The sequence below is a fragment of the Copidosoma floridanum genome, unplaced genomic scaffold (assembly GCF_036245765.1).
Source record: "Copidosoma floridanum isolate Cflo_tuat_1 unplaced genomic scaffold, Cflo_Japanese_pri ptg000013l, whole genome shotgun sequence".
In the NCBI taxonomy this organism is placed as follows: Eukaryota; Metazoa; Arthropoda; class Insecta; order Hymenoptera; family Encyrtidae; genus Copidosoma; species Copidosoma floridanum.
The window spans coordinates 17,288,661-17,519,653 of record NW_028321890.1 but is presented as its reverse complement, the minus strand read 5'-3'; the positions used below and the strand labels follow the sequence as shown (position 1 = coordinate 17,519,653).

General features: G+C 36.2%; 9 protein-coding genes across 13 annotated transcripts; 6 read left to right on the top strand and 3 right to left on the bottom strand.

The window, feature by feature from the left end:
- The first annotated feature begins 54,464 nt into the window (after window positions 1-54,464).
- LOC106644019 (NF-kappa-B inhibitor cactus-like) lies at window positions 54,465-56,437 on the top strand. Its single transcript, XM_089590724.1, has 3 exons — window positions 54,465-54,722; window positions 55,328-55,683; window positions 56,033-56,437. Exons 1-3 carry the CDS (start codon window positions 54,484-54,486, stop codon window positions 56,362-56,364), a joined length of 927 nt encoding a protein of 308 aa, XP_089446850.1. The 5' UTR covers window positions 54,465-54,483; the 3' UTR covers window positions 56,365-56,437.
- A 2,390-nt stretch (window positions 56,438-58,827) lies between these two features.
- On the bottom strand, window positions 58,828-63,462 carry Tcs3 (Probable tRNA N6-adenosine threonylcarbamoyltransferase Tcs3). 4 transcript variants are annotated; one of them, XM_014359371.2, is made up of 5 exons: window positions 63,399-63,462; window positions 63,070-63,193; window positions 62,542-62,983; window positions 62,283-62,461; window positions 58,828-59,474 (listed from the first exon to the last, which is right to left on the bottom strand). In XM_014359371.2, the coding sequence occupies exons 2-5, from the start codon at window positions 63,179-63,181 to the stop codon at window positions 59,200-59,202; spliced, it is 1,008 nt and encodes a 335-aa protein (XP_014214857.2). In that variant the 5' UTR covers window positions 63,182-63,193; window positions 63,399-63,462; the 3' UTR covers window positions 58,828-59,199. The 4 variants fall into 4 exon arrangements, with proteins under 4 accessions (XP_014214857.2, XP_089447133.1, XP_089447132.1 ...); XM_089591007.1 differs by having other exon boundaries at window positions 63,070-63,159; window positions 63,399-63,438; XM_089591006.1 differs by lacking the exon at window positions 63,399-63,462 and having other exon boundaries at window positions 58,828-59,058; window positions 59,164-59,474; window positions 63,070-63,374.
- Window positions 63,463-66,035: 2,573 nt separating this feature from the next.
- Window positions 66,036-68,964, top strand: GAA1 (glycosylphosphatidylinositol anchor attachment 1). The gene is made up of 10 exons (XM_014359372.2): window positions 66,036-66,409; window positions 66,486-66,703; window positions 66,774-66,930; window positions 67,014-67,222; window positions 67,290-67,507; window positions 67,581-67,765; window positions 67,845-67,987; window positions 68,049-68,248; window positions 68,319-68,486; window positions 68,570-68,964. Exons 1-10 carry the CDS (start codon window positions 66,268-66,270, stop codon window positions 68,844-68,846), a joined length of 1,917 nt encoding a protein of 638 aa, XP_014214858.2. The 5' UTR covers window positions 66,036-66,267; the 3' UTR covers window positions 68,847-68,964.
- Window positions 68,965-71,073: 2,109 nt separating this feature from the next.
- LOC106644025 (xanthine dehydrogenase-like) lies at window positions 71,074-82,094 on the top strand. Its single transcript, XM_014359368.2, has 25 exons — window positions 71,074-71,167; window positions 72,341-72,471; window positions 73,152-73,209; window positions 73,310-73,406; window positions 74,070-74,305; window positions 75,098-75,330; window positions 75,844-75,985; window positions 76,074-76,241; window positions 76,330-76,406; window positions 76,745-76,951; window positions 77,041-77,225; window positions 78,064-78,177; window positions 78,255-78,396; window positions 78,464-78,760; window positions 78,838-78,957; window positions 79,036-79,388; window positions 79,489-79,663; window positions 79,756-79,947; window positions 80,070-80,215; window positions 80,293-80,470; window positions 80,705-80,833; window positions 80,915-81,157; window positions 81,241-81,495; window positions 81,597-81,764; window positions 81,826-82,094. Exons 1-25 carry the CDS (start codon window positions 71,161-71,163, stop codon window positions 81,868-81,870), a joined length of 4,098 nt encoding a protein of 1,365 aa, XP_014214854.2. The 5' UTR covers window positions 71,074-71,160; the 3' UTR covers window positions 81,871-82,094.
- Window positions 82,095-82,655: 561 nt separating this feature from the next.
- Window positions 82,656-92,412, top strand: LOC106644024 (xanthine dehydrogenase-like). The gene is made up of 24 exons (XM_014359367.2): window positions 82,656-82,921; window positions 83,367-83,424; window positions 83,505-83,601; window positions 85,011-85,246; window positions 85,341-85,579; window positions 85,645-85,786; window positions 85,854-86,021; window positions 86,092-86,168; window positions 86,843-87,049; window positions 87,116-87,300; window positions 87,380-87,493; window positions 87,559-87,700; window positions 87,786-88,082; window positions 88,154-88,276; window positions 88,399-88,754; window positions 88,834-89,008; window positions 89,084-89,275; window positions 89,343-89,488; window positions 89,563-89,740; window positions 89,829-89,957; window positions 90,057-90,299; window positions 90,366-90,620; window positions 91,969-92,136; window positions 92,215-92,412. Exons 1-24 carry the CDS (start codon window positions 82,811-82,813, stop codon window positions 92,257-92,259), a joined length of 4,083 nt encoding a protein of 1,360 aa, XP_014214853.2. The 5' UTR covers window positions 82,656-82,810; the 3' UTR covers window positions 92,260-92,412.
- Window positions 92,413-95,475: 3,063 nt separating this feature from the next.
- Window positions 95,476-106,707, top strand: LOC106644018 (xanthine dehydrogenase-like). Its single transcript, XM_089591742.1, has 25 exons — window positions 95,476-95,557; window positions 96,093-96,250; window positions 96,684-96,741; window positions 96,875-96,971; window positions 97,945-98,180; window positions 98,790-99,028; window positions 99,091-99,232; window positions 99,297-99,464; window positions 99,537-99,613; window positions 99,693-99,899; window positions 99,982-100,166; window positions 100,259-100,372; window positions 100,443-100,584; window positions 100,670-100,966; window positions 101,043-101,165; window positions 101,611-101,966; window positions 102,043-102,217; window positions 102,316-102,507; window positions 102,596-102,741; window positions 102,880-103,057; window positions 103,128-103,256; window positions 104,093-104,335; window positions 106,053-106,307; window positions 106,376-106,543; window positions 106,638-106,707. Exons 2-25 carry the CDS (start codon window positions 96,119-96,121, stop codon window positions 106,680-106,682), a joined length of 4,104 nt encoding a protein of 1,367 aa, XP_089447868.1. The 5' UTR covers window positions 95,476-95,557; window positions 96,093-96,118; the 3' UTR covers window positions 106,683-106,707.
- Window positions 106,708-106,826: 119 nt separating this feature from the next.
- Window positions 106,827-107,986, bottom strand: Trs23 (trafficking protein particle complex subunit 4-like protein Trs23). Its single transcript, XM_014359374.3, has 2 exons — window positions 107,530-107,986; window positions 106,827-107,437 (listed from the first exon to the last, which is right to left on the bottom strand). Exons 1-2 carry the CDS (start codon window positions 107,702-107,704, stop codon window positions 106,959-106,961), a joined length of 654 nt encoding a protein of 217 aa, XP_014214860.1. The 5' UTR covers window positions 107,705-107,986; the 3' UTR covers window positions 106,827-106,958.
- An 874-nt stretch (window positions 107,987-108,860) lies between these two features.
- On the top strand, window positions 108,861-113,551 carry Hira (histone cell cycle regulator-like protein). Of its 2 annotated transcripts, XM_089591068.1 has the most exons (12): window positions 108,861-109,400; window positions 109,587-109,649; window positions 109,748-109,858; window positions 110,171-110,766; window positions 110,849-111,145; window positions 111,224-111,525; window positions 111,597-111,727; window positions 111,764-112,200; window positions 112,292-112,484; window positions 112,555-112,848; window positions 112,927-113,021; window positions 113,101-113,551. In XM_089591068.1, exons 1-12 carry the CDS (start codon window positions 109,364-109,366, stop codon window positions 113,215-113,217), a joined length of 2,673 nt encoding a protein of 890 aa, XP_089447194.1. In that variant the 5' UTR covers window positions 108,861-109,363; the 3' UTR covers window positions 113,218-113,551. The 2 variants fall into 2 exon arrangements, with proteins under 2 accessions (XP_089447194.1, XP_014214855.2); XM_014359369.2 differs by having other exon boundaries at window positions 111,597-112,200.
- A 1,034-nt stretch (window positions 113,552-114,585) lies between these two features.
- Window positions 114,586-201,777, bottom strand: Msp300 (Muscle-specific protein 300 kDa). The gene is made up of 52 exons (XM_089591067.1): window positions 199,118-201,777; window positions 198,484-199,044; window positions 197,933-198,406; window positions 196,720-197,218; window positions 195,288-196,634; window positions 194,886-195,174; window positions 194,288-194,807; window positions 193,748-194,196; window positions 193,415-193,610; window positions 193,057-193,131; window positions 192,490-192,642; window positions 191,766-192,421; window positions 190,839-191,664; window positions 190,327-190,742; window positions 189,209-190,141; window positions 187,962-188,690; window positions 187,512-187,875; window positions 186,641-187,249; window positions 185,763-186,548; window positions 184,518-185,678; window positions 184,077-184,172; window positions 183,259-183,752; window positions 182,219-183,161; window positions 180,868-182,112; window positions 180,091-180,429; window positions 179,547-179,852; window positions 177,798-177,949; window positions 168,477-169,281; window positions 166,554-166,712; window positions 166,102-166,464; window positions 165,368-165,478; window positions 152,351-152,461; window positions 151,888-152,193; window positions 151,575-151,709; window positions 146,657-149,987; window positions 145,208-145,822; window positions 143,599-145,177; window positions 142,770-143,466; window positions 142,388-142,687; window positions 141,955-142,314; window positions 141,286-141,882; window positions 134,842-135,144; window positions 124,844-125,101; window positions 119,833-121,994; window positions 118,590-119,214; window positions 118,342-118,514; window positions 117,714-117,752; window positions 117,357-117,383; window positions 116,625-117,134; window positions 116,170-116,413; window positions 115,173-115,225; window positions 114,586-114,970 (listed from the first exon to the last, which is right to left on the bottom strand). Exons 1-52 carry the CDS (start codon window positions 201,539-201,541, stop codon window positions 114,748-114,750), a joined length of 31,128 nt encoding a protein of 10,375 aa, XP_089447193.1. The 5' UTR covers window positions 201,542-201,777; the 3' UTR covers window positions 114,586-114,747.
- Between the last annotated feature and the right edge of the window lie 29,216 nt (window positions 201,778-230,993).

Below are 230,993 nucleotides of genomic sequence, written 5' to 3'. Positions count from 1 at the left end.
CACCAGACATGATCGCCTCTTAACATAGCCTTTGGAATTAGAAAACAAATAATAAACATATGAATAAGAATAGAGTAAAAGACGCAATCGCTATTTGCTCGTAGCCAGTGCAGAAGTAGTTAATAAATGGTCAAACGTTCTACAAGCAACCGAAGAGGATGTATATTTATTCGGAAAAAACCATTTACTGCTTATGTTAAACAGTATATGCATTTATGAACAGCAATACCCAAGCAAAAATTATTTCATGCATTCAACTATTTATAAAAATATGTAATAAACGTAAACTAATAATAACAAATAATTAAGTCCAAATGTTTGAGACTGTAATATTCATCTTTTTAATAGTTAATATCATAGTTATTATTTTAAAAAGAATGAAGTATATGGTTTTATTTTCCACCATTAAATAATGACATTAAATCGTTTTTATAAAAAATTAGTTGATAATTTAAAGCAATTTTTATGAGTTGATTAAAAATTTCATGATTATTAATGATACGTAGTGCATATTTATTATAAACTGTCAGTATCAATTATAATTACTTATATGTTTACATAACATATAACAGTTAATATCAGTTTTTATTTTTTTATCTACTATCCGAAATGTTATTCCTGACGAAAGAAAAGAAAAAAAAAATTAACAGTTATTTAACTTTATTCTCAGTCTCAAGTATGAAATTTATTTTTTTTTATTAACAGTTTTATCAGTCATCAATAAGAGTTATTGAAAGATAATTATTGTTTGGGTACACAACAAAATTTAAAATTTGAACAATAAAAAATGAATGTTTTCTCTTGTTATAAACATTGATACGTTTTTGAATTTTGTTTCATAAAATAACCGAGTTTCAACTAATTTCGCACATACCTCACATTACAATAAATTTTAAGCCTTAAAAACTGTTGAGGGGGACAAGTCAATTATCTCTTCCACATGTTCAGATCGTTAAGGTGGTCCAAAGAAAAAGCATGTGCGATTGCAGATTTTAACAAACCCCAAAATGTTGATCAACAGTAATCTTTGACGAACTATTTTGTTTGTAAAAAGCTTATCTTCAAAAAACCTACGGTCATAATATAACTAATTTAAAAACTTTACTTGTTTGCTTCTGATACTCAGGTCAGGTGTGTGAGTGAAGTAGTTAAGAAAACCTGAAAAATTAACATCAGGCAAAAAAAAAAAATAATAATAATAATAGTACAAGGGTAAAGGAGTTGTTTGTCGACTGGTGTAATGTAGATGTTAGATATAATTTTTCGACACGGGTATTTACTTCCACTATAGCGGATACGTAAAATGTGGTGATAAATGTCAGTTTTCACGTTCAATTTTAATATGTATGCTGAATTCGTGTAATCAGGAATACCTCGACGGAATTATATTTTCTTGTGGTTTTCCCACCGATTAAGTTCTATATAGTACATTCATTAACTTTTGGAAACAGTTAACAACTATTGTAATACACTTCGGCCTTGATAAGTACACGCAGTTCGTAACCTAGTTGAAAACTATATTGTTTCGAGCAGCGTTGGGCCCGGGTATTATGGAGATAATCTGACCATCGAAATCGAAAACAGTCGTTCGTTTCGGCTTTTGTACTCGGACTGCCCTGCGTACAATATTGCATTGTTGGGAAGATGGATGTGTAGATTTTATCATTAGGATTAACTTTTTTCTATTAAGCAGAAAAAGAACAATTATAGTTATTTAGTGAACTATTTACATACACTGTGACTAATAATTAAAAATTCTCTTGCCTTTCAAAATTCACCGTAACGTAATGGAAGTCTTTTTATCCGTCGTGTGATTAGGTAATATAGATCACGTGATTTTATAATTTTTTAGACTTTTTTTTTTTGAGAAATCGAGAAATCGATTTTATGGAATTGTAGAAATAATTGGAATGAAATGAATATGCTCAATATTAAAATGGTCTAGAAAAATACTAACTGATTCATTAACAATTTAATTATTTATAAAAACTAGTGAAAAATAACAACTAATAACAACAAATAATTAAGTCCAGATTTGAGGCGACAACGATATTTATTTTTTCAATAGTTATTACATTATTTATTTTTTTGTCACAGTTGAAATGAAAAATATGGTTTTATTTCATTATTAAATAACGACAGTAAATTATTTTAATAAAAAATTAGTGATAATTTAAAGCAAATTTTATCAACTGTTGAAAAATTTTAAAATAATTGATAATAAATAATACATATTCTAAGCTATAAGTTTTAATTAATAATAATTTGTAACTGTTAGTATCAGTTTTTATTTTTTTTCTTTCATGTCCAAAATCTGATTGATCGAAAATAAAGAAAAATAACAAGAAATAATAAGAGTGACTCAATTTTTATTCTCAAATCAGTCTCAAGTCTGGACTTTGTTATATTTTATTATTAGTTTTTATTACTCCATTAGTTGTTTGCATAAATAAAATTTTTGCTTGGATAGGAAGAGAGAAAAGTATGTAACAGCAAAACGCTGCTTACTTCTCGTAACCTCTTCCTTCTACGACCTTTTAAGAATAAAAAAAAAATTTAGGTAAATCAATTATCATTATCAGAAAATTAGTTCTATCCAATTAGATGTAAATTCTATTGATGACTAATACAATCCGAGTCTGTAGTTATTAATATCGAAACAAAGTTGGACAGATTGTTAGATTCAAATTATTTTCTTGAACTTTAAGTATCTTCCTCAATTCTATTTTCTAAATAACAAAAAAGAAAACACTCCACGAAAAGACAATTTGGAAAATTAAAATATCAAGGATACCATCAGTGTTTCTTTCCTCCATCGATAGTAAAAATAGAACTAAAATTCATTACACCACACCACGGCTCTATCGGCATTAACATTACTCATGACCATCGATTCTTCCACCCCCGGTCATAAATAAAGTATTTTCAGATGTACATACATTTACACGTCGCAAAGCCAAAACTGTAAATCATATATTCACCTTGGCACAATAGACACACACACACACACACACACACACACACACACACACACACACACACACATATGTAGTTACATAGACAGCAAGAGGTCTCGCCACGATTGGTTTACGAGGCGATTTTATTGGCCTGGGAGTGACCTTGTTTATTTGAACTAGCGAGGAATCAAAACGACGACGGAAGCGCCCCCATCCCGGAGTGTACATACATCACCCTAAAATTTTTATTCCCCCTTCGAAAGGCTCGTGTATGTGCGTTCCGAAAATCAAACAGCCTCCCGGCACGCAATTAACGAGTGCATGTTTACACGCCCCGAGCTAAGGTGTAATTAAGAGAGACAGCGATCGACCGTAACAATGCGCGAGCCTGTAATGAATTCAAAGTTGTTTGCTTTCAAGAATCGGGCTGTTGGAGCTCGGAGCAATTCTAAAATTCTGGCTCGTGCTCAAAGAGGCGTTGTATACGCTATCAATGCTCCCAACAAGTCGAGGTTAGCCGTGTGGCTTCTAGCGCCAAAGAGCCCACCCAAAAGCAAATGAAGTGGCCAAAGTTGGAACTAAAATCTTTTCCGTGTTGAGTGTTTGAAAAAAAGCGCGACAATTTAGCACCATTTGTGATGCGGCAAAATGAGGCAACTGCGATAAGCAAACTCAGTATAGATGGCGTACTGTAGCTAAGAAAAAAATGGCGTCACTGACCCACTACTATTACTCTAAGTGACGAGAATATACGGAAACGTGGACTTATGTGACAACATATCCGTCACGCTGACGTCAGGAGACCACGGATAGTATATTTTTGTCAATGTGACGCCATTTTTCTCTTAGCTACAGTACGCCCTCTATGCTGAGTTTGCGGACCGTACGACCGTAGGGACCTCATAACCAGAACTAAAACCTTTTACACGAGTCTCATCTCGAATAGGGACCAAAGTGAAAATAAGTGTAATTGTCACAAGATTGTCGTTGCTAAAAACGGAGATGAAATTATAAATTACTGTGGCAACTCTGCAAACTGGTGTCTTTTCGTCATCAAGGAGCTTTTTTTCCAACTCAATTTTAACCGTTTCAACGATAGCGATTACCAAAAATAAGGTTTCGAGACGACAAATAGTTTTGTCTCGGTGAAATCCTTATTTTTTTTTTGAGTACAGCCCTTAATAGCACGGCTCGATCAGCGTTCCATATATCACTACGCCAAACACGCTGTAATTATACCCCATTTGTGATAATTAATCTCGAACATTAGGATCTAATGGGTTGCGCTTTGCGGACGTATAGGAATGTAATGAATCCTATAATACATATAGCCGTATGACAGGAAATCCCATTTGACTCGTTATTTCCTCGGTTCGTCGTAAAAAGAATCGAGGTCGACGATCGTGATATCCATCAGTCGGTCTCATCTCTGGCGTGTTTTTCAAGCCAAGTGATTTTTCGGAAAGTGAAGAACAAAAAATTCAACCGTATATGCACCATACATTTTGTGCTTAAGTGCACGACATTATTGTACGGTAAAAATATACGCTAACGAAAAAAATCGATTCCAAATTCGTTCGCTCCATCAACTTAACAGTTGTTGTAAGATCATCGATCCTACACGCAATCAAAAGCAATCGTACCATATACTCTTCCATCAAACAAAGATATGTGGGTCGCAGTTGCAGGCATACATTACCATACGGGGCTTACGATTTTTCCTTACTATCAATCGGACGCCATCGATATATAACATATGGGTTTCGCTATACAAGCTTGGCTCGTGGTTGGCAAACGATAATTATATATACACACAGTTGACTTCATCCAAACACGAAATTAGCACGAAATACGCACGAGATTGAATCACAATGGCCCGTCAGTCGTTGCATTGCGATGCAATATCACAAAGTGGAGTACCAAGTAGGTCGCGCGTGTCGATTATCCAGCTGGTATAGGTATGTATACGTATGCAATACAATATCGCTCATCGCTCGAAAATCACTCGCTCCATATCTCATCGACCGCCTACCAACCTCTGGCTTCTAATTCGCAAGAGTAGAACCGACTCACGCACGCGAAAGCACTTTTAATAAAAGAAAGAAAAAAAAAAGGCACCTACAATTTTTCCGAGTACACGTGTACAGGTCTTATTTACACGCATCGTTAGCCAAATTGCATCCACACCGTCACTCGGCCGGATCGTCACACGAAAGTATACATAATAGTGTCACCGCAGTGGCGCGTAGGATCCGGCTCATTTCTTACTATTCAAAAGCATCACTGCTATATAAAGTGGTGGATGGGAGAAGTTCTATATAATTCACTGGAATACACCATACGTCTCTCCCGTGCCCAAATGCATGTGCATGGAGTAATTATTAAGTTCCAGGATATTTTGCTTACTCGATATATTATAGTGTATATAGGTGACAAGTGAAGAAGGCTTTGCTCATCGGAGTTTCCTTGGCGAGATGAAAGTTTGATCTCGGATGGGTTTCGTTTTGGGACAAAACTGCGCAAGCAGGGCGAAAAGGTGTTTTTGAGCTCCAGTTTTTAGTAGGTACTGTGTAGTTGAGAAGAACTCAAATGTATACAAGAAGATATCGTATTAGACGAAGAAAAGGGATACGGGTTTTGTCGCAGCATCGAGTGGTGCGATGGTACCATAGAAAGAATAATCCATGCCAACGGATGCTCCAAACGTAAAAAAGGTAAGGACGAATCTCCCTCGAATACACAGAAGAGGAACGGATCGAAAAAGCAATTACCATTGAAGCTAAGCTGTAGGGTTGCACATGTGTAACGGAGAAAGAACGAGACCGAAGGAGTGAGTGTCGAAGGGAGGATGTATCCTCGGGAAAAGTCATTATCCGCGCGTATAGGAGTGGATATGTACTCACGAGCAAGGAACCAAAGCTGTGGAGTGGAAACGTATTTAGTTAGAACTCGAGGGTGTACGTGTACTATACGTGTGCTGTTTGACGTCCACTCTTACAAGCCTTTCGATAAAATCACTTGCCCGCCCCGCGACTTTTCTAGCGTAGCATGTATACCTGGTTGTCCCCCCCCCTGCCCTGCGTGTATGTATATTACGTGGGTGGGCGTACACGTGGAGGTACGTGGGTTTAGGTGAGCGAGGATCCGCTGGCGCACGGGGATTGACCGGATGTACGGACGCAAATGAGGAAGTAAGTACTTCCAGTGTAATATATGTATTGACTTTCTTTCGTGCGATCGATGCTTACGTTTTTTTCATTCCTTCGTACAGGGAACTCAGCCGTTGAAATGTTTTTTTTTTTCTTTTTCTGCGGTAAATACGTCTACACTTTTGCTCGAATCAACTTTTTGTGAGAAGAATGGTGATTAACTGGTGGATGCATGTGTTGTATGAAAAATATTTTTACGCTTCGGGGATGATTGAAATGTTTAATTTTAACGTAAAAAATATAATTACGAATTGAAATGTTTAGTACTTTGTTCATTGCCGTAAGATGATAAATGGCAGGATTAATTTTTGATTAATTTGACGTGATTTTGATTATTGATTAAACACATCATGTAAAGTAATCGGAATATATTTATTTTATGATGAAAAAGGTATCCTTTAAAAATCTTCTTTTATTTTTGAATATTGTTTTTAGAAGTCTGGCGGTCCAACAAATATGATTTTTAACTTTTTAGCCATTTACGGGCTGTTTCCAAACATTTTAATATTATCTCTGTTATTTTTGAACTTTCAACAACATTTAAACACTTGTTTCTAATTTTTATTTTCTTTTATTTTTAATTTTTAACATAAAAAATAATAATGTATTTTTTTTTTAATTTTTTGGGACGTCCAATACGTAAACACAATTGCCTACAGCCTTGTTTATAAATTATTAAAGTTTTTAGTTAATTAACTTTCATACCTAAAGCTTTTTAAAATGTATAATATACTTTTTTTTAATTATATTCTGAAGGCATCTTTTAAGAGTATTAGACAAAGAAAATTTGTTAAAATTATTTGTGATCTTGAAAATTAAAAATATAAATACAATAAATTATTATTTAGCTCCAAAATACTCTTGAATATTAGGACATAATAAAAATAATAGAAAAGTAATTAGAAACAACCAGAAAATAATTAAAAATGAAAAAATCGTTTTCTCGACCTAGTGCGTACCTAGAAAAAATTTTCAAAAATGTGGGTAGAAATTGTATTTTTTTCCGCTCAATGAGGATATGGTATTTTTCATATCTGGTGACGTATGTCCTGATTGGATGTGCACCAAGTGCGAACTCTATTTTTCCTACTGAGGGTGCACTTAACGTCCAAATGTTAAAAAAACGCCCAAAGTAGGAAAAATGAATTTTTTTTTTTTCTATTAAGAACATGTTGATAATTGCAAGTAAAAATTTAAGTACCTGTTTGTGAGGTTACCTTCACCACGTGAATGTTTAAAAAAATTTTATTTCATATATAAGCAATAATTTGTTTTTTACTTAGGAATTTTCTCAAATTTTTTTAATAATAAAAGCAAGGAAGAAATTTTCAGGTAAAAACTAGGATTTTTAGTCTCGCACCTAATCTGTCTAGTTATGTGTCTACAAATTGTGATTGCCAATCAACTTAAATTTATTAAACAATGGCTTATCGTGCTTCGAAAAACTTCACAATACATAACGTATTTTTTCCCTCTTAGGTAACAAATGTACTTGAATACAGAAGAATCACCATGACGCAACACGCACATATTATATTGTAAATACCTATACGGTTAGCCAGTTTGTGCAGTTCTTCGATTGTACCAGCTTTTTCCAAGTTTTTTTATTAAACTTTTACTGTCCGTTTTTTATTCTCTGCGGCAAAGGTTGGCGTCTTTACTTTTTTATCTTTTTTTTTTTTTTTTCAGCAAAACTTCGCTACTGTGACTGAATCGAGACTGAATCGCTACTGGATCGTTACTTCAGTGGGACCAAAAAAAAAGAAGAAAATCAACCCACTCCCATTTCATTTGACGATTATTGCGTCATGGCTGTTTCAAAGTTGAGAATACTCCACTCCCATTGCCGAACTTGACATCGTTGGGGGTAGGAGTTGATAAACCAGTCTAATCTTGAAATCGTAAAGCCGAGTGAACTTGAAACTTCACCAACCAATTTTGTGTTTAATTTTTCGTTTTTTTTTGTCTTACAAATCGGTAACAGAGTCACTATCATTATACAATGAACAAGTTATTCAACCGAAAAAATTATAGTACTCTTATTTTCCATCTCAAATTTCGCTCATAAGCCCACAATTTTTTTTTACCACGATAAAACTAACTTTCAAGGAAACGTGAAAACTCTTCAGTTCGTTTGTACAGCTAAGCGCTCAACTTTAGCCAGTGAACTCAAGCTTCCCCCATTTCTCCCTTTAACTCTATACTTGTACATCAAATTTGCCTAAAACGTGCCATTATCCCTAAGCCAGCTTACATCCCCTGTACCGTGCATACGTGTACCTATTCCGTGTGAAGCCCCAACGAGCTTACAAATAAGTGTACGCCCACGTGCTCTCTCTCTCTCTCTCTCTCTCTCTACTCCTGTTTTCCTCCTCGTTCGTCTATACGTCTACTCCCTCGGGATTACGTCATACTCGAAAAATTTTATCGGGAGCGTCACACATGCGCGTTTACATGGGACGCATATGTACATCATAATTATTCGGTTAGCGATTACGTGTTGCGTAAGCAGAGGCGCGTCGCTGACGTTACGTCGATGACGGTCGATACTTTTGCGGGGAAATGGTAAACACGGCATGCTTGCGTTTGTGTAATACGTGTACATAGTGTGCATGAATAACTTTTTATTTGATGTTTACAATGTAAATATAAATGAGTAATTAACAATTGAATGATAATTTTTTGAATTTAAATGTATGCGATGTACATGAGTAACAATTTAAAATTACGAAATAAAAAGTATTCATTACGTATAATTTTATTTATGAAAATAGAGTCTTTCATCCGATTGATGTTCACCAGAGCAAATTAATCAAATAGTATCAGTCTAGATCGTTTGTAGGATGAAGGCTTACTTAATTTAAATGATTGCTACAATTGCTAATCAAGTGAATTTGTCTCAAACAATTATACAACAAATAAAAAGGCTTTGGCTTCGTGGCAATCAATTTTTTTAAATAGGATGTAGTGATTGCCGTCACTTTGAGGTTGTCGTGTGGTATAGTTGAACAAAAAAAAGAAAATTAAAAAATATTGGTTAGAATTATTTTTACCAAGTGTTGCGACGTACCTATGCTTTTATGGAGAGTAATAAAATAATTGTTAAAAAATGTACAAACTACAAATCAATGATGGCTTTTGTTTTGACCTGTATTAATATAATTTGATACAAATAATTAACTTTGCTGTAATTAGACATAACCAGGCTTGGACATGAACACCCTTTTAAAACATTTGAATCTAAAATTATTATTTTAAAATATGATACATTAACAGTGCTGGAAAATTTTTTATTACTCATTTCATACGGTACTTGAAATAATTTTTTTCAGCAGAAATATTTTACTATACTATATTTTAAGAAAGAAAAAAAAGTAGAAGAAAAAAAGAATCTAAACGTTTAAAAAAACGATTCAAATATTTGTTAAAATTCTCCATTGTGAATTTTATTGTATAAAAAACGTATCATCCCTCATGGCAAGACTTTTTTACGTAAACCCTTCATTATCACAACATATTTCAAACGATGATCATCTCGTTGTTTATCCCTCTTATAGTGTTTTTGCTACTTCGGTCGAGCGAAAAATTTAATTTTTCATCAAATTTTTAGATGTTTCAAGTTTGAAACACGTGGAGATGTAGATTTCTGATGTATCGGGAGGATGAGAGCACGTATTCGCGTGCGAAGGATTTTCGGTAACTTGGCACTCTTGTAACGAAATATCGATCGCAAGGGAGAAATGAACGAAAGGAAAGTTCACAAGTAAGCTTTAGAGCTTATCCTGAGATTATTTCGTGGTTTTTTCCACTTCGAGTTTTTACTTCGAAACATAAGCTCGTGAAGAGATAGCTAGGGAAAGAGAGAGAGAGATGGAGAAAAAATTGCTTACTCATACACTGTTTTACGGCTTGTATTACCGTGATGTAGAAGGCCATTTTGCAAAGAAGACGCTGACATCGCTTATCCTGGATCTTGGAATTTATTCTAGATGCGTTTGAAATAAAAAAAGAATTCAGGGAAGGTCTTAAGATATTATCTCATAGCATGCTACTTATTTTTTTTTTGTTTTCATTTTTTTTATCTTACTATAAGGTACGATTTTTTATTAAAAAAAAAAAGGAAAAAAATGAAATTGCCTTGATTTTTGTACTACATCGGTGTCTTGTCATACTCGGCTTTTTCTACTGAATCCTTCAATCACAAGAGAAAAAAAAGTACTACACATAGGACTATCATATTTGCGTGTACCTAAAGCACAATTGTTACTTTTCAGAACGGCAAGTAGATAACGTAAAAATGTCACTACTTACGTATTTTTGAGCTTAGTTTGATTTTTCAAGTCGTTACTTCTCATATTTCTAATCAGGGTGACCAGGAGTTGTCCGACTAATGCCTCGACTGGCAGCATGTTTGTGTAGTCACCAAATATATCGCCAAAATTATGAACTGATTAGCAAATACTATCATGTATAAAAAGAATACGATGATTTTGACTAAGGTGGTGCATTATATCTGCGATTATACTGCGAAAAATATAATATTGGAATATCTAAATTAGTGTTCAACGAGCGTATAATATTGTAAAAATTCAGATATCGTAAGTGCATATACCCCTGATGGGGGAAAACGCATTGTGATTAAAAAAAAAGTCTTAGCAAAAAAATCAATATTCGTATCAAATAATGAATGAAGCTATAAAAGCTACAATTCAAGTAATATGAAACGAAAATTTTTTAATAGCAATCAGTATACGATTTTTATGAAAAGGCATATAGCTGCATAATAATTTTATAACCATTCACCGATCTGTACATTTTTATACATCTAATAAAGAATGTCCAATTGGTAACTGTCTTTTTTTAAACACTTACATTTTTTAATTAAACACAAGTTTAAAGTTTTTAGTTAACGACTTGATGAAAACAGAATTATTTTGTTCTACACTGCGTCATCAATGACTAACGTACAAAATATCCAAATTTTTTAAATATCTACATAGACATATCTAATTTATTATTGATACATGGCATTTCGAAATTTTTACGTATCACAAGATGGTAATTGTTCAAGTTCGAACTTTTACCTCATAAATTATGAAGATTGAATTCTCAAGCGAAGAAGTGTTTTAAAAATAACGTAAAATTTTCATGAAATTTAAATATTCTTTGCGTGTTAATAATAACCATGTCTTTTATCAACCACACGCATAAAACATCAAATGTAACAATCTTAATATAAAAATATTTTTGGCTACTTTTAAATGTTTCCATAACATAAAAAACAACCATATTAATCAACAGTGCCAATTTTATATGTTAATAGTTACCAAGAAATAAGTTTATTAATTAAAGTTTTGAAATAATGCTGGCAAAAAATGTTTCCTTTAACGAAACATCAACCAAGCTCAACGGTATAGGTATTATAACGAAGCTACACAAAAAATTTCAGTCTTATATATGATGTTAGCTTTTAAAGTTGATTGAAATCCTTAATTTTGTACAGTAGAGAGTACATCACATTCATCACTCAAATCTCACTCACTTAGGACGAAGAATTTTCTTTTAATTTACTAACCAGTAATGTAAAGTAACACTTTTTGTACTGGTGAAAACATAAGGTACTTTTGGAATTAGTAATATTGTGCTAAGAAAAATACGTAAAAACAAAACTCTTTGTTCAACTGTTCCGCTATTATCTTCAGAACTCATCGCCCTATACAAACCTATATGCTTGTGTACTTACAACATCTTCCAAACTCATAATTACACCCCCACTCCTCCTCCTCGTCCTCTTGCGAAGAACTAAATTATTCATCACGTGACACATGAAGCTTCTTAACTTCGTCCCAGCTTGTGTCAGCTTCGCGGACGCGTGGGTGACGTGGAAACTACGCGCAGGATCGGAAAAACTTTGTTTCCCGTCAACAGCACAAGGGGAAGGATGACAGTTGCCTTTTTTCCTTTTCCTCCCTCCCTCTTATAAGTACTACGATCTAACAGAGGCAAAGTTTCAGAATCATATGGATGATGTTTCAGAAACTCCAAAATGAATCGCCTGTCTCATAAACTAGGCTTCTTGTGTTCATAGTGCCCAATTTTTCTGGTAGTTTGAATGATGATTTTTGGTACCCCACCCCCATATGATAATTAATAATTTTGATATCATAATCCCTTATACTCGATGCATTTGTAACATTTTTTTTGTTTGTTTATTTTTTTTTTTTATTTAAAACCGATATTACAGTTGATACTTGCTATTTTTATCTAAACGTGTGAAGATTGTACGTTTAAAGTGCATAGTTAAAATTGCAGTGCAATCTGCGTAGTGGGTCAAACCGTAATTGGTAATTGAGCAACAGTAATTATACACTTTCAACAGTCATAAGCGAAGGATAACAATATGACAATGTAATAACATGCAACTGAAATGATTTTAATTATTGCTATTGTCATTAACGAAAATAGCATTGATAGGAGTACGTCATTACGAGTGCATAAAATATTTTAATTTAAATGTTATAGTGATTTGGATCGAATAATTTTTATTTTTTTTTTACAACCTAATTATACGTGATTATATCTGTAGTATCATACTGTTTACAATTTTTTAAAAATATTTTTAGTAAAGTAATTAAAACGTTGTTCTCTGAATCTCACCGATAAAAAGAAAGTTTAAATTTGAGAATAAACACCTTACATAATTAATGTACCTTCCCTAAGGTGTTGATTAATAGTCTACATCAATTGTTTATTAACTGTTTTTTTAGCTCTAATAAACAAAGCAGTTTTTCTGTAAAATCTGTATTGTAAGTGTAGTGCAAAACATTTCCATCCAGATTTATAACTCTTTGTGGAATCTGTGACAAAATGTGTTATTATATAAAAAAAAAATTATTGTACATAGAATGTAGTTCCATCCGTAACTAAACACAGCGAGTTACAAGCAGAAGAACCAGAAACCCTTTACTAAAATTTCATTAAAGTCCGTTTCCTGGTAACTTCCATGAATAGGTAAAATCTTTATTTCGAAAATATCGAAAAACAACGATTGCCACACACACACACTGAATATTTTAACCATACCGCGTCTCTTTTACGATCTACTATTCCATATTCAGGTCATATGGAAATCGTAATGACTCAACCTTTAGGGTCAATTTAGCTACTCGTGTCCTTTGACCATCGCACATGTTACAAAGTCGTTCGTGCGACCTAATGTAAATTATTGTAATATTACACTTTGACAACCACAACCTTGACAGGAGCGTGTAATTAAACTCTCAAAACACTGTAACTGAGCCTATACGAACACGACCACCCACGAACTAGGTAATTAAAAAAAAAAAAAAAAAAAACTAACCCTGAAGTTTTCTTTCACCAACAACGACGACGTCACGTTTTGTCACATATTCTCTCGTACTATTTACAATAAGATGTATCGAATTGCAAAAACACCAAAGATCAATGCTGATGTATATACCAAAATCAAACTAATCGCATCGATTACGGGCGATGGAGCCAATTTTGTTATTCCATCGTCCGGCAACAACTACATAATGCAGCCTACCGCGAACACCCATGCACACACACGCGCATCTATTTCGAGATCTCGAGATTTATAAGAGCAATAATAAAAGCTATATTCGTATCAGGCACGCGAGTAAACAAAGTATAATACGAGCGGGGTGTAAAAATAATATCCGCCCACGCGTTGGCTAGGGAAAGACGGGGCTTGAATGGAAGCACTCGAGAGGCGCTTGCGCGCGTTTGTCAAAAAAAAAAAAAAAAAAGGAGAGACGGGGACGCGCCTGCATGTAGGTATATATACATCCATTGGCAAAACAACGGCGACAGCTATCAAGGCTCGCCCTATATGTATACGTACACGCGAGTGAAAAACGTGCAATCAGGAATTTCAATCGGCTGAGTGGGAGCGCGTGTATATTACAGGAGGGGCTGTGAGTGTGTCTCTGCGGGTGGAATCTGCCTTATTAGGTAATTGAACGTCTAAGCTTTTCCCATTTTATTTACCGACTCCCCACGCGTATACACTTTAACGCGTATCATCGGAAGTGCTTGATCTTGTTTCTTCTGGTTGTTGTAGGGAATTGGAGAGATAAAGGCCCGGTATAGGTGCGCCTGAGAAAGAAAAACCACTCGAGACTTTTGGGTTTGGCGATACACTCTTTGAGCTTTTTCTTTAGCCGTACCGTTGAGTGGTATGTAATACACTGTGTTGATGATGCTGCGATGATTTTTATGGACTTTAGCGAGGAGAAGGTTGTCTTGCTCAAGGAAGACTTCTATCCTCAAATGAATTCCCTTCACATTCGTTTAATGTCCGTATGCATGTATGCAACGAACTTTTGGTGACGTTTGGTATTTCAAGATCACACGTAGCGTTTGAAAGAGCATCAATAAATTTCAAACAGTATTGCGCAAACATGCAAGCATTATTTTACTTCGATAGTTTTAGAACTCGTGCCGTATGAGTTATTGATAGTTTTAAGGCAAGAATGATAGACAAATTATGATGTAGAAATACTTTTCTGTTCTTATCTAAAAAGAAAACATATTTCGTTACGGAAGGACATTAAAGCAATATCGTACGAATATTACGAAATTGACAATGGCAGACGTATCCAACCAGTGAAAATACAATTGTATTCATACAAAATTACATGAATAGTATATGACGACATAAAATAGTATTGTCGAACGAACAGAAACATTACTATCATGGTATGATACATCAGCTACTTATAAACTATAAAGACATAATAAATAAATAGTTTTTACGCGAATAATATAACAGTATAAGGAAAAACTGGTTAAATACAAACTTAAAGTATTGTGGAAGTTTTATTATACCATATAAAATTACAAATTTTTCTTTTTTCTACCGTAAGCACTTGATTAATCTATACAGTAAATGGAGGCCCCTCAGTCGCCCCTACGTGATGGTAATGCCCGATCCTACATGAGTTACTTCAACTAGTTCCATATCTTTGTAAGCCTTCACTGACCTTTTCCTTCTCCATCAAAGTTCCACCTTCATATCCACACATTACCGATTAGCGCCTCTCAAAGGCTCATCGAGTCATCATCCAGTATCAGGCTCCCTGGAGAAGGTTCCGTTGATTTACAAATTCTTACGTATGCTTTACCTATGTACCATTGTTGCACAAACGGTTATCAAGCTTTAGGTCTAAGAGTTACAACTGCAGTCAAAGTCTTAAGTTGTAAAGCTACAATACAAACTAGTAAATTCATGTATTGATCAAGATCTATGTTTTGATGGTTCATTTACAATAGGTAATAATATTAAAATTAAAACCGTTAACGAAGAATAAGCAGAATATAAAGTAATTTTCAACTCGTATTACGTTGTTTAACAAGATTGACTTATGTCCAATGTCTATATGGTAAACCATGTATGGTAAAGCCCCAGAAGCACAATGACGACGATGGTATAAGTTTTAACTCATTCGACTTTAAAAAAAGTTACGTTTGAAGGTACTGGAAAATGAGGGTAGCACTGAACTTTTATCTGGCGAATTGTCTGCGTGAGTTGATTCGCGTATCATAAAGTAAGTTTGCGGGGCAAAACTTTCCAAACACAGTTCGCAGCCATGAGACTCGTGTGTTTGTCCCTGCCTCAAAAGATTCCATTTTTGGGAAAAAGTGTTGGAACACAGTTCCCAGCCGTGTGGCTTATCACCTGCGTGAGTCAGCTGATGCTTCGCCAGGATGGATTTTTTTACAAAACTTTTTGGGCAGTGCTTGCAGGAGTAAGGCTTTTCACTCTGGTGTGTCCATTCGTGCAGTGTAAGACTAAATTTCCGAGTAAAACTTTTCGAGCATACTTGGCAACTGTAAGGCTTATTACCCGTGTGATTCAGCTCGTGCGTCGTAAGATGGATTTTTTGAATGAAACTTTTCGAGCAGTGTTTGCAAGAATAGGGTTTCTCACTCTTGTGTGTCCATTCGTGTGTTTCAAGTCTCTGCTTATTGGTAAAACTTTTTAAACATACTTGGCAGATGTGAGGCTTTTCACTCTTGTGTATCCATTCGTGCACTTTAAGATTGTTTTTTTGAGTAAAACTTTTTGAGCAGTGCTTGCAAGAGTAGGGCTTTTCACTCTTGTGTATCCGTGTGTGCACTTTAAGACTGGATTTACGAGTAAAACTTTTCAAACACACTTGGCAGATGTGAGGCTTATTACTATCGTTGTGAGTCTGTTCGTGCACTATTGGATTGGATTTTTGGGTACAACTTTCAATACAATCCAGTTTGTTATCGTGAAGCTTCTCGCGGACATGGACTCGTTCATGCTCTACAAGGTAGGGGTTTTGAGCAAAAGGGCTCGAACACAGATTGCACGCATAAGACATAATATCAGTCATGTAAGTATCTACGTCTTCTTTTAGGTGATTCAATTTGATATGAGTTTGGGAACACATTGTGCAACTGTTGGACTTGTGTTCGTACTCCTCAATTTTAACATTTTTTCTCCAAGTCGTACCGTATCCATTGCAGGAATGAGAACTGCTGCTTTCGGCCATATTTTTGAACAATATATCACAGGAACTCACGCCAGTTACAACTCAAAAGACTAACAATTAGTTTTGTTGTCGTTGTGGTTGATAATTTTCTGCACGTATATTTGCTTCCTTTGATTTGATGACGAGAGCAGTTTCATTGATAGATTGATTTTCTGTTAAACATAGATAGAAATTCATTTTTGCTGTTGTACTTCGTCAAGTGCTTATACGATAACATGTTCTAAAGTTGTCATAACAATAAAATAATTCATAAAATGTGAAACATCACTTTTAAAGAGCGAGAAAAATAGATGAATGAAAGGTACTTTACTAACGTATTAGTTAAGAACCTGGTCAATTAATGCAGTCGGCTTATGACCAGCCCTCCTGGAAGCAGTTTTACTAGTTTGAACGATATTCAGATTTGCATTAAACTCTTTCATTTATTACCATTGCGTTACTTTCAGGGGCTACGCCATTACTCTCGTTTTCATTAACAAACATATGTAATTCTTTGAAAATGATAGATTACACGCCCAGGACAGTATAGTAAATAATGTTGTTGATCGCACTTTACCGGTTGAGACGAAGCCGATTTTTAAAATTTTTATGCTCAGCTGCAAAAAATACATATTTTATATACGGGAACGCTGTTTTAGGTAGCCTACAGCACAAGCCTTATCTAGACTGCATGGCTGTCACGTATATTTTAACCTTACACTTGTGCTATCGTGTCGTAATCTAAGATTTCCGTAACAAAAATTCTAAAAATGTTGTGGTTTTTTTTTTTTTTTTTTTTTTTTTTTTAATCTGAATAATGTTCAAACGAATAAAACAGCCATATCATACACAATAAAGGACTGATGAATAAAAGACCATCATACCACATTAAAACCGGTCCACCAAGTATATTACATAGTATAAGCAAACTTGAATGGTTTTAGTGAAAAAAAAAAAAAAAAAAAAGCATCGCTAAGCACGTTTATGTTATCAGTATATAAAAAGCTCGGACTAATAATATAGAGATATCTCATATACGTTAAAAAAGTGTTACCTCAAATACAAGAATTAAAAATACTTTTAAGAAAATCTTTGTAAGGTTTTTCAAAATGCTTGTATTAGCCATTGGAATCAAGGCCTTTTTTTTCTCTTGTGCAAAATAGCAGTTCTAACACCGTTGATCTTTTTATTATAAAATAAAATCTCATTTTTTTAAGTCACAAGTAATTCTATCATTTAAAGAAACACTTACCTTTTGTTTATAGAGTTTGAGTCGTAAAATTGAATGGTTGGTACAGCCAAGAACTTCTTGCAATTTATTTTCCCTTTGGAACAATAAGCGTCCCGGGTATATTATCAAAGTTCAGAAATCGACTTTGAAATACTCCTCTCACGCTTCTGAAGTTTAACGAATGTATACATACATAATTTAAGAACAATATGCCGATAAATTTAATATAAAAATATATATTTTTTGTTGAGAAGCCATGACCCCTCCGCTTCGATACTTGTATAAGTTATAGACTAAAATTTCGAACTGTGTCACTAATATTTTTAGCTGAAAAAAAGATAATTTTAATGACGTTTTGATGCATATTCTGATTTGCTCGTTGATGAGCCAATAGTTTAAGCGATATTTCTTGGTAACGATGGCCCAAGTCACGTACTATTTTTTGTGAGCATGAAACTAATCGAGTGTGAAAGTTTTTTTTGATACTAGTTTCGTCGGATCAAAAGATGTATTAAATTTCTGTAAAGAGGAAAGAATTACAATCATTTTTCATCATAAAGCACAGATGAGTTAAGATGACTTTCCTGCAATTATAATTGTTTCCTGTCTTTTATTGTTCTTCCATTTTAATACGCTTTTATTGAACATTTAATGAATGTCTGCCGTATCGGGATAGGTAGAATCTTGTGACAGATTTTTTTCCTACTTGTAGATGAGCTAAAAAACTCGAGCAAATTGAATTACCTCAACTGCCTGTTTCTACTTAACTTGCTTAGGGAGCGATAAACTCTTAGATTAGAAGTGTATGCGCAAAATGTATCGTGTGTGCCGTGTGAATTTATGCAAGAAAAATAATTACATACGAGAAAATCTACAAAAAATATCTCATTTTTGTCCCCGATTTTAATAGAAATAGTTTTTTTGAGACACACCCTTGAAACTAATATAAAAATAAACTTTGAAAATGTATCTATGCATATCATCTATAAAGATACAATTTTAACACGTTAATCGCGGAAATAGGGTGTCACCCTCACTGAAACCCGTGTTCAAAATTTTTTCCTCATAGCACATGATATTATGAGTTAAGTGAGACTGGTTTCAAGGGTGAGCCTCAAAAAAAGTTTTTTTTATTAAAATGGGGAACAAAAACGGGATATTTTTTAGGGATTTGCTGATATATACAACATGATGTACGTATCAGTTATGTGCATACTTATTTTTTTTATACAGAGTAATTTTTTTGTCTATTCTTTCAAACAAAAAACAAATAACCAAAAAAAAGAATTTGTTTTAAGTTGATATAAAAATTAAACTATCTGCCAAAAAAGTTGTAATTTCATAATCTCTATAACGTACAACGTGAACGTTTTGCTTTTTTTAATTACTCTTGTTTATTTACATGAAAATTTTTTACCAAGAAAAAAAAATTTGGTGGTTGGCGGTAATAAAACAATTGTATAGATAAGACGTAGTTCGGTCATTTTCTAAGGTAAAAAAAAATGATAGAAACAATGTAATAATAATTTTGTACTTTTTAAAAAGTATAGTAGATACTACTCACTAATGAAACTGTAAAATATGCGAATATTTGTGTTATTACATAAGAAGCGTCAATAACGAAGAACGCGTGAAGCACGTCACGTTTTACATGATCAGTTTACTAAATTTAACGTGTCACGTAAGGCATACACGCAAAACTCATATGAGCTATTTAATTTAATAAATGTAACCATTTTCTTTGCCACGAAGACACGCAAAGTCAGATGTAAATAAACTCGTGTGTAATTAGACTTTACATATAAATCAACAATTACCACTGGAGAATACAATACAGCGACGAAAAAAGTAATTTTGGCAATAAACCTACGACGTAGGCAAGAGAAAAAAAATAGTATAGGTGAGTATATACAACTGAAGCGGCTACAGAGCCACTCCTTTGCTCTGCCCGGGTTGTAACGGTGTACCACCTAACTTGGTAATATAAAATAGCAATCATTTGCAACTTCTTATGATAATAAATAACATACTAAAAAAGCGCATATGGTTATTGTGTTTTGTTTAACTTGAAATGGTTTTATCTGTAATGAATAAAGAATATTTTACACGTCCAACAAGGTAGATTTTTAAAACACATATTTTCGGATTTTTTTTAATGCTAACATACACAGAAGTCAACCATTTAAACATCTCAAGAAAAAAAAAGAACGAAATGCTTTTCCTTGAAACAAAATTTGCAAAAAGGCAAATAATTTCTATTTCTCTCGAGCACCAATCAAACGTTGCCGTTTAAAATGAAAAATAAACACGGCAAGTCAAACACCCCTTATCAAGAAAGCGACTCTCTCAATCAAACCACCCCACAATCATCATCATCCTTCATTATACAATGGAATGTTTTCTTTGGCAGTCAAGCTCGGGGGGGGAAGTCGCACCGATCAATAGGCGATCAACTCCTCGGGCAAGCATTTAGCCTAGCAATGAATCGACACGTGCAATTACCATACGCGCAGTGCTTCGATTAAACGTCCAGCGCGACCAAGACGAGATGGCCACGGGCGCGCGATGAACCCCAAACGTCAATAAACACACGAGCTCGTGCGTGAAAACGTTTGCTCCGAAAACAATGTATATCCCCCACCCCCCGCCGCTGTACACCCCGAGACCCAACCATCTTCTGTCTTAATACACGCCGGAGGAGCTCGCGCGAGCAAAGTCAAGTTTAAATGTTTACGCAAGCTTTCAAGATCGCGGGGTACAAGACCAAAGAGAGAGTCACTGCGGGCGATGATGAAGCTACAACTATAAGAGACACAAGGGTGGTGGTGATGCAAAAACACACGCGAAGAAGGCCAACGACGTCACGTCGGTCGCCTAGATGCATTCGTGGGGATAAGGAGGCCGGCCAAGAGAGCTTGCGAGTGACCCCGGGGCTGCGCCGATCCCGTGGAGAGGGCCAACATATTCGAGCGACACGTTAAGGAGATCAAAAAAAAAAAAAAAAAAAAGGAAAAAAAAACAGTAGCAGCACTGCGGGGAGCCAAGAAAACCGAGGGAGGATGCAAGCTCAGCTTTCTCGCTCGAAGCTCTTTTTTTTCCCGCTGCGACTCTCGGACAGGAGGGAAAAGTGCATACGCGCCCTCGTTGTTGTTGTTGTTCTGGAATGGGTTATTGGGCATGTATATGTATATACACATACATGTACGCGACGACGATAAAAAGCAGCGCGTGGTCACGGGACGATTTACGCCTTGGGCTTATCTGCGGGAAGGCTGCCAAAATCGGAGCCGCGGCGCACACGTCATGCGTCGTGCATATCCTCTCTTTTTTTCTGTGCCGGCGACATCGTAGCCCGGATATATATCTGTACAGCACATGACGAGCATCTTCTGGGGGCTTCTCTATTTACTGTCTTTGTAATGATATACTTTGTTGGGTCCGAGCTCGATGAGCTAAGCTTGCAAATGTGACTGTATAATTGAGGGCGCTGCCAAGGGGTACGGAGAGAATTTTTATTATACAGCCGGCATATAGCTTTTACGTGTGTAGTTGAAGAGGATATACTTTAAAGGGAGGTGAATAAGTACTAGCTTTTTTTTTTTTTTTTTTTTGATTAAGGTAAATGTCCCTATTATCACCACAAATTTCATCACACTTACATCTTTAATATTTTTTTTCTTAACTGTGAGCTTTAACAGTAGAAATTTTGGTATTAGCTGGTGCGCTATAAATTTACCATTATTATTCTAATTTTTAAATATGGTTCTTGGTTGTTAAAATACTTTATTTTATAAAAAGATTATAAGATCAAAATGTACATTAGTATGAAACGTTGTACCTATGGTTTCATATTATGTCCCTATTTTTGAAACTTTTAAAAAAATGTAAATTGATTATAATATTTTAAGACAATTAAAGTTTTTTCACTTTCATAATACTATTTTATTTAACAAAAATAATTATATCGTTTATTTGTTTACTAGAAATATAAAAATTCCTTGTTGAAGTTTGGTACCATAAAACGTACAGTTCAAAAGATAGGTTATGTACGACTTCATCCCCATTTATGGAATTATCTTTAAAATTGGTCATTTATTGTCTGTAAAATGAAATTTTTCTTGTGAATCCATAAAGATACATAAAATATACAACTACCACAATTTTTTTATCAAGTTGGTTGTATAACAAATACATGAATTTTTATGTTCCACGAATAGGGACATTTGAGTTGCAGGTTTTTGTATGACAATGCAACAAAACAGGGGAAGTGTGGAAAAAAATTTTGGCGTTTTTGAGGAGATAGCTGTAAACAAAGAAAACCAGATCATCAAGCAGTGATATTTGTTATTTTGAACCGATTGTCGTCTTGACAACTAATGAAATTGATGTTTGTTCAGTTATCGATTGAAAAAAAAAAAAAAGTTTTAAGGCTGTGTTTTTTATACTTGACCATTACTTGAAATATAAATAAAAATATTAATAATTTTAATCAGCACAGATTTTTAATAAATTTTACTAGTGAAAATAGCACTTTGAAATATCAAAATCATCCATCCGTAAGACACACAAAACCGAACAATCGTTTAGCGAATCCAAGATCATTAAAATCTATAAATAACATCGATCAAAAGTGCCTGTGCATTATTATACCAGCGAGTCCATAGTAATTTTACTTTACTTTACCAGCCACTTTATAGTCTGAATAACCAATCGGAGTCACGTATCCATCGAATGAGAAACTAAATTTATCGGTAAGGAAGGTGGCGCGTTCCTCTCTTTCACCATCACGCCGACACATTTGCATGCACGTATATCGAAACCTATTTTAATTCAATATAATCTTTGCTGAGGCGCTTCTATGGCTTTGTATTCATCACCTCGCCTCATATATACTTTTTAGCATTTTTTTTTTTTTTTTTTTGGCGATGCATAAAACTTTTAATTCGACATTTAAAATCACGAATGAAATAATAAACGCACGAAATTTCGGAAGCTGCCGTTTTAAAAACTCAGTTGCGTAAGACCATGCAACAACGTGGGGTTTCGAGTTCCCGAATTTTCATAAATCTTCGCGCAACGTCGCTTCTCTCAAATTCATTCGGTGCATGACGCGGCGCGTTAAATATAATCGCTGCACGTAAATCTTTTTCCTCCTTTCCCGTGGCCGTCAGTGCTTCTTCGGCGAGTTGTTAAATCAGTGTGGGTCGGAGCTAGTGATTTAAATTCTTGCGAATCATGTCACAGCCGTATTAATCGTTGTTGTCAATGAATAACCGAATCGATCCGTCATCGACTGTTTGTAAGTAATTATCTGCCGAGTGATGCAAAATTTTTAACAAAAAAATGTGTTTTATTCGGGAATGCCTCTCGGGAAGTATAGTATGGACCCTATGATACTTCGAAAAGGGCACTTTCCTCTTCAGATTATTAGTATCCCTGATGTACTTATTTTTATTTTTCAAAAATATTCCAACAATCAGCTTTTTTTTAGAACACATAATCTATCGTTATTTTACAGACATTAGTCAAGCGGCAATGAGCCGTTCTTTTGTAAGATAGCCCTATTATTGTGACTTTAATCACTTCTAAATATTTTGATATTTTTTTTATTCAAAAAGTACATCATTCTATTAAAAAAAAACAAAATTTTGCTTTTTTTTTACTCATTTCGTTGACTTTGCACACGTACGTAATATAAGTATAAGTTTTACTTTTGCAATCTTCATCTTGTCACGAATGAAGTGAACGTTTATTTTTCATACAATATTTTATTTAAATTCTGTAATTAAAATAAGTCGATAATTTATCTTAATTGACCGATAACAGGGCGTTAGTCGGGTTTGAGTAAATTCATTTTTAGTAACATGCAGCAAAAATTAGGTCCTTACATGAAAAAAGATATTTACTCTGTCAAACGGGTTATTAAAAACGTTTGACTCAAGTTTTTTTTTGTTTTTACTGAAACATAAGCTGACAGATGATTTTCATGGTGACACGAATGACATTAGTGAGTATGATTTTAATAATATGTATTTGTTTATGGAAGAAATATAGTACATTATCGACGTAGTGGACCTAAAAGAATTGTATTGTATACCGAATTGTAATTTGCTTATTGGCTCAGCAGATCATGTGTATAAGTATCCATTTGTATGTACGTAAAATATCCGTAGTTAAAGAACTGCGAAAAAATTGTGCTCGTGGAGCTATGAATAATCAAGAAAGTGAATCTCTTCGAAGGAAATATGAAAAAAACAAAATAAATAACGAGGAAAAGTAAAAGCTCTAATTTACGACCTTTCACTGACAATTTATATACATATATCGTAATCTATCCTAATGGATGGTGCGGTGGGATTAATGCAAAAGCGTTGTCTTTACAGTTCTATCAGCTGTTCGACCGTCGTTGCGGCGTGACGTTTTATTTTAGTTTTAACTGGCGCTTGTTTAAAAATATCTCGTGAGTTTATTTTGTATCCGAAAATTACTTCTGCGACTTTCTTTTAGAGAAGTAAGGAAACTTACTGGAGTCAAAGTGGTTAAAAAAAATAATTTCGTTGGATGGTCAATAATGATTTTTTATTTTTTATTTTTTTATTTCACCAACATCAGCGAAAATTTACTGTCAGCAATTACTTACACTTTAGCACAAGCATTAAATTGTCAAAGAACTGGGCACTTCAAACAATTTATTGGTTCGATATTCAAGATTATTTTAAATAGTTATCCGTAGGCTTTTACTTGCACGTTATTTTACAAGCGGTTGTTAAGTTTGAAAATCTCATAACTTTGCTAAAGGTATACCTTATAAAATTCTAAAGGTGAAAACTGATTTCACATTTTTTGCGCGTTACAGAGAAAACAAGTGGCTTAATTTATGCAAAACTTTAGGTCTTGCATTCAAGGCTACCAATCTACGGTTTGCCAGAGCAGACAGTGTAATTTGAACTGTAGAATTTTAGTTGGAGATTATATTTTTTCATCAAATGATAAGTAATAAGATATAATTACATATTACAAATCCATTCATCCGCTATTACAAGGTAAAATGTACAACACAAAAAAGTTGTGTTTTATTGGGATCTAAAACTTTTTCTTTGAACAAAAACATGTAAAATGTATGTGTTAAAATTTAGAGCCAAAAAACCTGTTTTTTATTCGTAGTGTGCTATAGTAAAAATGCTGCAAAAATGTTTCTTTTCGACGAAAACTGACCAAATGCAATACATTAGCTTTGGCAATGAACTTGAAGTTACCTACCAAATTTGGGCCCAATTGAATCATAATTACTTGACTAGGTCGAAAAATTTGATTACGTACATACATCCATACACCGTGTGACTAACTCAGATCACCATTGTACTTGGCTCGAAATTTGTTATGTATCAAAAAAAGATAGTTAAAAAATGGTTATACTTTTTGATCTGACAAAAATGTAAGAGACTCCAATACATTAGTCGTGCCTAAAATCAAATGTCATGTTTTATTTTTGTTTGAATTAATTATTTATTTTTACTTACTAAAATAAGTTTTTTTTTTTAATATATTACAATATCATTGGCAATATAATTACTACTCTGTAATATTATTAATTAGCATGTATTAATGGTAGCAGTAAATATATTAACAAATTTTACTTTCTTAAAAAAAAATTTTTAGGTTGAATAAAAAAAAATACATTTCAGTATTGGTAATTGGTATTTATTTTTACTTTATGAACCAAAAGTAATTTTTTTTTTTTAATCGATCAATTACTCTGATAATTGCATATGTTTTCTAGTCCAATTTTATATAAATGAATACTTTTTTTTAAATAATAAATTTAAAAAATACATTAATGGATTATCGAAACTTATAAATATTTTATACAAAATCTTTTACAGCCAGCATGCTAGCAAGGCGGTACACTCCTTAAAAAAAAAAAAAAATAATAATCCGAATAAAATTTCTATCTACATTATGCCAAAATAACTACAAAATATCATGGAAATTAATGATATACTGCTTAGTTCAAGTCATTTATGCCATGAAATTTTCCAAAAAAAATCTCGGATAAAAAATCCTGTTCTATTTTAAACGTGAAATTCTTGAAGCTATGAGAATATTACCAAATTTTTTTCGTATTATTTAATACTATCGTTTCTTGGATAATCAAATATCTTTCTTTTACCGGCATATCATCTATTTCATCTCACGTATATACCTCCTTCTTCACAAACAAAATAATCAGAGTAAGAACGCGGGCAATTTAAAAGTCCTTGTCTTTTTCAAAGTACCCGTTTTAATTTAAGGTTGAATTACCGAGGCAATGCTTCAAATTATAACCCCCACGAGACCGTACGCTTAAGTGCACTTTTTCATGCGACCGTGATAATATCTACCTTTTACAATAAAAGTTGTAATGAAACTGAAAGTGACTCCAAAATGAGCAGTTTGAATGGACAAAAGGGTGCAAGAGGTAATGGCTTTGCATGTCGGCCGAGGAGCACTGACTACAAAAATATAGCCTACAAATAAAAAGCCGGTGTGGCTGATCTTCTTACAAGTGGAACATATTTTTTCGGTCATAATTGAGTCGTAGAGTTTTTTTAATGCAATCTCCTGAAAATATTCAAAACGCCTATACCTGTTTGTAACGTAACTAAAAATGTAGAAAAAAAATATGAGTTTGCATGTTTGTGAGAGCACGCGTGCATGCACGTGAATTTTCTCAGGAATGGTTTTAATGCTCTACCTTTTTTTTAGGATTGTTAAAAAAAATGTGGTACTTTGCGATTACGATTATTATATCAGAAATAGTTCAACTTTATTTAAATGATTACCAGAGCACTTTTTTTCTCTTGAACATAATACAATGGATAGCGGATGTGCGATAATTTATGTACGTATGAGGTAAATTTATTTTATCGATTATCAGGTGCATCAGGTTATTACATTTGGAGGAATTTTTTCACAGTAATTTATGTCTCTTTCTTTGGGCGACTTCATGTACTTATTCCTATGAGTGTTTTAGAGTACCGTAGAGATAATTATTTAGATAATTTTTATGTTTAGTTTTTCAATAACAGAAGTAAAATTTTCTGGAATCACTGACACGAGCTTCTAAAATTCAGCTCAAGTTGCTGATTTTTTAATGATTGCAAAGGTAAGTGCAATAATAAATTAAGTTCATCGAATTCCAGTCGAGAGTATTAGGTGTGAAACAAAAGAAAAACGGGCAAGTTTTTAAAACATCATTGATAGAGTCATTGAAAAAGATGGTATAATACTGTAAATCATAAAATTTTATTATTCAAGCAAAAGCTCTACTAGATTATTTTGTTGTGAACATAACATGAACACATCAACATAATAGTAATAATAATAGTTCCAACAAACAAAAAAATTAGGTATCAATTTATCATTGCAACCGATGAATTCAGTCATTTTATCATAAAGATTGTTATTACACACGAACGGCTTGGAAATAACACTATTATTCATTTCTAATTGAATAAATAAAAGCTTTTTATTCAATTAATATTTCATTTTAATTCCCATTTTGTCTTTCTGATGGGATGTTTTGCACGTTAACTTCATATCAAGTACACTTGAATTTTGCAAATATTTACCAGTGTAATGCTTTGAAAAACTAAAAATATTCCCATCAACCGATGTAAACACAAACGCGTGAATTTTCCTGCTACAGATCCCTCCCTCCCCCTCCAAACGGAATAAAAAAACCAAACCGGACGACAAACAAAACAAAGAAATGAGGAGTTAAAAAAAAAGAAAAAAAAAAAAACAGACACCCAAACAGGGAGAAACAGCCCCGTTTCAACCCTACCTTCAACCAAAATCCGAAAAAAAGACACCTAAAGCAAAAGACGCAACGAAGAAAGACAAAAAAACCCACTCCTCCGATAATCACATCAGCCCACCCCGAGCGAAACGAGGCCGTCGCGGTTTAATCAAACAACGGCCCCCCGCCTCGCGCCATAAATCCCATCAAGCCCGACTGCACAGGCGGAACGTCATTTCCTCCTTTCCCCCGGTCACTCGGGCCGAAAAAGCAATCGCGGAGCCAACCGAGCCCGGAACAGCTCACTCGGGGGTCTTATCACCGCACAGGCCGATCTCGATATCGCGTCCAGCTACACTCTCACCGACACGCGGATGGCCACAAGGGGGTGAGGTCCGACATCAATCCCCCTCGTTCTGCCGCCTGTACGTGAATTCACCGCCTATATGAGCTGCTCACGTGCACAAGACACCCCACCTACACACACCTACAAGTAAAACGGCAATGTGGAGGAGGAACGGAGAGAATTGGCGAAGGAGAAAACTCCCTCGCTCGGGTGACCTTCGAGCGCGCCCAATCTGATCTCGCCACTCCCAAGGTTCTCCTTGCCCCCCTCTAATATAGCTCGTTAACTCGCGAGCTATGCACGCACGCCTTACGGACGCTCACACGCGCGCTACGGCCGTGCGCGCGCGCCACGCGAACTTGAACACAAAGGGGGGGGGGTCGCGCGATCGGACTCCGCGATATACGTTCTCTAGCTGCGCTATAACGGGGTTAAGGGCTCTGGGGCGACTCGGTCTCCTTTCCTCCCGACGCCTCGGAGAAGAAGAAGCTTGCGCTCGCTGCGTTAAGGGGGTCAATGAGGTGGGGAGGCGGGGTTATTAATAAAATTTCGCTGGTTATTAATAGGCCGGCGCGCAAGACGATACTGACGGTGGGTGGGGGGGGGTGCTCTTGGGGCTTTCGGGAGCAAGTGCGTGTGGGGGACGCGAAAAGTGAGGAGGGTCAGTGCGTGGGTGTGTGGGAGAGATCGTGTATTTTTGCTCGGTTATGGATACCGCACGGCGGGAGACGCGGTCGCGGAAGAGGCTGCTTGCAATGGGTTGTTGCACTCTGGGAGACGGCAGTGCGTGATGAGCGCTTGGGGATCTGTTTCGCTGCTCGTCGGGTGGATCGGGTGACACTCTTTTGTTTGAGGATATGGGGTTTGCGTCGGTGGTGGGGGCTCTTAGGTGATTGTGTTTACGTTTGATTTCAGGGGGAACTGATTTCGTTCCAATAAACGAGTCGGCAATAGATTATTGCCTTCGATTGAACAGGGATGCGCAAGTGTGGGAAAAATCGATTTTGGCCGTTTTTTCATTGACATTTTCATTCATGACAGCATGGAGATGCGGTTGACTTTGAAATAAACAGATTTTTTAAATAATTGTTTTGATTTGTAATCGTAAAAATTTATAAGCTTGTCCAAGTAGTCTAGGTAGGCATGTCGATTTTTCAAAAATTTCTACGAATTTTAGATTTATTTGATTTTTTTACTTTTTGGTTCATTGATGAAGTCGTAACTGCATGATTTTATTTATTCCAAACTTTTTTTTAAATAATTTTCATCAGCAATGAAAACTTTTTCTGAATTCCTTGACTCGAAAAACAGAACACTTTACTGCTTCCCTATACGTGTCAGACATTGAAAAATGCAATAGACCATGTTTTGCCCGTGATGACAAATACCTGTCATTTTTTATATAATTTGTGTTCCCACATCTATAATACACAAAAAATTGATTGTACAAAAAATAATCCACATTGCATTTTACTTTTGACCTAATAGAATCGGCTGTCTGAAAATTCAGTAGAAACAGTCGAGTGAGGTAAGACAATTCACAGGTGGACACAAAAATTTAAGTGACCGAAGCCAATGGATATTAAAACGCAATGTTTGCAAGTACTTAATAAAATAAAAAAATGAGCGCAATGCTTTTACACTACCTTTTCATCCATGACATCAATAATTTTTATTAGAAAAAAATTTGTCACTAATCCAGAATTCTATTTATGGCACCACCGGCAGAGAAAAAAAACACGTTGAATAAAGTCTGACACATCTTCTTCAAATTGTTTACCACTATTTTCTGGCAGTTTCCATGTGTAATAATACTTAATTATAATGTGTAATCATTTAATAAATTATTTTTAGAATTTAATATACCCCTTATATTTACTTTTTCCGTTCCTTGAATCGTTGCCGTATATGAAAAATTTTTCGGATGTTAACAAAAAACTTTGTTTGACAAATAAAATTCGTAAAGAAAACAGTGTGATGGTAATACCACAATTCCTTTTTAATTATCGGTAAAAGCCGATCGATACAAAAAACAGCACGTAAAAATAAAAAAAAAATGATTACCTTGATTTTGCTGCGCGAATATAGAAAAACAATGAATTTGTTGTGGGTCAAAAAAAATTACGCTACTTTTGCCACTTGTGAATTAAATGCTAACAGGTATAAAGAAAAATTCTGTCTTCGAACTTATTCAAGGAGGCGAACGACGAAAATCACCAAGTTCCTAACAACTTGAATCAATCATGGGGTTCCTGAGATGCAACCAACTGTGCATCTACGGTCAAATTATTTTTTTCTAAGTGAGATTGACGTGTTTCGTTGACCGTCACCATGAAATATTCATTACCAAATATTTCAAAAATTCAATACATCTTAAATGACGATATAAACATTTACGAAAAATAGCCGATAAAAAAAAGTGAAAGAGACTCTTGCTTTTTTTCAGGTCGTTCGAGCAAACATCACCATACTTTCTCCAACACAGTGTGATTCCAAAATAAGTTATGTCTCGAACGAAAAAACGCACTTGCTCACCCGTCCCGACCAAGCCAGTTAAAAAAAGTTTTTTTTCCCCAGATCGAAACTTTGATCCTCAAAAAAATCCCTACACCAGCTCATTTGGTTGTCTCTAGATGCGCCCCAGAAAAAAATGTAACCCAACCCGTTTTTACTCATTCAGAAATCAATCAAATTTCCCTCCATATACTCGCATGCGCAATCAATCACTCTCGCATCGATACACATTGAATTCAATACCTGACGTGGCGTATAAAAACTCAATCCAAGCGACCCCCCCCTCCGCCCTCGATTTATCTTCTCGCGTGTCACTGACACTCAACCCAATCATTTCAGCAGGAACAGCTAGATTCCGCGAACTCCCGCCAGCAGCCAATCAATGGAAAGCAAAAGCAATCCGCTCGGCAGGGAAAACAAAGACTTTCGGGCGAATGGAAGGCCTTTGAAGGAGCTGAGAGACGATTCGCCAGCCAAAAGGAAGGGCTATCTGTGTACATCTGTACATGTATATGTAATACCCAGAAGTGCTAGAGCGAAGAAGATGAGCCAACATCCCCGAGTTCTGCTCCCTTTTTTTAAGTACGTCCATTGAGTATACGCTTGTAACAATCGTCAGGTCCACTGAGGGTTTTTTTTTGTAAATTTATGCTTGTTGGATGGATTTTTTAAGTAATATTTTCTCTGTCTCTGTTGGCCCTTGCTATATATGGGAGTTTACGGGATAAGAGGATAAGAGCATCGTGTACGACTAGTGTGCAAAAATACGGGTAGCCTCCAACTAAAATAACTAAAAATTAATAACAATTAAAAGTTATGTATGGTAAAACTAGTTGAAAAATAATAAGTTTTGAGATTTTTGTTCCTCAAGTGTCAGGAAATGTACAAAGTAAAGCACTAAATCCCTTAGAGTGTTGGGTTACATCGAAAAACATCTCTGCTGCTGGTACGTTTATCCAACTTTAAAAGAACTTACTTCTGTAGTGCAGAAACCTTGTTTTTTTTTTGTTTTTTTTTTTTTAATTTCAGCCATTTTTCAAGCTTTAAGGAGGATTCTCAAAGTTTTCACGTAGAATTACCTACTGATAAAATGTTGATCCTCTATAATGATGATACGTGCACACAATGTTACACGTTATAATGATACATAGGAAATAACTTCATCCTCCGCATTCACGATCCATTCAATTTCGTTCGGCGGAATTTTTCCGAAGACATAACTCGAAAAACACGGTACATCGATGAAAAATTCATGGCAGATTACGTACGCGATCGGACACCGAATGAGGGAGCGAACTGGCTGGCAAAACATTCCGTTTGATACTCTTCCAATAGCGCTCTTTCGTAAAATGGACCCTTTAACATCAAAGTGACTTTTGCAGTGATAGAACACGAAATTTCCATAAAAAAAGAAACCAAAAAAACCAAAAAAAAACATCATCAACCCACTTTTTCTAATAGTAAGAACCACGTAGGGATATAAAGTAAAAAATGATATAGTTTCGTCGTGCCTAGCGTATGAAGAAAAAAAAAAAAAAAAAAAGAAAAGTCCCCAGTTAGCATTACTCAAAGCTCCAAAAAGCCACTCCTCCCCAACACACACTCAAAACTGATAGATCCCCGATGTAATCCCAGTCCCAAAAACCAGCAAACACCTCCACGTCCCATACACAATAGGTATTGAAAAAAAAAAAAAAAAAAAAAAACACCCTTCGCTGCGCTAATACACAATTAGGCTCTTACCGTGTGCGCAAGCTCGCGCTTCAGACCGAGCGTTCACCGAGGGACAGGCGGCAGCTGGAGCCCATCTCCAAGGAGCAACCACGTCGCGTCAAGCTGCCCCACGACCCGACGACATGGCATCTGGCACAGGTGAGCGCACACACCAGTAACGTGTACACCATCAGGAGGGCACGGAAGGACGGAAGCGCTTGTCCCCGTATCTGTGTACCAAACTCACGCGAAAACACCAGTCGGGGTGAGTATTGTACGACGCGTAGCGCGATCACCACATGAAACTGAGAGCGCCCGATGGGGTGTCCAATGAGGGTGGAGGACTACTGGCCTAGATATCGAGTGGATCACCGCTGGCTGGCGCGGAGCTGCGGGGGGGGGGGAAAGGCTGCCTCGAGTAGCGCGCAAGCTCCTCGGCCCGCAGACACCACGACCGTTCATACGTATATACATATACGTACGGGGACGCCGCGCGCACTCCATACACCACCCCACGCGCTGCTTGTATTGTGTATACATATATATTGTTATTAACACATGTATGTGTTGTATGCACACATAGGTAACTTACGCGGGGTCACGCGCTCCTGATGCTGTCTGTGTATATAATATGGTGTGTACAACGATAGTACAGCAGCTGTGATGGGTGGTGTACGCGCGAAGGAGCATATATATATACCCAACCACCATGTTATGGGACTGTATATATGGCCTAATTGTTGCATATACGTATGTATGTGTGCCATGGGACGCACCAGTCGATAGTTTCGATTCATGTGCGCACACGCGTGACTCTTGTTCATCCTTTGTGCATATATATATATGGGTATGTATGTGCGTGAATGCAAGTGGCCGAGTTGTTGAATGGGAGTACAAAGGGAGGGAGAGGCCAGCCAGGGCGCGTGAATACAGTGCGCGCAACCGTATATTTTTCAAAGTGTACAATACAACTACTGCGAAAGCTCCAATAATGCCAGGGAGTTGCGTCAACTGTTGGAGGACTGTATGATAGGGGGGAGGGGGGGTAAAATAGGGAAGCGGGAATACAGTGTATGTATACTTATGGCTTTGATCCGAGTTGGATGTGAAAGGTCCTGGATCAATTTCATCCTCTCCAAGGAATGGGATTTCGTCGAGTGTACGCAGAGCACTTTTAAGCAGTTTTTCTTCTTTCCGTGCCGAGCTTTTTTTCCTACATTGATATTCGCACTTGTCGTTTTGTCAGCAGAGAGAGAGAGACTGGGTCTTGCTAGTCGGATACAGTTTTTTGTTTTTTTGTTATACCTATTTTGGAGTACTATAGATCTTGATTGCTTGTTTGATGATGGCGCAAATATAAGTTACGTAAAAGACAAGAGTGAAAAGTTAACGTTTTTTGTTTGTTAAATTTGGAAAATATTAGTTGCAAAAACAACCCTTTGCGAATTTTTCGTTTCTTGCTTGGTTTGGCAGAATGAATGTTGTTGTATGGTGTATATTTCCCGATGAAAAGGCTATTTTTCCAAATTTGGGATATATATTAACAACGAGTTTACGAGCTTAACAAATTTTTTTTTATATTAGGCAGAAACATTTTCTCGCTACAGTGTTCACTTTGTGATACCCCAAAAACTACCCTTCAAAAGGTGTAATCTTGTCAAGTAGGAATTTCCCGTGAATACATCCATGCTTTTGCTTCGTCACTCTCTCACTTATTTATTGTTCTATTATTTGCTTGTCTATACTTAGAGGAACAATTTTCACTTGGTAAAACATCACAAGAGTTTTTCTTTACTTGGTACAAGTCGAAAAATCTAAATGACTATGTGAAATAACTAAGGGCGTTTTATGTCCCGTTTCCATCTAAAGAGTTCAAAATCAATAAAAAAAAAAAAAATTATCTTGTTACATGCCATACTGAAATATAGCGATGGCCCAGTAGTTCTCGCAAATAATTTTTGTTGTTTCACATTTTGGGTTGTGCGTAATACCTTTTATTTTTCAGTTCATGACAAAATGTGATGGGGTACTGTCAAATGGACACAGGATTCGGACTTAATGTGCCGTTGTTTAAGTTTTATAAATATCGTACTCAAGTTTAACCATACGTTTCTGTATAATATCTAAAAGGCCAATGCAATTTTATGGTATGAATATTTACTTCAAGATTTACCTAAAAATTCTTAAAATTATTTTAACAAAACAAAAACGAGTAGCTGATCCCAAAAAAATAAAATAAAAAAGCAAGAACTATTGTGCTCCCTTTACGTAATCATTAAAGCAGCTCAATAAACCTTTTTTTTCAAAATGTATAATCTCTGATGATCTCAAAATCGTATTTTACCATTACTTGTCTACGTAAAACACCGTACATAGTACCATGCAATAATTCCTGCAACTTTCGTGGCGTCCGGTAAAATACATAATGGACAAGCGCACGACTTGATCGCCTGTTCATAACGTTACCTGTAACAAATACGCGGGGACTCCTATACAGTTCCACATGGTATTCCAGCGTCTTTGTGTGCACTACCAAAATATTGTACACGAAGAAGAGCGACAGTTTCTTAAGTTGAGACAAAGCACAGCAGTTGAGAAGAGAGAGAGAGAATGAGAGAAAAGCACTTGTCTTTTACGCGCGATTTTCGTCAACCGTGAAAGAGATCCATACACCTATACAAAAGCCCTATTGTTCTCTACATATATACAGTGTATCTGTATTATGTGCTCTTCTCACTCCGTCTCTTATCTTCTCCTCTCCTCTGTCTCAGACAAGGGGTATCCACTCTAGAAGTACGTAAATGCAAGCTTGATGCGCTTGGAGGGTCGTTCTTTTTTTTTTTTTTTCTCCTCTGAGCTGTTGTACAAGTTAGCTATGAAGAGCCAACGAGAAGAGGCTGCAAAGTGCCCTTTTTTGTCTCGGTCCTCATTGCATACGCGTTTCGGGGGAACAATAGACGTGATTGCTGCCTTTTAAACGACGATTTATTTATACATACATTTTTTTTCTTCTTTTTTTCAGTTTGAGTTAGTTATTTTTGTCGCATTCCAGAGAATTTGTTTTTCACAGCAGGGGTTGACGTTTACGGCACACATGAGGACACCCAATTCAAATTTGTCTTTACGCGTCCAAAACAAAAATTCAATTTTTCTTTCCGAGGCACACCTTTCAAATAAATTTTGTCTTGTTGTATGTACCCTCAGAAAAGAGGGGAAAAATTCATCAACGGAACTTTAGGTTTGTGACACGGGTTTATAGGGCACAGTAATATTAAACTGTTGAAAAATACTGGCAGAGCAAGGACTTGTACTGCCTTATTTGACAAGTAGTTGTTTTTTACGGATTCTGTCTTGATAAGTAAACAGGAGTCTATTACACAAGACCCAATTATTTAAAAAATCCCGCTAATTAGTATAGTTTTTAACTGAAAAATACGCAAATAACCAATGTATTCAAGTTCCTATAAAAACATTACCATGAAAATTTATGTTAATAGTTCATTCACTGGGGTTAAAAAAATTACATAATTAATGGTATAAGTATCATAAATATTGTAATAAATAATTGTAGATGTATACATCATCATTAACTTTCGTCGTACAGTCATAAAGGCAAGTGTAATGAAACCAAAACCGATTCTATAACGATACCAAAATGTTTTTGCAAAAAAAAAAAAAAAAAATATTTAATGATAACAAGAGAGAAACATAAATTGGCCAAAAACCATAAAGCCCGTAAGACCAACGCAGGAACGAGACAAATTTTTTATCCAACGCGTGTAAATCCCGGGAATACGAAGCCGTACACGTGACAATTTAGTCGTTCTGGTAAAAACGATGGCAAAAACTTGTGCAACCCGGGCGTTATGTCAGTACCAGAATGCGTAATATACATTGCCGTCGTCGCTGAAAGCCCAGAGTTTGCCACTTTCCGCGTTCTCTCCCCAAAAAAATCGCAAGCAAGACACCCCACACCATTAATCACAGCGCTTTTTTTCAGTTCTTTCATTCGTTCTTTCGCAAAATTTTCTCTACGTGCAGAACTTGCATTCGGTTGATTTTTCATCGCCTGTTTCGCTATTCGAAAACTACTTACCAATTATCAGGTTTTTGGTTACGCTTTTTTAATTATTTTGAACTTTAATTTTTTCCAGTAGCACAATGCTTATAGCAGTTTTTTTCTCCTCATGTATACTACACGGAAGATTGTTGTTACCAGAAAAACAGCTACTATATGTTAGTACAAGTATTTTCGATACTCTGTACAAGAAAAATGTGTACTGGTACAGGTATAAAACACAATGTATCTGCGCAATTTGAAAGAAAAAACAATGTAGAAAAAAATTTAAGTGCATTGAAATATACTGCATCTTATTCAGGTAAAAATGTGTACCTTCATGTGTTTAAAAATCCATAAAATCATTGTGATTAAGTCTATTCGATGATTTATTTTGAAAAATACTGCAAACTCGATAAAACAAGAGAGAAAAAATGGTCCAAATCACGTGACATCAGAGAGAGAGAGAGGGAGCCGCGAACCCCGGCGTGAACTTGACCAAAAGCAAAACGTACCAGTGGGCATCATCGCAAGCGCGCACCACTGGTGTATCACCATCACAAGAGATTATTTTCGTTGGAAGAGCTTTTCAGCTCTTCCGCGGCGGGTTTTCACGTACCGAGAGCGTCCGGCGCGTCGTGACAATGGGACGAAAATAAAAATCAAGTTCGTATAGTCGCACGCACGCACGAGCCGAGGGACACGCGCGTGCTATTTTCGATGAAGCTTTCGCACACCGCCTCCTCCTCTGTATACCTACTCTTCCTGGCTCGGTCTCTCTCTCTCTCTCTCTGTCTTGACTCGGCGCTAAAATAAATTGCGCGAACTTTGCCACGCACCCGGAAAGAAAAAAAAAAACTCCAGGTTACTCGGGATATGGATTTCTGACTGCGCGTCTCGGCAGCCCTCGTTGCTTATCGAAGACCAACAACAAACCCCGAGTTCGGCCCATTGAAGCTTTTCCGTCGACGCGTCGTGTAGACTTATGTTTTTTTTTTTTTTTTCTTTTTTTTACCAGAGCAAACATGTGTACAAACATTGGGTAATTTAGGGCACGAAAAACAAGTTCCAACTCAAGTAATCATCGTTCGTTTGAGTGAGCAAAACCTGATTTTCCAAATTAACGAATACAAGTGTGTCACAGAAAATGAACATTAGAGGACCAAATGAAGTAGGAATTTTTTAAATTTTTCCTCCAGAAAACTAATTAAATGGCGCAAGTCGCAAATATAAATGAAACTTTATACACACGTTGCAATGATAAAGCTTTGTAAACGAATAACTTGTATAAAAGAAACAGTTCGTCGTCTATTAGTCACAAGACTGCTACTTACATGGCACAACTTCACCACCAAAGCTAAATCGTTCAACAACAGCAACCATTTCTTTATACGTGAGGACATTTTTTTTTACCCCGGTAATAAACACCCATCAGCCTGACCCAACAATGTTAAAGTATTTTTCATAAATTTAGCCACTCGATTTTTTTTCCTTCCCATCAATCACTCGACCGCGACAGCTCGGACACATCCTGTTTCGGATGAAAAATGAAAGAAGGCAACTTTGCACGCCCGTACTTTCCCTCGGCGTCTAAAAACTCCCTTTCTCTCTCTAGGGTAAGAGAGAGTGTGTACGCGACCTACTACGTCATCGGCGCGTCACGCGCGAAAATTCAAAGCCACCCCTCCCCACCATTGAAATCTCAAAGGCGGAAGCGTATACATGGTAGGCCATCGATCGACGTGAATGGGCCACCACATGGACGAATTCGCTCTCCCTCTTTAAGACACCTGTTTCAGACCTTAAAAAAAAAAGCTTACCACTGCTGTGTACACCCGATGAAAAGAAAAAAAACTCAACCCAACCTCCGTGAGGGAAAAAAAAGGTTATAAGCCCACGTAATACAGGCTGAGGAAAAACCCAGCTCGAACTTGCGGGAAGTGGACACACGCTAGCCTGTGTCAAAGGAAGCCAGCTGACAACTTGTCCTACATCCCCCTCCCCCGCCAATACGGGAATACACTGTGCCCTTTTCTTTTTTTTGTTTTTGTTCCCTTCCAACAATCCTTTGTCCACGTCATCGTTGTACCGTATTTTGGTTTCTTTTTCGCGCAGTCACGAGCCATGAAAACCCTCGTGCCTCCCCCCGCGAGGGAACAATACGCCAGCCAAACTGCCCAATCGATGCTGACAAAGAAACCCATGGGCCGCGTGGACGGATCCCCAGTGCCGTGGCTTTCCACCGCACCAGCCCGTCGCAGTCGAGAGCCGCCGAAAATAATAAACCGCGGTCTAAAGGAATTTTCTACCCTTACGTATCTACGGACGGGAGGGAGAAAAAGAGACACACTTACATTGGGAGGGGTGGCTCGCGCGAAGAGAGGGACGGAGGCGGACCGCGGCGGATCGATAACGCGAGAAAATTTTCATTCTGCTTTTCCCCTCTCCCCACCCTTGTGTACATCGCGACTTTCTTCTTTGGTGGGTGTACCTATGTATTGCGCGACCGGGATGGATCTCGCGCAGGGTTGCAGCGGAGAGAGAGGGAGGAAAAAAGACACTTGTTGCAACGGTCGGGCGGCCAATCGAGTCCCAAATAGGTGCTCACCTGTTCGAAGGAGTGGCAGGAGGGTCCGCTGGTTGCTGCAGTTCCGTCGATGGGGGGAGAGGCCGCGAAGGCCGCTCGCGGCGTCAGCGCATGCTGTTGTTGCCTCTTGTTCTTCTTGGACACGCGCACGCACAAACAACACACAAGATCGGGCACTCGAGAGGTGCGTGGCGGTAAAGTCGTGTCTTTCGAGGCACACGGTCGACGCGCACCGGAGACACCAAGGGGTACACTCTATGAGCAACGAGACAGGCGCAAGGAGACGCGGGAGCCACTTGTACCCTTTTTCCTCTTTTGGGTTGATATTCACAGAGGCACCTGCAAGCACGCGGTTACAGTACAGCGGGATCGGGGGAGGAAGGAGAAGCCGCTCTGCCACCGTTTCGGGAAACTTCTGTTTTTTGTTTGTTTGCTTGCTCGTCGTGCCCCTCGACTATTTTTATTTTCACTCGAGCGACCGTCCCATTCGTATACACATGTACACATATATTATAGTTCCGGAGGAGAGTTTCGCGAGTTTGAACACGCGCGCACGGGAGAAAAAAAGCTAGAATAGAATAAGGTAAGGGGGGGGGGCAAAAGCGCGTGTGACCTTTCGGCGCGCGGGAGGGATGTTGGTTACCCTTCCCGTGCGCCATCTGACCCAGAAACACCCATTCTCGCTCTCTAGGGCGCGAGCCTCGACGTCCAAGACGACACTTTTATTGCCGAAGCACGCGTATGGGGTGCGTGTGTATATATATCTCTCCGAGAGCAGTGACACACCAAGGCACTTGACGAATAAGGGTGAGGAAAAAAAAAAAAAAAAAAAAAACCCAAGGAAGTGTCCGCGATGCAATGGGTAAACTGACAGGTGCGCAGAGTGGCAGAATCTTCTTCCTTCCCCCGCAAAAAGACGAAAAGGAAAACAAACACGAGCCCGGTTATATTTACAAGAAGATAACGAGGGAGGGAGAGAGAGAGCTTTTTACAAGCACTGGTAGACAGAGAGACAAAGAGGGAGAAATTTCGGGTAACAGTCGCGTTACACTCGAGCCGGTGCTGCTACCGCTACTGGCTTTCTGCTCGAGCGCTACTGGCCGCTGTTTCTGCTCTGACGAGGCAGCGGCTCTTTCTCTCTCTCTCTCTTTGGAACCGAGCCAGCCATGCGCTGCTTCTGGTGGTGTTGTGTATGTATGGTTGCCGCGAGCGTGACGGGGAACAGCAGCGCGCCGACTCTGTTTCGATCACCACCACCACCACCACCGACCCAGTGGTTGAAAGCCATACGATATAGCCCCGCAGACTGGGGCAGGGGTTCCGCTCTCTCCTGCGGGTGTGGGTGGCCGCGCCTGTGTAAGGGCGCCTTGAAAAAAACCAGAGCCAGCCGGGAGGACCTCGGGGTGGGATGCACGAGGGATGAAACTTTTCGGCCTCTCCCTTTCTTCCCGTTTTCGTTTCCCTCTCTGTGGCGTGTGTACGGTGCTCGGGGTGGATCGTGGCTGCTCGAGGGAGGTCAATGGGGCATTTTGCGGGAGGGAAGGAACTCACCTCATCGATACAGTGAAAGCAAGGGGGGAAAAGGAGGGGAACCGAGCGCGTGGGTATTGATGGAAGGCAATTGTTATTACCGCTTCGGCGGTCTTTTTTTTTTCCTTCTCCTTTCGGTTTTTCTTTCGGGGGAGATGGCCATTGTGTGGGAGGTGCGGAGCTACGGGTTCAGGGGTGATTTGGTGGATAGTGATACAAGAGCTGTGGATTGAAGCTTTTAAGGGAACAAGTGTTGATTATACGCGCCTTCGACGAGTGTATGCATGGATTGATTGCTCGCGATGATGTGGATGGTCATTGGGATGAGGATATTTACAACGAAAAATTTGGTGATTGTCAATGGACATGATTTTTTCTTCGACGACAATCCTTCGTAAAAACGCTTGAAGCGTGTACACTCGTATTTCAACATGAGTCATCTGTTGTATTTGTCTGTAGTCATTGGCAGTTTCTTTTAAATCCATGTTTTGTAGTATAAAATGAATCATAAAAAGAAATTTTGCATTTACAATGAAAAAAAAAAAGACAATCATCAAAGTCGATAAATAGTACCAACACACTTTACGTGTTTCTAATATTTACCTACACATTTTCTATCTCAGCAATAAATCACAATAAATAAATTGAAAATCTTCTTATTTTTTTGTGAAATGATTTTTTCATAGTGTCATTGATCGTTGGTTCAAGTACTTCTATCAACTTTAAAATCCAAGTTTCTTCACCCAATAAAGATGTTAGCTGTGTCATAAAAAACAAACTTATAAACTTGTTGTTGTTGTTATTATTATTATTATTATTATTGTTATTATTATTAATACTGTCGTAATGTATATCAATAACTAAGAAATGTAGTCGACAGTTACGTTTAATTTTTGATCTAAGAATTCATCTTTAGTGAAATTAAGTAGAAACAGACGAGTGAGGTAAGACGAGCAACCGACGAGCCCTGAGATGTCGAGTTCGCCCTTATAACTGAAAAAAGTATTGAGTTGGCCCCCGTGTCATTACGGAATATAACAGAGTTGGCTTTCACGGGTAGACAAATTAGCTCGCTGAGTAATACGTCTGTCACTTTAAAGTACTGTTTCAAACAAAAATTATTACTTTTTCCATCACACCTGATCCGGGCTTTAGACTCGCCGTACTAGTTAATTAGTACTGAAGTGTTTAAAACAAAATACAATTTTTGAGTCAATAATTTGTTTTATTTTGACTGTTAATGCATCAGCATCGGATTGTCTCAGTTAGTCGAGTATTATTTTGTTAGACAAGTTGAGAAATCTTCAGTTGTATTTTTCTTTCTTTTTTTTTGGCTTATTTCTCTTCAATTAAGAAAAGCTAGTTATAAAAAAAACCAATAAAAAAGAAAAGAAAAATACGTTTGCCTAGGTGATTACATTTATCAATTTGCTTCGTAAATTGCTCAACATTTTATGGGAACTAAAAGTATACTCATCTCGACTTGTAGGAGTTTTTCCTTTTTTACTAGTGATACATTTTATAGTTTCAGAATAAACTAGTGTATAATAATACACTATACTAGTGCGTATAAAAATGATTTCAAAGAGTACGCATGAGTAAAATTCAGTGTTTTAATTTAGGTAATAAATCAGGAAGTACTTCGTTATCTCATCATCCAAAAAAGTTCGAACTTTTATCAGCAGGAGCGAGCTCAAGCATATACACTTCTGAATGGCCCAGGAGCAAACTGGACATCAACGAGCCCATACAGAGAAAGTAAATATATTTACTTAATGTAACCAGCATTTGAATTCTGTAATTTTTATTTTAAATATTCTAAATCAATGAAAAAACGTTAGTGCAATTCGTTTGTACTACATTGCATTATGATCAGTAATAAATATAGCAGTAAAAGAAAATGTTTTATATAATCTGAAAGTAAATAAAAAATTGCTCGGAAGATCACTCATCCCAGCACCGAAGGACATAAAATTATGTTAAATGTAAGCATTGAAGTGGCAATCGGTCACGATTAACGTAGATAATAATGGTGTACTGTCGCACAAAAAAAGTAACGAGTTACCCACCATCTACAGTTCACATCCGTTGTCTTCTTCTACCATAGATTGCTCATTGATAAAGCATATAAAGATTTATGTATTATCAGCAAGATTGGCTTTATGGTCACACCCATCGTAGGCGAGCTTCCTTTGTTGCTATGCACCTTTTTTCCAAGACTAAGTGTAAAAGCTTGTAAAACCTTGTAAAAAACCTTGCGAAAACCTACGGAATAAAATATATTTCATTTAATAGATTTTGATTCACTCAAACCAACGGTGTTCTCGTTTATACCCCAAGTGGAGCAAAATCTCGAGATATTTCAGCTCAAAGTTGTACCTTTGACACGAGCTTATATGGCAAAGCATCAAAATATATCAGCTTTACAGGCATTTCCCAGCTCACAATAAATAACCTGAGCAGACAAATTATGATGTACTTGTAGAAAAATCTCTGTCCTTCTCAATCCTGTCATGTAAAATGCTGGTAATGGGGCATTTTCCGAAGATATTTGCCAAGAAAGAGGCGAAAATCAGCTTCATGGGTATAAATGACAGACGGTAGCCGAATACCAACACTGATGTACGTATATACGTATACATACACAAGTGAAACTCTCCTACTTGACTAGAGCAGTAGACAAGGGATCTACCTTAAGTGGAGTTTGGAGTTCGACTTTGATTCTTACTCGTTTTAAAAGTTTGTAGAGTGTGACTTTTATTTGGGTTCAATGAAAGGCTCCTTGTGAACCCTTTCAAATGATACACAACTTACTTAATAGGCACCTGTATCTGTTAGAATAATTATGTGCATAACGAATTTCAATGTTGCAGATTGTGCTTGAATTCACTTTAAACGCAGTGGCACATCATTTTAAGCAACATATCAGTTTAGTTAAATAACGTATGCGAACCTTTACTTTGTTATCAAGAAAGACGTCTGATCCATCTTAAAAGTAGTCATATCATTTTTTCTTCTCTCTTAGCTATACTTGTACGTGATAATAACTAAGGGCTTTTTTTAATTTTTTTTTTTTTTTTTTTTTGGTATTTATTATTTGGTTTGACTTTTCTCTGTCCAAACCCAGGTTATCCAAGAAACTGTTACGTAGGATAAAGAAACTGGTAAGGAGGTGCGTCACGAAAAGAACTCAACTCGTTGGTCAATTATTTATTAGCTTCTTGAAGGCAGAGGCGTGTGTGTGTTTCGCGCGGTGTTTTCAACTTATCGTTCGGTCTCTTGCCTAAAAGACGCTCGAGTGCCCCGATTCGTGTCTCGCAGGGCCTTATATAAGCTCGTTTCCCCTATTGGTGTCCTTTACTAGCGTAGGCTTGTAGGGTGAGTCAGTATGATGTGCCCAGCATATCGTACGTAACACGTCCGAGGCCGCGACGTCGTTCGTCCTCGACGACGCTGAATTGTGTCTGGTGGCCGTTGTACCTATAATTGTGTGTGTAATGCGTGTGTTATGTTGTTTGTGTTGTTTTTCTCATATACGGTGGTTCACTCCTCCTTTCATACTTTTAGAAAACCGCCGTTCTCTGTACATTTTCACATTCAATCATTCTTTTCATTCTGTACTCGAGTATAATTGTGTATGACAATTCTATTTATGTATGCGCTCTGCCTTCTGCTACATTTTTGTTTAAAAAAAATTAAGTGAATTAGTCAGCTGATTACTACTAGTTTACATTTAATGATGTTTTTCGTACTTAATCAATACATTTATACTTTACATGTTCGTGTTCGCTTAAGTATCTATCATTAGAGATTTTTCTTTTTTTTTTCTTTACCTATTTTATCTTTGCTTATTTTTCAAACTACTTGTCATTTTGTAAAAAAAAATTCTTTATCCTTGTCCTACGGACTACGCCCTCCGATGCAGTCGAGCGACTCCCGGCGCTCATCCCCAAGGCTCACGAATTCTAATTTTGTATCACGGTCACCGGCAATTCTAGTATCCATCTAGAGGATTGCAGTCGCCTTTCTGCTCTGAGTTCTACTGTCGGTGTGGTTTGAATTACTGCCAATTCTTGTGCTTCTTCTTGAACCTTTTGTTTTCCTGTGAACATTCTATAACATATTAGTAGTAGGGCCCCCCCGATGGAGAAGGCACTTATACATAAGAAAAAGAAGCCCCATGCCGAATTTATTAACCCTGTCATATATAAAGCTGTTAGCTATTAGTTGCCAACCCTGGTTTCTGTGATAAATACTTGTCCTAACACTATCTATACTTTATCGATAGGTATTTATTTAAATGTATTACCGTATGTACCTTACCCTTTCTCTTATGTTTCCCCTTTATTTGGTTAGCGTTGAGCTGCGAGTGTGGCTCTCTCCTCACATATAAAGTATATAATAATAAACGTATATCTTTTAATCCTCTTTCTGTACTTTTTTTGTATAATTATTATGATTTATTTTAGTGTCTTTGTCAATGTGGATATTTTTTTCTTAGTCAAAAAAACTCTCCATCGTAAATATGTTTCATTACGTGTCTTTTATTTCGTATCAGCTCTACGTGCGCATATAAGTCGCTTATTGAGTTTGTGAATAGTCGGATATAATATTATGCGCTTCATTTTGCCTGAGGGGTCATATAACATATTCAAGAACACTGTAGAGTCAAATAGTTTGACGATTGGTTGTCTTACATTTCACTAGTATTTTTTTTGGTCGAGACAAGCTTGGAGGTATGAATGAAAAAAATCATTTTCTGGCAGTGAAGTTTTGACCTGTATCGTACACATTTCTAATACTTTTCATCCATACATTTTTTTATATAGTGTTTCCCTTAGACTCCTCAAATCTCTTTTCTTATGTGGTCAGATTTAGGAAAGGATTTATAAGGGTATTTTTTTTTGTCAACAACCACTCTTGACGCCGTAGACGTATTTGCTGAGTTAGTTCGCTGCTTTTTCGATATTTTTTTTTTTTTTTTTTTTTTTTTTTTTTTTTTTTTTTTTTTTTTTTTTTACAACAACAACAAAGCTTTCATTTTTCCTCTCTAATGTCTAGAGAAAGTGTACTTTTTAAGATGTTTGCGTGGCGACTGAGTTCTCAAAGCTGAGCTTCAACTCTACTTGCGTCACAGCGTGATTTTTTTTCTTTTTGCGCCAGTAGAATCTCCGTGTGTGGTCCTTATGGATGCAATTTTATTTTTTTTCTTTCTTGCAAAAGCAGGAGCAGCTCGCGTACACTGCTGCGCAATGTTGTTATGTAAGTGACAGCTTATGTGATTGCAAGCGTCTTTTATTTTTTCCCAGTTAAGCATGTGGGTTGTAGATTCGTATGCCTTCTCTCCAATATCGACGACCCTGTTTGAATGAGGGTGGCCTAGTGACGTTGTCCTTCGATGGCCAAGTTCTCAGAAACACTGCCGCACACTGGGTGTGGTCGATTATTCCTCTCGATCGTCGAGCGGTGATCTGGGTGCATTATTTTTAGTCTCCCTTACATGAACGATTAAGTACTGGTCCATGTAGTTTTTGCAAAATTATGATAACTTTGAGGTGGACGGTTTGGCGAACGGGCTGTTCGTTAATTTAGACATGGCAGTCAATTCTATATCCTGTTACGATTATGTGTGACGTTTCAGGTGTTGTGGTTATCAGTATATCATGATGGTGGGGGTGGGATTGTTTCTAATGGAGAGCGATAGAAGGAAGTAAGAAGAGGAGGTTTAATCTCTCATACTCGACGTGGGCTCGTGGGCCTTTTCAAAAAATCGTTTTATTTTTCCTGAAATTGTTTTATTTATTTTTTATCATTCCTCCATGCTCCTCTCTACCTAACAATGATTGCTAAAATTTTTATTTTTTTTATATTTTTTTTTTACAATAATGAAGTCAATCGGGTAATCAAGAATAGAATTATTTTAATCTACAAGTATATGTCAGCTTATACGTCTGTTTTTTCCTTTTCATTTGTCTTTACCATTCATAATTTTTACATTTGGCCTGTGAGTTAATTCTACTCCTATTAAGTACGTCTACTCACTAGAGAGTGCCACACGCGCCCCTCATTTGCTTTGCTTTTTTTTATTCACGTTACATCAAATTACAATTGATTAATATTATTAATGTTTTGTTCATGCGTACCTTTCCATTATAGTTGTTGTTTTTTTTTCGCAAATCTAAGTCTAACGTATATGAATATCTAGTTTGCGGCGCGTCCGGGGCCGCGAAAAAAGTTTTATCGTGAACCTAATTAATCCCACTCTTTTTGTCATATTTTCGCGCTGCGTCCGGGGGCCGCGAAAATTTTAGAAATCTGAATTTTTGTACGTATTTTTACAATAGTCTATCTCCACAAGGAGGTGGGTTAATTGTCAGAATATCTGTTGGTTGCGCAGTAATCACTTATTTCAGATTTTCTTTTCGTATGATTTGTTGCTCACTCGCGGCTCGTCCGAGGGCCGCGAATTCATGAAAACTAACACTTGTCGCTATATATATGTATTATACACGTATGTTTCTGTTTATCCTGTCTTCCTATACAATATACTATGTCGGATATACCAGCTTTATTTTTCTTATATCCTGTATTTCTTCTGTCATTATGATTATTAATATTACTATCATTATTATTAATATTAATAATATTGTTATAACTATCGTCGTTGTATTCTCTTCAGTCAATAGCTTACCGTTGCTTTGAGGATCCGGCAGGGGTGGTGGTTCAGGTGGAGGCCTTATGCACCTTTCGTTGGGCTCCCACAAGTCAATCCTCATTCCCGGCCTTCCCTCTACATCTTGCATTTTCATGCCAATTATTACTAGAGCCCGTAATTCATCGGACCTGCCCTCTAATAAATTATGTATGTTCGGCTCTCCTTGTTTATTGGACTCGATTAGATTCCTTACATGTTCTTTTTCTTCCTTGTTGCAACCAGCTGTGTCTACGAGTTGCATTATTTTATCTACCCGTTTTTGTTTCTCTAGCTTCCCTTCGTTTTTTGTAAAAATTTCAATTTTTTTCTTGTCATCTCTTTTTTCTTTATTAAATAATCTTATTATTGCTTCCCCCAAGCTTTCGACGTCGTCCCCTTCGACGTCTTCTGCGCGCTTCCGGTAAATTTTCTCATATTCTAGCAGCTCTACTTCCGGAACAGGCACATATTTTATTTCGTTACTTGTATTAATGCACTCTGCGACTATTTTACCATTAACATTCCTGGCTATAAAGTTCCCGAACAATATTCCTTCCTCCATTTTTTGAAGGGGTATCCAGCCATTTTCTGAATTATTTTTGCTTTTTCTTATTCGCGCATAAATTATTTGCCTCGATCTCGCAGGTATTTTAAAACACTCGGGCCTTACCAGTGGTATCTCTACGCTATCCAATTTAATCGTATTCTCGGCGGCGCTTATCTCGCCCCGGTGTCGCTTAAAAATATCCCACCCTATGATTCCTTCCGCGTCAATTGGGAAGTCATGGGGGACTACATGTAATGTGCACTCTAATCCGTGCAACTGGGCCTGTACTGTGCCCAACGTTTTGCGTGCTCCGTGAGTCACGCCGATAATAGCTACTCGATACCTACTGTCTATTAGCATGTCTGTGCTTAGAAAATTAACCTTTACAATCGAAATCTCTGCGCCTGTATCCGCATAAAGAGTCGCCTTTCCATTCTTTAACTGTGGTCCCTATAACTAGACCGATGGTGGCATATGCCCTGTTCTCGCGAGTTTTATAGTTATCTTCGGAAGCTGCTCTGTTTCTTCGTCGCGCTCTGAAAGCTCGGGTTCATCATTATCTACACGTGTGTCCGGCGCCTTTGTCCGATTACTCTTCTTGTGGGCTCTCCTGCCTTTTCTTGTGCATTTACCGCTCCGTTCTATCGGAGTGGTATCCTGCTGTGCCGTATTACTTTCTATTTTTTCTTGCACTTTGTAAGTACTCGGACTGTCGTTGTGCGTCTTCTTCTCTACTATCTCTTTCTCCGTCTTTTGCGGCCTCTCTCTCTCACATTCTTCCTCACCGGACACACTTTTCTCTATCTCTTTCTCTAGTTGATGCTCGACGTTTGGGAACCACGTCGAACATCTTGCGAGTTTAAAGCCACGGGAGGGTCTCTCCTGTTATCTGGAGTGTATGCGCCGCTTTCTCGCTGCTGTGGGCCCCTCTCCTGTGGCGGCCCGTGCCTAACTAGATCCCTATTATAGCCATCCCTGCTATCCTGATTTCTGTAGCCGTTACCATAGCGGTTGAATGTGCCCCTGCTATAATTATTGTACGTGTCACCGTTGCCACGGTTGTCGTAATAATTATAACCTCTGGAGTTGTAATCATTATACCTGTAATTGTGATTGTTGTTACTATTGTATGGCTCCGTTAGGCCATTGTTAAAACCCCTGTCGTAATTATTATAATAATTACTGTGGTTATAGTTATCATTCCTACCCCTGTAGTTATAGGCATTACTGTCAGTAGGAGTATTATCTGCGGGTTGGTTACGCCTCTCGTTACGCTGTCTCTCTTCTTCCTCCCTGTCTTGCTTGCGCGAGCGGCAGTCTCTCGCACAGTGTCCCAGTTTTTGACAATAATTACAATTTCCCCTCAGTTCCCTTCCGTTTTCTTTCGAAGTTTTTCTATCACTTATCACCGCTAGTAGCTTTCGGCATTCCTCAACTGAATGCCCGGTTCGGCCGTCGCAGTATATACAGCGTTTTTCTTGTACTGCTGTTGTTCCTTGTACTCCCTTAGTGTTTTCTGCTGTTTTTTCTTCTTTTCTTGCTAGGTTTACGAGTGGTCCCCACTCTGTTGTTTTCCTATTGCATGTGGGCAGTGCGCTTACCGGTATTGCGTGCCGTAAACTAAGGTCACTTTCAATTTTCAACGCCTGTATTATTGCTTTCCCTAGAGTTTCTGGGTCAAACCTTGCCATCCTTCAACTAAAAGTTGGAAGTAATCCGTAAATAAACTGTTTTACCGCCTCGGATTCTAGGTTTGCCTTCATCGCCTGTTTTTGAATTGGGGGAAAGTATGGGTTTGAATCGTACGGCATTGTTAGTCTATTGTATAATTGTTGTACCCGTCCCCCGTAGTCATCTATTGCTTCACTATCTTGCTGCGTTATTATTTTCAATTTTGCCATAAGCGAGTCTGCATTATTAATACTGCAGTATCTGTTTGAGAGCTCTTTGATGAACTCTTCGTCTGTACTAAACTGCGTCAGTCTCGGGGCAAAATGTGTCGCTGCTTTCCCTTTTAGCCTATTTGCGAGGGTGCCCAAAAAAAATAGTTCGTTTTCCGGGCCTATTGTACGTGCAACCATACGCACCATTCTTTCGAACAGCGGTAAGTTGATCGGATCACCATCGAAATACGGGATGTTGTTTGTCATATTGCTGAGCATGGACAGAATGTTGTGGTGCGTATACTGCGGTCTGCGTAGGTGATCGTAATTGCGTGTCTCTTGTTCCTTCTCTATGTATGGGGTCATGGTCGGTATTATGTCACCCCATCGTCTATCCTTATTCGCGTTAAAATCGACCCGATCTGTATGATAATTAGTTGGTGGTGGTGCCGTTGCCATACGCGCGGCTTTCATCATTTTTTTGAGTTCTTCGCTCGTATCCTTTCTTCTATCCCATAGCTGTTGGTTGTGTAAGTCGCTTGCCCCGATTTTTCTTGACTCATCGCTTTCGTACTGTGATGCACCAGAAATCGGCCATTCTGGTTTCCCCTGCATGCCCCATTGTATCGGTAGGGTGTCTGCTCTATCCGTTCAAGCTCCGCGTGTTTCTTCGGCCCTTCTTATATTGCCCCTAATGGCCCGTTCGCCGGAGATAAGACTCACTTCTTTATTTGCGGGTCCTATGCTTACTTCTACGTCGCGTTTTATGTAGTCGAAGTCCCTATTTGTCGGTGACAAATTTCGGATGGGCCCTGCGGTCGCTATGAATGGCACGTCCACTTCCTCTGTCTTCTTTAGCTTTGCACTAATTTTCTACAACAGGCCCATTACTATTGCCTTCGTTCCTTCATCGAGGGCGTCTAGTTTCTCGCACCCTTCTGGTTCAAGTTCTAATTCTAACATCTGTTCCGCCATATTTTTCTTTTGCTTTTTATTGCTATGGTCTTGCCTGCACGTGTCGATTATCGTGTTATCTAGGCCTTCGTTCTCGCTTCCTGACTCATGGGTAATGCCGCCAAGATGAATCATTTTTGTTTTCTACTTTTTCCCTCCTTTTTGTATGTACGTGTCGCGAAACGTATTTTCTTTTTGATTATTGCAAAGCTTATGTATTTTCCTAATTACGGGGCGACGTTTAATTACGTATAGAGTGGCTTAATAATAATCGCGCGAAAAGAATAGTAAGATGCGAGACAAGAAAGCAAAGGAGCGGCGTGTGTCTTTTACTCGGTTTCTTTTAATTTTGTGCTCTCTCTTTATTTAGTGATAAATAGGACGAAATATTCTTCTGGGAATATCTGTAGACTGTTTTTGTTAATAAAAATTATAGTATTGAAAATAGTGATCTATATAGGTGCGGGTTATTATTATTATATAATTATTTTCGAATATTTCCTATATCTGTGCAAGCCCACTAATAAGATCCCTTTGTTTTATGTTTGTTACGCAAAGTTTTATATGTTTTGTCCCGGGGTCAGGGAAAATAAAAACGATATAAAAATTTAAACAACTCACTTACCAAGTCAACAGTACTCCCATTGCCAGAATGATTGTGCTGAATATCATCCTTCCCTGGTTACTACTCCCCTTTTTGGCGTTGAGCGTCAGGAATACAGATGTGACTGCTATAAACTGCTACCTTCTTGCTGGTCTTTCCCGAAGTTGCTTTGACCTTCTGTTTGTAGACTTCCCGATCGTTGATGACGAGAATCGCTCGTATGAACAGCTACCCGTTTACCTCTGTCCTGTTTGGGTCCGTTCCGGCACTCAAGTTCGATTTTCGTGGCACTGCACTATGTGTGCTTCTCGGCGGAATTTTTTTTTTGAAACGAGTAAACTAAGCGAGAAAAAAAAAATATTCCGACTCTTACCGTACCCCACACTTAGCACCAAAACTGTTACGTAGGATAAAGAAACTGGTAAGGAGGTGCGTCACGAAAAGAACTCAACTCGTTGGTCAATTATTTATTAGCTTCTAAGAGGCAGAGGCGTGTGTGTTTCGCGCGGTGTTTTCAACTTATCGTTCGGTCTCTTGCCTAAAAGACGCTCGAGTGCCCCGATTCGTGTCTCGCAGGGCCTTATATAAGCTCGTTTCCCCTATTGGTGTCCTTTACTAGCGTAGGCTTGTAGGGTGAGTCAGTATGATATGCCCAGCATATCGTACGTAACAACACTATTTAGAAAGGGATGAAATTATTTCGATAGAAAAATTGTAGAACGATACTTTTAACAAAATGTTTGTCTCATTTTATTATAAAACTATCGGAAAGAGCGTATTTTCTTGAAAGTTTAAAGATTTTCCAAAAAATTTGCCCGTTTATTGTAAAGATTATCATTCATACATATTTTCGATATTACGAATATAAGATAAGAAATTAAGTGTTATTACAAATTTTTTATAAGATGTAAATTAAGTGCTTTGTCCGTGTATACTTGCATATTTTAGACGAATGATAAACTTGTATTTTCTAACATTAAGTTTTTATGTTTCAATTTTACATACAAGTTTGTTCGTATTTTCATTTTATCAAGTTTAGATGCAAGTAGTGTCAGTAAATTAAAAGTTTTTAAATGCAACTAAAGAGAAGCACTGTCATTACAACTTTCCCAAACTCATATTGAAAAAATTTTTTGGGACAATAAGAAGTCTTATTCAAAAATATTTAGAAAAACAATAATTTCTGATGATTCTGAAAATTTATCGAAAATCAAGAAATCCTGATTATCCTGAATACTTGTTGGAAATGTTTGAAGATAGACGAGATTTAGAAAAAAATTCTGTAATAAGTCTTGAAGCGTAAATCGAAAATATTTCGAAATTAGACTAGAAAAATACTTTATAAAGTCCCAGGTGTTACCAGTTTTGCACAATAGAATAATATGTACCGTCAGATCTTGAACTGTAAGTGTCAAAAATTCAAAATTTTATTACTTTTCAAGTTATCTTGAAAATTTATCACTATATTAAAAGTCATTCTAAGTCTGCACATAATATTCTATTACATATAATCATTAAGGTTTCAATAGTTATTTTTTCCCATTTTTGGTTCATAAATGTGTGATATCGGAAAATTTATTCATTTGCTTATTTCATCCACGGACCAAGAAATATTTTTCTGGTTATAAGATATAATTAATTAATTTTTTTGATTGCTTCACACGAAAAGTTTTTACATGAAATTCTAAATGACAACACTATTTAAATTTTGTATATTTTTCATGGTTCTCCGTAAGAAATAAACATACCGTAATGTGTAAAATATACAAATTCATTTAAAACTACAAAAATATGTAGTGACATCTAAGAGATATTAGTAAAATTAAAATAATCTAGAATTGTATTATGTATGATAAATAGTCTCAATTGGGACACTGTACGCGCATAAAGCTATTGTTTAAACACTCATAAAATGTGTATGCTTTTTTTCTTCTTTCCTTCACTGATTATATATGTCAATGTAACACTGTAACACAAATGAAGCATTACAATTATAATTTAGATCATTAAAAAAAATTAATAACAAACAAGGACAAGGAATGATTACTTACTAATGAATGTCTTAGATCTAACGATAACTAGTGCTCAAGCTAAAAGCTATAATATCGAAACATTCAATCGACGTGAGAAATATTCTCCATTTCCTCCAGGATGAAAAATAATTCATACACGTAGAGTTGTAGACAATTTGCAGTTTTAAAAATTCGTAGAGTATTTGGGTCACATATAGTACAATATGACAAACACTTGCAGTACATAGAAGAGAACTTTGTTTTAGTTTACCATAAAAAATACAAATCGATTAAGCGAATGATCTAACGTGGCGGACAATCAAGAGCAGAGTTGTTTGAGAAGAGGCCGCTGCAGTCAGCGCACGACGCATTATTACATATATGTAATGTTCATAGAGAGCGCGCGTGTAGACCACTGTGGCAGTATACTGGAGTCTAATTGACGCAAATTCTGAAAAAAATGATAACAGAATATACCATTTAATCTATTTTAAATTTCACATTAATGACGTTGAAAGATTTATCAAGTATTTAAACGTGTTATAAGCATACGCCTCCGAAATATCAAGCACAACTGATGACGTCACCAGTGAAAGCGCCGCGCCGTCGGATAGCCCAGGGCTATTATCAGAGTCATGAAATACAGCAATTTATACTAATACCGTGTGGAAACTATGCACGCCATGACTCAAGATTCATTCACTTCTTATCGAGACTATTCGCAAAATAATAAAAATAGAAAGCAATATTTTCGTTTACAGTGCATATCGCTGAGGATATATGGAAGAACGAGCTTCTTCAAGGATGCTTTACTGTTATAATTTTTATTTTAAAACCAAGAGTTAAGAGTCATACTATTGTTGATTTGAAGCTCATTTACAAAATTTAATAAAATTTTGTTGAGTAACATAGAGCAGAAAAGAGTGTGTAACGGGAAGACGCCTTTTGCTTGACATAACCTCTTCCTCCACGTGTCTTTAAGCGCTTACTTTAGTTCTTCCTTGTATTTGTCAACCACACTTGGCAAATATTTCGTGATACTTATTTTAACTTTGCTTCTCATGATATTTTCCACTCGTAACAGTACAGTTTACACTTATAATTTTATACGTGCGGAAAGTCAGGTTTAGATTTTTCTCACCAGAGGCTCTTCGGTTGTTCCGTGCATTGTCTTCCTATTCTCTCGCCTCGCTATTTCACCCGATTTCACGGGCCTACAAGCCAAGACAGTTCAGATTGCTAGACGAGTTTGACAGTAGTTTAGTCTCCAGAAGTGCAATAATACGTGTCTTACGGAGTACAACAAGTGCCCGAGTAAATATGTCTCGTCGATTTTTGAACCGTAAAAAATCAGTGCGAATCAATCGGCCATATTTCAAAACAACAACGTGTAAAAAAGTGTTGAATAATAACAACGGACACAATGCGATCAAACATGCAACGGAAATAGAAAAATGTATGGTCGCGAACAATAAAATAATTTCCGAGTGGATACAAACAGTATCTAAAAAAGGAGAGTCCATCAAAGAGTTGTTCAAACAGGATTCGAATGGCGATACGTGAGTACCTATAAATTTTTAATTTGATTATCAATTTTAATCATTTTTTTCTTTAAATAATACGTTTAATTGCACTTTAATATAAACATTCAAAACAATTTGATAACGCGTAAACCGTTTAAAACTTACACATCAATTCAATTTAGCTTATAGTTTAGTTTATTAAATTTGAGGGTTTTTTGTATTTTTAATTTTAATTTCTCAACATTAATGTCACCACGGGTAAATGTTCGTTCAAACACTTTTTTTTTTTATTTTTCAATGCATTTACTCTGTTTTTTCGGTTTTTGTATAACAAAAAAAATTCATTGACATCAAATCAAGTATAAGTATAATAAAGTTACATCATGTGTTATATTTGTTCTCCCTACCATCGTATGGTATTTATTATCGATTAGTAAAACTAAAATTGCATTGAAATTTTATTGGCGTTTTTCCGCAAAATTAATTAAAAAATGCAATCTCATGAACCTAAAATTCGATAAATTTACTTGCGCATGCAACCCTTAATTTTTTTAAATCAAATTAGAAAAAAAAAAATCCACTAATTTTGCCAATAGACACTATTGAAACTGCAATCTAAATTAAATGTGATAAATTTTCAGGCAATTGACGAAAGCCATTCTGAATAGACTTGACTACGCTGCGCTATGGCTGATCAACAGGGTCGAAAACAGCAAGGTCCTGGACATTCGTAACTCCAAATTACACTCAGCCCTGCACCTGGCCGTGTTGTCGGGCAACTCCGGAGTGACCCGGAAGCTCGTGTTATCCGGCGTGGACGTCCAACTCGAAACGGAGGACGGCAACACTGCCCTGCACCTGGCCTGCATTAACAGCGACGTGTACTGTCTGGAAGCTCTAACGTTGCCCTTCGACCCGGAGGACCGGCCGGTGGTACACAAGAACTTACGAGACTGCCAAGGGCCAAAGTTCGACCTCGAATCAAAAAACCAAGAAGGTCAGTATCGACCCCGCCTGAAAAATCTTACATAAGATCTCAGCTGGGACTTGTTAAAAGATATTTACACTAAAAGAGAAAAATTAAAAATTGAAAAAAAATTTTTTTAAATAATATAAATTTCTTCAATTCTCAGATGAGATATCACCTGAGAATTGAACAGATTTATTTCATTTTTAAAAAACAGGGGCCACTTTCAATACCGTAAAATCAATTTTTAATTTTTTTTTTTTTTAACATAAATATTTTTTAATATATCTCAGGTGAGATTTACCAGGTGGGACACCATCACGAATTACATGAGCTTCGGGTTTTATCGCGATTTCTAATTGTCCTTTGGGTTATTTAGGGCTGACGTGTTTGCACATAGCCGCGAAGAACTGCAAAGAAGTAGTTATCCGTCACCTGCTGGCATCCGGTTCCAATGTGAACGCGACGGAGGATGTGACTGGTAAAACAGCCCTGCAATTGGCAGCTCAGAATGGATCTCTGAGCACAGTTTACGCTCTGATGAGCAACGAGAAGTGTGACTTGGACAAGAAAGATAGCGCAGGATCGACGGCTTACATGATCGCGGTGAATTGTGGCCATCGGGATGTGTGCAATTTCTTGCGGATTATGGAGGAAGAGAAGACACGAGGTACCACGAGAAAGAAGAATAAGAAAAGTTATGAGTGTTGACATAACACTGTATTTATGTACGTTTGATGATCGTTTGAAAAATAGTGCCGGATTTTATCAAGGTTGACTAATTGGCGATGATGTTTTCGTTGATTTTTTGTATGAAAAGTAGCCTTAAAATAAATATAAACAAAACTTTAAAGTAAAAAATATAGTGCGATGATTATTATTTGTAATTAAGTCAAAAATCATCCCTTCGTCAACTACTGGAAGATTTCTTGAGTCGTCTTTAGTGAACTCGAGAGCACAATTGGCTTCTTACTTATTGGCCATCGTGTAATGTATATGGATATATAAATAAGGTTAAGCAACTGAACGATCTTTATTTTCGCATTTAGTGCCGACTTGTCAAAAAAAGTGATCTACACCTGATACATATTTTAGACTCATGATCACTTTTCAATTGAAAAAAATCCCAAAAATAAAATGAAAATAATTTAAAAACCATACTTTTTGTGTCCTCTTCAGTTGAAGGGAAAGATATTTATGTATTTGTGACGTCACGACGGTCTTGACCAATAGAAAGCGTTTTGGGGTCGACGGAATAAAATTTAATTTATTGCATCTTCCACAATTATTTTTGTTGTGAAAACGGCATTGAAATACTCTGGCAAAAAAAATTTACAATACTAATCAGGAGTCTAGATTCAGAAGATAATTAATTTGAAAATCATGAGAAGTGCTAATTGTGGTCTAATTTAATTAATCTCCAACAGTTTCAGGTAGTTGTTTCCCAATATATAGGTCGATCATATATATATATACACAATACCAAGGTTTTGTTCATATATCATCCCGTATTCATAATATCAGAAAGAAATATGAATGCCTTTGCGTACACTTATACGTACATAAACACACATGTATATCTACTTGTACTCGTATGACAATGTGACGTTGCCACATACGCGATACTTACTTGGTTATCTTTTAAAATCAAACAAAGAGTACTTTTTGATTACTATTTCTTTAAAACTGTGTGGTGAAAAATTTTCAAAAAAATATATGTGTTTCTTTACTGTCTAAGGTAGTTTTCAGTAGTTTGATTAATCATTTATAGATATGGGGTAAGTTACACTTTTTAAAATAATGGGGCTATGTAGTGTTTGTACCATTGCTTCAATGTTAAGAGAGTGATTTTTTGACGAGGACATTTCAATAACGCTGTGGTAAGTTGGTCTCAAATTATTTACACATATTTCTCGACGCTTATATTAGTTTTGATAAAAATTTCGTACCTCTTTAGATAATTTTGATGTAGGAAACAACTACTTTTAGAGACTTGCTTATAAAAATAAAGCGATATTCAGATCTAAACGACTATTGAATCGGCGACTCAAAAACTTGAAAATAGTAAGCAATATTTTAAAAAATGTCTTATTTGTGACATCAATCGCTCTGTTTCTCTCTTAAATTGGTAATATATACTCACCGTCTAAAAAAAATTTTTTTAAATAAGTAAAAAATGATATCAATTCAAACCAAATATCTACTAAGCAATTCGTTTACAACACAAAATATACATACCTTTAATTTTTTTACTATCAAATGATCAATTTTTTAAAAATTGCGTGTAATTACGCGGTACCACTGTGTTCACTTATTGGAGATAATCGGATAACCATACCTTGCCCCTCGCGTTTCATGAGCTGGCACACAAGAGCCTATCCACTTTAGGCCACCTTCCCCTACACATAATACACTAAAGATTTTGTTACTTTAGAAAATAAAAATTTTTTACACCGCAATCTTTTACGTTTTTAATATTTATTTTGTTACTAAAAAATATACTATTGAGACATATTAATTAGCGTGATTAAATGAAAAACGAGAAGGTGGAAAAAAAAACTAAAAATAAAAGACAACTTTTGCCATAGATGCCGGAGTTGAAGCAAAGTTTATCGAGTAACGAACAAACTAGTAAACTTTATTAATTACTATTTCCAAACAAAGAATCACAAAATTAAATTCCTATTTAGTTCATACCCTACCTCACTCAGCATTTTATATGTAGATTTAATTGTTTTACGATTCTAATGCCTAACAGTGAAATGTAGGTAATTTCAATTTCAAAAAAGGATAAGGAGAAAAAGGAATAATTAAAAAGAGTTTGAGGATAAATACATGGGGTTTGGGTTGTTTGAAGAGGTTTTTGCTGTCGTTATTACCACGCAACATCACTATCAATACTCAACAAAAACGTTGAATAAAAAATATTGGATTTTAATAAGTTCTTACCTTTAACACATGGTTTTAGAGTTTGAACCACGACAATGGATATTTTTAAAAAATAGATAATAAATGTACATTTTTTTTGTTTGGAAATTCATTCAACGTGATTCTTTGTGTAGCTGCTAAACATTTTTAAAATGAGGTTTAAAAGATTATCTTTGCGATAATAGTATTGCGGCTAAAAGATAAATTTTTTTTTTTTCAATTTTGTTTTTATCATCAACTTTTTATTCTCTGTAAATAAATACAAAATCTTATAAATATACAATCTTACATCGTAGGTCACTTATTCTCTTACACAATTTCTTAAGTGATAAAAGAGTAAAAAATAAAAAAATTCACAAAATACGTATTTTGAGAAACATTTGAAACATATTTTCCAAGGTACAAAGCCAAAGGAGCGTACGCAAGTATACCCAAATAATTTATTACGTAATTATAGAAAGAATGGCCGCTTTTCCTCTGAAATTACAACAAACATTGTGATAAATTTTTATTGTCTTGTATATGCATCATATCATATTTTTTGAACAATTTGATGAAACTAAAAAGGTATTCTTAACCCACCCAAACCCATGCGAACCCTCAATTATCGCCGCTCGATCAATCCCGCCAACTAACCAGCACGTCGTCCGTGCGGAACCTCTGCACGCAATTGGTCTTCATCCAGGGGGTGCCTCTACCCTCCGCCTTAAACTGCAATAGTCCCGCTACGGCGATCATCACCCCGTTATCGATGCAAAACCTCTCGTCGGTGGCGTACAGCGTGGCCCCGCGCTCCCCGCACATCACGCCCATCATGGCCTGGAGGCGCTCGTTGCAGCCGACCCCGCCGACTATCAGCACTTCGCTCGAGCCCACGTGGGCCATGGCTCGCTCTGCGGAACATTTTTGGGTTTTATTCGAATTTGCGGTCGAGCGCGCTTTTTCGGCTTTTTCGGGGTTCAATGTGGGGCGTTTTTTGTGTAATTGAGTACTGCAGGTTTTACAGCCGCGATTTCGGTACAACGATTACTTTGTTCATTTCACTTGAATTCAAGTGAATACCTGTACCTGCATAGTTTGAAAAATATGAGCAATCCGAGGTTGGAAAAACAAAAATTTGTGGAATTTCTAAAAACGCGCATAAATGTAACAATATGTATTGTGATTTGCTTAGAACAGGGATATTTGTGTTGGATGAATTTTTATCGTTAAAGCAACGTTAAATTTGTGACCAACGAATCTTAAATATGTTTTTCAACGTTGCTTCACAGCAATTTTTTTGTAAAAATTTATATTACCTATAACTATGTACTTTATACCGCGAGGCTTCGGTAATTTTCCTTCAATACAGTAAAAACATGACGTCATACGTTCATAATCGGTCAATAATAGGTATTATTATCTTATTCGTTATTCATGCTTGAACTTAGTTTTTCGTAAGTCAGAAGAAAAATAACTGTAACTGTAGTGTTAAAAAATTGAAAAATGGAAATGAAAAAGAAAAATGGACTTTTACGGAGAAACATTAATAAAAACTTTCGCTCTATAAATAAAAAATGTATTCATAAGACAAATCACAATTTACTAAGTTTTTTTCATGAGACATCCGTGTGTATCTACATAGACACGAGTAGGGAGACTAGGGAGTATCTATTTACATGCTTTTAAATAAATGTTAACTATTGTATTCATGTAAAATAAAAAGTTGAGATCTTATGTCGTATAGTTTGTCAAAATCAATTAATTTGCTGCATTCTTTAAAACAAGGCGTGAAAATTAAAGTTATCGTGTTTTGATATCAATTAAAATACCACGTTTTTATGTATCAGTTAAGAATGTTCAGGAATTCGATAAATATGCACAAATCAGAGCAAAACATTGGAAATCTGTCTTTTAGGATGTTTAGAATCATCTCAAATTTTTAAATATTTTTTATGGCTCGATGTATATATACAAAGTAAATAAAAATTAAAGTTGAGCTCGTTGTGTTAATCATAACTTATTTTTTCATATAGATATAAAATTTTTAAATTACAGAAATATTACAAAAAAATATTATTTAACGAATTGTATTTTCTAAAAATAAAATATCGAGTTTCTTGGTTACATCAATAGGTGGGATTTTTTTTTTAATGATTCGTTATGCAGTCATTAAAAATTACTAGAAAATTGTTTGTAAAAATAGTTCATATTAATGTTTACGTTATCCATGCGTTAAACAAAGTTAATCAGAGCTCAAAATTCAGATGACTTTGAAATTTCTAACCATCATTGTTAAGCAATAGTAGTGAGCATACAGAGGCAGTCAACTCAAGCGAATTTTATTTTAAAGAATAAAAAAAAAAAAAAATTGATAACAAACATTATAAATGTCCAGATTTGAGACAAATAATAGATAAGTAATACTATTTTTTATCATCAGTCTTTTTTATCCGTCGTAAATGTCATTCTAGAAACAAAGAGAAAATTTTAACAATAACTTGTAACGGACAACTTTGAATAATAAGTTTTTGTTAGTTGCCTCAAATCCAGACTTTATAAACTGTTTTTATTTTTATCTTACTATTTAAAATACATATATTACCAATTACAATTGTTTCCGCTTGGAAAGTTAAAATTTATTATTATTATTATCGGTTTCTGGTTGAAAAGTTGAAATTCATGTTGAGGTATTCAAATATTAATCCAAACGCAATTCGATAAATTTTTTGCACAGTAATTTGTGTGTATTACATCAGCCATTGAACTACTACGGCTTAAGCAAGTTCTTAGTTAAGATACGTAAAAAGCATTTTTTGGGTTAATCTTGTCCAATTTGTCGGATTTTTCTTCAGCGAAATAAAAATTGTCTTTACTGTGACAAGAATAGTTACATACTGTTACTGAATTACATACATTTCAGACACGTATCTCAAAGTCCATATACGTGCGAAAATTTTTCCATTAGTTGATGTAATTCAATTTATTGCATTTAACGGGTGACGAACATAAAAAGCAGCATCTATGTTAACATGCACACATTAGTTGCTAAATTTTAGTACAACGTTGAAAAAAAAAAAAATACATATTTATGCATGTACATACACTTTGCAGTGTTTTAAGGTATTGAATTTAAATATTTGGACAGATTATTTCAATTTATAAACTTGTAGAAGTATTTTTGTTGGCAATAAATAAGGTAATTTCTCTTCAAATACTGTGGCAAACAATATTTTTATTGTTTTATTACTCAAATATAAATATATATGTATGAAAAAAGAGGTCTCGGTTGCAAGGAAATCAATAGGCATTAAAATAAATCGGCTATATTCTCAAAGCAGTTTATTTTTGGTCGACCGAATATAAGTCAAGGAATTTCAAGATCAAGTTCGAGCTGCATCACTATTTTGAGTGTACGTCAGTGCTACGTTTTCTAATATACTAGGTGGCTGAGAAAGACAGGGGGCTATTTATGTTTAAGCACTGAAAAAAGACAAGTGAGGCGAGTGCAGGCCTTCGGTAACACTCTTGGAACAGAGGCTATTACAGGCTTTGCGAGAGTTTTATGGCCACGTTGTCGGCTTTATGAAAACATCCTCGTAACTTAGACTTTGACTGCACGAGTTTTATCTCGAGTTTCATCCAAAACAATGAGCAAAGAGAGCAATCGAACTTTAACTTAGATTTACTTTGGTAAAAAGTAACTATAACGTAAAACTTACCGGTAATTTCAATCAGCATTGCAAACACCGTTTCTTGCAACGAAAAACATAAATCCTCAGGAGTATATTCGTTCGACTTGAGCCAATTGTCTATGCGCTCTTCGGCATGGCTTAATATTCCTGAAAACGATATGTCCATCCCTTTGACGACGTAAGGCAGTGGGGCCAGCTTTTTACCTCTGCAAGCAAGCATTGACTTAAAAAGTAAAAATTTTCTTTAAAAATTCGGTAATCCAAAAGAAAAAGCAAAAGGTTTTACTTTTTGGCCAGTTGCTCGATATTGTAACCAGGACTAGGATCATTGGACAAATTCAACAGCCTAGCGAAACGATCCAAGCAGTTGCCAACGGCGATGTCAATCGTTTCCCCAAATATCCTGTACCTCTGCTCGGAGTACGCAATCACTTGTGTGTTTCCTCCGGAAACGTACAGCACAATGGGATTCTCACTTTTGGTGATCAGTCGTCCCATCTCTATGTGCCCCACACAGTGATTAACGGCTACTATTGGTTTGTTGTACATTTGAGCTACAGTCCTTGCCACAAGTGCAGTGACTGTCAGTGGTGCACCCATACCAGGTCCCTTTGTGTAGCAGACCACATCGACGTCTTTCAACGTTATCTTTGCATCTTCCAATGCCTTTTCCAACACTGGAAGGACATGTTCTCTGTGATGCTGGGCAGTTTCTCTTGGAAGGAATCCTGAAAAAAAAAAATTACAAATGTTTGCGAGTCGAGCGAGTTTAGTCAGCCAAAAAAAAAAAAAAAAATCAAGTCAATAAGTTTACCTTGCCCCGGAGGAGTGATGTACGTGTGGCGAACGTTTGACAAAACTTCGTCATCTTTGACGATACCGATCCCTATTTTGTTGGCACTGCCTTCAAATCCAATGGCAATCATTTTATTACTCGGCTAAACAAATTAGTCTATGTAGAGCTTTGCATCAAATATTTTTCACTTTTATTTGTTACTACAATAAATTTTGGTCAATCTATGCTACTATATTACTTTTATCATGATATAAAGAGTTTTAACTAAACCAAAGTAAACAATTTTAAAGAGTAACGTATCACACGTGTACTTTGATATTACGATAACACCAGTTTGTTTACTATACCTAGCAGAACACCGGAACACATAGAGATCGCCAAGCGGCGTTACCACCACGACCTATATATACGTAACTTTACAGCCTCTGATTTTATTATTCTGGTAAAGAGAGCACGGTGTAAGATGTACGTGAAGCTATGTGTAGTAATTAGTAATTGAAGTATAATTACTACTAATACTACGTAATGCCATATGGTCGATTTTATTAAACCAAATGAATATCTATATTTTTGGAGGTAGACTTTTGGGTAAAAAATAGATTGTAAACTTGCCGCAAACAGCACAAACCGCGTCAACTTTTTATTGTCTATTTATAAAATTAGTTGCGGCTGGTTTATAACTAAATAAATGGCTCTACTGTAAGTCATAATAGTTATGTGGATCAGCGCCATCTAGCGTTGCGAATTTCTGAACTAAAAAGTGGCCCTAAACTTTTGAACCGGAGCTTTAGCGCGTAGAGCCATTTAGCCAATTATAAACCAGCCGCAACTTATCTTGTAGCTATGAAATCCAAAAATAATAGTACGTGTGTTTTTGGCGGCAAGTAAACAATCTATTTTCTACAAAAAAATTGACCTCCTATGTGTTAATACTTTTGAAGATAGATTTTCGAGCATAAGATAGATTGTTAGCTTGCCGCCAAAAACACACATATCGTTATTTTTTTATTTTATAGCTTTGTCATAAGTTGCGGCTGGTTTATAGTTAATTAAATGGCTCTAATCCTGAATGCTCTGACTTAGAATTTTAGGAGCCACTTTTGGCCGAAAAATAAAGACCGCTAGATAGCGCTGATCCAAAATAATTATTGCTATTGCTACTTACAGTAAAGTCACTTTATTAGTTATAAACCAGCCGCAACAAATTAAATAGATAGATAATGAAAAAAAAAAACATTTTTTGTGCTGTTTGCGGCAAGTTTACAATTTATCTTTTACCTTAAAATCGACCTCCAAAATCATAAATATTCCACTTATCTTATATGGCTCATAAAATCGACAATATTTACAAAATTACAATACTCTTGACCTTTGACCATTAACTAATGAAAGAACAGCCCTTCAACTTTAGATTTCCAATAAAAAGTTAACTTATATAATATGTACATAGCAAAATTTGTGTTACAGAAATCGTAAATCACGGTCAAATATACACGTAAATTAATCAGTCGAAAAGAGACAACTGAAGAAAAACGGTCTTAAAAAGAAGCAGCCACACGAAGAGTCTCCTAGGAATGGAGCATCGGATCTCACTAATTGAAAAATACGTTAATTACAGAGATGTAAATTTTAAGTGTTATAAGTAAACAAAGAACCCAACCTTCTTTGATCAAGTGAGATCCAATGCTCCATTCTTATGAGACTTTTCGTGTGACTGTGATTCTTTTTCAGGCCTTTTTTCTTCGGTTGTCTCTTTAATTGGACTGATTAATTTGTGCTTACATGAGTTAATGGTAAAAGGTCAAGAGTATTGTAATTTTGTAAATATTGTCGATTTTATGAGCCATATAAGATAAGTGGAATATTTATGATTTTGGAGGTCGATTTTAAGGTAAAAGATAAATTGTAAACTTGCCGCAAACAGCACAAAAAATGTTTTTTTTTTTCATTATCTATCTATTTAATTTGTTGCGGCTGGTTTATAACTAATAAAGTGACTTTACTGTAAGTAGCAATAGCAATAATTATTTTGGATCAGCGCCATTTAGCGGTCTTTATTTTTTGCCAAAAGTGGCTCCTAAAATTCTAAGTCAGAGCTTTCAGGATTAGAGCCATTTAATCAACTATAAACCAGCCGCAACTTATGACAAAGCTATAAAATAAAAAAATAACGATATGTGTGTTTTTGGCGGCAAGCTAACAATCTATCTTATGCTCGAAAATCTATCTTCAAAAGTATTAACACATAGGAGGTCAATTTTTTTGTAGAAAATAGATTGTTTACTTGCCGTCAAAAACACACGTACTATTATTTTTGGATTTCATAGCTACAAGATAAGTTGCGGCTGGTTTATAATTGGATAAATGGCTCTACGCGCTAAAGCTCCGGTTCAAAAGTTTAGGGCCACTTTTTAGTTCAGAAATTCGTAACGCTAGATGGCGCTGGTCCAAATAACTATTATGACTTACAGTAGAGCCATTTTATTAGTTATAAACCAGCCGCAACTAATTTTGTAAATAGACAATAAAAAGTTGACGCGGTTTGTGCTGTTTGCGGCAAGTTTACAATCTATTTTTTACCCAAAAGTTTACCTCCAAAAATATAGATATTCATATGGTTTAATAAAATCGACCATATGGCATTACGTAGTATTAGTAGTAATTATACTTCAATTACTAATTACTACACATAGCTTCACGTACATCTTACACCGTGCTCTCTTTACCAGAATAATAAAATCAGAGGCTGTAAAGTTACGTATATATAGGTCGTGGTGGTAACGCCGCGTCCCCAAAAAATTAGGTGGTGCTCTTACCTACCAACGGTACAAGCTTTGATAGAAAGTTATTTTATCGACAAAACTTTCGAAACTTGGCAAATGGTAAGGTAGAAATGAGTTGTTCTCAGCGAGCTGTTCGTCTGCTAGCTGCGTCTGTGTTTGTGGCATCATTTACACATATAGGTGTATTAAATATGTCAACACACAACCGGTTGGTTGTTAAAAAAAAGTTATTAATTCGCGAAAACAAAAAGTAACTTGAATTGGCACAAGAACATTTTAAATTCAGTATTTTCTTGGAAGACAACAGGGTTCTTAATATGAGACCCAGAGCAACTAATTCCGTTAATTTAAATTAATTATCCATAGTATTCATACTATTGTTGAAGTTTGTTTATTTCCCATCATATAGTTAAGTATACAGGGGAGTCCGACAATGGGTCTTTTGACAGATCCTCGTGCTGGAAATGGAGAGATGGCCAAGTTTATTCTGAAGTGGGAAAGACCACTTTGTTACATGTTGTACTTTGCTGGAATCATTTGGCTGATGCTTTTGGTGTTGCCATACTTCAATGACAGTAAGTACACTTCTTTACGGCCCACTATTTCAATTTTCATTTGGCATGTTAATAATTTTTTTTTTTTTTTTGCCAGATACGTATTACTCTGAAAATGCATTGCTTCCTGGCCTGGTGAAAAAAGAAAGTAACTTGAGGCCGGCTGCCAAACAGTTTTACCATGAGTTGAGCTCGGAAAGGGAAAGATTTCCCGATGCCATGCCCTACGCGTGGATATTAGCTAAATTTCATCAGTTGCACCTCGAGGTTTTTACTCATAACTTTACACTGAACTATCCATTCAAAAATCAAAAGGTAATCGAGCTTTTCTCATATTTTTTTTGTAAAATTTATTGCATGTGATTAAATTGTTTATACTTTACAGTACCTGGGACAAAATGTTTATGGTATAATCAGAGCTCCAAGAGCTGCAAGTACTGAAGCAATTGTCGTCAGTGTGCCATATCGACCGCTAACCAGTATTCATGCTGATACTACAGCATCAATAGCATTACTACTGTCCTTTGCTCAATTCTGTCGCAGTATGTCGTTTTGATGTGACAAAAGAAAACATTTTTCAACGTCAACCTTAAAAAAATATAACACTTATCCTTAATCATTTCAGAACAAAAATATTGGGCAAAGGATATAATATTTTTAGTGACTGAACATGAACAATTAGGTATTCAAGCCTGGCTAGATGCTTATCACGGAGTGACCAGTGGCCACGAAGGTATCCTCATTTCTGGAGATTTGCCTGGTAGAGCTGGCTCCATTCAAGCTGCAATAAACTTAGAACTGCACTCGATGTTTGTCACATCCATCGATGTGAAGGTGGTACAATTTTGTTAGCTAAGGTTACAGTCATATTTCGAGAAATTTAATTATTTTTAAATTCTAGGTTGAAGGGCTCAATGGCCAGTTACCAAATTTAGATTTATTCAACTTAGCCCAAAATATGATTAACAAAGAAGGGATTCGTAGATCATTCCAACGTCGTTTCGACACGTATGAAAAAGATAGACTGAAAAAATGGTGGTACCAATTTAGTACTCTTATGTCAATGACATTAACTCAAGCCACTGGAGTTCCAACTGGGAATCATGGTTTGTTTCACAGGTAAAAATAACTTTGATTGGGCATCGTAGCATAGTTTTAAGATAAACCTACTCTAAATCGATTATTTCAACAGATTTGGGATCGAAGCCATCACATTGGAAGGTTTTGACAGTGGTAAAAACGAAATGAAGCATCACTTGTACCACGTTGGACGAGTGGTGGAAAGTATCATTAGATCCCTAAACAATTTACTGGAACGTTTTCACCAGTCGTATTTTTTTTACATCCTTCCCTGCACCGACAGATTTATTTCTATATGTAAACAATGTTTCATTTATTCATTTCATAATCTACAATAATACAAACTAAAATGACATTTTGTTTTATCGATTTACAGCTCTTTACATGCTGTCACTGGTTCTGATGGTAGCTAGTTTATTCATTAAAGCCTACTCCATGTGGTTGAGACTGCAAGAGACTAACGTAAAAGCAGAAGCTGAGCAGAAAAACGCCGATGACAAGAAAACGAGCAAAGTAAAGGTGTGTCTTCACCCTTTTTTGTATTGCACCACTGGTATTAAACGTTTACCTATTTTTCAAGATTTCGGAGTTCAGCGTAGGTTGCATAGCATCCGAAATACTATGGACCCACGCCATAGGGTTCACTTTGATGTCCTCCCCGAGACTAACGACCGCACTGATAACGCAGTACTTCAATTTGAAAACTGAAGATGCGCTGTACTACAGCTTTGTAACGGCTACTGTTTTATCAATCATGTGGCCCTTAATTGCCATCAAAAGGTACAGTAAGAGCGTTCGTGTGTAAAAAAAAGAAAGAATCTAATAATTTACAAAATTTTATCTATATCAGGATAGCAAAGTACAACAACATCGCTCTCATCTGTGTCATCACTTGCGTTGAATTCGCAACGGCTTTAACGTGCGTTGCTATGCAAAACTTTTCACTGGCATGGCTTGCTGCAGTTATATACGTTCCTGTCGCCTTATCCATCACTCCTAAGCAACCCGTTTCCAGCAGGTAAACAAACCCTTACTTACGTGGCATTTTTCTTTGAAAGTTGCTTATGTGTACATAATTTTTTACGACAATCCTGCCAACAGATTCCGTAAACTCTTGTACGTGATATGGCTACTGCTGCATCCCTTCTTCGTCATGTCGTTCGCAATATTGATCTACTCGTACATAAATTACGGAGACGAGGCTATTCTCACTATTTTGTATCGATCTCTCAGAGCTACGAAGCAAGGCTTGGTACTCAGCATCATCGACTCGATGATCTACGGGAACTGGTTTTACAACGTCACCGTGGCCGTCATGTTGCCGATTTGGCTGATGTTTTGGAGCGTTATTTGCCAAAGTACTCAAGTCAGCGCATAGTAAGCTGCGAATACCAAAAAATACTCATAGCTGATGATGGGTGATTTCTCTGTTTTTAACGAATACTAAAAAATGTATTGAATACATCGCTGAATATTGTACATTCGTTTAATAAACCATGGTTTCTACATTTACAATAAAACTGGTGGACGCATTCATTGATAATATTTGTTTGATCATTTTTCTGTAGTTAATAAATAGATTTTAAAAAAAACTGCACGACATTGAATATTCGACAAAAATGTAGTTTATGTGATTCAAAAATACTATGTGAGAAAAACATCATTTAATCCCGATTTCAATGCTTGCACTATGCAGTGCAGCCGATGTTCCTTTATAATCGTATCTAATTAATCAATCATTTGCTCAGCTAATATCGCACAGCTATCAGAAAACAAACAACTCACGTACAGGAAAAAAATTTCTTATCAAAAGCAAAGTGCTTTGCAGTTTGACTTGTTTTATCGTTTATTGTTATTTTAGTCTACCACGGAGTATTCTCAAGGACTCTTATCTCAACATTTTTTACCCTATCTTCGAAACTTTGAAAATGATGCGATGCATCAAACTGACAAAAATTGCCTACTACAAATTTTAAACAATAATAACTATTTTCAACAGTAAGTTAAAAACATAAAAATTAAATAAAAACAGTTTATAAAGTCTGGATTTGTTATTGTTGAAACTTCTTAATAAGTACTTATAGTTGATTATTTTTTTTTTGTTTGCAAAGTCGATTGGTACAAAAAATGCCCGCAAAGATTATTCTTTTTTATTTTTTTTATCTGATATAACACAATAAAAATAATCTGTTATTAACAATTGTTTATAACTATTAGTTTTTTTTAAGCTTCAAAAGTCAAGTATCGAATAATGATGACAAACAATAAAATTTCTATTCATTCACTATTTTTCTCGATGTTTCTAGAATAACATTTATGATGAAAAAAAAAAAAAAAAAAATTATAAAACAAATAATAAATTTTCATAATTCTTACTATCAGTTATTATTTTTTATTTGTTAAAATTATTATAAGTTCTTACTAATCTTAGAAAAAACGTATGTAATGACTTAAGAAAAATAGCCATTTGAATGATTTTCCACGAGTTTAAGAAATATAAACATTTAATTATGTTTACCTTGAAACTGCATAACAGTATATTTTTAGCACAATAAAAGTTTGAGTTTATATTCGTCTACTTTCGAATGTCAAATTTTCCAATTTCGAGTTTGGAATTTGGGATCAACAATCAATTAATCAAGGGAAAAACATATTTGATCAATTGAGGACAAAGATTTATTTTTACCTTTATCGATAAATAACGATCTTCTCAAATAATTTTCAAAAGAGGTGATGATTTATAACGCGAAAAAAAAATGGCAATAAATTGATTTCATACAAATTAGATTAATGTTATCTTTACCCCCTACTTCACATGCACACAAATATGTGAACACGTCTTCGATAGATAACTTTTTCTATGAGAGCACAGGAAATAAGATAAGTTTATTTACGAACCAAAAAATTTTGAACCATTTTTTTAAATTCAGTAAATATTTTAGTGGGAATTATTGAGAAAAATCATAAATAAAAATGTCAATTTCATATGGTTAATACGGCAAGAAATTAAAAAAAATATTATTCGAAAAAAAATGTAGTTTAAATACTTATGTGAACATTGTAACCCAATAACCTCCTTGAAATATATCTGTGAAAAATAAAAAAAAATTATATGAAAAAATTTGTGGGCATTAAAAAAAAACCAAGAAATGTTTTTCAATTCAATTAAATACGTTTATTGACGTTCGTTAAAATACATATAGCCAGAAAATGTTTTTACAAAATTTAGAGACGATACACCATCTAACAGTCGAGATATTAACTAAACAAAATTTTGTCCATCGACCTGGAGTCTCATCGAAAATTCAGTTTTTTTATCTTTGACAAAAAAATTCTTATAAAAAATAACAGCAATTTTAATAAAATTGAAATAATTAGTAACAAAACCCCCCACAGACTTTTTTTTTATTTCCAGATATTCCAATGAACTGCGTAGAAATGATAAACATTTTCGATTGTAAGATACTGTCTGGGTGCAGTTTAAAATGGTAATCGATATATACGACCGTTGTGCAATGACACATGACTCTAAACTTCGAACGGTAGCCAAGACATGAGATGGAAATCGATCAGAAAATATATTACTTGACGCGAAGCCGGTCGTATTTGATGTTTGTCTCATTTAAATTTTGAATTTCCAGTTTCGATAAACGGTGCAAGTAAACGTAAATAGAGACGTGAATTTAAAACCGATGAAACGTGAGTGCATAGTTATTCCTCATTTTTGTTGTTGTTTAATCATAGTAAGTTACTTATTTGCTCTATAATACCATTAATATTGCTGCTTCGGACTAAAAAAAAACTAAAATAACGTAAACACAGATATATAATTTTAAAAAGTAGCTTACAGTGTTTGATAAAAGTGGATTTTCTTCGTTTGTATATCAAGAAGTGAAAGACTACAGGTAATGATAACCGAAGTTTCGTAATAAATTAGCGGCTAAAGAACTTTTTTTTTACGGCATGTGTTTATTGAGCATTTGAAAAATATTTGCGACTAAAAAACTATGACAATTGTGTAAATTAGTTAACTTGGTTTGTTGATTGGCTAAAAATAATAATGAACAAGTTTTTTTTTTAAACTTGAATTGCACCATTTGTCGTAAGGTGAAGCAATGCATTGTGTCCAACGTTTCCGTTACATTTTAATAATTTTTACAGATAATATTCTCTTTTAAAAAACATAGTTTTGCAATGATTGTCTATAAAACTAAGAATGTTTATAAATTTAAAAGCCGTTCCTAGCGAACTGTTGTCTCGACTTCACAACATTGAGTCCGCAGTTTTTAACAGTAAAAGAAGAGTTAAATTTCATTCTATAGTTCAAAAGAGATATATGAAACAAAATAGCAAATTACATCATTTAAAAAGAAACAATAATCTACAGTTAAATAATAACACAAACAGCAGTTGAATATGAAACTACATTTTCAAACATCATACTCTTACCTTAAAATTTAATAAAAAATTTACAAAAAAAAAAAGGGTTATATGAAGGTGACTAAAATACGTTAAAAAACTAACTTGACAGAGAAGTTTTGATAAAGATATAAAGTAAATTTTTTTATTTTAACGTTTCAGTAAATATTTTATATGCCTTGTTTTTTAATAAAATAAGAATCTAACTTATCTGAAAAATTAATTAGTTTCTTATTCTTACGCGGTCATAATCATTCTACAGAAATATAATACTTTTATATATTTTTTAAAATTTGAATTATATTATGTTGGAATATAAATAAGAAACTTACGAATTTAACAAGCCATGCCTCAATAAAATTTTTTTTATTAGTCAGCAGTAAATAGTATTTTTCAAATCATACATTCAAAAAATTCAAGTATTTCATTTTATTTTTTATGATTGTGTTGAAGGTGAAAAAATGGATTTGAACGAGTATAAGCAAGAAATTGATAACGCAGTGAAAAGGTGTGAGGAGCCGTCGAACGGTGATTTTGATCGAAAAATTAGCACTACTTTAGTGTTCTACGTGAACGGAAAAGAAGTAAGCATTGATCTCATTATGTTAGAATATTTTTAAAAAATTCAATTTTGTTTTCTGACATGCAATATTTAATTGCATAAATCTCAAACATAAATTATTATTTAGTTCATAAACGAATGTAAATATAATGATGAGGATTATTCAGTGAATTTCAAGGTATTTTTCTTATAGTTGTTTTACGCACTCTTGTAATTATTTTTTCATCATAAGTAATAATTAATAGATAAAATCGATACACGAACATCTATTTTTTTTAATTAATATGTTTGAATCGTATACCATAACAATGGTATGTTTATGCCGTTCCAAGAACTTCAGAAAGTTAATTGAAATTTACACATGTCATATGACACGATAAAGATGGAGTCCCATACATATTATAAGGAAACATTGTAGATATCAACAATGATAAGATAAATGAATATTCAGAGGCTTTTCAACTATCAAATAAATCGGCATAATATTGTTACTTAGCCTGTTTCTGTATTAAACAATTTTCTATTGCGATTTATTTATCCTTAATTTAATTTTATGGTAAGCATTTTTTAATCTTTTTTTTAATTTTAATTTTTTAATCTTCCCTAAATTTACAGATGGAACGTCATTAATTGTTATTACTATAATTATTTCGATATTTAAAAAAACTGTAATCGTTTGCTTAATTTATGAAAAAATTCTAGGTAAAAGACAGCAATGTGGAGCCCGAGTGGACACTGTTATTTTATCTCCGAAATAAGCGTATCCTTTAAGAAGACGTTTTTAAATAAAACACATGTTTGATGTGAAAAAATAATCTGGTACTTTTATATTATTCCTTAAATTTTTTTGATACAAACAGTTCGCTTGTATGGAACTAAACTTGGCTGCGCTGAAGGTGGGTGTGGAGCCTGCACTGTCATGATTTCCAGATATGATCGGCAACAAAATAAACTCATGTATCCTTTGTATTGCAGTAGAAGTAGCAAGAAAAAATCACACAAACAATTCGCCAATCCAAATGATCGTTTATTTAAATGCAAAAATAATTTTTATTTGAATGAAACAAACATTAATTTAATAATATTAATTAAAGTAAAATCCATGATTTTCTTACAACGTAATGTTTAATAGATTTAAATAAATATTTGTTTATTTAAATACATTTTTTTATTTACATTCAAATAAACGTTTATTTGGATTGAAAAATTTTTTCTTTTCAGTGAATTATCTTTCAATAATCATACAACGTATTATCTTACCATCTATGATGGCTTCGTTACAATCGATATGATCAGCTCAGAGAAAGTTCTTATCGTTCAATTAATGGATTGTCCATCAGTTACTCGTAATTTCTTGATTTAAATTGAACAATAACACATACAAAATGTATATTTTGACGTTATCTTTTTGAAATGATTTTACATCAATACAATTAATGTGCTTCGAAAAATTTATTAAAATTAAAAACACTTATGATCAACATGTCATTCGCTTCAACAGCTCAAAACCAAAGTCATACAAAAGACTTCACAAACATGAAACGAAAATTATATTTTAAAATTGCCTAAAAACCTATTATTTAATGTTAGGCATATGTTTTCTGAATCTCGTATGCCCAGTCATTTGGCAGCAAACGCATGCCTGACGCCTATATGCGCAGTTCACGGCATGGCCGTCACCACTGTCGAGGGTATCGGTAGTACTAGAACAAAACTACATCCTGTACAGGAGAGAATAGCAAAAGCTCACGGATCCCAATGTGGTTTTTGCACTCCAGGCATCGTCATGTCCATGTATGCTCTATTGAGGACAAAACCGTTGCCAACTATGGAGGATATGGATGTGGCTTTTCAAGGTATTTTTTACATGTAAAGTGTCACGTAAACCATTGTTCCACCACTTTTATGAGGAAAAGGTTTTTTTAATGGTACTCTGAGTTGAGAAACATGAGTGGAATATTCGTTTCGTAATGGATCTTAAAATAATACAATATTTTTGGACATGGCAATTTTTTTTTGTACGAAAAGCATGAAATGGCGTGCAAGTTAGTGTTTATAATAAATTTTAATACGTAACTTAACGTGTAAGGTGGTCGAAACGCATATATCCCTGAAATTTAAGAAATCACATTTTTAGTGATTGTCAACTGTGAAATATTTCTCCAAATCCACGTGATTTTTTCAATAGTACAATTTTATTACAATTTTTACATAAAAAAAAAAAATACTAAAAGCATCAAAACCATTTATCGGTGTATAAAAAATGGCGCACTGGACAACCCAATTCTTCGAATCAAAGAAAATTCCCTCACCCTTATTCCATTAAACATTTTCTTATGAATAAAAAAATATAAGCTATTGAAAATAACATTTTATTGAATTAAAATTGTCTTTTTTTAAATTACGAATTTCTCATTTAGTTGTACGAAATGTTTTTTTCGATCGGCTAAATATTTTTTAACTGAAAGGAAATATTTAACGGAATAAGGGTAAATAAATTTTCTTTTATTCAAAGAATTGGGTTGCTCAGAGTGCCTGAGTTCATACAAATTGTATACAACATTACTAAGTAGATTTCTGCAAAGAAGTAATATATTGTGTATGAATGAAAAGTGGTAATAATTATTGTATTTCCACGTTGGAAACAGGAAATCTCTGCAGATGCACCGGTTATCGAGCCATCATAGAAGGTTACAAGACCTTCACAGAGGAATGGGAAAGGTCACGAGTAACAGACGACGACTGCAAGGAAAGAACTTGTGCAATGGGCGACGCTTGCTGCAGGCGTGTCTTTACATCGGAGCCAGAAGAGATTTTCGACAAAAGTGACTTTTTGCCCTACGATCCGACCCAAGAACCGATATTCCCGCCGAAATTGCAGGTACTCTTTAAAAATGCACGGGATATTATAGGACTGATATACCAAATACAAAGGCCCAATGGATTCCATATGGAAATCCGCTTGGATGTCTCGTAGAAATCTACTTTGATTCCTCATTAGCCCCAATTTCTCTACGTAAAATCCTCGTAGAATCTTTGTCAAATCGTCATTGTTTTTAAATGAAACAAGATTGGTTGCTATTCGTAATTTACGTGACATTCTAATAATTTTTTTGAAGATTCTCTAAGACTCTCTGCAACATACACTAACTATTTAAATATAAAATCCCATCAGAAACTGAGAATAAAATTATCTTAACATCATGAGTAAATGAGGTTTTTTTAAATTTTAATAATTTCCGACATAATTAAAAATAAAATTCATACGAAATAATAGGAAAGTACTAGTTTCATCAATATTCTACAAGGAGTTTCCAATAAAGTTAACTGAACTTTTGTAAAGAGGTGATAGCGACGGAAACATGTTATTTTTTTCCATTTTGTCTTTCTTCAGCTATCATCCGTATTAGATGACGAGTACTTGATTGTCAAAGGTAAAGAAGTCACGTGGTACAGGCCTGTGAATCTAAAGGACATCCTAACATTAAAGCATCAGTACCCAAATTCCAAGATCATTGTTGGAAATACTGAAGTTGGTAAGCTGACTGTTTTAAATAGTACATACATATTTTTACCCATAATTTTGCACCACATTTTTGCACATGATTTTTTTTCTGTTTTCAGGCGTTGAAGTTAAGTTCAAACAGTTCAAGTATCCTGTTCTTATTCAGCCCACGAGGATAAAAGAGTTGTGTGATATAACTGAGTTGAATCATGCCGTTAGAATAGGTGCGAGCGTTACTCTAGTGGAAATGGAAGAGGCACTGCTTGAACAAATCAAAAACAAATCTGGTAACTCGAGATGACAAGATTTATTATTTTTACAGGATATTTTTCTAAAATTTATTTGAGTTACGAAGTAAGGATGATTTTTTTGCAGAAGGGAAAACGAGAATCTTTCAATCAATCGTCGGAATGCTCAATTATTTTGCTGGCAAACAGATACGGAATGTTGCTGTAAGGGTCGTATGATTATTGCATAGTAGTTGATAAACATTTTTTAAAGGGTGCCTCATATTTTTGCCAGAGCAAAAAAAGTGTGACCTCACAAAAACATTTTTTTTTTTTCATAAAACATTGTATCCCTTTTTTGTTGGAAATAAATTACCATCAATAGAACATTTTGTATCAGTTAGAGGGATGTAGTAATAATTTTATTTGCTCTGATGAAATTTTAGTATTGGTGCAAGTTTATTTTACTTTTTTATTTTTTTTAATTATTTTATTTTTATTTTTGATGTGTAAACTAAGCTACTTGCTAGAAGACAATCGTGTAAATGATACAATTTTTTTAGGCCATTGGAGGTAACATTATGACCGGTAGTCCTATATCTGACATGAATCCGGTATTGATGGCTGCAGGTATTAAATTAAACGTGTACAGCCTTGAACGGGGATTCAGATCATTGACGATGGATCACACATTTTTTGTTGGCTATCGACGCAACGTCATTGCGACAGACGAAGTATTATTGTCCATTGAAATACCTTACTCCACTCAGGTGCGTCAACGATTTTTCAAGTGACAAATTTTTCATGATAGACCCACTCAAACTTGCCCTAAGCACGCATGAATTTTTTTTTTTTCTAGGATCAATACTTTGTCGCGTACAAACAATCCAAGAGACGAGACGATGATATTGCCATTGTGAATCTGGCGATGAACGTCCTCTTCGAGCCGGGCACAAGCATCGTAGCAAAAGCCTACATGGCTTACGGAGGCATGGCGCCGACTACGATATTAGCTAGGAAAACGTGTGACGCTATGATTGGAAAGTATGTTTTGCGATAAATTTCAAATAATCAACTTCCAATGGATTTTATGAGAAAATTCACACCAAATGAGGCTTGATCCTATGCGTTATTGAATCAATAACCGAGGGGCTGCACACTCTAAAGTCTTTTGGAGACTTCTTTGAAAGACTTAAAATGACTTATGAAGTCTTTTTTAATGATTTCAAGCTATATGCACTCTTGAAGTCCCAGTAAAAAGTCTGAAGTCTTTGAAAGACTTAGAATGAGTTATATAATCTTTTTAATGAATTCAAGAGGGCGCAGCATTTCGTTAATAACATATTTAAATTTTTTGGAACTTTGAAAGCATTAATAAAATTTTTAGTAAAATTCGATGAAAATCAGGGAATAGGAATTATGGTCTACAGGTATTTCTATAATTTTATGTAAACATTACCTTAATTGCAATATTAAATTTATCACTATTTTTGAAATATTTCTGGTGTTACATTAACTAAATTACGTTATTTTTTTAAGTAATTCAACATTTTTAAAATCAAAAGATGTAATAGAGAATCTTACAGAATCTACGAACAAACTGTTGAGACATTACTTGGATAACATGCAGAAACAAGTCTTTTTCCATGTGAATATTATCGATTCCATTACAATTCTACCAGAATTTTACACGGGAAATATAAACTATCGAAGTATCGAAGTAGATTTTCATATACATTGAAAAAAAACATGATAAAGTTCCGTGTAGAATCATAACATAATTCTATTTTATCTGAAATTCACTGAATTTTCGTAATTAAGTGGAATTTGTTTTACGTTCCAAGGTAAAATTGCTTTTTGTTCAAATGACGCAATTTTTTAGGAAATGGAACGAGAATTTAGTAGAAACCGCGACTGGAATGCTCATCGACGAATTGCCATTATCAGGTGACGCACCCGGTGGTATGGTCTTATATCGGCGTTCGCTTACTCTGAGGTGATATATTGTGTAAATTAATAAATTAACAAAGAGATTTATGAAACTCACAATCACACACTGCCACGATATTCCAGCTTATTCTTCAAAGGTTTCGTGTACATAACGAAAAAACTACGAAACAGCATCCAAGATGTGGACCCCATACCAAAAGAGCTTGAAAATGCCGGTGATGGCTTTCAGTATCAGCCACCAAGTAGTTCTCAATATTTTCAAGTGGTGCGTACCATTTTAATACCATTCATACATCTTAGCATAAACAAGGTGTAACAACATTTCATTCCAGGCACCAAAGGATCAAGTCGATACTGACTTAATTGGTCGGCCCATAGTTCACATAAACGCATACAAGCAAGCAGCCGGCGAAGCCATATACTTAGACGACATACCAAAAATATCTGGGGAATTGTACTTGGCTTTCGTTTTATCTACGAAAACTCACGCCAAGATTATCAATGTCGATCCATCAGCAGCTTTGGCTATGGAGGGTGTCGAAGCGTTCGTAGATTCAAACGATATACCGGAGCACAGAAGATTCATTGGACAGATAAAGTACGATGAAGAGGTTTTCGTTTCGAAGATGGTATTATTTTCAAAATTGTTATGTCAAAGTCTAGTTTCTAAGACTAAAAGGGAATTCATCGATTAATCTGATCTCAGGTCACGAGCCAAGGGCAAACACTTGGTGCAATAGTTGCAGTGGATCAAGTCACTGCGCAGAAAGCAGCTAAATTGGTCAAAGTTGAGTACGAAGAGCTCAAGCCAATCATTACAATCGAGGTACGTCAATCAGAAAAAAATGGCATTTTTTTTTTTAAACTTTAGATAGAACGTGAATTAATCAGTTAATCTTCGTAGGAAGCCATAGAGGCCGAGTCCTTCTTTGCAGAACCGATTGTTGTATCCAATGGAAACGTTGATAAAGTATTCGCAAAAGCTGAGAACATTGTGGAGGGAGAAATAAGGATTGGGGGTCAGGAACACTTTTACTTGGAAAGCCAGTCGGCTTTGGCGAATTTCAGAGAAGAGGGTGAGCTTGAGCTTTTCTCCTCGACGCAAAACCCAACGGCGATCCAAAAACTTACGGCCCATGTTCTGGATCTTCCCATTAACAGGGTGAACATTAGAGTGAAAAGATTAGGAGGTGGATTTGGAGGAAAAGAGACGAGAGAGGCCCTCGTGGCTTTACCAGTGGCCGTAGCAGCTTACAAGTGAGATTAAATCATAAACTAATGATTACTTAAATCAAACAAATGTGAGCTACTTATAGTTTTTATCTGATGACATGGCGATCTTGTACGATACCCTTAGATTGCGAAGACCGGTCAGATGTGTGTTGGATCGCGATGAGGATATGATGATAACTGGTACGAGACATCCCTTCCTAATGAGGTACAAAGTGAGTTTTACCAATGAAGGACTAATAACGGCAGCCGAAGCTCACCTTTACAGTAATTGTGGATATTCTACGGATTTGTCCACAGCGGTATGGATTTCCTTATGAAAAAAATATGCCGTACCATATGGATGTTCGATAGAATATGATTTTTATAATTATCCTTTTTCTTTATTTAATAGGTACTCGAATGCGCAATGTTATACTTTACAAATGGTTACAAATTTCCGGTTGCAAAAGTCGTAGGTTACATGTGCAAGACCAATTTACCATCTAATACGGCCTTCAGAGGTTTTGGCGGACCCCAAGGAATGTTTTGTGCTGAAAACATTGTTCAGCACGTTGCTGATCACCTTCAACGAGACTACGTTGAGGTATATTATCTGTTTGAAAAAATCAACGAGAAATAGTCCGTGTTTGACGTTGTACACGTATTTAAAGTGGCCTTTAGCTAGTTACACATAACATAACTTTGTATTTGTCATTTGTTTATTAGATCGTAGAACTAAATTTGTACAAAGAAGGAGATAAAACTTTCTATAATCAAACAGTAGAGAACTGTACGCTTAGAAGATGTTGGGACGAATGTTTGCACTCGGCAAAATACAAAGAGCGTCAAATTGCTGTGAATGAATTCAATCAGTAAGACAGTTATTTTTCATTAAATTTCAAAATGTAGAACAAAGTCATTTATGGACATCATTTTTTTTTTTTATCAGGAATAGCAGGTACAAAAAGAAAGGTTTATCCGTCGTACCAGTGATGTTTGGCATTGGCTATGAGGTGTCTTTTCTCAACCAAGGCGGGTCCCTTGTTCACGTGTACACGGATGGTTCTGTTCTTTTGAACCACGGTGGAGTTGAAATGGGCCAAGGATTGTACACAAAAATGATTCAGGTAAGTGATTGTCTATTTTTTGCGTGCATTGTCACATTTTTTGTACAGGAACTATCGATGAAAATAATCTAAGTCGTTATCTATAATTTATACTTGTTTTAGATATTAAATTTCACAACAAATAAACTATAATTTTAAATTTGAGCAAGACAATTTCAAGGTTTTGATAATTTAATGGCATAAAAAAACTATGAATAAAATAATTTAAAAAAAAAAAATGTTCTTCTTTATCAGGTGGCAAGCAGAGTTTTAAAAGTGAAGCCTGAAAAAATTTACACTGCAGAAACATGTACGGACAAAGTCCCGAATACCGTAGCAACGGCAGCTAGTTTAGGATCCGATCTCAACGGAATGGCCGTTTTGGTAAGTCAATAATTATAATTTAAGATTAAAAAAAAAAAAATTACCAAAAAACGTACAACCACATAATCATACAAATTGTAGGATGCTTGCACAAAAATCATGAACCGCATCAAATACATCATCGACGAAAATCCAAATGGTACTTGGGAAGATTGGGTGACGAAGGCGTATTTGGACAGGATAAGCCTTTCGGCAACTGGTTACTACCGTACTCCGGAAATTGGCTACGATTTCGTAACAAATTCGGGAAAACGTTTCAATTACTACACATTCGGTGCCGCTTGTTCGGAAGTGGAAATCGATTGTCTTACGGGAGATCACGAGGTGCGTTCACCAGTGACGAACTGGAACAAGGAATCATAGATTACCTACACACATCGCAAGAGAAAATTTTTGTTTTGTCACAGGTTTTGAGAACCGACATTGTCATGGATCTCGGAGAGAGCTTGAACCCAGCGATAGACATCGGTCAGGTTGAGGGTGGATTCATGCAAGGATATGGATTATTCACCCTGGAAGAAATGGTTTATTCACCCACGGGGGTGGTGTTCAGCCGCGGACCGGGGGTCTACAAAATACCCAGCTTCACGAATATTCCACGTCAGTTCAACGTTTCGTTACTCAAAGGCTCGTCCAACCCACGCGCAGTATTTTCCTCAAAGGTAATAATACAATTGTTACACCTGATGGACACTATTAATCGATTTTTTCACTCAAAATCATCGATGCGTTTTAATCGAAAGGTTTTATTTATTTTTCATAGGCTGTAGGTGAGCCGCCGTTATTTTTGGCGTCGTCGGTATTTTTCGCCATCAAAGAAGCCATCAAAGCTGCCCGAAAAGATGTGGGTGTCCAGGGGCACTTCAGATTTGATTCACCAGCAACGGCGGCTCGCATTCGTATGGCGTGCGTCGATCACATAACAAAACAGGTAAAATGCTGTTCGTTAATTCGTTAATAAAATGGTTTAATCACGTGACTGTGTATTTCAGATTGGAGATGGCGATGCAAAGAGACCGTGGAATATCGTTCCCTGATTTACGTCGAAACGTATACAAATACGGGAACAATTTATTTTTTGTACTTACTTACAAATATATACATTAGTAGTTACATGATTATACAATTGTTTACAAAGAAAAAAAAATTCTTTAATATCTTCAAGACAAACAGAGAACGGTGTATAATGTTTACTAGATAAACGACTTCTTTTGCTTGGTAACAAAAAGTTATGTAACAAAAAAAAGACATTGTAGCATAATGTACGTAAAATAAACAATTATAGTAAAATTCGAACGAAAGTTTTGATATGCTTTTAAATCATACTCAAACAGGTAGATTTATGTTTATGCTATGACATTGCAAAAGCAACTTCAGCTTCAAGACCATAGTTGTCTCGTTTGTAAAACTTGTTAGGCTACTGCAGCTCGATCGTCACGCTTTAGTTATCGCTCCAACGAGGGCTTCTATGGAATTTACTTGTCTTCCTCTTCGTCGTGTCCTTCGTTCCGCAAATGATCCATGGCCAAACTACATGTATACCTTCATGCATATTAATTTATCGCAGGCACTCGACTGCACTCAATAGTGGTGTCACACCGAGTCTTGAAAAACACAACATTCTTACTAGGTGTACGGGAACTTGCAACTTTCGCAAGTTTTAGTTGGTAAGTGCACACGAGAGAAATTATCATCACTCCATTGGGGACGCAGCTTTATAAGCGTCAGTTACGTCGGAAGGCCTCGTCCGAGAGAGAGTACCTACATACACCAGCTGGTTAGTGGAATAATACACGCAACGAGGGCCGATGCCGCGGCGCGGTTGCATTAGTCTGCCTGCCGATTCGAGCCGATAATGGTTACGAAACTTGACGGCTACGAGTACTTTGTTTCGTTTTTTATTTGCCCGATAAAAGAGCCAAGTTGTTTTCAAACTACATTTTTGCTTTTACGTGCATTCATGATATTTCGATAAACATGGAGGTAAATGATCAGTGCGACGTTATTTACGTCGAGGAAAACCAAACGAGTTCTCGTCAACCGGAAAACATCAGCAACTGCTTGATTTTTTACGTGAACGGTAAAATGGTGAGGATTTTAATTTTCTCGTCAAATGTCCATTGGGAAAATAACCATACTCGTGGATACTCGTGAAAAATATATATGTCAATGCCTGCACAGCTTTTTGAACAATACATTATTACATATTTATAGGTAGTTGGATTAAAAACTCATTTCGTAACGAATAACGCGACTGTACGCAATACCGATATTCAGAGACGGGTCATTCACTGTAATGGATATCGAGTTGGGGAAAAAACCTGTACATATGCATATACGATACATTTGATATCTTGAGATGCAAACGCGCAGTTTTTTCTTATAATGTATGATGTGTGTGTATGGTTTCAGTTTACAATGCAACATTGCATAATGAAAAGTTGAATGAGTGAAATGTGCGACGTAGTAAACATTTGTTGAGATTCGTTGTAAAACAAACAATTAAAAATTATTCACATTTTAAATTTTGTAGGTAAAAGACAGTTATATCGAACCAGAGTGGACTCTGATTTATTATCTTCGTAACAAGTGTATCCTTTGAAGCGTATGACTGCAGTATCTCATAATACTTGCATGGTGAATAAATATTTTCCTTGACAAAAAGGTGCAGTAGGACTGACTGGTACGAAGCTGGGATGTTCCGAAGGAAATTGCGGCGCCTGCACAGTAATGATTTCCAGATACGATCGAAAACTCGAAAAAATAGTGTATCCTTGAGCAATTACTTTGTTGATTAGAAATATGGTAGTTGTCAACCCATTAAAATCATTGTAACAATTACTTTGATTGAAATTCATTGATTTGTCTGCAACACGTGATTTTTATAAAACATTTAAGAAAATTTTAAAATATTTTGACCACTAGTAGAAAAGATTAATTGTATTTAAGTCATATTTATTCATTGTTAATTAATATAGATTTGAATACAAGCAAATTTCCGAGCATCAATAAGTAATGGATTCAGAATTTGTTTCTAACTCGAGGAAAATTAAGCTCATTCATGCAATTATTTGTAAAAAAAAGGTCGCAAATAAAAACTAAAAATAATAATTAATAAAGTCCAGATTTAATAGTCTAATAATATTTATCATTGATCTATATCTATACTACATGCTATCGGTAAATCTTTTCAATAGTTTCTATCAGTTATTATTATTTCTTTTGTTCGTAAGTTCTGAATTTCAAAATATGACTTAATTCTATCATTAAATAACGACAGTTAATAATTTTTATAAAAAATAAATTTTAATTTATAAACAATTTTATCAGTTACTAATCAAATAGATGTTACAAGTTACAACTTTAGTTACTTAAAGTTCATAACAATTAGTATCATTTTTTTTTATTATATTTTTTTATTGATGTCACTCAAAATGAGATGGATAATGACAAATAATAACAGTTAAATCTTATTCTCAGTTTAAAATCTGGACTTTAAAAATTTTTATTACCGGCTATCAATTTTATTATTAGTCATTCACTGAAATAATTTTCACTTGGGAAGTATCAGAAGTTAGAAAAAACACATAGTAAAGTAACTCAATACCTATTTAGTGTAAGTATCAATGGCACGATTGAACTATTCACAAATATTTTTTCATTGAATCATTCATTAAATATGAGTAATTTTTTCAGTGCAAAAAATTTTTCTATTATATTTTCAAATTAAAAAATTCTTTATGAGTAAAAAGTTACGATAATGCAGAGCCTTATACGAGGCCTAATAGCCTTACTCAGTCGTTACCAGTTGCATAAAGTGTTTTTAACAAGTAAATATGTATCAAACGCAACTAGTTAGCAAAATCCCACATGCAGTGTAATCATCAACCATGCGACTGATGCGACCATGAAAGCTGATACGTGTTTCACACAACTTCCACGTTCCGTGTTGTTGATACTTTTTCACTTCATTAAAACCAGTTAAACCAATATCTTTGCTGATTTTGACCAAATAAGTATTTCTGTTCATTATAATCGCTTGAATCTATTTCAGTGGACTTTTGTACTCATTCTTTAATCCAGTCTTCGTTGCTATGCCACGAAACACCATAAAAAATACAAAAAACAATATTGATACGATTACAATAACATCATATTCTTAACCAAAGAAATACAGTCATGTAGCAGCAAATGCTTGTTTGACCCCAGTATGTGCAATGCACGGCATGGCTGTCACTACCGTCGAGGGTATCGGTAGTACTAGAACCAAACTACATCCTGTACAGGAGAGAATAGCAAAAGCTCACGGATCCCAATGTGGTTTTTGCACTCCAGGCATCGTCATGTCCATGTATGCTCTATTGAGGAGCAATTCAAAACCGAAAATGAACGATATGGATGTTGCCTTTCAAGGTGCGAGTTTTTGTCCGGTTTCATGAGAAATTAACCAAATAATATCTTTCACCACATAAATTGCTAAAAAATCTCGCGGCTTTTCGACGTATAGGCAATTTATGCAGATGCACCGGGTACCGACCGATCATCGAAGGATTAAAAACCTTCACCAGTGAGTGGGAAGCTACGCAATCCTTGACGAGCGAGGACCACGAGGAGGAAAAAGTATGTGCTCTTGGCAGCGCCTGCTGCAAAAGGGCTTTCACCTCCGAGCCCACGGAACTGTTCCACTCGAAGGAGTTCGTACCCTACGACTCCACGCAAGAGCCGATTTTTCCTCCCCAATTGCAGGTGAGCATCAATATTTTATGTCATTTAATGGTGAGTTGATGATAAATTAACTCAAATGTTTCTAGTTGTCATCGAAATTGGATGAAGAGTACTTGATAATCAGAGGGAAAGAGACCACCTGGTTCCGACCGACGAGCTTGAAGCAGCTCCTTGTACTGAAAAATCAATATCCAAATGCGAGAATAGTCGTTGGCAACACGGAAGTGGGTAAGGTGAAAAAGATTATTCCTTTATGTCGCACTCGTGACTTACCGTTTCAAAAAATTTACTCAAGGCGTGGAGGTAAAGGTGAAACGTCTCATGTATCCCGTTCTGGTTCAACCAATACAAATCGACGCATTGAAAATTATCGAAGAAACCAATGATGGGATGAAAATCGGAGCTAGTGTTACATTGGCCGAAATGGAATCGGCTCTCACATACCAGATTAATACAAAGCATGGTAATAGTAGTGGTTGTTTGTTATCGCCCAAAAGAAAATGGATTGATTTTCATCAAAATACTACTTTTAGAGAGTAAAACCAGGATTTTTCAAAGTATTATAAATATGTTGCACTGGTTCGCTAGTAAGCAAGTTCGAAACGTTGCAGTGAGTATTTTAATGCTTCATCAATCATTGAATGTAAATATAACACAGATTAACAAAAATTTTGGTTAATATTATTGGTGGGTAGCCAGGGGTTGTTTCTTAAACAATTTTGTTTTTTGCTAAGTCTACGATCGGAATGGGTTTGGTTAGACAGTATTTTGATGTTTTCGAGATTTTAACTGTAAAATGATTTTTTGGAGTACTTTAGAGGTTACACACATTATACTTAAAATATACAAAACGTATGATGCCTTGAATTGACCCCTTAAGTTTTTTTGCTCTTCTCTACTTACTGTATCACGTAGTACCACTCTTCTTAGTTAACATGAGGTGTCCAATGGTTCTCTAGGAGTTATGGCTATTTTATATTGCATAATGGAGTCAAAACCTTACATCGTTATAACCTGTATACTCATTATTACGGTGTAAGATTTTGATTTCATAAACAATATCAAAATGACCCTAAAATTTATAATGAGCATTCAACAGCTTATTTTAAAAGTGAAAAACGGTATGAAATTTTATCATGAGCAGAAAAAAAAATCAAAAAAATATAGTCCTCTAGAACATAACCTTTAAAGTATTCCAAAGAAACATTTGTCAGTGTATAACGTTAAATATCTTCAAATCCTGCCATGATAACTCCACTCTGACTTAGTTTTTTCTTTCCCAAGTCTGTAGGAGGTAATATCATGACGGGCAGTCCCATTTCCGATTTAAATCCGATTTTCATGGTCGCGGGTGTCCAATTAACAGTGTGCAGTATTAACAGGGGTTATAGAGCTATCAGAATGGACGATAAATTCTTTGTTGGCTACCGACGCAACATAATATCATCCGATGAAGTACTTGTATCGATAGAAATACCCTTCAGTGTTTCGGTAATTTGATCAATCATTAATAACGCATGAATTCATTGCAGCCATGACATAATAGTATTTTTCTAGAACCAATATTTCGTATCGTACAAACAATCGAAACGACGGGACGATGATATTACCATCGTTAATATGGCGATGAACGTATTTTTCAAAAACGACAGTGATATCGTAGATCGAGCGTTTTTGACTTTTGGAGGTATGGCTCCCATTACCGTGTGGGCTAAAAAAACCTGTGAACTCATGGCCGGAAAGTTAGTGTAGAAATATTATGTGATCTAAAAAATGCGCATAGCACACATATTTACCAACAATGTTCCAATAATTGCACAGGCGTTGGCTCGATGATGATATTGATACTATCATTGATATACTGAGCAAAGAACTGCCTCTGTCCGGAGATGCCCCTGGAGGTATGATACTCTATCGGCGATCTTTAACTCTCAGGTAAGCCATCACAGGAAAAAATGTTTAATGGATCTCAATACATCAAGTAATTATACTGTTTTTAGTTTATTTTTCAAAGGCATCATTCACATAGCCAAAGAGTTGAGAAACAATGTACAAAGTGCAAAGTTATTGCCGAAAGAACTGGAATCGGCAGCCGAAGGATTTCATTATACAGCTCCAAAGAGTTCGCAATACTATCAAGTGGTGAGATCTAGACTGAATCAGAAAAAACATTTTGTATCTAAAATTTTTCGAAACAACATTCATAAAAGTATTGCACTTCTAACAGGTTTCCAAAAATCAATCAGGTATCGATTTGATTGGGAGGCCATTAGTTCACACCAGTGCGTTCAAACAGGCAACCGGTGAGGCCATTTATTGCGATGACATCCCTCGAATTACGACCGAACTTTATCTAGCATTCGTACTATCCACGCGTGCTCGTGCCAGGATAACCAAGATCGACGCAACTAAAGCTCTGTCTCTTGATGGTGTGGTGGCCTATTTCGATGCCAAAAATATTCCAGAGCACCAACGATACGTTGGACCTATTGTCAAAGACGAAGAAATTTTTGCTTCGAAAGATGTGAGTGTTAATTCGTATGCGGACAAATCAAACATATGTTTTCTTGTCCTTATCACTGGTTCAATTTTTAGGTCTTGTGTCACGGTCAAGTAATTGCAGCAGTGGTCGCTAAAAACCAGACGATTGCCCAGAAAGCTGCGAGAATGGTCAAGGTTGATTACGAAGACGTACAACCTGCGATCCTGACCATTGAGGTTACTAATTTCTAATTTAGTTGTAACTAACAACCACAGTTAGAAAGGCTGTGAAATATTTAGTAACTTTTTCATTTTATCAAGCAAGTTTCGATGAGAAAGAATGATTTCGTTAATTCCAGGATGCCATAGAAGCCAACTCCTATTACGAAGGCGCTAGCAGGAGTATCCGCCGAGGGGATGTTGACGAAGCCTTTGCCAAAGCTGATCATGTTATCGATGGAGAAGTCAGAATAGGCGGACAGGAGCACTTCTACTTAGAGACTCAGTGTGCACTAGCTGTGCCAAAGGAGGAACACGAACTCGAAATCTATTGCTCGACGCAAGATCCATCGGGTACGCAACATCACATCGCCCACATGCTTGGCATTCCGATCAACAGAGTTACCGTACGTGTCAAGAGATTGGGCGGTGGTTTTGGGGGCAAAGAGTCACGAAATTTGCTTATTTCACTGCCGGTTTCATTTGCGGCTCACAGGTATTATACTATTTAGTTGATGAATGATTGGATTCATTTTTTTTAACGTTTAATCGATGAACATTGAATACATTCATAGCCTACAAAAGCCTGTTCGGTGCATGTTGGATCGGGATGAAGATATGGTGATGACTGGAACGAGACATCCATTTTTATTCAAGTACAAAGTAGGCTTCACCAACGACGGATTGATCAAAGCCCTCGAGATCCACGTGTACGCTAATGGAGGCTGTTCTATGGATTTGTCAATACCAGTAATGATTAGTGACAATGAACATGATTTATTAAAAAGATTTTTCACAATCACGAACTACACAAGGTTTTTACAGGCTGTATCCCGAGCTATGACACACGTGGAGAACGCATATAACATACCAGCCATCAGAGTTTTTGGGTACTTGTGCAAAACCAATTTACCATCCAACACGGCTTTTCGAGGTTTTGGTGGTCCTCAAGCGATGTTTGCGGGTGAAACGATAATTCATCACGTGGCGGATTATCTTGGACGAGATGTCATTGAGGTAAAAATTTTATGAGATTAACGCAATTATGAACTAAACAATTTTCACGTTGGTATATATTTTCCAGCTATCGGAAATGAACTTGTACAATGAAGGAGACGTAACGCATTACAACCAAACACTTATTAACTGTACGATAAAACGTTGTTGGGAGGAATGTATAGCATTATCCAATTACCAGCAACGGTTACCATTGGTTGAACAATATAATAAGTGAGTAAGCGTCACACCCGCTAATTCTGAATGAAACTAAAAACCAAGGACTTAGTTTGTACAATTATTATCAGAGAGAACCGGTACAAAAAGAAGGGTATAGCAGTGATTCCAACGAAATTTGGTATCTGTTTCGAAACGTTGTTCCTCAATCAAGGTGGGGCTCTCGTACACGTGTATACGGATGGTTCGGTTCTTTTGACGCATGGTGGTATAGAAATGGGACAAGGAGTTCACACTAAGATGATTCAAGTAAGAAAGGAAAAAAAGAATTATGGCAAATTTCTTGCTTTGATTGGAATACAAATCCAATTGTATTTACTTTCATTGCCGTTTGCAGGTTGCCAGCCGAGTTTTGAAGGTTAATCCTGATAAAATTCACATAACAGAAACTGCCACTGACAAAGTGCCGAATACAACAGCAACGGCTGCCAGCACTGGGTCCGATTTAAATGGAATGGCTATAATGGTTTAAAGTGTTTGAATTGTTGAATATAAAAGATTCGACGTATATTTTTATGTCTTTCAACACTTGAAGTATCGACAGAGAATTTTTTTATTATTTTAGGATGCATGTAATAAAATAATGCAAAGAATAAAGTACATAGTTGACGCACATCCTAATGGTACTTGGGAAAGTTGGATAGAACAAGCTTATTTCGATCGAGTTAGTCTTTCTGCTACTGGATTTTACCGAACGCCGGATATAGGGTACGATTTCAGTAAAAATTCCGGAATGTTGTATGATTACTTTACATACGGAGCTGCGTGCTCTGAAGTGCAAATAGATTGTTTAACTGGAGATCATCAGGTAACGCATCAAAAACTTGTTTACTGTGTAAACAAATGTTTGCCCAATACTTACTCTTAATTACAGATTTTGAGAACCGATATTGTCATGGACTTGGGTGAGAGTTTAAACCCTGCAATAGATATTGGTCAGGTGGAAGGGGCATTTACTCAAGGATATGGACTTTTTACCATGGAGGAAATGATCTATTCTCCGACAGGAGTAATTTATAGTCGTGGCCCAGGAGTTTACAAAATTCCTAGTTTTGCAGATATTCCGCAAGAATTCAATGTATCCCTGTTAAAAGGCAGCTCTAATCCACGAGCAGTTTATTCATCTAAGGTTAGAAACCACTAATTGCTGAATTTTTTTTTTTTTTTTGTTTTTAATAAATGAAAAAAAAGGTTAATTCTCTGATATTTTTGAAGATAATTACGTTCTATTAACCTTTTTTTTATCTAATTTTTTTTAAACATAGTTTAAATAGATGACACACATGTTTTTTTATTTATAATTATTTTAAAATTAAGTTATAATTATTTTGTAAAATATTTTCAACACTAAATTGGGCTTGAGACTTCAGTTACAATGGTCCATTATTTAAAACTATTTTTAAGTTTTTATTGTTGTATAATTTAAATAAAAATTTAAATAATGTATGTTACTTTAATACAAGAATATTTGACCACTTTAGTATTATGTAGTAAAAACATGTCTAAAAAAAATTGTAAATCATTCTATCAATATTTATACTGAATAACTATCCAACTCATTACTATAATTACTGTAAAATGTTCCGTAAAAAATATTACATCCATTACAAAGAAGAAGTTATGAGCTCCTTTTTAAATTTCGTAAACATTATAAAAGTTGAAAATTCGCGAATGCGTTAATCAAAAGAAAGTTGATACTTTGATTATATGAAATGAATGTTTGGAGTTATCACAAAAGTTACAATATCTTTTCTATCAAGTTGTTTTATAAAGTAAAAATGACAAAAATTTATCTGGAATCATTTAAATATTCATTAAATTTCTTGAATTGACTCGAGTTCTTTCATCAGACCAACATATTAAGCTAAAAATTATTACAGAGAAGAACTCATGTACTTGTAGAACATAATCATTAGAATTCAGATTATATTATCATTTTGGTACTCTGAATTTATAAAATATTGAGGTAAACCAGATGTTAATGAATTTTTTTATAGTTTTTGGAAAAAAATTTTATTGATTTGTTCAGTATGTTTATATATTTTTTAGGACGTAATAAAAAAACCATTAGCTTATATTAAAGTTTTAAACATTTAGTTTTATTATATCAACAATTAATTTAAATATATTACTATTTTTTAATTTTAAATGATATTTATACACTTATCAGAGATTTATTCATATGTAATATGTTAAACATATATTGACATATGATATGTTAAATTTAATACATGTTTCACTTTTTTAAATAGAGACAAGTTTCGAAATGTCGACCTCAATTATAACTATTCTAAGTAAGATATAATTCATGATTTCTAAAGATCTTGGATTGTAGTCAACATAAGATCAAAATTTTTTAGTTCCAAAACTAAATTTATTGATTTTTTTTAGTTTTATCAAGTTAACTTTAATTTGTCATGCACCTATCTTATTTTAAGTTTAATGAAAACATAATATATATAGAAGTAAATTTTTAGGCTGTTGGTGAACCTCCACTATTCTTAGCCTCATCAGTGTTCTTCGCAATAAAAAATGCTATCAAAGCATCAAGAAAAGATATGAATGCAAGAGAGTACTTTAGATTTGATTCACCAGCAACAGCAGCTCGGATTCGTATGGCTTGCATTGACAATTTCACGAAAAAGGTATTCAATTACTTAAGTAATCTTACATTATCCAAAAGAATTAGAAATTATACTTATTCATAAAACATTATTTTTTAGATCGGAGATGGCGACGGAAAACTATCTTGGAACATTACTCCATAAATTTAGCTACAGATATTTAGAATAATTATTGTAACAAGTTATAATCGGTTCTGCATAAAAAATTGTTAAATTTTACATTCTGGAGTTATTGATCTGATGTATGAAGATTAAGAATCACGAGCCAAAAAAGTAATTCGAATATTTTTTATTGATGCTTCCAAAGTATATTTTCATCTGTAATGTGTTTGAAAAAATAAATCCTTATTTTTTATGTCAAGTAATAACTCATTCATTTTATCTTACACTAATTATCTTTTAATTCTTCAAGCTAATTAAGATGTTCTGCATAGCTGCAATAGTTATCGTGTGCTATCAGTTATGCGATTGCTTAAAGAAAGTCGTGGTATCTAAATTATAATTGGTGTCAATTGATATGGTCTGTCATCGATAAAAAATTTAAGTATCCATTAATACTGCTTCTAGATAACATATGATAATTTTTATTTTAGATGTAGATTGTTCTATAAAACGACGTAAATATAATTTTCCCCTAATCATCTTTCTTGTTATCGAACTATTTATCTCTTTTTAATAAGATATGTAAAATAGAATAGATAATAAATTATAAAAATAATTATTTTAATTTACAATTGATGATTGTAGTTTCAGACAGTTGTTATAAAATTTTTAATTCACATTTTTATCGTGTGCACATTAATTTTTATGTATTTGAAAAAGATAAAATTCTACATTAAAAAAGGAATCAATTTGAATGAAGCAATTTACTTCTAAAATGATTCGTTTAAGCTATAATCACGTAGCTATGATTTAATTGGAAGTTATTAAAGATTTAAAAGTAAAAAATATTAGCGGTTGATGACAAAGATGATGTGGCTTGTATACGAAAAATATTTACAATTATTAATGAACGAATGATTAATAAAAAAATGTAGCTAGTTTTATTTAAAAATTGTATTTAAAAGAAAAGCAGAGTTACTAACCTTATAACACCATGTACAGTAGGTACATGATAGATCTAACAGTAAAAATAGGAAAGTGTACGATTTAGTTTTACTAATTGATATTAGCGCAGCTCACGTTTTCGAAATGAAGGTTAAAAACGTCAGTTCTTTTTTTTTACGTCATGTGTTCTGGAGTACGAATATTGTAAGCCACAATAATATAAATATCTGTCATATATCTTGTCATAACACAAAAATTTAGAAAAAAACACGAAACTAAAATTCGGAAAAAAAATTGGTGTTTGTTTCGTCCGTTTTTTCCTTACTTTTTTGCGTAGCTTCTTTAATACACTTTGCAATAGAAGAAGCCATTCAAGGAAAGTGAATACTGAAAGAGGTTTACAAGGGTAAAAATTTATTTTCATCGGTGCTAGTAAAGAAACAGTGCTGCTAAAAGTTACTGAATAATAAAAATTGGAATTTTTACAGTACAGCAGCAGAGGTTTTTCTTACATTAACCAGTAAAAATTTTCTGCTATTTTAAATTTGTTTAATGCTTTACTCACAAGCAAGTAGAGTTCAAGGCTGCAGGTTTTTAAAATTTGCTTCACGAAATTTTAATTCTCGGTCATAACCTGTGTTTAGGACGATTACAACTACATGATATGCTCATACATATACATAATGTGCCGAGCGTAATACGAACAAACTATACATGTACCAACGTGTTACCTGAATTACTTTAACTGCAATGGGATCAAAAATTCTTCTATAGCATATTATTTTTATTGCTACTCACTATAAGTATTAAAAATTATACACTTAGTTATGAAAATTATGAGGTGCTGGCATAAGTTTTTGTCAAGCTAAACGATAAAGGTAGCATTTCTACCTGTGCAAACCTTCGTCTCTAAAAGGAAAAAGATATAAATTTTGCAAATTTTCAGTTTCATTATCTAGTAACGACCGGTTGTATTCGTATAACGGCTTACATTAATAATTTCATAAAAAATGTATGTTGTTTTAATTTTCTTAAATTATGAACTAAATAAAAAGATTCAGACTAGTGAAAATAGTTTAATCAATTTCATTTGTAACATGGAATTAAGAACATGAATGGTTAGCTTTTTTTTAAATTTTTTAAAATTATAAAAGTTGATTAAATTAAAAAATGAAATGAAACAATTAATTGATAAAATTTATCTTGTTCATCTAAACAGTACATGATTTTAAACTGTACACACAACATTTAATTAGTTAATTAATTAATTATAAATATTGGATAAAGTTGGCACGAAAAACTGTGTCAAATCTTGCTTGTAAGGGTTTTCAGAATCACTCATAAAAGTATTTGAAATAACGAAATTTAAAAAAGGCTTAGAAAATACTGTTTAGTACACTCAAATGTTTTTGAAAATACATAACGTACTATTAAGTACGCATTAATGTATTTTAATTTTTAGTACATCACGAACTGTTTTCGCATCTCATGCTTTAATCATTTAAAATTTTTATGATAGACATATTTTATTATTTTAATTTTTTAGCTCCAAGAAAATTTTCAAGAAAACTATTCAATCTGTAAGTAATACAACAATTCCGAAGATACTAACACTTCATTTTAAAATATTATAAAATAAACAATTTTCTAGATATTCAATTTTTCATGTTAAGTGAATAATTGATCAAAAATTTTACTCGCTTTTATTAACAACCCTAGATTAAAAAAAAATACATTTTGTAAATAATCTTCAAACTAATGTATACTCATTAGATGCTCTAAATACAAATTTTTTAGGTGCAGTGATATTTAAAAAAATTTTTTTTTTCTTTCAAATAAAAGTAAAAGTAGAAGTTTCTAAAAAAATAATTTTTTTCACGTGTGAACATGAATGTATCAAAGTGTTAATACAATTTTCTGTTTTTGCATTGTTTGCGTAAAAAAATTACAGTAAATTTCAACTTTAACTTCACTTGAAAAACTTCAACACATCACCATATAAAAATCCTTTGTTCGAGCTTTTATGTCTCTAGTGTACAACACAGTAATTAGCATAATGCGAAAAATCTCCTACTCGTGAGCGCAGCAACAGCAACTATTCGACTGCTTACGTAAAACGAATAGTCTCGGGATCTACGTTTTTTGCACGCCTTCGTTGCTTATGAACCCAGCAACGCTGGTCTCTTGCGCCTCTTTCCTGCTCCTATCGTCTTCAGGAATTTTTCTCCTTCCCTTCTCTTCTCACGCCTGTAGCTGCATCTCGCAATTTAAGGCAAAGCATCAACACTCGCAGTTACAAATACGCACACGTAGTGTACCCACTGATTGGCTGGAGACAACTTACATTCGAGCGTGCGGCTTGATCCTAGAGTGTTTCAAAAGACTTCCGAGCCGTGTTGGTATTATCATTGGTGTAATTGATCAGTTGAACGCGATAATAACGCTGGGCGGTAGCATATTTTTTTTTAATCGTACTACAGTATCTTTACGTTTGCAAAAACGCGCTAGAGCAGATTTTTTTCTTCTTTTTTTCGAATGTCACACAATTTTTAGTTATTCATTGTTTCTTTTATTTTTCAACCTGTGAAACTGTGCTCTGCGGTTCAAATTAAATTGTAAAAATCACTAGTTAACCAAAATTAAATTGAGATTTTCAATTTGATTGAGTATTTTATGAATTTTAATTGAATGGAAAATTTCCAGATTTTCATAGAAATAAAAATTTTCAATTAAAGTTTAACTAATAAAAATTTGATTATTCGCAAGAAACAAAATGTTACATTCGTTTAAACTATACTTTAATTATAGCTATTGATCAACTAATTCGTATCAAACCCGTATTGGTCAATAGCTTAGGGCAGTTTTTAATCAGACGATTTAATAAATATTGAGTTATTTCTTAAATTGTTTTTAGTTGATTTTTTTTTTAGTTTTGTAAGTGTTGTAGTTCGGAATCATGAGTTCAGACGAATTGAAACTAAACGACCAAGACAGTAGTGAAGAGTCTACGGATGATTCGTTGAATGGAAATAACTACAAGCGCACGAAGATCAGCAACGTCCTCGTATTTTACGTAAACGGCAAAGAGGTGAGCGCAACAATTTATACATATTTTTCATCACGTTTATCTTGTTCTTATGGAGTTAATGTTAGTCGGTGGAAAAGATGACAATTTATCCAGTGCCGACTTACATAAGACCATAGGAAACACTTCAAGAGTGATTAAACAATTTCAATAGTAATAGCCTATTGTTCATAAGTTAATCGATTTTTTTAACAATTTAATGCTGGATTAATTCTTAACTTGCACAAATACAAGTATTAAAGAATCATATTTTTGAATGTCGTAATAAATATTTGATTTCTTGAAAAACAACTGGTACACGACTTGCAGCGTATCGCGAGCGATAACGCACCTGAGCTTGTTAAAATGTAATGTATTAATAATGATAATGGATATGATTTTATGTATTTCGAATGATTATTGTTATAAATATTTAAAAAAAAAATTTTTAATACAGGTGGTTGACGATAATGTTGATCCTGTGTGGACGCTGCTTTATTATCTTCGCAACAAATGTATCCTTTTTAAAAAAAAAAACGGATAATACTTCAACAAGTTAAACTTGTATGAATCTGAAATTAACCAACTATAAATGCTGCGCTATAGAAAATGTATTAATAGAGAATAGTTGACCTTAATAAGTAATAGTGGGTCTGGTTGGTACGAAACTCGGCTGTGCTGAAGGAGGATGTGGAGCATGTACTGTTATGATATCAAAGTACGATCGTCAATTGAAGAAAATAGTGTATCCTTATACAAATTAATTAAAAAATTTTCAAATAATTTTATAATACTGAATCTAGCAGCCAAACTGTCGCTACGATACCATCAAATACCAAATTTTATTTTAAGTACCCACAAAACTAAGGCAGATACCCATTTATTTTACTAAATTAGTAAGGTGCATGGTCTAGTCTTCAGGGTACCCAAAGTAGAATTTATTATTTATCGGTATCGTTGCTGCGATTTGACTGCTAGTTTCAGCTTCCTTAGGACTCATGGGTGCATGAGTTTTGAAAAATCTCTTATTAAATGAAATAATTGATACAGTAACTAGAAATATTTTTTATTATTATTTTTTTTTAAATGAAATAATTGAAATTTAGAAACAGTAACTAGAAATATTTTTTATTATTTTTTTTTCAATTCAAATATAAATTTTAAGATTTGAAAAATTGCATCTCACTTTCGTTTCACTCTTTTAAAATAGCAATGCGAAAGTACAATCATAAATCGACGTTTGTTTTCAGCGAGATGCTTACATAAAGCTGATAACTTGTAGTATCAATACGTACTTATTAATCATCGATACGAGTTTCATAGTATCTGCAATCAGTTACATAAATATATCGGACATTTTTCAATCTGATATGAAAAAAATCGTTATCATTGATCATGGTATTTTTTTTGAGCTATAGTACTCAATTTTTAAATTAATTGACGAGTATTTTCGGATATATTTTTTTGTTAATTACGTTGTTTTTCAAAATAATTGGAAAAATTCTAATTCTAATTTCTAATTTAAAAAACACGAACCTCATGTGTATGAAAATATGTTCTCTTTTATACACAACAACGAAACCTAAAATTTGACCCGGAATTATTAAATCCTGCATCTTACCGATGGTGTTTCTTATAACTGTCAACTGAATCACAAAAAAAGAGTTTACGTATATGCAAATATTTTTACGTAACCATTACCTCAACGCAAACATCAGTCATGTAGCAGCAAATGCTTGTTTGACCCCAGTATGTGCAATGCACGGCATGGCCGTCACTACCGTCGAGGGTATCGGTAGTACTAGAACCAAACTACATCCTGTACAGGAGAGAATAGCAAAAGCTCATGGATCCCAATGTGGTTTTTGCACTCCAGGCATCGTCATGTCCATGTATGCTCTATTGAGGACAAAACCGTTGCCAACTATGAGCGACATGGAGGTTGCATTTCAGGGTATGACAAATTCGAATTGATTGACCCTTGATTTATTTCTTGCAGCATCCATGAAATTCAATAAATGGTTATTACTTGTAAGAACCGTAAATAAATTGAAAAAAAAAGGAAAAGCAAAATAGTACAAAATGTGATCGGGAAGAAACAAGTATTTTAATGACCGAAATATTGCTGGACCAAAGAATATTTTCTTTGAATCTACTTGGATTTACGTTTCGCGTGTTAGCATCATCAGACTGTACAAAAGACAAAACATCAGACTACAACACTAACAGTAGATAACTGTTGCGAAGAACACTTTTATTGTTCAGTAAGAAGACTGTTTGTGAGAGCGAAAATAAACAATATATATTTTTCCCAAAGAATTTAGTAACAATATTAAACATATTATTGACATGATATGAACGAAAGGTGATAGCACTGATACATACACAATTTAAATGGGATCTATTGAACTTTCGAATATCTTCTTTGTTGTTAATTATACTTTTGTTTTGTTTTACGTACAATGCCTTTGACGTAAGTCTCTTGTTATGATTGCCATACGGAAACCTTCGGTTCCATATATTAGTTATTTTTGTTGATTAACTAGTGAAAAAATGATTCCAGGTAATCTTTGTAGATGCACGGGCTACCGACCGATTATCGAGGGTTTCAGGATGTTCACGGAAGAGTGGGAGCAGTCTCAGAGGCTGGCCGGCAACGACCAGGGCGCGCCCAAAGTTTGTGCCATGGGAGACGCCTGTTGCAAAAAGGCGTTCACCTCCGAGCCCACGGAACTGTTCGACTCCAAGGAATTCGTGCCTTACGATCCGACTCAGGAGCCGATATTCCCTCCTAAATTGCAGGTGAACATTGTGAAAATTTACTTCGTTACGCGTTCTACTACTCAAAAATGCTTGGATTTCAGTTGTCTTCCGAGTACGACGAGCAGTACTTGATCTTCAAAGGCAAAGAAATCACGTGGTTCAGGCCAACTTGTCTGAAAGAACTTTTGAAACTGAAGCAGCAATACCCGAATGCTAAAATTGTCGTGGGGAATACAGAAGTTGGTAAGGGATTCGTCGAGTAAATCGCGTACAGAAATACCAATCGATCGTTGAATGTAAATTTCAGGTGTGGAGGTGAAGTTCAAGCATTTCGTTTACCCTTCCCTGGTATTGCCTACTCAAATCAAGGAGATGCGAGAAATCACGGAATTAGATGGTGCATTGAAAATAGGTGCTAGTGTCACTCTAGTCGAAATGGAAGAGGCATTCAGGCATCAGATGTCGACGAAACCTGGTAAACGAGATTCTTTCTAGACTGTTGATTTTCCACGTGACAATGTGAATAGACTCATCCTAATTTTTACAGAATATCGAACCAGAATATTCAAGGCGTCGGTAGAAATACTGCATTGGTTCGCAGGCAAGCAAATTAGGAATGTCGCCGTGAGTTTTTAGACCGTATACCGATTGTTTCTGAAAATTTCGTATAAATTACTATTTTTCGTTCCTCACAAGCAATTAGGCTATCGGAGGAAACATCATGACCGGTAGTCCAATTTCCGACATGAACCCGGTGTTGATGGCTGCGAACGTGAAATTAAACCTGTGCAGCCTTGAACGAGGTTTTAGGTCGGTAACCATGGACCACACATTTTTTACCGGCTACAGACGCAACATTGTAGCTTCGGACGAGATATTGGTGTCGATAGAAATCCCTTTTTCTCTTCCGGTAAATCGAAAAGGCACTTTCTAATAGATCAGAAAAAAACAAACAATAATACGTCGCTAATGGATAATTTTCCATCACGTAGAACCAATTTTTCGTGGCATACAAACAAGCCAAGAGGAGGGATGACGACATTGCCATCGTGAATTTGGCGATGAACGTGTTTTTCGAGCCTGGCACGAGTGTCATTCAAAAAGCTTTCATGGCTTTTGGTGGCATGGCACCGACAACGGTCTTGGCCACAAAAACCTGCGATGCTATTCGTGGAAAGTGAGTTTCACAGAATTGAACATGTACATATTGCTCGAAAATCAATGTGTTAAGTCGTTAACGATTTTCGAATCGCTTGAAAATATTCACAGAAAGTGGAACGAAGATTTGGTGGAATCAGTAACTAATTCCCTCATCAAAGAACTTCCGTTACCCGGCGATGCCCCGGGGGGTATGATTTTGTATCGTCGTTCTTTAACTTTAAGGTATTTTTATTAACACTCTTTTACCTGATACCGAGTGATAGCAAACAATCAAAGCATGTTTTTCTTCAAGCTTATTCTTCAAAGGATTCGTCCATATTTCGAAACAGTTGCAAAGGGACGTGGTCGACATCGAACCTTTGCCCAAAAAAATCGAGTCCGCCGCTGAAGGCTTCCACTACGCACCTCCAAAAAGTTCGCAATACTATGAAGTCGTAAGTTTTCGATGCTGCAATAATAAAACTAATGATCAGGAGAGTTGATGTTTATCGTCTTAATTTCAATGAACCGTTATTGAAGACTCCATCGAATGGGGGCTCCACGGATCTGGTAGGCAAGCCGATAATTCACGCCAGCGCGATGAAACAAGTGACCGGAGAAGCTGTTTATCTGGACGACATGCCAAAGATCACCAACGAACTGTATTTGGCGTTTGTACTGTCGACGAGAGCCCATGCCCGAATTTTGAAAGTCGACCCATCACAAGCACTGAACGTCAAAGGAGTGGTTGCTTTTTACGACGCCAATGACATCCCGGAGCACAACAGACATGTTGGTCCAATATTTCACGATGAGGAGCTGTTTGTTTCCAAAGAAGTAAATATAGAGATTGGAGTTGGGTGTGGGTGAGTTTATGCCGAGGATGATTGTAGACAGTGGATATTAATTACAGGTTACGAGTCAAGGACAGACAATCGGTGTGATCGTCGCAAACGATCAACTGACGGCTCAAAAGGCTGCCAGACTTGTCAAGGTGGAATACGAAGATCTTTCACCAATCATAATATCGATCGAGGTAACAATCAGAATATAATATAACTATGCTGTAAGGCTCTAACTGTCATGGGAGCATCAGGGTTTTAGATCGCGAATTTTGATTAAACTCCAATGACAAAAAAAAAAGATTGAAGTATGTCGAAAGTAATTCTAGGATATTCTAACCAGTTGCAAGCGAAAGCTGAGGTATAACCATATCAAATAGTATTGTTTGTCCTTTGAAGTTTCCGTTCATAAGTTATGCACATTTGAAATCAAGGAACGTAAATCTAAGGATGAACATAGAAACAGATGTTTATAAAAACTTCTTAACATTTGAATGGTGGTTAAAAATCAAAAAAGATTTTTTTCAACTCCTGGACTTAACATCAGTTTTTATTTACGTCTGGATGGAAGCTTCTAATTCTATCAAACAGGTACAGAATGGAAAATAAATCAATCGATGCCCTGCCGATTTATTGTAGGACGCCATAAAAGCTAGGTCTTTTCATGAGGGCAGTGGCAAAAGTATAGTCAAGGGTGATGTGGACCGTGGTTTTACGGAGTCCGACCATGTGCTCGAGGCGGAGGTGCACATGGGTGGCCAGGAGCACTTTTATCTGGAAACTCACAGCTCGTTGGCGGTTCCGCGGGAGGAGGATGAGCTCGAGATATTCTCCTCGACGCAGCATCCCTCAGAGATTCAAAAGCTCGTGGCCCATGTGCTCGGCGTCCCCATAAACAGGATCAACGTGCGCGTCAAGAGAATGGGTGGCGGCTTCGGTGGCAAGGAGTCTCGAGGCCATCTTGTTGCTCTACCGGTTGCCTTTGCTGCTCACAGGTTGGCTGCTTTATCACCTCATTTCATCACTAATGTATAACACGGAATTTGAAGTAAATGAATGGTCAAAATGCAGACTGAGGAAGTCAGTGAGGTGCATGCTGGACAGGGACGAAGATATGATGATGAGCGGCACGAGGCATCCGTTCTTATTCAGGTACAAAGTGGGGTTCACCAGCGATGGGTTGTTGAAAGCGGTGGAAATTTATATCTACAGCAATGCAGGATACTCCATCGATCTTTCTCCGGCGGTGAGTGTGTATATTTATTGGAATAGGTCGCGTTAAGGATCCGAGCAACGTTGATCAATGTGACTTTTTTGAAAATCTACGTTTATATCTTTTCAAAGATTGTGGAAAGAGCTATGTTCCATTTCGAGAACAGTTACAAAATACCAGCTGTCCGAGTTTACGGTTACATGTGCAAGACCCATTTGCCGTCCAACACGGCTTTTCGAGGCTTCGGGGGACCGCAAGGGATGTTCGCCGCCGAGAACATCATCCGACACGTCGCCGACTATCTCGGACGCGACGTTACAAAGGTAAAATTGAAAAGTAAAGATACAAAGTTTCAATCTACCAAGTGTAGGTTGTGAAGAATACAGTTTTTGTTCCCCAATTTATTCGTAGATCGCAGAAATGAATCTGTACAGAGAAGGCGACTCAACTCATTACAACCAAATACTCGATCACTGCACGCTGAGGAGATGTTGGAGCGAATGTCTTGCTCTAGCTGATCATGAAGAACGCGTGAAACAAGTCGCAGAATTCAACAAGTAAGGCTCGTTTATAAGCCGTTGGAGTATCATTTGAGTTATTTAGGTTTTTGAAAGCCTCAAAAACGGAAGGATGGACAAGAATCTCTACAAGAAATACAGATAACAATTTTCAATCAAATTACACATTGATTTCAGAGAGCACAGATTTAGGAAAAGAGGACTCGCAGTCGTACCGGTGAAATTTGGCATTTCCTTCACGGCATTGTTCATGAATCAGAGCGGAGCTCTCGTGCACGTGTACACCGATGGCTCGGTGCTTTTAAGTCACGGAGGAACGGAAATGGGACAAGGACTGCACACCAAAATGATTCAGGTATACAAAGAGTTGTAATAGCCTAAATTGCATAAATCTGTCAATATTGTAAACTTATTATTCCAAATAGGTGGCCAGTCGCATACTGAAAGTAAACCCGAACAAAATCCACGTAGCCGAAACGGCAACCGACAAAGTTCCTAATACGTCGCCAACGGCAGCTAGTGCAGGTTCAGATCTCAATGGAATGGCTGTTATGGTAGTATATTATGTCATGGAAAAATATATTTATTGAGATACATTACAAAAGCAGTGGCGTTGTATGGTGACCCCCTTTACTCGCACAATAATTTTGATTGTCTACAAAAAAAAAAATCGACTGTAAACTGACGCAGATTATACTTAAGCAAAGATGGCATCAAAAACCATAATTCTTATTTTTGACGCCATCTTAGTTTGAGTACAATCAGCGCCACCACAGTTAAACTTAAGTGCGGATAAGTCCTAATGCTTTTATATATGCGTATAAGTATACTAATGCACGTAAAAGACACCATTATTACTTAGGCACAGCATTACCATTGTTTTCTATCTTAAACTTGAAGATGGTCGAAAATCATGTGACAGAGGGGTGAAGAGAGGAACTGCCCGCACGTAGTCTACGAATCCGATATACTGATTACGTTTTACGTTGATTTTTATTTGAATGCACTATAATAACCACGAAATTTTGCAGAGTGAATCTAAAAACATATACATCCATGAATGGATTTTTTTTATCTTGCCTATGAATTTTCACAAATTATCCACAATCCATGTAAAAATGAAAATTAAGGATAACTCCCGTAAGAATGTATGTTGAGGAACTAAGCTTTAACATTTACTCGCTAACAAAAAACACAACCCATAGAAAATTCTAAAAAAAACTGAAGGTTATACTATAAAATGCACATTCCCAAAGTTTTATAGTAATTTTTGTATTTTAATATAATTACTGGCCATTTTTAACACCTTGATATTTCACCAAAACGCTAAGTTTACCCTATATACATCTTATATTGATGAGTTTATTTGGCTCACTTCAATTGCTTTTAGAACGCTTGTAAAGAGATCATGAATAGAATTCAATACATAATCGATGCCCATCCAAATGGCACGTGGGAGGACTGGATCAAGAAAGCCTACTTCGATCGAGTCAGTTTATCCGCAACAGGATTTTACAAAACTCCCGACATAGGATACGATTTTGCTACAAACTCGGGAAGACCGTTCAATTATTTCACCAATGGAGCTGCATGCGCTGAGGTGGAAATCGATTGTTTGACTGGAGATCATCAGGTACTGACTAAGCACAATTAAGTAAATGTTACACCATTATACGATTTTTGTGCACGTGCAAATGATTAGGTTTATTTTTCAATTAGCGAAAATAATAGTGATGCCGTTTAAAATTAGTTTATTCAACAGTGACATTGAGGAATCATTTCAAACTTTCAAGTCTAATAGTTTGAAATCAATGAATCAGAAATTACATTCTGTTTTTCTTGGAATCGACAATTTTTTGAACATTAAACAATTACTAATTTTAGTAGAGGCGTTCATCCACCATTTAGTTTTTGTTATCTAATTAAAATAATTTTATTGCAAAATTTGTATAGTAAGAATTTTTTTTTCTTGTAATTATCGTTTAAATTAAAAACTGCCCGATTTTAACTTTACAAAACTTTATTCGGGCATGGATGTACTTAAATACACTGGGAGAAAAATTTATGAAAATTGCTATGCCAGTACTGTTAACTGATGAAATTCCGTTATTTAGGAACTTATTGGTTTATACTCTGATTTATTATTGTTTGGAATAGTCACCATCATCGTAAGTCATTAGATTCGTGGGAAAAAACATCGATGGATGACAAGTTTGTCCATTTTAGGATTTTCAACCAAAATACCAATGATTTAAGTTTCTTAACATTTACAGTTGTAATAAGTATTTTTTTTTAATCAATAAAGAAGAGCACTTACTGAAAAAAAATCAGTGTGGGAATTTTGGGGTTGGAAAAAAAAATTTAAGTTCTAATAAAATGTTGATTAGATTATGTAGTTAAAACAGAAAAAAACCTGAATAATTTTTTTCTCAAAACTTATAGTTTTGCTAAATAAAATTTTACAGTGCTCTTTCTCACGAAATTTCGAGTTTTTACGTTCGATTTATTAATTAAAAAATTATTAAAACCATCCAAACAAAGTTTTTGCTTTTGTGTATAATGATTGTAAAATACAATCAAGTTATGGTATCACATATTAAAATTATTTTTTAGGAAAGATTTTTTTAAATTAGATGAACATTTTGAGTTTGGTTCATTTTCAATTTATAAATATATAGATACATAAACATCAAAACAAAACAGAACCAAACCAAAGCAAACTTGCCAACAAATCATGTTATAATCCCAACGGATTAAGAGCAAATTTCGGGTAATATAAAAAATTATTGTGATTTACAATGTTTTCACATGGTTTAGCAAAACACTCTGTAAAAAATTTTGGACATGCTGTGATCAATAAATAATTTGTATCTAGACGTAGCTCACAACTAGATTTCTTAGTTTTATCTGCTGTGTTGATTGTTTAAATTTTCTTAATTTAATTTTTTATATTTCTGTACATATTTTCTTAGTATTCGATCTGAGAGGCATTTTTTTTCAACTGAATTTGAACAGCATCGTTTGTATGGTACTTCCAGCTGTTTGTCACCCCAAATTGATATTTTAAGTTATTAATATTACTATTATAAATAAAAAGACAATAATTCTGCTCTTGAAGACCACGTTTGTCTTTTTATTTATAATATAATTTGGACAGTAAGAGCAAGTTGTGAGTTATGAGGGGTTGAAACTACATAATTAGTATTATTATTATCATTATTATGATTACTACTATTATTATTATTATTATTATTATTACTATTATTATTATTATTATTATTATTGTTATTATTATTATTAAAATTCATATTTTATATACCGCTTCTATAATAGATATACTGTTTAAAAAGGTTCTCAGAACAGATATTGTGATGGATCTTGGAGAGAGCTTGAATCCTGCAATAGACATTGGTCAAGTGGAGGGAGGGTTCATTCAGGGCTATGGGTTGTTTACAATGGAAGAAATGATATATTCACCAACAGGGACATTATTCAGTAGAGGACCAGGGGTTTATAAAATACCTGGCTTTGCAGATATACCCCTTCAATTTAACGTAGCTCTTTTGAAAGGTGCATCAAATCCAAGGGCAGTTTATTCTTCCAAGGTATAAATAGATGTTTTTAAATTTAACTAGTTAACTTCAGACGTAAATGTTTTTGTTACAATTTACAGGCAGTAGGAGAGCCACCACTTTTCTTGGCATCATCTATCTTCTTTGCTATCAAAGAAGCTATTAAAGCATCAAGAGAAGAGATGAATATCAGAGAATACTTTAGGCTGGACTCGCCTGCAACATCTAATCGCATACGTATGGCCTGTGTCGATTCGTTGACAAAAAAAGTAAGTTATTCTAGTTGTCCTCTCACTTAAGTATTAAAGTGTGTTAATGTAGCATAACAACCTAAACTCATTTATGAAATTCTATTTATTCCAGATAGGAGATGGAGACGGAAAGAGGGCATGGAACATTGTTCCATAACTGAACTGCTAATACTTATCAGGGATAAATAACAAGTTCAATGTTTGTTAAGATAACAATTGATTGAAATATATAAATATATATATATATTTTTTTTTTTCATATTTGTAGAAATGCATTTCATACAAGTTGAAGCTTGCTTTTTTTCTTAAATAAACCTTATGATTATTCTACTCATGGGTGTAAGCATCAACATAATATATACATATATTTTTGTAAAATAAAAATTCTTATCAAACTATGCACTGCTCGTCATATTTACAATACCCTTGGCATTTATACATTACTTATACCTGATTTTTCAACAGTTTCCAACAAGCTTTGTAAGTTTGTTTCAAAAAGTTCACACCTGATAGGCATTTCAAGAGAATAAAATGGATTTTTCAATGCATAATCTGCATAAAGTTCGTACACTTTTTTCAATAAAATTTCCATGCCCGGTTGGGAAGGCTCAGCAACAATCATAAATTTAACACCAGTCAAAGTTTGATAACAATATAAACGGAATGTATCTGCTTCGAGCACTTCAATACCTGAACACCTGGGCTCCGGGCTGAGTTGGCTGGCAATGGCAAAGAGTGGGTAGAACATTGAGGCCAGGAATATCTTCTCGTTCGTAGTCATTTTCGACCTACTGAACTTTAGAGTAATGGGAAAGTTTTCTGACTTTTCGAGCATCTCCAGGACGTCTCTTCCATCGTCTAGCTCTTTGCCAGTCACTGGTAGACCATTAACAGCGGATAATACGTGACCCACTGCAATTCGAATAAAAATCAACATTTTTTAATAAACTCAAGATTTTTCATGAAAGTTAATCAACTACATTAAGTTAAAAACAACAGCATACCATGTATCCCATCTCTCTGGCCAAAGGATACGACTATTTTTTTGTTTTCGTAGGAAAGTTTGATGTCAAGCGGAAAATTAAATGGTTTTTCGACCTCGACTTTCGGTACGTTGTGATCGTGATTAAATATTAGACCACCGGATTTGGATACAATGTAAACACCGTAAATAACCATTTTTTAAAACGTTATATCGCTGCACTCGCGACAGTTTGCACTGGCATTTACACCATAGGGATATTATTTACACTCTGTTTACATCAGAATGATGTGTCAGATTTAAGGTTATGCGCGTTTTTCTGCTCCGGAGCTGAGGTCTGAACTTGTGTATATGCAGGAGCAGAAAATTTCCCATTGATTTGTTTTTTTTCGATCTTTTTTCAGTTTTATGTTATTTTATTTGATTTTCAACATTTAATGTACTAATTATTTGTTTGACAAATTTTTATTTCCAATCTCATAAGAGTAAGTGAAACAGAGCGAGCGGTGCAAATGTACGTGTGTGTGATTTTTACAATAGACACTATATACATATATATTTTGCAGATCGATCAGCGCCATTTAGCGGATATTTTAATTTATTCAATATTTGGATCAATAAAAGTCCGGCCTTGCCGACGACTGGCTCGAGAGATTAACAAGTTTCTGTCTTACCAATAAGAGGATTCCTAGATTTCTACTACAAAATTGAAAGATGTGATGGGCCGCTAGATGGCGCTGATTCTGTTAAAAAATAAATAATCGAAAACGTACCTAAATCACTAAAATCACACTGTAAAATAAGTTTCTAGTATTTTTTTTTGTCTTTTTGCTCTTCAACAAACAAGTCTACTTCATTATTTAATCCAGCAAATAATCAGTTTGAAGATTTCTGATTATGTGTCTTCGAATAAAATATGTTTGTTGAATGCAGTTGCAGTTTGTTTGTTGTCAGATTTAAAAAACAGCGCGAAAATTTAAAGTCATTTTTTGAAAGTTCGGTTTTCTTTGATGAAAAAAAAAAAAAAATCTATTAAAGATTATTCTTGAATAAAAAGATGCAACGTAAACTTCACTGTTGGGTGCATGGTGCAGTATAAGAGCTGTTAATATCTAAATTTTAAGAAAAATAATGGTTTTGCACGAAACTCTCGAATGATTTTTCATAAAACAGAGTTGTAGACAAAATGGTATTATAAACATAGACCATAACGAATAATTTAAGTGGAAACCCGCGGTATAACTAAGATAAAATTCAATGGAAATTTATTGCCGATTGCGGGGGTGGCTACTCATGTATATAGTAAAGCGCGTCGCATGCGGTGCGGGGGTGGGCATATTCAAGCATGGCACAACAAAATTCGCGAGTGTAGAGAGCACGTCTGTCTCTGCGAGTCGCTTTTGTGCTTCGCACTCCCCCGGCAATATACTTAAACTCTCGCGTCCCTGTTTTTTTGCTCTCGGTCGCTCGCGGAGGAGAAGCAAAAGGCGCGGATTGTACTTACTTGTGGTAATAATATGGTGCTTAGAGATCGAGGTAGTGCGTGTGTGGTAATTCTTATCCCGGGATGATGGTGCGAGATAAGTGTGAAAAGTGAAATAGGATTGGATTGATGGTTATGAAGAGGAGAAATGCCGCTTTCGGAAGGTTTAGATTAACAAGATATCGGGTGTGCTCCGTTGGAAAAAGCTGCGTTTTTGAGGAGAAGCAGCTGCAGTGACGCCGGGCCGCGCGTTTGTTTCATATATTTTATATCTTAGCTGTGTATTTATTACCAACATTTTTAGCAGTGTCGAGGTTTCAAGAGAAGCTTTGAATTGTGTTTACATACAAAAAATTTTCACACATGAAATACGATGAGACTCGTCAAGCCTAACTGGGTTACTCACGATGGTTAGTAAATAACCTTACTTTCGAGCTTTTTTGTTTTGTTTTGTTATTTTTTAACAACTTGCTTTACTTGTTTTTCATCATGCGTTGTTGGCGACCTGGCTCTTATTTGGTGGTTTATAACCGAGTTGGAGCTTTAGTGCATTATTCTATTAAATTGGTAATTGTTGACTGTATTATTCGTTACAGGATCTCCGATTTATTCCGTGGATATACATCCGGATGGCAAAAGGTTTGCCACCGGCGGGCAAGGTAAATAGTATCTCCATCAGGCTACCTGTGGATTATTTGATTTTCATGGATATTTTTCAATTAAAAAATTTGTATGTATTTTTTTCGTCAATTCGCAGGTGGAGATTCCGGTAGGGTAGTCATTTGGAATCTCGAGCCAGTGCTGAACGAAGAGGCAGAAAACAACTCAAACATTCCAAAGATGCTGTGCCAGATGGACAATCATTTTGGTATTATTTTTTTACATTTTTTACTATCAATCGGGTTTTTCTCTTTGTTTATTATTTCTCATAATTCTAGTTTTCATTGCAATTTACTAGAATAATAGATTGTACGTTACACTATCGAATGAGATACATTTGTAAATAAAACGATTTTTTTTTTTTTAAATATCCTTGCTGACATTGCCAGCACAAAATTTTGGTTTTTCTTTGAAATAACTGGCATTTATCAAGTGAAAATGGTTTAAAGTATCACGTTTACTGTTCATTAACAATAATCTTACAACTGAAAGTCATTTTCACGAACATTATTGTTTTCAGCATGTGTAAATTGTGTACGATGGAACAGTTCTGGCATGTTAGCATCAGCTGGCGATGATAAATTAATTATGTTATGGAGATTGGCAGTTGGAGTTGGAGTTAGTACGTTATTTGGTGCTAAAGCTGGTGTAGAAACATGGAGATGCAAGTCAACTTTACGTTCGCACTCGGGTGACATATTGGATCTAGCATGGGCTCCCCACAATCCATGGCTGGCTTCAGCCTCAGTTGATAACACTGTCATTGTGTGGGACACATCCAAAGCAACCATAGTAGCTATTTTGAAAGGCCATAGTGGCTTAGTGAAAGGAGTAGCTTGGGACCCTATTGGAAAGTACTTAGCAACTCAGTCGGATGATAAGACTTTGAGAGTTTGGAGAACAAATGACTGGGGCCAAGAATCTCTAATCACGGAGCCTTTTGAAGAATGTGGCAGCACTACTCACGTCCTCAGGTTATCTTGGAGTCCGGACGGTCAGTACTTGGTGTCTGCTCATGCCATGAATGGAGGTGGGCCCACTGCTCAGATCATTGATAGAGAAGGTTGGAAACAAGATAAGGATTATGTTGGTCACAGGAAAGCGGTCACATGCGTTGTTAGTATTTAAATGAAAAATTTTTACGGTTTATAGTTTTTTATAACAACTTGCTGAAGATCTCTATAATTTGTTTTTTCAGAAATTTAATAACAATATTATGCAAAAACCAACGAACCGAGGGGAAAAAAACGAGGAAAAGAAAACAATGAGATTCTGTTGTGTGGCGATAGGCTCACGCGATCGGTCAATATCCATCTGGTCAACGCCCTTGAAACGTCCTTTAGTTGTTATAAACGAAGTATTTTTGTCTTCAGTGTTGGATCTTTCGTGGTCGTCATGTGGTATGCGTCTGTGTGCTTGTTCTATGGATGGAACTGTCGTTTTTATGGAATTCTCAAGTGAAGAGTTAGGATGTCCTTTAGATTCTGTCGAAGTGGTATACATTTCATTTTTGTGTATTGAATTATCAATATTTAGGTTTACTATACTGCAGTATTTCTTAATTTTCTGGTAGATGAATATGAAAGAACGAATGTATGGAAAAATAGCTCAAGGTGGCTGCACGATTATCGAGACACCCGAGCTCCTGCTACGCCAAAATTCAGTTCCTGTGCCCTCTGCAGTCCCCGCGAACCCTGTGACTACAGAATCGTTGTCGGTTTCTCAATCTTTAACGAATTGTGTAAAAAGTATTTTGCCTAATTCTGTGGTTCAATCACCTGTTAAAGCACCTATTGATAAGCAAATTGAAACTAGAATGTCAAATGGCAAGCGAAGAATCACACCCATGTTCGTACCTCCACCTCCAGAAACACTGTGAGTCCATAAACTAATCATCTTGAAAATACATCAGTAAATACAACGTTTATAAACTCTTTCTGTTTCAGGGATAGTGAACCAGGTAAATCAGTTCCTACAGAGCCGTTCTCGAGTACCTCGCAAGCAAAGAGTACAATAGTCATTGAAAGGCGTGACGAAGTCGTGCGACCACCACAATCAAACGTAAGCAATATCTCTAGTTTTTCGAGGATAGAGGAACCTTCGACCTCTGCAGCAACGACGTCCGGCCCTGCGCTTACCCTAAAGCGTAAAGATCCGAAATCATCGACGACGATGACGACGGATAATGACGCGGAGTCACAGAGTAAAAAGGCCAAAAGCATACCTGTCGAGCGCAATGGCCATCCCGTGTTGTTTCCGTCGCTAAAACCCAAAGCGCCCATCTCTTTGCACACGGGACACTATACCGTCACGGTCAACAGCGACCACAACTTGTATCACATGCAAGTGTACGAAGAAACGAGTACCGAACGTCTGTGGGATCAGTACTTTGGTTACGGGGTGACGGGCTTGGCATCGACAACAGCCATCGTAGCAGTGTCTCTGGAGGACGGCAGTGTACATATATTTTATACGACCAAAGGCGCCCGCGCTACACCGCCTCTGGCTCCGCCGTCGCCCATTGCCAGGCTAGTTGCTGCTGGTAACATGGTAATAATAAAAACTTTATGATTAAATGACGCGATTTTAACTTTGATTTAGAACAGTTGTTGCAAACTCAAAAATAATTATCTGTCCTAAGGTAATGGTTATATCTTGTTACGGAGATGTGCGAGTGTGGGAAATAACTCAAAGTGCCTGTCGTCTAATTTGTTCGACGTCAGCTGCACATCTCGTCACTCCCGGGATGTCGATACTAAATTGCACGCTCTACAATGGTATGCCTCACTTGGCGTTTACCAATGCCAGGGCTTACGTTTATCACATAGAAATGGGTGAGTTACGCGTATTGAAATGAGTGAATGAATTTCATCATCAAAGCAATAAAATTAAATCTTTCACTAGGCACGTGGTTGTTGATTGGCGACAGTCAAGATCCAGTGTGGCGGTGGTCGGCAATGAACGCTCTACACAACCCCGTGGTGATGGGCAATCGAAAAGCGAATGGGCCTGTGGCTGTGCTTCAGGAAGGATTAAATCTAGTTGCCGGTATGGTCATGCCACCGTTGAAAAATCCAAACAGTATTCCGTGCATAACATCGTACTTGGAGCAACAGGTTCTTGTCTCTAAAATTCTTGGCAGCTCTCACGAATACGTCCATTGGCTGTTGGCATTTGCGACTTTCTTAGTAACGCATGGTATAAACCACATGAGTTTTACGATTTTTAATTGCGACTGCTGTTAATTTGATATCTTACGATTCTTGAAAATTCCAGATGGCTTGGAAAGCCGATTGAGAATAATATTGGACGAACTGTTAGGCCCAGCTCATAGTACTGCTCACAAAAGCACCTGGGATCCTGATATTTTGGTATTTGTTAATATATATTTTGAAATCAACTACAAACTACAAAAATCATGCGTAACTATGAATTTGATATCAATTGCAGGGTGTAAAAAAGCATGCACTCTTGGAGGACATATTGAAAATCATGTCCTCGAATTTGCGCTGGCAAAGACTGTATGTCGAGTACAACGAACAACTGGAGGAAATAAAGAAGTTATGAGAAAGTGCAAGGGATGATGGTGATGATGAAATACTTTCTAAATACTTACGAGACAGCAGATATTTTGGAACAAGAGATTTGTACATTTTACGCAACTGTTGATGGACAAAACGATAATAGGATTGTACAAAGTTTGATATAAAAATGAAGTAATAAATTATTTTCAATTTTTACGTCTAAATGTGTCCAGTAATGGAAATTTTGTATTACAATCGATGATGGATAAATGTAAAATAAGAGACGCTTTTATTTTTTAACGGCTGTATTTGTTTTGAATTAGTTTTATTCATAAATCTGAATTATACAATATTTATATACCAACTTTAAGGCTTCACTTTATTTATTTTCACTTATTTGTTTATTCATATTTATTTTATTCTTTTATATAAAAATACATAATTAAGCTCAACGTGCCATTAGCGAACTTGTGAATTAGGAAGCGTAAACTAACGAGCTAGCATTAGCTCATTTTGGTAAATCGTCCGCTACATCGCAAATGATTAGATTCGATTGATCTGTGCGTTATAATTTTCGCCGCTTTAACAAGCAGCTTTTATTCCTTGATTTTTTTTTTTTATGTTACTTAGTCGTTTTGCTCAAATATAAGACACTTTTTTCATTATATAATGTCAATGCAGTCGCTAGACATATTAACAATCATTGCAAGTTGAGTAGCACCTTTCTTTTTAATTACCGTTTTCTCGATTCAATCGAAAATTTATCGATTTTATACAATTGTATTTTTTAATATATTTGACGATAAAACTCTCTTTTGATACAAATTTTACAATTTCACGATAAATTATGCTCCTCAAAAAAGAAAAAAACAAAAGGTCGATCTGAAAATTACACTCATGTATACAAAACGTCGGACCGTCTTCAACTATTTTCTTTCACCATTAGGTAGATACAATACCCTCCGATTTTTGCAAGAAAATTTTGTTTTTGTTTGATTTGATAATCAGCCTTAATTTACATAATCGTTTTTCACATATCTCTCGGTACGTAACTACAAATTACATATCTGTACAGCAAAGCTCCCCTGTATGTATCATATTAATCATTATTGCACAACAATCGTCTTCCAAATATACAAACAACGCGCGTATGTATACATATATGTTTTATACACGCGATAGAACAAATAATAATCTCAATTATTGTATATGTATATATATATATATATTGTGAACGTTTTACATATATAAATTTCTCTCTTGGTCCATCGTGTTTTTTTTTTTTTTCATTTATGTAAGTAGGAGCGTGTACAGAAAAAAATCGACGCAACGTTAGAGTTTTCGTAAAGTTATGTACACGTGAAAAACAAAAAAAAAAAAAAAAAAAAAAAAAAGGGAGAAGCCAGAAAGGATGATCTTTCGCGTACTTACTCCCATATGAGACGTTTCAACAAAACACAAAGAGCCGCCGCTGCGCCGCCAACAACAACAACAACAACAACATTTACATATCACAAAAGGTACAACTCGTATCCATACATGTCTCGACAGTAGGTAATTCGTGTTGGTCAGTCTAAAGGGGTGGAGGCCCGTTGGGGTACTGCACGAGGGGCGTGAAGCTCCTCGCCAGGTTGTTAGAGAGCATGCAGCTGTAGTCTTCCTCGGCCGACGGTACCAAGGACGCGGCTCCTAGTAGCAGCAGCATCAGCGCCTGGATGGGCAGGGAGGCTCTCAACACCCGCCCGATGAAGTGGTAGCCACGTGCGAGGACCGTTTGATTGGGACTGCCGTCAGCACTGGAATCACGAGGTGAGATAATTTTTGTTTTTTTTTGTTTTTATTGCGCACAAACGTGGAATATATTATGTGCGTGTTTCTTTTTTTGCGCGCGCAAGCAAATGCAAAGATAAAGCTTTTAACGTTTGATTATGTACTTATAGAAAAAAAAAATACATTTGGAGGTGGAAACTTGTGTGTACAAGGGATAATAAGACGTACTTGGTGGTTCTAGTGCCGTTGGCCGAGACTCCGGAAGCGGCTTCGTTGAGTAGCTAAAATTTAATGGAACAGAAAAAACACAAACAATAAGATACGGTGCAGGTGTATGTGATTGCTAAATTACTTATTCAATGGAAATCCTATGAGAGATATAATTTTGTGTATTATTATACTATTTCTATTGTGTTTTTGTACATGGTGCTCTTGTTAGAGTGCATTTTTTCGTGAGTTTGTTAGTTTCTAGATTTTTTCGTGGGTTGGTTCGAAAAATATATATTTTTTCTATAATAATAACGTTGTAAGAGTAGAAAAGGGTTTTTTCTTCTTTTCTTTTGCAAGACAAATAACCTACGTCGTTAAAAAATAAAAAAAAAACAACCAACAATTTAGATACGTTACGTGAAACATTAATTACGGTGCAAAAGAATCGTAAGAAAAACTTCTACGTATGGTTTTTTTAATATTTATACAATCCCAAGCAAAAATAATCTTAGTAACTGATGATAAATATTTTTCTTTAATCTGGGCCTTATTCATAATTATTATTGGTCGTTATTACTTATCGTGAGTTTGTTATTAAGACGATTTTTGCTTGGGGTATGAGAAAAACGAGTCCGTTATGCAATTTTACCGATCCCTTGATCGTAGACCTTCAATCATCTTATAGTTCACTTCTGACACCAAAATCTAAAAATATCGACTCGTGCATACCCTGTGGTACCCCTATTTCGAAAGTCCACGTGGAGTTTTACGTATTTTCCAAGCAAAATTAAATCATTCAACCTAGATGAAATTTTTTCATGCATAAAGAGTCTATTTTACGAGTGTACTGAAGTTCCGATGACGATGTCCAGGTTTCGTGTTCCAGGAGTTCCAGTAACTGGAATTTAGGTCCACGAGGACATTCGAAATATGTGCGCTCCGTTTCAACAACCCCCGAAAATAGCATTAAAAAAAAAAAAAAAAATTATTAATCTGAAAACCATGTATAACTCACATTTTTCGAGAGTATGTCCAAGGAAGTCGTGGTGGATGCGAGTCCAACGTCGCGAGGATCGAGCCCGAGTGCAGAGCCAAGTTTGAGGACGTACATGCTGGTGAGCCTTCGCAAGGACTGGAGGCGCAAACGAAGCTCTTGAAGCCGACCGCGCGTCTCGTCGTGCTCCTGCAGCAGGTGGTTCGCTGCCTCTTGCAAGGACAAGATGCGCGGCTCGCAACGCTCAAGGTTGCCCTGGAGTTCTCTGCAAAGGTACGTGTTTTTTTTTATTTTCTTTTTTTTCAATTTTCAAAATCAATGATCGTTTTAATGGCTGTACCCGTGGAGAAAAAGCTTAAGTGTTCATTTTGTCATGCGGGGTAATTTTTACCCCAAAAGTAAGTTTCTCGGTAATTATTTCCTTAAATCATATTTGTGGGTAAAATTACCCGGAAACTTTGGGGAAAAAAACTCACTTAAACTTGTCGTATTTGGACTGAAGTATGTCGTAACCCTCGGTGAGATCGATCGGCTCGCTGGCCCGGATGCTTTCTTCCGTCGCGCCGAGCCACGCGAGCAATTCCTCGACGATGCGATGGAACTGCTGGTTGCCCATGAGGGCGGACTGGAGCCGGTCTTGCCATTTCGACGCCGCCCGGCAGATCTTCTCCCAGCGCTCGTTGGCGCACTCGAGTCGGTCCCGAAGCTCGTTCGCCCGGTCCGTGTCCTCGGTGTGCTCGGCCAAGTGGACGCCCACGATGTTCAGGCTGACGATGATGCTCTTGTGGCTGTCGAGGTCGAGCAAGAACTCGTGGTGGTCTTGGACCACGTCCTCGAGCTCCTCGATCTTCGCGGGCGGTGGCTGTTGCTGTTGGCTCTGGGTGCCCTCGGCGAACTCGAGCCATTTTTCCAGTCGCCAGAGGTCGTTGTCCAGCTGGGCCCAATTGCGGTGGGAGCACAGAGGGCAGGTCAGTCGGCCGCCATCGCTGATTTTTTTGGAAATAGTGAGGTTTATTCGCTTTTTGGGAAGTCTTTTTTTTTTTTTGCATACAGAATGGGAGGGGGGCTGAATTATTGAGCTTTACTTTTTTTTTTTTTTTTGTTTCCTACAATTATTAGCTAAAAAGGTTTTCTGCGCGAACGGTACAAAAATGTCATAAAAGTTCGAAATTCTACGATAGGTATTTCATTTTTTGGACACAACTTACCGACACCACATTATCCACATAAGTAGACTAAGCAAAAAAATTTCAAAAACTATTAGTTTCCACTCACAGTATCAAAAAACCTTCTGTTTTTTAAGTGTTTGAAAAAAAAAAAATGTCCAACAGTACTTGTTTTTTAAATTGAATTGGAGAAAAAAAAAAACAATTTTTATATATTATACTGGCTTACGTTGTACTAAAGCGCATTTGAAAAGGATCTTGATCGTGTGATTAAGATTAAAAGCATGATTCGATATTACAACTATGCCACTCAATAATTTTGCCAACAATAAGGGATGAGTTTTATTAGACAAATAAACGGAAATGGTGAATATATATCAAGCTTATTTCTACACTCACTGTTCGCAAGGGAAGAGGTAAGAGCCAACCAAAGGAGACCTGCAGAGCGTTGTAAAGTTAGTCGTGTTAGTGATGATGATATTATGTATCTGTTATTAACATAAATTTTTAATTGCAAGGGATCGGTTGATTCCATTTGGGAATTTGCATGGAAATCACAGTCAAATCCGACTAGTTTTTTTCTGAAATGTGCATGTAATCCTATAATCTTGCAGATTCCACAGTTATTACTGGGATCAAGTATAAAAACAAGTCGTATTCTAATTTGAAATCACCCTGATTTCATTAAGATTCCATGTGAGTCTATTATGAAAATTGTGGAATACAGTAGTATTTGAATGAATGATAGGTGTATTAAAAAAATACTAGACGAATGTTAATGATAATTCCATGCAGATTTTCAGCTGAATTCCATCAGACTTGTTCCATTCCATGAGCTCATGAAGGTTATGGAGAGAAATATACTTTTATTAATTTTTATTGTTTCAGTAATGTATATGAATAAGCAGAGGGAGTTATAATGTATATCAAGCGGTTAATCAAGGAGCATTTTATTAATAAAAGTAATAGATTCTTAAAAAAAAAAAATCATGAGTTAAAGACAGGAATGATGATTTCAGGTACTCACTTGAGCTCGCGAATCTGTTGTTCTCTCGACCTAGCCCTGGCCAAGACTTGATCGAAGCGATTGACGAGCTGCGTGACCTCGTCGGCCTTGGCAACCTTCTCCTCCTCGGACAACAGACCGTGTAAATGTTTGACGAGTTCGATGGTCGACTGGCAGCTTCCAATTTTTTTCGCCTGAGAGTAAAAAAAAAAAGCATCAATAACCTGAACCCTGAAACGTTCCTGGGTATGAAAAAAAGAGCTACTCACGATGTCCCTCGCGGCAGTGGATAACCCGACCCCTGGTGTGGGTTCTGGCGTGACTGCCCGGTCGAGCTCGTGTAGCGCCACCTGGCACTCGGTTATGGCCGATTCGAGCTCAATCAGGTAGGCGTCGTACGATGTCATGCGCGTTATCCTGGGTAGAGTGTCGACCTGGACAGCGCTGTCACGCTCGAACCTGAGCGTCTCGACCTGGACAGCCTCGTCGACCTCTTTCTGCTCCTGGGCTGCCTCGATCTCAGCGCGCAACCGTCCTAGACCGCGTTTGATGTCGGCCCAGAGTTTCTGGTACTCGTCGACGAGCTGCTGTATCCTCCGGATGTCCTCCTCCGGACTATCGCGCATCACCTCGAGCGCGAGTTCGTCCGCCCGTTTGAGGGTCTGGTTTTGCTTTTCAAGCTTGGATTCGGCGTCCCAGAGCTGTTGGAGTCGACGGCGGGGCGAGGCTCGCTCCGAAGGGGTCGCCAAGTGTTGGAGTTGGGTCAGTAGCACGTCCACCTGGGTCAAACCGAGCAACGCGGCTCCGTGAGCCGAGATAAACTCGCGGTAGGTCTTTTCGTCCCGTTCCAGGGCAGCTAGGATAGTCTTGGCCTTTGGTGTCAGACGGTGCCATCTGTGGGGTTATTTTGGGTCATTGGTTAGTTCACTATTTATTTCTTACAAGCAGCCATTTTAAACAGTTCCGCGTACACCATTGCTTGGAAGGAAGAAGATGACAGTAGTTGAAATAAGTAACAGATCGTCGAAGCTCTATTTGATTTGTACAGTTAATCCGGAAATCAGTGCCACGGACGGGGAAAAAATTGTCATATTCGTTTACAAAATACTTGTATGTATACTTATTATGAGAAACATTTTTTTTATCACGAAGTAGCAGAAGCAGTACTTTTTGATTTTAAAATAATAATTGGGTTCTAAAAATTATTGTTGACCAAAAAAATAGATGAAAGGTCATGTGGTCGGCACAAGTTCAAATAATGGTATTGTGCTACCGAGTACGATATGATGTGAAACGTAACGTTTTTGCGCGTAATTAATCGATTGAATTCCATGCACACGTAGAAGCTCAACTGAACTTAAAAAAAAAAAAAAAACAAGTTATAATTGGACCTAATGCTGAATAAAAATTTATCTGGATGACACAAGACACAATGCGATTACAACGATTTAGAGTTATGTTCTTCCTTCCAAGCCACAAAAAAACTAAACAAGAAACCAAGAATTCCCAAACCTGTCCATCAGCTGGCGGGCGTCGGCAGTAAGGAATCTCAGGTTCTCAGGTTCGAGACCCCCTTTAGCCAAACGGCTGTAGTTCATCTCGATGATCTGCAGAGCCGGTTGATGGGCCCCAATGTCCTCCAGAATCTTGTTAACCCTCGTCATCGTCGCCTCGCTGTTGTCACGCGACAGATCATGCAGACCCTCCTCCAGTTCCCCAAGCTCCTTTTCGACCCCATCCACCCACTCGGCGAACTCGGTCGACAGACCACTAAGTTCCTGCAGTAGCTTCCCGGTCATCTTGATGCCGCGCTTGCGCTCAGCCGACTTGACGCAGGTCAACTTCCACCTGCGCTCGAGCGCCTCCATGTTGGTCTTGATCGCGTCCGTGTCGAAACCACTGCTGGCCTGTTTCCAGACGTTGCAGTCGCTGAGCAACATCTCGCACAAGTTGAGCACCTCGCCGACGTTGGCGCTCTCGTCTTCGATGCTCTTCTGCAGCTGCTCGTGATCCTTGAGCTTGCGCTCGAGGGTGCCTGGCTCAGCCGTCTCCATGGTACACGGCTCGGCCAGCTGGGCCTCGATCCCACCCAGCCACACCCTCAGCTGCGCCAGTCTCTTCTGCAGTAACGCCGTCGTCTGCACGAGCTCGACGATCTTGTTGGCCCTCGTCCTACCCGCCACCAGGAGGCTGTCCCAACGCTCGTTGATCTCCTCCAGGCGCCGCTCCACTCGCTCCCGCTCGACCCCTGGCTCGGCCATCCCGACCAGCTCTTTACCGCTGTCCCGCAACCACTCCACCTCCCGCTGCTTGAGCGCCATCTCCGCCTGGATCTCGGCCTCCAGTCGTCTCAGCTCCTCCTCGGGCTCGTCCACGCTTGCGCCCGTCATCTCCGTGCCCCGCAACCGCCCTTCCGCGTCCTCGATCCACGTGAGCAGCCGTCCCGAGCGGCTCTCCCACCTCGAGTAGAGGGCGCACCGCTCGCCCAGCCTGTGGGCCAGCAGGGACAACTTGTGCTCGAGGCTGCCATGTTGCTGCCAAAGGAGGAAGCCCTGCTGGCTGAGGGCCTTCATGTCCGCGGGGCTGAGGCACTCGCTGAGCTGTTCCGCCAGCACCCCTAGGCTCTCGAGTTCTGGAACGCAGCCCACCAACCTGGCCCTGTGCCGCTGGAGCTCCTGGAGCCGGGCGCGGCACTCCTTGATACCACCCGCCAGCCCCGCCTCTTCTGCCTCATCGACCACCTTACCGACCTCCTGGAGGAAGCTGCTGATCCTGCCCACTTGGGCCCCGTACTGCTCGTTCAGGCCATTGACCTTAGCGACAAAGTCCCGCCACGTCTTGAGGCTCGCCCTGGCGTTGCTCAGCCGCTGCACGCTCGCCGCGTGCTCCATCCTCACCGAAGCCGCCAGGGCCTCGTCGGCGCAACCCGCGAGCAATAGGCCCTGCTGGCGCTGGAGCTCCTCCGCCTTGGCCTCCCCGGCCGGTAGCTTGTCCTCGGCGTGGAGCAGGTTGTCGATGTCGGCGAGGATCTTGGCCAGCCGGCGGGCGCTCATGAAGCGCAGTTGGAGCTTGCCGCGCTCGCGGTCCAGCTCCTTCATCCAGCCGAGGAGCTCGGAGTGCCCGGCCCGGTAGCGCTCCCAGTCGGCCATCCTCCGGCCGACTGCCGAGTGCCGCGCGAGGATGCGGTCGAGGCTGAGCTGGTGCAGCTCCCTCAAGGCGTCGAATTGCTGCTGCAAGGTGCTGCCCTCGCTGTCCAAGGCTCGGACGAGCTTCACGAGGTTCTGTTGCTCGGTGAGGAGGTTCTCGTGGACCTCGCAGATGCCGCGGTCCTCGGCGAGGCCGTTGTAGTCGTTTGGCGGTGTGGACGACAGGTACTCGCGGACGTGTTCGAGGTACTCGCGCCAGAGCCGGAGGGCAGCGGTGACGTCCTGCGAGTGGATCAGCCGGGCCGAGAGGCGCTGGTATTGGTGGAAGGTCTCGCGGAAGGCGCGCTGCCAGAGCTGGAGGACCTCGACGATCGAGAGCTCGTTGCCGTCGTCGTTCTCGGGGATGACGTCCAGGGGACGGTCCTTGATCGATTTGAGCCGGGTGTCGGCGCGCGTCAGGTCAAACAGGTGGTTGCGCAGTTTGATCAGGTCCTCCTCGGAGTCGCCCTGGACCACTGTTTTGACGCTCTGCCAGGGGGGGTTTGAGGTTACACTTTGTTTGTTTTTTTTGTTTCACGTGTATGTGTGTACTGTGAATCCAAGAGTGTTGCCCACGCAATACAAGAACACTTTTGAATAATGCGCTGGGCTTCGATTGTTTGATCAAACTACGTAATAATTATGCCATTTTTTATCCATGAGGATTTCAACAACGGAGATAATACCTAATAAAACGTCTGATAGATACATGTGTACGGATGATATGGAACATTCCACGTGGACTTTTCAGATAGAGGATGCAGGTGGTTATTAAAATAGTTAATCAACATCAACAATATAAAGCTGTGATGTACCTTTCGTAGAAACGTGTGTATATAGTAACTTGGATTCACAGTACTTGGAACATTAATGTTTATTGTTATAGTATGATAAAAAGATCTCACTGCTCTATTGATGGTTAATTAAGTTTCAAATAGTAAAAAATCCTCAGAAAACATTATGCCATCAGTTTACAGTAACATGGAATGGTATTTTTAAGCTGCTATTTTTCGTTATATTCGTTTTAAATGATCGATTTTTGAGATTGAAGCAAAAGTTACAGTTTTTTTTATCCAACAAGCTTTTCAACCTTGCAAGAATCAACAAAAAGCTCAATCATTTATAAAAAAAAAATTTTTATTTTTTGCTCGCACTCAAATGAAACGGGTCCGATCTTTCCTTTCGCATTTGATTCGAGCTTTTATAATAAGTGTATGAAAGTGCCAGGTCAAAATCGTTGCGTTACTTTCTTGAACTGAATCAGTCGGAAAGTATACAGGGTTGGTAATGCGTAGTTTTTTGAATGCTCACATTTCATGACACCGTATCTATGTAATCGGGGTATAATCGACTGATTTCCACACATAATATTGCGCGACAACTTTATATATATACATAATACCCCGCAAATTTGAGCGAAATTTCTCCACTGACAGGACGCACGTGCCCGCGTGTATAGCACACACGTAGGTAAATATTTCAAGAACACGCGTTCGCACACACATCACGATGGGAATGAGCGTGGCTATCAACGAGAGGCAAAAGTTGCGGTGTTGCGGATTTCGTGACCGATGCAATAACACCGCAAACCGTGTACGAGTTACACATACCAACGTACAATACGTACCTAACTACACAGGGGCAGGGGGGGGGGTTCGACCTTGACATAACGAAATTGTTTCGCCAACAACTACAATTAAAATATATAAGAGCGCACCACCTCGGGGGTGCGAGGAGTTTTGCGATGATTGAGCCGTGCGCCTATACATGTTTCACCCCCCCCCCCTTTAACTGCTTTGCTTTCACCGCGGGGTGGGACGGGTTATTGTCTATTTCTCTCTGTGTGTTGTGTACCAACGAGTCGTTTGTGTGGATGTAGGGACGGAAACAATCATATTTAAATGGCACAGCCTTGGGTGGTATTTCGAGGGGGGGCTTTTGCCATCTTCTTCGCGCTTCGTACGAGTATTCGCGAGTGCGAAACTTCAACTGGGGGTTCGGGGGGTTGTTCACGTGTGTTTGGCCGACATTGTTGTTTTTGTTGTTCTCGATTGTAAATTTTGTTGGGTTTGTTTTTTTTGAAAATGCCAAGTTGGTTTTTGTCAAAATAAATATCGGCTTTAGCGTCCAAATTTACGAATGTGAAAAGTAAAAAAAAAATCAAACAACTTTTTTCATGGATTTTGTTCTTTTACACGACCATATGTTGTACGAGATTTTTTTCTGGGAACGGTGCTTTATAATATATATATACTTTTCCAAAACAGGATTCATCGAGTGTACTCACATACATAAAATTCTAACGATTTGAGTAACAATTAACAAAAACAACGTTTAGCTTTTGCTTCCGATTCTGTAGTAATCGTTTTTCTGTGTGTATGCCCAGTGGGATCACGACAATCTGATCTAACTATTGTATAAATAATTGAGTGAGGTGTTTTTAAAATGTTTCTCTGTATTACGGAATTGAGCTCATTACAGGATGAAATCGTAATAACGAATATTGAAAATCAGCGTTGATGATCGACGGGCTCTCAAGTTGCTTGTGCCATTTTTTTGATACTCAATGTACTATGAATATTCTCACTTTGTGCAACTGTATGTTATGCGATAGTCGTAAAATCAAGAAATTCGTATACTCTATACAGATACACCGAGAGAAAAAAGTAGTAAAAATTACTGTGCTAAAATGGTAATCTGGTACTGTTCGGTCGTCTACTCTCTAAAGTTAGATCAGTCGAGTTAGTTAATATTGACTAATTATGAGTGAAAAGTCGTGTGATAAATAAACGACATTTTACTGATTAGCAGTAAAATTTGACTGATTCAACTTTAGAGACTTTTTACTATTGGAACAATAATTTTAAATGTTTAGAACAGTAATTTTTGTTGTATGTACAGTGATTTTTACTGTTTGTACAATAAAAATTAGGTTGGGAAAAGTAAAAAGCCCCTATGGACGACGAAATGACACTAGATTACCATTCTAGCGCAGTAATTTTTAATATTTTATTTTCTTGGTGCAAGAGATATTCAATTTCATACACTTAGAGTTTTAAAAAGATATACTTTTCCTACACAGAGTGTTGAAAAAAAATATAAAAACACTCCTCGCATTGAACCAAAATTGTAGAGAAAGAGCTTTTTTGTTTGACTCGATGAGCTTACTTACGTACAATACAGTTTTTTGGTCCCAATATTAAAATACCCCTTACAATCGAACATTGCAGCTCCAGGCTACATAGTCACGTAGATTTGGTCTGAATTATCGTAACCCAAGAATAGGATTCAACAAAAAAAAAAAAAAAAAGAAAAAAAAAACCCAAGGCCCAACTCACCTGCTGCACCGAATCGATAAAGTTCTTAGCCTGGCAGAGATCGTTCCTCGCAAGATCCTGGTTGATGGCACGTGCGTCAGCGCTGTTGGCCAATGTGCATAAGCTGTCGCAAATACCCTCGAGCTTGCGGTTGAGCGTCTGCACCTCCGTTTGAAGGGGCGCACTGGCGTCGAGGCCGACATCCGACGCGATTTCCGAGACCAGTTTCTGTAGTACGCTCAGTCGCTCCTTGTGCTGGGCCAGCGTCTCGTTGCAGGCCTGTTAAACACGAACAAATATATTATTTTTTATTTCGATGTTTTTTTTTTTTTTTTTTTTTTTTTCAACTGTCGATACAGAATATTGGAGAAACAGATGAAGGTGCTCGGTCGTATAGGACTCGAAGCCATCGTATTGTCCCTACATGGGTCCAAACAGTTTTTCTACATCTAATTTTTACTTTGCTGAAAAGTATCTACTCAGAAATTACTGCAAAAACTAGTAAAAATTTCCGAAGCAGAGATTATTTTCATCATTTTTTCTTTACACTTGATGAGTTGCATGGATTTTCGTTTCGACGGTACATGAAAAAAAAAAAAAAAAAAAAAAAAAATCCAAATGAATTACAAACAGACACGGCAAAGGCTTACCCCAAACTTACTTCTACTTTATTTAGGGACGCAGGGAGGGAGGAAAAGGGTACAAGCTCCAATAAATTTACTGGACCAAGGTTTCCACGCGCACTACTACAGGCACGCGTGTGTATATTTATTTATGCTTGGTTTCGACGCAGATGCCGGCATATCTATTTTAACGCGTATTTTTAGAGATCGAGTTCCCGCAAGCCGAGCTTGCGAGCTTTTGAAGTCACCGCGAAGAAAAAGACTCATATCGAAACGACTTTTTTTTTCCTTCGTCCAACGAACGACGTGTTTGGTTGTCCAGATGTTGCTGGATCGACACAAGAGTACAATCATTGACCAAAACTGAGCTTTTGAAGCTCTTCATCGGGTGTTTTTTCGATCTCTTCCGTAGCGATACGCGACGAGCCGTGCACGTGTATACCTTTAACACGCTCGTATACCACCGTATGCATGTTTATACGCGTGTACAAAGAGGAAGGAAGAGCCGTACGAAAAAGGTGCTAATTCGACCGAGCACGTGAGAACGAGCGAGTGGCATTGCACTATACCCAGTGCCGTTATATTTATGTGCTGTAAACCGTTGTGTGCTCGAGTGAGCGTCTCACTTTGTTATACATTTAACTCGCAAGGTTGGTTGAAATTTAACCAGCTATCGGTCGAGGTTTTTCTTTCTTTATGGTTTTCAACGCGGTTGGGTTTAATTTTGGATTCCTTGTTGGTCACCCGACAACGCGCCAAAGTAAGATGAGGCGAGTCGTCAACTTGACCCACATATCTTTAGACGCTGACCTTGAGATTCGGCGAAAAACAAATCTGCACTCTGGCCTGCGTTTTGGTTTTGGGAAACGGCACACACGCTACGCTGTTTTTGATGCGTTCAAAGAGTAATGAGATGGATATTTATTATCATCGCCTTTTTGTGGTATATCAAAGTGTAAATTATCTCACATATTCTATTTAATTTAACAATTTTTTTGTTGACACAAACAGGATTTTGGAAGTGCTTGTATGCGTGTAAAATGTGTTTCAGCCAAGTTTTTTTTCTCTACAATTTTCCGGGTGGGGTCCGAAATAACGACGGTTCACTTCAATTTTGCAGTAAAACTATGAATGTTCATTTGCAGTATAAGAAGAAAGTCAAAGTAAACTGCCTTGTGATTGGCTGTCGAAATACTGAACAGTCGCTGCACTGAGCTATCGTTGTCGTCGGAATACACGTCGCTGAAATGAACATTCATAGTTTTACTGTAAAATTGAAGTGAACTGTCGTTATTTCGGACCCCACCCAATTTTCCTACATTTATGGCTCGTGTTCGTAAGTATTAAGTTTAGTGGAACTAGTTAATTTTACTAGATTCAGTCATTCTGATAAACACAATAGCAATGCATTTCATAAAAAAAAGAGAATTTTCAATTATACAGGTTTCAAACGTTTAATTCAACAAACTTGGATTCACAGTGCACTTGGAGTGATTTCAATTTTACGCGAGGCAGAAATGCAGATCTGGACTTTTCGACTGCTCAAGTTTTCTAATCAACTAACTTTCTTTCGTGTACAAAATTTTTTTTCACACAAGCATGTTTACAAACTTTTTGAGCTTAATGCTTTTGCTTCAACGGTATGGAAATAATTTGTCCAACGGGAAACGAGACGATTTGATTTTTTCTTTATTTTTTTACTCATCACTTTTACAACTCGTTGCAAATAAATGAAGTGTCTAATGAAAAGTTTCTACACCGCGTTTCCGTAAGTTTTAATTTTTTTTTTTGTGAAGCGTGTACTCGTTACAAATTACAAAACTTTCAAAGCCTCCTCGAAAACAATATTAGATTCCGTTCGTCGAAATCTCGTTTATTGCATTCGCAAGCATCCTACGATCGAAAGCTTTTATCCGAAAATCACAACATTTCACAATCTGACGGATTTTCGGCAAAGAAAATCAAACACTCGCGCGCTGAATCGACGAAGAGAGAAATATATAGGTCGCTTGTACTTAAGTTAAAAAAAGTAAGGTATTTTCGGTTTTCGGTGTATAGGCGAACGCGCGTTAATATATATAGAGTGACGTCATTCGCAGTAGTACAGCTTGGAGTGCCAAAAGTAACATCTGCTCGCGCATCGAAGCTTCGAGCCGAAAATTTCCTTCTCTTATTCTTGTTTGGTTTCATTTTATAGGTATAGACACGTTTTCAGAAGACAACGCCAATTCATGCGTACTGAGTATCGAAGATAGTTGCCATTTCTCGTGGCCATTTTCTCTTTCCGTCGTTATTGTGGATGACAAGGGGGCACGCTTAGTATCAACTGTGTAGTGTTGATATGGGCGGTTTGCCATGAACGTGTGTCTGTAAATGCGTCGTTACTTGTTTTGCTAAGGAGTTATTCATATTTTCAGTTTTACTGCAGTCAGCAACTGAAAAGACAAACTCGCTTTGTAACCCAAAATTAATAAACGAGCGTTGAAATAAAATTATTCATACCCTTGTTTGTATAACGAAATGGTTTGGTTGGAAATTTTTTCCGAATGATCATTTTTATCTAAACTATTTTACCGATTTGGTGAGACAAAGAACTAATTCATATTATAGGCTCATTAATAAAGCATAACTTGGGTAAAACAACATTCATTAAAAAGTTGAAAGCTAACTTGCGTCGCCTTATATAAAATCTTATATATTCATAATTAAATTATTGTAGCATTAAGACTAAGCACAATTGTTTTAGAAATTTTTTAAACCTTGGACCAAAAAATTTTTTTCTAAATGAACTGTATTTCTTTTACTGAGAACTTTTTTTTTTTTGTGACAGAAAAGTTTGATAAGTTTCAAATATTGAAGTATTTACCGCAGAATATTGAAAATCAACTGTTTGAATACTTTTTAAAATAATTTGACCTATTTTTTTCTTAGTTCTTTTTTTTTTCTTTTAAATTGTAATGCATTATTTTCGTTGAAAATAAAAAAAGAAAATAAAAAAAATTGAAAGGCAATGTTTTACAAGTAATAATTAAAAAAAAATTTTAGCAAAACCGTTTTTAGTGCTTGTTTTTTTGTTTCCTTTCTAAACTAATACAGCCATTACCTATAAACCTTAACGACCGTATTATACACACGATATCGTTATCTCGTAGAAACTAAGCATAGCTTATAATTAGGTGTTCAACGCTTACAACTTGACATAAACCTACTACTTAGCTTAAAATTAACGTCATTTACACAAAGCATCACTAGACAGTCATCGAAATTTCTAGGTGTTGAAATAATAATTTTGGATTATAGGACATCCACGTGCTCGTCAAACCATCCAAAACTAAAAAAAAAAAAAAAAAAAAAAAAGGTATTCTATGCTTTGCAACGTTTGCAGATAGTCCAAACTGTTATCAACTGCTTCTACTTCAACAATCCAATTTGGTTGTTATTAACAATGCTACCACTCTAGATTTCAAAATCTACTGAAAAACACGCAAAAACCTCAAAAAAAAAAAACCCCATGCACACTTCGCCATCGCACTAGTAAAAAAAAGAAAAAAAAAAAAAAAAAAACTCAAGCACACGCGCTCTCACCCTTTTCTGATCGGGGGTGCACATGCTGCCCGTAAAGTCAGCTGCTGCAATTGCCACCGGCTTTATAGTAGTTGTGGTAGTGCAGCGTCGCCGGCACACCACCGCGTCGATCCGCGAAACGCGGATGCCGCGCCGTACTGCTACAACATGCACCATGTGCGTAAATACACACACACACACACACACAAAATATCTCGCGCTTGTCTTCTCTCTTCTCCCGATGACTCTGGGTCCGCGACACTCCGTGCAATTTCGCGAGGAATTTCGGGGCTTTCTCGCGCGGTTTTAAAATTAGCAGCGGCGGATCTACCTCCGCTTGGCCCGCTACTGTTGCACACTATACACGCGCTTGTCAACCCGCCACTACTTTCGAGCCGTTACTAAATTGATTTTGTACTATCGCACGAGCAGATAAGGGGCCGAGTGTAGTGAGTTTATCGGACGTCGTTTATAGCTGTGTGTACAGTGTTTACTCGATAGGTTTTTCATTGCGATTTAATATACGTGCTGCTCACGAGGGAGACTCTTCACTTTCGTCATACACATATTTTGTTTTTTCAAATATCTTCAAAGAGACGCACCATCGTCTTTGTTTTTCACGGCTTGTTTAATCACTTCTTCTTCTTCTTCTTCTTATTTTTTATCCTCGTAAACAATGTGCGCGTAGATACGGTGCTTTTATCGAACTGCTCGTGTACGCGTATGTACACCCCGAAAATGTTTTTGCGCGTGTAAAAAGTAGGCACTTTCTAAGTCGAAAATGAAAAAAAATGGAAAAATTCATCGTGTCATCTCGTTATCGCGTACAAAAAGTTGTTGAACTTTCATCGACCGAGCGTCTCGCGATGCAAACACCAAAAACATCTAAAACACTCGGGCGCCGGAAATAAAGTTGACAAACGCAACATTATGGAACAAAAGCAAAAAGGTCCAGCCCATCACCGGCTTGCAAATCAAGTGTATAAAACACACCGCGGCCGCGTGCACGTACACGAGCCTCCTCTCGGCGTGTACTGGACCAGACTATACCCCGACCCGCGCGAGAAGAGATGACTAGCGCGCGATGTGTATACATATTTATCACACACAGCCTCCTCTTCTCTTTATCCCCTTCGTACAGCTCATATATATATATACACGCAAAAGCGCGAGGGGGATCGATCCGCGCCGGTCTACGTAGCGCTTGTGTGTGTGTGTGTGTGTATGTAGGAGAGCACAGATGGTTCGGACGCTCCCCTTTTTTTCTCCCCTTCCCGCGAGGGTGTTCCGGCACTATACGGATGCTGGTCTAAATTGTCATGATAATCTCGCCTCCGCTGCATCATACGACGTGTGTGTGGTTCACCAAGGCTCGGGTCGAGCTTTTTGATTGTGCTTTAAAGTGTATAAGCCGGCTTGTTAACCCGCACGAGTATACAAGGGGTGGTTGTGTGTACGTATACAATAAACATAATGTAGGTGAAGGCGTTGGCGCTTTGGGAATCAAGGGCGCGGTGCTCTGCCGAGACGTGTGGTGATGTCAAATGGTGCAAGCGGCACGGATGAAATGAATATAATCGCATCCCCCCCCCTTTTTTTTCTTTCTTATACGCAAGGCGTTTATTTTTACTGGCTCGCCGTATGGGTGATGGACCATTGATTGAGCTGGTGGTGATCGAGTGTTTCGGGTGGAGTCTAGAGGAAACTGAAAGCTCGTTGCACTGGCTTTGTTCCCAGAGATTCGTACTTTTGTAACGAAAGATATATACACGTGATCATTTTCCATCGATAACAACGTGTTGTCTCATTTGCTGGAATGATGATTATAAAACAGCTTACTTGTCCAAAGTATTTTTCTTGGAGCCACATGAAAACGGCAAAAGATAATTTCACAACTTTATCGCAGCCTGATTTTGCAACCTTTACAACGTGTCTATATGACAACAGGGCGTGCTCGTAGGGGATCTCAGCTATATACAGTTGGTGGTTTCATAAAATTGTTGTTCAAAGCGAACGACGGACGATTTTTTTCCAGTCTAGTGGTATCAAGATAAAAAAGAAAAAAAAAAATTATCGAAAGCAAAGAGACCGCCGGCAACGCTTTTTTTGCCATCGGTAACGGAACTGGATGGCACTTACATGTTTTTGTGTGTTTAGAGAGTCTTCTCTGTCCAAGTGCGTTATCTTACGTAAGTATAGATAAAACGCAGTCCCAGCCGTACGATAAGAAAGTTTGTAACTTGTTTTGGCGGCAGAAACAAAGCTCTTCATGCGCCATGGACGTATTGAGAAACCAACGGGAGTATTCAACTCTGAATTTATCGCAACGCATTTCACACGTGCGGATAATTATCTCGTTTGAGGATACAAAGAAAAGCTAAATTTTTCTTGAGGATGAGACAATTAGTTTAACTTTGGCCATTTTTGTACTTTTTCACTGTACAGAAGTATTGCCGAGTAAAGAAGCTTGCGTCAATCACGTTTTGCAGTACACTTGAAAACAGCCGCTTTCACTTTCTACCCGCATTTACACGCATTTAAAACCGTACAACTCGCTTCAAATGACCATTTTCAGGAAGAGAATATAGTGTACTCGCGTGCAACGTTATCGTTCCTCGACATACTGTCGCAGCAATTATTACTCCTCAGGGAAAACTCTAGATGTCCCATAAATTTCGTAAAATGTATCATTTGTCATCGTGAGTCACATCGTAGAGACACATGGTTTGAAATCATGGGAAATTACTTTCCTCTGATGGCACAAACTATTTGTGTGTATTTCGTCGCATTTAATTTATTTTCACACTGAGAGAAAAATATAATAAAAATTACTGTGCTGGAATGATAATCTGGTAGTGTTCGGTCGTCTAAAGACTATTTACTATTTGAACAGTAATTTTTGTTGTAAGTATAGTAATTTTTACTGTTTGTACAATAAAAATTACTATCCAAAACGGTAAAAATAAGGTTGGGAAAAGTAAAAAGTCCCTTGACGACGAAATGACCCCAAATTACCATTCCAGCACAGTAATTTTTATTATATTTTTCTCACAGTGTAACGATAACAAGGACCCCCGTAATTTTTGTGCCAATCATTACAACCTATCATGAATCAAATACTACAAAATTTCGAAAGTTATTTTATGTGTAACTTATAATGTATTTTCAACATAATAGTCACGATAATAGTTTTGTGGAAAGATTATACTTATTTTGTGTGTTTTCCGTAAGTGAGCGATAAGATAAAATTTACGTGAAATTTTAGTATTTTTAACGTCATTACACTATCATCTTATTTATTACCAAATTAATTACGTAAAACACAAATTTATTAATGATTCATAACTCAATCAGTTAACGGATGGACGTAACGTGTATTTAATGTGTTATCTCGAGGGTTTGATAAATAGAAAAGAAAATCTTGAGCAGAGAATATTTGAAGGCCCGTTGTTGGAGTGAAGGGTGACGAAAATCGTGTTCCAGATGTTGTGCCGTAGGTATATGTACCTAAGCTTGTACGCACTTTCGTTCGTATTGTCGGTGCAGCGGGTGTTAATCGAGTTAAAGCACTGCGATAAAGATAAGTGACGAGAGTTTTAGGCTCGTCTTGCGTGTATACTTGAAATCGGGCTTTACCAGCCGCCACTGACTTCATCGACGATTTCGATGGGTAGATTTTTTTTTTTTTTTCGCTCAAAAATAGATCGCGCAATTGAGGCGTGTGTTAATAGAAGTCTGGCCTCAAAATCGCATTTGTTATTACTGCGTTTGATTGAATTATGGGTTTAATTTTGGCTGCCCTCGGAATGTTGATTTTATTTTTACAGAGCTGGGAGTTTTCGAACAATTTTTTTTCAAAGACTCTACGAAAATAAAAACTGTGAGTTTTTCCTTTTCACTGCGAAATGCTTCTTCAAAAGGTTTATTTTTCTATTTAAAGAATACATAAAAAAAAAAAAAAAAAAAAGAAAATAACAAATGGAGCTCTTTAAAACATTTTGAAAACAATTTTTTCCCTGGGTAACGAGCAATTTTTTTTTGTTTTTAAATTTGACACATTACTATTCATTTTAAATATAAAAAAAAATTATAAGGTGTTTATAAAGTATTAAAATACTTTTTAGATACATTAACGTTTTTTTTTTTTTTTTTTTTTAATTGTTTTTTCTTATAAACTATATGGCATTTTTTGCTGGGACAATATTTCGTTAAGCTCTTAATTATGAGAAGTAATTGAAAAAATTTTTCTAACATAAGCAATGCATTAAACTATTAGCAAAAAGTTAGCGAGTAGTTTTGCTCGTAGAGTACGATAATTCATACCTTACGTGTCTACATGGTACTTCCATAGAGAAAATCTCGGTGAACTCTTTATCTCTTAAAGCGTACAACAAAGCGCTAGTATTGGCCTATTACGTTTTTTCTTACCGTCTCAAATGACTCACAACCGTCTCTGTATGGATATACACAGGGTCTTTGCGATTTGCATGGTGGGTCTGAACGTCTACCATGTACTCGTGCATCATGTGAAATAACTTCGAGGAAAAGTAATCTCTCTTTATTTTAGGGCTCCGGAAAGTATGTTTTTTTTTTCCTTCCGCCGGAGGTTTGTGTTTTAGAGGATTCGTTGTTTTCTCCTTGGGGCTTTGTTTGTGTAATTTACCGGGTAAACAGCTTTTAATATGTTTAGTCTACTTGTTGTTGTTATTATTACTTCCAGTTAACTTTGAGGTATGTTTTTTTTTTTTCCAAAAATGTGGTACATAATTTTTACTGAAATATTTTGAATTTAATATTATTCCTGGGTTCTAGTATGTGATTAATTAATAAATGAAGTACCGATCTCACGTGTAATGAATAAAACAAAAATTTCTAAATTTTAATAAGAATATACGTGTATCTAACTAGTTTGAAGGCCGCTAGTATTTTTAAAATTACAGAAGCCATTCTGCATTGACTAAAGTATGTTGTCAATCAAATTTAAAAATTCTCATGGTAATACGTGTGATTAAATATTTCAATTTATTAATCACGTAATGGAAAGTTAAATTTTAGAAAGTATTTCAACTACCCATTAACTTGATAATTTTTAACAATAAATTTAAAGCCATAGAAATTTGTAAAAAAAAAAAAAAAAAAAAAAAACGAATAAATAATACATTACTTAATGGATAATGGATAATGAAAAACTGTTTTTTTTATTTTATTTAAAAACTACTTGCGTACAACATTTAATTATGCCTAAATGAATAAGTATTTTAATGGGTATAAATTAACTATTAAAAGAGAATAAATAGCATTATTTGATATTGAAAACAATTTAATTTAATTTTATGAGTAAAAGTATAAACAACTCACTGCATCTAGATGGTTTTAATATGAGTAATAAAGTCTCTCAAGTTAAAAGCTACAGGGTAATAGTAGTGGGTGAATAATTTTCATTTAATTATAAACTGAAAATGTAATGGCCTCATGCGTCATAAACTAGTAGTAGAATATATTCTCAACTTTCCCCTACAAGTGATGTTAAACTATAATACACATTAAATTAGGGTCGTTATTCGAGGGTAAAAAAATCCTAAAGTACTATGAAGCAACTCGAACCAAACCTACTCGTTTAGCATATTTTCTTACTTACTGGGTATTAAAAGAAAATACAGTCAGTCATCGTATTATAAATAATGTCAATCGATTCATGAAACGATATCACTTAATTTACAAACAATGTGCTGTACTCTGGCCTTATGAAAAAATGAGGATGGAAATAATTTAAAAAAACGTCAGACCGAGCACCTTGGCAAAAAAAAAAAAAAAAAAAAACACAACACTAACCTTGACTCTCTCCCTTGCCTCCTCGGGCGGCAGATTAGCGATGCTGCCCATCTGTTCCTCAACATAAGCCTTCACCACTGCGCTCGAGTCGCAGTACTCCTGCCAAAGCTGAACCGCGTGCTGGTACTTGGTGCACAGGGCATCGAGCTCGGCCTTCGTTTCGTCCCAGGCGTGCACGGCCTCGTTGACCACGGCGTTGACGCGTTCGCTCACTTCGTCGGTGCAGCTCGAACGTAGCGGCTCGGCCACAGCCTTCAGCTCGCTTATCAGCACCTCACGGCTCACAAAGTCGCCGTTCAGACCCTATTTAAGTTTTCAGGTGTTATTGTTTGCCGTATCATCTTTTTTTTTAGTTTATTACTGTTCCAGTAATATCAAAGTGTATGTTGAATGTCAAAAGTGGAGTGTTTTAGATTTTTAATTGAAATGCGAGTTGAATGTAATTAGGAACCGTACTTTGGTATAATCATAAATTCGATTTATTATGTTAGGCTCTAGAGCCAAATTTTTTTTAAACATTTTTATAGAGTTTATATGGTTGAAGTTTATATTTTTCCAAAACTGAATTAGGTAGTGCAAATCATTAAATTAACCGTTTAACTAATTTTGTTGTATCTGTTGTAAGATTTCCATCTCCTGTTTGAATAGTTTATGTAGTAAATTGGTTCAGACTTGAGGTGTTAATTTTTTTTTCAAACATTGCGTTGACATTTTTTTTTTATTAAAAAAAAACAACCAATAAAGAAAAACTGTTCAATATTTTAAAAAGTATTTAGTTTTTTTATGCAGTGTGCAAAATAAAAAATACTACATTTCAGTTTTGTGCGTTCTAATTGGTAAAGAAAAAAATTTCTCGTTAAAATAATTCATTCAATTTTCGCAGCTTGTTCGCATTAAAATTTGGTTTTTGCCGTTGGTCAATCGCGTCCGAAAAATTTTGCCGTAAAGTTCGAAGCAAAATTCCTAGATCGGATTCGATAGCGTGTATAAATAGTTTCGCTCCCTGTAACGTGTGACTACCGTACGGCCTCACCACACACGAGCACACGCGCTTCGCTCGCAAGTGGACCGATTTTCGTGCGCGTCGCACTCCCTCGTGGGGGTTCGTTAACCCGTGCGACCAAATTTACCGCTCATCTATTTTATAACAATGAATATTGCGCCACCAACTCGACCGACTGACACGTAATACGTGCAAGGTCGCTTAATTGTTTATTTATTTATTTTTAAGGCTTGTTACTTGAGCTGTTGGGTTTTTTCGGCATATTGCTGCATAGGACTACCGGTGATCTGAGGGGTTATTTTTATTCTTCCTTTTTTTTTTTTTTTTTAAGCTGATTAATATTTTTTATTAAACAGTATAAAAATTATGAATAAAAGAACTTTGAACAAACTATTTGTATACAAATTTTTTTACATTAATTATTTCTGATTAATATGTTATAAGTTGATTGTTTATTGCCATTCGTATCGTGGAATATTTTACCCGTATTTTAATGTTTTGGTCAAAGTCTTTTTCGAATTATGTTGTGTACCCAAGTATGTTGTTACATCCAGTAAGCTGATCTAATAAAAGTGAAGAAGTGACGTTTTGTCAGTGAGTACATTTGAGTGATAGTGTCAATTAAGTGTTCAACGAATCAAATTAAGATAACATTTTATATAAATAATTGAATACATTTAGCGATTCTTAATACTGTTAAAATATTAATCTTCTACGATCGGACGATTAAGAAAGTCTTGTAATTATAGTTTTATTCGAAAAAAATACAAAATTATTGATTAAATTATTACGAGTCTGATGTCAGACAGTCAATGATAACAAAAACTATACATAGATATTTTGCTAATATTTAGCTTCTTTGTTGTAACGTTTCGGGAGCATAATTAATGAAAAGTCTAAACGTCTAATAATACTGTACTATGTTGATGAAACGTAAATTGACGATTTAATTTAATTCAGTGTCTAAAGGATTGCACGTCTTATAAGTTAAAAAGGAATTTTGGATAAAAAGTCCCTTGCAGTTATAATAATTATGAAATAGGAAATTTTTTTTGCAAAAATTAGGGCACAAATTATTGATCACAAGCTTACAACTGAAGCCCGCAAGTCTACACACATCAAGATTTGAAAAGTTGAAATAAGGGAAACTGAAACCACACGCACGTACAAGCTTCTAGTTCGAAAAAGCTGCGACCAAAAAACTTTTGTCCTACATCATAATATACGTACAACACACGAGATTAATGAAGTCGCGTGTGTCTGACATGCGCGTCATCGCGCATAAGCACCGCATGCTTATCCACGTGCAACCGACACCGTTCCTCGTTGTATACATGAATACTTTCGCAAAAAATTGCACGTCCATCACGTGGTTATTAATAAAAACAATTAATAAAGTTTTTCCCGTACTGCTGAAAAATTTATCATTTCACTCTAAAAAGTTAACGTGACACACTTTTTTTTTAAACCTTTTTAGAATTGAGGAAACATATCGTTTCAGAAATTGTGAAAAGTTGACTCTTCGCTCAATTGTTGGATGAAAATAAACAAAATATTGCTATGGAGTTTTATTTGTCAAAATGGAGATTATATTTAAGTATCATTGACAAAATTTAGTTGACGTGTTTTGATTTAATTTTTTTTTTAGGTTTTTCCAACTGGTTGATGAGATCTAAAGTTAATAAAAAATACAATTTCACTTTAAAAACGATGGGTAATTAAAGAAAAATGTTTTTTAATAAAGTCTTCATAAACGTACAAAAAATTTATGTTAAATATTGTTTTCAGTTTAAGTTTTTATAAGCGTACAAAAATTTCATATTTGAAAACTTTAAATAAGCATTAAAATTTTCGAGTCGAAAAGTGATTTTTCTTTATTTTTTAAACTTTGTTTCCTACTCTCGAAACACTGAAAAAAAAGGGTGTCTCACTTTTTGGGGGTAAACGTGCTTTTTCTCACACATTACACTCAGCAGTACGAGAAAATAAGATAAAATAAAAACTTTATTTCAATTTTTTTTTTTTGAATCACACATTGAATAATTTTTTTGTGGAGTCATCGCCCATACAATTGCTCAAAAACATAGGTATATACATTTCCATATCGACACGAAGCGTTTCTCATAAGATAAAGCGGGACGCGTATAATCGGTGGCACTGTACACAAGTACGGCACTTGTGCATAATTTTTGCGGTTGTTAATAATGCAGTTGGACGAAATGAAACACGAAACAAGTTAGCAAAGTGAAATCGATGGCTCTTTTTAATCGATGGAATTTTTTTGTTGCATATACGTACATTTAAAATTTATCATCACCATTATTTTGTAAATAATTAAAGTAACTTGATGTGACGGAAAGGAAAAAAAAACAATTCAGGCCTCACGAGCACGAAATAAAGTTTCAGCTTGCAAATGAAGCGGCCCCATCATGCGACGTATACAAACTCGACTTTCGATGTCCATTCATTATCTCATTGTCTTTCCGTATCTAATTAAAACGAGGCACCAAAGTCGCCTCCACGATACGACTCAAAGCTTATGCTGTAAAAATTGATACGCCGAGCGTGACCCAATAAAATGCGACGGGAGAAGAGAGCCACGGGGCATTTTTATCGGCCCGCGTCTTTCCTCGCCCGATGCTTTTATCAAAGTGTCCACACGACGTCGCGTCGATTATTTTGTGCGTGCACATGCGTGTCGTTGAATCTCGCAAAATTTCGTTTTTCAAATAATTTAATTTAGAATTGCACTCATTTGTGGAAAGATTTATTTTCTTTCGACTGTGCTCTACTGCGTAGTCGCATGAGGTGTGTAGTTTTTTTTTAATTACTCCAAATCGAATGTTTTAATTAGCGGATATGAAACACCGGGAGCGAATTAAAATTCTAAGCGTCGATCAAACATCGATAAGATCGGTTGTGTACACAGTACGAACGAAAAATCCACAAAATACACGCGCACACACGGACTCTTAGCAAACTTTCGATAACGCCATCAGCGATAGTGTGTATTCTTCTCGTCCCTCCGAAACAAAAATACCGTAAAAGAAGCCGATCCCACGTCACATACGTCATCTCACACGTGCCTCGATCCTTACACCGGAAGAGTCGCAGGAAATGACACTCGATCGACGCCGATAGACACACATTTGTATATACACTCTCGTATACGCATATCAATCACGATCGTAAACTCGTTGCACAAAAACAAACAAACAAAGTTCAAAAGTTCGAGCTTAATCGCACTGTACATTGTTATACCACCATAACGTACCTCGAGCTTTTCACAACAGTGCTTATCGTCCGACGAGTGTTTTGTTACATTAAAACTTCATAATTTTCACTTTATTTGGGCAAAACGCGAGTTTTGCGCTACTTTCGCACCATCCGGACTCGCGAACCTTCGACGATTGTATGACATGTTTTCCACGCGGTAATTTGCACATCGTACAACAACGAGTGCTCCTATCTTGTACGTGGATCGTCACAACAAAAACAATTTACCGAAATAAGTGCACACAAGCGACAACGCGCGTTTTTTTAAACAATAAAAGGCAGCTGCAACACACGCACTTGTTGAGCTCCAACAGCGCGCAAAAAAAGTAAAAAAAAAAAAGCAAGTGGATAAGGGCGTTTAAAAATTACAGACTCGTCGGTGAGCTGACATGGCATGGTCGCGAGCTCGCGTGCTTTGCCGGCAAAGTTCCGCGCGCGACTAGCGCGTCGAGTCGAGAAAAGCTCCGGTTGTAGCATAATTGACGCTTCGGAGCATGCGCTTACCGATAAACCGAGAGTGCCGATGGGTTTGTTATTGCTGAGTGCGGGCCTCGGATGATTTTGCATGAACTGTATATTGACATCGTTTTTGGCGTGGTTTTACGAGGGAGAATACTTTCCAGAGCAAAGGTCGTTCGGTTGGACTGAAGCTGGCTATCAGAGGTTTTCACAGTCGTTTGATCTTTGTAATGGCTCGGTGGGCTCGTTTTGGTGTATTCGAGTAGTTTTTAGGACAATAACTGAGCATTTGGGTTTTATCGTTATTACTGGTGTGTTTTGAAATTACAAGTAGAATTTGTAGAGTTTGTTGTCATTACATCCTCTCAAATTGATATTTTTCTTTGTTTTTCATTAGTTTATTTTTATGTTTTGTTGAATTTTGAATCAAAAAAATTTTGTTTTGTGTTGTGTAACACAAATTTTGCAAAATATAGATTTATCAAAGATTTATACACTTTTGAATCCACTATTCTGCCGTATAACATCAAATTTTTACTGTATGTATTTTTACTTGTATTTAATTTTTTTTTTATTTTTTTTTATTGGCGACTCCTGATGGTAGTTGTAACTAAAGTAAAAAGTGTAAGAACTATTGACAAAAGGTTTGTGCTAAAGGTACATATTGGCATTTAATATATTGTTTTTTCTCGTACGAGTAACAAATCAATTTTCTTACTGATTTCAATTTATTTTTGTTCATTTAAAGTGTTTACTTGACTTCTTAGAAAAAGTGAATAAGATGATTAGATTTTTTTTTTCTTTGCAGCTCAATGTAAAAATACTGTAAATATTTTTAATTTGAATAAAAGCTAAAGCAGCGTTGATTACACGCGTAATATAAAATACTTGGACCAGCCTCATTTTCTTTTGAAATTAGTTTACTCACTAAATAATCATATTATGTTTGGTTACACTTGTAAGATGCTTCTGTGTAATATGCATTGACCAAAATTTTTCAAAGCATTGTTTGTATATAATAAGTCTTAGGAATAATAAAATTCTATCCGTTTAAAGTAACTTTAAATAGTTGCATCACGTTTTTCAAATTTGTATTAAATATGTTTATTGTCGAAACTTAATAAACAACGTCAGTAATTGGTAAATATTAAGGATTTGCATAAATAGATAAGACTCTTTTAAATGTAATAATTGAGGTGATAAAAACTTACGTTATTCGACTATTTTTAGGGTATGACACTGTCGGTATGAATAAAAAGAGAACACGGTATTTTTTATCAATAACAAAACTTAACAAAGGCAAACAGATAAAACGTAGAGTTAATAAAAGAAAAATTTTCCCTTTTATCGCTACAACTTTCAACAGAGCTAACAATATCTCATGATTGAAGATACTTTTGTTCAGCTCTTGAAAAAAAAAAAAAAAAGCGTTTGATTTAAACAGGAGTCATCATCGCATATCCGCAACACAACCAAAACAATCGTAACTCACAAACCCGCGCGCCCCAGCCAACGTCAATGATTACGTACTATCGGACGAGTGTTTAATTTTCTCAGGCATACATTAAAAGCGAGTACCTAAAAATCCCGTGCAAACATTTATCTCCGCTCCCCTTCAAAGTAAGAAAATAAATAGAGAACGACTCCACAACGAGTCATCGAACGCTTCTACGATACAAAGAAAAAAAGCGTGTGTGTTTCCTCACCTCGAGCCTCTCGGTGGCCTTGAGCAGCCTCTCGTAGTCAACGTTGCCCTGCACGCTGAGCAGCTCCATCATGTAATCGGCCTCTTGGACGGACTGTTGCACCACCTCGACCTGCTTCTCGAACCTGCGCCAAAGCGCCAGTCTACCCCTGAGCAGAGCCATCAGCTTGGCGCACCTGGCCTCCAACTGTTCGTGCTTGTCCTGCAGATCTGATATGTCCCTCTCGACGCCCACGGGTGACACGGATATCCTCATGCTGGTCGGCAGCCTGTGTAGCATCTGCCTCAGGCTCATGATCTCCTGCCAGATCTGGCCCAGCTCTTCGCTGGTCGCCTGGCAGCGCTCGACTGCCGTGGCAACGACGTCGCTGCTCTGGCGCTCACTGTTCTCGCACTGGTCCAGCACGAGGGCCTGGCGCTGGTGAGCCTTACGGATGCGCTGGATGCCCCGTTTGAGATCGTGCAGTCGGTCGCGCAGGAGCTGGGCTGCGTCGAGCTCCTCGCTCAAAAGGCCCTCGAGGTGTCGGGCGACCGAGAGCAGTACGCCAACGCGCTCGCTCTCGGCTGCCGGGAGCAGTCCCAGTCTTCCCAGCTGGTCCTTGAACGTAAATGTCGTGTGTTGGTATCTTCTCGTTTGTATTGTGTTGGTTTTCAATTGCAGAGCACTCACCTGTATCACGCAGACACGTTCGAATAGCACCGAGAGTCTCTCGATGTAGAGCTCGAGCTCCTCCGACGTCTTGATCACACCGTGGAACCCGTCTATCGTTATTCGAAGCTCGCTCAGTTCTCTCTCGAGCATGACCAGCTTCTCGTTAACCGGCACGTCCTCTGAGGACATGCTGCTTCGCAGGACGTCCTGGATCCCCTTGATCTTGTCGGACACGTTGTTCCAGCGGCTTTGCATTTCACCGAGGTATTGGCGTTGAAGCATCTCATCCGACAGCGGCACGTTGCGAAGGGCTTGCTCGAAACAGGAGGTCGCTTCGTTCCGGATGTTGTTGTGCACTTCGTACTGGGCTCTCAGTTCCTACGTCGAAATCAAATTAATTTTCAAGTCGTTTGTCATTGGTGATCGTTTTGGCTTGAACAGGAAGACTTACCCAAAATTGTCTCATGTGTCCACCGGCAGGATCGTCGATCGTGGCGAGTTCTCGTTCTGCTCTTGACATCCAGTTTTCTAGTCTATTGACGAGTATTTCTTGATTACTCCAGTTCTCGCGGAAAGCCAGTAAACGTTTCAGCGAGTGATCAACGTTTTCCTGGAGTTTGAGAACGGCGTCAAATGCCTCTCCGTAACGATCGTCTGGATCCTCGATATTTATTAACTCTTGAAGGTTGCGAGCTGATTCCAGCAGTTGTAAAAGTCGGCCACGATGGTTAGCCAAGTCCAATGATAGGTTCTGAAATGATAAACCATGTATAAGTTTCAAGATTGTAAGACATAAAATTTTAGGTAGGTTTTATTATGTCATGTAAAATTACCTGATAGAGTAAGATGTACTGTTCGTACTCGCTCGATGTCACGTTTTGCAAGTCGGGTATACGTTGTTGAGCGACTTGAAGCCATCTCGCTTCGTCCTTGATTCCTTGCTCCAAGACGACCCACCTCGAAGCAGCAAGAGACATCTCTTGCGCTTTTGTGGCTGCTTCGTCCAGCAGACAAACAGCTTTTCCGTGTAACTCTTTGTGAAGGACCGAGTACTTAGCTTTCGATTCGGGATCCAAATTGTCTTCCAGGGACTCAAGAATAGCTCTGCAATGGTTCAAGTTGACGAAAAATTTCCTGTGTCTTTGCATTTCTTCCTGCAGGTGATTTAAACTCGTCACGGAAATGGGACTGTCCAACAAATTCTGGGCAACTCTCGTAATTTCAGAAAACTCGTTTAGAGTTTGTTGATATTCATCAGAAAGTTCTAAAAATTCTAAGAGTTTTTCTCTCTGAATGCCTACTGTATGCTCGATGTAATAGACTGATTCTTGAACTGCTTTCAATCCTTGGGGAAGTTTTTTGCCAGGATAATCTCGTAACAGTTCTTGAGCTTTATCAGTTAATTCATAAATTTTCTTAACGTTATCAGAATTCGTGTTTTCTATTGTATCTAAATGATCTAATTTCGATGCGATAGAATCGTCATTTTTTATCAAGGAATCCAATTCATTCTTTTGCTCTTCAATATTCCTAAGAAATATAAACAAAATTTAGTTACACAACAATAGAGTTGTTTAAAATTTTAGTGATTCTAGTAAAAAAATATTTAAGCAGTACTTATTACGTTTAATTAATTATACCAAAAGATAATGCAGGACTTACTTTTCTAACTCATGGATTGCATTAACGAAATCATTCCATTTCTCTATTTCTGAAGTTAAATGAATTTCTTCATCATTGGCCACAGCTTCGATTGACTTGACTTGACTTCCCAATGCATCAACACATTGTCTAATTTTTTTGCGTTCGTCTTGAGAACAGTCATTTTCTACGTCACCCCAGATGTCTTCGAGTTCTTTAATCTTTTCTTCAACATAGCTCATTTCTTCTTTAAGTACCTTCAAATTTTGCTTGTCATCTTGAGAGGGTCCATTTAGATATTCTTTTTGCAAATATATCCTCAATTCAATTTTTTCTAGCCAACTTGATAAAATTTCTACCACAGTAATAACAGTTTCTTCAATGACAACGATGTTTTGTTGCTCTATAGCTCTTTTTAATTTCACAAAATCCTTATGAATTTCAGATACCTTATCTTCAAAAGATTTTTCAGATATTTCTGAATCATCTAATGTTAGGCTTGGTAGAATATTTAACAGATGAGAAGGTTGTTTGGACTCGCGTAAATTTTTTATTTTTTCTAGTTTTGATTTTGTGGATTCAGTTCTCTTAAGAATATTGATTTGTGGCATTTTTTGGATACCATTACTTTGTGCACCTTCGGAACTTTGAGCTTCTGCAGTTAAGAAATCTATCGTAAGCTGATGTTTTGATGTGTCTAGTTCTTCATATTGGGGTGTCATTGTAACAGCGGTTTTTCCATCAAGTTCTTCCGGTAATATTTGTTTATCTATTATTTCAAAAACGTTAGGTAGAGATTTTTTGTCAGTTTCTACAGGCTTTATTTGTGTATCAATAACGACTTGAGTACCTTGTTCTGATTCTATAGGCGTTACTTCAGTTACAATCTTTTTTTTATCATCTAAATTAGAGGATCCAGATAGTGAATCATCATCTATGGTTATGGGGGATTGTTCAAATGTCGAATCTAATTCAGACTTATGTTCAGTGTAACTGGGATCACGGATTTCAACAGTTTTATTTCTTTCCCTTTTTTTATTTTGGTGTTTAACTTTTGTGGCCTCTTCTTCACTTAGTTCTTCAGTTATTGTTACATCTTGACTTGTTGAGTCTGGTGTAGAGCTACCACATACTTCAACTGTAGCTTGAATTTCGATTTCGAATGATGGTTCAGATGTAGACGTTACCTCAGGTAAAGATATTGTAATTTCTGGTTGCTTGGTTGTTGTAGCTGAAGTATAAGGTACATCTTTCGGTTTAGGTTGTCTTTCTGGCTGTAAAAACATTTCAATTTGTTTGGCCTGACTAGAATTTTCAAGTTCTTTAGCAGCTTCCGTATGTTTATCAAATTTATCAACATCGTCTTTACTTATAGTGTATAAAATATTTGAATTTTCTTGTGATTCAACTGATTCTGAGATATTACATTCAATTTCTATCGTAGAAGTTTCATTATTAGCATGTATTTCCTCGGTTGTAGGACTTTCTGTGATTGGTTGTAGTTCTTGAACTGGTCTGATGGTTTCATTCAACGTTTCTTGCTGTTCAGATTGTTCTGGAGCTGGAAGTTCTAAAGAAGTTTCTTCTTTTTTAGTGATTACTGGTTTTCCTCCAATCAATGGTAAATCACCTGATGAAACTTGTGATTCATTTTTTATGAATTCTTCAATGTTTGGCTCTTTTTCTAAAGTGTATACCGTTGTTTGGGAACTAATGTCGGATGTAACTGGAACAGATTGTATACTTTCTTCAGTAGTTGGAACTATTTCACTTGGTTTTGTTTGAACGGACAACTCTGAAGTGCTTATAAATTCAGGTGTACTAGTTTGTGTTCCTTCTTCACGAATAACTTGTGCTTCTTCGACACTTAATGGTTTGTTTTGATCTAATTCTGGACTTTCAGTATGACTTGTTTGAGTAGGAATATCCACTTGTTCTTCACGGATTGTTTGCATTTCAATTTCTTGAGTTTCCAAAGTTGAAGGTCGTGTTTCTACCATGGTTTGCGTTTCAGTAGTGCACAATGATAAATTTTGGTCAAGATTTTTTTGTACTCCGGCATTTTTATGTTCAATAATATCTGGCGATGTTGATGTACTAACAAATGTAATATTATTATGAAGTGCTTCAGATGTCTGTGTTTGTATCGCTATTTCTTCTAATACTTTGGCATTAGCAGGTGGAGGAGTGGTTTGTTGTCCAACATTTGTTAGGAATTCTGTAGTGGTTTGAACTTCAGTTTCTTCTGAAAATATTAAAAGACAATTTAGTTATTAATTATTTGTTGATAATCATACCAAGCAGAGAATTTCTTAAGCAATCGAGTATATAATCGATATAAATTGCCGTATGAATTGTAGTTAATGTAGGTTTTTACGTTTTTTTTTCTTATATTAATTCAACCTACGATTTTCTTATATTAATTTAGTATACAATATACATGATAGATGAATAATTTGTCATTTTTTGGCTTATTAATGATAAGTTTTTAAAATGTTTTTTTTCATTTTATGGTACATATTAAAGTATGGTAAAGTCCGTCTATTTGACACGTCGTAAAACTGCTCTAGGCACCATTAGGTTAAAATAAAAAGTTTCTTTAAAAATAAATTCATACTTTAAAAGCCATAAATAATAGTAGTAGAATTTGTAACGCGTGTTAATGATACTATAAACGATTCTTAGTAGATCTCAATGTATTTAATATAATCTAGATTATAAACAAAAAATCACGTATTTTTCAATGACTATTCTGTCAAAAAATTATTAGTGAAACCATGAAGATTCAGTTAAAAAAAAAATTTTTTGTTATAAGATATACTACTAATTTTTTTAAATCATAAAAAAACACCTTTTTTTTAGTAAAAATCACACAACTTTTCTAATATTTGTATCTTATAAAAGATATATACGAACATTATTTTAATTTTTATTAATCACAGTTTGTAAAAAAAAATTTCAGACGTAATCTGAAATCAAAGGACTAGAACAAAAAAAGCTTTTTCATACGTTCAAAGTGTTTTTCGTTCCTGTAGACCATAAATTATGTTAGTAATATTAGTGAAACATAAAAGCTTACCTTTTAATATTTCTGATTCAGCAGGTGATGTTTGTGTTTCCAGGTTTTCAACCTGAGTAGTGATTGTTTGAGTATCTGCTTCTTGTATGGAAACAGAAGGAATATGAACTGGACTGGATATTTCTTCCTCTCGAGGAGTAGTTTGTTGACCGATATCTTCTGTTGAGATGTTATCCGGAGTTTTTATTTCTACTGCAACGTCCTTTACATCTGGCTTTAATTCTATATCAGTTTGTAAAGCAGTATCGGTACAAGATTGTGGAGAAGTTTGAGTTTTAGTATGTTTTTCGTCTTCCTTTATTTCATGTGCTTCTTTTTGAAGTATACTAATTTTTTCCGCTTCTGAAGAAGTTGGGGCGACGCTTTTAAGATCATCTGGCGATGCTTTGCCTACAGAAACATCATGAGTAGCAATTGAAGTTTGGGTGTCTATTTCATGCATTTCAACATCACTTGATTCTTCTAGAGCATCATCACTATCAGCCTTAGCAACGTCTCCCTTTTTACGTCTAAGTTTTTTTGAAGGTTTTTTCGATTCTTTGACTTTTTTACCTTCAAAGTTCTGCATTTCATCCGTAAACTCGATTTCTTCAGGCCTATCATCGTCATCTATGGAAATTTCAGCCTTTTGTTTTTTCTTTTTCTTCTTTTTCTTTTTGCTGGCATCACTTTCAACATCTCGTGGAATTTCTTCGACAGTCATTTTATTATCAGCTTCATAACCATTACCTTCATATACTTTGTCTTTTTGACTTGAAACTACGTCTGACAAATCAGCAATTTCATAAATATCAGGCTCGGGTTGTTCTGTAACACGCTTTGATGATTCTGATTGTGTTATTTCAATTTCCATGGATTTATCTATAGTAGTTGTTACAGCAGAGATACTAGAGTCTTCATCAGTTGCTTCTTGTGTTTTTTTCTCTTTGTCTTTTTTCTTTCTTTTACTTTTTCTACCCGTAAGACTTTCTGCATCACTTATGTCAGAAGACTTTTGAATTTTTTCAATTTTCTCAACGACTTTTGGACTAGGTGAAACTTTAGATTTCTTATCTGAAGTTTCTATAGGTTGTTTGTTGTCTTTCATAACTTCGATGGTTTCTGTATCTGCAGGTAATGTTATATTAACTTTGTCTTCTGATACTCTGGATAAGCCGACCTCAGATTCTTTTATATGAGACTCTACAGAAACTGATGGACCCTTATCTGATTTATCTTGTTGTTGTATTGATAAAAGAATATCAATCTTCTGTACATTATTTGATTCAGTTTGTAATCCTACTTGAGAATCAGTTGAAACTGGCTTAACTACTTCACTTGTTTGTATTTTTTCACGTTCAGTTTGTGCAAGATCTGATTTCTTATCTTCAAATTGTTCCCTTTCTTTCTCTAACATTTTATCTGTTTCCGATTTAATATTTGCATGAATCAGACTCTCTTTAACTTCTTCTACATTGATCTCTTTCTTTTTCTGTGGAATATCAGCGGCATCTGACTGAAAGTGTTTTTCAATGTCTACTGTGCGTCTATCAATGTCAGTGTGCTTTTCTACATCTACTGTGCCAGGTTCTAGTTTAATATCATGAGTTTCAAAAGATGTTCCTACTACTGTATCTTCAAACTTACTAGTGGCTTTTGAAACCGTTGGTACATCCTCAACAGTAGTTGACTCCAAAGAAGATACGTCCTTTGTTGTTGATTCTAGAGATTCTTCAATAGGTGTCTGAAAAATGGCAGACTTTTCAGAATCTATCAATGTTTGATTATCTGTAGGTGATAAACTTTTTGTTGGGGCTGTTACCTCAATTGAAGTATACTCAAGCTCATGTTTTTCTTTAACAATTGGTTGAATTTGTTCTGTTGCAATTTTTACATCATCAATTATTGCAGTTGAAAAATCTGCGGCAGGTGCTTCTATTTCAGACTCTTTTTGAATTGGTATGTAAGTTTCTTCAATCGTGTATGTTTTATCAGAATCAAGTGAATCTTGTGGGGATGTAGGACTTTTCTTTGATTTCTTTTTTCTGTCCTTCTTTGACTTCTTTTTGTCCGGCTTTTCTGTTATTTCTTCAGTCTTAGCTTCTACTAATGCCTCTTGAACTGATTCGGCTGCAGGAACTTCTCCGACATCTTCCACTTTGGTAGTCAATGTTTCTGTTTCATCTTCAGGGACTGTAGTAGCTTTTTTGAATATTTCTTTATGTTCACCCTTAATAACATTAATGCTTATGTGTGGTATATTTTGCTCATCTATTTCAACCTCTTCGGGTTCTTCAACGACTTCTTCACTAGTAACTTCTTTACCATCAATAATAGTGACCTTTCTAATGATACGTCGGGTTTTCCTTATAACTTTTCTAGTCACTTGCTGTACCACTGCATGGACAGTAGAGGATTTCGTATGATACTCAGTACCTTCAACTAAAGCATCATCAACATTCACTGGTTTCGGACTTAATTCTGCTATATCACCTTGAATTATTCTTTGAGAAAATTGCGGAGTACTTTCGTATTCTTGAACATTTAATTCATCACCTGGAGTTCCAGTTACGACTTTACCGCCATAAGATTGTTTAGTAGACATCTCCACCGTGCCATCGGACTTTGCTCTTGTTACCGTCACTTGCTGGCCTCTCATCGTAGCTTCGGAGAATGCTTGAATCACCGGTGGTCCATCACCAACTGCAGTTGACAATTGCGAAACATGCTGTTGTGTTGTCTGTCTACTAGTCATTAACGTTCTACGTAATCTGCGGACAATAATTTTCTTGGTCCCATCACTATCAACGACAACTTCCGTTGTAACGTCGTCAGGCTCGACGAAAACCGTTTCAAACGACTGGGGCGCGGCATGTTGTATATTTAGTTCCGAAGTTATGTTTTCTTGTTTTTGTGCGTCTTGGTATTTCATGTCGACTACTATGTTCTCTGGATTGAAAGCGTGTTCGCCGAGAGCGAGCTCCTGATTGGCTTGAGGCAAAATATTTTTAGTCGCAATCTCAATAACGTCGTGCTTACCGTCAGTGCTTTTGACAACTCTTATGGATTCTTGTACTTGAACAGTTTCTGACGATCCAGCATTAACAGGAGTAATTTCAGTTTCAGAAGTTTGACAAGCCGCTGAAGCAATGACAGGGGCAGTATATTGTTCTAGCTTTGACTCGTCTTTCGTATCCTGAATTAAACTATGACCAGTTTGCAAAGAAACGTCGGCCAATGATGGGGAGGAGCCCTCAAGAGACGAGTGGATCGATGATGCTTGATCTGCCGTGCCGTCGGCACTGCGTTGCATTTCGGTCCAAGCCGATGCCTTATTTTCCTCGATCACCTGCTGAAAAAAGATCGTTAAGTCTTAGACGGCACTACGGGTGTAGAAAAGATGCTAGTTTAAAATTAGAAATGAAAATAGATGTTGCACTATAGACATTACACGGTAAGTGAGAAGTTTAAATTTAGAAGCTTCGTCAATCAACTTATAAATTCAAGACCCGTGTTAGTTTTTGCATTTACTTGTACCAATTTTATTTGTAAACCAAAAAATTTAAGTAAGCAATTTTCATAATTTAGTTTTTAAAAATTTCAAAACCTTGTGAAAGCATTATACAGTATAAAACTAATTTGATAGTTAAATTAAACTTTAATTATAAAAATAGGTTAGGACTGATCTTATTCAAAAACGAAAGTATTTAAAAAAACTTGTCATAAATATTAAAGAATTTTTTTATATTTGAAACTTTAATAAGAAATTTATTTGATTGTGCTTAACTCATTTAAATAAGTATATATATTTTTTTTTTTGTCTTCTCATATTACATAAAATATACCATCTTTGAAGGTATTCATATTAAAGAAGAAACATGATCAAGAAAAAGAAGTTTGAATTAAGAATGATAAAGAAAAGGAAAATGCAATAGAAGAAGTAGTATGGAACTCTTTAATGAGGCAGTATTATTACAATATAATAACAATTAACCACACGTCATTCATATTTTACATGATTATAAATTACAGTATCGAAACCATTTGTTAATTACATTTAATTCTCTTGCCAGTTTTTAATAACTCAACGTAAAATCTTAGGTTTCTAATGTAAAGCAACCAAACAAAAGTTGCATAATCAAATTGATCAATGATTGTTTTAACTGCTTGGTAGCAGGTATACACAAATCATTTACTAACAATTGCTAAAATTCACAAAAAATTTATGAAAAGGCACTATTTTAAAGTATACATGTCACGTGCATTACCATTTATTTCGTGCACATTACAAATAAAGTAATTAAAAAGCGTGAGTGAAGGCTATAGAGTAATAATGGTGATCTGGTGATTTGATGGTGTTTGAAGATAAAGAACAGTTACTTAATAAGGATCCCAACCACCAAAGATTCTATATTTTAACAAATATAGTACTTCTGTAAGGAAGGAAATATATTTTTAAAAAATCAGCTTTTTCAATGAAAAAACTATGATTTTTTATGATTTCAGTTTTTAGTATAGGAAGACGACGAACACAAGTAAAATAAACATTCCGAAAGTGGGTAGTTAATTTTGATTGAACTAATACGTTGTTATTAAATCTTTCACATCTAATAAAGTATATTTACTTCCTTAATACTATTATAACCCCAAATATTCAAACAAAAGTCAGCATATCTTCTTATCACATCGATAGTAACTTGAGTTTTGCAAACCAAGAACTTTTTTTTTTTTTTTGTTTTTTAATCAATTATAATAACAATATATTGCCTGCCAATAATGCGTCCTAGATTAGACCTTTGTATTCATTTGATAAAACAAGCTTTCGGTAGTTTAAAAAAAAAGGTACATATTGATTTCACATTCAAGCGAGACCCATCAATACAACATGTTGATTCGTACTGAGAAAATAAGTATCCAAGTTCTGGCATGATTCGTATACCTGTTGCTTTTGTTTTAGAAGAACTTCAATTTCTTGCAGGGAACCTTTCAAAATTTTAGCTAGTTCATTGACTTCGGACATGGATTCTAATTCAGTCAGCCGTTGCACTCGGAACTGTATTTCATCCAACAAAACCTGTTAAAAATTAAAGTTATCGGTAAACAATATACATTTACGATTTAACTTGAACAAGTCAGAGCATCATTGAAAAAACATTTTTTCACTAACAGCAAGAATGATTAATTGTATAAAATAGTTGATAAAATTTTACAGAATTGAATGCTCTATTACAAAGTTACAATGTTTGTAAGACCTGATAGTTAAGAACAGTTTTTTGGTCATTAATCGTTAAAGTGACATGTCTGATCCAGGCTTCGGTTTCTTCAAGGCATTGTTTGTAAGCTTGGATCTCCTTTTTCCTGTTTTCTTGAGCTTCACGAGCCTCTTCGAGGGTAGTCTGACTCTGTTCTGCTTGAGACAGTAATTTAGCAAGACGTCGTCGAATCTCAGTTATAGATACTTGAAGTTGTTTAGTTTCGTGATCTTGGGGCGATCGCGCGATTTCGGTACTGATTCTGTTGGCTTCTTGATTGTAGTATCGTAGATCTGCTAATATGGTCTAAAAAAATTTTTTTAAATGTATTTTTACGACTACAACACGCAGTAATTATAGTCCTCGTAATTAAACTGATGTGAATAATAATATTTAACTAGTTAAGATGAGTAAAATTGTTTTCTACTTTAGTTTTACGTTAAAATGCAAATGTAAAATTTACCGAAAGAGAGCTAATCATAGACTGCAAACTATCGCGTGGCACAGTTTTGAGAGCTCCTTCAAGTTGGGCAAGCGCTACTTGAAGATCATCGATGCTGTGTTTCATCTTTTCCTAGAATGAGACCATATATTTAGCACTCGATTCGTTATTTTACATGAATCTTTGCGTGCAGTTAATTCAGCCAAATTTATTGTAGGTAATCAGAATTATGCAAAATCATAAGAAAATTTTGTCGTAACAATAATCATTTTTAAAAAAATGCAATGCTATCACACTCTGAAAAAAAAACGTATCAATGGGTTAGGATTTGTTTTTTTTTGTTCATAAATTCAAGTTTTAAAAGTTTGTAAATAAATATTTTGAAATTTCATTATATTCAAATTCAGAAAATTGCTTATTAAAAAGCATTTCAAACTCAAATTCATGAAACAAAAGTTTTACGGAAACGATTATTATTATTAAAAATACATGACTAATGAAAGTCTGCAATTCATTAATTTGTATGTGGCTGCAGAAGGTACCTGAAAATTAATATTTGTTAAAGAGTTTGGATAAGTGTTAATAATGAATAGGAGGGAATAATATCTATAAGAGAAACTTTATGGAGTTCACAGATGCTGAATAAAGTCAAAAATTATTTTCATGACTTGGAAGTGAGCGTGCGTGCAAAAAATCAAATATCACTTCGAACTTTGTTTTCATTTTTTACGTCACCATTCAAGTAAAGCAGTTTAATATGGTTAAGCAACAAAAAACACATTTTAGAAATCTTTTCATTGTAAGTTTTTAGTTGTCTCAAAAACTTAATGGGTATAGCAGTAAGAAAATTATTTAAGAGGATGTCAACGTTTTTAATTAATAATTATCACGTTCAATTATATTTTTCTTTGGGAACCTTTTGATTACATCAGTTAATGTATTAGTTAGTAGTATGACTATAATTTTTAAAAACAAAAATTATTCAATCTGTCAAACCGTTGTATAAAAATAACAGTGACATCGGCTTAAAACAATTGTCACAAAAAAAGATTAGAAAAAAACAATGAAAAATTTTTTTTTTTCAATTTATAAAATGAAGAAGTACAATAAAAGCTAAAAGTCAAATTTTTTTTAAATGTAGTGAATTAAGTCACTAGTGTGCATCTTCTCCAGGACAATAACTAAGCCCAAAGGTGCTTGCAAAGCAACGCCCTAGGGAATTTGCGATCGTCTTTGTATACCAGTGGACAACGCTATTTTTTCTACTTATGGTTTAGCAAACGTCGAAGGTTTAAAAAAACCCAAAGTAGAAAAAATACTTGAACTTACTACCAAAAAAAAAAAACTGTTAAAAAAATAAAAGCAAATAAAATTAACATTGCTATTAAAAAAAATTTTATCGTACTTTGATTTTTTATTTTAATCATAAAAATTATCAAACATAAACGCGTTATTTGTTGGATGTGACACAAAGAAGCATGACAAACACACACTATCAATTTGGTCGCCAAGTCAATGACTCGCACCTGAGCTGTTAAAATGTTATTTTCTTGGTTCTTCTGAGCCAGGTTATGAATCTTCGTTTCCTTTATGATATTCGGCATCTCAACGGGACTGCTCGACTCTATACCTAAATAAATGTCAGGAACGGAATGGGATTGTGGCTGACATGAATAAGAATTAGGATCAGGACTTGAAGCCTTCGGTACGTTAATACAATCCAAAGGTACTTCCTGTTCGTCATCACTGTCTACGATATTTTCAATAGATAGATACGTGCTATCATCGCTCCAGCTACCAATCCCCCCAGGTAAATCTGCGACTAAACGTTCAGTTTGGGGACTACCGTTATTTGAATTCGAGGAATGTGAAGAGTTGTTTGGTTTTCCACCCTTTCCTGAACTATCATTATTATCGGGGTCATCCTTCGGATCTTTGTTAGAAGATTCAGAAATAGTGTCATGAGATTTTTTTTTAAGATTCGAAGCAAGGTTTTCATAAAATCGACATTCCGCATCTTGATATGCATGTTTATCCAACCAAAAACCAGCATCTTCAGACAAAAATGAAATCCAATTATGAGGAGGGTCAAGTTTCTGCTGCTGAGAGATTAATTTTGCCTCAATTTCTAAAATGTTTGTATTAGGTTTGTTATGGGATACAGTCACTATTTCATCGTCAATGTAAAAAGTGACTTTTGGCCTAGAGGCTTTTTCTACATTATTTTCTAAAGTAACTCCTGTTGTTTTTAAGTTATCATGTGATATTACATTGTCAAATTGTGCGTTTTTACAATCCATAGTATCTATTGTTTGAGTCAACTGATTTGCACTATTGATACTTTCATTTATTATTAATATTTCTGAAAGTGTAAGTGCATTTTGTGGAGCTGAAATGTCGGAAATATTTGAACAAGACTTCGACTTGATACTTGCCATTTCTTTGTTATCATCTATTTTAAGCTTTTCTACGTTGTCTGTGCCACAGGACATGGAAATGTTTCCGTTTTCTTCTTTAAGCGATTCAACTTCAACTTTCAAATGTTTATCTTCTGTTTCTTCTTTGACTTCAACTTGATCTGCTTGACTTCTTTGTCCTTTATTTTTTTTATTTTTCTTGGATTGTTTTTTAGAATTTGTAATGCTTGTGGAACCTTTTTCTGATACTAGAGATTTTATGTTTTCTTTCGATACTGACTCTGGATCAATTTTTGATTCAGTACTAGATTGCTTTGGATATGACTCAACATTCATCAAAGATTCATTTATTTTACTTTCTTGTACATCTTTATCAGTTAGAATTTTTAATGACCCTTTTTGATCGCTATTCTTGTTTTTATCTTTTTTGCAAAGAATGTCAGAGCTTGTCGATTCAATGATTTGATACTTATTATCACTAAATTCAGTTGAATCAGCATTAGTAATGTCTTGAATAATCTTTGATACGTCGACTAATTCTTGTTCAAGCACAGCTTCTTCTGATTTTTCTACTGAAATACATTGTAACACTTCTTTCTTGGTATCATCTAATGGTTTCTTTTTGATTTGGACATGTTTATCCTTGTGATCTGGTAATTTGCTCTCGAGAATATCTGTAGATGTTTTCGAATCATCTTTATCTTCATCAGAAGTATGTTTTTCTTGAATGCCTTCGATGGTATCTTTAAAAGGTAGATTAGTTTTGATTATAGGAGCATTCTCTTCATTTTTATTAGTTTTTGGAGTAGAATTTTTATCGCATTTTGATTTCTCACTCTTCTGAACGTCTTGTTTATTTTTTTGTTTGGATTTTTCAAAATTAAATTTACTAGTATCTTGCGTCAAAAATGGCTGTCTTGTTAAATCAATTTTGAATTCTTCTTTGTACTGGGTACTGTCAACCAGTAACTTTTCTTTATTTTTTTCCTCTTTAATTGTAACTTGTAAACTTACTTCTTTATTCATATTGATTCCTTGCGTAACCACAGAATCTTGAGCATCTTTCTGATCTTTACTCTTTTCAAATTCTATGTTAATTTTCGAATCTGTATCTTCTTTAATATCAGAAGCTTTGTTTTTCTCTTCATTTTTAGAGTTTTTAGAAATTGTGTTTTGCTTTTGAGTGTTCTTTTTAGATTTACTTTTTTGCTTTGATGTATCTTGTACTGGAATCGTTTTATGGGTTTCCGCAAGTTGCTCTACAATATTTTCTTGGGGGATATGAGTTTTTGATTTATCGTCATTTTTGTTGTCATGAATTTTATCTTTTTTCGTCAACTGCGAAGTTGAAGACTCTTCAGAATCATTTTTTATTTTAGAGTCTTCCGAAATGTTTGTTGCCTCTTCAACATTTTTTTTGGTTGCGTTTATTGTTTCTATTTTGGTATGATCTACTGAAGATATTTTGTTTTGTTTATTCTTTGATTTTTTTTTATTTTTTGAACCACTAAAAGTATCTGATATATTTAGTGGCTGATTTGTTTTTGTATCAGTTATATTTTTATTCACGTGCGTTTCTACATCTTTATTTGTTGAGCACGTATCACTTAATTTTTCAGATGTTTCAATTACTTTTTTTTCAGCTTTTTCCTGTTCCTCGATTTGTTTCCCAACAAAAGTTTTTGTTTCAGTTGGAATAATTTTTTGATTTTCTTTATGTCCAAGGCTTTCAGATTCAGGAAGGTTTGAACATATTTCTGTTTTATTAACTGATCCTTCCAAACTCTGATTATCAATGAGAATAACACTATCAATAGACTCCATTTTTCCTTCAAGTGAAACATTAGTTAGTGGAATTGTTGGCTGTCCATCAGGTGGTATTATGCTGGACTGTTTAATAAAAGTAGATGCTGTTGCATTATTTTTTCTTTTCTTAGGAGCTTTTTCAGAAGTTTTTTTAACAACCGAAGTTGGTTGATGGGAATCAGTCTGATTAACTTCTATTTTATCATGTATTACAGGAAGAGCTAGAGTTTTATGTTCTAATACTACATTTTGATTCTTTGCTACGTTGGATATTGGTAAGTCTTTTTTTTCATGTATGGTAGAAATAACAGTTTGCTCGTCATATTTTTTAATACTAATATTTTCTTGTTTTGGTATATTATTTTCGTCTTTATCCAATGCATCTTTGCTAACATAAGTATTCTTGGTACTTTCTTTTATATCACATTCAATGGTTGGGGTTTGGAACGTTTGTTGCAGCTGACTTTTAATTTTTTTGCCCTTTGACAGTTTTTTTTTACCGGAACTCTTATTATCTGATTCTACTTTGAATTCTTCTTTTACAGTTTTTGAAGAGGGACTTGATTCTCTAATCTGCGATTGCTTTGATTGATTAATATCGAAAGACCTACTTTTTGACGACCCATCCTGTGTATCATGTTTTACTGTTTCTTCTTTGTTAGGCTTCCCTTTACTTGAATTTGAGTCAATTTTTTCTTCGCTTTTTAAAGTCTTATCAGATTGTTTTTTTATTTGTTTTTCATATTCATTGCTAGATTTTTTCTTTGTTGAGTCAGACTCTTCTAATAAAGGCTCTTTCGTTTTTCCTTTTTGGGAAAGTGGTAAGACAATTTTGTCTTTTTCTTTTTCATCACTTGAAATGGATGTTTTTTCTTTGACATTATGATGTTTCTCTGCAACATCAACTCCACTTTTCTTTATTACTACATTATCTTTTGTCATTTTTTCTTCAACTGGCACTTTTTTGTCACTCTTGGTTTCTTGTTCCGTTTCTTTATTTTGAAAGATGGATTTCGAATTGCCAGACATATCCCCCTTTTTTTCTAGTTCTTCTGTAGCTTCCTGAATACTTCCCCAAAAAGCTTTGTCATCCTTTAAATTCTCCTTTAGTTCTAGTAATTGTTTCATAAAATCTGGGTGCTCAATTTTGTCTCGTTCTATATCTAGATCTACATCTTTTAAGAAATCTTTGTATTGCTCCCTTTTTCGAGCTTCTGCTCTTTCTCTTGCGTCTTTAAGCCATTGTCTGTTTTGGAAACGAGGTATGTTCAAATTAAGACTCTTAGTCGTTAGTACATAGTCGAGTTCTTCTTCTTCTTCTGGGGTAAGATCGACATTCCAGGGATGATTTTCAACGAAATTCTTGATGAAATCTGCAGTCAATCTTTCTTCACCTTTGAGATAGTTTACTTTTTCATCTCCAGGGATCTTTAGTGGCTGTAAATATTTATTTTCGTACAAATCAAGAGGCTTAAAATCTTTGGAAGGCCCAGCTTCTTCTGCCAGAGATTCATTTAATTTATCTACTGGAACATTAAAACCTGCTTTTAGTTTTTCAGTAAATGCGTTAATAATTTCGTCTTCCTTCTTTCTTATTTCATCTGCATCATTACTTGGTGAGTCTGACAAAGTTTCTTTTAAGCTGGAAGTACACGACTCCATTTTTTCGCAACCCTTTTTTTGAATTTCTTCAATTGAATCGTTCTTTACATTTTCAGGTATTTCTTGCATAATTTGTTTTTTGTCTGATTCGTCCATCAATTGAGTAGATTTTTCATCGATCACTAAATCTTTATCGGATGTCGTTGGGTAAGTAGGAGGTGGAAGTTCTTCTGTACGATTTTTGGTTTTACTTTTGTCTGTGTCATCACTTCTTGTTGTAGTGTTTATTTGGCCAGTTTTTACAAATTCTACTGTTTTTTCAGTCATATGTTTTTTTTTCTTATTTTTCTGTTTCGCAGATTGAGAACTACTTACATTTTCAACGTGTACTACTTGTGGAGCATCATCCTTAGATTTATTAGTGTTAAGTACCGGAAATGTATCGGTCACATCTTTGATTTTTTTTGACTTGTTTATGTTGTCAGTCTCTAACTCATCAGACTGAACTTGAGTTGACTTTGTAATGGCAGATTCATGAATTTGAGAGTTTTTATCTGAATCTTTTTCACTTACTTCTTCCATTTTTTTCGCGTTTATTTGATCCAAATTTTCAGAGTTTTTATCGAGTGATATCTTTTTAATGTCATTATGAACGGAAATCGAAGGTGATTTTTTTGACTCCTGTTCTGTCAAAATTTTGTCAAGTGTATCTTTTTTTTTTACATCATCTTCATCGAAATCATCATCAATAATTATTGGCTCATCCAAGAGATTCATCCATGAATCATCTGATTTTAAATGGATGGTTGACTTCTTTGGTGATTCTTTTATCAGAGAACCTTCAGATGTAATTGATTCTTTTTTTTTGACAGATTTGACAGTTAAATCATCAAATTCCACATTAGTATCGTTGCTTTTCGAAATTTTCATTTTAGATTGTTGAACAACTTTTTCTATATTTACAAGCTGATCACTTCCTGATTGAATCTGAGGTTGTTTTGATTCTTGTATTACTTTTTCAATTTTATAAAAGCAGTGTAGATCACACTCAGCTTGTGCATGGGCATGATAGTCCATTTGATAGGCTCGTAACATTTCGTATTTATGAGGTTTCTTCGATTCTTCCTTACTCTCTGATTTTTCTATTTCTTCAGCTGCCATTACTTCTCTTTTACTTAACTCTTCAATTTCTGTTTTTGCTTGTGCCATACTATTAATTTCTTCTTTTTTTGAATCGATAACTGTTCTTACATCGTCAAGTGATTGTTTCTCTTTAAGATCTTGAACATTACTGAATAATGGTTTTTCGTTGATTTTTAAAATATCGTCAAGCGTTGAACTACTCGAAACCATTTCAGCTGATAGTTTGGATTTTGTTTTATTTGTAAGCAAATTATCTTCCACTGGCAAAAGTGGTTCATTTTCAGGTTCATGTAAAATTTTTATTTCATCGGGCATTGATAACACAGACTTATTAGGATTTAATTGTAAATTTACTTTACTTTTTTTCGCTACAGCTTTTTTTTCTGATACATTATCAGTAAGGGATGTCTTGTTTTCTTTCTTGCTCCTTATTTCTTCTTTGTCGACTAATTCTTCAGAAATCATCATATCAGCTTCTGTTTTTAACTTTACAGTCTGTTCTTTTTTACTCTTTTTATTTTTATTGCCTTTTGCACATTGCTCTCGGTCTGCTAATTTTTCTGCTTCAGTGAATTCTTTAGTATGTTTTACAGATTTTATATTCGATGTTTCTTTCTCTGATTGAGACTGGCATGCGATATCAATTTCTGTATCAATATTACCACAAGATAATTCACATGATATATTTTGCTGTAAGTCGTCATTTTTGGTTTGCGATTTTACATTTCCTAATTGTTTCAATTCATCTCTTGGTTCATCTAAACATTGAGGAGCTTGGCATTTCTGTAAGCTTACAGATTTTTTAGACTTGCTTTCCCCCTTTTTGTTTGATTTATGTATTTGATTTGATTTTGTGTTATTCGCATCGCTAAATAATTCGACATTTGCTTTGATATGTTCATTAGAATCTCGTATAGAAGCATTTACTGCTTCCTCTGAATTAGACTGAATGAGATCATCATATTTATTTATTTTCTTCTCCTTAATTGTTTTTGGTACATCTTTGAATTCCGCTTTATGACTTTCATCGATATTTTTAATTTTGTTGTCTTTAGATAACGTTTGATCTAATTTGTCAAACTGATTTTTGTTTTCTTCGGACTTCTTAGCTTTTGCAATTTTTTCACCTGTGGAATCTTTATTCAATGGAATTACTACATCTTTTTTTTTCTTTTCTTTCTTAGATACAACGATTTCCGACTCAGTAACTTTATCAGACATAATGGTCGACTTGTTTTTCTTTTTACCATATTTTCCAGCGTTCATGTGAGATGCTTCTGCAACGTCTTTATAAATAGTTTCATTTTCTGATTTATCAATTCTTACAGTTTTATTTGTTTTATCTAATTCTTTTTTTTGATTCGCATCCAAATTTTGAATCGGTTTTCGTTCAACATTCTTATTTGATTCTTCTTGTTTTACAGAGGGTTTAAATTTTTGTACTGCTTCCGCATTTTCGTGCTTGTCATTAGACTTGGTAGATTCTTTATTGAGTTTGTCTTTAGAGGTTTTGGATTTACTTTTATCCATACTTTCAATTTCTTTTAAAGCTTTATCAATTTCATCTTCAGATTCAGTTTTTTTCTTTTTTTGTTTTTTTTTCTTGTCAGATACAGTTTGGGGTAAGCTGTCAGAATTAATTTTTTCACTTGCTTCTTTTTTCTCCACTTTTTCATCCTGTGGGCTTGATTTTTCATTTTGTAAGGGCTTTGGAAGTTTGAGAGTAGGTTCCTGGTGTGAAAACTTTTGTTTACCTTGTTTTTTTGATATTATTTTGTCGGTTTCGACTGTTTCATCTTTACTTTTAACTACATTTTTCTTGATTTTTTTAACAGCTTCTTTTTTCTCAGGTTGCTGATCAAAAGCTGATTGTTTTCGTTTGGAATCTTTTTTTTTGATGGTATCCCAACTTTGTTGTTTGTCTGCCATGATATTTTGGTCGCATAAGCCATGAGGACTTGATTTTTCTGATCTGGTTTGGCTTGAAGAAGATTTGAAAATGCTTGGTGATTCAGATCTTTCTTTCATTTTACTTGATACTGGTATTAACGTAACAGGTGACATTTCACGAGATGGCAAACCTTGTGATAATATTTGAGCGTATGAGAAAGATGGCTCTTGTAATTCTACTTGATCAACGGTAATTGTCTGATCTTTATCGATTGTTTTCAATTGTAAATTATCATCATTTACGGTGTCTTGGTCACTAGTCTGAAGACCACCCACAGGTATTGTTGAGTCTACCATCATTTCTGATGAAACAGAAACTTCAGACGACACTATTTCTGCGGGAAAACTTTCATTCTTTGGAAGGTTTGTCAGAACATTAGATACATTTTGTGCATGTACAACTTTATCATCGGTTGGATAAGTGATTTTATCGATAGGTTGATGTAAACTTGTCGGGTTTTGGTATACATTCTGTGGCAAGTAACTCGGTTGTGCCATTAATTGCTCACCTGCATAATGAACGTCAGTATCGTAATTGATTTGTGCCATTTGTTGTTGATGTGCCTGATGATAAACAAAAGAATCAACTGAATACGGATTTAATTGGGTGTAACTGTACCCTACCAATTCTGGCATGGGATGCATGTAGTTGTAGACGTCATGTTGTTGCAAAGGAATAATTGTTTCGACCTCGGGATTGTAATCTTCTGAAGGCTGGTCTGCCCAGCTGGTTACTATTGTTTCCGAACTTACAATTGATTGGTTTAAAGGCGCTGTTTCATTACTACCTGCGATAGTATTTTCAGATATTTTATTTTCTGTTATGTCCAATTCAGTTTTTGAACCTTTGTCTACATCCAAATCTTGCGATTCTTGAACTTTCATCGGTAAAACCTCTCTTGGCAATAAACGTGACTCTTTGATTTTCAAGTGGGTCATTTCATCAACTTTTTCATCTTGTTCAACAGACGGTGCTCTAGACGAACGTCCCCTTAAGATATCGGCATAGGTGGTTGATCCTGGAAACCACATTGGACTCGGAGATCGTACACGTCTTTCTTCGCTCACTAAACCTCTCTGAGGCGTGTCTTCTCTGTGTTCTATGTAATTCTCTTTATTGGTCGGCAAGCTTATTGTTTTAACTATTTCAGCTTCTTCAATGCGTACGCTAGGAATTTCTGATTTTTCGGACGTCTTAGGCAACTGCTTCGATGAAACTTTCTTCGTGGGAGATCTTCCACGTCGGGAAACAACTTCGGATTTTTCGATTATTTTTTGCTTATCTCCTTGATCATTTTCTCTAAGGTTTCGTTGCTCGCTTTTCTTTTGAGAACGTGCATTCTTTTGTTTAGTAGTTTCGTTTTGAATTTTCGTTTTCTGCGCTTGAAATCCGTCTTTATCATCGTTCGTCGGCGTCGAGGGTAGCAATAATGGAGAAGTAGATTCAAGATTCGTTTGATGAAGGATTTGAGCTTGTAGCGGGACCTCCTCTCTAGGTGTTTTATGAGGGCTTGCGTGACGAGAGCTCGATCTCGATCGTCCGGCTGTTACAGCAGCGTACGAAGTAACGTTGATCTGCTTGTTGCCAGCATCGTCACTCGGAGGCACATAATTCGGATCGATGGTGTGAATTTGATCGGTCAGTGTCCGTACGTGCTGTTGCCATTCCTCCAGCTTTGTCTGCAAAGCCTGCTCGCAAAATTTTTAGTGCCAGGAGAACTCATATGATAATTTTGAGCAGGATGGGCATACATGAATTTTTTGTTTCAAGCATCGTAAGCACGTTTTATCTGTACATATGTTAAGTTTTGTACTATTTAACAAAAAAATAATAATCTTTGAAAATTCTAAGATTGTTAGGAACTAAAGTTTCAAAAACGAAATATATCCTCTTTTGTAAGGCGTAAAAGTCTCAGTGCAAATTCTTCGAGAATCACATGAAAGCTTCAATTCTGTATAATGTGAGGTGTGGAAAACTCGGAAAATTTTATGGTTACGCCGATTAGTGGAAGGAGTGATTAGAGATATTGATAGAAGAAAATTTTTGTTAAACTCTCACAAAATGCTCTTTATTTTTCTCGTTTTCCAAATCTATCGTACATCATCAAAGACAAACGTTGTTCTAAAATTATAATGATAATAATTTACACATTTAAACGCATTTAAAAGAAATAGTTAATGTCACTACTGTAATCTCATTTATACACAATATTAAATAATCATAATTTAGTTTGCATTACGTTATAATAAAAAATACACAAAGCACACGATTTGATAATGAAAAGAAAAAAAAAATTATAATAAAATTCAAATCGAATGTACTCGTTTGGTTTAAGGGTTACAACGTCAAAATCATGGTGACGGATTGATAACCAGATGAGGCAGGAATGCAGCGGCATTGCCACTAAAAAGTTTTTTTCGCGTCCTCGACGAAAAAGAGTACAGCCTTTAATAATTATGCTCATTGCAACGCGCACACATACGAGCAATAATATGTGAGTTTGTAAATTGGCCGACGATCAGACGAGACAATCGGAGGCCAACATTGTCCGAGCGTTAAGGTTCTAATGGCTCCGAATCAGGTATTCCACGCTGATGTAACAGTTTCGATCTTTCAGTGCGAGCCTGAATTTTGCCGTGCAAAAGCCTTATGTGATCCCGATAAGCCTAACCATCGTAAACGAGAAAATTGAGCGATTGGAATAGTTTTTTTTTTTTTTTTCAATCAGATTCATTCATTGCAAAGGATAAGAGTGGAAAAACCCCGCGCCAAAATAAAACAAGGAGCATGACAAAGGCAAAGTAAATAAAAGAGAAAATCGTTCAAATGGAGCAACGAAATGCATAAACAAAAATGATATCAAGACGACGAACAGAACGTTTGGGTTTCATACCGGAGATATTAATATTAAGAGAGTGAGAGGTAAAAAAAGAGAGATATAACGAGGGATAAGGTGGTTGCGGTTGAGGGACGAATGAGAGTGTGGAAAAGAAAGGGAATGCAGCAAACAAAAGTCATAAATGAACGGCTAGTCGACAAACGTAAGATTTTAAAGAGTGAAAAAATTATATTAATTGCATGTTGGGCTATGCCGATGAGGGTTCGCATTGCCGTCTTGAGGCATTGTAGTTATCACGAACTGTCCAGATTTTTCGTGTAGCTTTTTACAATTTTTTTCATTTAACCCAAGGAATTTGATTCGATTTGGCTGCTTTGAGTTGCTGCAAATGGCTAATCATTTTTGTAAAGCCATTTTCATTGGTATTTGTAATATTCAAAAGACAAATTTGTTTACCTAAAATTTAATATACAAAAGCTAATGTGTAATCTACAACGATACGACTTGACGAAAAATGTGAAGTGAAAAATAATAATAACATGATACAAAATTATTTTTATCTCAAGTATACATACAAGTAAAAATTGCCAACACAAACAAACAAAATCAAATATCGTCCCTTGTGCCAAAATAAAAATACCACAAAAGTATAACTTAAAAGCTAAGTGCGAAAAGTGAAAACAGTACACAAACCATGATTCAAATAAAGATACCAACCAATACCCAAAAAGCAAATACCACCTGGACGAATCGATAGTAAATTATGCAAATATTATTTCTACTGTCACCAATGATTTCTAAAGCATTGAAAAACATAGGTGTTTTGTAACTTGGAAAAAAAGCATCGTCCTGTACTCGAAAAAATGAAAAAAAAAAAAAAAAAAAAAAAAAAGTAGAGGAATACAGTACGTGAGATGGCTCTAAGTTATAAATAGCAGTTAAATAAGAATAAAGAATAATAGAAATAAAAATCTCGTGGATAAAGTAAAGTGTACAGAAAAATACACGTTAGCGCAAGCTTTGATCCACCAATCGACGTAAAAATTAACAACTCCAAGTGGGTACGTGTTTAAACTACAACACTACGTACTTTATTTTCTTCCTTTTTACGATAAATCCCAAAAACGGTGGTGGTTTTGAGTTGGTATCGATTTCAATTATTACGTATATGTACAAATCAATTGCTATCCTATGTTCATATGTAGCGCACAGTGCAGGTGCAAGAGAAAAAAAATATGGGTGAGGATAAGGGGGTTTGAGTAAAGAAATCGACGACCTACCTGCTGTTCTTGTAGTGCCTTTTCTCGATCGTTAGGCAGATACGTCGGACTGAGTACTGTCCTCAGTTGTTGTTCAACCTGTACGATTTGTTGACGTAGTTGTTGAATTTCCTGAAAACAATTTAATACATCGCGTCATGTCCTGCCAACGTCCTACTCTCGAAGGACAGAAGAATTCAGTCGCAACCATCGAACGAACGATTGCGATGGTCAAAGCCAACAACGAGGGGCTGATAACTTAATAGTCATTAAGGACATCCTAAGGATTTTTGCTCATTTCCTACCAAGCTATGTCCTCATTCGATGTATTTCTACTTACTTGAGTAATATAGTCTTGATATGTATGGCTTTAAGGGAACCGATTCGAGGGACAACAATACTATCCACCAATCAGTGTGGCAAGTAGAATTTACCTAAACCTGTGGTTCTTCTCCAAATGTAAAAAAAAAAAAAAAAAAAAAAAACCATTCCAAGAAACTAGATACTTCTCTCGATCTTGACCTGAGTTTAAGATCCTTAACGAGCTTTTGCTCATCAGCTTAAACTTTATAAAAGGCATACAAAAAAGTGGTCCAAATTGTAAAGAGGTTCAACTTGCGACTCTATAATCAGACATTTATCAGCCCCTCGGCAAAAACAATCGTCACAACGGGACATCGACGTGCACCTTCGATGGTTGTCAAGTGAATTCTCCGCATCCTTCAACCAATCCCATCTCTCTCTTGGACCCTAACCTGCTGATACCGATCAAGCTGAGCGAGCGTAGCCTCGAGCGAGCCAACTTGCTCTCGCACGATCTCGTGAAGGCCACCGAGCTCGGCGACGAGCCCGTCCGCGATCTCGACGACGCGGCTGTCACCACCGATTCCCGAGCGGAAGTGCACCTGTAGCTTCTCGACGCTCATCTCGATCTTGGTTCTCTGTATGGCCACGTCGCTGAGCATCTTCTCGCGAATGGCGTGCTGGTCGCGCAGGGGCTTTTTTTTGTTTTGCGGCGAGTCGAGGCTTTGCCGGGCCTTTTCCAGCCAAGTTCTTGCGTCTTTGAGCTTGCGCTCGCACTGTTCCCATTCCTCGCTCGTTTCTTGCAGCAGGGCGTTCTGCAAAGGCAACGATGACTCCGTTTCAACGTTTTTTCCAGGGATACATACACATAATATATGGGTTACTCTTTCACGTGAAAACTAACCCGTTCCAAAAGTCGACCCTCGACCTCGACCTTGGCTTCTTCGGCCTCGTTGAGTCTCTGCGGCAAGTCCCCGACGCTCGTCACCTGGCTAATGCTCTCGAGCTCGCGGCCCATGTCGCTTAGGTTTTTGTTCACCTGCTTGCAGCTCTTCACCGCCGTCTGTGGAGTTTACGCGACCGTCAGGTCAGAGCGCTTTGTTATTTTTGTGGATCCCCTCATTACGGTGGCGATTTTTCGAGATGGGTACCAGTGTCTGAACACCTTTTTTCGGAAAGCACTGTTTTTTCGATAAAGGGTAAGGGGTATACACAAGTGCATCGAGTAATTTTTTGACTTGAACTTTGTAGATTAAAAGGTAAATTAAAAAGATATCCTTGGAAGGAATTTAAGTTCTGTGGACCACTTCTGGTAGGTGTGGTCGGTTAAAACGTGGTTTACATTTTTTTTTTTTCTTGGTTTAGTAAGCGAGCAAAAATCTGGAAAAGTTTATAAAAATGCACTTTTAAATAATATGTATAGAAAGTTGTTTTTTTTTTTTTTTTTTTTTACCGAAATCGAATTTTTAGAAAAATTAAAATTTTTTTTTTAACTCTAGTAAAAGATTTTTTTTTTTTTTTAAATGCTATTACAAAAAATTTTTTAAACACAAAACAGCTTTTTTTCAACATTGCGAATTTATCAGATTTTTAAAAGTGGTAAAAGAAGACAAAAAAGTTTAAAAAATACCATTTTTTGCATTTTTCTGCATTATAAATTGTTTCACTACTTTTAACAATTTCAAAAAATTTACGGTAATAGAAAAAAATATGATTTTTGTAAAAAAAAAATTTGTTTATTATGCTTCTTAATGAAGGTTTTTTTCTAGAATTTTTTTTCGAATTTTTAATGTCTCTAAAAATTTGAATTTAGCACCAAAAACTTTTAAAAAATATCTGTAAATTTGTTATCTTGAATTTCGTTTTTTAAAATTGTTTCAGATTTTTTTTTTGTTTACTATGCCGGGAAAAAAACTGAAAAAAATATTTTAACCGATCACACTTACCGAAAGTGCTCTACAGATCTGAAATTTAGCATAAAAATATATTTTTATGATACCTTTTCGTCCACAAAGTTTAAGGGAAAAATCGTTCGGGGCACTTTTACCCCCCTTATCCAGCTAGACCCTTTCTTCGTCCAATACTCTTTAAATAAACTTATTTTTGTTATGCTGGTAGTATATTTTGGGACTGGTACTTGAACGCTTCCTACTGAGTGATTTTCTGATTTTTCTACTTTTTATAAGTATTAGATTTCTTTGAACTTTTACTATTATTTATTCATATGTATATCGACTGATTCGTGATACCGATACAATCGATTAGTATACTTAATTTGTACTCAACTACTGGGTGTAGGAAAAAAAAACTAGTGCAAAACACGGTAAATCGAAGTCTGCGTTAAAATAATATTTTTCAAACACGTGATTTAATTTATTTTTACAAAATGCATCATACCGACGTTGATAAGAGCTTAAAATAAAACCAAGTCGATGGTTTTTTAACTGTTTCACCAGTTCTATTCGCCTAAACCATTTTTTCAAAGAAAATCTACTGAAAGCAACACCCTTTTGCACGCTTTCGCAAAGTATAGTTGATGAAAGATTGCTTGCCAAACTCTCATCAACACTGCTACGATGCAATTAGCAAAACTTGGATCAACAATGGGCAACCACTCATTGTTCATCCGACGTCATCCTCTGTAGGATGTCTAATTAATTCCTAGCCTGCCATCTCGAAACAGTACAAGGATGAGCAACAAAAATCCTCTCTAAACTCCACCGAAAACAACCGCAACTTTCCACAAAGCTATTCAGACACCAGTACCTCCGTACCCCGTCACTCGCCAAAACCCTCACGATACATGAAAAGCGCGCGCTCAGTTTACCGAGTAATCGTGCAGCCTCTGTCGCGCCTGATTGAGACTGCCCAATTTTAGTGGCTCCTCGAGGAACTTTTTCTTCTCCACCGTCCACGCTTCCACAGCCTCGAGCAACGCAAGGAACCTTTGCCACGCGTCCAGGGCATCCCCGACCTCCTGCTTCCTCTCGTCCAACCAAGTTTTGACCTGCGCCAACTGCTCCGTGAGCCCACAGACCGTGCCGTCCACCGTCTTCCTCTCCTCGTCATCCCTCGTGCTGTCACCAATGACCTTCCCGTTCTTCGCCAGCCTCTCGAGCCTGTCCCCCATCGGGCCGAGCTCCGCCTGTATCTGCCTCAGCCCCTCCATCATTTTCCCCGGCACGCACGACTTGTCCCTGACCTTGAGCTCGGCCTCCCTCACCCAACTCTGCAGCTCCTCCAGATCGGCGAGGTACTCGCTACGCACGGTCCTTGCGCGCTTCTGCTCGCGTTGTTTCCCCTCCATGGCCTGGCTCGCGTCCTCGGCCCTCAGCTCGAGCTCGGCCAGCCGCTGCGCCGCGTCCGCCGGTACTTGGCTCTGCTGGTACCGCGCCCCGGTTTCCGCCGAGAACTCGCGCACGGCCTCGAGCTCCGAGTCGAGCTCCAATCCCAGCTCACCGAGCTCTCGTTCGACCGTCTCCTGGTTGGCTCCGAACACGTGGAACTCGCCGATGCGTTGGGTGAGCTCGAGGAGACGCTGTCGGTGGCGCTCGGCCTCCTCTTCGACGCGGCTCAGGCTCTCGAGGTCCTCCCTCGACTTTTCGGTCTTACCGGCGAGCGAGTCGACGAGTCTGTGAAACACGGGAGTTTTTTTTTTTTTCTTTTGTGGCAATTGTTGCGCTTTGTGGGGGGGATACTGCTGTTATGGGTGTCAAACTCGAATATTGGACTTGAAACAAAGACGATGCATTGCCAACGCGAAAACTATGACGTGACGGTTTTCACAACAAAGAACATGCGCGCACACAGATCACGTCTACGCAACCCAAACAAAAAAAAAAAAAATGGTAGGCTCGCGTCAAAATCCCCATGATCCCCGCGTTTGCAATCGGGAGGATTTTCACGTGGTCCGTCCAATGGAAGACTCCAACCGGTTCGAATATAGAATCGGAAGCGCGTCGGGCAAAAAGATGGCTCGAGTCCACCCCGCGTTGGGACTCCTCGCGGCGAGTCGAGTTTTTCGAGGCCGGCGGGCTAAAAGTAGCCGACCAACCGGGGTGCCCGAGGTACACTCGCGTCGTTCGTTTCGCCGGGACGTACACGATCGTTGGATTATTCGAGGGTCCGAGATCAGGTTCAAGGCTTTCGACGACTTTTTTCGCGGAGCTTACGATCAACGGGTCTTTGGCGTTACATCACGCGTACTCCCACGGGGACAAGTGTTGACATCGTAATACGTGACTTTTGTATACTTAGTTGTTTATTTACGGTTTATCGACGTTAAAAAAAAAAAAAAACGGATTTTCGAACTAAGAACTCCCGAATTTTTAAATTTGAATATCCAACTCGAACGTTCTGTTCGATCCCTCGGCCACACGGTTTTCAACAACTGGACCAACAACAATAGCAAAAAGCGATGAACCGAGTACCACAATAACGTTATTAATACCACCTCACCTGCTTTTATAAGTCGTCGGAGATAGTTGGCAGACGGATGCGCGAAAAGTCGCGAGGACAAGGTGAGGGGAGGGGGGCAAAACTTTTGCGAGTGTACAGATATTTTCGAAAAACAGTACGACGCGGTCCACGAACTCACTCGGCGGCGCGGCGCTTCGAGACTCTGTGAGAGCATATAGGCGCGGGAGGCTTGATTCTTCTTCTTCTTCGTCGTTGTCGCCTTCCCTTTGGCACAGCGGCGTCCGGGAGAGCCGACGCATGCGGACTCCAAGTCGCGCCGAGTGACTAATAATAACGCGTCTCTCCTCCTATATAGACGACAAATGCTCCGCGTGCTTCGTCGTGAGTACCCCTCCTTTTTTCCTTATTTTTTTTATTTTTTCGGGTTTTGCAGTTTTTGTACACGCATAGATCGTCCCAGGTTGAAATAATGCACAAAGCGCCTGCACTCGATGGGTAATTCACCAACGAAATCGCGCGATTTATTTTCGGTGCGCGCCAATCCGATGTTAAGGATTTCGCGCGTTCGCTCTGTCATATAGTTTACACGTATTATCAGTCACCGGGTGGGTAAAAATAGACGCTGGATGCTTTTGTTGGTGTTGTATGCGTCAAAAGTTACTCGGGTGATTATGAGTGTGTATCACATCGCGTTGGAGGATTTTTGACGGTTCCAAGTGTTGTGCGTTGATGATGAGGTAGTTGCTGTACTAATTGGTACATAATAATATTACGTACATTCTAAACTTGAATCAGTAAAACTTTGGGTGATTTTTTATACTAAACACCTTCGTTTGTTCTTAAATTTTTTTCATCAACTGAACAGTACCCCGATTATTACAGAGTACCAAAATTGGGTTCACTGAAAACTCAAAGACTAAACTGTCACTATTTAAGTTTTTAAAGGGTACATAGAGAAAGATTCGTGGAAGCATAAGTTTTACCCTCAATCACTTATTGATCGGAAGATAATTATTAGTTCATTGATGGTAATGTTGGTCATTTGCATAAATAAATATCACTGCGATAATAACGGTCCAAATACTTGTCGTTCGATTATTTCTCCTTGCCAACTTAATTTGTGATAGCAAAAATGTTTGAAGTTTACGTGTACTTTGTGAAGAGAAAAGGTTGGTTTTTTAACCAAAATTAACAAATAATGCAGCATCATATTTACCTATGCCAAAATTTCTTGTAGGATTTGTAAAAATTTTTGAAAGAATTTCTACTACGTGGTATTGGTACGCGTGCTCTTTACAAAAAAACTTTTAACACTAAAAATGTAAAGATTTCGTGTCTCATGAAAAATATGGCAAAATTTAATTTATGCAATTTTTAAATAAATTTTTTAAACCCCGCAGTTATAGTATAACTACATCTATATTTGTATTCTTATCTAGAAGCCGAATCTGCACTTGAGAAGGTTCTGGCAGAAAATGAAAAAACTTTTTAAAATTGTATCCCAGTTAGAAATACGTCAATTCAAAATAAACTGTTTTTAAAAAGGAATAAACAAATAAAGAAAAACCAATAGTAGCTGTATTTGTTGAAATAATGTTAAGACGCCAATTACGAGATTTATGTAATTGTGTCTGTGCCTAATAGTAAAAAGATCTTTTACCGTTGGCTGAGGATACTTGCAAAATAAAATCAAAAATTCAAATTATGTACCTGTTCATAATGTTCAAAATTCTTGATCAACTTAATCGATGTATTTGATCCTATTTAAATTTTGGAAGTAAAAGTCGAAATAATTAAGTGACATCAAGTTTTAACTCCCTTTCTTTGGCTAATGAATCGAAAGACGTGAATTTTCGATTCGTATTTTCTACATATTATGCAAAAATTTCAAATCGACCTCTCAAGAATCCATGTCACATCATTTCGTCATCAAAGAAGTACAAGTTTCAATGTTGAATAAAAAAAGCAGATTAAATGTCGTATCTGTACCAGTGCTCTAACTTTATGATCATATAATGGTCAATTTATCATGGAAAAGTCAAAAAAATCTTTAAGGTCATACTTGCTTCGTTATCTAAATGTTACGAGTCACACAACATGAAGTATGAGAATAATTTTAGTTTTATTTAATTGAGTCAAAATAATCTATATCGAGAGTGTAAGTTTAAAAAATTTTCGTATAACTATTTAAACTTGATTGATAAAAAAAATAATAATAATTTGTTACACTGTTGAGTATAAAATATCCATTATATAATAAAAACCTGTATCTAATAAACTTTAGTTAATTAATAACATTGTTTTATTTTGAAGGAAACGAATAACCGATGAAACAAAATATAGTATCATTTTATTTATAACACTTTTTGTGGTTTTAACCATTTTTTAATGACTAGTTGGTCAGAAAAATTATTGGCAGTCAATTAAACATGTACTAGGTAAATTTGTCGACATTAGTTGATAGTCAAATTGACTCGGACCTCAGATAATTTTTCCTTGCCGGTCAGACTACAGCACTCAACTGTACACCGAGTTTTAGTATCATCTTTCGTGAAATGTACAACGAAACTGTTTTTAAACCAAAAGAATCATGTTTTAACCAAGCGTCGGATATACCCTATACCAGCTAGGAAGTCATACAGTAAACACCATCGAGTGATCGAGGCCGGCGAAATGGTCCAAGATATTAAAATGGGACTGTCCAGCGTTGGAGTATTATTTTTACGCATTATCTCATTGCTGATGGTATACGTACCGAGAATCGGGGTACAACAACAACTCGAATGACCTTCTCCAATTTTCAACGAACTATGACTAATTGTTTTTCAAAGATTTTAAAGCGAACCCAGTTATAGAATTAATCGAAGACTCCTTTATTTATCTCACCATGGAAGCAGTAATTTCACCATGACGGTACATTATTGAGTTACCAAATTCTGACGTCAAAAATTATTTTTTGGCATGTGAAAGCGGTTTACGACTAATGGAAAAATTAATATTCAACTCATGAATCATCTTAGTTTACGGTTAAAGTGACGACAAACCGTTGAAAATGATTATTCACTACGATATGGTCATGCTTTCTCCACACGTGGACTCATAAACGCTTTTTGTGCTGAAAAGTTACTTTTCTTATATCAAACTAGTAGCACAGTACATAATAAAACCATTTCTAGCAATAATAGTAGACTGTATTTTAAAAGAGACGAATATTTAGAAAATAAATCCGAACAAGTTTTAAAAGATTCGTTCAAATACTTTGTAATAAAACACGTTTTCAACAGTTATTTACGTAACAAGTGCGGAAAAGACGATTTCCCGCACGAGTCCTGATTGACTCGCACAAGTGGCCGAAGTTGACGGGAACGAGTACCAGTTGAGCACACGAGAGCACGAGTGTGATCGCAAGGTACGAGTTACCGTCACCGGCCACGAGTGCGAGTCCATCACACGAGTGCGGGAAATCGTCCCGCACGAGTTGTGTACAAGTTTTTTCGCAATAAGTGTGCGGAAAACAGGTACAAAATAGGTATGAATTTTGATTACTAGTGTGTAGCAAAATTTTTTCCGGTGTGTGGCAAAACCTTTGCCGCACACTATGTGGGAAAATCGATTTTCCACACTAATACCAGTGCGGAAAACACCCATTTTCCGCACACTATTGCGAAATAGTAGTTTTCCTACGAGTTTGAAAAGTCTTTGTTTGCGAACCGAGAGGTTTGCGGCCCGAGCCGAAGGCGAGGTCCGTAACGAGGTTCGTAAAGGAGACTTTTCGAACGAGTATTGGAAAACTGCTTTTTTGCCCGAGGAAGTACCAGCCTCCCAAAACCACCCGAGGGCGGAAAAAACATTTTTTTGTCGTAAAATTTTTTTTTAAGTATTCTATTATAAAAAGTAATGAAAAAAATCTTTGAGCAAAAACAATGAACTAACTTTCCTGCCAAAAAAATAATCTTTAAAAATCTAGAAAATATTTTTACTAAAATTTGAGAGCCATTGACACATTACTATATTACGAATCATAGAGTTTTTTGCTCGAAAAATTTTTTTTAAACAACTTAAAACACTCGTTTCCTACAGACACAAAAAGTCACAGAGACGACCATCTGTTTGCGAGAAAATTCAATATAATTACCCGCGCACCACCGCATCGTCAAACTCGAGCGGTTTTGTCGAGGTGTTGTACAATTTTAGACACAAATCTTTTTGTAAAATTTTAAACCGCCATCACTTTAATCACCAACCAACGATCAATAATTAACATCTGGTCAAAGTCATCGATTGTACACAACACTTGATCTTTTGCAACTTTTGTGACAAGGGATGAATGATTCTGCATGAATGTGCATATGACAGAGAAAAGAGAAAAATCCAAGTAAAAAGTAAAGAAGGGAAAAATCGACATGATACTATGTAACTAGAAACGTAAAGATATTTATCTATACCTTGTACGATCTCCATTTTTACAGCAGAGCCAAAGGGCAACCCAATGTATAAATCCAACCACGTCACGACAAACGAAACACCACAGAAATCGTACTTTGCTCTAGAAAAACACCGCACTACACTTTCAAAAGTCCATACGTTGACGAACAGCAGCTCCGATCGACGAAAGCACACTGGCGCAGCAAAAATCGGCATAGGTGCAATCAACGCCGGTGACGAGCTCGCGTGTATCACCTCCCTCCCCTGGTTTTCATGCGCTTCTGTTTACAACCGTTTCGTCATTCGAGTTTTTGATAATGATAGTGCGACGCGGTCGAGTGAACCGAGCCGGCTGACTAAATGAAGGTCGATCGGGCAGGTGGAGCGGCGGTTTATCGATTTAACGAGCCAACATAAGGGGGCGGGGGATTAATTCGCGTCTTTTCGTTGGTTTTTTGCCGGTACGGGGGTTGGCGATTTTTATATCCGGGGCTGGGATTCCCATCGATCTCGGACATCATGGAAGAAAAAAAAACTCAAAGGGATTATCAATACAACTATGTACGCGTAAAAATCCATAAAATATGTTTACCATTACAAACTAAATATTGCCATTGTCATTCGTTCATTATTCAAAATCAACATTCACATGTATCCAGCAACTATTATAAAATGCATGTTGGCAGTAAACTTTTTGTGACATAATTTGCGTACTTATCACCGGCAAGCATCATCCGCGCTGTCCTCTTTATATTCCCGTCACTTACTTCATAGTTTTCAATGTTAGCAATGCATATAGTACACATTACGTGCACTCTAGTGTGTACGACTGGTCGGTTTGTTGCTGCCAAATAATACGTAAGCGCCGCCAAGTCTGTGGAACTGCTGTTGGGGAACGGATTACTATACGTAAGCTTGTATGTAAGTTGGCAATTAACACGAAGTGCGAGAATTTTGGCGATTTCAAGGTTTGTCTTCGTTGTGCAGTAACTCGGAAATCACCTATTTCTGTTAAAACTGAATTTTTTGTTGAATGCATAAAGTTATTTTTCTACTTTGCTTGTGCAGTTGCGCGTAATAATATGTATGACGCTAGAATTCTATAGAGCTCTTCTGCGATAGAGCTTTTTCTGCGCTTGAATAATCATATAATTTTTAGTTAGCTCACTACTTTTGTCTGTAATACAGAAAATTTTTATGACGCAGCGTAGATTTCTAAAAAGAAAACAAAAAACAGCTGGACCACTTTTTATGATCGTTGAGACGAACAGAATAGTGTAAGTAATTAAAGGTATACATTTTGGAATGAATACTGATGTGCAGAAATGAAGTGAAAAAAAATCGTTTGAAGTTTAGAAAACTAAATTCTTTTACTTTTTCAAAGAAAAAAAGAAATAAAAGAAAAAACAAAAATTAGCTGGATTTCAATACTTTCTGATAAAATATCGTGAGATCTTTCTCTCAGTTTTAATTGTAGCTTATGTTTACATCTGCTAATGAAAAAATGTTTTTAATGAATAATTGTGATTTTTCGTGGGATTCGCAAAAATGTAAAAACTGTTGTTTTGAGAAAACTAATCTGACGAGGTCAATAGTGGTGGCAAGAAAAATATTTAAAACACTCATCATTCGTAAAGAGTATAGCTATATTACTGAGGTTTATTTTAAAATATGTAGTAACAAAATAATTATTTTAAAGTCATTTCTAAAAATCAACTGTCTCCAGCTCCCGATGATTCCACTTACTGAACATGTCGGATTATCCTCTTCGAGCGTCATACAGACCGCCGGAAGCCCAAGATATACAATTTTTAGAAATTTTTAAAATACTTCTTTTTCATTATTGCATGCTTTTAAATAGACTAAGATCCTCAAACGACTGTTTACAGATGTTTGTAGTTTTAATCATTTAATTTTTTCCTACGATTGAACAATCGAACAAAATTTAAATTTCATATTCATAAACAAAACCCTATAACTATCCCAAAGTAATAAATTAAATTTTAAAAAATGGAGCTTCCTAAAGAGGTTTTTTAATTTTTTTTTTCCAAAAAATGGAATAAAAGGCTATTTAGATGTTACGAAGATCCTGTAATATTCATCATTCTTTTACAAACTTTTTCTCAACTAAATAGCTAAAAAAGCTAATTTTCTAAAAATTTAAGATAAAATTTTTCACTCAATTTCAAATCACCAATGCATTTAGAAGTTTTTATTAAATCTCTATAATTTTTTTTTCCTATTATTGTGGTAAAGCAGTGGACCAGTTAATTTTCTTCAACAATAACTGTATCGCCATCTCACCCAAGTAACATTCCCACTACAATTCAACTCTTACCTAATAATCCATTACTTCACTAAACATTGCGTGTAATAAAACGCAAGCTAAAAATATGCCGGTAAACTAACAAACGGAACATTGCGAGCTTGTCCTTCCTGTCAAACGTTATAAGAGTCGATGAGCTCAGTATAAATATACACATATATACAGATGAGAAATCTGTTTAGAGCTAAAAATTATTAGTTGACCGCGAGTACCCTGGCGCATCGTTATGCCAAATCTAATTTGATCCTCGTCACCTCGTCTGGTGCGAAAACGATTGTATTTTTCGACTGTCTTGAGCTTTTTATAAACACAACCGCTGTTTCAAAACTGTTTTGCTTGCGTAGCTACTGTTATCACCAGAAATACTTTTCGTTGGCGAAATACATGACGATTATCATTTAATATCGACAAAAAATATTGGACATATTACGAATAAATATATAATTTTGTAAATTCATTTATAAATAAAAATCATTGTATGCATATGTATTTTCAAATATATAAATATTTATATAAAATAGAAATAAGGATTAAGCGTGAAGCCACTGCAAACAGCATGCACATGCAATATTCATTGATTGGATTTGAAAAAATTCGGGTCTTTAATCCATATCATATTACGATATCGATAAAAAATGGCAAATCTACAAATTATACCGCAAAGTATCTTCTTGAAAATTACTATTTTACGATGTTTAAATTTTACGGGTTCGAGTAGCAAACAATAACGTGAATGTATCCACTTTCGTCTAATGGAAAAATAGTGCGAAATATTCTATAGTCCAATGACCATTACAACTTTACAAGGTGCGCAAATTCAAACAGGGAGAAATCTAACGCGCAAAGGTTTCCTCGATCATTTAACTCGCAAAATACTCCATCTGTGCATCAAAAACCTAACGGGTATATTTAACTGGTCCAAATGCTGCATAGAACTGAAAAATCAGTGTAAGAGAAAAATAAAAGCTTTCTACTCACTCGTACACGGCTGCGTTGAACTTATCGATGCGCTCTTCGAGAGCAATGGCCGACGGCTCGGAGAAAGCCCGCAAGTACAGGAGAACAGGACCAGCCAAATCTCTGATTCTATCCACATCTGATTTCACGCTTTCAGCTTCGGAGGTCAGTTCCTGAGAACAGGAAACAATTTTTTTTTTTTGCAAATCACTTTCCTCCTGAAAATTTTATCCGCTGCATACCGGATTATTGAAAAAAAGTTTAACTCCTTTTTTCTTATTTATCGACCTTCTGAACTTTCAGGACTGTACGAGCGCGCGAAAGCAAGCTCACGCGAAAAGTTTGAGGGTTCGTTGCTTCCTCGGTGTTACGGATGGAATATATATCAGTTATAGGTCACGCTTATCGAGTAAAAGCACACGCTACCATTTACAAATTGTGCAACTCCCTCCAAACGATTGATATATATCTAGTCTGTCCTTTCAACAGCTGAGTATCATCGATCGTGCGAACTTTCCAATCGAAGGGGTATTTAAAGGGATTCCCTTAGAAAGATAAAAGAGTAACAGTCGCAGAAAAACTCGAATAATATTTTTGTTTGACCAACTCGTTAGTATGTTTGCAGTTTTTATTGAAATATTATTACAACGGTCAAAGGGTTGTTCTCAAGGACTGTCGTTTTTTCAAAAATCTGGTCGAAAGTAAAATTATTTTAATCCAACAATGAGTCATACAAGTAACGATGCATGAACGTTGAAACAATGTACTTTTATTTAAACTTTCAAACATTTGGAAAAGGTTGTAATAAAGTTTTAAAACGTTTAAAAAATGATAATACATAATATGTTGTTTTTAGAAAGAAGAATCTCCCGTGAACTGCTTGCGCTATAATTTTCGTGAAAGTAGTGAGCTGTTCACATGTCAATCAGGGCATGGAAAATTCAGAAGCATTTTTTAGTCACAAAAAACAATGGATATTTTGGATGTATTTAAAATATTTTTAAAATTAATTCTCAACTTATAAAGAAAAACGTTTTTTATCGACGTTTTTAAAGCATTGTGTGTACTATTATGAAAAGTCTTTATAAGAAAATTTTTTGTGCTTTCAATGTTCCTGTAGGTATATTTCAAGAGTATGTAAATGATATTTAAAGTTGGAAATGCAAAATAAAAAATAAATTGTTAAGCTATTCAGAGTAAATACATGCTACCGTGTGCGAATTGATTAGAAATTCCCACAAAAATTAGCATGGAGAGACAATTTTTTTATTTGTTTTCATAATTTTTTTTTTTTTTTAGGTAAACGGAAAATTTATCTTAATAATATACAAAGTTTTAGAAACTTGAAAAAAACGTTCTGCTCACAATTTTAAAACATTCTAAAATATATTATTAAAATTTACTACGATATAGAGTAACAAAATAACATTTTTTTAAAGTTTGTGATTTTAGGGTAGAAATGTAGTATTTTTACAGTTACAGAACTGTATAAAATCAATAACTCCTATTTTTGAACCTTTTGTAAGGAAATTTCTATTTTCTCCGTATTAAAGACTCCATTTTCAATTGTTTTACTACAAAAAATTTGAAAAATCCTACCACTTCCCTGGAGCTAAAAATTAATACACATATGCCAATTTTGTAAGAATCTCACATCGAGTTGTACATCAAGGGACGCACCTCCAAAAACCTACGCTCTTTGAAGTTCGTTCTCTATTTTTCCTCGATACTCCCCCCGAAAACAGTAACCATCCCAACAAACACACTCACCTCGAGCGACTTGATGGTGTCGAGCAGGTGTTGCTTCGAGCGCACGACCGTGTCGACGAGTTTGCTGCGCTCCTCGATTGCGTTCAGTTTTCCCTCGGCCCCCGACCACTTGGACTCCAAATCCTCCCAGTGCTTCGACAAAGACTCGAGAGCCGAGCGACGATCTTCAAGACCAGATATGAGGGCCTGCCATTCGGTGCTGGTCTCGCTCAGCTGCACCTCGATTCGGCTCTTGTTCGCCGCGTCGGCTTGCCGGAGGACCTCCTTGCCCCGCTCGGTCAGAAGATCTAGCTCGAATTGCTGGTTCTTCAACGGAAAAGAGGTGATTTTTTTGTTTGTTGTTGCGTTAGTTATTTCCTTGCTTTTACTAAAATTTAGCTTTACGTAAAGTAGAAAAAATATGGTTTAAATAATGAATGTGAATGAAGTGCCAAAAATTTGTTTGAAACCCTTCGACTCGTAGCGGTGCCGAAAAATAGTGAACGGTAATATAATTTATACTTGACTAGCTTTGGGAGTGATAAAGTAACAAAAACCAACGTACCTGAGTATCATTGAGGGCGTGGGTGATCTTTTGTACGTTGAACTGGAGGCCAGCCAATGTGGTGACCGGCTCATCCGTAAACCTGGACCTCGCGATGACAGCTTTGACGCGTTCGAGCGTCTGAGAGTAGTCCCTCCAAGTGTCGGCTCCCTGCTCGAGACGCGCGCGCTGCGATTTAGCGGTGTTGAGCGTGTTTTTGAGCAGTTGCGTGTGCTGTTGCTGTTCGGCGCTCAGCTCCTCCTGCTCGGGGGCGCTCAGAGACGGCCAGATTTTATCGGCCGCCTGCTGTATTTGCTGGGAAACGAGCTCCCGTATCGTTGCCTCGCTGCTGAAGTAAATCTGCAACCAAACGATACGATGTGTTTCGCGCTTGTGTATTACACGTATCTAGTTTTCACCACAATAACTCGCTGGCCGTTACTTGCTATCGCGAAGTTTCTTAATTACGAGCTTGTTTCATGACTGGGAGAGTTTCGATGCTTTCGGTTTTTCGTTCATCTCTCATATTTTACATGAATTTGTGTAGGTATTATGAAAGGATAATCGATTAATATTTATTCATACGCGTTGTGTCATTTGTGTTACATATTTTTTCGGTTCATCAAAATTTTACCTTTGATATTGTCTTTTTTTGTAACAATTTTTTTACAGTACCATGCATTTTTTGTGAAAATCACGAGGAGCCGAAAACCGCGATTAATTAATTCAAAAATTTCCTACATCGTTTCGAAAGATAAAAATCGCTTTCAAAAATAAACGAAACAAATTGACATTTACCTTGTGCTCTTCCAAGTCACTGAGTATGTTTTCAAAGTCAAGACCGTCTTTGTCACTTTCCAACCGGATTTCAGCCTCACGAACCCAGTCGTGTAGTTTTTCAGTTAGCGTGGCATAATCGATTCTCATCTGTAGATTACTTTCCAAGTAGTTTCCGCGCTCTTCCATTTCTCGAGGCAACGAGGACAGTAGCGATATAGCTTCACTGTACATCTCCTTCAATGATCCTGGCATACCATCCTCGTACTTGATCGACTCCTTTATACCCTTGATTTTGTCCAAGTACTCGTTGACAGAATCACACAAGTCTTTGTGCTTTTCCAGCTCGCTGTTAACACTGTCCACGTGTCTGTCCAGCAAAGGTCGGCTTTTCACTTCTTTCTCCTTGCTTTCGAGGAAGTCAAGAATATCCGCGAGCTCGTTGGCCAATCTTCTGTGTTCAGCTGCAGCCAACTCGTGTTGTTCCCGCTGATGCTCCACGGCTCGTCTCAGGGTTTGCAACTGATGTTTCAAGGACTGCAATTGTTCCGTGATATTGTTCTTGTCAGCAGCTGAACCTTCAGCTGCTATTTGTTGTCCCTTGTCCGTAGCACTAGCCAACATGGCTTCGCATTCTCGGATCTTCAGTACGACATCGTCGTATTTTTTTATTTTTTCCTCGATGGTTTGACCACTTTGCTCGATGTCACGTACAATTTCCGTGTATTTTGCAATGAAGGTCATGATTTCAGTGACCAAAGCGATAAACTGCTGACGGAGTAACAGCAACTGGCGCAGCTTGGCTATCTGAGCTTCGAGTGCATTGATAAGGTCGTCTTGCTGAGATACAATCCCATGAAGATCTCCAACGTTTACCGCTTGAAGGTCTGAAAGCTTTATTTTGCTTCCCTTGAGGTCATCCAAAATTTTCTCATAAGTTGCCAACATCCCTTCGACATCCTCCATGCGAGAACCAATGGGTTTGTTCAGCTCTTGCAGTTGTTCTTGAATATGCGACATGAACTGCACGGCTTCGGCAACACGCGCTGCTACCTCTTCCGCTTCATCGATGCTCTTCTGCAGGGCAGTTGCTCTGTCATTGATGACTCCAGCAATACGACCATGAGCATCTTTCATGTTCTTCAGGAATTCACCGAGTTCCAGCTTATCTGCGTCACTGATCGTAGGCAGGATCGATTTGCCTTGTTGCATCAGCTTTTCGATATCATCTGCATAATCTTTGGCTTCTTTTTTTAGTCGGTCGTACTGCAATATGTGATATACCATTTACATAGCGAAAAATTGTAAGAATATTTTGAAATATGCTTAATTATTCATTATTAAAATCACCAAATTCGTAATTATTGCTTACCTTTGCCAATTGTTCTCGCAGAACATCAATGCTAGAAGTTCGAAGATCAGAAGATGTGGCAACCTCAGCTTCCTTTATCCATCTTTGACATTTATCAATCTCACTTTCGAATGCTTTTCTTCCCTGCAAGAGGTCAGCCAAGGCTGCTTGTTTTTCTTGAGCTTCCTTTTGCAGTTCATGATATTCCTCGCTGACCTTATCCAAGAGATCTTGAAGTCTCTTGTGATCTTCTTCATCACAATCTTTTAACAAAGAGTTACCTTGTTTCATCAGATCTTTCAAATTAATCTCACTGAAGCGTCTTATTTCGTTTGCCAAGCCAGTATGCTGTTTGATATCTTCTTCAACTTTCGATGCTTTCAATGGCAAATATCCACTAAGCTTTTTAAGATCGTTGCTCGTCGCTTTTATCCACAATCTAGCCTTGTCCAGATCATTTTCCAACTTACGTCTTACCTCCACAGCTGCTGTAGCAGCAGATATTTCTTCCCTGAGAATTGAACATAATTCAGCTTGTTCACCTCGTAAGGCTTTGGTTTCCGTTTCGAGTTGCTGTTGTTCACTGGACTCCAGCTCGTTTTGCATGTTACAAACCCGTTTTTCCAGTGAATCCGTTAATAATTGCTTAGCCTCGGCTTCTTTGAGCAAACTCTTCAAAGCCATCAATCTCTCGTCTGCTTGGCGACTTTCAAATCCTAGAGGCTCCGAAGATTGGGCAATGCGTTTCTTTTCACTGATCCATTCACGGTTTTCTTCGATTTCTTTGTGCGTTGCTTCAATACCCTGAGCAGTTGTATCAAGGACTTGACCCTTTCTTTGTAGTTTCTTGCTTATGTCACCGTATCTGCGCTCAGTTGATTTTATTTGCTCTTCGATTTGTTGCGAATCTAAGTTACTGACCGAGTCCATCACCTGATCTGCAAGCTTCTTCATTTCTTCTAATCTATTTTGACACGAAATACAAGTGACGTTAATAAAAACTAACTAAAAATACTTTTAAATATTTAAAATTTCAATAAAAGTCAAAACATTTTTTTTACCTCTCTGGGCCTTGGGTCTCAAACTCAAAAGTAATCTCCTTCAAAGAAGCAATTTTCTGTCCAATCGTCAAACCGTTACCTTTTTCTATAACATCAGCCTTCTTTGATATTCCATCGAACCAAGACTGAATGTTTTGGACCTCATTACGGTATTTCTGAATCAGATCTTGGGTGGCTTGTTTTCCAGCTATAGCATCGATGAGTTCGGCCTCGAGTTTGTCCAATCCTTCCTCGATATCAGCATCTTGGCCGTTCGGACGGATCAAGAGCTCAGCCTCGGCACGACTTCGACGCTCGCCAACGTTTGTCAACAAATCGTTCATAGCTTGAAGTTCGGACTGAGCTGCCTCAGCACGCAACTTTGCAGGTCGCGATTTCCATTCGGCACACAAAGCCCGTTGCTGATTTATCCATGCCATCAGAGCATTCTTTTGACGTGTTTGTTCTTCTAGTTCGTTCACTGCTTTGGTAACGTTTGAAATATGAGATTGCATCTAAAAGAGTGATAATACATTTACACATTAGTTTTGTTTTTGTAATAGTTGAATTCAAATTTGTAATGATCCAAATTAATAAATCATTTACGAAACAATTTCTGATTATTTTTTACAAAAAGTTAAAGGTGAAATGGTGTTTTGAAAAGTAAATAATATCGGGTCTCACAATAAAAAACGAATAAAAACAAGTTATGGAAGCAGAAGTAATACAATAAAACGTTGAAAGAAAAAATGAATTGCGTAACTCACGCTACTCATCAAACAACACACGTGCAATAACTGTTATAATATAGTAAGTAAAGCCAACACAAAAAAGCAAACCTTTTCACACAAACTGATGAGTTTTTGAAGACTACCATTTTCTTTGACACTATGCATTAGTGAATTTAGTCGCTGTGCTGATGTATCAGTTTCACTCTGTGAATTGTAATTAATTCATGCAAAAATAAAAAAAGTGCAAGTAGGGTGGAAGACCGAATTACCGAGTCTTGTCTCTGAGTTAAAATTATGTAAATGGAGTTAGTATTACTATTTCAATACTTTTACTTTAAAAAACCAAAATTACTCATAAATCAGACTCCAAACTATTAAATTATATAGTGATCACTAAAACTCTCGATAATCGAACCAAAGCTCGATAATTGGTCTATCTACCTCTATAATTTTTCAAAAACATGCTCAAAAATTACACAATAATATAACAAAAGTCAGTTTAAAGACACTTGATTACTTAAGTGTACAAAAATTTGTTTTACATCATACCTGATCAATCATATCTTCCAAGCGGTTGCGAACATCTACTTCCTTAGATGGTACTTGAATCGTAGGAGCGTCCAATGGACTCCCAGGTCTCGAAACACTAGAAGCCGCAGCTTCGCAAGCTTCAACAGCTACGACTAGTCGAGCTTTTTCAGCTTGTAGTTTATTGTACAATATCTTGGCTGAAATAAGACTTTCCTCGGCAGATTCTAAAGTGTCTAAGGGCGCTTGTTGTTCCTTCGCCACTTCTGGCTCGTACAAACCCAAATTTGTCATTATACTATCAAGTGTGTTTTCATATTCTTGGAATTTCATCAATGATTCGTTCAAACGGTTTTGTATTTGTTGAGCAGTATTTAGTAACGAGTTGTAACTGTCTCGGACATTTTGAAGTTGATCAAGGATTGTTACTTTAACCGTTGGATTGGATGCTTCATATCTATCAATCTGTCCTTGACCTTTAGCTTTCAAATCATCCAATACTAACTCATAACCTTTAATCTCGTCGAGTAAAACTTTATGTTGTTTTATTTGTTCCAACGTCTGTTCTTTACTTATAATGTATAAGGAATTATGAGCCATCAGTTGGAAAGAAACTTGAAGTAGCCATTTTTCGATTTCTTGCAAAGCTGTGTGGTATACATTGTACTCTCTTATTTCGTTTTCAATAATGTCCTTTTGTTCATTAACTTGCTGCCCCAAAACTTCCCATCGGCCCTGTAAGACCTTTACTTCACCAAGAGTTGTATCGTTGTTTGCCCAATTGGATAACTCTTCTCCTTCTTTTAGTAAATGATGTAACTCGGACTTTCTGTCTATGATTTCGACACTAATGTGCTTGTACTTTTCAAGAAGTGTTTTCATTTCGCTTAATTCGCCCTTTGTGTCTGGTAGTAATTTTATTTGTTCCTCAGTGTCATTAAGCCATTTGTCAAAACGCTCTTTCCTTTCGAAAAAGTCTTCCCATTTGTTGAGCACTGACTTTACTTGAGCTTGGACATTGTTCAAATCCATACTTAGTTGCTCCCATTTAGACCTCAATTCAGACATGTCATTTCTCAGTTGGTCTTGTTGTTCTGGAAGCGCGGTGTTGATAGCTTTTGCGAAAGCCGCTTGCAAGTTAGATAGTAAATGTTGACCTTCGGTAAGACGAGTTGAAACAAGCTGAAATGGAAATTTAGTATTTTTTGATATATCTTGAGGTTTTTGTGTTAAGGAATGCTAAGGATAAAATTTACATGTACATACCTTTGTAGTATCAAGTTTGTCTGTAGCCCAAGCAACGTCACCAACACCAACGCAATCTTGGATTGTACCTTGTGCTCTTTGAAGCCAATCTTCAAACTCTGATTTTGCATTTAAGAATTCCGTATGGTCAGCAAGATTCTTTTCTACCTTAGAAACTAGACCTTGAGCATCTGTTAGGAGTCCAGTGTAAGCTGACTGAAGTTGCACTGTTTTTTCTCTCGCCCAGTTGCATGCACTCAGTTCCATAAGAATCTCGCACTTATCATTCAGGTCTTCTAAAATAGGTTTTTGTCGAATAGCTTCATCAACCAAATTCTGACACCGGGTCATATCTTCGGGTGTATTATTCTCTTTAGCCTGTTCCTTGGCTAATTTATCTTGGAATTGATTGATCCATTTTTGCATGCTCTCCAAAGCAGTTGTAAATTGCGACCAAGTCAAAATACAATCGGAAAGTATTTTTTCTGCCTCGTCACACTGCAACTGCAGGTGATTCCAATCAGCTTGCAACTGCTCAACATCCTGATTAATTGTATCTTGTCCTTCTGGTCCAGTGGTAGCGAGAACAATTTCACTGGTTTCAATCACCTTGGAGATTAAAGCTTGTCCTTTTGGTAATGCGGATATTATTTGTTTGATTTTGCCTTCTCTTTCAACAACTTTTTCTTTTTCTCCGTGAGTAATGTTGTATTGTTGAAGATCAACTTTTGCACGGCGCACCCAATCAGAAGCTTCATTAAATGCTTGTTGATATGTCTCGTGATCTTTAACTTGTGATTCAAGATTCTACAAAGATTTAATGTTCACTTAAAATCTACACTTTTCAAAGTGTAAAAGTAATTTGAAAAAAAAAGGAAAATGAAAAAGTGTCAACTTACTTGAATTTTTTGAGCAACGAGTTTTTTTAGTTCTTCGTACTTGATAATTGTTTCGCTGTAAGGACCTTTAGAAACACTTGCATCTTCGACTAAACGAATTTTAAACTTCTCGACTAACTCACTGTGGCCTTGCAAATCTCTTTGAACAGTTTTGTATTTTTCCAAAAGTACGCGTTTTTCGCTTAAATCATTTCGGTAAACCTCTTCGAAATGTATATTGCTCTCTACTTCTTCAAGCCAGTCGGCGATCAATCTGTAAACTTTATTGAAGTCTTCCAAGACGCTCGCTCGAGCAGTTAGTTTTTGTTTGGTCTCTTCAACATCTGCCAATAACTTGTCAAAATCTGCTTTTAGATTTACCGTATCTTCTTTTATTTTGGCCGCACCATTTTGTTCGGTGTTCATGATAACTTTTTCTTTCAATTCAAGAACGTAACGTAATTTGTTCTGGCCTTGTTCCAAATTTTGACGAATTACCTTGCAAGTATAAAGTTTGGTATTAACTTCAGAAAGTGTATTTGGCACTTCTTTGCATTCGTTTAGCTTTTCACGAGTTTTATCAAGCCAGTCTTGACATTCTTGGTACAGCGCATTATGTTGTTGATGTTCCTGTTGCATCAAATTTAATCATACTTTTAGTTTTTCGTAATTGTAAAGTATCAATGAAATAATAACTATAATTTCTACAGGAGGTAAGAGTGCGATAAGTTTGATTTCTGATCGTAAAGTATAGCTATATATGTACATCGAATAATACATAGTTATACTTGACAGCATTGAAGGTAAGCTGTGATCGCACTCTCATCTAATATCGAACATTTTTTTGATAATTTCTAAATTGTAATAAATTCTGTGGTCAAATATTTCTCACCTGATAATGCAATTCCAATCTTCGCATTATTTCCTTGGCAAGGGAAAGAAGCGCATTGTATTTCGTGGTCAATTGAGTTACTGCATTCGAAATGCGCGTGTCGGCGCAAGTTTCCAAAAGCATTTGAGCTTTCATATTCAGTCTATCAAGTCCCTCTTGCCAATCAAATAATGTCTGAAGATGACCTTGGAATCGTTCTAGGACGTTTTTCTTTTCTTCCAAGTTATCTTGTAATTTATTGAAACTTTGAACAAGTTTTTCAGTCTGGGTCAACCATTCAGCAGCTTCGGAATATTGATCTTCGTATTCCGTCCATTTGACAATTCCCACTTCGAGAAGATTCTTCGTGTGGTTGAGTGAATCCCTTTAAAGAATATCAAGACGTATAATATTAACATTTCGGTTTAAAACTTGTAAAAAGTTAACACGACTGACTTATTTTCAACTTACACGTAAATGTCAAATTCTTCTTGCAGGAGAGCAACCTCTTCTTCGATGATTTCCTTATCTTCGTCATCAGCTATCTGACAAGCCAAGTTTCCTTGTTCAAGAGCTTTTTCCAATTTCTTTTGTCCCTCGGGGATATCGCTGTGAAGAACTTTCAGTTGCGCGATTTTGCTTGCCAAAGATTCTTTGTCCCCTGTCGGTTCAGAGCATTTTCCAAGCCTTTCTTTGGCTACTCGGATCCATTGAGCGAATTCGTTTCCTCTATCTATGAAAGCTTGATGCTGCTCAACGGTTTGTTTTTGTTTCGCATAAAGTTCCTGTGCTTGTTTGCTCAATGTTTCATACTTGATGGAAATCTCAGTTGCAGGAGTTGCTTGTTGGAGATCTTCAGCTTTAGTTGTTACAGATTGAATCATTGGCTCGAATGCAACGATGTCTTGAACGATGCTGTTAGTTTGTCGTAAATTTGCCTTGCGTTCGCCGATAGCTAAGGAATTAAGTCCAGCGAGGCCTTTTTTCGCCTTTGAAACTTTTTGCTCACAAACTTGTTGGAGTTTTGCTTCTCTATCGTTAATCCATTGTTGCAGTTGCGAGTAGGATGAACTGTAATCTGCCCATTGAAGCAAACTTGTTTCCAAATGAACTTTGGTTGTGGACATTTTTTTTACTAGTCGTTCCCAGTCATTTTGGATTTCCTTTAACTGGGCAGCAATTTCTTCGCGACCATCAGATCTGGAAAGTAAATTTTTTATTCTACAAATTATATTGAATGTAACCAGAAAAACGACGTTAACTAAGACACGCAGAAAGTTGTTTATCCTCCATAAACTTATTTCAATTTATTTACTTTGAGACCATATTTTTTACAGTATTTTGTTTCGTCAGCTACCTAATATTTTTACGAGATATTGAAATGCAATTTTATATTAAATGAGTACGAAAATGATTTTTAATTTAAAATGACTACGTGTGTAAAGTTGTGCTTGTAGCATGTGCACATTCATGTTTGTAAATAAGAAGACATGTACTCTGATTATTTTTCGTTACTACTGAGCAATTTTTTTAGTTTTTTTTTTTTTTTACATATTAAAACAACTGTTCTCACGTGACTACATTTTTCTTATAACAAAAGTATTAGGTTCTTTTATTGAGCAGTTACACTTCAAAGTTGAATACGTTTAAAAGTAAAAAATGTTTAACTTTAACAGTGAATTATCGCAACGAGAGTGATTTAAAATGTAGATCTTTACCTCGTATTCCGCATGACTTTCTCTCCACAGTTGACAGTCAGATGCACTAGATTTTGTCCTTCCTCACGTTTTCTCAAAAGTTCCTGAATTTTATCCAATCTGTCTTGAAGTTCTTCACGAGTACTGGTCGAAGCTGCCTCTGAACCTTGTCTTATGATCTGCTTAGCATTATCTATCCAATCTTTTGTTTTGCCCAAATTCTCTTCGTACTCTTTGTGTTGCGCATGATTTATTTTAACCTTTTGTAGCACGTCTTTGGCTAAATTAACTTGTACTTGATACCGCGAGTTCAAATGACGCAGTTGGTTATTCACATACGAATCAAGAGGTGTTGATAATAACGCTGAAGCCGACTTGTTGAATTTATCCATCTGCTCTTGTCCTTTTTCCAGATCTCCAAGTATCTCTTTCACTTCTGAGACTTGTTTCTCTTTTTCCAGAACACTCGGCAGTAGGGAATTTTTTTGTGCTTTTACAAGAATATCAAACTGCTGCAGCCAGTCACTCAATCTTTCATATTCGTCTTTGTAATCACGCCACTGACTGACTGTCGCTTCAAGCTGATCCTTTTGATTCTGTATATCTTGGAAAAGACTTTCGAAACTTTCGGTTAAGGCACGTATCTCGTTACGAATAACTTCTTGACCTTGTGGACTCGTGCTAGCACAAACAACTTGACCAGTGTGTTGTAGTTGCTCAACCATGAGCTCACCTTGAGCTTTCTTGTTCAAGAGACTCTCGAGAGGTGCGACTGCGTTCTCGATGGCAATTTTGTCACTGAGAGAACGTTGCTTCATAGATGGTAATTTTTCGCTAGCTCGACCCAACCAATTAATCAAGTCATCGTGAGCCTCTTTATAGTGACGGTGATCCTTAAACTGATCTTCTCGCTCCAACAACAATGACCGGATTCGTTGAAACAATGTGTCAAATCTACAAAATCGTTTTTGGATTTATGAAATTAAGCAATATTTGAGAGTTTACGTTCATAGTTTGCAAATGATAAGTACATATTTTAATCCAAGTTTTTATTGGTAAAAACCGTTAGTCGTAGTTCTTAAGAACAGATGATTCTTTTGCATGAAAGTCTTATATTATAAAGTATTGATTTTGCTTACTTGTTCAAAGTTTCCAGTGCTTGAGAAGCAGCAGAACCGTGTTTACCACTTGCTATCATTTCTCCAACTTTAGCCTTTAATGCATCGACTTCAATGTTTTCGCATCTTACTTTTTCTTCTAATGTCTTGATTCTTTCGAGCTGAGAACGTTTTTCACTGATCGTAGTTTGGAATTGTGATAACTCGTCAACAGACGCTTGCATGTATTCTACAGTTTTATTGATGAGTTGAATTTGTTCGAGTAAACCAGCCCACTTGTTGATCGAATCATCCAAATTGGTTTTGGTTTCCAACATCTTGGAAGCAAGTGAACTCCATTGTTCTTGAAGTTTTGCCACAGCATCGTTGATTGCCTGATGACCGGCCGTCGCTGTATTAGCCAACACTCCTTGAGCAAGTTCTACGATTCCTTGAATCTGTGTAGTAATGAGTTAGAATTATTTATTCAATTATAAGTTTGGTTTATGTTATAATTCAGTTGACTAGTTATTTATTTATACAGGTATCTTTACCTTAGCAAATCCGTTCTCCTTGTATAATAGAAGGTCTTGTATGATTTCCATTTTTTTCTCAAGATCCGCCTGGGACGATGTACTAACATCCGAACAATACGCCAATTTGTTACGTATTTCGTCAAGCCAGCGAGTACATTCCGTTAGTTGATTGTCGAATTCTTGGTGGCTAGTAACGTATTGCTGCCAGCGATTATTTAAATCTTTAACTTTGGTGGATATTTGCTGATACTTGACACTTAGTTCAGAAATCTGCGAGCCACGGGAGGTAGTTTGTTTGTACAACTGATGAGCACGCTCAGTCACAGCATCGATCTCCAATTCCTTAGCTCTAATTTCACCTTGAAGACTTCGCAGTTTTTCCAGTTGATCCTTTTTCTCCTCTAATGTGGATTTTAAATCAACTGCGTGTAATTTTGTATCAGTATCTCGAATCCAAGCTAGACAGTGTTCCTTCGAAGATTCGTATTCATTCCAGTGCTGCAACTTAGTTTCAAGTGTGTCTATGGTAGACTTTACCGTTGAGACTAAACTCTCCCATTCCTGTTGAGATGAATCAATTTGGGATCGAATATTGACTTGTCCTGATTCCAATGTACCAGGTATGACTTTTTCTCCTAGACGACGAATTTGTTGGATCCTTGGCTCATCATCGGGAAGACTACGTAGAAGATTTTGCAGTCGATCAAGGTTAGTGTGCAAGGACACTCGCTCAAGATCGTTATCACCCCACATGTTCACAGCATTTAAAGTTGCATCTATCCATTCGTGCGTATCGAGTACTGCTTTACTGTACTGTTGATGGTCACTGACGATACCCTCATATCTGAAAAATAAAAGAATTTAAGATTTGAATGAACAATAAATAAAATTCCAGTAAATATCAAAAGAGTACAAGTGCTACAATGATGAAGAAAAAAGTGTCACCTTTCAACGAATTTCGAAGCACGTTGAAGAACAGTTGCGTGTCTGTTGGTTAAATCAGCTAATATTTTTTCCACCTTCTCTGGACGTTCTGGAAGACTGTCGGCTTTATCTCTTAAATCAAAAAGATCCTGTTGATGGGTCTGAGCATCGTGCAAGAAGGTTCGATAAATTTGCAGCTGAGCTCGTTTCTCATCAAGCGTAGTCTTCAATTCGATTTCTGATTTGAGGTGAGCTTCAGCATTTTTCAGCCAAGTTTCAAAAGCCTCGCTACATTCGTCGAAACCTGACCAGCTCGAGATTTTCGTTTGTATTTCCCGTTCGGTGAACGTCACGCCATCGTACAAGGTTTCTAGCGCTTGTTGGAGATCTGATAACTGCTGGCGAATGATCTCTCGGCCTTCGCTACCAGTATTGGCGTAAAGACGCTCTCCTGACTCAACAGTACTGTTAACTGAAAGAGTCAAGGCAGGTTGTCGGGATAGTAGATCGCGAATCGTTTCTATATGCGACTGAAGTTCCTGACGAGTACCGAAAATATTGTCGCGGATCATTTGATACAACTGTTGGGCAGCTGCTAAACGCTCTGAACACTGTTTGTACTTATCAAAGTAAGCTATGTGATCTGCCAATGCTTGGTCACATTTTTTCACTAGTTCCTGAGTTTAAAAAATATTTTTAAGATCAATCGATTTCAACAAATAAAGATACGTTCAATGATGTTTACCTTGGCTGTGGCTTGTATAGATTGGAATCGAGAAGTTACTTGCTGAACACTAACGGTAAATCTTGATTCCCCACTTATTTGAATCAAGTCAGAAGAATCATCATTCATCTTGTCGAATTCCGCTTCATTTTGACGGAGATTAACAAGCAACGCCTAAAAAATTATGATACGATGACAAAAATTATATGTTTCGATTATAGTATCCCCAAGTGTTGAGAGCGATGATTGTCCAAATGCTTTTAATGAAAGACAATATTAGACCAATGAGAATTTTTATAAAGCAGAGAGTTTGATTATTTGAAATTAATTCACTTCTGTTTTGAAAATATGGAAGTATATTAAATTATGATGAAAATTAATTTCAACCGAATTTTTTATCGAAAATAGAATGGTGAAAGAAGTCCCAAGACCAACAGTTTATTTATCTCCTTAAGCATCCAAAAGCTTGCAGTGTTATGAAAAGTAGAGAAAGCTGAAATTCGTTTTAAATGATAAAAGTGATGAAAATTCTGAAAAGTGTTGTAATTGGAGCCGAAAAGCTTGGAAATCCGCAATTAATTGTCTTACTTGCTCCAGGTGGTCACTAAGAGCCACCCATTCCGCTAAGTCTGCGCTCCCGGATTCCATAACTTTTTGAAGGTCCTAAGGGATGAATTTTGAAAAAAAAAACAAAAAACATAATTTTGTCCGATCTTAGTATATCTGTAGAGTTATTATTCGATCGTAGTCTTTATGTAAACACTTAAATGATACAAAAAATTTTATACATCATTTTTTTTTTTCGTGTAATGTTAAAACAAGGTTTAAGAAAAAAAAAAATTTTACTATTCGCAACATTTAGATATGGTATCGAGACAACAATTAAATGAACAAATATTTTATTCGATAGAATTCATGTTAAAACAAACTAATTATAGCATTTTACCTGATATTTTTCCAGTTGCTCTTGTTTTTCTTCTACTGTATTTTTAAGAGAATAATTTTTCAGGGAAGCTTCTGCATCTGCCAACCATATGAGTAATCTTTCTAGCGAATTTTCATAATCACTCCATTGCTGAATTCTTTCTTCAATAGATCGAACTGCTTCATTTACCGCAGTAGCAAACTTTTTGTTCTCAAACCTAGTCAGTTAAAAAATATTATTATTGTAACATACTGTACCGTTAATGTGATTTTTTAATTTTGTATTTGCTATTATAAAAATTATGTATCAATAATAATTATAACTGATTTCTGAATACTTAAAAAAATGAATTACCTAAGGTTGTTAAGATCTCTTTCCATGGTTTCTCTCGATCTGGGAGAAACTACTCCTGTAATTTTATTCAATTGTTTCTCCAAAGAATTAAATCTTACGTCACCTTCACCTAAACTATCTTGAATCTTAACAAGTTTCTCCAACCGAGCTTGTAAAGCAGATTTATTTCCAGTATAGTCGTTGTATCCAGCCAGTTGATCCCACTGTTCTTTTTGATATTCCTTAAATGCCTTTTGCTGATCGTGAAATTGTTGAAATACTTCTGATAAGGATTCCAGATTAGTCAAACCTTTCAGAGAAATTTCCACCAACTTTTCGTAACGTTGGTTGACTGATTTGACTTTATCTTGAATATCCGATGGTGCTTGGGATACTTGAATTAATGCGTTTGCTTTTTCAGAAACAGCTTCAATAGTTCGTTTATGGGCTACGATTTCTTGGTGCAATGTCTGCTTACAAGAGAAAAAGTATTTGAATTGAAGTGTATAAAACAATGTGCGATGAAATATGGGAATCAAATTACGAAGTAAGATTACTTACCTTGCACTTGAGTAATTTCGACCGAATCTCTTGAAGTGAAGATGGAACACTCGATGCTTCTTGTTTGACCGTACGTTCCATATTATCGAGCCACGCAAGAATTTGCTGTAAAGTTTCTTGGTAACTTGACCATTGCATGGACTGAAGACCTTGTTTCTTCTGCTGCTCGATAATGCCTTCCGCGAGACTATCCCATCTTTCTCTTATACGCCTAATTTGTTGTCTGATAACTTCACGACCTTGTGACGATGTGTCTGGTAATATTCTTTCACCAGCAACATTAAGAACTCCTAAACGATGTTCTGCCTGCTCTCGTTCACTCAGAAGCAGTTGTAGCCGAGAGTTTTTGGCTTCCAAACTACCTCTTCCTTCTTCAGTCTTTAAGGCGTTGAGGTGTTGTTCTAGTGGAGTTAACCAAGCATCAGCACTAGATAGTTTTTCTTCGTATGATTTGTGCTGGTCAACGATCTCTTCGCAACGATTAATAACATCTCTACTCAGATTTAAAAGTGATGTGTATCTATGATTAGGAGAGATACGATTACAATACGAATTCGTTGGATTGTCTTATGAAAAGTTTAAACTTTAAATGTTTTACCTGTTACTTATTTGAGATATTAGTGGTTTTATTCGTTCAACGCCACTGGAATTCAAAAGTCCATGAGATTTATCAATAAACTGGTCAATCTCGTTTTCTTTTTTTATTATAGCGTCACGTTTCTCTTTAAGTGTAACGAGACGCTGCTGCTTATCTTTTAGCGTTGGCTGCAATTGTTGGTCCCTAAATGCAGACTCCATAGAACGGAACCACTTCATAAAAGATTCTAACGGCTCTTCGAACTCTTCCCATTTTTTAAGTATCGCATTTTGTTTATCCTCGAGCGTGTCTGTGAGGTAATTAATTAATAATGATATTTATAACAATTGTAATAATAGTAACAATGATAATAATATTAAAAAAAGGTTTAAAAGAAATTGATTTATTTTAAATCAAACGTACCAATATCTTTCAAGTGTTGGATCAAACTAGATTCAAGATTAATGATTTCAGTTTGAATTATTTCTTGACCTTTTGGCGCAGTGCTCTTTACAACTTGACCAGCAAAATCTTTTAGTTTTCTAATTAATTCAAAGCCATGGTTACGACCATCTTTAAGAACCGATATTGTTGCTAGTCGTCTGGTTACATCAGATCGTTCGCCAGTAAAATCGTTACATTCCAACAATTTTTCCTTTTCACCTTGTAGCCAGTCAAAAAATGTTTTACATTGGGCGTTAAATTTGCTATGTTTATCAGCACAATCTTCAAGATTATCCAAAAGATCTCGTGACTTGGCAACGATGTTGTGAAACAGTTGCTTTATAGACTGCAAATAAATGTTTAATGAAGTATCTTTCGTTTGATCAACCAATTGTTGTGCTTTTTCGCAAACGGCCTCAACCAAAGACTGATGGGACATTATTTCTTGATGCATGATCTTATGGTTCTGTAATTGTGCTCGTTTTTCTTCCAATGTTGATTTTAATTCTGTATGTTGATGCATTGCTCGTTCTACGTCACGTAGCCAAGTTGTTAGTTGTTCTTGAGAAAGAGAAAATTCAGCAAATTGCATCAAGCACTGATCGAGTTTCTGAGAGGTTACTTGGAGATCATCAGAGAAACTATCCCACAGAGTTCTTAGATTTCTCAGTTGTTGGCGAACACTTTCACGGCCATCTGGAGAGGTGTGAGCGTAAAGTTTTTCTCCCAGGTCGATGACTGACTCAAACTTTGGATTTTCTTTTGTTCGTGTGTCTCCAAGATCCCGAATGACTTTTTGTCTTTGTTGCAGTACCGAAAGATCACCAACGATTTCACTATGCTTTTTCAACTCAGTTTGCATTTCTTCAATCCAGTGCACAAAGTGATGATAACGTTGGTTAAATGTGCTGTGCTCTTTTACGTATTGTTCATATCGAGTAACAAACTCTCGAGCTTGATTGCGCAAAGCTTGATATTTTGTAGTTTGCTTGGATACTCTAGTGACTAGTTCAGATTCTGCCTCTATATTTTGACTCTTCTCGACAGCTGAACTAAATTCCGGAGCTTTTGCCGCAATTACATTTTCGAGCGATTTAAGCTTCTGAAGATGTGCAACTTTAGCTTCTTCCGTACTCTTCAAGCTCTGATCTTTGAGTTGAGATTCTATTTGCTTTGTCCATTCTTCAAGATCTTCTACTACTTTCTGGAATCCGGACCACTCATCAAAGAAACGGTTCAGTTTTTCCCTAAAGACAACGCACCTAGCTAAGAAATCTTGCCAAATCTTCTTTTGTTCCTCAAAAGATTTAATTAGAGCTTGATGACCTGAAAAATTATTTTATTAACATACTTAAGATAAATATTAATCAAATTACAGATTATAAATAATTTTTACAAAAATGTGGCTGACCTGGAATGGATGTTTGTTCCAAAACTATATTTAATTGCTGATTGCAATCTTCTAATATTTTGTCACCTTCTTCCTTTTGTTGTAACACATTCTCTATTAATAATACACTAGACTTTGCTGTTTCACGCTCTATTGCTAAATCATCTAGTAGAGCAGAAGTTTCGTTTACAATCAAATTTATCCAATCTTTTGATTTCTCGAATGTTTGTTGGTATGCTTCATGGTTTGCAACGTGTTTTTCAGCTACATTGATCCTATCTTCAACGTCCTCAGACAGTTTTCCGTACGACTCGAGTACAGAATTCAACATTGCGTTTGACTCATCATCGGGCATCGAACCCATTCGCTCTTGTAGCTGTTGCAGAACGGATTTGTGAGCATTAACATCTTGAGCAATAGTTTTATATGAATGAAGAGCTAGTTTTTTTTCTTGTAGCGTTGGCAGTAAATTATGTTTATTCCCTAATTTGGCTTGTGCATCAATGACCCACTGTTTAACCTGTTAAATAAAAAAATTTAGTTAACGATGGTTAAAACTCGTATGATTGAATTCGATAATACTTGAGTTCGTGATGCAGACTTTCTTACAACTTTTTTGAATAGTTCCTGATAAAAAGTATCTTTAGAATAATCTGACAGATTTTCATACCCCAGATATTCCACGCTTTTATTAATTTCTAATAAGCTTTAATATTATTTTAATGTATTTCTAAGCCTCAATAAATTATAAAAAGCTTGTTTCAATCCCCACCACAAATCCGAAATAAGTAGTTTCAACTAAACTTTTTTTTTTTTTTCTATACTGAGGCTTTTATTTTATTAATGGTCAATGCGCTCTTATCTCATAGTGATATTTTCATAGCTCTATTTAAATTTTGTTTTCATATGAAAACAGCTTAACTTTTGGCGAGTAATATAAACAATAACTCATTTTAAATAAAATCAAATTTCGTTTCAGCTCAATAACTTAAGTTGATTATTGTTTGTCAAGAATCACGAGTAATTGAATATGCAATATCTATACTTTTAAGAAATAACAGCAACTTTTTTTTTTAATTAATAAAAACAAATGCAACTGTAAGAGATATATTAAATGAAATTTTTTTAAAGGACATTTTTTATTATGATTTACAAGAAACTATTTTATTAAGCTTCATAGTCATTGAATTGCTAAGAACTCGTAAATTTCCTTGTTAATACTATTTATACATACTTGAGAATATTTGTCTTCGAAAGAAGATCTATGCATCATATCATTCTCCATTTTTTTGTAAATCATGTTAGCTTTGTCAGTCAGGTTATCCAATCTGCTGCGGAGATTTCTTAGCTCCGTTCTAATAGCCTCTCTATCATCCGGATTAAGCTTTGAATAAAGAGCTTCTCCAGCTTCTACTGTCTGATTGAAGATAGCTTGACCTTGTTCTCGATCTGCGCCAAAAGCTTTCAATTCTTTCAATCTAACTTGGTAGAAGGTAATTGGTTTTGGTCCTGAGACTTCATAAATTTTCAATTTCTCTTCAGCACCTAAAATCCAAGAATTTAATTTCTTCGCATTTTCTTCGAATTCATCCCGATTCAATTGCAATTCGTTTAGTTTCTCAAGAGTTTGTTGAATAAACTTCTCAACCGCTTGGTATCTGGCATCTAAGTGGTTAACGTATTGTTCAACTCGAGAATCAGGACTGACCTGTAATATAAAAAATTATTAGAGTAATGTTGATAGTGCAAAACATATTTTCAGTTCTGAATTGTTACATTACTAACATTAATGATTTGTTTGCTGAATGAAATTAATCTTTTAAGTTCTACATTATTTGCGGAAAATTCCTCTTTGAATTCATTCATTTCTATTTTCTTATTTTCGATCTCTCGAGGACTTAGAAGAACTGAGCTTTCAGCCCTAACTCTATTTTCTGCTCTCTTTAACCATGACACCACGCTATCTGACATAACTTCGTATCGCTGCCAAGTGACGATATTCTTTTCCAGAAGTTTTTTGATATTAACGAAACACAATTTTAGAGCTTCTAAGTCTACGTGAATCCTTTCTCTTTCGTCTCTCAATCGCTGTATAGTTTCACGGCTTTCCACTTTTTCCAATAATCTTAACGATTCATCTGTTTCTTGTTTTCTTACATCGCATTCATTAATATCGGCTTCTACATCAAGTAGTGAGGCCAACTTTACTTCCAGATTATATCTATCGCTACTCTGTTCAGGCTCACACCATGCCACTTTTTCTTTGTTTGTGGCTACCATTCGCTGAAGAGCGCTGAATTTTTCGTGATACAGTTTCATCAAAAAAGCTCGCAGCGTGGCACTTACCTGAAATATTGTTCACAGTTGTAATCATTGATGAAAAATAAAAAAACTTTGTTAAATTAAACATGTTACTTACTTTTTCTGCGTGACTAGCAACCGCATCACGTCTATACTGCAAAGATTGTAATTCTTTCGGCAAACTAGATTTAGATATTGAAGGATACTCTTGGGATAATTGGTTAAGATTTTTTTCAACCTTTAATAAAACAGAAGTGCATCTTTCCAGCTCATTTTTCAATTCTTTGCAGTGGTTGATCCTTTCCATGATCTTTGAATTTTCACCTGTTAAGTCGTCGCATTTAATTATTTCTTCGCGCACTTTTGATATTGTATCACTTGACTGTTTTAACTCTTGACGTATTATATTTTCTTTCTCTGTAAAAGTGAAGGTCATTGTTTCTAACTTATTTGCTGAATCATGAACCAGCTGGAATTGCTCGTCCAAAGTATGGTTTAATGATGATAAAGCAGGAATAGCTACTCCTCGATTGAGCTTTAAAAGTTGTTCAGTCTTTGTTGATATGCCTTGTCGAAGCAATTGATAAGCTGGTAGTTCTTCCCTGAACTTTATTAACCTAGTTTGGCCATTTTCAGCATCTCCAAGACGTTCGCAAGCTGCTATTAGGGAATCATTTGTGTCACTTAACCAACGAGTCAGATCGTATTTCGCGTCATCTATTTGTTTCCAAATAATCACTTGAGTTTCGTACAATTGAATCTTTTCAACTATATTTGAATAAGTATCTTGGTACTTTTTATGAATTGTCGAAATATTCGATTCCATTACATCAATACCAAAACTAGGCATCAAAGAAGCTTCTTTCATGATTTGCTGTGCCTTAGAATCCATTTTTTCTAAATGTGGCTTTCCTTTCTTTAGTGTTTCTAAGGCTTTTTTATGCTTTTCAACTGCTAACGTTGCTTGAGTCATATCACTGGGGGCTTCTTTGACAGAATCGCATAAAACTAAGGATTCATCGATAAAAGCTGTTAATTTTTCTTTGGCTTCCAAAAATTGCTTCCAACTTGCTTCCATTTCAGTATATTTCTTCTTTTGATCGTGTAAAAGTTCATTGACTTTTTCCCAATTGCCATCAACAGAAGAAAGAACAACTTGTACGTTTGTTAAAGATCTTTGATCTTCTTTTAACAATTCACCACCTTCTTGGTGTAAGGTCCCTTTAATTACTTGCAGCTGTTCATTCTTGTCAATCAGATTTGAGATTTTTTCAACTGCTGGTGCAAGTTTCTCACACGTGTCTACTTTATATGTTACTTCCTGTAATAAAGTTTGTATTTCAACTATTTCTTCTGTTATATTTTGCTGCAGTTTTCTGAAATTATCCCACCTAGTACTAAGACTTTCCAATCTTTCACGTTTAGCCAAAATCGTATTTTCCAGTTCTACTACTTGCATTTCCAGGTTATTAATTAAGTTAAAGGCTGTCAAAGGATTTCCTTCCTTATCGCGCATTTGAATTCCTAAGGCACTATCGATGTATGGGATTTGTTCTTTCCAGTTATTGATTTTAGTTTGAATATTCTTAAGCTCACTCGTGACTCTCTCACAATCATCAATCGTTGGCTTACGTGATTCCGTTTCGTACTTATAATGATTTAATTGGGCTATGGCTTCTTGATTCCAGTTTAAGATTTCCAACCATTTTTCTAGACCCTTCTTTTTATCCAGTAAGTCATCTTCCAAAGCTTTGTATTTTACTGCAATTGATGCATAAATATCATCAAGGTTAGCGACTTCTTCTGGTGTACCTCGACTACTCAGATATTTTACTTCATCATATATTGCTGTGAAATTTGGTTGTTTCTCTGAATGTTCTTGGAGATAAGCATAAACTGTTTGAAGATTGGAGTCAACATTGTCAACGTGCACGTCACTGATTTCCGCTATATTTTGACGTAAATTACTCATCCAATTCTCAAAATCAGTTACTTTTATTTGGAACTCATTTCTCGCTAACAAGGAATCAGAAGTTTTATTGATATAATGCCGAACTGTGTCTGCAAGTTTGCCAACTCGAGCTTTTAGCTCAAGAACACGAGTTTTTAAATTATTTCCTCCTTCTATTGTCAACCCATGGCTTATGTGATCAGATACTTGAGTAAGCGTAATTAGCTGAGCTTGTCTGTTGGAAATTTCTTTACTAAAGTCTTTCAAGCGTGCCAATTCCAGTTCTAATTTTCCTACATCTGGAGTCTGAACATTAGGTTCCGTTGTAACCGCTGTTTCAGAAGTATCTAACCATTGATTGAACTCTTTCATGTCACTTTCAAATGTATTCCACGATGCCACAAGCTTTTCAAGTCTAGTTTTTGTTTGAATGGCTACATCATGTACAGAATTCCAACGACTGTAAACGGTATCAACCTCATCAGGTGCACTTGTACGACCTCCAAGTTGTTGACTAATTTGCGTCAAATTATGAAGTTTCGGTAGATGTTCAGCACATTGCTCTTCAAAAATTCGAGCAGTTTGAAGCATCTCTGTTGCTTGTGGTAGAGTCGATGGTTTCGAGCCAATGGAAGATGCACGAATCTCAGCTTCTTCGATCCATGGTTTTAATCGTTGTATTCCAACTTCATATTCTTTCCAAGTCGTAAGATTACGCGTTGCAGTTTCACGCTGATTTACGATGCTTTCGTTTAAAGAATCAACTGCTGTTTGTAAATTTTTTATTTGAGTCCTGATATTTTGTGCCTCTGGTCGTTTGTCACTTTCTAAAACAAAAAAACAAAAAAATGTATAAGTATATAATTGAATCATTTCAAGTAAACGATAAAACACCTAAACAAACAAACTTTTACTCACCTTTTATTAGAACTTTTGATTCTTCTTCAATTTGTTTTAATATTGTTATTTTTTCATAAATTTGCGTTTGCAAAATTTCTGTTTTTGAAACTCTTTCTTCTGGAGTCGCAGCAGAAGCTTTTATATCAGCTATTGTTTGAGGAGCACTTTGAGTAGTCCAATTTTGCAGCTCTGATATTTGAGACTGGAAGTAGTTCCATTGACTTTGGAGTTTTTGTAAATTTTCTATTCTCTCTACTAATTTTTGTAAAACCTTATATGCTTCTCCTTCTACATCAGATACTTCCTTAAGCAATTCATCTTGACGCTCAGGAGTAGTTTCTTTAGCTAAGTTTGAAAATATTTCGTGTAATTTTTGTATCATGTTTGTTGCAGTCTTATGTAAAGAAGAACTAAGTTCTTGTTGATATTGTAAGCTGGCAGAAACTTGTGCTGAATTGTAATAAGCAGCTGAATCTAATTTCCTTAAATCTTCTTCAGCTTGTGCTATCAATCTGAAAATCTCATTTTTCTGATCTTCATAAGTGTTCCATAATCTTTGGGAATTTTTCAATGATTTTAGAATTTCAATATTTTGTCCGTAAGTTTCATTCCAACTAACTTCTAGTTGCTGAACTTCAGAAGAAACAAAATTTGGTGCATGTTGATCTTTCAATAAATCTTTGCCTCGTTGTAACATACTAACAATGTTAGCTCGTTGTTTTTCCAGTTGGTTTAAACAAGTTTCTTGGTGTTTTAATGCTTTGTTCAGGCTTTCAGGACTTTCTAATGAAGGCACATCCGCAGTTTGATCGCGAACTTGATGAAGCAGTGTGCAAACTTCACGTACTTCTTTTCTGTATGTGTAACTTTTTGAATAAATGTCAGTTTTCGTCATTGTTATTTCTATAGTTGGTATTAAATTTTTGTATCGGATAATAAGCAGTTCAAGTTTTCGTTGTTCTGATTCTGCTTCCTGATCGGAACGATTTGATGTCAAACTGTCCAAAGTTTGTACCAACCACTTCATTTCTTCCCGTTTATTGTCTGCTTCTTGACATACTTGCTAAAATTAATAATTATAAAATTCAGTCATTGTTTTTCATCACAATCATTAAAAACATTACGTAAAAATGCAGGGAAAAACTACACATCGATATTACGACTTCGAATAATTGCTCCAAGAAATATATTTACCGTCAAATTCTGAAGCTATCCGAGCAAGCAAATAGGAGGCAATTTATTATTTAAGAATTTTAAAATAGTTATCTTGAATCAAACGTTATCATTTCTCACCTGGAAGACTGATTTATCCTGCTCAAACTCTTCAAGAGAACTAACTTCATGCAACATTGTTCTGAGAGTATCATCTACGTGATCCATCCATCTGGACATTTCGTCGAACCTAAAGTTCAAAAATTCTAATGAACACTGCAACTAATCATAAAGAATTGTAATAAATTTTAATTGATTTACTTTTGTTTATAAGCAGCCCATTGCTGTGGAACTTGTTTCAACTGTTCCTTGAGAGTCTCTATTCTATTGATGGTTTGTTTCCAACAACGCTCGGCAATTTGTGCAGCTTCGATTAAGCTCGAATCTTCAGGTTTCAAATTGGAATACGCTGTACTTGTTTCTTTCAAAGTTTGCAAGGAACGTTCCACTTGATCTACTGTCCCGCGATTGATGAAGTACTCTTTATTTCTATTTGAAATTCTTTCAATATCCTCATTTTTTACGATAGCTTGTTGTTCCGCGTTAATTTCCATTTCAATTTCTTTCAAGTACTGCGAGAAAGTTGCTTCATCTAACCTGAATTCAAGTTTCATTAAATGCAATGGAGCAAACGATAAAACTTCCTGCCACCTTCTTTGAAGCGAATCAACCGTCTCCATAATTGAAGCTTGTTGTTCTGTCGGCAATGCATTTTTTAACTCATGTGCCACGCTTACGAGATCATGGATCAATCTTTCGTTAATTTTACCAAAGAAGTTCTTGTGATACTCAACAGACTGACGATTGTCGATGTTTCGATCATTGATAAGTGTTTCAGCAGTTGAAAGCCATTCAGAAACCTGACGCTCGGACTCGTAAAACTTGATCCAGCATTGAACAGCCTCCATTAATCTCTGTTCCCACATTTGAGCTGCTTGAGAAACGCGAGTGAATCTGTCGTTAAGATCACGAAGTTCAACGTTGCCATCACCTGGTTGCTTATGAGCGTCGACTGACTTAACGATATTACTGAAAACTTTGTTTTTAGATTCCAGCATAGATTTGTAGTACAAAGTCCGGGAGAAGAATGCTCTATGCCTTTCCAATAAAGAAACTACAGACTCCCGACCCCCAGCAAGATTATAACTGTTAAGGAGACGTTCTGCATCATCCAGCCAAGCTGATATCTCTCGCTGGCCAGCTTCTAAGGACTCTTGTTGAACCAGAATTTGATGGTATAAATGCAACTGCGTTGGTATCAATGCCCGAACGCGAATTAAAGCTTCCTTTTCTTTCTTCAACGTGTTCATCATTTTATCCACTTCTTCGCGAGACAAATCTTGAATAAGGGCTTGGAATTTTTTGCCAACGTCCTTGAACAGCTCTTCTATTCCTTCGATTTCCTCGTGCAGAGTTTTCAGGCGTTCACCGTAAGCTTTTATTTTTTCCGTGGATGTTAACTGTGACGTCGAGAGCGCAGCTTCTGCATTTTTTATCCAGACTTGAAGATTTTCAACGCCCTCGCGATAATCTTTCCAATTTCTAAGGAGATCACCAGCATGCATGTACTGCTTTGCTTCTTGGAAGAGTTTTTCCCATCTATTCGTTAAATGAACGTAGCGATTTTTCAACTGTAAGGCAACCTAAAAAACGATACAAGTCTTAAGTGTATTAAGAATAAAGCATTACAAAAATCATGTTTTTTTTTGATGTTGCAAAACAGTAGAAATTGTTGTACGAAAGATACTTACTTGGTCCTCAGACGTAGCAATCAACAAACTAACTGTATCGGAAATCTGTTGGTATTTATCTTTCCAAACAGAAATATCTTGGAAAAATTCCATCTTCTGTTCTTCCGGCATATTTAAAATAGGTTCTGCTCTACTAAGCCACGCTTCAAATTCATCCGACAGCAGAGACCACCTTCGCCAATAAGCTGTCACTTCTTCAAGCATACTTTGAACACAGCGCAATTCCATCGAAATATTTTTCCACTTGTCTCCAGTTTCACGTATAAATCTATCAACATTAATATACTCTTCTCGATCTAAATAAGAAAGCATTGAAAAATTAATCTTAACAAAATCAAAACACTAAATTCGAAATCGAAAGTAAAAAAAATTTGTTGGTAAAACATAGCGTACCAATATCACCGTCCTTTTTGTACTCTTCGACCACCTGTTGTAATTCTAAATATGCTTTTTGAAATTCTTGGAAAATTCGATTCTTTGACACAAAATTTCTATAATCCTCCAAAATCTGCTGAACCTCCCGCTCGCTACCGTACTTCACGCCCCAACTCTGAAGTCTCGTCTCCACGAGGTTAAGAAATGCAACGAGACAGCATTTGTGTTCTAAGAATTTCAACTTAATTTTTCTTTTAGCGGCACGCATTGGAAGGCTTTCCAGTCTGGACGACATACTTTCCAACTGTTTACTCGGCACTTGTTGCGCAATTGGCGAGACTTGCGCGTAGTTGAATTTTTCAATAACCTTTGGAAGATCCAGGAAAAACTTTTTGTGGTCTTCTAGTTTTCGAGAAATCAGACTCGCCGTCTCTTCTGTCATTTCTTCGGGTATGTCGGCATCAGAATACAGAAGAGATTCGGCATGTGCCAGCCATCTGCCGACTTCACCCAGCTCGTTTGGTAATAAGGAATCGAGTAACCACAGCCATCTTAATGTCTGTCAAAAAATATAGAAAACATTTTCAAATCAGGAGTTATACATTATAATAAGTATTTCAAGGACTAATGAAAAAATCGGTAAGACGCTGGGATATTAAGAATTAACAAGTAGGATCCTTTTAAGGTGAAAAAAAGAGTAAGGTTTACTAATAGTTCTCAACTTACTAGTAATTCCAAAACTTTCCATAAAGTTTGCAAATGCTTCCAAGATTCGCGTGTTAAACTGATCGTACTTGGAGTATCGACTAAGCTTTCAAACTTGCGATAAGTTAGTGATTTCTCATCCATTTCACTCTTAAAGGCAAAGTAATCCTGCAAAATGTAAAAAAAAAATAGTTTATTACTGTGCCGTAAAAAAACGATACTTTTGACTGTAAAAATCATAAATCAATTTCAAGGCATCGCGTACCTCGTGGTTGCTCGAAAAACTATCTGCCCGGTCCAGCTGATCAAGGTGTCTCGTCTTATTGTCAAGCCAATGCAACAGAGCGTTGTACTCTTCCTGGATATTACCTGAAGAGTTCGAGATTGTGCCCTTGGGTTCGGGATATTTATGCAAAAACTGAGCGACATAGGTCATAATGCACTTCTCATCTGGCTTTGGCACATCAACGTCCTCTGGATCGAGCAGCCGAGCGATACCGAGTTCGTGTTCCGCAACGTTGAAAGCAGTCTCGAGTCTGACGCGGTTTGTCGCCTGACGCATTTCCGACATGCTGATCAGGTTTGCCTTGATCGCGTCGATGATGCCCAGGAAGGCGTGCCCGTCGCGCCAACTCTCCCCAAAGTCGCGGACTTCTATTCCCAGATTTCTGTTCGGTTGAAAAGACAAGTAAAATTGTTACGACAAACTTGCTATTCTCTACATTTTTTGTGCATAGTAGTTGTAAATTTTTTATATCATCACTCAAATAAAAGATCACATCATCTTGATATCACACATTTTTGGAATTTCCAAACAAGATGATAAGCGAGGTTTATCAAAAATAAGATGACACAGCTTTGAAATTCAGAAACAAGATGATACTTTCTTCCGTTAAGGAGATAGTGTTTATTTATTGTATTTATATGATTTTAAATTCCCAAGGATAAAAACACTCAAATGGACGAGATGACGTTTTCTTAATACTAACTTTGGTAAGGCGTTGGTGACCCATTGCAACAGAGTCTTGCGAGCCCCCTGCTTCCATCGCTCGTTGCTCTGACGTTTTCTTTCGCTCGCTCCCGAGCCCTGAGTCCCGATGCTCTCCAGACTGCTCTGGCTTCCCCACGTGTTGCCAAAGTACTCGAGTACCCGGGCGTTCTCTTCGATCTAGGAAACGATAAGTCCCGTTGAGATGTCAAGTGTTTTTACTCCAAAAGAAATGAGCACTTAAATTTACGACGGACAATAAACTACGACAACACCTAGCGTGCGATTTTTTACGTGTAAATGCGCTGCGTCATGCTGTGCGCATCGTGCGAGAGAGTATTAAAAGTACGATTCTTTTGTACGTGTTTATATCATTTACTCACCCTTTTGCGATCCTTGGATCGTAGCTTGTTTAGTGAAATATACAGGGTTAACAGAGTTAGGTACAGTAGTAAATTATTTGGAAGTTAATGGAAACTTGATCGTAAAATTTCGTCTTCGCAAGGTTCTAAGTGTCGTGATTAGTGAACAATTAGTGTTGTTAGATTTTTTCGTTATGAGGCTTGATTTCCTCTTATATCAATAAATACCAAATCCTTCCTTTCGAAAGTCAAGACAATTATTTATTTATGGTATCGAATGATATCTATGGTGTTTAATAAGGTGTTTGATGGTAAAATTTGTGATCTAAGTAGAAAAAAATAAACAACTACTGAGAATAAGATTTTCAAAGGTTTAAAATGTATACTGACCCATGGTACTATTTAAATTCTTGTAGCTTATTTAATACACAAATAATTTTTTACCCCCTATTAGCACACTAAGTTATAAAAAACGTTGATTATGAAGCTTGATAAACGTTTGTGAAAAAGTTGACTAATTGTATGAACTTTTAACAAACGCTGAAGGTGTTTACTGCTTTATATTTAAAAAAAATTCACTCCAGCATCCCTTACGCGTAAATGATGCCTCAATTCTGGGTTTTTACCATCCAGGTGACAAGATCTACTAAAATGTTTGTAAAACATTTGTTCAACTTTTTCAGAAACATTTTCGATTTGTTCCAAATATTTCAAAACATTGCATAATTATAGAATATATAGTCATAAAAGTAAAATCTTTTTCTCAGCAGTGTCCACGTTTGACTCGTCGTTTAATGAATGGCAGTGCTGCAGTTACTTAAACTTTTACGTGTCGAGCGCTGCACGATCAAGCGGCTACCGCATTTCTAGTATTACTTTGATTCTGTGCTTGATAATCTTTGGTCTTTGTTTCATTTATGTAAATCAACAATATATTTTGCAAAAGTATTTTACCTGGAAGTACAAAATAATAGTCCATATTAGGCCCAGGACTACTGGCGGTCGTCCATCAACTAAGTCGGACGAGTTTATGTTCACTAGTTTGATCTGAAAGTACGAAATTCATCGAATTAACATTCAAACCAGTTACAAGCTTATACGTTAAAAATCCAAATCAACTTACTTTTTTACTTTGTAAAAATTGAAGTGCTGTATTAACATTGCTTAAAAAGTGCGGTCTTTTCAAATTACGTCCTTTCTCTACTGGCTATGTTGTTGATAAAAAAAAAACCGATGAATAAAAATGAAGTTAAAGGATGATTAAGTTTTATGTGTTGTTTTAAAATTAAACTAGAGTATAGAGTACTTACCAATTTTTCCCCCGATAATATTTCTAGTAAGGCAAGTAGGCGTGTGCCATCTTTTAAGTCTTCAATTAAGTCGTTCACTCGAAGTGGTGGGATACGCTGAAAAATTTAATTTTTATTTTATAAAGCATCTAATATATATTTTTTTTTTTTGTCATTAGTACGGATTATGAGGTATTTAAGGAAGAATTTTTACAAAAACTGTAGTAATAGCTGCATCGATTCATCGTACAACATGTACAGCTAAAGGTATCATGGGAGCACGTGACTGATGCAAGTAATATCAAAATCATTATCCTTCAGCTATGTTCGAATCGACCTCGTTTATCATAAAAAGATACACTATTAAAAGTAGCATTTGACGTTAAATGAGAACATATTTGTAAACTGTAAGGTACAAGTTCCACTTATTGAACCATGTTTCTAAAGTGAATTAATCAGAAATTTTTTTTAAATCGGTAACTTTACAAAAGAATAATAAATAAGTATACCAACGAGAAACATTTTAAATTATAATAAAATAACAATGGAACGATAATTGTTTCATCTTCTGGTACACGTGTTTAACGTTAGATCTAGTAATGGATTAACCCCATGGGGTTGCAACTATGTTGTTTTTTCATTCGAAATTTCCATTTCTGTAGGCCATTGAAAAGCCACACGAACTAAAAAAGATGAAACCTCTACTATAAGGTATGGTAGTACACGTGAGTCATATAATAATTCTTACAAGTTTACATCTTACTGAGGACTGTCTTCCATCTTTCTTATAAATACACAAAAATAAATTATTTCCAGAATTGGTCTTGATGGTTCTTTTATTAGTGACCTCCCGACGTGACGTATGTTAATTACTCTTAAATCTATTTTAATATATTTTCAACGTAATTTACTCATATAGGAATTGATGCATTAACTTGGTATAGATCACACAAAGCAACCGGAAGCAAATTTGCGAAAAAAAAAGAGCATCGGCGCTCCTCGAGAACCCAATTCTCGTTTTTGGCGAAAGATCGAAGAACCCGAAGCACGAACAGGTCGTACATGCCCATACACATTTTTCGGGCCGCTCACGTGCACCCGAGAGTTTTGAAGGATCCGGAAGCAAGTTCGAGAGAGCAAGAGGCGCGCGTGCGATAGTTAACAAGTTCGGCGAGCTTTCGAGCGACGGGCGCCCGCTCGCGAACGTGACGATAATGCTCGTCACCGGCTGACAAGAAGCCATAGTTCAATCGACGCTCTTTTGGAAAAAATTCCTTTTTTTTTTTTATAGCTTTTCGCCGCTTTGGTATACGGCCTTTTTTGCTTTCGTTGAATATCGTGAATCAATCTTCCCACCACTAAAGTTCGAGCTGAATTTTGAGTTGTTTTGTTTCGTCGTTTCATTGTTTTTTGGGCTTTAGTTTATACGGGGAATGGTATCGTTGATGGTCGATGCTTGTTGTTTCTCATGTTTTTTTCGAAATAAAGATAATTGTATGCACCGAAAATTAAAATATTTATTGTTGTTTGGGCCTGAAATAGTTTTTCAAGACAATGCCGTTTTTACGATGAATTTGATTGAGGAAGTTTCGTTTTCTGATAACAATGGATCGATTTATCAAACATTTTCTACAGTTATATTAAAAAAGTGATTGCACTGTACGTGAAACATAGCTAGCAACGTATGGAATGATCAGAGGAACATTGACAGATGTTTACAAGATATCTATATTTCAAAGTTACTTCAAATATGTATGTAATACTTGTGTGATTAATCAAGTTAATCGTAACATTCAATACATGATATCAACAAAGAATTAACGCTAATAAGCGATAATTATTGCTAAAACTAATTAGGTATTATTCAATCAAACAGTTTAAAATCAACTAGGCGTGCTAAACATCTTTAATTAATCCTTCGTTCTAATTTTTTTGATGTAGCTGCTTTTTACTATTGTAAATGTATTAACGAGATTATCGTTGAATCGATAAGAAAAGTCATGTTTGATTATTCTTAAGAAGCTTACCTTTGCAAGGCACGAGTTGATCCAGTTAACAAATGTTTTTTTCTGCACACGCTCCTGCTCATCTGGAAAATGCAAGAAAACGGGGTTCATCAAAAAAATGGATCGTTTGAAATCGAAGTAGTCAAGGTAATTCAATTATTCATACGTTGCTAAATTATTCATGTGGATAAAAATAATGACGTTTCAATACATTCATCGTATAACAGAGGTTTATGTTGTTTGAAACCATTGAATACATATTAATTTATAGGAGTATTAGTAGCCCAAGAAACAATGTGACCCTCACTAATCTTATTATTTTTCAAACGATTGAACTCCTTTAAAATGTAAATTATTTTATTGCGAATAATGAGTATTAAAAGCATTACAATATTAATATCGTTATGTGTACCAAGTTATTGAATTTTGACTAATGAGTCAGAGATTTACGGTACTATCGAGATAATTATTTTAAAAAATTACTATTAGATTGTTCGGTGTACATTGCACTGTTGTAATTTATGGAATTAAAAAAGTAATATTCATGAAATAAAAAAGGAGAGGTCGATGGTAACTTCTTAGCCTAAGTAATTAACAAAAATAACGTTTATTATCCAAAACTAGTGAAAAACTCCGTATCTAATACATACTTTATCGTTCACCACTTAAACCACATTCTGATAACTACCCAAAAATATTTTCTTGTATTCATGAGTCATCACGTTTTTAAGACAACTTTATATTCTTGTTGTTACATGTAAGAAACTAACGTAAGAAAAATTGTGTAAAAAATAATTCAATTGTTATGAATTTTCGTTTTACCAGTTTTCGTTGCTACTAGCGTTATAGTAATAAATGATATACTATCCACATATTATGTTTGCCCTTTTCCGATACCAATTGTACATCACGTGACCAGTGTCTCAATCAATCGGACCATTTCGTCATTAGAAAAACAAATGGTTAAATTATATAAAGTATTCTAAAAAAGGGTTTCTAGTTACACGGCATCCAATACCACCATATTTCGCAGCCAATTTAATTACACTGATCTCCTGAAATGTATTTCTTTTCTTGAAAGTACCTTACGACGAAGCTAAAACCGGTTTATGCTTAGGAAATCTAGCTCTCTGCCAAAATCGAAGGTCCGCCGACATTTGCAAGAACTGTTTGCTCTGATCGGCACATCTTCATCACGTCCGAACAGTAAAAAGTGAGATGGCCCCCACACACTCGACACATAAACTTTCGATTCAAGTTCATTGTGTGCTAATCAGCGTTTTTTTTTTCAATGTAGTTGTCCACTATGTAGTACCCGAGTGTACACAACCCTCGACTTTTCAAGCGTTTCACTTGTCAGTTTTTTTTTTTTTATGCTCTCAAAATGTAATTTATGCAGTGCCAATAAATACGGTGGCACTACTTATCGGCTTCTCGTGACGCATAGTCTCTCCAGGCCTGCCATGTTAGTTCAATAAAAACGTACAATTTTAAAACCTAGTTGGAGATCGGTTCAGGACACATTTTTATATTTAATGCAGTGATTTAAAATATCATCATAATACGTAACAACATTTATTTCAAATATGTATGTTCTTTGAAAATTCCTAAACGTTACTGAAAAATACAAATACTTTTTTACGGAAGTGTGATACGTGATCAAAGATTTAAAATTAAAATGAGTTCATTGCTCATTTCAATTTTTTATCAGATTAATATTTCATTAAAATTTCAAAACAATATCGAAAATTGCTCGACATAATATTATAAAAAAAAAAAAAATAAAAGTTGTGTATACCCGCACTGCACGTGAGAAACTACGACATTCCATATACAAGAGCCTCGTACGTGACGTAACACACGAGTTTCTTTTTTTATTTCTTTTGGAAGATGAGTCAGGGTCGACGTTTCAGAGGCTCCGCTACTCTTCGTTAATTTTTTTCGATCGCGCGAGACGTTGATTTATGGATATCCAGCGTTAACTTTTTTTATTGACGTGAACTCAGTTGGTTTGGATAATCTATGAAAGTTAAATTCAGAATTACCTATGTATGTTTAATTTTAAGTAGTTGTTGGTTTCGATTGTTGGAGATGGATAATGTCAAACGTTTTTTTCGATTCACATCCAGTTTTTTTTTTATTAGATAGTGAGCGATTTCTATCACGTTACAAAATAAGAAGGTATATTTCGATTATTATCACGATTTTAATTCTCATTACGTATTATTAAGAATTCATCATTTAGTGTTTTTATAACAGCGGAAAAAAGTTTAAAAGTTCAAAGCATAAGAAGCTTACTCTTCGAATGTTTGCTGGCAATTAAAAGTTTGAGAAAATTATACGAAGTGTTAACTACTACTTTGTTGTTACAGATCCAAGACATGAAAATATATTGACTTGATAATTTGACCCGCAGTAGTGAATGAACATGAATTCCACAGCAACGAGATACAAAAGATAATAATAAGATCCAGCAAGTAGACACCGATAAGATAAAGCTACATAGAACCACAATCACATGTCGTGATCACAATGTAGTTTCTACAGCAAAGGCAATAATAATAATAATAATAGCAAAGTTTGTAATCTCAAAGGAAAAAGCGCACTACCATCAAGAGAATATTTATCTGTTCTCACCGAGCGAAGCCACGCGATGGCAACCGGGAAAGTCCTATCAACAATTCAATTACGCCGGACGCGCATTAATAATTGGGAATTATTATTACCAGCTGAAGAAGCGCATCGGAACGATCGTTGGGGTATAATGGTCAAGGCGGTTTGGCGACGGAGCGCACACGAGGCGGCACCTACGTGGCTTCGGACGAGCACCGAATCCAATTAGGAAAGTCGAAGGAAGGGAAGAAAAGAGCCGATATGCACTACTCTGTGGTGAAATCGAAATCGCGCCCTCCCCTGATATTCTTTGTGGGGTTTGAATTTCGAGATTTAAGGGATGAGATGGGCTGTATTCATACAACACTTTTTTTTATTGTACTTATTTTGATTGCCTTGATGTGATCAATGGTTACGTTCAATGAAGAATTTCTGGCTAGTTTTTTTTTTCTACTCCAATGTTTGCTATTCTCACTATTTTGAATTATACTGAATTATATTTATGTATTCCAGAAACCACATTTCATGTCGTTAATTTTCTACTGTTTATTGTTATTATTCTTAATACTGTTGTTATTTTTATATTTGTATTTTTTCATTGTAATTACCAACTGTACTGCGACAATTTTTAGTACCATTGATAAAACTGGGTTGAGTTGACGAATCGTAATGATCGGACTCATGATACAATTCTCGTTTAATCTCTTCATTTTGCAACAACCAGTTGTGCAATTTAATATCGAAAAATTTCACGAGATCCATAAAAATAAACGGCTTTTTAATCATAAAGTGACCATGCATTAGAATCATTATACGTATTCTGCGTGTCAATGTGCATCAAGTCTTACGCAAAGATTCAAGCCCAACATGGTACAACACACATTACGAGATGGAGCAACTTGTTTGCAGAGAGGTCCAAGGATGTATTTAGCAGTCTCGTTCTAAAACAGCCAAAGTTTACCCTGCACGGCCCCCACGTCGGATTTTAAAGCTATTAACGAGAACATCCTGCTCTGCAGCATCCAGAAATTAAGAAAAAAAAAAAAAAAAAAAAAAAAAAAAAAAAAAAAAAAAGTATTCGCAAACGACGACGATAATATTTAAACAGCGGCTGCGGTCTCTCCACGTCCCACTTTTTTTCCTCTCCCGTTTCTTCTCCCATTTCTTTTCTCCGTGTGTTTCGCGCCTGACTTCTACCTCTCGTTGTCGCGCCGCGTCTTTTCCGCATGTCCCGAGCCAAGCCTTGGCACATGACGAGCGCACGACCTCCTTTTTGCGTTTTTTCTTCGCCGGCACGTGCAACGGATTCTCCGAGCTGACCACTCTCGTCCGGAGCAATGCTAATCGAAAGTTCAATGGTCGGGACTGGATTTTGTTGTTCATGGCTGTACGCTAGCGAAGTTGGGGTCGTTATGAAACGTTTGTGTCAGGAAGCTGTTTTGGATTTTTTTTCAGACTTATGTGAGAGATTATCAGAAATACGAGTTTACTCGTAAGTTTTGGAGATGATCTTACATCGCGATGATGTCAAGTCTGGCTATCAGATTTGTTCGTCGTTTGCTGTGTTTTTATTGCAGATTGTACGAAGAAACGTTGATCGGAATCCCTGAATCGTGAATAATGGTGGAATGTGTATCAAATGTAAAAAAAGCTCACTGTGAGTCATCAAGAAAAAATGAATTCGTGATGGTAATCTGCCGGTTCCGACGTTTAAAAAGCCATCGGTAGAGAAACGGATCTGTGATTATGGGTTCAAGTTTTAGTTTATACCGTTTGATGTGTGGCCATTTCAGTAAATTAATTTAAATCATCTAATGTCTAAAACACATGTATCAATCACTTGTACAACATCAGAAACATCAGTTCCTTAAGTACTCAATTTTCAAATAATTGAAACTTAAGTGAAGACAAATTGTTGTGATCGAGATAAGAAAAATTTATCTCACTTACATTTTCATGTTGTACCAAGATAAATTCACACGACAGTCTCAAAAGTAAAATACTTTCTAATAAAAATATAATAATCTTTACACTGAGCACATTTCAAAGATATTAGACTTTGTAAAAAAGTTGTACTGAAAGTAAAAATTTTTCAATTTCATCGCATTAGTTTTTTAAATGTGTTATAATAAGTAGAATTACATGTATATTGTAACATTTGGTGGAAGTCTTTTTTTGGGCAAGTCAAAACTTCTAGTCCATTGCAATATAAAATTCTTCAGTTAACGACCTAATAATAACGAATTTTTTTTTCGGAAATGGCATGATGGTTATAATTAATTTACAAAATTTCATAACTTCGAATGTAAGTATGTACATATACACACTCAATTAGTTGCCAGTATGTTGTATAGCTTTTTCTATACTAGTCGTATCGGAGACATCATTTCCAAAAAACAATATTCCTTTTTTGTAAAGTCGTTAACTTGAACTTGAAAAATTTCAACACAGTGCAAGAAGTTGATAATAACTTCATCGCTGTACACATATGTACTAAAAGCGCAGCAAATTATTTTTTAACGAGCATAAATTTCAAATGGCATGCAGTATGCTTCTTTTACGTATGAAATCTAATACATCTAATTTAAAATTTGTTCTTTGAAACAATCGCAATAAAATTTTATTACTTTTTAACAAAAAAAAAAAAGGTATTTTCAAATTATCACCTATTCAGAAACCGTGTCGAAACGTACGAATTGGAGCTTGAATATCTCGAGAACGACGCGACAAATTGTCGTAAACCTACAATCACTCATTAGCAGTAACTTCCGCAACTCATAACTCAACATTCATTGTTTTTGTAAAAAAATTGATTCTTGCATAAATTTCCTCAACAAATATTTAAATGATGAGAGACTTGATTTTTAATGTTACGTCATGAAAAACCTCCCATTAAATATTTGGAAGTGATACTTAAGTATAAAACAGACAGCAAAATGCAAAAGAGAATAACTCGAAAGATGAGAAATTCCCACTACAATCGATCTCAATCATGGAAAATGAAAAGAAACATGTTTTGTGACTTGGGACGCAATAAGTAATTGTAAAAAAAAGTTTCGATTTAACTTTTAGCAAACTCCAAAATTAGAATAAAAAAATTTTTATTTTAATTTAATTAAATGTCAACGAACTAGATTTCAGTAAACTCCAAGGGGGATCTGAAATGGTTGTCGAAAAATGATTATGTGGGCTGTAGTGTTGATAAAAAATGACCCATTTTTTCAAAGTCAATGGTAAGAAACACCCCAGAAAAATTTTTAAAAAAGGCAAAAAATAATTCACATCAACAGTCTATACTCTTTATTAGACCAAAAATAATGACTACATCCAATTGAGGAATTTCCATAGAATTCCCCATCCTGCGATGCTCATTAAAAAAAGCTTCATCGCGAAAAAAGTACTACCGATTTAAAATCACATGGTCACCTAACTTCAGAGCAAAACGTCACAAATCTATAAAAAAAAAAAGTCACTCGGGCGGTTGGCTACGATCTTGTGGAGGGACAGAAAACTTCTCGCACCCCAAGCACTATCGATATTTCCAAAGCCCCCGACAAGTGCTGGGCACGCAATTCCCTTCGACAAACCTCTAATCAACGCCCTTGCCGCTGCAGACTCCATCCTCGGTCTCCTTCCGCGCCACCCCAAGCTCCCAAAAATCGCATGGCCCGCGGGAAAGCCTCCACGTCCCCTCTGGCGCCTCTCACCCGATCGCGCACTTGTCCTCGTGCATCACCAGCCTCTGGAGACCCTCAGCGCGTCAGAAAAACCATGTCGCATCCCGACAAAAAAGTACTTCGTTTGGGCTAACGTCAACGACAACAACCAGAGACCGACTGCGCAACAACGCAGGGAGGCGACGATTCGACGACACTGTAAGGCCTCCCTTTCGTGTAATCCCCTATGCCTAGACTGTAGGCTAGGCCGTGGATATTGTTGTTGTTGTTGTAGTTGCACCTACACCGCAAGCATACACACCGCGCCGTCTTCGCAGACCTGCGTGTCATATATATATGTATGCTTGTGGACCCGATGCGATCACGTAAGAGTGTATCGGGTTACCCTCGAAGACGCAGTTATGCCCACGGTACGAAAGTACATATGGATGGAGAGGGAAAAGTAGATGGAAAAATGTAATACGCTATTGGCTTAGAGAAGTGCTTGTACACACTGGTGGTGTCATTTGAGCATGTGGGCACCGGGTTGTTGCACCGCCGAGGTGAGCAGCTCTGAGCGCACCAATGCATGTCGCTATTGCATTGGAAAAGTATTCGACGAGAACGGGATGCTACCTTTAACACTTTAAATTGACGAGTCAATGGTGTACGGTCGATGGGTTTTATTGGCTTATCATTCATAGCTATGTGTAGTTGGGAAAAGAGTTTTTTCGATGAATAGTTTTTGCTGCATTCATTGGTATCAGTGCAATCAGTTGATAGTTCTATTCCTTTACCTTACCTATACTGTGGCCAGTTTATGATATTAAATACATTCGTACCGCCACGAGGTTATTTTTACAATACCATGTACCTTTGATAGGAAAAATTGAGTTGGGTGTATCTCATGCATAAACAAATGTAAAAAACTTGACAGAGCTCAGGATCCCACGAGTGAAATCTAGTGACAGGGATGCAAGTAATAAAATCAAAGATGTATTGTTGCTCTAGTGAAATTACGCATCTAAGAAAATAAGGTGATAGAACAAATATCAGATGTTTTGTCCACTTAATTGGATAACTTAGTTTTATGCCAGATTGGGTACAAAGAAGATAGGGAGTTTCGTTGAATGGAATAATGTATTTATACCTGGATGAAAGGATGATTTGTATATTAGTAGCGATAGTGAGGAAATCAATGACAAATATGCAGAATTGATAAAGGGAGGGAAGACGAGCTGGGAGTTGGTTAAAAGAGAATAATCTAAAGCATGAACTATAGCAGGGAGAACAATATGAATTTTAATGTATGGGTACTATCATCGGCGATGGAGACAAAATGAGACTTTACTTGGCTAATGCATATATTATGTTTGTGGAGTTTAATAGAATTCCAGAATCGTAATGTATTCGAAAATTTTTTTCATTTCCTCGTTTTCATAATCATAATGCTGCAAGTTTTTTTTCATACAGTACCGCAATGTGGGCAATGAGAACAAATTAAGGACAATTTTTGGTAGTAAAATAAGATGAAATTGTAGTCTAAAAGTTTATTAGGAAGTTTAATGCATGTCGGGTCAGAAAAACACAAGAATTTAGAAGAACTGCTTTTGTTAGGAGAATAAATGAAAAAATTTAAATATTCACAGTATTCTGATGGAAAAAAATGTTAGAAAAAAACTGTTGAATGTGTAAAAAGTCATATGGAATAAAAAAATTAAAGACTCAATAAAAGAGTTTACTCAATGTGAGGGTAAAACTGGATCGAGATAGTATATATGCCGTTTAATGTGGATTGATACCGTTTTATTTTTACGAATCGACAGGACAATATTTTTTGTTTGTTTCATAAATAATTTAAAGTAAACGAATCGCATATTTGATTACTTATAAAATACCCAACAAGCACGTCAACAGATTTTATTTATAAGTGCAAGAAATCAAATACTGAAAAAAGTAAAGAAAGAAAAAAAACAGTTTTCAACGTGGGTATTTATAAATATCGAATACCGTTTACCCCTGTAAATGTGCCAATAGGGGGAAAAATGCGTCCCAACGAAGAGCAGAATACGAGATTAGAGAGCACCGGTTGCGAAGCGAGAAAAACGAGTTCAACGCCTTGACTTGAGAAAATACGGTTGTACTGGTTACTTTTTTTGTTTACAGGCTTGAAAATAGAATCTGCACTCACCGTGATGCGATACGAAGCGAAAGATTGCCGGCATTATCATATTTTTTTTTTCGACCCCATCCAAATAAATTATTGCGAGCATAACTTCATGATATCGCCTGGCTTGATAATACCGATTCAATGAGGCCGGTAACCCGTAAATCGACAGCTAATCGAGTAATTACTCTGGCAATCGGTGTATGATGATTTATTTCGTCAAACTTATCTCCCGATAATAAATCAATTATGAAGAAGGGCTTGGGTGCTATTTATTTCTTGACTCTCATGAAATTGAAAAATAGTTGGAAGAAGTAATACACACCAACCAACAAAACCTGTATTTCGAGAATCGTTACACGAACCAAACGATAATTGAATCATGTCAAAGGACAAAGCAGAATTAAAAAAAAAAAAAAAATCGGAAGGTAAAAGACAAATGCAAACGAGAATATACCTGATCGTGTCTTTGCGAAGAAGAAAGATTCCTGATAACAGTCAAAGAAAAACGATATTCGTAGTTCCGGGTACATTGACTCTGAAAAGGAACATAAACAGCTATCGTGGAACAGCTGGCCGATGACAAGAAGACAAGATTCACGATCGCGTGCGCTACTGTACGCTATATGTTGTACTCGAACTCGATATTTTGGCCTCCCTTTGCTCTTTCCATCTCATATTATTTTATGACTTGGTTTTTTTTTTGTACGTCTTTAGACTCGTGGGCCTAAAACGCGATACTTAGAGGACGACAGGGAACTGTACCCAAAGTCGCTAGGTTGGGCTATTTTTCCGTCCAATGCTGTACCATTGCAGATAATACGATATTTCCATTTCATTACTCGCCAGGGATGCCAGGTGTAATTGACTTTTTTCTGTTGTTTTTTCTTCGTAACAATTGCCTTAGTTCGGGCTCATGCGACATCTGAACTCGACAACTGGGACAGGTAGAACAGTATAACGACAAACGATGCGGTTTAAGGGAGTAATGTATATGTACTATGATATTATTATGCGACTGTCGTGCATTGCTGCGATGTTTGCGGACAAAAGTTGTGAGCACACAATTACAAGAGATAGAAAGCGTGCAATTTCATCATTTTGATTTTCATTTGCGAGTATTCGTTGCTCTTCATCTAATGCAAAGAATACAATTAATTAACATATCCAGTGCCGTAGAAGGAATTAGCATAGATCAAAGTTCGCTCCCTATTTGCGAATAATAAATGAGTTGCGTTGAATTATTCTACGTTGAACTAAAAAATAAACAACACGAAATAACAGCAACTGGTCTTTGAAAACGGCAAGAAATTTAGTTTTGATCGTTAATTCATGCAAGTGCCATAGCGAGATAACATTAATTTTGATTGATAGAAATCTATTCTGTAACGGAAAGATGTCATTGTCTTACTTTCTTTATAGTCACGTACAATAATACAATTATTAATATCCAACCCATCCCCACTGTCTTTTTCTATCCAAATTTTTAGAAGGTTGAAATTTATATTTTAATGGCTCTACCAATTTAGTTTTGCAAAAAAAAAAAAAATAATAAATAAAATTAATGTATAAATACTGTACAATGTAAGAAATGCATATTATGAAGTCTTATTGTGTAATACCATTTACAAGTTTATAATTCGATAGAGTTGGTCAAATAATTGGTAGTAGATCGATTCGATTGTTTATCATACAGTCATTGACATTGTCATGATAAAATTTGCAAACGTGTACCAATTCAAGTAACTTGCATACTTTGGATTTACAGTTCAAGGGGACAGAGTAGACAGGAACAACAACTGGCTAGTAGATTCTCATTAGTGTTGATACATAAACACGTTACGATTCTTCCTACACTAATGTGAAATAACAAATGAGTAATTAACCTTAGGCTACAGTTGTAGTTTATTCACGAAATCATCCCCAACAAACAAATTCATATACAAAAATACTTATCCACTTATGTGGAGAATAGAAAAGATTCATTCATGTAAGGTTAACCAGGACACACGAATGAAAATAAAATCGCAAGACTTCATTTTTCCATAATCACAAAAGAAGTTCCTTATGATTATTAATCCTTGCTACATTGGCGGGTGCCATTGAATTCTTTTTCCACAAATGTATCACAATAATCATTTAACGTCCCGTTTCCGGAACTAGTTTTTGCATTGTTTCATCATTGGGAACAACTCGCGTTAATCCAGCTCCAAAAATATTAGCTCGTCTTTCTCCGTTGGGCTCGCTCAATTGTATCTTTAAACGATGACGCAACAGGACACACGGCACGTGCACCCGAAACCTGTTCCATTGACACGGGTCAGCGTCGAATAGTGGGACAAATGGCCCAATAATAATCCGTAGCTTCTGCGGTGTTAACCATCCACTTCCTATCCCGGCTCATGTTTGACGTGTAACGTAGGCATCGCGCTATCGATCCCTAAACTGAACACACATAGCGTGTTGAAGCACAATAGCTCGTAATGTATATATATATACATATATATGTAAGGTGCGGTCAATTCACGAGCAACCTTCCGTGCTGGATTTATAGCACTTGTATATTGGCTTGATGTATGTCCTCCACTACCCATCATCCATGTGATCGTAGCATTGACCGTCTTCGAGGTCCGACCATCGTGTTCATTGTTTTTTACGATTCAAATAGAGTAGTTGCTCTGCAAAACGGTCGCTTTTGCGTGGTTTCGAGCTGAGCGTGGAGAATTAAGCAATCACGACCCTTTGTACCACCACGAAGATCAATTTCTACGCTGTTTGGGTACATTGAGTCATCCATTGTGCAATTGAATTATGCGATGGGTCGACTGTATGAGTAAAATGCTAATCCAAGTGCTAATCTCACGTGGTGGTGATGAAGTGGGTACTTGCGGATCGGATTTACACAGTTACGTGCTTGACGATGGGAAAGACAAATAATGTATATGAATTGATCAATCGCCGAGAAGCTGAAGTTGTGTAGACAGTGTCTTGGTGATCTTTTTTCCTACCTGCGGTGGGATGAGTTATTTTGAAATTTTTAATTGAAGTTCTCTGTTGGTTTGTTCTTTGCTTTTCAATTTGCATTTGATTGTTTGTGGTTCCTATGATTCTACCTTTGGAGTAAGCAGACCCAAGTGATTTATTTGGTCACTTTACAATGCTGCCAATGCAAATTAACGTATGAGTTTGAAAACACACAACAATGAAGTAAATTGTGCACAAAATCCTTGATGGCGTGACGTTTCAAAGGGGTTTCAAACTAGATAGTACAAAATTTAAGGTATCCTCTAAACTGTTCAAAGGTATGGAATGAATAAAAAATAGTAACATGTTAAAAATACATTGAAAAGTATAAAAAAAACGTCTTCAAACTTATTTTCTGATTAGTGATCACATATTGAGATCGATTAATCACATGATCTAGTTTTTTTAAAGATTGGAAATTGGAGGGTACATAAACATTGATATCAACGTGATTAGTTGCAAAAACTGGTACACATTGCATATAAGCTACATGTTGTCAGATTTGCCATTAAAAGTCAAAGGACATCTTCGTGTTTGTTCGAACAACGATGAGATGAAAAAAGATATTCACACGCACCGTTGTAAGGTAAAAATAAACACATCGATTCACCCCACGGAATAAATTTAAAAGCCTATTGGTACCACTCGGTATTTATGAAACAACAAAAACATCCATCACAACGATCCTTTGTTAGAATCCAAACATACTGTAAAGGAGTGGAAAAAAAACCATCACTCGTATACCATAAACAGCAATGCGAATGTAGGTATACGTATACACGTGTAAATATTCAATCGCAACGTCATCATCTATACGCAAAGTCACACAAACATACATATCGAACTCGTGTGATTCGTGTGCATGACGTATATATGGAGGTCAAAGGACTCGGGACCGCCGTCCGTGATATCAGGCGATTAGCGTGCTCCTGCAGGCACGGGTGGATCGCAGTTTGGGGAGGGAGAAACTTTTAAATGGAAAGGGCGAATCCGGAAAATAGAAGAATCGAGGAAGAAGCACCCGTGTCGCGTGCCCGGCCGTTTATTTCGCTGCTCGCTGAGCTTCTTCTTCGAGCCAAGAGTATTTTTTATGCATACGCCACGTGTTTTTATATGTTTATTTTATTATTACCCTTTCCTATTTTTTTTCCGTTTTGTTTGGAAAGCCTAACAGTACACGGGCTTTTTATCGCGCGGATAAATTTCCCCGATTCGCGAAACTTTCGGGCAAATTAACCGAACCGTCCTTGGAAATTTTCGCAAGCACGCCGGGCCGTTCGATTCATATTACGCAGGCCGTACTCGAGCGAGAGCTATTTATTTCCGGATAGTCGAGTTGTTCGAGCTCGTATGGAGGATCCGAACGACTTTTCCGGGGTTGGAATGGCGTTGATCCACGCTATAGTTATTTCGAGGATTTTGAGGCAACCGCACGCCAACCGTGTACCAGTCAAATGAGCACTGAGCATAAAAATGTTTACTCGGGTACGTTGAACATTATTTGGATGGAAAAAAAAGACATTTCTTTCATATTGATTTTATGAAATGACATGTACTCAAGGCAGTAGGTAGTAAGGTGAGCTGATGATTTCCCTGGAGACGAGTCATTACGTCCCAGACATGAGCATGGAAAAACAATAAAACACATGGCTACTCCAGTACTAACTATTACAATGCGCCGATTACGCCTAGCACTCCTCGATAAGTATACTAATAATGAAGCTGACATTTGATCACTTTTGGATATAGGTGGTGGAAGCTCTCGATTACATATGTGTATGTGCTATTTCTTGATATCGCGAAGTAGTTTTGATTTACAGAGTAAAAAAATGCGTTTACGTGGTCAATCGATATTAAATATCACTCGTGTATTCTTGAGTGTTTATATTATAAATTTCCTCGAAGTTGCATTGAATTGTCAGTTATTTTTATATGAAATACCTTACAAAACGGAGTTCACTCGATTATCTTGGGAAATCGATGAATAGATTGTGATTTTTTGTTTTCATCGAGGTTGCGCAACCAACAGGATATTTAATGGAGCTTCTTTCGACGGTGATTATGCGAATGATCGATGAGAGGCTGCATTGCATGCAGATATCAATGGTTACGACTGTGGTTCGGGTTGTGCAAGACTACGGTGAAAACAAATAGCAGCAAGTTTTGCGGAGTAAATAATTTTGAAGCGTGAAAATCATGTTAGTAACTACTTGGTAATTTTTTATATCTTCAGATGAGCACTATTATCGGTAGTTTTTATTTAATTAATTGATGAACCAACTATTATTTCGTGGTCCTCTAGATAAGCAAGTGTTTGAGTTTATGTTACAAACAAAACTTTAGAATTATAGGTACAACTAATATATTCACATTAAAAAAAAAAATATTTTGTATTGTTTCATGTGATATTTTGCTTTTAGAAAGTAATGAGAATTTATTAAAATAGCTATCGTTACTAACAATATCCACGGAGATTTGTATATATTGTTGATATACAAGTTTTTTAACTACACGTTAACCTTCACTGTCGAATAATATTATGTACTTTGTGTTATCAGTATTATTTTGTCAAGTTTTAGAATGTAAAATTTTTTATCTGCTAACCCAGAAACATTAAAGAACGTATTATTTAAAGATATATACATCCATTTGTATAAAAGTTACGTTGTATAGTCACATTATAGTTTAGTATAACGTTCTTATATCAAATCCATTCCAATTCCTTCAAGTTAGAAATTGGCGTTAAAATATCCTTAGCTCTTCATCTATAAATAGATAAAGAAATCCTCTTTTGATAGAAAAATCTTATGTTTACTACTATCTATTACAGAAAAGTATTTTGATGAAATCCGTTACTCTTTTTGATAACTCACATGCATGCCTAATCTCAAACATGTATAACTTGAAGTAAACATTTTCAAATACCTATATCTTTAAAGATTTTTCGTCAATTCCTTAAGCATGAAGGTGATTTTAGAAATATAATCAAATATAGTTAAAACATAAGGTATTAAAACTGTGGGAGGTTTTTTTTTCTTCAACGAAACTTACTGGATTAAAAATGATCTGGTTTGCAGTATACAAATAAATTTATCAACTGAATTAAAGCCTGATTGGATTCAAATGATTAAAGATTCACTTATTAATCAGTCATTCCATTACTGCTTCCTATATTCAGCGTTAGTGGAAATTGTAATCGAGAAATTGTTCCAACTACTCTGCTGTTGTTATAGAAATAGTAAGGGAATGTTTTATACTTAATATTATTGTAAAACTTATTTTTGTTCTAAACAAAGTTTGCAACTTCTCCCATCACCTCAAAATACAATCCTGAGCTATTCGGGGCACTATTATTTTTTGACGGAATGTTTGGCAAAAGTTGGCTCACACAATAATTTTTCATCCCTCTCGATTCTTCAATATCATTGATTCCATGTATGATATTGAAAGTTCTATTTTCAACTTTATTTTCAGTGATGAAAAATCATCACATTAGCCCCTTGTTTGTACCATTTATTTTATGACGCATATCAAATTGTAATGTAGGAACTGGATGATTGCTATCATGGTTTGATCGAATGATTGAATCAAACAAGTTGTGTTGGAAGAAAATAAGTCCACTCCGACTTTCGGAATTACTGGAAATTGGTCCGTGAATCCACCCCGTGAATAACCAAGGATGGGCACCAATCGATTGAACGTGGATAAAAAAGCTTGCGGATGACGATTTGTCAAGGTATAAATTTAAAAATCGACCATGCATAATGTGTAACATTGTAAATTCATTCTAACATATAAATAATAACGATACGTGCTATACAAATTATGATTAAAAATAAGTACTGTTAGTTAATTTAAATTATCTAACAGTCGAACCACCCCTAAGTAACAATAGAAAATTTAAAAAAAAATCTCAATCGCAATTTTACTTATCACTGCTTAAATATTAAGTATTACTTATGTACGATTTATTTGCTTGATTATTGTAATTTCAACAATATTTCACGCTGAATTTTTCTCATTTAGTCCCCAGTTAGATCATTCCAGCGTTCACTCAAACAACCATGCATTGTGATCGATCGTGTAAAATCTCCGTACAAAAAAAATTGTCAACATTCGTGCAACCACGTGGTAACCGTAATTTTAAAAAACGTGAAAGAATCCCTCATACTCGTGTAGAAACCACCTGTGGCAACTACTTACAGCCCCGTTGGTCGCTGGAAATGGGCCGCTCGCCAATAGCCTCCCAAATTAATTCCTTTCGGTTAACGATATACTATCAAATTAAGCCAGCCGCGAAAACACCAACTCCGATGACACGCGTGTCAATTAACGTTTTGCCTCTTGCCTGCGTGTATATATATACTTACATGCGCGCTCCGAGACGATTAGCAAGTGCGAGCTGACGCGGAGTAAACGAGACGATGGAATATGTAATCGCAAATGAGATATAGGCTACAGCTTTCTTTTTCCTATATGCACATCGAGGCGTCTCACTCGAAAACACGCGTAAATTCGTATTTTTAGCAACTCCGGCAGCTCTGATCGACACTTACACGCGCTAGTAACATAGAGAGGGTACTTACAAGATAAAGGCTTATCCCGATGTGTATATACGTATATTTGTGTCCCGATGAAACGCTCCTTGTTGTTTTGTCCTTTTGTACGAGGGATGAGATAACTTCTGGTATACAAAAGCGCTGCTGCACTGATACCGACTAAGTTATGTGCGTAAAAAATTTATTGTTTTGCCGGACCGGTGGAGTGGAGTTTTGTGTGTATATATACGCATATACTCGATGATTTAATGCTGTACCGTTTTGCAGGTAAATTTTGTTCACGGCGAAAATAAATTCCTGCAGAAAAAGAGTACGAAGGGCGTTAAACGCGTACGTCCAAGTCTGTTGTTCAAAGTTTTCATTTGTTTACGAAATGCATGATGACAGTATTAATGAGGATTCTATAAATAACCAAACTCGTTTTTTATCGACTATTTTATCTGTTTTATTACTCAGTGGAAAAATCAATCCAGAAACGTTTAAAGAACGTAAATCATTTTGTTGCACAGTGAAGACGTTTGCTAGTACGTTTAATTTAAGACAAAAATAATTTGCACTCCACAACCACAGCCTTTTTTTAAACAATTTTTTAGAGTGAAATTGCTCTGATTGCCAAATTTTTCCAGTTTATTTACGTAAAAGCAATGAAAAATACGTTTCTCACATAAAATAGTATATGAAATCTCTTGTAAAAGAGTAAATATTATACAATATTATCAAAATGTAATTCATCGTTTTTATAATTTTATCCATAAAAAGAGATGATGAAAGAAATTTTTTTTTTTAATTACCAAAACTCCAAAAAAAATACTTACTAGAATTATTCCAATCAAATATTCACTGGAAACAAGATCATATATTCTGACAACATAAAATATTCGTATGAAACAAGAAAGCATACTGATTGTAAAATAATTTACGAATAATTTATACTTTGCAATTACATGCTTGGATATAGCCTTTTTTTTGTTTATTTATTTATTAATTTTTTTTTTTTAGTGAGGAGAAATTGATTAAAACCATCACTGTAAAACATGTTTTGTAATAATTTTATAAAACTAATGTTCAAGTCATGTACAACTTATTTCAATGACTTCGTGTAGACGTAAAAAAAAATCTTAATTTTGCCCTTTATTTAACATTCTTTATGTAATAAATCGAGGGTACTGTTAAACATGCACACTGCTTTACTCAACCCTCCTAAGTATATCTTTAATTTAATTGTGATTTTTATTTTAGGTTTTCTGATTATTGTTAACTTACCCCAATACACCTAGTCCACAATTTATGTGAATAATTTAATTCAAGATTTAAATATTTTAATAACAATTGACCATTTGCTGATGCATTTTACATATATTATCAACAGTACAGCTATAAATCTCGTGGATAATACGTATAGTAACTATCGAAAGAAAGAAAAAACTGAGCGTCACCACAAAAAAAAAAAAAAAAAAAAAAAAAGCTTTGTGAACTCGTGGCACCATAATGGCCCCTAATTAAGACCAAACCGAAACAGAAGCGCCGAACCAGCGACGCGACGAAGACTGAAATCGAGACAAAAGTAAAAAAAAAAAAAAAAAAAAAAAACCTACCAGCTCGCGAATAAGAGCACGTTGAAAGCAAGCGCGTGTAAAAAGAGAGATTCTCATCGCACGCATGTACACTGGTCGAGCAGAGAGGGAGGGGGGGGGGCGAGTCGAAGGAGCCGCGAAGTGGAACAAGTTCTCGAGGATGAGGTCAGCGGCCCGTCGGTCTTTCGGCTCGCTCATCCGCAAACTCCCTGGCTCCCCTCCCCCGCAACTTGTAACACTACTGTACATCGTTATGCAACGCGTACCCATAGGATTTCATATGTGTAAATTGTTTCCTCGTGACCTTCTTTTCCTTCCATTCCACAGTCACGTACTACTCGGTCGTTGTGACGGTCATTGCGTATACTTCCGCTTTTTTTTTTTTTCACCACCGATTATTTAATTACCACCGAGCCTCGATCACGTCTCTGATTGACAGGCAGCTCGATCCCTCACGATCCAAGCGCATTTGTGCTCATCCATGAAAAACAAATGGAAACTCGAGCGAACGAGCTTTTTTATATATAACTTGATTCGCGCGAAAAGACACGTCTCGACGCCCATACACCCCGTGGAAAATGAATCAAGAGGATATTTCACTGCCACACGAATTATTACCCCCCCAAACATAATACACAGCTTCCAATGCGCATACAATACGCGTGAAGGAGAGCTTTTGCTTTGAGAAATCTTATTTCTACACACTCGCGCCTTTGCAGCATTGTATACGCACAGTTCTCGGAACCCGTTGGCATTTTTAATTTTCACCTTGTGGACGTTTATCGCCACTGTGACCTGTACCCGCGCGACAGCTGCAGTACACACCTACGAAGCTCGTAAAAGCTCCCTTCTCTCGTGGCGTAGGCTCGTCATGTACAAACTGGGTCACGCATCGCGACACATAATCCGAGTTTAGAATATATCCATACGCGCCATCTCACATTATAGAATATGTATACATCCGAGGAGTTTTGCTATACGTGTATGCTCGCACGTGTCAAACGAGACATTCAATACGGAAGCTTGTAACCGGATAGTCCGGGGGTATTTTTTATACCTATACGCGCGATGTGCACTTGTATCGAGTGATTGGCTACACCCCGGCGCGCTGTGACCCTATTTTTGTGACGTGTGTCATTGATTCGATATGTTCTCCGTGTATACCTACGTGTTTTGTGTTGGATTTCGCGTAACCTTGACGCATCTGCACTGGGTGTTGTAACTTTTTTTTTAGAGTACAATAGAGACAGCGATGAACGGACCATCAAGATGAGATAGCTGTTTTTTTTTATCTTAGATTTTCAAGGTGTATTACGAATCCCACAAGGGTCCATTGTATATTTTTATCGGGGCAATGAGTGTTTGTACGGAGCATCAATACTTATAGTCCATGTGTTTTTTTTTCAGATAGGACCAATATCTTGAAATGTATGCCGAAATTTCATGACATTTTCACTATTAATTTATCTCTTTTACATTATTTTATGTTATTACACACTGATTGACATTATATTCCATGCAAAGAAGATCCTTAAAATTCCTAAAGCATATTTTTTTCCAATAAATACTAAGTCTTTGATCATCAGTATTGGGCACATTTAAATGATTTCTCAATAAATCATCTCATGTGTATGACATCATGGATATAACATATTTAATCTGCCGATGACACATGTTTGTTACCTACATTTTTGTGTACAGTTATTTGGAAGTTTTAATAGGAAAATACATGTTGATTTATCAAGATAGGACACGGGGTTTCATTTTTTTATAGTTTTCACGACCGATGCTTTTTCAAAGTGCTATTTCTTTTTACAATTACACATTTGCTCTCGTATACTGTTTTGATTTTTATGGTTCAATCTCCCTCAAAAATGAGTTTGCATGAAAATTTTGCTCTCCCACTTTTCCTTCATCCATGTCAAATCGGCCAAAATAGTTGAGAAAGAACTTTGTGGTTGAGAAATCAATGCTCCGGGCATTTTCCAGATACACACACACACACACACACATATATATATATATATATATCTGAGAGATAATAATATAATCAAGTCTCATAATTACCTTGACATTTTTTAAGCAGTTATCTAATCAAGTCTAAAGTTTAATCTATTCCTTATAAGTTTTACGACAAATGTTTTTTTGGAAACCTCGTTGGAAAGAATGTCAAACAACTCGAGAGTCGTACAAGATTCTTACCTATCAGCTGTAATCAGCATTAGATTACAATTAAACGCCCATGTGAATCTTCAAAAAAGTAAGCTCCAAAAAAATATGAATGATTTCTTAGTGTGTGCTTCGGTGTTCAGTAGCTAAGATAAGAAAAAAGCGAATGAATTTTTAAAAAATCTGTACTTGCATTGGACACGCTTCGTGCGAGCTAAATTATTGCGACTATTTTTATACTTAATTATTAACATCTTGGTATTTTTTGGATATACAAGCATACCTAACTATTTAAAGATAATGAAATTTTGGTTACATTATTTCATTCACTTTTTTCTCTTCGTAAACTTACCCCATTACTCACAATGTCTTTTATAATGCCACCAATTATACGTATGTATTTTTTAAAGATTGTTAACATAACTTTTAATATGAATGCTGTTAATGCACGTATAATTTAGGCGACAAAATTTATTTCATGTACTATAGTAGTTGTAGCACTTCACATAAATCCGTACATACTTCCTTTCGATTTTTCCGTTAAATATTTTCTTTTAATACAATTTCATACAATTAAATAAGGAATTCGTAATTAAAAAAAGACAATTTTAATCTAATAATATATTATTTTTGCCAAACTTATATTTTTTCAATTAAAAAAAAAAAAATATTTAACGAAACAAGGGTAAAGAA

Coding starts and splice junctions, on each gene's coding strand:
- LOC106644019 (XM_089590724.1), top strand. CDS start 54,484: ATGTCTCGTCGATTTTTGAACCGTAAAAAATCAGTGCGAATCAATCGG. Junction 54,723..55,327: donor CAGGATTCGAATGGCGATAC/GTGAGTACCTAT, acceptor ATAAATTTTCAG/GCAATTGACGAAAGCCATTC. Junction 55,684..56,032: donor CGAATCAAAAAACCAAGAAG/GTCAGTATCGAC, acceptor TGGGTTATTTAG/GGCTGACGTGTTTGCACATA.
- Tcs3 (XM_014359371.2), bottom strand. CDS start 63,181: ATGATTGCCATTGGATTTGAAGGCAGTGCCAACAAAATAGGGATCGGT. Junction 62,462..62,541: donor ATCGAGCAACTGGCCAAAAA/GTAAAACCTTTT, acceptor GCTTGCTTGCAG/AGGTAAAAAGCTGGCCCCAC. Junction 59,475..62,282: donor AATGCTGATTGAAATTACCG/GTAAGTTTTACG, acceptor AATGTTCCGCAG/AGCGAGCCATGGCCCACGTG.
- GAA1 (XM_014359372.2), top strand. CDS start 66,268: ATGGGTCTTTTGACAGATCCTCGTGCTGGAAATGGAGAGATGGCCAAG. Junction 66,410..66,485: donor GTTGCCATACTTCAATGACA/GTAAGTACACTT, acceptor TTTTTTTGCCAG/ATACGTATTACTCTGAAAAT. Junction 67,988..68,048: donor AGAAAACGAGCAAAGTAAAG/GTGTGTCTTCAC, acceptor CTATTTTTCAAG/ATTTCGGAGTTCAGCGTAGG.
- LOC106644025 (XM_014359368.2), top strand. Junction 78,761..78,837: donor AGGTTTTCGTTTCGAAGATG/GTATTATTTTCA, acceptor ATCTGATCTCAG/GTCACGAGCCAAGGGCAAAC. Junction 81,496..81,596: donor GCGCAGTATTTTCCTCAAAG/GTAATAATACAA, acceptor TATTTTTCATAG/GCTGTAGGTGAGCCGCCGTT.
- LOC106644024 (XM_014359367.2), top strand. CDS start 82,811: ATGGAGGTAAATGATCAGTGCGACGTTATTTACGTCGAGGAAAACCAA. Junction 87,301..87,379: donor TGTGAACTCATGGCCGGAAA/GTTAGTGTAGAA, acceptor ATAATTGCACAG/GCGTTGGCTCGATGATGATA. Junction 89,489..89,562: donor TTGGTTGAACAATATAATAA/GTGAGTAAGCGT, acceptor AATTATTATCAG/AGAGAACCGGTACAAAAAGA.
- LOC106644018 (XM_089591742.1), top strand. CDS start 96,119: ATGAGTTCAGACGAATTGAAACTAAACGACCAAGACAGTAGTGAAGAG. Junction 100,585..100,669: donor GTTCGCAATACTATGAAGTC/GTAAGTTTTCGA, acceptor CCGTTATTGAAG/ACTCCATCGAATGGGGGCTC. Junction 101,166..101,610: donor CAATCATAATATCGATCGAG/GTAACAATCAGA, acceptor GATTTATTGTAG/GACGCCATAAAAGCTAGGTC.
- Trs23 (XM_014359374.3), bottom strand. CDS start 107,704: ATGGTTATTTACGGTGTTTACATTGTATCCAAATCCGGTGGTCTAATA. Junction 107,438..107,529: donor CCAGAGAGATGGGATACATG/GTATGCTGTTGT, acceptor TTCGAATTGCAG/TGGGTCACGTATTATCCGCT.
- Hira (XM_014359369.2), top strand. CDS start 109,364: ATGAGACTCGTCAAGCCTAACTGGGTTACTCACGATG. Junction 112,485..112,554: donor CGTTTATCACATAGAAATGG/GTGAGTTACGCG, acceptor ATCTTTCACTAG/GCACGTGGTTGTTGATTGGC. Junction 112,849..112,926: donor GACTTTCTTAGTAACGCATG/GTATAAACCACA, acceptor TGAAAATTCCAG/ATGGCTTGGAAAGCCGATTG.
- Msp300 (XM_089591067.1), bottom strand. CDS start 201,541: ATGCTTCAAACTGCTCGAATTTTTGAAGAGCAATGTGCTGAACATCTA. Junction 183,753..184,076: donor TCATCAGTTTGTGTGAAAAG/GTTTGCTTTTTT, acceptor TCACTCTTTTAG/ATGCAATCTCATATTTCAAA. Junction 183,162..183,258: donor GAGACCCAAGGCCCAGAGAG/GTAAAAAAAATG, acceptor GTGTCAAAATAG/ATTAGAAGAAATGAAGAAGC.